This window comes from Fundulus heteroclitus, chromosome 11 (assembly GCF_011125445.2).
Source record: "Fundulus heteroclitus isolate FHET01 chromosome 11, MU-UCD_Fhet_4.1, whole genome shotgun sequence".
NCBI classification, from domain to species: domain Eukaryota; kingdom Metazoa; phylum Chordata; class Actinopteri; order Cyprinodontiformes; family Fundulidae; genus Fundulus; species Fundulus heteroclitus.
In genome coordinates this window covers 7,614,270-7,853,002 of record NC_046371.1, presented here as the reverse complement: position 1 = coordinate 7,853,002, position 238,733 = coordinate 7,614,270, and the positions used below count along the sequence as shown (strand labels likewise).

The 238,733-nt window shown below is 39.6% G+C and overlaps 3 protein-coding genes, 1 long non-coding RNA gene and 1 other non-coding gene across 10 annotated transcripts; 2 read left to right on the top strand and 3 right to left on the bottom strand.

Moving 5' to 3' along the window:
* The first annotated feature begins 15,853 nt into the window (after positions 1-15,853).
* Positions 15,854-28,642, top strand: LOC118564508. Its single transcript, XR_004931895.1, has 2 exons — positions 15,854-16,208; positions 27,946-28,642. It is a non-coding gene; the product is annotated as an uncharacterized LOC118564508 (long non-coding RNA).
* A 61-nt stretch (positions 28,643-28,703) lies between these two features.
* Positions 28,704-45,449, top strand: LOC105933729 (proline-rich protein 7). Its single transcript, XM_012873395.3, has 2 exons — positions 28,704-29,043; positions 44,693-45,449. Exons 1-2 carry the CDS (start codon positions 28,704-28,706, stop codon positions 45,247-45,249), a joined length of 897 nt encoding a protein of 298 aa, XP_012728849.2. The 3' UTR covers positions 45,250-45,449.
* An 8,361-nt stretch (positions 45,450-53,810) lies between these two features.
* trnar-ccg lies at positions 53,811-53,883 on the bottom strand. Its single transcript has one exon. It is a non-coding gene; the product is annotated as a tRNA-Arg (tRNA).
* A 7,073-nt stretch (positions 53,884-60,956) lies between these two features.
* dbn1 (drebrin 1) lies at positions 60,957-167,013 on the bottom strand. Of its 5 annotated transcripts, none has more exons than XM_021321977.2 (15): positions 166,844-167,013; positions 91,310-91,365; positions 87,617-87,729; positions 83,678-83,752; positions 77,827-77,970; positions 77,631-77,708; positions 74,032-74,183; positions 73,569-73,626; positions 72,729-72,785; positions 72,289-72,403; positions 70,278-70,406; positions 64,923-65,051; positions 62,994-63,487; positions 62,789-62,888; positions 60,957-62,417 (listed from the first exon to the last, which is right to left on the bottom strand). In XM_021321977.2, the coding sequence occupies exons 1-15, from the start codon at positions 166,924-166,926 to the stop codon at positions 62,362-62,364; spliced, it is 1,839 nt and encodes a 612-aa protein (XP_021177652.2). In that variant the 5' UTR covers positions 166,927-167,013; the 3' UTR covers positions 60,957-62,361. The 5 variants fall into 5 exon arrangements, with proteins under 5 accessions (XP_021177652.2, XP_012728856.3, XP_021177653.2 ...); XM_012873402.3 differs by having other exon boundaries at positions 64,923-65,033; XM_021321978.2 differs by having other exon boundaries at positions 72,735-72,785.
* Positions 167,014-181,505: 14,492 nt separating this feature from the next.
* zgc:77151 (ARID_ARID5 domain-containing protein) lies at positions 181,506-238,223 on the bottom strand. Of its 2 annotated transcripts, none has more exons than XM_021321975.2 (12): positions 237,995-238,223; positions 217,598-217,750; positions 214,093-214,200; positions 198,566-198,746; positions 194,872-195,102; positions 193,805-193,911; positions 193,118-193,265; positions 191,352-191,404; positions 191,121-191,218; positions 190,834-191,038; positions 188,682-188,885; positions 181,506-188,422 (listed from the first exon to the last, which is right to left on the bottom strand). In XM_021321975.2, exons 1-12 carry the CDS (start codon positions 238,013-238,015, stop codon positions 187,265-187,267), a joined length of 2,667 nt encoding a protein of 888 aa, XP_021177650.2. In that variant the 5' UTR covers positions 238,016-238,223; the 3' UTR covers positions 181,506-187,264. The 2 variants fall into 2 exon arrangements, with proteins under 2 accessions (XP_021177650.2, XP_035998694.1); XM_036142801.1 differs by having other exon boundaries at positions 190,843-191,038.
* Positions 238,224-238,733: the final 510 nt, after the last annotated feature.

Sequence of the window (238,733 nt, the reverse complement as noted above, 5' to 3'; positions counted from 1 at the left end):
CACAGCCCAATTAGCTAGCTACACTGACATGAAACAAAATCTGAATATTGGCACTCTCATAACCTCTTTCTTTTCTTTCCTTATTACAAAAAACACCTTACACACAAACACACTGCTCCATTTCTCCCTTTTTTAATATTTATACCCAACGTCTGCATGCTGTGAAAGCTTATAAGAAAAGTCAGATTCCTTGATTTAATAGCCATGGCTGATTTTCAATGATTGTTCCTAGAAGGGCCTTTAAATACAACATAAAAAAAACCTCATGTGGATGTTTATGTCTATAGGGAGGGTGAAGGGAGGAGGCTGGGCATGTGGTATTTTGTTTGGGCACGTAACAGTGAGATAGCGATACAGCGACAGATTGCTGGGTGTTACACTGAAGTAGAGAAACAATGTCAGCATTGCAGTCATTTGTTCAAGGTGTAGGAAAATATCTACAATGCATTCAATATTGTTGAATATTGGTTACTGGCTATAATAGCTATATTATGTTGTGATATTGACATCTGCCTTGTTTTTCATATCTGTGCACCCCTAATCATTATCAGGCATACAGTGACAGCTAAAAGAAAATATATACAACTTCAGAATCAAAAATATAACAGGATGTGACCCACTTTATGAGGCAAAAATGGAAAAACATAGAAGAAAATCAGATTCAGATACCCCTCTTCAAGTCCTTCTTTGGCTTGGAGAGGGGTATCTGAATCTCACACCCCTCTCTGCACAGGGCATAATTAGAAAAGTAAAAAAAAGTAAAGCACAATGATCGTCCCATTAAACATCTGGAATAAACAACTTAAAATTGGAAAGTTTCAAAGGAATGCATGTATATTATGGTGGATAGATTTAATCAATTTATACTGTAGGTATCAGAGCCAGACATTCCTCCTGGCTTTGATTGGTTGTCCCTGACCGGGAGCAGTGTTTTGCTGCAAATGGCAGTAAGACCACTGGGATGAGCCAGAGGAGCTTGATTTTTTTTTTTTTAATTTTCTGTGTCACATTCTACAGGACATAGTGACAACTTTAACAAATATGTAAAAAATATATAAAGAAAAGTTCATTAAGGACGGTGTTTATATGGCGGGTTAACCAGTGAGGAGGAGGAAGTCGGAAGAAATGTTCCCTGTGTGGTGAGTTTATTCTGCTTGTAATCCACAAAAAGATAAAATGATTTCTTGGGACAAAACATAAAAGTCAAAATACAAACATTCTGAAAGCATTCAGATTAAACATTGTAGTTTAAGTTCTAGTTATTCCCAGCTCTGATACACACAGGCATCAGCTCTACTCTTCTGTCTAAACAATTGTCATACCAGAACAATGTACATCGGAAGCCATGGGATTGTTATGTAAGGCTCACGTTTTTCCACATAACCTTTGAGGCCTTGGTGCTTTACCTACGCCCCAGTGTCATAGCGGTCAACACATTATTACAACAACGCTGTCTGTCACTCCAGTCAAACACCAACAGTTACCACACATTTGGTTTTTTAACATGTTACTTCTCCTAAAAGTCAGTTTAAGCTAATGGCAAACATATGGTGGGTGGAAGGAAAGTTAAAATACTGACATGCAATCAGTTGCGACAAACTTTATTTCAGTGAGTGGTTTAAACACTGATGACCCGGTAATGTGAACTTGTTCATATTTATCGGTGTTTTCCAATCCTCTCACCACAGTGACAAAAATAAAATATGTCCACATTCTTATAAATGTACTAAATTATGTGTCTTATCTGCTAATGCGGAAGCTTTGCTAATGCTAAACAGCAGCCACTAAATGTTGGTGCTACAGATATATTTGTATACATTACATTTAAAAAGTTAAATTACATTGAAAAAGTGTGCGACTTACAGAGGTTTTAATAGATACTTGTATTTTCTTTGCTGTTTAACTTCATCACTCCTGCCGATTTTGGCAAAACTGAGTTTATATCCGCATTAAGCTGCCATCTCAGTAATCAGTTACGCCCTGTGGTGGCCACAACAATAGGTATCAATTGTCCAAAAGGTTATTAATCTCTGTATCAGAAAATCATTTTAAAAATAATTTGATTTAATGTTTTATTTTACCCTCTGCTTTGCATTATGAACTGGTTCTTTTAACAAAGTCTAATTGTTCTTAGTTTTAAAGCTAATTTGACAACATTCCTATAAAACATTCATATTTAAAATCCTATAAAACAAACCTTGGTTCTTAAACATATATAATCACATTAAACTGTCAAACCCCTGCATCAATTTATTGGTTTAATTTGTATTCTTTTGTTTCTTTTTCTGAGGTAGTTAATTGGTTTTCCTTATTCCTTTCATTTAAATAAGTAGTTTAGTTGAACTTTAGTTGTCTAGTTAAGGTTTACTGACTGAAGCATTTTAACTTGAAGTTGGAATATTCTGTTAATAAATTCTTACATTTAGAGAAGTTTTGTTTTTACTTATTTGCATTGAAGTGTGTTATACTTTCAAGATGTTAAAGCTTTTAAAGACAATTTTAATTTGATATGTCTTTGAGTTTATTGGAATTTGTTGCCCGAGCTTCATAAACTGCTGTCATGTTGAAGTATTTTAGTCTGGAAAGAAGTTGACCAGCCTCTAAGCTCCTGTGTTTAGGGCTCAAACAGTATGCAGTCTAATTCCTGCAGCTCCACATATAACCCTTTCCTCTCAGTAGGTGGACTCCTACCAGTGGGAGCGACGTCAGCTATAAAACCACTTCAGAGCAGTTTCCACTCAGAGCTGCGGTCCACCTGCTGGGAACCACAAATGGCTCCGAGCATTTTTAGAAACGCTGTCAGTCTAAAAACGAACTGTTACTACGTCGCTTCTTGTCATAGCTGAAGGGGAAACAACCTCAAATAAAGAAGCCAATACTCTGACGTTGGTAGAAAGAATCATCAACAAATTACAGCAATGATAGAAAAGGCTGATGTTTGCAGTCAGGCCGTAGCATCATTCAGCTGATAAGCTAACAGGGATTAGATGATGCACGATACTTGGGACAACTGGAGCCTTCAAATAGGAGAAAACGTAAAAATAAGAAACGTGGATAGATCGATGGAAGAATTATAAGGAAACTAGGGGAGGTTACACAGGGAATTTAATCATAATATCTCAGATTTCCCTCTATTTTCTGCAGGATATGTACCTTTGGTAAGAGACTACCCTCAGAAACTTGTTCGCATAATAGATTTCTAATTGACAGATGTTAATCCCTGTCAATCCCAAGGTTTTAAAAATCAAGAAATGGTTGCTACATGTGTTTTTATGTCTAAATGTTCCCCTTAGGGGTTCATAAAGATTGTTGAACTTCAAATAGCCAAGTCAAAGAGAAAAAGATAATAAGCTTTTACCTAAAAAACTCATTTTAGAGCTTTTCACCTATTTTTGAGGATTTAAACTCGCAATGTTTTACTATATTTAACAATTAAAAGTAAAACAACTCAATAGAAACTAAACAAACCCTACCTCTCGGTTTTTTGGAAACATGTCAAAACCCACTACCCATTATGACAGCTGGTCGCCATGGATACTCAACCCGAACCCCAGAACAGACGATGCAGACAAATTTCTGATTAAAATCCCTTTACTGTAACCTGACTCTGGTCAGATGGATTTCGTTCCTCAGAGCTCCACACATCCATCTGGGATCGCTCCATTGGAGATGTATTTCAGAAGGATATATATATATATATATATATATATATATATATATATATATATATATATATATATATATATATATATATATATATATATATATATATATATAACTGTATGAAAAATATGAAAAAGCAGCATCAATGTTACCGGGTGACCAGATTTCTATAATGAAAACTGGGGACGTCTCTGATTTTGCTAAGCGGGCAAAGAGTTGGGGGATTTGTTTGTTTTGCCCGATCTGTTACGCCGACGGGGCGGGGAAGGCGTGTTCGGCCTAGCAACTCTACTCCATCTGAACAGCGGCAGGAACAGGTAAATACCTCTCGCTGTGTTACACTTTTGTACTCCATCATGATGCAATGAAATCAGTAACATTTCCAGGGACAGGTCATCCAAAACGGCCTTGCTTCTTCGTTACGAGTCGCCATTGTTGTCTGAGTCGCTTCTCTGATACGTTACATCAACAAAACTCCCACCCAGCGATTGTGATTGGCTTGTCCATTTTATGTGGTGTTGAAATCCCTCCCAATGGCAGCGACTCCAGATCGATGTGTGGAGCTCTGCAGAACTACATCCATCTGGTGAAAGTCAGGTTGCCTTTACTGCGTCAAGAGATGGATATTTTAAGGCTAGTTCACATGGCAAGATTTCAAAATAGTTGGCCAACTTTCAAAACCTGTGACACACCACAAATAACGATAAAAAAAAAAATCATAGATGTAACAGGTTTGCATGTACATTGTGTGGTGCCCAGAATAGATTTCATTCAGGATCATTCAGATGTCAGACGGGAAATCTTGCAAATCCTCTCAAGATCAAACTTTAGTTCAGAATAAATAAACATAAACAACGAGGAAGAACAATGCCGATAGTTTGTGGACTAATATTAACAGAGAAAAAGCATAAAAAGAAAAGCTGCTGGTTAAAGGAATTGAGACAGCACGTACGGGGGGCTCTGTGTTTGCTGAACTATGATATGGAGGTGAAATGTGTTTTTTCCCCTTCTCTGGGTTCCCATCACCTCGCTTTCTGATTGGCTACACGTCACATTCAACGGCCTGCGTGCTCATTTGTCCTCGGGGGACACCGCACACGTAACGATATCAGAGCAAGACAACCCAACATGTTGAATATCCCTGATTTGAGGTCAGAGCGGTCCAGATGTTCTACAGAGCAGACCCAATTACTTTTAACACACCACACAGGATTGTCTTTTAAGATTATCTTACGAGCCACCCCGATAGTCGGGGCCTGTCGGAAGGCGAAGATCAGGGCAAAAATCGGGCTAATTATCCTGCCGTTATTTTAGTTCCTCTAAAGTTTCTGTATGTATACTTAAAATCGTAACCATGTAAAACTAGATTCAAGTTCCTTGTTCATCCACATAACCTTGGTAAATAAAGCTGCTTCTGAAGTGATGTTTTCATCTGCCAACAAGTGAAGAGGATAGTACGGCATCAATATTTAACTTAATTTCATTTTATTCTATGTTTTGTGTGTATGTATATATATATATATATATATATATATATATATATATATATATATATATATATATATATATATATATATTAGGGCTGGGCAAGTTAACGCGTTAATTTCGCGTTAACTCATTAGACTATTAACGCCGATATTTTCTTTAACGCGCGTTAACGCATGTTGCTCACATGCTTTTATTTTGTGAAGGTCTGTTGCTGCGGTGTAGGGGTTTGAATCAGAACAGTAGGTGGCGATAATGCGCCAATAACCTCGCTGTCAGCCAAACCTCGGATTCAGAGTAAGAAAGGTGCTGGCCGGAAAAAAAACAAAGCCGACATGCAGAAGGCGGTGTTTCCCGCAGGCGAGGCGGTGAGTTGGCGGCCGGACCAAGTTTTGTGCGGAGCGGAGCGGGGGGGGGGGGGGGGGGCTGGGGTCGGGGGGGGGGGGGGGGGGGGGGGGTCTGCATCGACGCCGTCGGTGAAGTCGCTTCTCGTTTCAAAGTATCCATGTGTTTTTGCCTGTTTTTCCCTGCCATTCACTATATGCACGCGAGAAAGCAACAACAAAAAAACGCGTGTTAACGTCAAATAAACGCAAGCAACGCAAGCATATCGAGTTAGCAAGCATTTCAGTTTAAAGTTCTTCCAGCATGGAATATCAAGTTAACAGAAACAAGTTAGTTGTAACTTGTAACCACTGCCAAGTTAAACTTTGGTATTGAACATAAAATGGCAATGCTGCTCCCTGCTGTTACCTCAGAAATTGCCTGTTTTTGGTAGATTTTTTCCCCATAAAGAGAATTCCCTGTCAGTGGCAATAAGCTTTAATTTATTATTATTGCTATTTTTTGTTTTACATGTTTAAGTTGAGCTTTACACTAAATATATGTTACTGATAAGTGCTACAAATGTTACAACACTTTTGTTCATATGGCAGCAGAACATTAAAATAAAAGTGCTCTTTACACTACTTTTGAATTCATTCTTGGAGTTTGTAAATACAATGCGATTAATCAGGGCGATTAATCGCGATTAAATATTTTAATCGTTGCCCAGCCCTAATATATATATATATATATATATATATATATATATATATATATATATATATATATATATATATATATATATATATATATATATATTTTGAAATGCAAATAGATCCTTTAATGCTCATTTGTTTGCTGAGGTTTGTTGGAGAATGACAGATTCTCCAAGAGTTTTAAGTGCGAGGAAAAACAGCACTTTGTAATAGCAGAAAAAACCCAGCCAAAAACAACAACACACCTAAAGACCCAATATTAATCATATAGTATTTTTTTAGGTGTATTCCTTAAGGAATAGTTTAATATATACCGTCTCCGAACACCAGTAACAATGATCCACCTCTTTCATGCTGCTCAGGCACCACTGCAAAGCCTCCTGGGAAATAAAGCATAATAGCCATAATCCTTCATTAGAAAAACTATCAAACTGTAGCATATAAATAATATATAGTATATTTCAGAAACATGATGGTGAATGTATCTTAGAATATGTGTAATTTTGTGTGAGAGTAATGATACTTCATTCTAGTATTACTCTTCCCATCAAAGTCAGTGAAATGTATCTGACTAGTTTAGGTTTCAGAAAGAGCCTTCCTGACATGTAGCTAGAAGGATTAGTCCAACTTGGATGTAATTTGTTGCAAATGGACACCAGCGGTGAGTATGTAAATAATTTCTCAGAAGCTGAGTCTGCTACAAAGGCATCAGAGAGCACACATGTTGACATTGCATCAAGAACAATGGTTCAGACTTGTAATTGTTTGGACTGCTGGGTCCCCCAAATTGTAGTCAGGACTCGGTATCATTAAATACCAAGCAAAGGGCCATGACAATGTCCTTAGAAGTTAGAATAATAAATTATTGGGCATTTGCCCCCATTTTAAGGAAGTTAAAACAAAAGTCATAAGAGGAAATACTAATCATTGTTGAAGCCGTCTTCATGCCCTTGTTTTATTTTAGCATTGTTTGTATATGTAAACCAGCAAGTCCTGGTTAATCTGTCCTAGCCTGGCCATCTGTCCTCTGCATTTAGTCAAGCATTCTGGGTCTACACATCTTGATCCAGGACCTAAAGGTAGGCTGTGTGAGTCGAACCAGAAACCTTGCAGCAGCCTCTCCAAGATGCAAGCGCCCTTCTCTCTAACCACCAGGCCAACACTGAACCATCATAATGGTCTTCCTCTGCAATCTCTGTTTTTTTCCCCAGCCCAGTTGGTGATAATGAGTAAATAAGGAATACAACAGCATTGAAACTTGCGGGTCAAAATAGTTGTGGGGCTAAATTAGCTTGTATACTATTGCATTTTCAACCACCTAATTAGATTGAGTATATGGTAAATTGAAATGCAGTTAACTCATCACTGAGTGGGTGACTGCCCTGGTCTGCCCTAACAACTAGCAGGAGCTGGCTGGTAACTAGTTACATTTACTGAGATACATTAACTTGAGTACATTTTTGAAAATACATTTAGTAGCCTAGTTTTACAGCACCGTGCTTTTTACTTTTACTTCAGTAACATTTTGAAGGGCTGCTGCTCTTGAGTACAATTTTGACCACAATTTTGACCACTTGTGTCCGCCACTAGCTTAAGTAGCTCTTTATCTTTTTATTTTGTGTTGTTTTTATTGAGAAGCACTTTTTATCCTGTGAAAGGTGCTACACAAATAATGTTTATTTATACATTTTAGATGTTACATTGAACTGAATCACTGTTAGCTTGACACCAAGTTGCTGTTAGCTTCACTAGTTATTAGTTTTATCTAAGTAGTTGTTGGGTTGACCCCAAGAACATGTTAGCATGATTCTAAATAACCATTACATTGAGTAGCTGTTAGCTAGATTAGCTGTTATAATTAGCTGTAACCCTGAGTTAAGCAGGTATTAACTAGAATCTAGACATCCATAAACTTCAGTTGCTTATAGTTTTGATTATTTGGTAGTTATTTGTTAGTTTGACTCCAAATAGTTGTTAGCTTTAGCTTTGACTAACTATTAGTTTGAGTAGCTATTATCTTAAATCTGAATAGCCAATGACTTAAATTTTAATTTATTTTAGTAGTAACTTGACAGGGCTGGTGTCACCTCAACTTAGTTATCTTAAATCTGTGTAGCACTTAAATAGAAAGGCTATTATCTTAGGTAACTGATAGCTTAACTCTGAGGAACCATATTTTGCCACACAATCCTCCTTTAAAAGAAATTAAAACTGTCAGGATTTGTTTATTGATGAACTCAGAACACACACAGGACAAAAGTTTGAGAGGTTTATTGAATGGTAGATGACTGATGGAAGATGTAACCAGAGGTGCAGGAATACAACGGCTCAGGGGTGCAGGTGAAGGCAGGGGCTGACGGCCAGGAGAGAGAGTCCAACAACACAGAGCGGGGTGGCACAGAGCAGAGCCCTCTCAGAGCGGCTAGTCAGGTTAGCAAATCACTGGGGACATCAGAACACAGAGCAGAACCTCCCAGGAACAACGGTGAGGAACAAAGTCTTTTAACGTGGCAAAACTAACCTTAAATCCGAAAACCAAGGCAAGGACGAGGACTGGCATGGAGTGGATGATTCAGAAGACGGACCAGCACTAAAGTGAGGCAGAGGGAGGTTTAAATAGGAAGACTAACAGGTGACATGCATCTGACTGAATAATTACTAACAGGTGTGACTGACTGCAAGGAGAGTGAAGTGAAGGCTGGGTGGAAGGGAAGGCTGAAGTGAGGGGAAGGAGAAACTAAAAACAATAAATAAAGTTAAACCCTAACTAAAACTAAAACAAGGTGGAAAAACCGAAAACCAATGGCAACAAAAGCCGAATCAAAACTAAACCATGACATTACCCCCCCCTCAAGGCCGGTCTCCGGACGGCCTAACAAACTAAACAACAACCAACCAAGGGTGGGTGGAGGGTGGTACGGATGGCGGGCTAGGGTCAAACAAAACAGATCAAAGCAGGGTGGGTGGAGGGTGGTACGGATGGTGGGCCAAAATCAAACAAAAAAAAAAAACTACCCACTCAGGGCGATCTGAAACAAAAGGAAAAACAAAAGCGGACTAAAAGGGGTCTCTAACAACCCCTGGTAGGCAAAACAAGAACGTCTAGCTGCTGAAAAGCAAACATCGCCACAAGGAAAGTCCAGCGAACATTGCCACAAGGCAAAACGGGCAAGGCCAGACATACTAACGCCAGAGGGAAGAAGTAGGCGTGCTAACGCCAGAGGGAGAACAGGCGCGCGACAGCGCCAGAGGGAGGAACGGGCGCACAACAGCGCCAAAGGGAAGGAACGGGCGCACGACAGCGCCAAAGGGAAGGAACGGGCGCACGACAGCGCCAAAGGGAAGGAACGGGCGCACGACAGCGCCAAAGGGAAGGAACGGGCGCACGACAGCGCCAAAGGGAAGGAACGGGCGCACTTAACGCCAAAGGGGAGGAACGGGCGCACGACAGCGCCAAAGGGAAGGAACGGGCGCACGACAGCGCCAAAGGGAAGGAACGGGCGCACGACAGCGCCAAAGGGAAGGAACGGGCGCACTTAACGCCAAAGGGGAGGAACGGGCGCACGACAGCGCCAAAGGGAAGGAACGGGCGCACGACAGCGCCAAAGGGAAGGAACGGGCGCACGACAGCGCCAAAGGGAAGGAACGGGCGCACGACAGCGCCAAAGGGAAGGAACGGGCGCACTTAACGCCAGAGGGAAGAACAGGCCGGGGCGTGAGGGAAACGCCGGGGCTTGGGGAAGAGAACGCCGGGGCGTGAGGGAAACGCCGGGGCACAAGGGAAGCAGGAACATCTAAAATGCCAAGGAACAAGAACGGAGGGCGTACTAACACGCCGGGGAACCGAGGTCGTCCTAAGACGCTGGGGAACCACAAATCAGGGGGCATCCTAACATGCCGGGGAACCAAGAATCAGAGGGCGTCCCAACACGCCGGGGAACCAAGAATCAGAGGGCGTCCTAACACGCCGGGGAACCAAGAATCAGAGGGCGTCCTAACACGCCGGGGAACCAAGAATCAGAGGGCGCCCTAACACGCCGGGGAACCGAGAAACAGAGGGCGTCCTAACACGCCAGAGAGCCAAGAATCAGTGGGCGTCCTAACACGCCAGAGAACCGAGAAACAGAGGGCGTCCTAATACGCCGGGGAACCGAGAAACAGAAGGCGTCCTAACACGCCAGGGGACTAAGGAACTAAGAGGCCAAAACAAAAACCAAGGAAGCTCGAACCAGCCAAAGCTAAGGAGCATGAAACAGCTCAGGGCCAGGGGTCAGAAATCTAAGTGAGTTCTAAGACCTAAGGAGCGCTGGAAACTAAGAGCGCAGGACAAAAATAAAGAACCAAACCAAGAACTAGAAAATAAGGCAAAACTAGAGCAGGGATAACACCACAAAAGAAAAACTAAGGCAAAACATAAAATCAAAACACTAAAGCAGAAAATGAAACTAAAGCTAACTACGAACGAAGGAAAAAACAAGAAAAACTAGGACTTGAACAAGTACACTAACGTGACAACCAGAGAGCTAAAGCTAAAATGACAAGGCTGGGCAAACCTAGAAAACTAAGGCAAATTCTAGACTCCTAAAACAGAGCAGGAAAAAACTAAGCAAAACAGAGACTAAGTACTCTAAGAAAACAAAGAACCCCCTAAATAATTCTAAACTGAGGAATTCTAAATCAATCAAAACTAAAGCCGAGCTTAAACAAAATAAAACAGAAAGCACTGGCCTTAAGGGCGTAGGCAAAGACGGCTGCTAAGCCGCAAGAGTTCTCGTGGAGGTCGTCCTGGACGAGGCAGGCGGCGGAGCAGCATCGCCCGACTAAGCCCTTGAGGAGGGCGGCCCTGACGAGGCAAAGTCAAGCGGCCTGGAGACCGCGGTCGGCAGCTCCGGCCGAACAGAAACGTCAAAGGCGGGCGCCGTGGTGGACGGCCCCGACGAGGCAAAGACGAGCGGCCCGGAGTCCGCAATCTGCGGCTCCGGCCGAGCAGGAAAGTCAGAGGCGGTCGCCGTGGTGGGCGGCCCCGACGAGGCAAAGTCGAGCGGCCTGGAGTCCACAGTCTGCGGCTCCGGCCGGACAGGAAAGCCCGGCACGACGAACTAGAAATAGGAGTAGCATCAACTAAGGCCTCATCCTGAGGCGAAACTACTCCCTCGGAGGCCTCATCCTGAGGCGAAACTACTCCCTCGGAGGCCTCGTCCTGAGGCGAAACTACTCCCTCGGAGGCCTCGTCCTGAGGCGAAACTACTCCCTCGGAGGCCTCGGCCTGAGGCGAAACTACTCCCTCGGAGGCCTCGGCCTGAGGCGAAACTACTCCCTCGGAGGCCTCGGCCTGAGGCAGGGCGGCTTCCTCGGAGGCCTCGGGCTGATCTGCGTCGGCCGGCGGAGCGGAGCTTTCAGCGGCCGGCAGGGCGAAGCCTTCAGAGGCCGGCAGAGCGAAGCTTGCGGTGGCCGGCAGAGCGGGGCTTACGTCGGCCGGCGGAGCGGAGCCTACGTCGGCCGGCGGAGCGGAGCTTTCAGCGGCCGGCGGAGCGAAGCCTTCAGAGGCTGGCAGAGCGGAGCCTACGGTGGCCGGCAGAGCGGAGCTTACGGTGGCCGGCGGAGCGGAGCCTACGTCGGCCGGCGGAGCGGGGCCTACGTCGGCCGGCGGAGCGGAGCCTACGGTGGCCGGCAGAGCGGAGCTTACGGTGGCCGGCAGAGTGGAGTTTTCGGGTGGAGGCGGAACCATCTCTTCAGCTACCTCGGACGCTGCCGGGCTACAGGCTTCAGAGGGCGGGTCCTCCTGAACCCCCTCTCGGGACCTGAGCGGAAGCGAGTCTTCGGAGGCCTTAAAGCGTCGGAGTGCCCGGCGTCCTAGCCGGGAGGAGCCAGACGGGGGTACAGAGGCTGTCAGAGGGGTGGCTGCAGGCCCACGGGGAAGAAGGTCGTCCCGGTCACCGTAATAGAAGCTCCACAGCTGGTCCTCCTCGACATGTGGGGCTCTGATGGATGGAACATTGAGCTTTACTCGGGGAGCCAGCTGCGAGTCATAGAGGTGGTGACATAGGCGATGAAGGGATCTGCGGCTTCTCTTCTCGTGCCCTGGGGTAGCGGCAACAACGCCCACGTAGAACACCTGGGGAGTGGAGTCGGCCTTGATCGGCGGCGCAGGGTCCTGGGCAGAAGCCATCCTGGCGTACCTCTCTTTCATCAGGCGTTCGCACATGTCCAGGTATGCACGGACCACCGGGGTGTCAGCCCCTGCAGGTAAGTTCCATGTGGTGTCTGAGTTCATCCTTTTGGCTGGTCCGTACTGTCAGGATTTGTTTATTGATGAACTCAGAACACACACAGGACAAAAGTTTGAGAGGTTTATTGAATGGTAGATGACTGATGGAAGATGTAACCAGAGGTGCAGGAATACAACGGCTCAGGGGTGCAGGTGAAGGCAGGGGCTGACGGCCAGGAGAGAGAGTCCAACAACACAGAGCGGGGTGGCACAGAGCAGAGCCCTCTCAGAGCGGCTAGTCAGGTTAGCAAATCACTGAGGACATCAGAACACAGAGCAGAACCTCCCAGGAACAACGGTGAGGAACAAAGTCTTTTAACGTGGCAAAACTAACCTTAAATCCGAAAACCAAGGCAAGGACGAGGACTGGCATGGAGTGGATGATTCAGAAGACGGACCAGCACTAAAGTGAGGCAGAGGGAGGTTTAAATAGGAAGACTAACAGGTGACATGCATCTGACTGAATAATTACTAACAGGTGTGACTGACTGCAAGGAGAGTGAAGTGAAGGCTGGGTGGAAGGGAAGGCTGAAGTGAGGGGAAGGAGAAACTAAAAACAATAAATAAAGTTAAACCCTAACTAAAACTAAAACAAGGTGGAAAAACCGAAAACCAATGGCAACAAAAGCCGAATCAAAACTAAACCATGACAAAAACATATTACCTTAAACATCTAAAAAAAACCCATTTTATTCAACATGTGAGAACAAGGGAATAGATTGGTCGCTGCAAATACAACCTCTTTGATCATCATTTGAATGAAACCTAATGAGGATGTTTGAAAGTCAAATCAGCTGCAGGTAAACTGAGATCAGCTGCTGAAGGGACTTTCAGTCTCTAGAGCTGGACCAGTGTGGATACCAACTGCTAGACTGACCAGGATCTCTCATGTATGTTAAGATTTTTTAAGCAACATACAATTACATTTTAGATGTTGTTGTGAAGGACTGCATTATTAACGTGAACAACGTACTTGTGGGACATCTATTAAAAAAAAACAACTTACTGAAGCTATTTATGATCATAATTTAAGCATTGCATTACAATTGCAGATCAAAAACATCATAGATGATTAAAAAAACATGTCCAACTAAGTTTTATCTTTTTATCTATAATAAGACAGTTTGACAGACACAGATGTAATAAACTCTTATTTTACAGTACACTGGCTGACTTTAAGAAACATGCATGTTTTCATTCTTTTTGCTGTGCATTCTCTGTTTTGAAGCCATATTGCTTTGAGTTCTACGTTCTAATGCTTTCCTTGGTCAACCTGGATGTCTGTCTTGTTACTTGGATGAGCTTCAAACTTTAGAACCAAGAGACTAGGAACAATCATTTCTATTGAGATCTACGTTGATTGTTATGTTTATTATTATTGTGATTGGGGATGCAAACAAATAATCAACAATTAATTAGATTAAAGTTTGTTTCCTACAATTAACTGATTATGTCCACTTAGACCTTTCGGTGTTCTAGTATGGCCGGCGCAGTAGTTAAAGAAAAAAAAAGTAAGGGCGAACGCAATAGAATGCGGTCCTAATGGAGTTTAGTCTGGGATTATTTTTGCAATGTTCAGTGACAAGAATGCAAAATGCTCTTTTTGCAGTTCTGTTTTTAAATATAAAGAAACACTCAAGCCGTGCTGCATGGCGGAGCAGTGGCAGCTTCTCAACCAAAACTCTCTGATGTGCTCAGAAAGCCAGGTTGTGATGACAGAAAAGCAGAGGGCATTGGGCAAAAATCAGTGACATCATAAAATAAGACAGGATGCCAAAAGCACTGCTGAGTGTCAGGGCTTTCATGGGGATTATAAGTGTTTCATATATTTTATTCTATCTAATTTATGTGTTTGGATTCAGTAATGTTTAACCTAATAGATAATATTTTATAAACATGTCCAAATGTAATGTGTGAAAAAAACTAATTTGTTTATTCAGTCAGGATTTAATACAGGTGGCTCAATAAACTGTTTAAACATAATGCAGAGTCTCTGCAGAAATGAGTAAATCTAATTTATTCAGATACAGATAGACAAACTCCGGAAACTCAGTGTATTCGAAAGTGCTTTGAAATTGTTATTTTAAGATTTGGCACTATACAAATGAAATGGAACTTAAATAAGACAGAGTCGGCAATATTTCTGGAAATGTAAGTAATAAACGCCCAAGTCTCTTTTTGAATTAACTGTGCATGCACAAGACCAGCTTACCTGCTAATATAATGTATATATAATCGACTACTGTCAGGATGGAAGGACCGTTTCACAGAATATAACAAAAAGTGTTTCTGAACAGGATTACCAACAATAGCTTTAACAGAAAAATATTTAGCCCACAACATGGTGGATGCTAAATGTTTCATAACATTGTACAGTGGGACAAAAAAGTATTTAGTCAGCCACAGATTGTTCAAGTTCTCCAACTTAGAAAGATGAGAGAGGTTTGTAATTGTCATCATAGGTGCACTATAACTAACACGAGATAAAATGAGAAAAAAACAAAACAGGAAATCACATTGTAGGATTTTCAAAGAATTCATTTGTAAATTAAGGTGGAAAATAAGTATTTGGTTAATACAAAAGTCTTTGTAGCATAGCCTTTGTTGGCAGTGACAGAGGTTAAACATTTCCTTTGACTCTTCACCAGGTTTGCATCACTGTAGCTGCTATTTTGGCTCATTCCTCCATACAGATCTCCTCTAGAGCAGTGATGTTTTGGAACTATCGCTGGTGTTGTGCTATTACACTGTTTTAAGTTATTTAATGTTTGGGTAACATGAACTTTCAACTCCCTCCACAAGTTTTCTATGTGTTGAGTTGTGGAGACTGGCTCAGCCACTGCAGGACCTTGAAATGCTTTTTTACGGAGCCACTCCTTCGCTGCCCCAGTGGTGTGTTTGGGATCATTGTCCGTCTACAACACTCTTACTGACAGAAGCAGGTTTTGGCTTAAAATCTCACGAAACATGGCCCTGTTCATTCTTCCCTTAACACGGATCAGTCGTCCTGTCCCCTTTGCAGAAAAACAGGCCCGAAGCCTGATGCTTCCACCCCCCAATGCTTCACATTTTTGGGATGCAACTCAGCATTCTTCTTCCTTCAGTTCCTTTTTTCAATTATAAAATAAAACAATTTCTTATTAATCACTATGATTATTTTATTAATACATTATTACCTATATTTATTTCACTTGAATGACGTTTTTGAGATAAAATTAATAAATCCAGCAGACTTAAGAACTAAAAGGATCTTTTTAGGGGTTATGGGCTGGGAGGGAGGTTTGTAAAAAACCGGCCAATAAGCCGACATGTGAATCCTAAACTTGTCTGCGCCTCTGGTGCTGCTCAGCCAAGTCGTGCGTCCTTGGAAACCCCCCCTGCTGGCGGTTTCATTTGTATTCCCATCCTGCGGGCAGAAACAGGCAGGCAAAAAGTCTGTCTGAGAGTCACGAAACGCTGATGAGAACGGAGAGGACAGGCTGGATGAAGCAGAGGCAGGGGAGGAGTCCTGCTGCCAAGGTGAACCCATAAAGCTCCGTGTTTATGCCGACCTGCCGAACAGAAGCGCAGCCGCGGATCGCGCGTCTGTCCCCCGGGTGACGGTGAGAGCGCAGCCGCCGCAGTCATTCCAGACGCGGCCGGGAGGACGCGGTTTTTTTTCGCGTGTTTTTGTGGAAATCTCGGGCTTAAAGTTCGCCGCCACGGAATGAGTTGAGTGCGTTACTCTGTCGGGAACGGCGGAGGGACTCAAGGTGAGTTTCTCCACAGGAACAGGAGGTTGATTATACCTGAGCTGCCTCCTCATCATTATCCGCCTGTAGACATTCAGCCAGAGGCATCATCATCAGGTTTGCGCTCAGCGTCAGGGAGGCAGCTGCTGAAGAAGAGACGCTGAGAGGCGTCTCAGAGGGTTATATAATGAAAAACCCTGCTCAAAAACAACCAGACTGACTGCAGGATGATTTTATGCTACATTCTCAATTAAACGGAGGCAGGGCTGGCACAAGGAAGTATGGGGCCTTGAGCAGAATCTGATTTGGGGCCCCTCTTCCTGTTGTGATCCAGATTTAGTTAAATCTGCCAGAGGGTGGTGGTGGGCATATTCATGTGGCAGAGTTTAAAAACAGTAAAGGATAAATATTAATTGCTGTGATGTATTTTTGATCAAACCAAGCCCAATATACAAATATTAAACTCATAGCATCATATTGTAACTACGTGAACGCAAAGAATACTCTTTGCACTTTTACAACGTAAACTGGACGACTTCTTCTAATCCCAAATTTAAATTCTAAACGATTAAAAATGTTTTAGTTAACTTGTACTGAAACAGTCAAATCAGTTTTAATAGTATTCTCATTCTCTATAAAGTTTTAGATCTATGTTATGCGATCAAATACAAGCATTTATCGGAGGTCTCTCACGGTTTGGGCTTAGTTTGCTTACGCCTTGGACCGGTGTAGGTACCAGATCGGCCCGGGGGCCTGCGCTTCCCGATGACGTCATTATATGGCAACTCCATTCACACAAACTACATTACGCCCGCGGTCTCCATTTGTTACAAATCAATTTTATTTTGTTAATTTACGGTTATTTTCCAGTAACTTAATCGTTTTGGAATGCTGGTGTGGTAGTCTGACAATTTAATCGGTAATTTTGCAGGATCAAAGTTACATCTTAAGAGAAATTTCATTCCTCCAATAAAAAAAAAAAAAAAAATAAGTTGTGAAGGGAAACTAAACCATAAACTTTTCATTTTTAAAAAATGTCTGCAGCCATTTTCATTTTATCACGGCATTGATCACTTTAAAATCAATAACGTTTATTCCTCCTTTTTCTACTCATATTACTATGTCGTTCTTTCTGATCATATGTTTTTTATTATTCCAGAAGAAATTGTGATGAATTAGATAAATTTTTTATTGTAGTATTTGGTATATTTAAGATATATGATAAATAAATTAATCTGGCTATCCCTTCTGTTTTTGTTAACAATATTCTTCCAAAAATTGAGCCAACTGTCAAATATTTGTTGATTTTTTTTTTGGTAAAAATGGCTTGAATATTTGTTCTGTCATTTTCAGTGTGGTCCTTGTTAATCATTATACCTAAATATTTTACCTCATTTTTATCAAATAAAGTAAGTTGATTATTTTGAATTGCTAAGATTTCACATTTTTTCTATGTTCATCTTTAAGCCTGAAGCTTTTGAGAAAAAGAAACCACTAAATTAACTAAATAGAATCAATTCGTTACAAATGCAGACCGCGGGCTCAATAGTTTGTTTGAGAGGCTTTGCCATAATGTGACGTCATCGGGGGGCGCAGGGACCATGGAGAATTTCTTCGTAAAATTGTCAGTTTACAAACCGCAATCCCGCTCTCGAATAAAACCTACACCCCGCTATAATTAATTACTTTAGTAAGTCGTCCAGAGCAATCACAATGTTTTGCGTAATTGTGCAAACGTTAAACCAATCATGTATAGTGACGTCATCAGAAGGCGCAGGACCCTGAGCCGATCTGGTACCTACACCGGTGTAGGTACCAGATTATTCCCTTCATAACTTAAAAAAAAAATTGGAGGAATTAAATTTCTCTAAGGTTGTAACTTCTTTGATCCTGCAAAATTACCGATTAAATTGTCAGACTACCACACAAGTATTCCAAAATGATGTTAAAAGTTTTCATGCCTCGACTAATTTACAGGAAAATAACCGTAAATTAACAAAATAAAATTGATTTGTAACAAATGGAGACCGCGGACGCATAATCTAGTTTGTTTGAGTTGAGTTGCCATACATAGACGTCATCGGGTAGCACCCGAGCCAATCTGGCAGCCCGAGTCAATCTGGTACCTACACCGGCTCTATAGAAGTTACATGAAATTAATTCATGTACATAAAAAACCCAAATAACTTTTGTTTTTTGCTATATACAACAATCAGATACTACATAACCACCAGTCCTTGACACTCCTGACCCATCCAAGCATGGACTCCATCGTTCCTGAAGGTCTACCGTGGCACCTTCAGGGTTCCTAGAGATTGAAGGTCCCCCCCCCCAACAGTTACTTGAGTGGACTGAGAAATGGGCCATTTGGAGGCCATGTCTACAACTCAAATAGATCCTGAAACCTTTCCTGGACCATTTTTGCTTTATGGTGGCATGCACTATCCTGCTGGAAAAGGCCACGGCCATCAGGGAATACCGTTTCCATTAAAGAGAGTAAATTATTTTCATTGATTTTATGGCCCTCGAAGCCTCCTTTCGAAGGCTAAAACAACCCTTTCTGTCCCACCATTACCGCTATGCAAACAAGAAGATCACAACAATTCAGATTTGGTGAAGATACAGAGGAAATAAGAGTGAAAAGACTTACAAAGGAGAACAGACAAGACTTCCCGAAAGAATATTTAGTTACATCTCATTATGTGCATCATATCTCTAAAACTGGACGTGTGGAGGAATATTAAAAAACTGTATAAAAAAAAATCCAGCAGCTTGAGAAAAACTTGGATCTTGGAAATATTATCCAACACTTTGGACATGTGGCTTTGGTGATGAGGTCAAATTTTACTCTGAGTGAAATCTGACGACAGATCTGCTGCTTTCAGGGGTGGGGGTGGGGGGGGCTGTGACATCCTGTGCCCTTGAGCCCTCAGATAAGGACAAAGACCCACTTCAAAACGGGCCTAATTTTGAACCCTGGCTGTTACATGAAGCTCTGCAGAAGCAAGACTTGTTGCATTGACATTGCTCATGTGGTTTCAGCAACCTCGTTCAAAATTGAAATAGATTCCAAGCAATCAACTTAATCTTAAAGCACATCCTATAATGACCATAATCTTAGCCTACATCAGAAATTGTAGATTTTTTAACTGATATTTTTCTTGAACAATGTGGGGTTTGGGGGGGCCGTATATACTGAAATACCTCAGCGTACGAGCCGGAGGCAGCAATGCTTATATTAGAAATGCAACAAAGTGAACGACCTGGCTGTTTTAAAAAAAAACAAAAAACAAACATTGCAAAATAACTTTATTGGAGAATAAAAATCAAGTAAAACAAGTTTAGTGGAAGAAAACTGATAGCATTAATGTGGCTGTGCTTCCCGGCCAATGTTTAATACCCAAACCAGTAACAAAAAAACAAAATTAATCTACTAAGAACGGAAACTATTGATGCACACATTTTTGATCAGCTTCTGTCTCTTAACAAGGACTGTAAGAGGATAACATTGTGTATTTTTTTACAGCTGCAAACAGGAGGCTCCTGCATTTTTGTTTTTGACCATTCATAGCAACATCTTTTGTTCCAATCGTACACAGCCATAGTAATTTCGATAATTCTGCCCATCCTACTTTTTTTAGTTCCATTTGTTTTAAACCAAAGTTTTTAACCAAGCAACTGTTAAGTGGCAGCTGTCTTGAAAAGATTTTGGACAGCAAACGATGGGCCTACGAGTTGAGAAAGTGGCTAAATGACCCAGAAACACCAGTCGTTGGTTACTGAACGCAGGCTGGCGGACAGGCGTAGTTAAGGGCTTTCTATTGTAGTTGCACAATCTCACTTTTTTTTTTTTTTTGGTGAAAAATCCAGCCTTAGTTTGAATAAAACTACTCTGTGGGGTAAAATGTCATGTTTTGTGCCAAGCTTTAAGGCCACATGCAGGAACCCTCCCAGGAGACAAATACAGCAGTTCAATTTGTTGAGTACAAAGAATTGACACGTCTGGTCTGGGAGGGGTTCCATTAGCACAGGGGAATGGATCACTGTGAGAGAAGGAGAAAAAGGTGGGCAGAGCAAATACTGGGACGATAACAGAGAGTGAGCTTGCAGGCTCTGTGAAGAGTAAGCAGAGTCCAGGATGCTCGGTCTGTGCGGTGAGCAGAGTTCCAAACGGTGGTAGATGGTGGAGCGCTGGAGGGCGGACAGGTTATGCTGCAGGTTACGAACGAGAGAAAAGCCTTAAGGTTGCTGGTTGGAGTGATTGGAAGTAATGGCACAAGCAGGCTTGAGTCGTGAATCCAGGAAGTACCTCAGACAAAAAGACCTGTGGAAGTTCTTGAGAGAAAAACTCCCAGGAGATAGGCAGAGAGGTCTGGGATACGATGGGCTAGAAATATCAAGGAGCTGATTTGTGCAATACACAAAGGGCTAAGGGGGACTCATAGCTTGACACTCAGGCCAGCCAGCTGGGCTTAAGCTCCAGCTGTTGAGCTGGTGGTGCAGGTGAGCGGGAGTGCACTGCTCAGCTCCGCTTTCTGGGGGAACACCTGTTGTTTTAAAAACAGACGGGAACACCACAAACCAGGATCCCAGACAAAAACACACCAGTGAGTAGTGGGGCTGTGGTGCAGTTAGTACTGTTGCCCTGCAACAACAAGGTCTGGTGTTCAAATCTTGTCATGCGGACCGTGCGCTGCATGCAGTTTGTCCTGTGTGACCCTTTGATGGACTAGCAACAATAGTCCTTCTTACCCAATGAGCCCTGGAGAAAGACCCCCCCCCCCCCCCAACACCACACACACACATTTTGAGTAAGGCAGAAGCGTAATGATCCTCATAATATAGAAAACAGCCACAAGAAGACAGGTATTTAGCATATTTTCTCCATATTTGCAGTCAGAAAAGCAAAATTTTTAAAACAACAAACTGTGACAAACCAGACTGGAACAGTGCGTATGTTTATCTTCATCACCACACTCAGCAAGTACAATGGGAAAAGAGGTAAAATAAAGTCGATTCAATGAGATTTTATTTACAGCATACAGCGGCAGTTCACAACACATGCCATATCAAGGCTCTTTACAAAGTCAGTTCAATCAACTCTTCCAGACAGACTGCTTAAGTTTTCTATCTTGGAAAACCCAGAAGATTATGTCGAGTCATTGACCTGCAGCATTCACTCCTCCTGGGTGAGCGTGGAGCCACAGTGGATGGTTGCTTGTATTGCAAGCAATCCCTCATTTCAAACATGCATGTAGCGACATGGGGAGCGTGGACAGATATCATTGTTGGAAAACTGCAGAAAAGAAAGTGGCATCTCGGATCACCAGGTCTCTATAACAACCATTATAGATGCCATTTACAAACCAGGAAGAGACATCTCTGTCCTACCATCACAAACATAAAAATTTACTAGGGCTTTAAAACTGGAATTGTATGCTTTGGTCTGAAGAGACTAAGGTTTTTTTTTTTCTCATAGCAGGGGATGGTATCATTGGCTCAGCTAAACTGTGGTTTAGGTCCTAACTCACCAATAGGAGCTCCTGTGTCATGTTGGATGATTTTACCTCTGCTTCAGCTGCCCTCCCCTGGGGGGGTCCCCCAGGGGCCAATCTTGATCATCTCCTGTTCGCCCTCTACTTACTGCCACTTGGGGCTATTTTTATGAAGTATTATGTGCCATTTCATTCGTATGCTGATGACTGCCAAGTCTATTTTCCTCTAAAACAACAGCTTTGTTCAACCTCTACTTGATTGTCTAGATGACTTCAGGGCACGGACGGCTCTGAATTTCTTCACTTTTATTGAAAAAAGACAGGTTATGCTTTTTAAACCCAGCAGTCCAAACAATGTCCTTTCTTTTGATCGTTCCTCTTTGGCCCCATGTGAAAAAGCCAGCGTTTTTAATTCAGGAGCAAAAGGGACCCCAGCCTCTAACATGATCCACACGTAAATGCTGTGATCAAGGCCTCCTTTTTTACAGCTAACACTGCTCTCAGAGATCAAGCCCCTCTAGTGAAGACCCCATCTTGAAATTGTTGTCCATGCTTTTATCTCCTCACACTTGAACTATTGTAATTCTCTTTTGATTGGTGTCAGCCAGGCCACTCTTTCATAACTACAACTGGTGCAGAATGCTGCAGCACGAGTTTTGACAGGTAAAAATAAAACGTGAGCATATAACTCCAGTTTTAACGTCCCTCCACTTGGTTTCTGTTAACTTTCAAATCCATTTTAAAAATTCTTTTATTTGCTTTTAAGTGTCAAAAAGGGCTGGCCCCGTCCTATTTATCTGAATTTAGCCAACCCTATATACCTTTGCGTGTTTGTAGATCAGCGGACCAGATGCTTCTGTCCCAAACTCTTTATCAATCCACAGGAGACGGAGCTTTTGCAGTTCTGGCTCCTAAGTTGTGTAATGAATGGCCACTGGTGGTCAGACAGGCTCCATCTCTTGATTTTTTTAAAACTTGTCTGAAAACACACTTTTTGTACTTGGCCTTTAACCCAGAGTGAGTTTTAATCTGTGTTTCTATTGTACTTTTTGTTTATAGTGTATTTTATCTATCATATATCTATCATATATATATATATATATATATATATATATATATATATGTTTTTGTGCAGCACTTTGATCAGCTGTTATATTGTTTGTAAAATGCTCTAGAAATAAAATGGGATGTATGATAAATAGTCCAGGAAGATCTGCTGTCAAACAAGGAGTATGTAGAAAAGCACATTTATGCTCACGGTTAATCAAAGTGGAGGATCTGTGATTGTGTAGGAATGTTACCCCTTACAGGGATAACTTACTTTGCTCCAAGACACAACATTGTTAACTTCTGTTATACCAGGGCATATCAAATTAAAAAAGTCCTCTGACAGATATTTAAAACTGGTCGTTACTGGATGATAGGAAAATCAAGGTCAAATCAATGTTCTCAAGACAGAGAATTGATTTTTCTCAACCTTTTTGCTATAAATTAATTTTACAGCATTTTACACACCTTTACCAGAGGTGCCAATAACTGTTGAGGGTGCTGTAGGTCCACTGATCCGTATGACGGCAGTTCACGTTGAAAGGATTTTATATTCGAAGCAAAGAAAAGGTCCCGTCACTGCAAGCCGAAATGCCCCTCGTGCCGCACTCTTTAACCGCTTCTGTATCTCTGACAAATCAAGACTTTATTACACTGACACGAGTTCACCTGAGCTCCATTAGATGAGGTGGGGAAACAAGCCTGATATAAATAGCCTGAGCATGCAGCGTAGCTGTGCTTTCCCTGTACATGTGTAGGTTCACGAGTGTAGAGCGCAGCGGGTTGCGTGGGAAATAAACAGAAGCTCTGCTCCACATCGGCACCTACAGATTGAAATACCAGCGGCGGTTCGGCCTCACAGGATGAGTCACAGTTTTTTTAAATTACAGCGCGCACCGCGATGCGAGTCCCCAGGGATGCTGCAGGGGTGGGCGATGATGAGACCAACGCTTCCACTCCTGCTATAAATGCATCTGTAATACAGCGCAAGAGTCCAGTACAGAGAGTGAAAAACACTTCAGCTGGGTGGATACGGCACTTCAGGTTGATGAAATGTCACGTTTTCAGCTTAACCTGCACTCATGAGGTGGACCAATTCACAGGCAAAAAAGGACACATGGAGCATCTCTGCACCTTCTTGTCTGTTTATTTCTAAAACATTGGTCAAACAGATACAGAATGAGTATTTTTTTTAAATCACCTTAATGCAACAAAAGAACATTAATAATGACAATGAATATATCAACAGATGGAACATTTCTTACAATTTTAACAGCAATTGCAGTACATTAGTTCTATGACTATAGAATAGGTTTTATATCTGATACAATACAAATTTCCCTTAACAACTCTCCTAACAAAGCTGCAGTAAGTGACCAATCTTTGGTAAAGTACTTATAACCTAAGAACATGTGACATTCCCTCTAGTGGTTGAATGAACAGCAGCTTTTCCAAGCAAATTTTAATATCAGGTGGTTCATTATTTAACAATTTCTGTAAAATAGAGCATATTAAGCAGTTCTTAAAATATATCTGAACTTTCATTCATAACTGGAGTCTAGTCCCAAAACCAAACTATGTGGACTTAAAAAAATGATATTTGGGATTAATATTTCTTGAACAGTATATGGCCATGCAATCATGCTTATAAAAAAAAAAAAAAAAAAAAAAAAAAAAAATTTGATCTGCTGCACATGCACAGTGCGTACTTCCGTTAAAATTGTAAATAAACACGAAAGCCTTGATTTGCTAAAAATTGAGCAAAAACAAATCTTAAAAGCACCAAAATAACTAATACGCCAGCAGGACATTATAATCTTTTTAATAAAAACTTTGTATGCAACCACAGTGAGCTACGGGTGTATAAAAAAAGTCAAATAACGTGGCTTTGCACCTTTAATCTTAAATTGTACAGATTTCCAAAAGTGTTAAGATTTGTGGGCAGAACTACATGAGATGACCAAGTACCAGACTGACTTCTGCGTCTCTGACATAAACAATTAGAAACAATTACAATCATAATTACCTTAAAAATCTAGAGTAACATGCAGACTATGAATTATCTTACACAGTCCCTATGGATTTATTTGACATGCATGTTTCCTGGGAACCAATATGTTCTTCATAGATTAGCCATTGTGCTGAACTTAATGGACAAAATTTTGTTAACTTAATGGATTTAGTTTTTTCAATAAAATACAATGTTCGTCTGGAAAACCTTGGTACTCATCAAATGTAATGTTTCTTACACCAACCGGCTGCATCTCCTCCTGAAAGTCCTCTACATCCAGAAAGAGCAAATTCCACCATAAAAGCTTTGCAGCATTTCGGGAAAACAAGGAAACACGAGATCAAACCGAAGCATTTATACACCGCTTCTAAACTCCCTAAGAAAACAAAACAAACAAACAAAAAAAAAACACCATGGAGAGTCTGTGGAGGGATTACCCTTCACAACCCAGTGGACCCAACAGAATAACTACCAGGGGTTGGGCGCCAGAAACCATAAAAAGTGCTCAAGATGTCTCTGTTGTTCAGAGCTGAATGAGTAGAAAGAATAGAAATACCCTTTATTGTTCCTCAGTGGGGTTATCCAGGTCCGCCAGCAGTGAAGTGAAAGGCAAAATGGACGCATGCAGATTCGCACAAAAGGTTAAACATATAAAAACAAAAATAGAGAGACTGTACAGTAAGGGCAGGTTTACAACATAAGGGAATAAAACTAGTTACAAAGAATGGTGTATAGTATGAAGGGATCAGCAGCTTGAGGAAAAAACACAGCTTTTATTTGGGGAAAAAAAGACTTAATTATTTTTACAAATGTAGTTTTAGTCACATTAGCAAAACCTACAGAGTCCTGTTCACATTTGTCAATACTTGGAACAATGTTTGCAACAGTTAAAGATTAACCAATCCCGTCGGATAGGGGAAGGACTGAATAGTGTTTTAGACTTTGCCACCTTTTCCCCGACACATTTGTTGTGTTACTTGCCATTCATGATGCTGTTTGTTCTCCAAGAAATCCAAAACCTCCACCAAACTGCTGGATATTTAACACAGATTAAGCTAAACATGCACAATTAACCAAATAGGGGATTTTTTGAGGGCAACTGATTGTGTTTGCTGTTAAGGGTGTCAAAAGTAAAAGGAGTAGACAATGTCCTGACAGATTTCATTGTTATTTATTGAAATCACTTTTTTATACAGTTTTCTTTTGTCTTGACAAAAGTAAAACCTAACCGGTCCAGCCATCGTCTTCCACTTATCTGAGATCAGGTTGCAGGGACAACAGGCCCAGTAGAGAAACCCAGACATCCCTCCCCCCAGCGACATCCTCCAGCTCGTTCTGGGGGATGCCGAGGCGTCCCAGGCCAGACAGAGATATATAGTCACTCCATCGAGTTCAGCGGGGTCTCCTCCCTATAGGACGTGTCCAGAAAACCTCTAAATTTCTCTTAAATTTCTACAGCTGCACAATAGAAAGCTACAAATGCTATCACAGTGTGTGTGTTCGGAATCTGCCAGGCAAATTATTGGTGAGGATTTGTCATTTCTGGAGAACATTTATCAATAAAGACTTTGCTCTTGGGCTTCAGCCATCATTAAGGACCCTTTGCATCCTGCCAGGAACCCATTTGAACTTTGCGCTATCGAACAATTAAATGTGGGACATCACGCCACAATGAAAGCTCTTTCCTCAAGCTGTGATGACTTTAAACAGAAAGACTCTACGGTGACTGTTAAAAGCACTTTTGGCTTTTCTTTTATATCATTTACTATTTATATTTATTTATTTTAAATGCTTTTTTGTGTGCCCCTCTCGGATTAGATTGGGTGGCTATGGTGTTCTTCCCGTTGTTTGTTTGTAAATGTCAATTGTGCCCTTGAGCTACTTACATCTATTTTCCAACATGTTTTTTTATACTACAAATGGCAAATAAACTGAATCTGAATCTAAAGGGAGGCGCACAGGGCCATCCTAATCAGATGCCAAATCCACTTCAACTGACTCCTTTTGATGTGGAAAAGCAGCGGCTCTACTTTGAGCTCCTCCAAATAACAAAGCTCCTCCGCTTATCGCTAAAGCTAAGCCCAGCCACCCTCCAAAGGAAGCCATTTTCAGTCGCTTTTATCCAGGATCTCTTTCTTTTGGTGATGATCTATACCTCATGACCACAGGTGAAGGTTGGAACGTAGACGGAGCGGTAAATTGAGAGCTTTGCTTTCTGGCTCATGTCTTTCTTCACCATAAGAGACGATAGCAGCGCCGCATCACTGCAGAAGAAGCCCTGATCCGTTTGTGCATCTCTTGCTCCATCGTACCATAACTCTTGAACAAGACACCAACATACTTAAACTACTTTGCTTGAGGCAGAGACTGACCCCCGACCTACGAATAATTGGGTGAAGTAGTGTGCATTTAATTAACCTCAGCTGTATCCTTCCCAGCAACCAGACAGACACATGAAGAGTTGGGTGTAAAAATATCTGAACAAATGTCAACACTGACGACCCCACAGAAAGTCAGAACTGGACAGATGGAGGTCCGCGCCCTAATTACCGTCTCTGTTTGGGTTGCTGATATGGAGCCCTGCGGGAACTTCTGCGCTCCAGAATTAAACCGCAAAACATATAAAAAGACTAGAGAAACAGAACTGAAATCTCAGGATTTGAGTCTGTTTCTCATAGATTTCTTGTCATTTTTAGACTCAAAAATCAACAAGTCTATATTGTCTATACCTGCTTATCCTTGCACGGATTAGGGGGGCTGGGGCAACACAGAGAGACACAGGACAAACACTGATACCTATAGGCAATATAGAGTAACCGATTAACTCGAAAGTTATGTTTTTGGACAGGCAGAAGTAAAAAGCAAATGATCTTCGTGATGCAAGGCAACAGGGCCAACATCTGCCCCCCTGTATGGCTCCTCTCAGGAGCTGGAGCCGTTTGTTAGAAGTTTCTTGTTTCTATAGACCTAAAAATCCGTCCATAAAGCTTATGAATACATTTGAGACGTAGGTTTCCCACCATCCCCTTCACTGTGAAGATTTTATCTGCAAGCTCTTCTGTGGAGCACGCATCTGATCCTTGGCAGCTCAGACCCGTAACCGCTCGGCCTCTTCGCTGGTTTTACTCCCTGCTGAGTCAGAAATGTCGTCTTGTGTTCATCCTGGTGACGGTTTCTCTTCCTCCGTGTGTTTTTCTCTCTGCAGAGCGGTGGGAGAACGAGGAGACCCACTGGGATCTGAGGAGAAGGGATTCAGCTTCCCAACAGCGAGGAGGGACCCCCCCTCATCTCCCCGAAGTGACCAGCTGTTGGGCGGTGTGCGGATGAAGCCATCACTTCTGTGGATTTTGGCGCTTCTGATTGGATGTCACCTCTGTTCATCCATCTAAAGATCACAACCCGAAGGACGCAGCTTGTTTTTTCTCCGAGAGGAAAATGTTTTCAGTCGTGTGAATCCCGTGGAGCTCCACGGGGGCTTTAAGTGGATGTTTGCCGCAGTAACGAGGAGGAAAACCCAGGTTTTGTCTGTGAGTCTTTTGGAATAGCAGAGCGGATTTGTGAGAAAGAAACAGAAACCAAGAATGTTCCTAGGAAATCGCGGTTAACGAGCAACACCTTTGAAACATTTATGGATTTTTTTAGCTCTCAAATGAAAGTGAATCACAGACTAACTTAATAATGTAAGTTATTTGGGATTGCAAACATGTGACATTTGCTGTATTTCTCACAACAGAACCCTGCTTCAAGCTTTAATAACTTCCAAGGTTTTTGTCCCTTAGATAAATCCCGCCCTGTTGGAGCTTTTATTGTTTGCGAAAAAAAGCAGTTTTTCAGAATACTTCTGCCACATGTTTTTGGCTCCCTTGACTGTATTAAGAATATTTTTCATCTTCTAAAAAGGACAAAAAAAAAAAAAGTTTTGTTCCTCGTGGGGGAGAACACGGCGCTCTTTCCATCACCGCCATGGTGATGTCACAGGGCACCTACACCTTCCTGGCCTGTTTCGCTGGCTTCTGGTTGGTCTGGGCCTTCATCGTCATGCTGTGCTGCTTCTGCAGCTTCCTGCAGCGCCGGCTGAAGCGGCGCCGCGAGGACCGGCTCAGAGAACAGTGTCTGCGGACGGTGGAGATGGAGCCGCTCGCCGCTCAGCCTGCCGGATATCCGCAAGCGCCTCCACCAGCGCAGCCTCCACAGCTGCAGAGGGAGCCTCTGTCGCAGATCTGCCCTCCGCACGCGCTGGCGCCGCCCGTCACCCTGCCGATTCCTCATCCGATGCCGCAAGCAAACTGGGTCAGCATGCCAGGTAATATTTCAAAGAGCTATACAGGTGAGAATGTGACATTCTGGAGGTAAAAATTTTTCAAAGATTTGTTGCAGCACAGCTCTCTTAGGGTCCCACCAGAGCATTTTAACCGGTTTGGATCTGAACTAGGCTGTAGCAACATCTTGATTCTTTTCTTGCCATTCTGTTACAAAACTTACAATACAGCTATAGAATTAATTCCGGCCAATCATCACCTCAATTCTCATCCTCATATGGGTGATCAAAACATCGTTCCTTTAAGCCAGGCCAATAACAACTCTTACGACTCCTCGTTACAGAGGAGTGGACCAGTTTCGGTCCAATCTGCTGGCTTAATGGCTTTGACAACCGGCCATTACTAAGGGGGTGGACCTGTTTCGGTTGAATTTGCATGTTATCTAAGCCATTACACGGCCTTTGTTAGGCAGCAGTATAAAGCTTGGTACTGCACACTAATCCAGACTTTTTGAATTGAGAAAGCTTCCTGGAGAGGAAGCGAAACTTCTTCAACTACGGAAAACAAGTCCAGTTGTTGCTTTGTTTTTTACTTTATTTTGGAATTGCCATTCTGTTCTCGTTTTGCTACTGTGTTTGGGATCATAAAGCCTCATTTCAATCCAGAATACTTTGGTCTTCAGAGAAACCTCTGCAGCTGGACGCGGAGCATCAACCAATCAGATAGAGTCAGTTATCTGACGTAGTGCCAGATTTTCTGACGGGTCGGCAACGAAAAGTGGGCAAGTCGACAACTGAGGATAAACTCATTGTCGCCGTTTGTGCCCATCCTATTATCTATGATCAGTTGAGCTATCACTACAGGGATGGTAAAATACCTTGTTTGAAGGAAGATTAGCAAGGAAGTTAGGAGGTTATCAAAACGGTTACCACGCTAAATATTTATCCGCATTTAGGAACAGATACAGAACAGGTAGCTCCTCCCAACGCGTGCCAAATCAGTCTGTCTACTTTGCTCAGAGCATCAAAAGACTCTGCAGCAGCGGCAAAGTTGAGGCGTTGGACGCTTTGACGCTCTACATCGCGTTCGGTCTGAATGCAGCATTAGGTTATTGCTGATGTCTTTCCTCTCAAACACTGTCTTAACACTGATCTGCAATCAGGCAAGGCTCTCTTATATAGTGGGGATAACCTGGTAGTAGTCCGGTAAATTAATTTTATCAGCAGAACCTAGCTGCCACCATCCCTCTAAAATTTGACAAAGCAGCAAAAACAGTCAAACAGGGCCTTAAAGGACCTTTTTCTTTTGCCAAGTTACAACCACAAACTTAAAGGTACTTTCCTGGGATTTCTTTAGACATACCGACATGAGGTGGAGAATAATTGTAAAGTGGTAAGAAAGCAATGCATGGCTTTTTTGTGTGTTTTTAACAAACAAAAATCAGAAAAGTGTGGGGTTCATTTCTACTCAGCCCTCAAGTCAATTCGTTACACCAGCAATTTTATACCAGCTCCACAAACCTGGAGTCTGAAAATGATTCTCATTCTTATCTGCAAGACTCCAAAAGCTCAGTCTGATTAGATTGCTGTGAAATCACGTCGCTCTACAGATTCTCAATTGAATTTTTTTCACATTCAAGCACATGATTGTTGCCTTCATGTAAGCCATTTCTGTCTCTTCATCTCAAGTATTTTGCAGACCAGATTCCCTGTCCTCGTTGAAATTAAGCCTCCCTGCTAGCATACTTCACCCTGGGTATGGTGTGGTCAGGCAAATGGTCAATGTTAGTTTTCTTCCACACATTTATCTAATCTATTCTAGGCACTATACTACGAAGGTCCAATAGATCCAGATTTTCTTTAGAGATCATTATCACCATCCCCAACATTGAATTTCGCTCTCAATTAGTGGTTATCAATTGCTTACGAACAAACAGTCTTTTGCAGTCTTTAAATATTCTCATTTAAAAGATTGGATTGCATTTATGAAGCTTCCCGGTTTCTGCAGAACAAATGCATCCCCGCAGCATAATGCCGCCACCACTGTGTTCCCACCAAGGAGGCGGTGTGTTCATGGTTAGGTGTAGCTCTAGTTTTTCTCCACACATACTGTTTTTCAATTTCAGCAAAAAGGTTCTTCTTTAGGCTCATCTGACCAGATCTGACTTTCCACGTGTTTGCAGTTTGGCACAGCAGACAGCAAACAGGACGCATTATGTCTTTTTAACACTTCTTCATTAATACCAGATTTATCGAGGGCACTACTAAAGATGCAGTTCCACTGGCCTGTCTGTTATCGCCCGCCCTACTCGACTCCTCCCCGCTTGGATTATCTTTGCCTGGTCTAGTGATTCGACCGGCCTTAAAAGGCCTGGAAGGGGGAAACGCCTCCTGGGCATAGCTTTAGCACCCGTCTCCCCCGCCCAGTCTCATATCTTAGTAGCTCCTCCAGAGTTACTATAGGCCTTCTATGTGCTTGTCCGATTCATGCCTTCTTATCTTGTCTGTCGGTTTAGGTGGATGGCCAAGTCTTGGTAATTTTACAGCTGTTCCATACTCTTCCAATTTAATTTGGATTTATCAATCCATGAGATGTTCCAAGCTTGGGGTATATTTTTATAACATAACTGTTTTAACTTGTCCACACCTTCCTCCCTGACACATCTCCTGTGTTACTGGGCTTCATTAAATTTTTGTTCTCTAATTTCGCTAATGAGCCTCTGAGACCTTCACATAACAGCTGGATTTATAATTTAGACATTAAATGGGATGAAATGGAATAAAATACATTTAAGTTTGTGGTTGTAACGTGACAAAAGGGGTTTGAATGCTGACCAAGCTCATCATTTAATCCCCCTGACAAATTTTAAACATCCACTTTACTGGCTGTTGCCTCATGTTGACCTCTTTAAAATGAAAGTTAAAACATGTAATGTGATTGGTTTGGATGGAGACTGTAAAGCCTCGTTGTGTACAGTCAGGTTTTGGTTTCTTTGGGCGTCTCGGTCACCCCTGTAGGGCGTCACGATGACACATGCCACTGAGGCGTGGGCGTTGGCTGTGGAGGCCGAACGCTGACGGAAAAGCAGCAACATGGTCAATTTAACCCCTGAAACTTTTCACGCAACCTTTTCCCTCATTGAAAACTTCTCAGCTACAGAAGCAAACTAATCCTGTTGATTTCTTTCATACAGCACAAAAGGCGCAGTTCCACTGGCCTTCCTTAGGTACTTTATAAAACAAACAGTGCAACTCATATCAAAATATAATATTATATTAGATCAATGCATGTAAATGTATTACCCCATGAAAATCCTAGGAAACATGCACAATACAAAGTTAATCTAAAAAGGTTAAGCCACTCATTCCCAAGCATTTCCTTTCTCCCCACAAACTGCCAGCCTGGGGCAGAACTGTGCAGCACTTTAATCTAAATTTATTCATGAGATTTGGGCACCGCTTTACCTTCCTGGCAAAAGAGGTAAAAACTCTGCTTCTCAGGAATTCACGTTTCAGCCTTAGAAAGAAAAAAAGCCCTGCCAAGCAGTCTGAAGTGCAAAGAATCTGGAAACGGGAAGGAAATGAAAACCCAGGCAGAGAGAAAAATATAACAACTGAACCGCTGATTTGTAGCAATAAATATGAGCTGACTTATAGATTTCTTATTGTGTCATCAGCATTCTGGGCAAACTGACAATATATCTTAAATACTGTATGCAGAGATGAATGCATGGTCATCTACAGAGTAAAACAAAGTCATAAACAGACAAAAGAAGAGCTGGTAATCCTTTTAAAATTCTGCATAATACTAACAAAACAAGACAAGATAAAAGATGAGACATTTAAAGGAACTCCTGTCAGAGATGTGTAATGAGCAGAAACTGACAAAGAGGGTAAAACAAAAGGCTGGAGTCTTGCTAAAAAACAAAAAAAAAAAACTGATTAAGAGCTCCAGTAACCAGGCAGCAGCAGGAATAAAGCTGCACAATTCAGACGTAGATAACGTGAATAAAAGAGAGCTGTGGAGATGCTCTGATCTCAACTGTTTAACGAGGAAGGGGAAAATCTGCAGTTCTGAGGAAATTAGGCTGCTTGTTCAAATCATTTCAGCCGTCGTTTGAGGCACCAGCAAGCAGGTTTTAAAAAAGCAAAGAAATATATTAATGCCCTCACAGTCTAATATTTAACACGTCATAGTTATGGCCAGCAGGGGAAGGCAGAAGGGAAGGAAGTAGCCATTTTTCTCCCAATGACAGACAATAGAGGTTATTGGACTATAAAGTCCTTGAAAAATGCAGTAGGAATGGAAATGAGAGGAATAAATATGAAAAAGGAGGAAAAAAGATGTGAAACTAGACATTTTAAAGGGTGCAGCTGCTGCCTGAAAACGATACACAGACCAACATCCTCCCTTTAGCCTTGTTCTGGAAGTTAATTAAAGATGGATTAATATAAGAAAGACGAAGCTGCTCACCAATAGAAGAGTGTGAATAAGCCATTTGTTGCTATGGTGATTTTTCACCTTTTTTCTGTCAAATTCAATTCAGAAAATAATTGATTAATCCCAAAGAGAAATTAAATGTAACTCAAACTATTCAGGTCTCTTCAGAGTTGTTGTAGATGCTGACGACTGCAGGAAGGAAGGAAAATCCTGCAGCGGTGTGTATTACAGCGGTTCTGAAGAAGCCTCTGACTGAAGACACCAAGGCTACGTTCACACTGCAGGCCTTAATGCTCAATTCCGATTTTTTTTGCGTGGTCGTTCACATTTCCAAATATATGCGACTTGTATGTGATCTCCTGTGTGAACTGAATGCGTTCAACCTAAGTGTCCCGCATGCGCACTCGAGGACGCGATGACGTCACACGTAGCAAGCGTCCTCAGTGTTTGCAGAAGTAAACATGGATTATAATGCTGGCGCGCATTTTGCGGTCATTAATTTATTTTCTAACCGGAGCTTTCCCTCCATTGACTGCTCTTCTCATTGTAGTCCGCTATGGGTGTCGTCTTTCTTCCCGCTTCTGCATAGCAGGACGCAGAATAGTGACGTTTGTCGAGTATCGGTGACGTACAGGTCGGATAAATGCGACAGACACAGGTAGCATTTGAAAAGATCAGATACGTATCGGATTCAGGACCACATATCCAAGTGGCTTGGGTCGCATTTGAAAAAAAAAAAATCAGATCTGTGTTGTTCAGACTGTAATAAAAAGATCACATCCAGGTCGCATATGGGCAAAGAGGAAAAAAAAAAAAAAAAATCGGAATTGGGTCACTTCAGGCTTCAGTGTGATCGTAGCCCAAGTTGTACGACAGTTTGATGAAAAGGATGCTAAAGGGTCTCCATGACGGTTATTTTATGAAACATCCTTGTTTGTGGGTTCATCTCCAGAACAGAACCAGTGTCCTTTTTCAGCAAATAGAGCTTTTTAGGTCAATGGCTGCATCCGTAAAGATCTAATTGGTAAGCACGTCCGCGTTCACCATGATACACGTTTTCCAGATAGTGCAGTCATAAAGGAACTTGGGTAGGAAAAGGAGCCTGTGTGCTTCCTACCATAGTTCCTTTAGCATAGGGAGCTTGCGATGTCCCTCACTGGTGCTGGAGCTGTAAGGAATCCCACAATCCTTTGCATGACATGACATAAGCACAGCACACCTGACAGAAATTAAAAATATCCGGAGAAAAGGCTGTAGACCCGGATTTGACTAGCATCATCCTTCCGATTCTGTTGCGTAATGACACAGCAGTCCAAAGCTCCTTCCTACACACGATAGTGTTCTTATCGATGACCCCATGAAAGGTCAAAGAACAGGAGCTAGGAGCTATAATTAGAACATTTCAGATTCAGGCTCTAATGTAGCTCCTTGACCAGACGACAGGAGAGATCAACAGATTTATAGAAAATAATCTCCACTTGAGTCTTCTAGTTTCTTCTAGTCTTCTAGAATTGTGTTACATGCACTGGAGAAATCAAAGAACACGATCCGCACAGTGCTGCCTACTTTATCCTGATGACATGATTTTGTTGAAGTAGGTGTATGGTGGCATCTTTAGCTCCCAACTCCACAGCCAATAGCAATTAAGCCGTCCATGAGCGAGTCCTCAAAGGTTCAGGTTTGCTTACGCTGGTGAGTCTTACTCCCATGGTGTGGGATGTGAGGGGAACAGGTCTGTAGCTGTAGAGGACTGATGGATGAGCTTTCTTTGGTACCGCAACAAGGCAGTATGTGGAACCTCAGCCTGGGTTAGGTGCTGCAGATCCCCACATAGCTCATCAGCAAAGACCAACAGGCACACTTCAATCCTAACAAGACTTCAATCCTCAAAACAAACTGTGAAAACTGTAATTCATATTAAATACATTTTTTTCTAGTAAGCAAATATGTACATTTTGACGTCTCTTGGGTATTTCATTATTCACAATCAGCTATATTTGCCAGGTATGTGTACACATACAGTGCAAATAATGTGACTCAGGATTGTACAGTACTCCCAATGTGCTTACTTATAGAATAACACAAGGCAGTAATAAAAAATGAGGCAATCTGCACTATATACAAAACACATATGAACACACTATAAACAAGCAACCAGATTGATACAATAATCCAACGATGTAATGAGCAGAGTGCAGAGGATGCAGGAGTAAATATCATTTCCGTTATTATTATGTCGGAGGTGGGAGTGATGTACAGGTGCACACATAACACGTTCACAGCGTGAAAAGCGCAGAGAAAGCTGGAATAAATTAGTTTCATTCGCAGTGTTATGTATGTGAGGCAGTTGGATTTGGTATTCAGTCTATACAATATGAACAGTTAAAACGAACGGCACTGAAATAGGATAATGGATAAATGCCTGGTAAATGGTAGCCAGTTACAGGTAGCTGAATAGAGACAGAATTACTGGGTTAATGGACAGGAGTGTCTTTTTTTGTAAGACTGTTCATTAGAGTGATGGCTTTGTGGGAAGAAAGTGTTCCTAAGTCTTTTGGTTTTGGCAAACAGCGCTCTGTAGCGCCTACCAGAGGGGAGAAGTTGTAACATGTTGTAGCCGGGGTGAGACAGATCTCCAGTGATGTCCATTGTCATTTCTGCAGAATCTTACTCTACTTGACTTTTTTCTCACAGTTCTTGTCGAAAAGGTTTTCATCTCTTTGTCCAGATTAGCTTCCATCCTCCTCTGAATCTGAACAAGCTGTGCACTGAAGCCTTCTTATCTGCAGCTGAACCTCAAACCTTGAGCTTCTTGATAGTCCATGCAGCGGTGCCTTTAGCTGTAATATTCTTAGCAGCAGTTGCCTGCCTACGAGGCCACTGTTATGCAAAGTTATGATGCCTACAGGCTTGACTTTGGATCAAACACAGAAAGAAAAGGACTTCAAATGTCTGCTGCTCTTTAGATATATTTTTTTTATTGATTAGATAAGACTGGTAGAGGGAATTAAGGTGAAGTTTTTCACAGCTTTAACTGTTTATTAGCTGATAACTTAGTTTATACCAGGACTAAAAGATAAACCCGATTAGCCTCCTTATGATAGAAATATTTGATAGAAAAGCTACTTTTCCATGAAGGAGTTAGGTGACTGACAAATAAGATGCAACAATAAGACTTCGCAGATACACAATGAGACAAGGTTGAGTAGTTAAGTAGCAGCTAAAGATTTCCATCATCTGTCCAGTGATTGTCCCCGTGGAAACAAACGTCCACCTTGACGTCGCATCCGCTGGCGTCTCCACGTGGGTAACGTTCATTTCAAGCCGCCGTGGCAGCTGCTCGTATTGTTCGCAGCGGCGCGTTTGACACGACAAACAATTAAGCTCGGCTGCTGTAGGTGTCTGACAGCCATGACGGGGGAGGTGATGGACTGCAGCCAGGTACACAAAAAAAAAAAAACCACACAAACACATTTGCATCCATAAATACACCCAGCTCCATGGCAACAGTTCAGCAAACAGCTGTTAGTTTCCAACAGTGATGCCTGGGTGTACAGTAGCTGTGCACAGGTCCTCTGAGAAATCACGAGGGTAGACGCCTTTGCCATTTATCCATAAATTTACAGGTTGTTTCCAGAAAGTCTTAACAGGAAAGATTTGTCTTTTTAAAAAACACTTCTTTTTTTCCCTTTTTACAATGTGTTACATTTTTTTTTCTTTTTCTGTGTTTAGATTGCAACTAAAGTCCAGATTTCCGATTGAAGAGTGGCCTATATTAAGACTATATTTTGATTGCATCAAAACCTGCACTTATGTTACTGAAAAAGGTCTGCACTGTTCCTTCAGTGTGTTTGAAGAGGTGGACGTGAGGCACAGTTCCTCATACGCTTTCAGAACTTCTGTTTTTAAAAGTTATAATAAAAGTTGTTCAAATGAAAGTCACCATTTGTGGACCCCCACAACATCCGTGTTTGTGCACAGATTAGAAACCTGTAGAGGGACAACAGTGCCTCAGTCAAATTAATTTGTGAAATAGTTTTGTGATAGTTGTAACTTTAAATGTATATACTAAACATATTTGATACAATCACTTGTTACATAATTGTTCCAATTACCCAACCTAATACATGTGAAATTCATTAATTGTATGTTTAAAGACATTTTGTCCTTAAATTCTCTTATTTCACTTTTTATGACTAATTATTTCATATCCTAATGTAAACAATCACTCCGGTATGTGAAATGTAACATCTTATTGGTGAACCCAGCTAAGAAATAAATCTAAAATCAGAAACGTAACAAAATTTCTTACTCTCTCACTTGCTCCTCAAAAAAGGGCGGGAATCACCCTAGCAACCAGTGACTCCCCTTACTGCTGTGGGACGAAGAAGGGGAAACGGATATTACCTTATTTTTTTCGGACTTTAAGGCGCACTTAAAATCCTTAAAGTTTCTCAAAAATTGATGGTGCGCCTTATATATGATCACCGTTGTGCTTACTGACTGATTTTATGTGGTACAATGCGTTAAAAAATCTGTTAAAAAGTTTAATTACGACCCTGATTGGCAATGAAGCCGCATTACGGTACACTGTGTCACTACCTGAGGACCCCATAGCTGTCTACAAGACTGCCTGACTGTAATGTCTAATCTAGAAGTGCATTCATGTTAATTCAATATAACATTGAAGTTTATTTTGACCTTATGTTAGAAACAGAGCAGTGTAGTCCAACTACTCTGACCTCCAGACAGAGACAGTTAGTTCTATCTCTCTGGAGACAGCTGTGTACCAGAAGGGGCGGAGTGATATTACACACTTGGGAAGAATAATTTGTGCGCCTTATAATCTGGTGCGCCTTGTGTTCCAAAAAATACGGTAGCTTTTTTGAGCAGTGTCTCTTCCAGTAGACACCCACCTATCAGTGCGACACAGTAGGTGTGATGCAGCACGTCCATGACGGGTAAAACGTCCACGGACGGTCTACCTGGCTCACTGTATGCGGACCGTACTCCCGGCTATATTGGAGCCTTTTGTCTTTTGATCCCTCATTAACAGAGCTCCAATTTCCTCCTCATAGGACTAACAGATGGAAGTTTATATCTTAAAGTTTTGGGTGTAGCTAAAACTGCTTCACTTCTTTCTGAAATGTTCTAGTCAATATTCTTGAGCTTACTTGCACAGAAATAAAAAAAAGGTAACAAAAATGTTCCCCTACCCTTGCTTCCCAGAAAAAGGCGTGAGTCTATACAGCAAACATTTGACTTTTTTTTTTTATACGGTTGAGCAGTAGCTGCATTGCACCCTTCAATATTTCATTAAGCTATTTTCTAGTGATACAGTCTGAACCTTTTCTGCTTTGTTGCGCAGACAAAAATCCAGCAGGAACTGTATACGGGCACAAATGAATGCATTTCCCATCAAGATCGTAGTTACTTGACATGGCATCATCATTTTAACAGCTTCGAATTGCGAACAGCATCCTCTTAAATTCAGTTACACTGACACCTTGGAAATGTAGAACAAAAGAAGAAAATAAATAAGGTGTTATGATTTTCTACACAGCCTCTGAGAGGAACAGCGAGACACCAAAGGCAGCAGGAGATTTCAAGAAATATCGATCTGAATTTTACAGATTTTTCATCCTAAAATAAGATACCAGCTTCACTTGATCAGAAATGTGAAAAATCTCTGCAGCTATTGGGAAGATTAGCCACCAGAAACGGAGGCTTTTATGTTAACAAAATATTGACTTCTTATACGGTACATTCACGGTAGGGTTAGAGGTGTTCTAGGAATGCTGCATCTGAAAATTTTATAGAAAAGATGCACCCCTCCCCCCCTCCAACTACTTTTTCCATGTTCCTCTGCAGCACAACCAGCTAATCCAGCTGGTGTATTGCTATCTAGAAGAAAATGCCAGACGACGTTGTTTTTCCACACATTGTTTACTACAGTAACAAAAGACTAAATGAGCAGCAATAAAAGATTTACTCACATATTTCCTCCAGCATCAGGCAGAGTATTATTTCCAGACCTTTTAACGCTTTCATAGTGGTTTTATCCTTAACTTTGAATCAGACTGCACATTTCGCTGCAGATCTTCAACATACTGAGCTGCAGGTGTTAATAACCCAGGAAAAAAAAGCACTTGCCTGGATTCTCATCAGCAGAGTTATTTTTCACTTTTTAGTGCCAATTTAAAGTAGATGAGTCTCTGGGCTTTCTGAAATGGTATCAACCGTGTCCAGTGGCCTGTGCAAGAAAACAGCAGGATCCGAAAACATGTTTATGCCTTTAGCCGATTTTTTCATCCAAAGCGACTTACAGGTGAGGTTTTACAGCACAGTTAATATCAAAGCTAACCCTAAGGTACTTAGAAGGCTGTCAGGTTCTGACAGAGGTGATGGTGGAGAAATCAGAGTGCGGGCATAGAGGCAAGTACAGAAAGAGTAGTTGAGTTGTAGTAGAGGGTAGGGAAGTACAGGTGTAGCAGATGCTTTCTGAAGACCTGTGTCTTCAAGGGTTTCTGGAAAATAGACAGGAAGAGTGGGGGGGGGGGTGTTCTAGGCACTGTTAGCTGATAATCCCAGAATGACCAAGTCATTATAAGTCTCTAGAAAAGCATTACAGTTGATGGGAAACGCTCCATGCACACTAATATTGATAACGATAGGCCTGTCAAGATAACAAACTTTGCTTAAAGATCAAATGTCCCTGAAATTATTACGGTAAATAATATTGTCAATTGGAGAACATTTTCACCTTGTATAATAATAATAATAATAATAATAATAATAATGGAATAATAATACAAGTACGCCATCTAAGACATCATTAAACCTTACTTCCTGAAGAACATTAAACTCTGGACCTGGAAGACATTTAAAAAAAAATAAAAAAATAAAAAACTGGTCGTCCAAAACGAGGGCAGTCAATTTTATGTTCCAGTGATTTTGGACTGTCGGGCAGACAGAGCCGGCTCATTGGTTGTATTTTTAATTTTTTTTTTTCCCCAGCTGGGAAGCATGATTATGTTTTAAGTTCAGATGCATGTATGTTTTATTGCCACGTCTAGTTGCAACAGACTTACAACATATGTGACATACCGTCTCGCATAGGTTTAAGTGGTTCATTCGATCTGGATCCAATGTGCTCCCACACAGCAGCTGTCACGCTCAGCTTTGAAACCAATTATCCGTTTTTCCTAAATCTCAACTAGCGGTTCTCTGCCTTGCTACGCCTACACTCCAAGGTACATAATGAGACCATACGTCTGGCAAGTACCTGACGCCTCCCTGCAATAATGGAACTTTATCATGCTCAATTTAGTTTATCATGTTAGTAAGTGATTTATTGCTTATTGTGACGCACTTATTTAGTAATTGACTTTGGTGTGGGCGGCTAAAGGTAGCCAGTTGAGCTCAACCAACTGAGGGTGTGCTCCATTAGGCGGATTGTAGACCAGACATGCTGGTGTGTTCTGGGACACCAGTTCGGATGGTGTTGCAGTAGTCAAGGCGAGAGATGACCGTAGACTGCACCAGGAGCCGGGTGTAGTTTTAGGCCAGGTGTGGGCTGATTTATCTTATGTTTGACAATGCCAAGTGGCATGACCTTTATAGGTCAGCAGGCCAATGATCATGACAACCAGGTTATCTAGCCATCTTTGATGAAGCAACAGATAAGGATGCAGGTACTGTGGCGTATGGTTTGTTTGGCTGGGAAGACAAGAAGATCGGTTCTAGGTAGGTTTAGTTAGAGGTAATGGGATTTTATACATGTCGATACGGGCTGAGACCATGTGGTTACCAAGCAGGGTCATATGGCCAACAGAAAAATGCTTTAGACACACACAAAAAACAAAAACTTCAACGATCATCTCAGTCCACAGACCTTAATACTGCAAAAAAAAAAAAACATTGAAGTGACCTGTGAGTTGAGGAAGAATACTTTCTCATCTCAAGTCAAGTCCATTTGTATAGCACATTTCAGCCGCAAGCCAGTTCAAAATGCTCTTCATCATGAAAACGTCATAAACACATCGAAACCATTACTGGTTGTGAGACCAGTAACAAACATTAAATTGTATCTGGTGAAAACTTAAATACACATCGAATATGTTGGTCAATGTTGCTGTTATTATGGGCCCAGTGCAACTCTATACAGGTGGGTTTTCAGTGTTGATTTAAAGGAATTCAGTGTTTTCGGCTGATTTGCAGTTTAATAGAAGTTTATTCCAGATTTGTGGAGCAGAAGAACTAAATGCTGCTTCTCTGTGTTTGGTTCTGGTGTCTTAGTTTAAACCAAAAGCTGTGAAAAACAATGACACAAACCCCTGACAGAGCTGTGCAGAAAATCAGTAAAAAAAAAAAAAAAAAGTTTTCTTGATATTGTCAGAGTGCAGAAAAACCCCGCGTGTGAAATCACACCCTCTGTCACTCATTCACTACAGTCCATTGTATATAATAAACAGTATTACTCAGTGATGCGCAGTAAATGAAGATCTCAGCCATCATAAGTTTGAATCAGGACTGACACATGAGCCGTTTCATAACTTCGGATTCTCACCCCCGTAATGTGTGGGTTTGTTTGGCATTTTGCTCCCCACAGTGGGAATATCTGACCGCGCTCCACAGAAAATACTAGATGACAAACTACTAAACATTCAGACCAAAGGAAGAAGGAAAGCTGTAGTGTATTTACAGAGCGGTGACACAAACAGAAACAAATAAGTGGGTTTGTTTGTTGTTGACGTGCATCAGTTTCTCTGAGGAGAACAAACCTGGAGACTCAAGAAAGAAGCAGATAGCGGTTGAAATAAGTCCCCGATATCAAATAGATGTTTGCGTTCCTGCAGCTGAACATGTTGTCACGTGTAACCCAGCAGGCAAGAGTGTTACGGTTGGTGTCCCTAAACGCTGCATGTTTGCACACTAATGTTCCTGCTGCTGCAGTCGATGCAAGTGCAGCTTTACACGATCTCAAGCTTTGCTTCGTGTGCTCATCAGTATTTTTATTTTCTACAATTTCAGGTAAACTCATTTCACTTTGTCATTAAAGAATATAAAAAATTAACAAAATAGTTTTGGCAATGTGGCCCTGACACAGGAATGTCCAAAGTGCAGCCTAGGGCTGCATCTGAATGGTAGAAAAACCCAATTTGCCTTATCAGGACAAGCAGACGGTTTTTGTTAGCAAAATTTTCAATACAGCTTTCCTAAATGTGAATATGTTGGGTACAACACAACGTTTTCATTATTATAAGTTTTTCCCTTTCATGTTAATTTTTTGAAACAAGACCACAAACACTGGGTGATTTTCAGTCAAAAACACACATTCATGAATGTAGCAAGCTAGATATATTGAGATTTTGATAATACTGAGATTTATTTAAAAAAGATATAAAATGAGACTGTATAATTTATATGGGCTATCTTGCATATAGACCATACAATACTTGCATGTATTCCAATAGGTTAGTTTTCAGCTGTTTCTCATATTTATCTACAGCTGCTTGCCAGAAAAATATGCCAATGAGACATTTGGGATAAAGCTTTGATTCAGAGATGCATTTTTATAATTACTTTATGAAAAGAAAAACATATCATGATAGATATCATATATCTGCATTGAGCTTAACAATATCAATATATATATTTTTGGTCCATATCGCCCAGCCGTATAACAAGCACAGTAGAATAGTGACCGATGTCACTCTTGACCAATATAGGAAAAACTATATCTAAATCTTTACAATGTAAGATTAAAATTACATTTGCTTTTGATATTTATATTTTATACATTTAAATCCAAATCATGCAGATTTATTACATTATTATTAATTTATTTATTTTATCTTTTTATAATGCACTTTACATTTAAAATAAAATCTCTAAGTGCTAAAATAGGAGGTTAAAAACAGTTCATAAAGTATAATAAAAACAAAAACACCATAAAACTGATTTTCAGTATAAGTACAGGGTTTCCCCCAGCGTATTATAAGCCTGGTGGGCCGCCTGGCTTTACTCGACCCCTGCTAAGCATTGTTTGTTTATTTTAAATGTCGATGTTTGAGAGCAACATAAAACATTGAACTTTAAGCATCCCTAAAGTTCCCATTCAGAAGAAAACCTTCCGGTCTAACTTGCTAACATGCTAGTTTTTATTAGCTCAATGCAAGGGTTGGCAAGTTGTATGACGCAATGCTCCCCGTGTGTAACTTCCTACCACCCACATCCCCCCGCTCCATAGTAGCACGCTTACTTTCAAGAGCTTACAACGACACCTACCGCCAGGATTAGTCCATTTTCAGGGGGAAACCCTGAAGTATAAACTTATTTCAAGAATTAAGTTAGATGCTGCACGACTGCAGTTTGAACAGTTGGCTAAAGAATAAAAAGGAACATGACATTAGGAAGTGGTATGCTAAACTTTTTACCATTTTACCCTTAGAAAGATTATCGTGTGTTCATAAAGGCCCTTTAAAGAGCTTTATGAGGGCTTGGACTCCAATAGCACTTTTTGGATAGCACAATTTGAAAGAAGAGTAGTCATGAGTGATTTGTACACTTAAGATATCTGTACAATTTCTGAAATTCCAGGGTCTTAATGAGATTGCTTTCAATATTAATTGAATTTAGAAAGTGTGTTGTATTTGATTTTAATTTTATGTTTGGACAATGGTGTGGTTTATTCAGTGTGTAGGAGTCCATTTCTTGTTTTCATTAGTCAAACTAAATTAAAAAAATTTTTTTTATCCAAACTAAATAGAACAATATGTCTTGGAATAATGCCATTGTGTGAGATATTTTAATGTTTTAGATCTACACTGATTTACAGATCCATTTTCTACAAATAAGCAACTTTGTTTCAGTAAAATAATGCATCTTTAGTTCATCATAGAGCAGATAAAGAAATAAAAATTCACAATAAAGTTATTTTGTTTTTTTTTAAAACAAGAAAAACAAAAAAATTGTAGCCCATAAGTGCGTGTGGACATAGTGACGGGCTTCCAGTACTCTCTGGATGAGCAGTCCACCAACAACCCACAAGCTGACCACAGTCCTGGCTAAACATTCTCTAAAACAGGACCTCTGAAAAGAATTTGATGAGAAAGTAATCTTGACTGTGTGGACTGTGACACCTTGGTGATGCAAAGACTTTGGTGTTTTCACACCCTGGTAAACAAGGTTGTTTGAAAGGAGTACTTCTCTGCCTGATCCGCCTCTAAACCCGGCTTCTCTCTCTTGCAGAACCAGATGGATTTGGGAAGCCGCCTTGTTATGAGGAAGCAGTCCTGATGGAGGATCCCCCTCCGCCCTACAGCGAGGTCTTGGCCGACCCAAGAGGGGGAACCTACCTGAAGCCCGTCCCCTTCCGGGGAGCGCCTCTGCCCTCCAGGGAAAGCCGTGACCCGTCTCTGGTCCTGACGTCCGAGACCGGCAAGCCCCCCGTGGCGACCGTGTTCCCCGACCGAGGCTACTCCTCGCTGATTCGACTGCCTTCGTCCCAGCGCTGGGACTCGTTGGGTCATCTCCTGTCCAACATGGATCTGAACCATAACAGCCTGACCCCGCCGGGGGCGCGCTCTCTTCAGGTCGCCGCTGCTGCCATGGCAACCATGCCCCGCCGGGAGCCCAGGACTCATCATGAGAGTCTGCAAGGCGAGATACGAGGACTTCAGGGGGGCATGCGGGGATTTCAGGGAGGGTTTCAGAGTATTCAGGGGGTCCATAGACTAAGAAGTTTGGAGCCTAGCTGCGGCATGCCAACAGCCTTCCCTTTGCTGGGTCGGAGCACCGCTGTCTAAAACCGGAACCTCACTGGGAGCGCCGAACCAGCCAAGACGACTAAACGGTCTGAGATCTTCACCGAAAAAAACGACTCCTTTAATGCTAATAAATGCTGCTAAAAGTAGAGTTTTTAACTCCCCGTGGAGCTGCAGATGGGGTCAGGATTGCACTTACATTGCAGGGATAACGTGCGAGTAGGGGTCGGAAACATTTTCCACCAGTGATGCTGAGCTACAGCGGTACTCTGCCATCATACTTCAGGCTAACTGAGTTAAAGAACTTCAGAGGTGCAGAGAGAAGAAGCCATAATGAGGTAAAGATGTGAGACAAACGAGCTGCAAATCCAACCTCCCCTGGTCTTTATTTCCATCTCCACCTCCTCTCTCATTCATCCCTGATCTCTGGTTCTGTCTCTGAGCCACCCATTGTACCGGCCTGCTGTTGCCATGGCTCCGGAGAACTGCCTGTTCCCTTTATCTGCTCAGATTTTTTTTAACACTCAGCTCACAGCTTGCATCCTCTCGATGACTGTGAGAATTAAGACGCAGGAAAAGAGCACATGGTGACCTTCATTGGGACCTGGCCATCATGTTGGTGACACCAAACAGAAGGCCGAGCGTGTCCAGAAGATGGAGTACGACTAAACAGAACTTAGGTTTTTGTATTGTAAACTTGCTGCTTTGTCATTTTCAGTGCCGTCTTTACCATCAGTAGGGATTGTTTTTTTTAAAATCACAATATGAAGTCAGCTGGATCTCTGATATAAAAAGGACCTTTTTTCATGTACAACCATGATAGACAATCTTTGAACCATTGTTAGAAAGGTATTTTTTTCTTGTGTAATAAAAAAAATAAATAACCTCAACGATGTTTCTTCCTTTTATTTATTGAGTAACCAAAGGGAAAAGTGGTTGAATAAACTCTTTAACTGAACTGCATGCAAATAATGTACAGATCAATAGGCTAGAGATCTGAATCAAAAGGTTTTCCTTTGATTGACTCTGATTAGTGACTGGTTGGCCAAATATAAAAAGTATTTTTTTTGTTCTTATTCAATAAATACAAAATCTTGAAATCCAATTTTTTTTTTTAACATTTTCGTTCATATTACTATTTAAATGCGACCGCCATCAGACTTCTGTCTGAACGATTCACGATCCCTCATGCGCAGTAAGAGAAAGTAGACATCGCACAGCAGTTTACTGTTTACAGAAGTAGTAACAGGTGTAATTGTTACGTATTTAGCAAAGTTTTGTTAAAAATAAATAAAAAATAGTGGATACCGACATCTGTGTTATTATGAAGTTGTTGAGCAATGTCAGCCGACAATATTAAGACCACATGATAAGACGAAGAAAGGTAAGAAAAAAAGCACAGCTATTAACAATGGCCTTTAGTGGCGCAGTGACCGCTACTACTGTAGAGATGTCTGTGTGGATGAGTAGTGAGAGTCAGGACAGTGACGTAAAGGTCAGATAAAATACAACATGACCGTTCAGACTGCAGACACTTTGAATTCTGGGGGGGGGGGGGTGGCACAAGAACGGCGTTGCTATTCAGTCCTTTTAAATCATTCTAAATATGCCCCCTGCTGTTTGGTCTGTACCTGCGGTCAGTAGTATGATGAATACTATTAACAGACTCCTAAAAAAGTACAAAACTAAATGTAACTCAAGTCTGTCTTTAATATTAAAGCTAGGGTTGGTGATCTTTCTGGAAGTTTCCCCGAGTCTCTTTTTTGAATAACTGCGCATGCGCAAGCCCGTCTTACCTTGTTCTTCCACTCTTCAGGGGGATTGCGTCTTAAAAATCTTCCAAATTCACTCTGGTCTTATTTCTTTCCACTGAGGCCTTCCTCTTCTTCTCAAAAACATGAACGCGGTTCGCTTCTTGCGATTCTCAGCCACACTCAAAGTCTACAGTGAGAGCAGCGGAGCTATTATGAATGGCTATCACCGAAGCTAACCGCTAACCAAGCCGCTAAGCTAACCGGATACATAAACAGTAGAAGTGCGCATGCGCAGCCAGTAAGCGGAAACTAGGAAAGAATGAGTATGAACACTGCCGTTATACGAGCGTGTCAGAATTATTGGACAATCAATAGATAGGGCAATACATCCAGAACAAAATTTTTCAAAAACAAAGCATAAAACACCAAAATAACAACTATTATCCCAGCAAGACATGATAATCATTCATAAAACCTTTTTATGCAACCAGTGTGAGCTACTCACTCTATAGAAGCAATTATTAAGTTTATTTGGATGGAGCCCCAGTTCTTTTTGTTTTTTGTGATTTTATGGTGGTTGGCAAACATTACAGCCACCTTCTACTTTGGAGTATGGATCAGTAGCTACCTACCAAATTTATAATCTTTTAAACGCACCCAGTAACATTCAAATCAAATGTGACAGGGTCAAAACACTTTTTTCCGGCACTTTTTGCAAACCTGTCAGCCAATTATTTTTGTTCAGTGCCAATATGTCCAGGAACCCACAGTAGCTTGATCTCGGTGCCATTATTTTCAACCCTGAAAACGAAATGAATTATATCTAATATATCTTGTCTTGAATCTGAATCTAACTTCATCAACCTATTCTAATGCAAATTAGAATTGCCATTAGTTATCCTAGAAACACTTAATTTATCTGGCATTCTTTCATTTCTCATTATATCCAAATCTAGAACCACCAAAGACATACCTCCTTTATTGTTTACCATTTTAGAAGAATCTGTATAGATTTTAATGTGTTCTAAATATTTTCCCTCTATACATTTATTAAGTTCTTTACATTCCATTGCTCTTTTTTAACTAAGTCCAAGTCAATTGTAACCTGTATAAGGGGTTCTTGATGTGATACCAGGAATAAAAATCTGGAATTGCTCTGATTCAGGCGTGTTGAAGAAAGGGATGTGGCACATTCACACAGTTTCCTCCACATTCATCTACCTGACCTTTTAACTGCAGGTAAAAGTAAATAGTCTGATTAAAAAAAGTTAGTTTGAAAGTTTCCATCCTAAAAAGCACCGCATGAGGTGAAACAACTTTTAAACTTTTCCGCCACAAACAATAGAGGTGTTCAGGTGAACTTTTCTAACCTACAACGAGGAATCCCCTGTTGATTTGCCCTTTTAACTGATCACCAGTAATGATGGGCAAATTCTAAACTACAAAGCTATATTTGACTTCACAGCCTCAGCCTGGAAGCAACAAACAGAGCAATTTGTTTAAATGTCACATGCTCTCAACCCCTCATCATGTCCTGCCTCCACAAATGATGCTTGTAACGAGGTTTTCATGAGAGCAAAGACACTCAAAAATAATAAAATCAGAGACAGTTATTCTAATAAAGTAACAGCAAGCAGGATGTGGAGATGGCAGTGTGTGTCTGATTAAAGTGACATTTTGTCTTTCAGCATGTATGGACTTTTCTTGAATTAGCATAAAAATGAATAATTTGCTAAATCCACAAATGAATCATCATCAAGTATTATCAGTACTGTTTAAAAGTTAAAATGGCAGAACTACAGGTCATTTTGTTCCCTCATTTTGTACCCAAATGTTGCCATTTCAAACCTTCATGCCTTCATCGCACACTTGTAAATAAACCATTTTGTATCCAACTATCAGTTTCTTTTTGTTTACAGTAAAGAGGTTTTAAGAATTATGAAGATAACTAGTCTTATCAGTAAAACTCCCTAACCAAACGTTTTTCTTATTTAATTGTTGTTTTTTCATTTCCTGAAAAGTTTGTTTTATTTCCAATTTGTATTCATTTTGATTTCATTCCTGATTGGGCCAGATGACCCCTCTGAGAAATGAACCCACAAAATTTTTAAATTACTTCCTGTTGGGAGATACCACTAGTTGGAGTCACATAACCACTTGAAATCTTTTGTTCTCAACTTCGGTGCCTAACATTCCCCTGATGGCCATGGAGATGGACTAAATTTACAACAGTACAGTATTGCCGTTGGCCTTCCTGGGCACTAAACCTGGAAGTTACAGGTCTAGCGCCCCTAGTGGCTAATAATTACACAGCGCTGCTTTAACTCAGCCTAGAAAATATTTTTGTCTTCATCCAAAGTGTTTCAGAACGTATTAAAAAGAAAAAACTAATTTTGTAAGAAGAAACTGACTTACCTTTGTCCATCTTCTTCTCTCAGGCTCATTTGGTGCCATCTAGTTACACTCTTCTTCCCTCCAGCTCTGTCGTGCAGGTTTTCACTCCTCTGTCCTGTTCACAAAAGGTACTCATCAAATACTTACCAATAGCAGACAAGAAATAAGTTTAAGTTTGTTATGTTTTGGATGGAGCATGATATTTTCTGATTATATTTTAAGAAACTAAATGATAGCCTCTGATGGCTCTGGTTTTTATATCTAAAAAGGACAGATAAACGTGTAGTCAAGTATTTTAGGCAGATATCTTTAATCAGAAATGTATTTAATCATCAGCATCACTCACAAAACATCTGTATCCTTAAAATAACACACACACACACACAAACTTAACCCACAGTAATGAGAAAAAATTAGAGAAGTCCATTACATATTAATTTCCTTTATGAAGAAGTGTTATATGTCTAATTTAATGTTTTTTCTCTGTAGAAGAAATTATCTAATTACAATCAAACACTTTCTAGAGTCAGGTTTAACACGTTAACATCTCATGTTAAACTCTTTGGCTGACATACTTCCAGTGAGACACTTCTTCTGGCGATCTTTGATGTCACTCCCAGAAAGGTTTGCTCCACTCCCTCCTGCTTCAGCTGTGATATGTTTGAGGGGTTTCAAGTCACCCCACTAGGACATACAGATCTGGGCTTTGACTCGACACGGGCCTTTTTACTTCTCAGTTTTCAACCAGTCCTTGGTGAATTTACTGCTAAAATTCAAAGTGGATCCCCAAGATTTAAGGCTTTCAGTTCCTTCTGCAGTGGAATTGCTGATTTCAGATTATTTTTGAGGCATCTTTAAATCCCTTACCAGACTCATAACCTGCTACAATCTTCATCCTGGTGGCCTAAACAGCTTTCTGGATCACAATGTGGTTTTCACTCCCACTTCAACACATTTGCATGTTAACCTAGGGATTTCAATAAACCTGCTTTTTAGGTTTAAAAAAATTTACCAACTCTACTCCAACAGCTTGGAGTTAAAAAAACAACAACAAAAAACTTTCAACGTGTTTTTACCAATGTGTCTTTGACTTCCTGTAGCGTTGTGTGAAGTATGTCAAGATTGTCAATAGGGGTGATATGTTGAATGTGCGCGTAACCATCGTGCATTAATTGTCACAACAATAAATTGATGGTATTAATTTAAATATATATATATATATATATATATATATATATATATATATATATATATTTGCACAGGTGCGCATGGCAGACTTTTAGTACACTAACCCATTGTGGTGTATTACAGAGTGTGCCTTCATCTTCTACTTTAGGCCGAGCACTAAATATTTTCATCATCCAATTAACTAACCAAAAGCTGACTGAGAGGAGTCCCACTCTTTTGCCTTGCAGCCTGGCTACTTACCTCTCCATATCCCACCTGGCGCCTGTTTTATGTCAACCTTCAGCAGCGGCGGCAAATAGGTGGAGAAGCTGTAATTTATAACCTACATTATTGTCAGCAATAACTTTAATTCAGCTAACTTTTTCCGCCTTGACTGTGACGCTCCAATTTATTTTAAGCCGGCGTGTAAAATCAATAAAAGACTCCAACTGGACGTTCTCTGTCACGCACGCGCCTACAGGTAGCAAACTCTTAAAGGGGCCGCGCCTCATATCGTTGTAAAGTGCCTAACTTCTATTTTGGACATTATTCCAACGGCGTCTAGTACAAGCGCCACCGACCGTCTTTTTAGTGCCACTACAAGTTTCTTAAATAGCAGAAGTAGACTCCAAATTGGCGCCACCATGCGTTCAAAAAGTATAGAGCCATCAGGAGATTATAGATATAGATATATAGATTATGCACTAAAGAATAGAAAAATGAAAAGAAAGGGGGGAAAAAGTCATTTTTGACAGGTCTATTAAAGCTGTTTTTGTGTTCTTGAGGCTGGGTGAGAAACCATCTATGCATGTAAAAAAAAAAAAACAGCTTTCTCCTCAGTGTATTTCTTTAAAATAAGCTTTATTCAACAGGAGTCCCCCGCCATTAACAGGGCTTCCTTTTCCACTGTTGCCACATACTTGTTCATTATGAGGGATTGCTGCAAAGTCAACAAAATCATGCAATCATCCACGTTTCTCTGGACAGAAGAAAAATTGTGCTAGTAATTTTCCATAATTTTTTTTATAAGGTGAACATGACTCTGTTGTTTCATAACAATGATTAAACTTAAATATGTAATTTACTTTAGGTCTGTCTTTATGAGCTCTATGTTCTAATTGAGTTATATATTTCTAAAAGTAAGGGGTCTTGAGACATTGGCTGTGGATTAACGCTCCTCCAGGAAACCAGAGAAACGAAGACTCAGTGTTTCATTATTTCATATGAGCTTAGCATCACGTAACTGTTCATAACCCCAAACTCTGTTGTTTTGCCACCAAAAGAAGTTGTTCCTCTTTACGCAGTACAGAACATTCTCCTTAGAAGCAATTTCTGCAGTGCAGGTCCAAACAGGCAATACCTTCTTAGCTTTACTCACCAGTGAGCAGCCCTACAGTATGAACTTCTAATGTTCTCTCCAGAGTTCAGCCATTCATCTGCAGTTACTGACTGTGTGGACCCTTAATGCTGATGCGGCATGTTTTTATTTGTGAGGAATACAGCAGCACCTTCAGCCTGATGATTCATAACCTTTTCACACCTTCAGCGCAATGTCTCTTGGCCTTGACGAAACTGCGAAAACCAAGTGAATTTATTAGCTTTGAGACACACATTTCACCACGGAGACAAACACCTCGATGATTCACCCTGTGAGGTTGCATAAAGAGACAGGGAGAAAGAAGCCATTCAGGAGCGTTTCCACAACTACAAATGTGCTCTTAAGCAACGATGGGTCACTGCAGGCGGAACGTCACACACTCCTGCTCTCCACATCAGGATGTTTTTGTTTTGTTCTGTTTTGTGGTTTCATATTTGAGGTGTTTTTTTCCCGCTTCAGACATATAAAACCACAACCACTTTTGATTCAAACAATGGTATTTTATGTATCAGGACGTCATAAAGATGGTCCAATCTTTGCTGAGATCATGAATCTATCCTTGTGAGTTCAAAAACACAACAAATTCTGCACTAGATGATGCCAACATGGAGAAACTGTGTGGAAAAACTAATCCCCACTCATAGAACCACCCTTAGCAGCAGTAAATCTTAGCGTTAGCTCTAAGAATAACTCTAAGAGGCGAACTATAAAAGTTGATAACTCCAGGTTCCTGAGTGTTCACATTTCTGCTGACCTCACCTGGTATACAGACATCTCACACCAGGTGGGGAAAGCCCAACAAAGACTTTATTTCCTCAGGAACTTAAAAGCGTTTCGGTACAGATGCAATGGCCAGATTAATTGGCCTTGACTTTAACTAGGCCATTGCAACAACTTATACCTGTTGTGAATTCAGTGAAAAGCAGCTGATTAGACTGAGCTCTGGATGGATCATATGGGCTTTGTTAACTTTCTGCGTGAGAAGTGTCACGTCTGGCGTGAGTGTGTGTGACTCGCGCTCATTGCGTGAGACCTGACAGCACTGCACTACACTGGTTAATGCATGTTTTATTACTTTATTAAATACATTGAGCAAGAAATAAATGTGAAAATTCTTAAAATATACCCTGGTGAAGGAATAAACAATTTTTTCATGTACTTAAAATTAAATTTTTCATATCGTTTTATAGGAACATATTTTATCTAACAGCCTTATCCATCAAAGACAGTGGGAAGGATAAAAACATCTTCAGACAGGGTAACTGGTCTGATTTTTTTTTATCCTTGTGCAGATTAACTAGTCAGAGCATCAATTGGGAGGTCTATTGTGTTAGATCATACAGAAACATGAAACGGTGAAAAAAAATATTAATCTGAGTGCAACATAAACATTCTAATCAATGATTTGTAACATTTAATTATTCGTGGTGTAGCTATATCTAATGAACTGGCAGATTTAAATAATTCTAGATGCGGTTTGGATTGTATTCATTGTATTGTGGCGCTACCACTTCATCCTTCACCTACACCACAAAAACGACAGGGATTAACGGTGACATCATAACGGTAGCGATGCGAAATAATACAGAACAACCAGACTACAGAAATAATAATAATAATAATAATAATAATAATAATAATAATAATAATAATAATAATAATAATAATAATAATTGAACTTTATTGAAATAAATGTGTGGAGAAATGGAGAAATTCCCTTTCTGTATCTTAACCCATCCCCTTGGGGAGCAGTAGGCTGCCACTGTGCGGCGCTTGGGAAGCAATCTGGGGTCAAGGGTCTTGCTCAGGGACCCAGAGTGGCAGTCTGTGGGAGTTGAACTCAGAATCTCTGGAACCCAAGCTCAATGCTCTAACCGCTAGGCCACCACTCCCCTAAAGGAAACCAAATGCAACCCAGATGGGACTTGAACCCACAATCCCCAGCTCCGGAGGCTGATGCCTTATCCATTAGGCCACTGGGTCAAATACAGGAAGAAAAGGACGAAGAAACAATTTTGTTGATAGCCTCAATTTCAAAACCCACTTGAGGCTTTGAAATTGAAGTTATGAAGTGAAAAAATCTTTAGTGAAAAATAATTAAAAGCCATTTTGATGATGCTTCTTTGGCTGAGGTGATAAAGTCTGACGCTCAGTGTGACTCCTCCGGCTTAATTTCCACCTAAACAACAGAAACACGCAGCGGAGAAGCTCCTCGTGCATCAGACCCGACTTGAGTCTCTTCCTCCGGTTTGGGATGGCATCTGGGAGGCTGTGGGTTGCCCGGAAACCTGCTCAGCAGTTTTTACGTGTCGTAAATAGACAACCTTACCCACCCCCAGTGTCACATCGCTATAACAACCGAGAATGGGACGTCCCCTTGGGTTGGACCGAGTTATAATTTGCAAGAACAGGACTGTACTTAATTTATTATTAGATTGGATTAAATGCAGGTTCTGTTAGTTCAGATGGGAGGACATGTCCATCATCTCTTTCATTGAGGAAGCACCCAAACAGCTTCATGTTCATGAGGTTGCAGTACGCAACCTCTCATCTGCAGGTTTTGCTTCTGATGGTGATCTTCTTAACCCAAGCAATATATATATATATATATATATATATATATATATATATATATATATATATATATATATATATATTAAACTATGCATTTCTTTTGACACGTTAGACTGTATTAGACTGTACTTTTTATTAAGCCCCCATTTCTGGATTAAAATGTAGCATTTTTTTATTGGTCTGATGCATCTTAAATGTTGTGTTTTTATTAGCTGGAGTGCAAATAAATCACAATTAACAGAAATATTAAGTTTAAAACATGATCAGTCTGTTTTAATCTATGTAACGTGTTTCCTTTAGTAAACTGAGTTACTAAAACAACACTTTTGAATAATATTCTAATTTATTGAATATGACAAAAATCTACATTTCTTTCTGCACTTTAATCAAGTTTACCCAATAGACCAACATAAAATAACACTTTTTGTTAAGTTGATTGAATATGATATGTAGCTTTCACACTTTTTTCACACACTATCTGAAAAGTGTGGCATGCATTGGTGTTCATCAGCACTGAATGCTTTAAATTACAGAAGCAAATTTTTTCTGGAATGACAGCTTCAAGTCTCTTTGGACACGTCTGTGGTGGCTTTGCACAAGACGTTTTGCACATTTACCGTGGAATAATAGCTCAATTGTCAGATGGAATCGACAATTTTTTAAGTCTTGCCACAGGATCTCAGCTGGATGTTGGTCGGGACATTCACTGGACCGTTCTAACACATGAAGAGGGTTCGATCCAACCACTCCATTGCACCTCTGGCTTTTGCACTGCTGGAAGGTGAACCTCCACCCCTGTCTCAAGTCCACTGCAGCCTGCAACGTTTCTTCTTCCAGGACTGTCCCTGTTTTAGCTCAAACCTTCTTTCCATCATCTTGGATCAAGCTTCCCCACAGCATGATGCTGCCTCCACCGAGTTTCAAAATAAGTATAGTGGATTCCAGGTGATGTTCGGTGTTAGTTTTCCGCCACACCAATAATTTTGGAAGAAGCCAAAAAGTTCAGTTTTGGTCTCATTCATCTTCCGTGTGCTTCCCCTAAATGGCTGCAGAGGAAACAATTTTACAATAACATTTCAATATTTTTTTAACATCATGCCATTCTTCCTTTAAGGAGAGATTTATGAAGTGAAAGACCAACAAGATACCAGTTCTACAGAGTTTATCTCCAGAGCTCCTGCAGAGTTACTCTGGGCCTCTTGGTTGCCTCTAAATAATGCCGTCCTCATGGGGCCTGTTGGTGCATATCGACTGTCGTGTCTTGGTAGGTTTGCAGGTGTGTCATACCTTCAGGAATGGTTTTCTTCTTCCCACTCCAGGAGTTGTCCTGTCAGCATATTCGTCTACCTTAGCGTTGGATCTTTGCAGCTGCATCACAGTTACTATGGCCCTCCTGGTTTCTTCTCAGTTTAATGCACTCCTTGCCCGGCCTGTTAGATCAGATAGACAGCCTTACATTTTGAGGTCCAGAGTTGCGCCAAACAGTTTTGGATGATGGGTCTGTTGTGTTCCTTGCTCTTTATGATGCTGCTTGTTCACTAACGTTCTCTAACAAACGTTCACAGAACAGCTGGATTTATGCCAACATTAAATTATGCACAGGTGTACTCCGTAACAAGCCAGGTAAATACCGAAGGCAACTGGTCACACTGGATTCTATTCTGAAGTGTCTGACTAAGAGGGGCTGAATGCAAATGCACATCACTTTTCAGATTTTTATTTAGAAAAATAAGTAGAAAACTCATGTATCGCTTTTCTTCAGATTCCTAACAATGCACTTCTTTGTGTTGGTCAGCCACACGAAATCGTCGCAAACTACATGGAAATTTTATGGTTTTGATGTTGAAAAAGGAAAAACATTCAAAAGGTGTGCATACTTTTGCAAAGCCCTGCAAGTCATAGCAATACTAAAATAGGAATCTGTCCTTTCATAGTTTTGATGCTCCTGAAACATATAGACAGCACAATGAGGTTGAAACTTAAATTAAATGAAAGGTGAGAGCCAATAAAATATCAACATCTAGCTTGTTGTTTCAGGTGGATGGAGGGATAAGAAAAAAAAAACGAACAGCTTTTTGATATCTTGGTTGACTTCCTGTCAGTGGAGTGCCACTACAGGAAAGACAATAGCGACACCTGGTGGTGGAGCAGTGACCTGCAACAACTGTTTTAGTAGCGATCTGAAGATGACGTCAAGAAATATAAAACACAAGTTAAAATCAAGTCTTAAACACAGACTTATATGAAGCTTTAAGCTTATTGATATATTTAAAATCTATATTTTAAGAAGCAAAAGTACAAAAACTCAGTCATTAAAAAAGCCAAGAGCATTTTTAAAGATCTGGCTGCTTGGTTGGAAAATAATTAATGAATGGGTACTAAATCGGGAACTATTTTTAATGCATTTCATAACACGACACGAGTGGAAATAAATATTTTTGAATATAAAAAACTAAAGTGTATGTGTAAACCAGAGCTGCAGCATTCATAGCCTGAATCCACACATGCTTGGGTGCAATCGATTAGTTAAATAAAAAGGGGAAGATCCCTGCAGTTGTTTGATTCTGATTGGTCTGTTAAGTAAATTTCTGAGCAGGAGAACTCTAAACATTTTGCATGAGCAAAGTTAAGTAAGTAAGTATATAATCACCTGCAGGCTTAGATAACAAAATCAAGTGTTTAACCAATGCGAAGGAGACCAAAAATTCATAGAGGATCATATAAACCCTCATAAAATGAATATTGTTGCATCACATTAAACAAAGAGACTTTAACTGCTGAGACACATGAACTGATTACTAATCATTACATTGACAATTACTATAAATGGGACAGAATGTTTCCAAAAAACACAAATAAAAGTTTTATCTCAACTTGATGCACATATTTGAAATCAGTCTAATCAGAAAACTCATTTTAAAATGTTGAAGATCACATCTGGGGTGCAGCAGGGATCGATGCTCGGACCAGTTTTTTTGTACATTGGTAGCATTTGTTGCAGTTAAAAGTAGTTTTGTTCACTGATGGTATGGATCTTGTTCACAAAAGAAAGTTAGATCAGCTTTTGGACATAGATTTTAAATGGAATAAAACATAATAAAACTTTAATTAATGAATGAAAACATTTAGCACACACAGCTATAGAAATGGAAAAATTGAAAGACAATGCAAAGACATTTGAGGCCAATATTGATTACAAAATGTTTGTAAAGACCTTTAAATTATAACTAAAATGTCTCAGTCAAATCTAAACCATTATAAACATAAGTTTATATGTATATAAATATGTAAAGCTTAAAGGTCCATATCATACGTATTTTCTAAAGCCTTTGAGAAATACATATTCATAAAACAATCACAAATAGGTATTGGTAAAAAAGAAAAGGGTTGTGCTACCATTAACACATTATTTTTTTATATTTAAATATTCAAATGCTTTGAAGTTTATTAGGTTAAGATAAATAGGTCATATACAATATGGTTTATATAAAGTTTGACAAGAAGTTTTAAAAATGAGTATCATTCGAAAAAGCTAATTAAAAACAGTTGCAATTCATTTAGAGTTTAATTTGTGCATTTCTTTTTTGATTTTGTACACGTGAAATTCTGCAGATTAAAAATTGATCTTATTGAAAAATAATCTTATGTAAAAGTGGGGTAGAATAGCAAGTGTTGTTTTATTACTTATTTTTGGTCACTGTCTTAGTCACATCCAAATTAAAAATTGTCTAAAGGGACTTTAGATTTAATCCAACATAACAGATAAACACTTACGCCAGACGTGACTGTTCTCACACAGAAAGTTAACAAAGCCCATATGGGCTACAAGTGTCCCGTCCAGAGCTCAGTCTAATCAGCTGCTTTTCACCTTATTTTACAACAAGTATATTATATAAGTATATTCGTAATATTATAGTTGTTGCAATGGCCTAGTTAAAGTCAAGGCCATTAATCTGGCCATTGCATCTGTACCGAAACGCTGTGGTGGGACCTTCATAGATCTATGGAGGAACAAATGTCCTAAAACTTCAATGAACTGCATGAAAGGTTAAATTAGAAATTCTTTCCCTGACAGCGCTTCAGTCGCTTGGCTAGAATGTGAATGCTACAGGTAATCACACACTCAGACAAAAACGTTCTTATTGCTTTTTTTTTATTGTCTACAGGGATATACAGCAAACAGACCAACACTGTTGTGCCAAATTAAAAAAAAGGGACCTGAAAATTGATTCTATCACACATATTGAAAGGTTATTAAAGACACATACAGTAACAAAATACCAATGCGGTTCCTTCGTCTTGGCACTGCACAGCTGAAGCAGATGTGCATAAGTGGGGCAAAAATGATTGTTTTTTTTTTTCATATGCTCTATATTTTAAGCTGCTTTGAGTACCAGATGTAAGGGAAGTGTTTGATTTAAAAAAAAAGAAAGAACATGGTGCTCCTTTACTAAATTTATTCAGTTGAACCCTTTCTTCTCCTGTGGGAGACGACAAAAAAAAAAAAAACAAGAACTATGAGGAACACCAGAAATAATGGTAGGAGCTTTAAATAGGGTCAAAATCAAAATGAGATAATTTTTTTTTAACTGAAGGATTACTACTTTGTTGATTCGTAATATTTTCTGTACAAGGTTGCAGTTTAAGTTGAAATAATCAAAACAGCAAGCTAGAACCATCACTTAACCACTCTGTAGTATGGCATGGCTATGAAAAGCTTATTTGTTGTATACAAATATGAATGGGCTGTTTTTTAGTCTGCACAGAGTAATGGCAAATGTAAGATAATAATAATAATAATAATAATAATAATAATAATAATAATAATAATAATAAAAAGTTTAAAAAAGAAAAAAAAAATCAGTGATTTAATTGGTCAGCTTTGCAAATAGAAGATTTAGTCATTTTGGATGAGCACCCTTTGCTCACAGAACTGGTTTTAACTCACATCAACACAGAGAAAGGGAAGTAAACTTAATATGCGCTCTAAGGAGGCAAAATAAATACAATTCTCTTCTTTTAGTTTAACAGTATAAGTAAATACATAGAATATGACATTAAGCTGGACAATTTATGACAATGGACTGTAATGTAAAAGCACTTAAAGACATACTATGCAACATTTTTCAGTTAATTAATGTGTTCCATACCGTTTTGGATGATTAAATGAGTCATTTCAGGTCGAACAAAGGTTTTCTCGGCCGCCCTGGGGGTCTGTGGGGGAAATACCGCACTTGCAATTGCAGGAGCTCTCGGCCCGCACACAGAGAAGTCTCGCTTTACGGCGAGAACTCCATGTGTTTTTGCCCTGCCATTCACTATATGCACGCGTGAAAGCAACAACAAAGAACCGCGTGTTAACGTCAAATAAACATGCAAGCATATCAAGTTTTATTATTATTATTATTATTATTATTACTATTTTATTTTATTATTATTTTTTTTTTATGTTGGCGAGACGCTACCGCGGCGGCTGCGGCGAGGCCGCGGCGGCTTGGCAAGATAGCGCTGCGGGAAGCTTGATGTTCATACTTTCACTGTTAGTCATTGTTTTTTCTGCCGTTTTTTCCACTTTTCGTTGCGTTCGCCTGTCTGCTAAGCTCAAAACAACCGCGCCTGGCTTGACAGAGAAACCAGAACAGCTGAGCATCTTTACGACAGTGCACTTTTACTTTCGCCCTCTGGGGGGAGCCTCGCTGGAAAATCAACCCCGGTTGCATAGTATACCTTTAAGCACACTTTCATAACTTTTTTACTACGTTATTGTTTGGGTTTTGTAGTCCCTTTGTGGTAAAGTGGATTAAGTCTATGATTTTAATTTGGGGGTCCTGCGTTTGAACCCTGTTTGCGTCAGGAAGGGCATTCGGTGGAAAAACTTTGCCAAATGTGTGTCCTAATGTAATGACTTGCTGTGGCAAAAGCTGAAAGTACTATTTAGGTTTCATAATTTTTGGTTCGCTGCTCTTTCCAATGTGGACGACACATAACATTATTTCACTATAATCACCATAAACACATTTTTTGAAAAGCAAAACTCTTAGCTTGGCCATACTTCATAGCAGAGACACTGTTCAAAGTTGCAACAGATCACAGAAAGTTGGACTTTACCTAATAGAATTGACATTTATATACCTTTTACGTTTTTTTTTTACACAATTTAATTTATATTTAATTGCTTTTTGGTGATGTCACACATTTTAGATCAAGACCCGGTGAAATATTCAGAAAGCGATTCATTTACACTACTTTCAAGCTCTTTCCCCCCCAAATCTTTGCATGTACATCAAATCACAGGTAATTTGTCTACTTTTACCAGGTGTGGCTCATGGTGCTGTAGGAGTTAAGAGTTTTCCATCAAACGCAGCATCACAAATTCCCTCCCAATATATTTCAGCTTTGAATTTTTCTTTAAAAACTGAAATGGAAGGGTCTCTTATACCGGTCATACGCTATTTTCAGGACAAAACACTCGAGACACATAAAACGTGACACGTGGTCCACCGATTTATTGTGACACAACTCAGATTCGAAACAGAAACCGTTTGTTTGAGGCTTAAAATCTGATGTGTTTGTTTGTTTTCCCCCTCCACCTGCTGCTCTCAAAAAGGAGGGAATCACCATAGCAACCCACAATACAGGATTTTCTACGCCTCAAATTTCTAGTCTCTGATCTTTCTCAGCAGCTAAATCTTTTAGTACATTAATCCAACATTAAGTCAAAATTTCATTTCTAATAGAGGAAAATTAACTGGCAAAAAATACAAGATACTTTTTTAGGAAAGGTTTAACTGACGTTTTAAAATTTAGAAGCAAATCCTCGGCATCTGGTCCCCTGCAGATTAATACACAGGTAAAACAATAAAAATATTGAGAATGAAAAAACAAAAGTTTCTGTCCAGCAGCTTGATCCCACGATTTATGTTTGAGCGGGATAGAAAAGCTTAACTTTGAGTCGATACTAAGAAATTACATTTAAAAGCCAAGAAAAGTAAGGCATCCTGTCCTGGGACAGAAAATCTAATTTTAGTATTTTGGTGAAGAAATTTACTTCGTTTCCAAGCTCTTTAAAAAAGTTGAAAATATCTACATTATATTTATCTGAAACTGGTGTTTTGCTTGTGAAATTATATAAGTGGTATTTTTTTTAATGAGTCTCAGGGCTGATGGCTGCAGTTCATCCACAAGGAGGCAGAAGAAGCATAAAAGTGCACTGGGACAGAAAAAAAGCTGTTTAATGTTGAACTCAGTTTTAAAATCATACAAAAGGAGTGAAAAAAGGTGAAATAAAGGCGCCACAGACTTGTTCAAAGGACTTTCAGTTCAGATACACCAGAATAAATAACTTTTCCTCCATGAAAGTGAAGTCTAAATACATGATTAACTGAGCTGCAGAGGTGAATATGTTCAGGTATTAAGAAAGGAGAGAAAAGAAGAGAGTGAAGATAGACATGGCAGCTGTTCTGATCCGATGGATTTGTTTTTTTGTTGTTTTTTTAAGGTGTTATTAAAGCACTACAAACTAATAGTGTGGGCCGCCAGGCCGCACACTCAGCTTCATTGTCTCTAATGCAGCGGTGCGCTACGTGGAATAAATCATGTACACAAAGAAAACCCCTCAATCCCGGCTAAAACATCTGCATAGAAACGAAAACAAATAACAAAAAACCAAAATAAATAAACACAGAAAACAGATCAGATCTGAGCCTTTTCAACTCAAATGGTGGCTACTGCTTCCTCTAAAAGGTTATACTGAAAGAGTTTTAATGCAAGACTTTTTGTTATTACTTTTTTGTTTGTTTGTGGGGTATTTTTTTTTTTAGAAAAAAAAAAGAAAAATGTTTCTTCATGATGCTCGCTTCCTACTTCCTCCTGGCACGGCCACCATCGTTAGTCGTCGTCATCGTCGACCACAGGATCCGTGTCCCAGCACGTGATGTCAATCTCTGAAGGCACACAGAAACACACGAGACGGGTTTTATTCTCTGGGAAAGACAAACATCTGCCAGAAAATGTAGCTGAGACTAAGACGGAGACAGGAAAGGAATAATTAACGGAAAGATAAATTACCAAACAGCTAGAAAACGTTGAAGAAAAAAAAAGACAAAACAGCAGCTTCTGTGTTCACACAGACATTTACATTTGATAAAGTATACCATCTATCTAGGAAGATCATTCACCATTGCAGAAAGGCCTTTTTTTTTTTACCCCTATGTAGCGCTTAGAGGCATTTAAGCTATGGAGAAAAAATTCCTGTACATTTAAAATCTTAAAAACAGCATTGCATGAATGTTAAGATGAAAAAGACAGGTCAAACCTGGAGGCTTGTTATAAAACACAGGTGCTGGCTTAGCTGATGACTCCTCTGATTGGCCGAATTCTTCCTCCTGTGATTGGCTGAAATAGCCCTCACTCGCCTACAGACAGATGGGAGGAAACAAAAATAGACGATAAAACAAAAATAAACAAAAAAACAAAAATAAAAAACTCTGGAAGTCGTTATAAGTTTGAACTCCTCTGACCTGAGTTCCTTCTTTCAGCAGCGTCTCCCCGTTGGTCATCAGCAGCTGTCCATCATCCAAATCCTGCCCCTCGCCAGAGGCGTGCTGCAGCGCATGTTGGTAGCTGAGGGTCATCTGGTCGGAGCCCGTCACGTCCACCAGGCTGGCGGGGTCGTCCTCTGCAACGGTGGCCGAGCAGAAGCTCCCGTCCACCATCCCATCGAAGCTGAGAAGGGGCTGAGGCCTGCCGCTGCCGGCGGCTATGCTGGGTGGGACGTCATCGTGAAGAACATCGCCATCTCCCATCAGGTCCACCAGATTGGAGGAGTGGGCGGACGGGGTGGGGTTGGCGGCAGGGGCGGAGCTGCCGTCCCACAGGTCAACTAGGTTGTCCGTCCCGGAGTCCCATGCAGGAATACCGGAGGGTTCGCGGGCCTGCGGTGCGACGCTCTGCACGGGCTTGGTAGGTGTCGACTCCTGGACGGGTCGTTTCTGTTCCTCCTTTGGCACCGAATCTGAAGGGAATTTAAAAAATTAGACTCATTTCAAGACAAATGGCAGTTTTTTAATTCTTAATTGTTTTTCGATTTTAATTGATTTAGTTCCAGTGTAAGTACATTAGAGCCAGAAAACGTATGTTTTATATTTCATGAGTCAGAATCAGCCTCTTCATTGGTTTTCAAAGTGGGCAAATAATTTTAAAGGAGCGATAAGTAAGATATCTACTGTAAAATCAACCTAAATCATTCTCATTTCTCACCCAGGATAGAATTAGCATTCCCTATAAACAATCGGTCCTCTCCATCAATAATGTCTTAGTGAAGTTTTTCTCTTTTCAAACCTTGAGGTTTGACAGCCCGGACCTATTTCGGTAGCCCGTGTTTACTTCCTGGTTCCCGAGCCAATCATAGGAGAGTTCCCAGAGTTCCCAAAACAGAGTGCAGCATTTGGAAGTAAAAATTCAGGGGTGTTTCACAGCAACAATGCACCGTTGAGTTAATGGCTGATCCCCATGAAAAGCATTGTGTATGTGTTGTTCCAATTTTAACCACTAGATGTCATTATTACTTATAACTACTTTAAGGCTAGCTTTTTGAGCAATTTTGTAAAATCAAACCCACTAAAAAAGAAAGGCACTTTTTGAAATCTGGAAAAGAATGACCCAAAACTGAGGGAAGAGGACCCAACACAGTTTTTGTCATTTTATACAGTGTGAAACACTTACATTCTATAAATATACATTTTGACTTGATCACAGCTGTGGTTTCAGCATAAAATTTATGAGGCAAGTTAATGCTTTCTTTCACTTATAATAAGCTGTAGCCAGATAGTTTTTTCCTCCTGTTTCTGAGCAAAACGGAGGACAGAACGTTTGACAGTAGATGCCAATTGACCTTTCCTTCCAACCACAAAATGTAGCATAAGCTTAAAGTGACTTTCTAGCACCAAATGACAAGTTGTTGACTTATAAAGTTTGAATGGCATGACAGATGGTGTCATCAGAATAGTCTTTTGACAGCTACATTACTATAGTGCAGCTATGAGTAATACGAGGACTGATTTGGAGGAAATGAGACTTTCACAATGATGGTTTGGCTTCCTAACACGATGTATTTCAGTGAAACAGTTGTTAGGAGAACTGGGGACCGCTAATGGCTGTGGGCATTAGAATATTAACACAGCCAAATAATAATAAGAAAAAGTTAAAAGCCTTCAACTGATCCAAAATGCTGAAGCGAGAATTTAGTGATGAAAACTGAAAAGAGAGAAGACATTTTTCCTATATTTGCTTCCCTTCACTACCTAACAATCTAATCTGGGACAGAATTTAAAAAGTCTCCTTCTCTTAATCAAGCTCCAACACTCATCAGAAATCTGATGTAATTTCTAAGATAAAAAAAAAAAAAATCTAGTATGTGCAAATAGTGAAGTGAATGAATCCCTTCTTACCCCACTCTTCCTCTCTGTGGCCTTCCTCCTCCCTGCTAAAGTCCTCTTTGATTGGTGTAGTGACTATTTTAGGAATGGGTGAAACGGCGGCCATGTTGCGCTCTATGCTCACTTCATCGTCGTTGTCATCTGCAGGAAAAAAATGTGGATGAAAAACTCCAGAACCAAAAGAGTGCAGCGAACTTTACCTCTCTTTACCTATTCATCTTCTGGTATATTTATAAATAAATGAAAAGGAGATGGCTTTAGACTGAAATTATCCTTGATATGAAGTTGAGTAGAAACATATTAACCAGCAGAAAGATGTGTTTTGACATTTCAAAATACTAGAAAGAAATGTAAAGAATCATAGAATCTGCCGTCAAGTACAGATTCACTTAATTCACAGACCACTAAAACACTTTTAGCATCTCCATCCAGCGATTCAAAGATCTGCTGCATGTTCAATATGAATTTTTCCACTCAGAACTCATCATTTCTAAAATTCAGGGTTCAAATGAAGCACTTCTCTGTACTGAGCTGGATTAAGCATGACGAAGCATCGTAACGGCCTTGGTAATACGACGGTAGCACCATGCGCACAGCCATGATTGGGGTTTTAGTCCCGGCCCGTTTAGTCATGCTTCAAATTCTGGACGATCCAATTCATCCACAGAGGAACTTGATAATAAAGCACCTCAAATCAAGGACTGCTTTTTTCACCTCTATTCTGGAAAATGACTGTGTTCGCCTTGTTTGGTAAAACTACAGCTTTTGTTGCTTCGTCCAGAACAACTTCTGGTATCTTCGCAGGTTTCCACATAACTGAACATCTCAAACGTCAACAATCCAGCAGGATTTTCATGTCACAGTGAATACCAATAAAATGTTCTTTATTTTAACAAGATGCAAGACCTCAAAGCATCGGTGTCGATTCATGCAGGACGATCCTCTAAGTGCCTAAATTGAAGGCAACTGGATTTCTTCTCTCGTCGATTGAAGATAATTCACCTCTCACCCAAAATAATGAATCCTTTCTGAAGAAGACTAGTGGTTCGAGAGAGAAAAGAAACACGCTACTTGACTTTAAGCATGGGAAACCAGAACAGACATGAGAAGAAAACAATGTAGGCATCATTAGATTAAATGTTTAGGTTTGTCAGGGGACAATAGCCCCAACATGGAAGAGAATGGACCATAGAACCAGGGATTACTTGACTTTAACAGGCCCATTAGTGACCTATAACTCATGTTCAGTACTGAGGAGGTCTTTTGGATGAGAGGTGATTCGTCTTCATGAAACCAGAAGTCTAGTTCACTTCGATTTAAGCGCTAATATGAAAGACACAAAGACAATAATCCTCCAAACCTTTCAACAGTAGTTTGGTTCACAAACACAGAGGAATTGACTAATTTCAGGATTGCTACACATTTTTCACACAAATTAGGCTTTTCAGGATTCTTTAAGTGCTTTTTTTTTTGGCAATTTTAAAAATAAAAATAAATAAATCTTTACTATGATTTTTTTAGAATCAGTGTTGAGGCTTTTAATATAGGAACAGAAAATGAAGTGGCTATAAGGGTGATTGATGGATGGAAAAACAGCTGGATGAATAGATGATGCTAGTGGACAGTGGGATAACCATTAAAGTGTGCAAACACCAATACATTTTCCATCCTCTGTTTTCTTTATCCACACATACTGCGTAGAAATCCTGAGACCAACATGATCACAGTGACAGCTATTACATCCACATTAAAACCAGGACTTTCCCCAGATGTGTTTATATCAAATATACTCTGGTATCCGCTTCAAAGAGTTCTTCATCAACACAAGAAACCACGAACGAAGGAATACAATAAAATGGCAGAATATATTCAGAAATAATCACTTTTTACCTAATTAAAATAAAAACTAGAAAATTCAGATGATCACTTACTTTGATTTTGAACCAATTTTTTTTACCTTCTTTACAAACAAATGTGATATGTTCCACGTATAAAGGAATATTTTTTAATCACTTGTTAAATGATCTGCCATTTTATTAACTACATCCTTGTTGGCCATTTTCCAGTTTGTTTTAACTGTGTAACACATTCTTTAAAGCAGTGGTTCTCAAACTGTGGTGCAGGCTCCCTAGGGGGGGCATGAAGGGAGGGGACGACAGACTTTCTTATTTTTGTAAAAAAAAAAAAAATAAATAACAGCGCAGGTGCAACATTGATAAAGATCCGTGGGGACAATATAGAAAAATCCTGCAAAATGGGACAACAGCACCATCTGCTGTTTGGTCTGTGCCAGCAGTCAGTGGTATGAGCAGCAATGGACTCTGGGTAATCCTCAGAGCACCAGTAACATAATATTAATAAACTCCTGAAAGAGTATCAAAGTTAATGTAACTGTATTTTCTCATAGATATTAGTGTCTTAATATTATTCTGCCATATTTTCCGATAGTCTATTTTAGCTAGTGTATTTTGTCAACGGTGCTAAGCTAGCTAACTAGCTAAAACAATATATATATATATATATATATATATATATATATATATATATATATATATATATATATATATATATATATATATATATATATATATATATATATATATATACACACTGTATATTTTGTCATGCTGAGGAGTGAAAAATCTTTTATTTTCAAATGTATGAGCTGGGTTTTTGGTATGGTATGATCTGTTTGAGGAGTGTAAAAGGTTCTAGTGTTCAAGGTTAATTAATCCATCTTGCAGAACCCACTGCTTTGTGGAAAGTGGTCAACAGAAAACTTGTAGTTGTAATAAGTCAGCTAAGACAACAGAACAATCACCACTGTGCTCTTAATGTTGACATTCACACAAAACTACATTAAAGTCCAATGAAATCCACGAGATCCACTGTCAACAAAGGGTGCAGACAACTTGCAACATGATTTGAAACGAAAACTCACAGGTCAGTAGGTCGGTCAGCGTTAAAGGCGGCAGCAGGAATGGGTTTTAGAGCGCGTGTTAGCACAAAGGTGACGGCGTCCACAATCAGCCGCGCAAGATTCAAACAAAACAAAAAAAAATATTCAGAAAAGGGATAAAACATAAAAGTTATTTTTCATCCTTGTAAAAGAGGTTTGGTGCAAAATCAAACCAGAAAAATCAGAAAACAGAAACATTTATGAAAAAATTTCACACCAGACTGGACCACATCGAAAGCATGACGACGACGTCCGCTGACACACGAAGAGCTGAAGGGTTTACGGCTCCATAGGAGGACTTAGCTTGTCAAATTATAATCTGCAGTTTAGAACCAATTTATGTAAAAGAAAAAGTATTTAGATGATCTTTTCTGACTTAATAACTAGACAATTTGATAGTCTACAATTTCCCACAGTAACCCCTGAAGGAAATGGAAAAAAACTCCCCTGGTGAGTCAAGCCAAACTCAGAGGGAATTAAAAATGAAAAATAATAAGAAATAAACCATTGGAATAGTTTTATAAGGGACTGTAGATAAGTATTTTTAGATAAAAGAGAGGTCAACACAGCCCTTGTGAGAACATCAATGGAAAACCTGCTTGGTTTTCCATCAGCAGTGGTGCTTCATTCAGGCTTCGTTCAGAACCTAAATATACTGGCATAGGTTTAGGGAATGGTTGTTTATCTTATCACATGTTGACAAACCTCAGATATGAATACCACTTCTTTAAGATTAGGAAAGATTTATGCTGATACAGGAAAGGAGAATACTTGCTTAAGGCTAAACATGGTTTGTGCTCATTATCAGTTGTTCTTTAGACTTATTCACAAACTAAAACTACTAATTTAGGTAATGCTACTCCTTTGAGGTCTTTAAAGATTTAGATTAATCTTTAGATTTACCTTCTCTTTGCTCAGTTTCAGAAATAGAAAAGCACTTGTTTAGCTCTAGGAACGGTTTGTGTTCATCATTACAAACTGATTTGTGAGGTTTAGCACTAATTGTTGTGGTCAAGGCAAGTCTTGTGTTTATTATCAGTTCTTCTTTAAATCTTCAATCAAGAACTAAAATTCTACTTATTGAGTTTGTTGGGAGCAGGGATTGTTATAAAGTCTAACCGCTGTGGGGAGGTAGGATCTGTGATAACGTATCCTTGTGAGCGTAGGATGCAGCGGTCTGACTGAAGGAGCTCTCCAGCTCTGCAGCAGCTGCATGGGGGGAGACATTGTTCAAGATCTGACTTAAATCTGCTTGTTTAAGGTAAGGGAAAATCTATTAGTAATACTGTTTATTTATTTCATTTTATGGAAATATTTTAAATGTCATAAACAGCTTTCCTTGTTCTTCCTTGTTCTTCATCCTGTTTGTGGCTATCTGAACTGGTGTCAAAGATGATCAAAATCTACAAATTATCTCAAGTTGATATCATCTGTTATCAGTGACAGTAGAATTTTAGTTACTTAACAGTTTAATAGTTTATGTTGTTAAGGGAATAATTTCTTGCCTAAGTTTAGCACAAAAGTGGTAAGTTACATATCTATCGTAAATCTTCTGTATTCTGCAGAGTTAAATTACTTAAGAAAAAGACTTAGACTTAGACGGACTAAAGTCTGCTCTTGTCACTGCAAAAACGGACCTAAAAATAAGTAAAATGTTCTTAAAATGTGTGTTTTTGTCCCAGATTTGAGCAGGTAAATAATATTATCCGCCAATGGATTGAGTATTTTGACCCCTAAAATAAGATAATTAGAGATCCTGCACTTAAAATAAGATAATGGAGATGAGTTGTTCCTATTTTAATTAGAAAAATCTTATTCCATTGGCAGATAATCTTATTTACCTGCTCAAATCATGGACAGATACACTCATTTTAAGAAAATATTACTTATTTTTAGTTCCGTTTTTGAAGATTTGGTCATATCTGCTATCAAATTACAGAGAATGCAAGAAGTGGGGTTATCAAAAAACATTACCAAACAATTTTCAGTTTAATTGAGTAATAATTTCCCCTTAATTAAAAAATAGAAAGCCTCAATCTGCATTAACTGTCAGTGCTAGCAGGCCAAATTTGTATCGTTCTTGAATTGCAATCAGGGGGCCACAAATGGTCCCCAGACCTAAACAGTCTTCTTGTTGGTGGGTAAAGATGTAGAAAAGCTCGAAATGATGCAGATTAAATTCTCTTTTTTAATTTTAAATACATATCAAACTTGAATTGGTATGTATTTTTTTAATAGGAAGGTCTTAAAATAAAAAAAATAATTAAAAAAGGGAAGATGGGGGTCTCTCTTCTTCGTAATCCGACGTTTTACATCCTGTTTTAATCTCACTTTGTCTTCGGTGCCAGCCAGGAGGAGGTTGAGGCTTTTCTTTAATTCCCTTTTTATAGCTCCTGTGCTGTACCTACCGGCTGCAGCGGGGGGCTGCCTCCGTGCATGTGGCGGGGTGCGGAGGGGCGACACGCCCCGGGGCGGAGTAGTTCTACTGGGGCTGCTGGGACTGTGCTGCTGCTTCAAGAACGGGCTGTCCAAGCGGCCTGGTGGTCAGGAAGACGCACAGCGGCCGCACGCGGTCCAACACGAGGACACGGACCAGAAAACACGGACATGAAGCGACAGACCACGACAGACAGGAGTGACGGGACAAAACCGATGGCAGACAGGAAGGAGATAAAGAGGGTTATCGGGGGGCGTGTCCGAGCCCCAACGAGAAGGGAAAAACCAGAGTTGAGAAATTAAAATCAGAAACATGTAAGGATGGCGGACACAAAGAAGAAGGGCAGGAAAAAAAGGAGAAAAAGACAGAAAGAAAAGCGATTAGAGTAATTTATAAACACCGAGAGCAGACAGCATGCAGTCAGGCAAAGCAGGAGAGTCTGACAGCTTCTTTAATTCAGGAGTTCGGTGATTTCAAAACTAAATTCTGTGACTTTCATCACCGGAATGTCTTAGACGTTTTATAATATATTTATATTTTAATGCTATGTTGATTCCGGCTGTCAACCCGTATACGCTTTAGTGTAATGAAGAGTTTACAGCAAAGCGAAGCAGCTCCTAAATACGGGTGTTTTAGAGGCAGCAGCTGCAGGGTGCTGGATTTGACTGGGTACAGCTGCAGCAAAATAAAGAAGAATATCACCGTGAAGTTAAATTATTTCAAAAGGGAAGTTATTATGTGAACTCATGATTTACAGACTGTTATATTTGAAGTTTTTATCTATTTTTTTAGCTTTTGATTTTATGATTATGGTTTACAGCCAATAAAAATCCCAAAGTTGGTTTCTAAGAAAATAAGAATGGTACCTCTGACCAATAAAAAAAAAGGGTTCAATACATAAATGTGTGCCCACTGAAAAGCACGTCCACTTATTGTAAAGTGTTTTCTGGCCAATCAAAGTGACACCATGTGACGCTATAGTCATTAAAACCGCTTTTGCTACATTTGGCCGCGTAGGCAGGCGCCAAGTCCTGCTGGAAAAATAAACGAGCATCTTCATAAAGCTTGTTGGCAGAAAAAAGCACGAAGTTCTCCAAATTGTCCTGTTATGATTTTGTTTCTTAGCCCAGGTAAAATGCTTCGGACATGATCTCTGGTTCAGGAGCGATTTAACACCATGAATGGACCAGCCGTATCCCGTGTTTTGGATAAATCTGTGCGTGGTGGCCCCTGAGTCTACCATCCACTCCTTATCAATCTCTCCCAGATTTATCAATGAGCTGTGCTTTCTACCACACTTTTTCCTTCCACTCAACTTTCCATTAGATTCCCATTTCCATCGGTTGGAGCATTCTGTAAACAGCCAGCTTATTAAACAAGCCGCCTTGTGGACGGGTTAAATGCTTTAAAATGTTCAAACCAATAACTATGTATGTAATAGAACTCATGTAACATTCACAAATGTGTGTCCTATTTAGGTTTCGCTGTTCGAACTGTGGGTGGAAGATGTCGCAGTTGGTAGCACTGCTGCCTTGCAGCAAAGAGGTCCCGGGTTTGAATCCGCCGTCTCTCACCTGGACTAAGGTAAATTAACTTTTGGATGATTCTCTTTCACCCGTCACCCTCTCAGGCGTCTCATCTTTCCATTAAACCACTTCAGCCTCAGTGGATAAAACTGTGTCTGCTCCACAGTTTTTTTTTCTCCCCCAAGTGAGTTTAAGAGAGAAATCCAGAAAACGTTTCAAGTATCAAGACACAAAGCGGGAACCCTGAAAACTAGAAAAAATTACTCAAACGAGTTGTGCCTCAGACGAGGCAGGCTTTGCGGATTTGACTGAAAAACAAACAAAAAAAACTTGTTTCAAACGCTATAGACAACTGGAGAAAGCCTGAGGAGCGTCACGTCCACTTGAAAAGCTCAGGAGTACGCCTTGCTCCTCGGAGGGAAACTAAAAGCATATGAGGGACACGAAAAAGTTTACCGGTCCTGTGGACGGAGACAGGTGAGGTGTCAACGCTGATGGTCATTGCTCTCTCCTTCAGCTTGAAAAACTCCCGCGGGTTCCCAGATCGCTGGGCGATGATGGCCTTCGCTTCCTGGAAAAGTAAAAACGCAGTGAAGAGCTACGACCGGCCTCGATCAGACCTTCAACTTTTTAGTGACTTTAACAGCCAGTAAAACAAACCCCCTGAGATAATGTTTCCTTTGGACACAAACAAAGAGACAAAGCTGTTTGCTTCTGTCTAATTTATCAAACTAACTCCCTGCTACAACTATTTTATAGAAATCCAAGAGCTTTAAAGTACAGCAGGGAAGATTAATGGGCTTAGTTTATTTTTGATTGCCTTAAAATTTCATCTTCTCTCCTTTGAATGGATTTGCTGCTGTAATTTGTGAGCTCATGTTTTTCATCAAACTGACCTCTACCTCAGACTCCTTCTTGTCCAGGTTCAGGTCCTCGATGCTCGGTTCAGATGCCTGAAAGAAACAGAAAACAAAACATGCACCTTTTTCATTAAATGGGAAATACAAAGACAGGTATGAATGCAGACTGTCACCAGCAGAGGGCAGTAGAGACTTTTATTTTATTTTTTTCAACAAATGCTCTTTGACGTTCAAAAGCTGAGAGAAAAAACTGGAGAAAATGCCAAAATTGAATAAAGAGAAAAAGATAGATTTATTTCTAAATGAATAAATATGACTGTAGTGAAGATTCTGCAGATTTTGGTCCAAATTAAAATCATGTGCAAGTAAACACCAAGAAAAACATTTTAAAGCACAAATGCATAGAGCTTAATTGCAGCCAACATATTAATAAGGCTGTAATAAAAAAAATTACTGTATAATATTTTGCATATTTTAAAGTAGAACTTTGTAGCAGTATATGTGTTCATATTAGCCTCACCATATTCCCCTATTTAATAAAAATACACTCCCAAGTTCAAAATAATACAAAATAGAAAATCACTTCTAACACACTAGACTTTTCAGCTATATTTTTAGTGTTTCCATTATTTTGCAGTTGTTTATACAACCATTGTGTCCCTAATTATTCTGCATATTGGATTTCGTTTTTATTTCTTCTCTCATCCAAATAAATCTTTTGTCCCTGGTCAAGGTCAAAATACATTATCTATACAAATATCCCAACTTGAACAACACCAGTAATTGATTTAATGATTATTTAATTTAATCATTAATGATGCTAGTAAACATATATGATTGACATTATTATTGACATAATGGTTTATCAGAACTTACTATGGTGGTCTGGTTCCTCAGCCTCTCTCTGGCCTCCTCCTCCTCCTGCATCTTCTTCCTGTTCACACAAATCAGAATAAATATATACAAATGAAGATACTTGCAGATGGAGATAAAGATTATGTGTGGATCTTTTTAACACCAGTAAATCTGTGCAAGGCATTTAAAAGAAAAAGAAAAGCCTAAGCCGAAACATAATTTTCTGTTTAGGAGCTTCAGTGATGATTTGATGTTATAGGAGCTGTGGGAGACATTTAAAATCTTTGCCCACACCTAAAAATGTCCTCTCTGCTCCTAATTTGAACTCTTAATTGCTTGAATTTACAATTACACTTTCTCAGTACATGTCCCGAAGGTCTCAGTCCTTCAATATATCTGTCAAATCCCTTGCAAACATATTTTCTGAAACACATTTGGCTCGCTTGTATCTATAATTTAGAGACAATACAAGTAGGAGGCCCACCTGTGCTCCTCAATCTGCTTCTCCCGCTCGCGGTACCTCCTCTCTCGGTTCTCCTGTTCCTTTCTCTCCAGCTCCATCCGCTCCTCCTCGAAGCGCTGCCGCTCCTCCACGGCCTTCTTTCGCTCCTCCTCCTTCCTCAGCTCCTCTTCGCGCTGGGGAGCAGAACGACAAGGTTTAAACAAGCCAAACGCAAAAACTGTGAAAAAAAAAAATCCATGCTGGGCTTTTTCTTCGCTTGAGCTCCACGGTCAATATTTAATGAACAATTAGGTCTGCAGAGATGATCGTTAAAGCTTTCCTTCCATGCAGGTCTTGCACAGGTCAAGGGTCGGGAAAAGGACAGCTAAGGTCTCTGCAGAACCCACACATGCTGGACACCACATATTTCAACTTTGACTTCCCGGGTGCTGTTAGAGAGCGACATTTACACAAACCAGCCACCACAGAGACAGTTTCTTCCCCTGAGCTGTAAACAAAATGAACATCTTACAGCCTGAGTGGTCAGCTACACTGCTGTGAAACAAAAGATGCCTAATCATGCTATTACAACTCCTCTTGTTTCTGTTCTTTACATATAAAATGGCCGTGCATACACATACATACAGCTGCTTTTGTCCGTATCTTCATGAGAATAAAATATAAATTAAAATTTATTTCAGTTTATATATTTCTACTTAAAGTCCGTACACTGCAAATTAACTGAATCTGTTTCAGGCTATAAACTCACAACCAAACCTGTTAACTAACCCTGAACAATCAGTACAGAAATTATAAGCAAATAAAGAAGAATAAACAACTCTGAACACCTGGACCTCTTCCCTGAACCTAACCAGTTAGCCCAACATTACGCAACAAGACAAATTAACTTTAACAGTCTTGCACAAATTATGGTTTATTCTAATTCACAATGACTCTTTTGCTTTATTTATTAAGCCTCCCCAAGTCAACCCATTTTCCAACCAAAACCAATTAGTCTAAAATGATAGCAACAGAGAAAAGGATAAACAAACTCAAATTAAATCCATTTTAGCAGTCTCCTTTCATAACTTGTAGTTTATTCTACTTCATAATAAGTATGGTAGATGGAAAACATCTAGAGTTATTTTCCCCTTAAACTGAGTGGAGATGTTGCCTAAACCTAACCAACCTAAACATTTCTAACAATCATAAGTTGAATAAAAAAAAAAGAAATTCACGTGGGTTTGATCATGTAATTGACTCTAAACTAGGGACATTTCCCTGATTAATCTGCAAGTCCGCTGTTTTCTTTCAGACTTTCATTTCTATTAACTCCCAAACATATAACCTTCTACTTTTATTATATGATATGAAATCTGATCTATTTAATTTAATCATTAATGATTCTAGTAAACAACTTAATGATTGTGTAAAGAGCTTAAAGTGGAGCAACATCACAACAACAAATCAATAACAACATAGATGAAAATCATGTTTTTTTCCCACCTTAAATAGGTTTGGGCAATAATGTGTCTAGTAAGGTCTGTTTAAAGCTCAGTAAATAATGGCAGTTTACTTCAATTTCTCTGCTTCCACAATATCCAGTCTGAGAAACAATAAAACTAACCATATCCCTTATTTATTAACAGATTTATTATTTTTCCAGCTACAACTTACTTTAGAGTCTCTCTTTCGTTTGAAGGGTAAATACAACAACTGGTGGCTCGACGATTTATGCTGTCGTTTTGCATTTCATCTTAAGACGCCACAGGCAAAAAAGCAGAAAGACTCACCGACAAATGATTCTCACCATTTTTCAACACCAGCTTCACTGGGATTCACAAGAACTATTGTAGACTATTCAGGCCGTAAGAAACCCATTGAGAAAATCACATCTGTACAGCCAGCAGCAGGTTTAATGTACTTTACAAAGTACTTTAATTTGCCCCTTTTTGACCATATTTTATCATTTTGATTTATAGTACATGAGGCGTCCTGAGGATCCTTCAGAGTTTATTTTTGCAATTTGCTGCAGTTTTACTCATTTTCAATCCAGTGTCCTACCAGGTTTGCAGTGTGTCTCAACAGAAGTGTCAGACCTGATCTCAAGGTCATAAAATAGGCATATAAGTCAGATCTGGCAATCTTTGTTTGCTGGTTATTAACTTTTTAGTTTGAGCTTAGCCCCTGCCAGCATATTTAATCACCAATTAATAATTTATCTGTTAGCAATTGTTAGCTCATTTAGCATATTAGCTTAGCCTAGCATCTCCTGGTGCAAACATACATTTTATTTGCAGTGACTACTAATACATGAATTTAAGATAGATTTAGGAATAAGCTTAACACATAGCAGTGAATATGAAATTAGAAATTACTGCTTGTGTTATTTATAGGCCTACTGAGTCTGTTAGCTACTAATAGCTCCTCTGCTGACCCTAGCACCGGAAACAAAAAAATACTTGGTGCATTGTTTTGGTCAAGCTAATATTTCTAGCTAATTTTAGCCTGGTAGCTAGCTCAGTAGATACTGGTAAACATTATTGTTCATACAGTTTAAATCTCACTAAAGATGACTGTTGAAAAACAAGCAACCGATCATTTGCTGTCTCCTCCATGCTGTTGGTGAGGATTGTGATCCTGACTCTATTATCAACTAAAGTAATTCCTTCATCCGTTTTGTCTTATCACTCTCCTGCATTGAACTGTGCTGAATTAATAAATAATAGAATAGCTATCAGACTGAGACGAGGCACAATAATGTTTTGTTAATGATCAATGTCTTACTGATTTAAAAATAAAATGTACTTAGTCTGGTTAACATTTACTAATTGGAGCAGTGTAATTGGGATTTGGAACCATCTCTCAATGACCGAAGAAAATCCAGCAAACAACTGACATGGGGTTAGAGCGATGGGTTATCTATAGTTACTGATAGCAAACAGGCTTAAATCGGAGATAACCAGAGAGAATTTGCACAGGTATACGGTTATTGATCTGCTCTAAGCCACATCTTTAGCTAATAGCACTTGTGAATTGCATTGTTGGAGGTAAAGTCCAACTGTCTTTTTTAAAAGATTTTTAATTCATTCATGAAAAAGAGGAGATTTTTTTTCTAGTGCTAGTAAAAACAGCCATAAGAACCAATTTGAGATAGGTTATTTGCTAAATTTCCATGTATATGTCTCTACAAAACAGGTTTATTTCTTAGTTATAGAGTTATATGGCTTAACAATCAAAAAACCTTTCTGTGAAACAAATATGGCAGCACAGAAAAACTGCCTCAAAAATAATAACTAAAGCATCTCCTAAAAGATTCTTCAAAGAAAAGAAATAAAAAGGAAATCTAATGGCTCCACATTTCCATACCAGATGTGAGTCATCTTGTATGACAGATATTGAAACTCAGTCCACAAAGACAAAGAGAAACAATAACCTCCACTTTAATTATACAACCTCTTAACGCTTCAGTTCTTATCTCTCATACCTGTTTTGCAATGAAAAACTATGAGTAACATTCCCATTTATGAAATAATCCTGTTATTATAATAAACCATAGCTATCCCCTGACAATGAAAGCAAAATTAAACGCTTTTCCTTTTGTATTTCTCTCCTCTTCTTGTTTTGAGTTCAGTGTGTACCTTGGCTTGTTCCCAAAACTCCTCTCTATTGATTTTTTTCATCTCCACCTCTGCATTGGTCTTCTGGTACACAGTGCCCTGCAACACGAGTTAAGCACAAATATTTTTCTCAGCTAGTAATGTAATCAAAGAAAGTAAATCAAATTTAACAAAGTAAAACTTTTAATTTTATTTTATGATGTTCCGGTTTTTGTACCACATCTGCATGCTCTTCATCCCGGGTTTTCAGACGACTCAGTACCGGGCTTGCCACCGCCGCCGTCCCATTGGTTAGCCGCTGCCCGATAGCTGATGGATCAATGTCATCCAGGTTGCTGGCATTTACGGTGACCTCCACACCCTGAAAAAACAAAGATGAAAAAAAGTTGGAAAATAATTAATGTAGTTCTTTTTAATTAAATGAACTCTGGTTTCACAGTTTTATTTGTCATTATTTATATACAATCTTCTTCTTAATGTGAAAAATATTTAATTTAATTTTATTATTTGGTAGAAGAATTAGTACAAGAATTGCAAATCAGATGTATATTTTGATAAGCACACAGCTTCTGGTCACCTTAATACTCTTGTTGCACATGCTGGTTAAGAAAACCAAAGGAACACCATTTAACGTACTTTGCCAGAGACTTTTAATCCTTTTTCACTAAATATTACATTAAAGTTAAGTTTTCCTTTCAAGATAAATGTCAGAGTAAAGTCTGTAAATAAATAACTTTGTTCAAGCAGAGTCTAGGTTTCTCAAGCTATCAGCTACCCAAGCTACTAATAAACTCTGTTAAGTTAGTTTAAACTAAAAAGCCACTGCATTTAAAAGCAACTGAAGTCCAAAACGTCTGTTAACTAGTCCTGAAGCCACTCGTTATAAAACAACAACATACAAAGAAAGTCGAGATAACAGCCATTCCGACGCTAACAGTTGCAGAAGCTAATAGGCATCCACCTACTACTGTTATGTAAAATTTCATTAGTTGTTATATTAATCATTTTTATGGAAAATAATAAGAGGTACTTCTGGTCCCCAAACTGTGTCTCCCCTCTGAGGCATAAAACACACAGGGTGTTTGCTTTAAGGTCTGAAAGCTATTTCATGGTTCTTGAGGTCATCTGGGTTGACACCCTAATAGGACATCTGGGTGCTAAATCAGCCTTACTTCATGAAGACCCTCGAGAGAATAGTCTCCTTGTTTTGGGAGCAGAAATAACTTGGAGCCACAGTGTCTGCGCACACAACACCTAAACTGATCAGGAGGGGGTGGTCAGTCTGATAAAAGATGGGTTTGCGAAAATGAGGGCAGACAAAAGAGCTTGCAATGGCTGGGAGAAGGACGTCGGTAACATACTGAAACTAAGCTTGTAAGTTTTTCTTTGTCTCTTTGGAATTCCAAATAAAATAAATATGCATATTTTAAATGTTTTCCTCGGATAATTGTTTCTCCTTTACTACCAAATCTTGAAATGGGGTGAGACCGGGCTGTGAGAAATAGGCAGGAGCAGGCCCATATTAATTTAAACACTACTCAGTCAAGATAACAGCTACAAAGCTAACAGTTACTAAACCACTTACTACTCAAAGCCAAGCTAACAGCTACTCAGAGTCAAGCCAGTGGCTACTGAAGCTAACCATGGGTGATGCTAACAGCTACTCAGAATAAGGCTAACGGCAGTATGAAGTTGAAAAGCTACTGAAGCTAATAAGTACCCAGCCTAACAATTGCAAGTCAAGATTATAGCTACTAAAGCTAACAGCTTCTCAAGTTAATAGCTACTGACATTAAAACTGTCAAGCCCACAGAAACTCAGGTTAACATCTATTCAAAGTTGATCTAAGAGTTCATCACGGGAACCCTATTGTTTACAAAGTTAATCGCAACAATATTCGCAACAATATTTTTATAGGATAGTTCGCTAAATTCAGTACTGCTAAAATGGCTAAAATATCCCACCACTCTTCATGCAAGTTGGCTTCACTTTCACAGTTACTAACTTCTACTGATGCTTTTGGATTAGATGGCAGGCTAGTAGCTGGACACATTTATTTAGTCATGTAAACAAATGCTGTTAGCATAGCAACAATGCATTATATTGCCTGAAAAAAAAAAACAGATGCAAGTGTGGTAATATTGAGGTAGAGTAAAAAAAAAAACTACTAGATTTAAGAGCTGTTTGAATATATGGAAATTATCTCTTGAATGGTTACAGTTGAGATGCTAACTGCTCAGAATTGTTGCACAAAACCCTGTGTCAAAAAATAAACTATCACTGGGACCAAGAGTTAATTATACTGTAAAACACATCTGACTTACATTTTTCCCCTGCAGCGATGCAACTTTTAAAAGATGCAGAGTTGATTGACGTGAGTAAATGTTCTGATATGAGGCTCTTAAATATGCTGTAGATCAGTGTATTTAATTAATATTGGTTGTTCTTCAGTCACGCTGAGCTGCAGTTTTACTGTGAAGCATTGCAGAGGGTCAGGTTCAGTACGGGATTATTTACAACAGATGTATTAATTAAGCAAACCGGCATTATGATAGTTCTGCCATACTCCTGGTGGATGGCGCCACGTCATATCTGCTCATCGCGTCCATTGTGGGGCTATATTTAGCCTCAAAAAGGACCATCAAAACACTATCAGGATGGATGCTTGGTGTATAACCTTACTTTTTCATAATCAAATTGTTTTTGGTCTTTTTTAAGGCTATATACCTTTAGAAAAGGCTCACTGAGATGTCAAAAAACAGTGTTGGTGCAGGCCAGCGGTGTACTAAGGTGCCCCCTCTAGTCAGTACAGATGTTAGGAGACAGAAGGACTCCATTAAAAATAATATTACTATTGGATGATGTCTCCCACCACATGCATGAAGCTTTTGCAGAGCTGGAGAGCTCATTTAGTGACAGACTGCTGCATCCTAAATGCACAAAGGAGCATTATTGTGGATCCTTCCTCCCCCCGGTTGTTAGACTTTATAATCATCAGTATTCTCAACAGACTCAATTAGTGTTTACATCCCTGCTATTTTTGCAGTTCAGTATTTCTTGTAAATGGACAGTTGTTTTTTTAAAGAACAAACACTTGTAGCCCTACAGTATTGTTTCTTATGTTGAACATTTGCACTTACTGTACAGTCTCATAATTATTATTTTTTGTTTTTATATATTTTTTATCTTTGTGTTTATCAGCATGCTTCCGTTGGCCTTTAACTTTGCTGCTGGTACACCTAAATTTCCCAGCTGAGGGACAATAAAGGTCTTTTCTATTTTGTTTTATTCCACCTTATGGCTGTAGCAGAGCTGCTGTCTTAATGGAGGGAAGAACATCAGTGCCTAATTAAGGCTTCTTCAGAGTTTTAGACTGCATGTTTGCAAACGTTCTTGTTTAACACAACCAATCCTGTGACAAATTATTATTCTTGGACTTTGTGGGGCTGCATGAAATTAATCTCAGCTCCTGCAATGCCCTCTAAAGTGATGTAAACACAATATGTGCATCCCTAAAAGGGCTATTTAAAACCCTGCCGGTGTGATGAAGTTGGCGCTGTGTGGGAGAGAAAGCTGCCACTTAGAGTAATGACACTCCAACACACACTCTGCTCAGCTGTTAGAAAAAAAATATAAATAAAACATCACCTCTGCTTTAATCTCCATCTTTTTATCTGCTTTATACATCCTAAAATACACTCAGCCAGGTGTGCAGGAGTGAAAACACTGCTTTGTATGATTCCCTCCACACACACATCAGCTCCATGCTCTCAGCACGAAGAGATTACTTTAAAAAGAGATGCAATTTGTCACACACACTTGTTCCTCCTCTTTGATCCTCCTACAGGTTTTAATGTGATGAAGCTCCTTTCACTGCCAACGGTTTGATGAAAACGTTCAGGTCTTGTCCAAACTAAACACAGACATTTTGCAGAATTCCTTTTTTTTCTGAATCCTTCTCCATTGAAGCCACATGTTTGGTGAGGGAAAAAAATGATTTTCTAATGTAAATGTTCTTTTTTTAAACGCAGTGATTCTGTGTTTAAATGGGAGAGGATGACGGTGCTGCATTCTGCAGTCCAACTCTTTGCAGGATCGGCGTTTGAAACCTTGAATTTCACCTGTAGTCCACCCAATACCAGACAGAAAAATTATTCACTATCAGACTGTGTGTGTTTTGCTTCTGCAAAATGATACCATGTAAAGGTAGTGTCTTACAAAAGTATTCATATCCCTTAAACCTAATTTTGTTAATTTTGTGAGAACACAACCAAAAGCTTTAATGTATTTTTCGCAGAATTCTAGTTCCACACAAGGTTGTTAATAATTGGTACGTGGAAGGAAAATTATGCAAAGTTTTCAGATAACATTTAGAAATAAAGAGCTGATGTGCATTTGCACTGAACCCTCAGACTCCAGAGTCACCATTTTTTTTTATTACAGATGTAGGTATATCTCTGGCAACTTTGTACATCTGTGGACTGAAATTCAAGCTCAGTCAGGTTGAATCAAGAGCAGATGTAAACATAAATTTTCAAGTGTTGTTACAGATTTTCATTTTATACTAGCAGTTGTGGTTCTAATTTGCTGTGTGTGTGTGTGTGTGTGTGGGGGGGGGGGGGGGTTTAGGGGTGCAACACCTCAATTTTTAAGTCACTATTAAAAGGCATCACTGTAAAAGGCAGAAAAGGAAGTTACAGTTTATGTTTTCTAATCATAGAAAATGTATTTAGTTTTATGTATCCAGGTGCCAGGACCAGTTCTATTGGGACACTGGTCCCTATTGGCCCCTGTTGGCCCCTGTTGGCCCCTGTCTAGAACCGCCCATGCAGACTAGGACTTTGACTCGTCCCTTCTAACATATGAATACACTTTGATCTAAACCACGCCACTGTAGCTCTGGTTGGCTGTTTAAGGTGGTTCTCCTGCTGGAAGGTGAATTTCAACCCCAGTCTCATGTCTTCCTGCCAGGTTTTCTTCCCAGTTTGTCCTGAATCTATCTCCATCTACGTTCCCATCAGTTCTGACCAGCTTCCCTGTCCCTGATTAAGTAAAGCATCCTAAAGCACAGTGCTACCACCACCATGTTTTAGTTGTGAGGGTGATTTGTTCAGGGTGATGTGCAGTGTTCGTTTTTTCAGCTCTAAGAATGTTTGCATTTAAAGGGAAAAAACAGCTGAATTTTGTCTCATCTGAACAGAGCACCTTCTGCCACATATTTGCTGTTCCCCTCAATTGGTTTTTGGCAAACTGTAAATTGGACTTCTGATTGAATTTTTTTTTCTTTTTACTTTATTGCCAAGTAGGCAATTTACATGCAAACATTTTTGTCCTGAGACTGGAACCAAGCCCTCAAATCAATATTTAAATAGGCAAACCAAAGTTTTTTCATCACACTATCACGGTCACGTCAGACATGTAGCCCAAACATCAGCCGTGGAAAAGAAGTATGCTACTTAAGAAAAGTTGTAATAGCGTATCATAGTTTTTTAAAGTTCTGTACTTCCATTATGTAGACGTATTTATTTATTTTGTATCCAGTGGTCTATATCTGGTGGATTGTCCACTGGTATTCTCTAACAAACCTCTGATGCATTCAAAGGACAGCTGTATTTATACTGCGATGAAATCACAGACACGATTAAAAAATGAAGTGACTTCTGAAAGAAAGCAGATTCAGTGGATTTTATTTAGGGGAATCAAACTAAAAGCTACACTTTTCAGATTTTCATTTGTAAAAAAAAAAAATAAAAAATAAATAAAGAGAGAATAGACAACAAAATATAATTTTACTTGTACTTCACAGGTTTGCACCACTTTATGTTGGTCTGTCACATAAAATCCACTGAAATGAATAGCCTAGTTGTGTTGAAACAAAATGTAAAAACGTTCGGATACTAATCATTTTGGAAGGCACTGTGATTAATAAAACTCACAAATCTAACAGAATAATTTGGCTTTACTTGTGCTGTCATTAGTGTTAATTTATGTTTGATCTAACCACCAACGGTCACTCAGTTTTTGTATTCTTATGGCTCATGTTACTCATGTAGGAAAGAGGTTCTGACCTGGAAGAAGTCTGCAATGGTGGACACGTGGCTGGCACAAGCACACTTCCTGGCATCTGGAACATCTTCTCCCACCTGTCGCAGACAAAAAAAAGCTTTGCTTTACACAGAAATGAGACAGAAAAAGGACGGAGTGACACCCTGGAGTGTGTAATTGTTGGTTTTTGAAAAGTTAGTGAAGTCTTTAAACTCCTAAATAAAAAAGCTGCTATTAAAGACCAGACTAAGGACAGAAGTGGTCAGGAGAAATCAAACTGGACAGGATGCATTATTTATTTATATTTTTAGATGAAAATAATATTTTGATAAAATGTTGCTATAATAAATTTATTGTTGCCGATCCAGAGCAAAAACTTTAACTTGAGTAGCTATGGCCTTTTAAAGCATGGGTGACATCATCATTATCTTTATTAGTCATTGCAACTTTTGTACATCCCAGTGAGGGTGGTCCTCTGCATTTAACTCATCCCTCAGGGAGCAGTCGGCTGTCGCTGTGCAGCGTCCGGGGAGCATTCTGGGGCAAAATGTGTTGCTCAGAGACCCAGGCTAGCAGTATGTGGGATTCAAACCGGGGAACTTGCTGTCTTTCAAAGACACAAGCACCCTGCTCTAACCTCTAGACCACAACTCCCCTCTGACATCTTTCAGTAGGTATCTGATCCACCCATGAATCTGGTGCTAGATCTAAATCTAAGCACAAAATGAGCTAAAGTAAGAGATAAAATTTAATAACTAGAACATTTCTTAAAGAAAAATCTTGACCCATGACTGGCAGAACCTTCAGGAGTCCACATATAAGATTTTTTCTTTTCATATACTTGTGCATTGTTTTATGCAGGCGATGTGACATTCAGAGAAATTCAGAGCAAAACTAAATGGCAGTGAACTGGAGTTGTGTTTTCTATACTTTGGGGTAAATAACAAGATAAATAAATATATAAATAAGAACACAGCAGTGCAAGGTGCAAGTAATGTACAAAATGTATACATGAAGATTCAACTATAAACATGAAAGTTGTGTTTTGCAACATGCTTTTTTTCCACAAGGTTAAGAAAACAGTAAAACTTAAATGGATGACTAATAGCATCAAACAGTAGCAAGCCTCTTTCAGTGCATTGGGGTCCTTCATAAAAGTGTTAAATGAAAAACGTTTACGGTGACCTGCGACTCTAAAGCCCTCCAAAGATTACGCCCTGAATTCTGTCCGGCCACTTTATTAGGTACACCTGTTTGATCCAACAATCCAGCTAAGTGGCAGGAAGGAACTCGTTGAATTTAGACATTTAGTCCTTTAAAGCGTACTTCAGAATGAGGAAGCCATGAGCGAGCAGAAAAACAACTGTACCATTTTCCAAACTCACTACTACAGAGTTGAGAAAAGCAATGGAATCCAACCGATAAGTCTAACCCTTGAGGCAACGATGAGGTACAGGCTTTTCTGAGCATCGGAGGAGACTGCAATATTCAGCAGTAGCAGCTATTAAGCGGTCCAGGTTCAATGGAAAAACAAGTTTGAGTAGAGTGGAGCTGTGCGAAGCTGGAACCTTCAGTGGAAAAGGGGCAAAAGTGGCTGGCAGGAATGTTCAGACATGTTCAAGAGGACTTGATGTTTTTCTCAGTGTGCCCAAAAGTGGAGCCCCGCTGGGAAAGTTTAGTGCATGAAACCTGAGACTCTGGAACTAAAATAAGATCTGTAATTTGCTATTTTGTACTCTCCTAACAGTTTAAGTAGAAGGCAACTGGACTTCCTCTTTCAGACATTCTTACTCTCTTTCAGATGAAAAGAGAAATGACTGAGAATCTAAACCAGCGTATCTCACACTTTAAAAATATAAGATGGATCAAAGTCTTAAAAGATTTTTATGGCTGCAAATTTAAAAGAAACTGCAGCTTTTCTTGCACTGACAACAACACTAAAACACCACCTATGCAGTAAAAAAAAAATGACTTTGACCAACTGAAGAAAAGAAAAACGTTCTTAAAAAAGAAACCTCAGCTTCACTGGATATTTCTTATTTCAAACGTGTTTTTTCCCCATCATGACTCATTAGTTTCCATCTGAGTGACCACATTCGGCAGCAGCTTGATGCCTGCATGGTCTCATTTGGTACTTTTGTTCATCAATGTCTGTTGAGTTACTGAAACAGTTTTCATTATAACAGGCTGACTGTACTTCACTAATCACAGCTCATTCATACCAGCACAAAGCAAACACAGCAAGCACCAATTAGACAGGAAAAAAAAGGCTCATCTCAATTTATCTAAATTTCATCTTTTTTTGTGTGTGTGTGCCAGGATCAGACAAAAATACAGCTGTAAAGTTTAATTTGAGAACTTTAATTCCCCTTTTTGACCGGCTTGGCTCATTTTAGCCCAGTCTGTTGTCTCTTATGGCTGTTTCTGTTATTTGATTTTGAAAAACACCAATGGCTGTGATCCCAGCTTCAATTAACCACCAAATGGCTTCCTGTCTGACTCTTTCAATCACTATTTGCTGGATTCATTAACGGATCTCTGGACGAAATGTTTCCTCTCACCTCTGCAGCTTTGGTCCTGAGAACCAAGACAAAAAAACAGGCAGTAATTAAACATAATCTTTCTTTCTTTCTTTCTTTCTTTCTTTCTTTCTTTCTTTCTTTCTTTCTTTCTTTCTTTCTTTCTTTCTTTCTTTCTTTCTTTCTTTCTTTCTTTCTCTTCATCCTTCTGCACTCTGTCATTATGTACTTGCTCAGCGAGCCCCTGCTGCTGTCAGGTTCACAAAGTAAAACATTCATCTCGAGGCTCTCAGAAGGAGTCCGACTGCGTTCAAATGCTTTTAATGCGCTTTGTCAGAGACTGAATGAGCTCAACTTCACTAATTATTCGTTTCTTCTTTCTTTTTTTTTCATCTACATTATGTATTTTCTTTGCTCCATTACATTTGATGTTATTTTAGTTCTTTCAATTTGGCCTGATTTTTGAGAGGTCATAATTTGGGTGATTAAAATCAAACTTTAAACAGACTTTCACTAATTTTGCATTTTTACTAATGTGGATAAAAAAATATAGGCCACTTTCCAAATATTTAATATATTATTCCCATTTATTCAATCTATAAAAAATCCCAATACATCATAGTTTGGACCAGCAGATTAATTTTACACTATTTTACTACTTTTTGAGGAACGATTAGTGAAAGCTACAAAAAGATGATTAACTGAAGGATAATGCATCTCTCAGGTGTTGTGCTGTATTTTTTCGTAAGTTAGAATGATCTGGTAGATCTGCTAGAATGAGCCTTATCTGGTTCTCTGAAAGCATCCTATCTAGCTCATAAAATGCTAATTTATCAATAAATCTCACTCTGTTCAATGCAACCCTCCAATATATCTTAACAATTATGATAATATATCTACCACTGATTAACATGCTGAATCCTGTTAAGTATGAGTGAACTAATGACTTCCTATTTTTTTGTAGTAAAATAATTAAAGGAGGTCTCTGTAGCTACTAGGCTAAGCTAACAGGTAGCTAATAAATTTAGCCTCGAGAAATGAAGGGTTGACAAAGGTGTATGAACCGCTGTGATGATTCTTTTTTAAGTTGGTCTGTGGACCCTGTTTAATAACAACTGAACTCAAGAATTTAGGAATTATTTATGAAACAGTAACAAAACGCAACACCAGTGGGTGCTATAGGCTAACATGCTAAGGTAATATTTAGCAACCAAAATAAGCATGAATGAACCAAGCAGTGATTAGGAGGGCGTATTGACCCATGTCATGAAAGATTTTAAAAATACTTAAAATGATCTACGGTCATTCCCTAAAAGATAAACTGCTTAATTAAAAATGTGTTCTGTGACCCTTTACAGTGCAGAGATTCTCCTTTAATTCACTGAAGGACATTTCTGCTTCCCCTCCCCTCCCCTCCTGTCTCCCCCTCAAACAGCGACTCACCCAGTTGATGAGGATGTATCGTGGCAGAGCGGCAGTGGGTTCCTTCAGGCTGCAGAAGCCGTACATCACCCTGCTATTGTCGAAGGTCAGCGTGATCTCTGCCAGACCCCCTCCTGCAGGAAGGAACAGGAGACGCTTTTACTGCTGCTGTGCTTTCTTACTCATTTTTAAACACTTAATTTTGACTATCTTTGCCTCCGACGCTTTATAACAGCTCACAATTTGAAGGCACAAGTAAAGTGTAAAACATGAAATATAAAAAAAAGGTAAAAGTCTCAATATTTTAGAGCTCTTTGGGATTACTAATGCAGAACCTTGCAAAAGGTAATGTTTCCTGAAAGTCACATGAACTCTTTCATTGGGGTTTTATGCAATAGGTCAATAGGTGGAGAACTGGGAGTAATTTCATATGCAAAGTTCTGTGAAGGCCACAAAGGTTTGTAAAAAAAAAAAAAAAAATCAAACAGCATCAGACAAATCAATGAACACACCAGAGAGTTTTGTGATAACATTGTGGAGAAGTTTAAGCAAGACAGTTTAAACCGAGCGCTATTTCACTGGTACTGTGTCATACAAAGGGCTACCAGTACTAACCTTTAAACTAGAGTTCACCTTAACCTTACGTAAAATAAACATCTTTAAATGCTATTTTTCAGATGTCCTTGTTAAATCTATATAAATGCAAGTGTGATTAAAAAGGAAGAACAGTGGCATAAAATAGTAGTTTAGATCGGGCACCGTGTTGGTGACCCGGGACCTAAACGGACAGGCTGGGCAAGGAGCAGATTAATCAGAGAAGCTGCAACCTTCAAATACCTGCAAAGCTCCACAGCTCAGGTGGGAAAATATCCTGAAAGGTCAAATTTTAGTCATAGCGAGAAGAAAGCCATCGTTGAAAGAAAGCCTTATGATGGCCCCTCTGCAATTCACCACAAGCTATGCAGGGGACACAAAACACACACGAACGAAGCAGCTCTGGTCAGATGAGTTTAAAATTGACTTTTTGGCCTTCAATACAAATGCAAGGAATTACAGTAACAATGCACATCACCCTGAACATGTCCTCCACACTGTCTAACACGGTGTTGGTAGCATCATGCTTTTTCTATCCAGCTGGGACAGGAAACCTAGTTAGAGATGACGGGAAGGTGGAAGGAGCTAAAAACCTGTCAGAAGTTGCAAAGGACATGAGTCTCGGACAGAGGTTCACCTTCCAGCCGGACAACAACATTAAACATACAGCCAAAGTTACGGTTTATATCAAAGAATAATCCTCTGGTGAAATGATCCAGTCAAAGTCCAGACCAATGTTCAGTTGAGAATCTGTGGCAACACTTTAAAATTGATGTTGACGGAGGTTCTCCATCCAACCCAGGATGTGGAAACCTGGTAGACCCTCCAAATACCCGGTGGTTCAACTCAGGGGGATTAAATAGAAAAAAACCTGTTTCATCTTTCAGAATTTTATATGATATTTGCATGACTTTCCTTCCATTTCCCAGTTATGCACTACTTTGTATTGGTCTGTCAATCCCCGTAAAATACGTTGAGGTTTGTCTTGCCAATGATTAAGTTAAAGCAGCATGAATACTTTTGCAAGACAGTACATTGGCTAAAAACTGCAGTGCATGAACTGGTCTATTGTGAGCAACCCCTTCAGCAACGCTGCAACAGGCTGCCTCCAGCTGGTTAAAGCAGAAGGCTGGACGTCCTGGCTCTGGTTCACGTGGAGGTCCCGTCCTAAGTGTTAGTAGTGTTTACTTGTTTAGAGCATGTGCTGTCTACGCCCCTGGCACAGACACAGCTGGGGTTTATAGTTGCTAATTACTACTGGAAGCTAGAAAATATGAGGTAAAGCTTCTTTATAGATGCTCTGAACGGACAGAGGACAGAGAGGCAACACAAATAAAAAAGGCAAAGACCAAAGATGCTTGTCCAGCAACAACAACAGAAGTGTAAGCAGAATATTAAAACCGTAGATGTGCTCTGCACAGTTAAATTCTGATGTAATTTGTTCCTTTTTCTAACTTGTTTCACATCTTTGGGCACTGCCTTAAAGGAGCTATAAGTAATACTGACACCTTGTGGCTCAAATCGGTACAACAGCTTACCAATCACAACAATCTAATATGCCGTTTTTAAACGGTGTGTTGCTGTTGTGAATTTTTACTTCCACAGGACCGGTATACGATGTTGTATTCTGTTCTGTTTCTGGTCTGCTTCTCTTACTGGCTTCCATATTAGTAGGCTGCTGCTCTTTTGCCAAAATAAATTACCAAATGCTGTGCTCTGTGTTGGGAACTCTGGGGACTCTCATATGATTGGCTCAGGAACCAGGAAGTAAACACGGGCTACACTCTGAACCGAAGTAGTTCTGGACTGTACTTCTAGGTATGAAAGGAGGAAAAACGTGACTAAGACATCGTTGATGGAGAGGACCGATTGTTTATAGGGAATGCTACTTTCATCTCGGGTAACAAATGAGAATGATTTAGGTTGATATTATAGTAAATATCTTACTTATAGCTTCTTTAAGATGCACCCCATGGTGAAAATGCAAATTATAGTAATCTGTTGGCTTGCTAAAATAGATAAAGGGGGAATTTTACGAAACATTAACTCTGTGGTTCTCAAATGCTTTCTGTTGCACCCCCCCCCCCTTCTTGAAGAAGGAAAATTATCAGGTCCCCCAATCCCAACAAAATGGGATTAAAACATTTTGTTTTAACGCAGTAAAGCTGTCGCTCTGAAGATGACCCAGAATCCCTTTTAAAATTAATAACATATATATGGGCTCATTTATACCATATAACAATGGTTTCTAACAACTAGAATGTTTCAACATTGACACATTTTTTAACTAAATAATATTAACAACAACATAACTGGCTTTTAGCCCGATTCGTACCTGCAGTCAAAACAAAGGATGAACCAAAAATGGAAAGATGGCATGTTACTTTTAACTAGCTATGAACCTCATATGGCCAAAATAATATCAAGCCAACATGTTTCAAATAAAAACTTCAGTCACATTAAGTTTTGTACTTAAGGAGTTTATTCATCATACTACTGACCGCAGGTACAGACCAAACAGCCGGGGGTGCTGTTGTCACATTTTAAAGGCCTGTATTTTCTAGACAGAAAAAGTCTGTTGTTGCAACACTCAACATTTCCCAGAAACTATCTGAGAGCATCACTGAGTGGGCAGGGGGGGTTCTTTTATAGCTGAAAGTAAACATAGTTGTGTAAATCCAAGATATCAGAGCTGCCTTCAGCGACCATTTGTGACCAACTTGGAACGTTTTACACCAAACCTGGGCTGTGTTTTTCTCCCCCTCTGCTATTGAAGCATTTAGTCCATATGTACATTCGCTAATTTATGAGTAACCATTCACACAGCAGTTGCAGTAACAACATTGCACCGTGCAAGGACAGGCTGAATGCGTATGAATGAAATCCAAAGAAGCAGCGCTAATCTGTTCTGATCCTTGGGAGCATCATTAGCAGCGACGGCGGATGTCTCTCTGACGTCTGAGAAACAAAGTCAGACGATGGAGAACCTGCAGAGCTCATCAGCTTTACAGCCTCATGTCCAATTTTCATTAAAAACAAGGAAATTGCAACAGTGATCCCGGGGGGGGACCTGGCAGAGATGAAATGAGGGGTGGGAATAAAAGCCATGGATAAACGTACCTCCAGATGCAGCCAGTGTCAGGTCGTTACTTTCATCCTCATAGGTGTACAAGGCCCTGTTGTCAACACAGAGAGGGGGGGGGTGTTAATTAGGCAGAGATCCTTCATTAGAAACACAGCAGTTACAGGAAATCACTGAGCTAAAAGTAGCTGACTGATAAAGACAGAAAACAAGCCAAAGCAGTTGACACAAGCATACATTTATTTATGTCTGTTTAGCTGAGAAGGACTCAAACTTTAACATTTATTCTTCATCCGGAGTTGTTTAAGAGCTTGTTTTTAAAATATTATTTGATGAATATCAGAATAAAAGTGGATTTGTAGTTTCAGAAACTTTCTGTTTTAAAGTCCATCAAAAGGAGGCAGAGATTTATGAGCATATTAAATTGAAACTGGGATTGAGGTAGAAAAGCCATTAATCTATTGAGGTTTAAGCACCAGATAAGAACCTGGAAAGTACTATATATGAGAGAGAGAGAGAGAGAGAGAGAGAGAGAGAGAGAGAGAGAGAGAGAGAGAGAGAGAGAGAGAGAGAGAGAGAGAGAGAGAGAGAGAGAGAGAGAGAGAGAGAGAGAGAAGGATACTTAGGTGAAAATCACAAAATATCAAAAGGTTGTCAAATTTCCCATCAGCAGGGCAGCTCTGTGCTGGTTTTTAGATGAACATTTAAGCAAAGACAGATTTTTTTGTTTCTCAAGGAGGATACATTTTCATAATAATTTCACAGGTTTGGGTTTGACTTTTATTAAACTGTACTGAGAGGGGTTAGGGAAAACTACTAGAGCAAGGGTTCAATTTGACCCGAAATGAGATTTACCTTAGTTTATGCCTTATCTAAAAGTGAGATATAATTTGAAAATGTTACTCTGTCTGCAATTGCCACACAAAAAAACAAACAAAAAAAACCAACTAAAACAAACTAAAAAAAAAGCCAGTGGGTTTGTGTTGGGTTATCCTCATGTCAAAATGTATCTATAAGAATCTAAAATGAAGACGTAAGTCAGTTATTAAAGTCAAACCCTGCAGCAAGTGAGCTTTAAAGTGTTTGTGATTTAGGCAAGCCTTTGGTAACAATATGATTTGATCAGAATAAAATAAGAAAATTTTATCAAGCTCTCTCAGCTCTGTATCAATTTATGAAAACAACTTGGTAGAAAAGAACTCAGCTCCTTTATTTCATTCACAGACACACCAAATTATTTTAATTTTATAATTTGATTCCGAATTTTATCACCAAAGTAAAAGATAAACTCTCAAATAAACTAGCTAGCACCAGGTGTAGGAAGTATAATAATTACAAAATCAAGTGGTACTTTTGTTATTCACATATTTCATAACATTTATAAACTATGTATTATTGTAGTGAGTATTTATTAAGTACCCAGTAAACTTGACCAAAAATCTCTTATCAAGTGTGTTAGGAAGTTTTATTTACCAAACCTATCCAAGTATGTGATATTGAAATCTAACATCTACTGCCGTGTTGCATCAATAGATGCGTTGATGATGCAATTCTTTGCTATTTTGAACAAGGCTCATGTTTCCTTGTATTTCATTCATTACAGCAGATTGCCCTTCCCTTTTAATGTTATTATTTTAATTAACAGAATATTTAACTGTTAATCAAATAATCTTGATGTCCTTTTTTTTTTTTTTTTTTTAATCGGATTTAGCCTTAGATTGTTTTGTTGATCACTGCTGGCTCCTCCGTCAACCTCTCCCTGCAGACATAATCTCCATGAGCGGCTCTATAAGAGTAAAGTTAAATTTGTAGATGGCTTCTGGCCTCTATATTATATTAAACCGTGCGCCGTGTGTTTCTGTGTGGGGATTATCAGCCAGGCTAGACCAAAACAACCACATGCTGTTTGAGCCTGAGGGTTCAGTTTGGTCATACTCCGACTTCCTGCTGACCTCAGCTCACCTCCCTCCATCCTGTTTCTGCAGAGTCACTTTGCAGCTTTTGTCTCTCCCTTCACCCTCTGATTATAACATCAGCAAAAAGCTCTTCCCCGCACTCAGCTGTGTCTGCTCCTATTAGGACAGCGAAACGGGCATATTAGAGTCCACATAATCAATCATCTGGCGGCTAAATTAGGTAGAGAACAAATAATTCACCAGCAACTTGGATGGCTTCCTTGCCTGACTGAGGTGCAAAAAGAAAGCTGACCAAAGCGAAAATGACCTGATATTAATCAGAACCACTCACAGCCTTTTATTTTTTTTGGTAAACTTTAAACTAAGCTTGTTTGTTGTGTTTTCAAGCTTTCTAAAAGTCTGTTAAAGATTGTGCATAAACTGTCAACTGAAAACCCAGCCAATCTCAGTATAATGGTCAATTTCTATGCATGTGGAATTGATGGTTTTAGAAACCAGAAAAAATATTTTTGTGGCAAGTTATCTCTGTGCTATTTCCCAGTCTAACAGTGACACGTCTCCCACAGACAGGCATGGACCACTCCTGCAGGGGTGTGGCCTTGCTGATCCATTTAAGCCGATGTAACCGAGAGTTCGAGACTATTACTTCCTCATTTTACCTTTTCCTGCAACTTTACAAAAATATGATAAAATCCCCATAACTGCTTTGGTGATTTATACTAACGTGTTAGCTATTCATTGGCTTAACTTAGTACTTGTGTTATTATACAACATCTATTATTTCAGATGTTCCAAATTTTAACAAAACCAGGTTTGGACAGTGACTTGACAAAAAATGTATATGCTACTGCTAATAACTGTTTGGGTGGTACATAGTAGCCTACATTACCTTACAGTTGGAATATTTTTTTTTGGGCAACCATTAATTCAGAGGTTTATTTATTTTTTCAAAACACAGTTCAGGCAGTAACATCACGAAAACTATATAGACAAGCCATAATTTTGATTTTGGTTATTCATGTTAATTTTATTAATTACTTCTTAGCTTCACTTCATAGTTCCGTTTCACATTTTTGTCTGCAACATTAAAATTCAGGAGTTTAAACCGGCAAAAAAGTTAATAAGTCCTACATTTACAAAACAGGGTTTAAGTTCTAAGTTTGTAGGCCTACACCGGCCAAATAATAGTTTTAGTTCTAGATATGCTAATGTAGCTATTTAGCTAACCACATAGCCTATTAGCTTTACCTAGCAACTGCCTGTGACATTTTTAGTGTTTTTAAGCTTATAATTAAACAGTTTCTGTCTGCCAAACAGGGTTCAGAAGTTAAATCTTTATAAAGCAGGGTTTAGAATGTAACTGTTTTGTTGTTCAGACGTAGCTAATTTTAGTACCGTATTTTTGGGAAAATTCATGGTGCGCCTTATAATCCGGTGCGCCTTATATATGATTCATGTTGTGCTTACTGACCGATTTTATGTGGTACAATGTGCTGTAATTTTTTTAAAAAAATGTGCAAATACGACTTTGGTAAACAACAAAGTTGTTCTGCTCATTGGATATTCTGAGCATTACGGTACACTGTGTCACTACCTGATAGGACCCCTGAGCTGTCTACAAGACTGCCTGATTGTAATGTCTAAACTAGAAGTGCATTCATGTAAGGCAGCCCACGCCCAGAGTACGCGCTAGTAACAATAAATCTAGTAAATTAATTCAATATAACATTGAAGTTTATTTTGGCCTTGTGTTAGAAAGGCAGAAACGGGGCAGTGTAGTCCAGCTAATCTGTCCTCCCGACAAACGGATAGTCTCCCTTTTAGGAGAGAGCTGTGTACGCGGAGGGGCAGAGCGATATCACACACTTGGGAAGAATAATTAATGCGCCTCATGTGTGAATATAGACACACATAGACACGTTAATTCGCAATGCTCCGTATAATCTGGTGCACCACATGGTCTGAAAAATACAGCAGCTAGTATTGACTAGGTGTAGCGCAAATGTTGTAACATTTTGAACCGTAAGTGACTGATTAATGAGCTCAACCTCTATTAAACAGGGTTAAAAAATGAATAACATAAGTTAACGCCTTTTTCAGTCCCCTAAACCATGCTGTTAGAAACCGTTCTGACTAGCTAAAGTATTTTCATCATTAACTTTTTCATAGCTAGGTTACAACTCCTGTATCCAACTGTGTTTAGTTCATGACTAAAGTAGCCTTTTACAAACCGAATGGAGAATTTCTAAGTCAGACATGACTAGAGGGAATAATGAAAAAAATATACATCCTATCTTTATATGCAACCTAGGCCTAACCTACAACCTAACTACTAACTTTATCAAACATTTACTAGTTGGTGCAATCTAGCATTTGTTTTTCCTGTTTTTCCTTAGTATTTTTAATCCAAAATTTGGGAACAAATCATGTCTTAGTGACAGAAAGCTGGTAGCATTCTTAAAGATCCCATATGAAATGGATTATTTGCAAAGTTGTAATTTGTCAACACAACACTGGCTCATTCCTTGAGCTCAGGCACTCTTCATAAATCAGTTAACATATTCTAAATTAGTGGGAAAAGCTGCCAAAATCAAAGCAAAGCTTTTCAAGTTGACTGTTTATCTATCTTGATATGCAGTTTGTAGATGCCATTATTATTACTACAACAGTTACAGAAGAATCAGCATAAACAGGGTCCCACAGACAGAAACAAACAGGCTGCCAGGAAATAAAAAGATGACAGAGAACAGCAGCCCGAGACAAAAGGAGGAAGAGCTTACGACTGAATCGGCGACGAGTCTCCATCTATAAATAATTCTCTTTAAAGCAAACTGCTGTTTATTATTCATTTAAAGTCCTCATGACCTAGAAACTGCCTCGAGTGTGTTTGTCTGAGAGCAGCTGAAGAAGGTGGGAAAGAGAAAGGACACCTCAAGAGATGAGCGAAACGAGAAACAGTGACAAAAAGATTGCAGAGAAAACTGGAAAGGATGTCAAGAAGAAAGGATGAAATATGAGCTGAATAATGAAGACAGAGGAGGGCTGAAGTAATCAACTAATCAGACTCAATCCAGAACCTTTTCATCAGAGAGACGTCTCCATCGCTCTGCGTCCAATCAGGGCAAAGCTCTTGTATTAAGCACGCACTGTGTGCAGCATATTCCCACTTTATTTCAAACACAAAAGTGAGGGACAGATCATCCTTTTATACTTGAGAACAGAAAGTTTTCAACATAAAAATGAAGCGTGCACATTAAAAAGCCCACCGATGATAAATAAAACCGTCGGCTTCATGTGTTCACGTCGTCTAGACTGAAACATTGTTTGCGACAGACTTCAGTCCCACCAAAAAAAAAAAAAAACAGACCATCCATCATCATTTTGCAGACAATGACCATGAAGTCAGCGCTTTCCTTCCTAACTCTGATGTATTCGCTGTAGCTCTTCATACCGATTCCATACATTTATCTGACGTCAGCTCAATGCTTTTCCCTCTCCATGGCAATCTTATGATGTCAGACTTGGAAACAAAAGCCATTTTCTCTGCTGCTGTTCAATAAAACTGTTGCCAAGACAAATCAATCCCCCCCTCCCCAACCCTCCTGTACACGCTAACACCCCTACAGGGAGCAATGCCATGGCAACCAGGCCGCTTCCCCCATCGTTATCTAGGTAGCAGCAGTCTGTGACCTGGGGGGGAGGATAATGTAAAGGCTGAAGGACAGCTGGGTCATGATTTAGCTTGGTAATGATTTATTGGTCAAACCCCGGACCAAAAGGAACACCTCACACTCAGCTTTAAGGATTCATATTGAGGACATGCTGTAAAAGACTTAGAGAATAGTGTTGATCTGAAGCAGCTGGACTCCCCTCAGTGGAGAAGGCCCCTCATATCGATCAGAGTCGAACAAGTAAAAATGGTCTGAAATGAAAAGTTTGTTGGTCCCCCGCAGTCTAATAAAAGGGTGCCAATGTAAAAACCCTGAGAAGCAAGATTCAATGAAATTTGTTTTTAGGTGTCACGATTTCTTGTTTGGTACTTTTCCTGGAGTTGCAAGATGAAAATGTATTGCTCAAATATAAATTGCCTCCTTTCACTTTTGGTAGTGACACGTTGGACATTGTTTACAAAATTTACTAAAAAGAACAGCAAAAATAATGATTCTCAACAAACTACAATGGGAATTATGCAAAAGGAAAAAGGAAACTCCCGACTTCTCGGAGCTCCAGAAATAAGCAACAATTCACAGTAATCAAGATTTAAACTCCTCGCAGAAAGTTGACCTACAGCCGACCGATGTTGGATTACTGTCCCTTTACAGCTTTTATACAATCCCAGTTAAGGTTTTGTGACTTTTTGCAGATTTTACCACGGGATGTTCAGTTTAAAGTATGATGTCACACACTAGGTTTTCACCCTTTGAAACATGGAAAAGGTTTCCATTTAAATTACTTTCATGCTTTCAGTTTAACATGTACAGTCATGAAATGCATTTTTGTCTATACTCACCCAGTATGTCTCTCGTTGCTATTGTACTTAAAATTGTCTATTGAACCTCTCAAGAAATCAACAAACACATCACAGAACCCTTATTCTCGATTTTTAAAGATTTTTCTAACAAAACTAGAACTTATGGGTCTCTTTAACCTCCTATGTCCTACATTAACCACTGTAGAGTCATAAAAAATGACAAGTAGTCATGAGAATGTGGTTCTGGATTGTGGTGGGCTCTCCTCCTCCTCCCTGCTCCCCTAACAAGGTGGGAATCCTCATTACAACCAGTGCCTCTACAGCTTTGTCGGTGAGGACTGGGCCGTGTACGAGTAGGCCACCAACAGACTTTAGTCAGTTTAACAGAAGTTAAAAAGCAGCTTCTCAGCTAATGACCCGGCTACAGTACGGATGACCTTAAACACCATAACAAGTTACAGGAGCTTGTCCCCCCCAAAGCTGCGATGATTCCTGGACTGGCTGACAACTACAACAGCTTCTTCTGTTGCTTTAAAAAACAGCCATTTACAGCATACTAAGACGCAAAATAACCATCTGCACCCCCAACCTTCAACTCTCCAACCCTCTCCTCTGCATCCTTGCACAAAAGATTACTAGGAGATGTAAAATTTGTTTTTTCAGTGCCAGAAGACCAGGAAAGCTCCATGACCAGGTGGCATTTCCCCCTTCTACCTGAAACCATGCACTGACCAGGTCTCAGGAGCTGTGGGAGGTTTCCTTCAGCTTCAAATGCTCCACTATTATCCCAGTCACCAAGAAGCACACTATAATGGGGTTAAATGACTGAAGGCCTGTGTCCCAGATGTCTGTGGTCTTGAAACCTTCTGAGCAACTGGTGTCGAAGCATCTGAAGGACATCACAGACCCCCTGTTGGACCACCTGCTGTTTTATTACTGGGGCATAGTTACTGAGTACAGTCAACCTGGGACTATACTTCTCCTGAAAGACCTTATCCATCTGAGGACATACGACAGTATCCTGACTGTGGACTTGAGCTCAGGCCTTCAACACCGTCAACCCAGACATCCTCCACCAGAAGCTCAACCAGCTCGCCGTGCCGGCCTCTACCTGTCAGTGGAGCACCAGATTCCTGACTGACGGGCACTGGCAGGTGACACTTGGGAGCATCTTCTGACATTCAAGAACCATCAGGACCGGCGCTCCCCAGGGTTGTGTTCTCTCCCCACTCCTCTTCTCCTTGTATACAATTGACTGCAGCTTAGCAGACCCATCTGTGAAACGCTTAATGTTTTTAGATGACACCAGTGCCATCGTTCTAATCCAAGACAGTGACAAGTCTGCGCACAGACAGGAAGTGGATAGGCTGATAGACTTGCACCACCTGGAGCCTAACCTGCTCAAGACTGTGGGAATGACGGAGGACTTCTGGAGTAACACCCCCCCCACACTGTGTCCCTTCACCATACCTAACACATACACCGTGTCCACTTTGGATCACTTCCGGTTCCTAGGAACCAACCTTTCTTTGGACCTGAGCTCATCCTTACACACAGAAACCATTTAGAAAAAGCCACAGCTGAGACAGTTTCTTCCGTCAGGCTGTCTCTGTGATGAACACAAGAAAAAGCTTCTGTATTTCAATTAAAGGTGTAAAGTTATGGAATAAGTTACATGAAGATTTAAAACAAAGCAATAGTTTAACAATTCAAAAGAAGGTACAAAGAGGTAATTTTCAATAGATATACACATGGGGACAGAAAGCAATAAGGTGTGTATTGAAGATAATAACTTGGTGTAAGGGTTTAGAAAGATAAACCAGCATAAAATGGGAAAATGTATAGGTAAATATTAGTAACTGTTACTTCAAACTGCCACTTTGATTTTGATTTTTTTTTTTTAATGACAGTAGGACTCTAAAGTCTCAAGTGTTTAGGGGTAGGAGTTTATAAGTTCTCACTTCTTCCTACCCCATTTTGAGCATGATATGTTAACTGAAACAAAAATCTGTATTTTCTCTTCTTTCTTATGCACTTCTTGTTACTGTGCACTATTTTATTTTTATATTTGTATCATGTTCAAATAAATAAATTTCAATTTCAATTTCAATTTCAAAACACCTCGCAGTCTGGGTTGTCAGCTGCACCGCTGTGAAAAAAGTGTCTTTGCACAATCGCAAACTCCAAACCTTCCTGTTTCTGTTTCTTTACAAGTTACAAAAATTAACAAAGAAATATTGTTCAGATATTTATACCTAATGCCTGAGCACTGTAACCAATTGTCATGGCCAAATAAAGCTGATTCTGATATTAATCACACAACAAATGAATAGAAACGGCTAACAGAGGACAGCTGATGTGCCTTGGGTTTTGTAGCACTGGGACACTTCAGAATAGTTTTATGTAACTGTGTAGTGTTTCTTTGCACATAGTGGTAAACACATATTAAAACCATGGTTGTCAAAATGATCAATATTTAAGTATAATTGATGCTAAAGTAAATTTAGGAACTACTGAAAGATGCTCATTTGCATCAAAACCGATCCAAACCCATCCTTATTTGCCCAAATCATCAGACTTCTTCCAGCAGCAGCGCAACAATAACAGAGACTCGGCCCCTCCAGTCACTGCAGCTGCTCACCTACCCCAAACAGCTGCTGCTGGATTATTACTTTTTTAACTCTACCCTCTTTGCACTTTCTCATTAATCTCTCCAAAAGCTTCAAATGGTCCAGAATCCAGTTGCACGTGTCATCACTAAAAACCTCTACTCTTGCACTGGGGAATTTTTGACAGATCTTCTCCACTTTGCAACTTCCTCCTTCACGTCATCTTCCTCCAACCACCTCACTGTACCCTCGGGTCCGCCTTAGCACCACGGGGAGCGGAGCTTCCAGCTGCTCTGTTCCCCAACCCTGGAATTCACTCCCACCACACTTTTGAAATATTGACTCTTTAATTTTATTCAGGCCCAGAATCAAACCCCAACCGTAATTGCAACATCCTATGTGTTATTGTGTTGTTTATTTGCTTTGTTGGTATAGTGTATTTTGGTCCATTGAAAGCCACTTTTAAATAAAATGTACTATTACTATCATTATTACTATCATTATTTATAGGGCTGCACAGTGGGACAATTGTTAGCACTGTTGCCTTGCAACAAAGTCGTGGCTTTAAACCCTGGTGTGGGATTTATCGGCATTGAGTTTGCATGTTCTCCCTGTGCATGTGTGGGTTCTCTCCAGGTACTCCAGCTTCCTCCCACCGTCCAAAAACATGACTGTTGAGTTAATTGTTCTTTCAAAATAGCATGATAGGTAGGAGTCTGTGTACATGGTTGTTTGTCTTACGTGTCTGTGCTGCCCTGTAACAGACCGGCGACCTTGCAGGCAACAGATGGATGGATGTACAAATTTAAAGTCTCATTTTTAGACCACCAATAATCACCGCAAGCTTGGCTACAAATATTCACTACAGAGTTCAAATTTTCCAAACCTGATTTCAAAATTTCGATTTTATGAATCAGAACACTCAATGAACCAGGCCAAAAGGTTGTTTGGACCTGCGTCTGCTTTCTCGTGAGAATTAATCACACTTAAAATAGATTCTTTTTTTCTTTTTGGTTGTACCATGGCTGAAAATTTCTTTTCCTTAAGCAGTTTTGCAATCTTCCAACCATGAAATGGATCGGCTGCTGTGAGGAATGAAAATTGGCCCAGCTCATCAATTTGTTGGGGTCAGAGGAGCCGAGACAGTTCCAGTGAGTTTTAAAACACTCAAAATATATATATTTTTTAAAATAAAACCTTCTCCCTTAGGGCCTCTTGGACACAAGTCGTCAAACGGCTGATGTTACATAACCAGCCAGTAAGCTCCCAGCTGCCGTCAGCTCTGCTACGAACTCACCGGAGATGAAAAGTCAGAGAGAAACCGACTGCCGAGTCTTATTTAGTCGAGTCATCAGTTGAGGCCGAGAGCATAGAGCCAGGGAGCAAATAGGAGAGAGAAAACAGAGGAGGGTGATGATTAAATACTCTGGCAGTGTCTGTTGTATCCGTGGTTGGATATTGTAGCCTGATTTACAGAGACAGAAACCTACATGGTAATTTAATGTGCCAAAAATGAGGCTGACAATGAGAGCGGGGTGCAGTGGGTCATCCTTTCAGAGGGAATGACGGGATCTGCTGACGGGAAGGGGAGCAGGCATCTGGGAATGAATGACGCGTGGACGTAAAAAGTGAAACAGCAGCAGATTCCAGCGCAATTCACTAATGGAGGAGAGGTTGTGCAGGATTTGAGTCCGCTTGCTGCGAATGCAGCCGTGTAGGTGGAGCAGCTCACTAATGCCCTCTCTACGGAGGTAAATGCTGCTTTGAAGATTTTCCATTTCAGAGGAGCGTTGCCCACACAAAAGGCACACGAGAAGCTCTTAAGATACAAAGACGATCCGTTTTTCAGCGTGCTGAACGTCACACAGTGTGACAACTGCTGGTATATTGGGATATGAACGGGATTTGAACGGTAACAAATGTGGACAAGTTGTGACCTTTGAAAATGCACCTTCGGGGATATTTATTTCTCTAAGCTTCCTCCAGCTAATCAGCATAAAAAAAAGTACGAAACATACAAGCAAAGCAGACGAAGAGGCTCATCTACGTGTTGTAGCGTGTTGCTGCCATATGAGGGCAGTCTGAGGAACACGTAGTGGTTCTCTAGTGTGGTTTACGTTCTTTCTGCTTTTTACGCCGCTCAAACCTGATTAGGATTTAGTTTGACATCAACACAGAAAACTGCATACTTATAAAAGGTAACAAACTTATCATCTTTCAGTTTTTCTTAAAAAATTAAGTAATTATGAGTGGCTGCATTGGTGACTTTAAATCTGGTCCCCATCAATAAAATCCAGTGTTGCCTTCATAATGCAGCTGTTCCCTGAAGGTTTCAGAGGTTTGTTGGAGGACAAGATGAGAAGGTAACCTCGTGATCTGGCGATATAATCTGTTGACACAAGAACGACTTGTCGTGCACGCAACTAATCTGTTTTTTAAATGAAGAGTTGCAAAGAAACAAATCCCCGTTTGCAGTTTGCCACAAGCTGTGAAAGGGACACAGCAGACCTGTGCACAAAGGTGCTCAAAAGACTATAGACAAAAGAATATAAGAGGAACAGAGGTTCCTCTACAGCAGGAATACAACCCTCCACATCCAGTCATAAGTCACATTTCCATCAATGTTTTAATGCACATTATGAAGTATCACATTAGAAGGGGTTCATGGTAATGGCAAAATTAGAAATAACTCACAAAAAATATGTTTTTTTTTACTTTTTCAAAGATCAGTAAATGCGCCAAAGAGATGGAAACATCAGCTGTTTCTGCTGCCGGCATCTTCTCAGACGTTCCCATAATGCTCGAAAACAGGTGTGGAAGCAGCAACAGGTACGTGTGGAGCGACGAAGAGACGCGAGCAATTTTAAATCCCACTTTTTATTAAAAAAACTTTTAAATAAACTCGGCACATTCATTAAAGCCTCGCTCCATTACTGAGCTGTGACCCGTGCTAATTAGCAACATCTACTTCCTGTTTATTACAGCCAACGTGAACTTATGGCGATGTTACGCTGTGCGTCTCCTGCTTAATTCGTCACAAACTAGTAAATGAAAACACAATGGATGCGCATTTTCTTTTTTGCGATATTTTAAAAGTTTGCTCAAAATTTGCATGAGAATTGGATGGAAACACATCTATATCTACAATGGCCTAGTCAAAGCACAGGACCCAGATCTAATTGAGAATCTGTAACAAAGATTGAAAACTGCCACCATCCATATTTTTCTTTGGTTGACCTATTGTGCAAAGATTAATTGACAAAAATATAACTTCAAATGCACAAAGCTTGTTGGCACAAATTGGGAATTTAATTGCTTTTATTTGGAAATAAATCACAAATAGGGCTGATTTTGCCATACATTTAAATTACGATATATTTCAACCAAAATGGCAATTTAATTTTGGCTTTTTTAGCTTTAATCGCAAGCATCAAGAATGGCCTGTAGATAAAGATATTTGTAAACAAGGACTATTTAAAACAAGAAATGTAACTGTTTTTATAAATCAGAATATTATTATTCAAGATAATAGCTTTTTGAGTTGAACATCAATCCTTGTTGAACATAAAGTGCAACCAACAAACTAGTCTATGCAATAAACAGTTTGACCGGTACTTAATGCTATCGTGAGATTCCGGAAAGTTTCTGCTAAAAAAGTCTGATTATATAAACTCTAAAACAAACAATAAAAGTAGATTATCTCATTGCTGCAACTCTCTTCTCTGCCATGTGGAGGCAAACCCACTTTAAACAGATTACAGACCCCTAAAGGACGCGTCTGATCCATTAATTGTTACGTAGCCAAAAATTGTCAACCTCTGCGATTTTAAAATTGCGTTTATTAACAATGTGATTATATTGCAAATGCAATTAATTGTCCAGCCCTAATGAAAACCACGTATCAATTTCCTCCCATGTCACAATTATGCACTACTCTGTGCTGGTTTGTCACACAAAAGCCTATAAAATACATTGCGTATTGAAGTTGGATGTGCCAAGATGTAAAAAAAAAAAAAAAAAAAAAAAGATCAAGAGGTACAACATATTTATTTACAGATTTGATTAAATTAAAGACATCTAGAACATATTTTAAAAAGAGCCATTGAAAGCAAACAGATAAACAATGTTCTAAACCTCCCTGAGAACAGAAAAGCACTGAAGCTTTTGTATCCAGCTCAAACAAAGCGTCTGCTTAGAGAGATTTACCCAGCGGCCACGTTTCAAACAGAACCCATGTTAACACGCTAAGGCCTTTAACCAGCAATGAGACGAGGCAGCACAATGATTCAGAGCAGAAATTTCAGCAGATCTACCTCCCCCAGTGAAAACAGATGTGGCCTAACCACAGAAACAGGCTTGCAACATAACAACACTGCACATTATCCAGGAGTATTTGCACTTTTCACTCTGAAACTACAAACTGCAGTGGGTTTTTAGGAGCCTGAAACTCCAAACAAGGTCCCTCTGTACAATCATACTGAAACATGAGCAATGAACGAATATTCCTTGTAGTTCTGCCTGTTTTTTTTTTAGATCAAACTGTACGCCTCCTCCTGATGTCTCCCACCACGCATCAGTAAAAATCCTGCATACTTGTGGTTAATAATGCATCCACCAGATGGAAAGTAATCTTCCCGAACTAGAAGCTGCTGAGCCGGTGATATCATTGAGGGAACATTTTCCATTTATACCCAAGAATTTGGTTTAGCAAACCATCAGGCTCCCGACTCGACCGACAAAAATCTGCTTCCATGTTTGGGCAGAGGGCTTCTTTGCCGAGCCGAAACTAGAGAAAAGGCTGCTTGGACTGGTTTTCTGTACAGGGTTTATGAGTTGTTTCATTGATCTGGAACAAATTGGAGCAAAACCCAAAGTATTTAGCTTCATACAATAGGTTAATAAAGATATTATCAGGTGCAGAGATAAGTTAAAAGAAGGCTGGACCTCAAGTATAGCAACCGAAATGGAATAAAAGTAAGAAGTTCCAATACCAGTGGAAAAAAAAGGGGAATTATTATCGGTGTCTACACAAACAACTGGTTTCACTTCTGTTTCAGGCATCATATTTTGGGGCCCATGGATGGGATCCAGTTCAAATGAATGTGGAGCACTAAGGAACCTGAGAAAGAATAGGGAAGTGTTGTCACAGCACAAGCAGGAAGCTGGATTTCCTGATCTGAAAGCTTCCAAATCTCGCTTCTGCCTTGCAGGACCTCAATAAGTAAAAAGGTAAAATAAGTAAAAGGAGACCTTTTGAGAAAATTGTGGACAGCTAAAAATTCAGCTTTGACAGGCGTCATAAAAACAAGAGGTTTTCCATCCTTACATGTTTTATTTTCATTCAGCTTGTTTCAAGGTCAAACCCCCAGACTACTTTGATTTCATATTTTTAATTTTTGCCAAATCCATGAAAGACTTGGAATAATCCAGAACAATATGAGCAGAGTGAATTTTCTCTTTTCTTTATTGTGTATTTTTTTTCCCACTAGAAGCCAAGTCCCAAGTCTTTCAAGGAGAAAGTCTGAATCAAATGCAGGTGTTTAAGGGGTAAGAATAGTTCATGAGGCGAGTCATTTAGAGCAAGTCTAAGTGAATATTAATTCTTTCAGGGCTAGGATCGCGTTAAAAAGCCCACGTCAAGCTATTGAGGGGCGAGTCCAGGTCAAATCCAAATTGCTATTAAATGCAACCGTCATCGTTCTGCTGTCTGAACGGTTCAAAACCGCAAAGCGACCCGCATGCGCAGATAACAGAGGGAGACGTCACAGAGTAGCGAGCTTTTTAAGTAAGTAATGGTGTTTCTAAAAGCTATAATAAAAAAAACACGCAGATACTGGCCCGCATCTCTCCTTGTCATTGTCAGAAAGCTGTTGAGTAACGGGTGCCGATAATATTAAGACCACATCATAGCGAGACGAAGGAAGGTAAAAAGAAAGCAGCACAGCTATTAATGGTCTTCTATGGAGAGCTAACTGCTGCTACTGTATGTGGACGTGTGGTGAGAACCAGGAGAGTGACATGAAAGACGGATAAAATGTGACACAACTGTTTAGACTGCGGATGCTTTGAAAAAATCCAATACGTATCCAAATTAGCACCACATTTGGAAGTGGCAAAAAAATAAATTTTTTGGGGGGGTAAAAAGATTGCAATTGGGCCGTTCACACTACAAAGAAAAAGATGGATTCGGGTCGTTTCTGAAGAGGAAGTCCAAGTCAAGTTTCATTTCTTCATAATTGAAAATTTCAATTATTAAAGAATTGACACCCAGTGTGGCAGGGTTAACTTCAAGCTGAAATTAACTGTCTCACTGGGTGTATTCTGACAAGTCTTCGTAAACCACACAATTATGATTTTAATAATGAGATCGTTAATTTGGTTTTTGTCTTCGTCTAAGTTCACCCTTTTTTTTAGTGTTATTGTATTTTCCGTTGGTGTTTCTCTCTTTCTAATCAGGCTAATAATTATCTGAGAACTTGGAACTAGTAGTGCTGAACAACTGATATGCTTTAATAGTGTTGAACCCATATGTAGCATTTGGGCCAATATCCTATATTAATATCACCCTTATGACCAATAACAACGTTTACAAAGAGGTGAATACCCTACTCTTTCAAAACCATGTAAAAACTACCACACCGCTGACATTACGTCTCTGCATCAGTTAATCACCCTAAATCTTGCACTGCATCACCATCACCGTCACGTGGCCAAACAAATACCACCACCAACCTCCTACCCCTCCAGAAACACACAAACGACCACAAGATTGAAAAGAACATTGGATGTTAAAATCGGTTTTACGTATGGAAGTGATACCGATGTTAATGTCAGTGTGCGTCCCTAAACTACAGAAATGTAATGTACCTGGTCATGATTTAGCAGAACACTGAATTTCACTGCACTGATCTCAGTGGTGCGCATTCTTCATAGACATGACAGGACTTCATGTTCCACGAAATTCAATCATTTCCTCACGTATAGACCGAGATAACATGCTTTTGAAACACTCCAGCATATATAAAAAGACAAGAAACCATGTGAGAACTGCTTTAGTTTGGAGTCTGTGTCATTTATTTGAAATAAGAAGCCCCTCAGGTTGTCTGGGTAAAAAACAGAGCTTTTCAATCAAGGAACAGGAGGTCAATCTCTAATTAACGCTAATTAGTTCAACTCTGGGTAAACATGCTCCTTTGTATTTTATTTGTCTATTGCCTAAAGGTTTCATTTAAATTTTAAAGGATTTTTTTTTTTTTGCCCAATTCCAGACTTAATTGCACGCTGTTTGTCCTAGAACTCCTCAGATGCTGCCTTGTGAGGTAAAAGCAGAGTGTTGCAGAGGGACAGGAAAGTCAAAACAGCCCCAACTGTGTTTAGAGTCAGTCACAGCAACTTAGTCAGCAGGATGAGTCTCTTTTTCTCTTGTTTTTGGCCCTTAGGACACATTAGCATCACTTCCGGAGTCCCTAATCAGATCCCCATGGATGTGGACTCGGGTGTCCTTCTCCCAGGATGGAGGACTGGTTGACTCAGCAGGAGACACATCTCACACAAAAGCACCATTTATCATTTCTGTAAATGAGTGACGGAGACACAGCATTCTTTCCAGGATGATATTATATCTATCTATCTATCTATCTATCTATCTATCTATCTATCTATCTATCGATGTCAGTAGATAGATAGATAGATAGATAGATAGATAGATAGATAGATAGATAGATAGATAGATAGATAGATAGATAGATAGATAGATAGATAGATAGATAGATAGATATATAGATATATATATATATATATATATATATATATATATATATATATATATATATATGCAATTTACAGAGAAGAGAGATGAGCTGGTTCAGATCCATCTCCAGGCTTGGGAACAGAGACATCTTCAGGATATTCAAGCTAAGGACTGCGGTCAACAAAGGATTTGCGCCATAGTTGTTGATGTCTGTCTGAGCATGTTTAGAAGTAATATAAAACTTCTTGCTAAAACTAGTAACGTATGGATGGATGTCATGAATGTGATAAAACACAATAATAAGGACAGCTTGTTTGGATGAAAAACCAGAAAGGGTATGAAAAATGCTTTTCAAAAACGTATTTCACCTTTAGCGCGACACATTTCATGTATAATCTAACTGGGGGGAAAAAAGAGAACAATGGGAGCTTTTTCACCATAAAACTACGTTTGGACTCACTATGTTGAATCTTTCTAGCATACCTGAAGATCTCGGGTCAAAATTCAACGTTTCATCATTTACTCCACACAGATGAAAAAGCCACTTAAACATGTCACGGTTTTCAAAAAACCATCTTTCACTAAGTGTATTTTTTTCTTTGTCAAGTGTAGCTTTTGGTATTGTAAGTTTAAGCTTGGCTCCATCTCCTTTCCCAAAAAGCTTTTAGACCTTAGCCAGGCCTTGCATGTTTTCTTTGGAAGAAAAGATTTTTGTCTTCTGGGTCTAGTACCGAGTCACTAATGGCCTCCTAGCAGCCGTCATGACCAGTTTCTGTCTCTTCCCTGCATCCATTTCGCAGAAACATCCAGTTTTTGTAACGTCACTGTTGTTCCATGTTTTCTATATCAGTTTTAAATGACTCTTCTATGGAGTCCATCCATCCATCCATCCATCCATGTTAGTATATGTCAGTCCTGCCCCAGCAGTCCTCACAGCCTAACTTTGTCCATCTAAAGCCCTACAATTAACTTCCTGTGGCTGTGGAGCCTGAATTGGCTCTGCACCAATCACATCTCAGCGCCGACCGATACGGGGCACGGAACAATGTTGGGCCAACGCCATGAGAGCGGCGGACGAGTGTAAACAGGAGAGAAAACAGAACGTTTACATCGCTGGTAGAGATGTTTATCTGGGACCCGATGGTCTGCAGAGATGCCGAAAAACAAACCTCTGAGATTTTCATGAGCTTTTCCTGTTCCTTAGATAAAAATATGAATCAGACCTTCCAGACGCTGCCAGAAAGAGTCTCTGCCTGAGTGGCGGTCTGTCTTCACCTCGGATATTAAGAGCTCCTAAAAACCCCACCAGTGACCGCGGCGCTGATGGAGCTCCTGAACTCTTGGAGCAGAACAGAAATGTCAAACATCATTCCAGACATTCCTGCTGCAAAATGCCATCCAGACATCCTCTCCACTGTCTCCTTAGATAGAAAACTTAACGGACCGGTCTGTAGGATACGGATTAGTGCATGAGATGACATTTAAAAAAACATAATTGTATTGTCTTTTTTATTTTTAATCACCATAACAATTACCTTTTCCTACAAGCTTTTTATCCTGACCTAACATTATTAGCTTAGGGAAATACTCTCAAAGAAAAGGGTTAAAGCTAAATATAAATTTGTAGAGGTGTAACAAGTTAACGGTGATTTATAGATTTTTGGGAAAACTAAAGATCCGATTTTTTTAAAAAACCCAACAGATTAAAAGAAATCACGGATTACAAAATATGTTTTTAAAAAGGTATCAGAGTCAAACAATGATTCTCCCTTATGATAGTCATCTAGTTTTATTTTCACAAGTGGACCCAACCCCCCCCCCCCCCCATTGTTGCAGCTCGGACTCGTTCGTCACAAATTCTAAAAACCTGCGATTCCACGGTGACAAGATCAGGTGCGTTAAGTGTAGCACCTCCAATGGATGAATCAGCACTTCACCAACATACATGGCAAAAAGTAGCACATAATTATTGGCATATATACACACACACACATATATATATATATATATATATATACATATATATATATATATATATATATATATATATATATATATATATATATATATATATATATACACACATACATATATATATACACACATACACACATATACATACATATATATATATATACATACATACATACATACATACATACATACATATATATATATATATATATATATATATATATATATATATATATATATATATATATATATATATATATATATATATATATATATATATATATATATACACACACACACATACACACATATACACATATATATATATATATATATATACACATATACATATATATATATATATATATATATATATATATATATATATATATATATATATATATATATAAAGCCTATTAAAAGCAGCAGGTACAAGGAAAAAAATATAAATCTAGTTAAAACGGTCATTGTAACACTGTCCCATATGAAAATTGCATATTTTTCTCCATTTAAAGTTTCTTTATTTAGGGTGCTTTGTTTTCACCAGGGGTGATGGTGATGTAAAATAAATAAATACAATAATTTCAAATACTAAAACAGAATATTGGAGGAACAATTTTTAAAAAAAGAATTTAGTCCCTCTACTCATCTTGCAGTGGAAGGCTGGGCTTTTTATCGAAGTTAACCGTGATTTTTCAAGTACAGTAAAGTTTCTTTTTCTCTCCTTTTTTTCACAAATAAGTCCTTTATATTAATTATGAACAAACTGGGATGTTGGTTGTTTTTGGAAACCGGATCTTTTCATGAATTCTTGATAAGGGAAGGCCATAAATGTGGAGCTGCTTCGCTTCCTGATTCAAACATCTCACTCCTTTCTCCTCTCATCGTGTGTAAAAGCTGCAAACAGGGACTCCTGTGTGTCAGAGGCTGAGCTAAAGACAAAAAGACAGAATTTCAAAGGGGAACACACACACAGACCCCCTTATGAGTGGTGATGGAGCCCCTTCCTCCTAGAGTGGGTCAGCGCTGGCCGGCAGCCAGAGAACCCCCTCATTTTCCCCTCCACATCCCACTGCCACAGTGGCCCGAACATACAAGCACACACTCATGCCCACACACAGTTTGCGCTTCACACCGAGGCTGAATGTGAAGTGGGTCACATGACGTCCACACAATCAAGCAAATTACAGCACATCTGAGTGGATGACGCCGTTCATGTTTAAACTGTTTAAAAGAGGTTCAAAAATATGTCAGTAAAAAACAGAAATTCAAAAATAGTAAGCCTATAAATGAACTATTTCTTAGTTAGATATGATATGAATCAATTGAATAAATATGCTGCAAGTATATATTTGTCATGCTTTTTTAAAAAAAAATTTTGTTCTGTATATATTTGTTTTAATTTCTTGTAGGTAATAATTAAGGATTATTTTATAGAATTTTGTTTTTTTATGTTTAGATATTTGATCAGTATTTTTATTTTAACTATTCTTTTGTCTCTAAGTTTTCACATTCTTGAAATTTGTCTTCTGGCTTTATATTTTCCCATTTAAAAATTTTACACAGATCTAAAAGGTTATCTAAATTAATGTATCATTTTTTTTTTCAAACTTTAATACTTTTGTAATATTATTCCTTTATTATATTTCCACACACTGGTATCTTTCTTAGAATTTTTACATTACATTACCTTTTAGTTTAAGTATTTTTAAACCAAGCCCACCATCAATAGCAAAGATAATTGAAAAATAAGTACTTCACTTCCTTGACAACATCAATATATTTACACAAGCTCTTTGCTTTGTTTCTTATGGCAATTGCAGATGTTTGTGTCACTTTTTGCTCTCTATTGTTCAACTCAAACACATTTTTTTACCAACTATAACAAGGATTCTCAAAAAGGTTAAATCCATGGTTTTAGGTCCTGCTGACTCTTGCTTATACATAGATTACAACTATATTTCTAAAAATATTAACTTTCAGTAAATTTTTTAAAGCAGATGTTTCTTTTTTTTTGTCAAAGCATTACCTTTTGAAAACATTAATGACTAAACATTTAAAGAAGAAAAATGAACCAAAAGTGAACACTTTGATTTTTGTTGTATCATGAATCTAGAGGCTCAGTTTAAACTGTGGTGTACCTCTGGGGTTTGCACTTGGCCCCATTCGCTTCTACATTAGAACCAGGATGCAAACTAAAGTTTTTCCACAGAACTCAAACAAGTTTCCAACGTTCTTACTTTCCAATTACTGCCTATCAAATGCTGTGTCTGTGTTTTGTGTATCCATTGGACAAATTCTTAGAACCTGGTTATACACTACATTATAGCAACATTTGTGATAAAAGAAATCTGCTATGCAAATGTTAACTGTGGATGATGCTGCTTATTTGTGTGGTGAGGATGACAGATTCACGCAGCATTGTCTCTTCAGAGGCGTTGCGAACTGTGAACACTCTGACCTAACCTAATGAGACTTCCAGTACTTTCCCTCCTCCTGTGAAATCACCCGGTGAAATGATGTCATGCTCCACTCAGCCATCGCATCCACAAACAGGCGCTTCTAGGGTGAGTTTTCATAGAGCACACTTTAATGCAGCAGAGCGACCTAATCTCTAAACACAAAGAAATAAGAAAAATAAATAAATAACACTTTACGAGGATGACTGGTTTAAATTTAACAGGTTGGGAGTAAAACCTGGTCAACTTGGCTGCATTAAGGGGAGGGCACCATTATAAAGTGTGTGTGTGTGTGCATTCCAGCTTGACAGCTTGATTGGTGTGATTTGTCCTATTTGCCAGAACGAAATGTCTGGCATCCTGTGGGAAAACCCACTGCACAGGGAGTGACGAATGGGAATGTAAGAGCTGGATGCCAAGCCCTCTATGGAGTGATGGCCCTGTTTGTCAAAAGATGGCTTTATTGTGGGCGGAAAAAAAAAAGTGTTGACCTAAGAAGGTACCAGAGAAATCTGGTAAGAAAGCCTAAACACTTTAGAAGCGACTGAAAAACACGATGAAACTGAGGGTAAGCTCATATCAACAAAACTGCGTGCAAACTGAATATTTTATTTGCTGAAATTCACCAGTTTTATAAGTTACCAGAGCAAAGCAGATCATGTCGAGAATTAATGAAGTGTAGAACTATCATGAATGAACTGAAGTCTGTTGATACAGCTTACAAGTCAACAGGTAGAGTATGGATTGCCACAAGTTCAAGACGAAATGTCTCTGATGATTTCTCACTTTTGGACCCAAAAACATTTGGACTAAAATAAACAAAAACTATAGAAGTAAAAAATGGCCCTCGTCTCCAACAGTTGGTCATTTTAACGTTTTTATGTAGCCTTAGTTAAACGGCCAAGAGTCTTGAAAATATTTTGAAATCTATGCAGCCTTTCAAGTCCAACCAAAAATCAATGCAAGCAGCAGAACCTTCTAAATGGAAATAATCTGAAGGTATTTGTAACCCATATGACCTTGTTATGGCTGCACCCTATTTTAGTTGCATGCCGTGTTACTTCCTCCCGCCTCACCCTGCTGCTCACTGTGGCGTTACATATGTCTAGTTGCTCAGTTACCCTGATCCTGCGTCTTTATCTGGTTCATGCGTCTCCTCTCTGTCCATCTAACCACCAGTCGGCTGTGGCAGGACGCTGCTCATACTGAGCTGGATTCTGCTGGAAGTTTCTTCCCGTTAGAAAGAGTTGCTTCTATCTGGTGCACACGGCATGCTTGTCGCAAAGTCGATGATTCGATGGAGTCGTCTGTGGTGTACCCCAGGGATCGCCATTTGAGCTCCTTTTGTTTTCCCTGAGAACCAGGGAATACATTGTATACCCTTATTTCCACAGACAAATTATTTTAAACAATTGTCAGTGAATAATCTAGTAACTTAGATTGTATATTATTACATTTCAGACAAAGAATAAGAATACATGACCAATTGTGTTGCATTAAATGTAAACATAAAACTACTGACACAAAGTGTTCAGACACAGACCACTGAATGAAGTTATTTTTTTTTTTTTTTACAGCTTCATCGTAATCAGTATATTAATTTACTTTCTTAGATTAAAAAAAAATGAATAAAGTGAAATAATTATACTTTTTCAACTTTTAGGTTCACCCAGTGCTTTCCCTGAATAAGACTTAAATGATTTACCACTATTTGCCAATAATGTCTGGGATGGGGAACGATGACCAACGTTCTGGTGCGTCGTGAGCTCATCAGGCTGCAGAAAAATGAATGTTTTAGTAAATATAAACCACTCTGAGAAGTTATTTATGTTTAAAGTGGCTTAGATGTGAATCCACACATGGGTGCAGAGATAAGGAGCTTGTGTGTGGGAGGAAGGTACATAATGAAACAGAAGAGTCCGAATGCATACGGAGGTTATTTTTAATGGATGACCGGTGCTCCACATTCACGCTCTTACTGCTTTGTAGAGATCTTCTTGAGCTTAATGGATAATCATGGCTTTGATCTGTCATTGTTTCTCTAAAAGGATCAAAAGATTTTGTCATAAATTCTGATGGATCAAAGTGTCCACAGGCCTTAAAACCCCCACAGGCTGCAGTTTGGTTTCAAAACATCTGTGAGGAGCATGGAAGAAATGTTTGGTTTGTGGGTAGATTTAATAAACTGTGGAAAGTGTCTTTGCCTTCTCGTGATACTCTCGTCGTACTAATATTTAATTAAATAAGATGTAAACACATACATTCTGTGTTTGCAATAAGAAAACATGCAAACCTTTACAGAAAAAAACAAGAGGTACAAGAGACGTCTTTGTCTCTCGGTGTTGTGGAGCAGCTTTTGTTCCAGCTGCTGAGTCCATAGACATAAATGTTATAGTGCAGAACAACAGAAAAAATGTTGAGAGGTTGCACCGACGGAGGAAAGCTGACAAGAAGGCCGAGCTATCAACAGGTTTGAGATGAATGCAGAACAACAAGTTCGGTGACGGCTATCGGGAGAGAGGTTTCGCCTCTCTTGTCCGCCTCCGTCTCCTGTCAGGCGGCTGCGAGCTCTGGTAGCCGTTATCTCCTTGGGTAGCTTTCTCGAGGTGACGTAAATGGTGAAGAGCTGTAATTAACTGCTGAATGGAGGCTCTCTGACACTGGGCCCACCGTGGAGGCTGTCACACTTCACAACATCCACTCTCCAATTACCAAAGCCAGCAGTGACAGTGACAAGCGTCACCTACAATATGTTTGGACGTGAGGATGTCAGTGGTGTGCGAGGAACCTGTTGGAGATCCACCTCAAGAGAGCAAGGTCCAGGGCTAGAGTCCATGGCTATTGTTCCTTTGTTCCATAAAGAGGAATAGGCAAGACATATACTTTACCAGTGAGTTGCAATGCCCGACTTCCCACTTTCAGCTATTCTGTTATAAGTTTGCAGCTGTGTTTGACATTGTTGTCTTGTTGATGACCCAGTTTGGGCCAAGCTCCAGCTGTCGGATTGTTGGCCTGTTATTCGACTCTGGAAAAGTTTAGCATGCAAGGTAGATCTTGGTCAACTCAACTTCTACGAGCTAGCCTGGTCCTCTGCCTCCACAACTAGCCCAGATCATCTCGTTATGTCTCCACCACCAAGCTTGGTCTGGTTTTCTCTGCTATAAGTGGAAAAGTGTTTTTTAGCCTCCCGTCCCCACAGTCCAAAATGTTGGGGGGTTGGAGTGGGCGCATGTATTCCAAAAGGCTATCCAAGCTTTAAAATGATATGTAGACAATATGAATACCTGTTATTTGCAGTCTGTGTTCCCAGTGTAAACTATATTTACCATCAAATATTTTTCAATTCACCACTTTAATAATAGCAGGATGTAAGCTATTTAGATGTAGATACTGTTGGTTTCTATAAAATGGGTCAAATGCGTGTCAAAAAAACATTTTAAGAATGGAAGAAAAAAAACACACCCTATGATCGTTTACTGCTTCATGAGCAGCCGCAGCGCTAAGGTCATCGCCCATGATTAGTTAATCAATGCTTTTGATCAACAGCACCTGCTTGTTCTTACCTCCTGCGAAGGACTAAAGATTGACTTATTTGTTAACTTGCCTCTTTTGCATTGATTTAGTTGTTAAACAATAACGTAGCGTTTGTTGTTCATTGTACAATGTCCTTTCATGTAACCGTTAAACTCTGTCCTATAAAAAAAAATGCTGTGGCCACTTCCTTGCTTTTTTTAAGTTAAACACTGCATGGCTTGAACTTTGTAGCTCCACATGAAGCACTTCTGCATCCCAGCCTCAGCTGTGGTTCGGTTTGTATGAAGCTAAACGAAATGAAAGGTGTTTTTGTAAAACCATGTTGGAGTCTGTTCAGCCTCTCTGAGCACAGGTGTGAATGCAGAGACCCCCGTGGCCAGGCGTTTTAACCAGGAGTTGAAAGCTTTAGTACAGGTACAGGGCTTTATGTCCATATTTTTTTATATCTCTTAGTCTTCTTTTGGTTCCGTTGTTTCACCATATCTATTTGGTTTATTTATTTACCAAGTTACATGTGCATATATTCTTTAAAACCCAACCTTTCACTAAATCAGCAGCAGCAGCACAAAAAAAAAGTCAATTGGAGAAAATAATGTTCAATTATCAATTTTCATAATATTTTGTGATAATGATTCTTTTTGGATCCAAAATTAGTCTTGGTTACAAAGAACAGACACATTTTAGACTAACGCATTAGAGTAATTCCTCCCATTTAAAATGTGAAAGTCAAAATGAAAAGACGGAAAGAAGAAGGCATGCACCAAACAACTAGCTGCGGAAAAAGAGAAAAACCATAAAAAATGTGTTTCTTTTAGAAAGGTTTCCATAATTGTACCATTAATTAAAAACAAAGACTGTCTTCAACACCAAACACCAAAATCATTTAAAACAACTAATTGACTAAATAGAGGACTATCAAAATGTTTTTGACTGATGCAAGAGATGAGCGCCATTAAACAAGTGGCTCTAAATTAGCGTAAATACCAGAATCCCTGTAGAGGACTTACAGCTTGGTTTGGAGCAGAGGTCTGCAGGGTCTCCTTAGACCCTCCAGCATGGGTCTTAATAACTTCAGCAAAAAAAAAGGATTAGGTATTGAGCAATGCTTTAAATTTAATAAATAAATTGCTTGACTCTGGACATCTCCTCCTCGTGCCAGGATTGTTGATTTATATAATTCAACATTTTAAAATGCTGCACCATGTCTGGCCGGAATATAAAGTTCCTTGTCTATAGGAGCAAATTACTTTAAACTGTCTCCAATTCTCCCATAACCACACCAGTCAAAAGTTTTGACTCACCTTTGTCATTCAATGGACTTTCTTTACTTTTAGTATCTTCTACCTTGCAGATACATTGTGAAGACATTTAAAATATGACTAAAAAGTCATTACCCTAACCCAAACACAAAATTGTGAAATACCTCAAAACATCTTGTATATTTTAGCTTTTTATAAATACTCTCAAGTTTCTTTAAATGTACACCCAAATGTAATGCAAAATAAAAAAGGCAAAAAAAATATTATTACCCAGTCGGTATTGCTGCCAGTGTCCTAGTTTGTCACACACATCGACAAAATTCACCCAAACCAAGGTCCACAACGAGCGACAACCCTGCTCACGTTGCTCGTCTTCCATTTTATGATTTGTCCACGCTCAAACTTTGCTCCGAACACGATCCAAAACAACAGATTATTCCGGTAACGTCACCAGTCTCATGTTCTGTCAACCGCACCATCGAGTTTTACCAAAGCAACATCCACCGCTACCCATTTTCTCCCGTTGAAAATTTCTTATCAGCTGCTCACCCTCAACTTCTTTCCTAAACAACGGTCACAACAAAAGCTCCTGGTTCAGATGATGCAATCTTTTTGTCAAACCTATCCCCCTAATTTGTAACAAAATAACACAAGAACGGACTCCTCTGATAACAATGCAGGTCTTCCTTGAGGAAAGGTATCTCTACTCAGACATTTAATGGCTCAAATATATACATAGACGTTAATAAAAGGAATCCTCTTCCAGTAAACGAAATACTAAATTTTGTAATTGTTTCTCATATATAATAAAAAAAACTGAATGAATGAGCAAAAATAGAAAAAACAGCCACCTCACATAATACATGACACTTGATCCTTTCTGTATTTTACTTTACTTCCTCTTAAAACACTACTAAGCTTCAGCTTTAAAACAGAAAACAGTGGATTTGCAGTCGTGCAGGTGGTCGGTGTGACTGAAGACAACAGATGACTGATCATCTGCTGCGGTGAGAGAATGAAACGACGAAATGACCTTTAAATCATTTAACCCGACGCTCGTTTCCCCGTGACCAGGGTCCAGGTGTTATTCTTCGGCTACCGCTAAAGACCTCTGTCAGCCCTGGATGACATCTCTCGCCTCATCACCCCCGGTGGTCGGCCGCTGATTGGCTCTATCGATGCAGGCCTTCCCTTTTAACCCGGCAAACTTTGTTTACCACAATACCCGAGCGCCTGGAACGGCGCTGCGGCCCGAAGGACACAAACAATCGAGGACATGGATGGTCTCGGCTTTCCAGGAATCAGAAGTCATGATCCGATAAAGAGGCTCCTTGACAGATGAATGCTGTCAGCCGTTTATCAAAACAAGGTAAAGGTGGGAAAAAAACAGCTTTTTCACACATTATATTATAAAACTGTGGTACATTACCCATTATTCTATCCATATCCCTGTGTATGCATCTCATGACATGATGAAAGACAGTGGACCAACACGAGCAGACGTCATGGCACCCAAAGTCACTGATTGTAGAAAATTTACAATGGACCTTAAGCAGCTAGGGTTTTGATAAGATAAGATAAGATAGACTTTATTGATCTCACAGTGGAGAAATTCTCTTGTCACATCGGCACAATAATCAAAAGAAGGTGCCAAAAGGAGGAAAAGGTGCATAAGGTATTTACAGTATGTCCACATATATACAGTGGATCGAAAAAAAAAAAACAAATAAAAAAAGGAAATAAAGCAGAGGTTTAAGATGACTTATGTACATTCAAGGTGACTTATATACATATGGATTCTCTCCATTCTTCCTAAAGACTCTGGGACCTTTCTTTCCAAATAAAATATAAATGTATTTTCATCTGAAAAGAGGTATTTGAACCAATAAGCAACAGTGCAGTAATTTTTTTTTTTTTGCTTAGGCGGGTAAGATGCTTCAGAAGTTGTCTCCAGAGCTGGTTTGACACAAGTAATGTAACAGTTGAAGCCCGTGTGATGGATACGTCTCTGTGCCGAGACTCTTGAAGCTCTGATTACAGTAGCAGACCATGCCCTGTGAATCTCCCCCAAAATCTTGAATGGGGGGTTGCTTCAATCCCCCAATTGTTGCAGTTATCACTGCTTGTGCAACTTTCTCAGCCACACTTCATCCTTCCACTCAACTTTCCTTTAATTTGGTGGAGTCAGCACTCTGTGAACAGGCTCAGCCTCCTTGTGGAGAGTGTCTGGACAACTGTTTTCTCCATAACTGCTTAAGCCATGATGTAGTCATAAAATCAAACGCATTAATAGACAGTCAAATTAAAACTTTCGGAGAGACTGCGTTTTATCATCCAAGACATAATCAACATAAATAAACGCTGGAATATCACTTTGTGATTAACAAATCTATTTACTATGTGAGGTTCACTTTTTGATCGGAATTAAATTGGTTAACTTTTTAATTAGATCCTAATTAATTGAGATCCACTTGTGTTGCCTTTCAACAGAACCTGACTTTGAAACCTTAACTTGCCCCTTTAACCGGAAAAGATTCAGCAGATATTGCTTTGGTTGCACAAACAGGTCCTTACTCATCTGTCAACACCGGTGTTGTCCTTAAACCGGTCGGTTTTATAAATCCCAGCTCTCAGAGTTCACAGCGAGGCGTTTGAGCGGACCTTTAAGAGTCGGCGTCTCACCGCGATAAGAGACTCTCTCCTGCTGCTTCTAAAACCACAGAACCTGAAGATCGGTGAAAAGGGTTTCTTTGGGTCGATGCTGTTGAACAGAACTGCAGTTTAAAGACGCAGCGCTGCAGGAGAGCGTGGACCCTCGATACCGAAGAAAATCACAGCATTTGTTGGATGTTTCGATCATTCTCTGATGATTTTTCATTATTGCCGTGAAGATGTTTATATCTTTAGACGACCTGAGGAGGAACAGCTACCGTTGGATAATGAGGTTATAAATACCTTCAGATCTGTAATCACTGCGTTTGCTGAGGGGGCGATCACAACAAGTTTGAATGACAGCTTAATTAACGCCAACAGCCTCTAGTTGGGACCAGAAAATAGAGATCTGGAGTGGCAGCACAACATGAGGCGTTGCCCATACAGGTCCAGGTCAACAACCCTCCAATTAGCTTCAAATGAAGAGCTGAGACACAATTTCCTTTGATTCCAAAAACCGTCATCATAGAAAAAAAAAAAATGTTGGAGGTCAGGTTTTTAAGGTTTTTATTTCTATGTTTTTGCTCGACCAGAACCTGATGGCTACCTTCAGAAAACCAAATTGCCCGAACTGCCCAGCAACCTCAGCAACACCCCCAGCAGTCTCAGACATTGTCCGAAATTAGAGGTTTCAGTCCAGACGCTCCCAGGAGCCCACAGAAAGACCGACCGCCAACCTCCACACATGCTCCGAGGAGTCCAGGAGACCAAAAACATAAAATAACAGAGAAGTGTTTCTTACCTGGATAGATGAAACGGCAGCCGATCAAACATGGAAGAGAAGAGAGAAAAGGAGCATCAGTGTCATGCATTAAACCTGCACAGTTACACCGCTGACAAACAAACACTGCTAAATCCAAATCCCTTAATTTCATTTAATTAAACCTCTGATTTATTCTTGAATGTCAAATGAGAGAAATACAAACTCTGTTATCTTCTAAAATATATTTCTACAGTTTTCTGTTTATTATGTTGAATAAAAAAACCTATATATGGCATTAAAAGCTCAACCAGATATGAAATCAATAAACTAGAATATGACTGAAAAGTAAATTTATTCACATTGTATAGATTATTTACAGAGACTGTTTTTTAAAGCCTTTATTTCTGTTAATTATGATGATTTTCAGCTTTCAGCAAGTATAAAGAAATGTTAAGCCATAAAACAGGCTTAAAAGTTTGTAATATTCAAAAGATACTTTTATTCTGACAAACGGGCCACATGACAACAGATTTTATACTTTACTGAATATAAAAAGGTAAATGCTGCTTTAGCAAAGTGCTGCATCAGGTTTTCACTAGATGAAACCAACAACCAAAATTTCATGGTTAGGAAAGAAAACTAAAACAACAAAGTGAACACCAAACGTCATATTATAGTCAAAGGTCATAGCCATATTCCAGCCTTTTCCCTCTTGGAATCATATCTTTGCATTTTTTTTCACTGGATCATTGTTTCCCTGGGAGATGCTAATAGCCATTAGCCGCTTCCTTGTTTTATCCCCTGATGCACATGTGCAGCACGTACTAGTTATTAAATAAACAGATGGGCTTTACTTGCTTACAAATTGAGCAAAAACAAAGCACCAAAATAACAACTAATAGGCTAGTAGGACGTGATAATATTTCATAAAAATATTCAACCAAAAATTCAACCAAAGTCAAATAGCGTGGCTATGCACCTTTAAGATACGCTTCATTTCAGGTGATCTATTATTATTATTATCATCATTATTATTATTATTAGAATGCCGTTTTTGTTTTAAATGCCTGATATCTGTAACAGCTTAAAAATAAAGCAGATTGTTTTTTGTGAGTTGATTTCAACGTAAATAATAGTATTGGGCGGACAGTTGATATCACATCATGACCATCACAGACTTGTGAACTGAATTTATTGGAAATCGTAACAGACTTTGTGAAATCGTCAAACATCTTTTCGTCATCCAAACGAATCACAATAACATCATATTGTGAACAAGCTGGGGATTTTCACCCTTATCTATTAAACGAGCATTACAAACACATAACAGACAAACTAAATGTTTAACTAAGGCGGAGATGCTGCCAGCTCTCTTCCTCATTTGCAATTAAGAACAAAATTATACGTTTCCTGCACCAATTAGCGTCCGCTCTGCATTCTGATTGGATTAAATGTTAACTTTATTTTACCTCCACACCAGAAATTAGTCGGCATGAATCGGCTTCTTGAGGCAGACTGTCGTACCCGGCACTAACCTAGCAGGGTGCTTACTCGACAGCGAGGGAAAATAAACGTAAAAACAAACGGCAAAAGGAATAAAGATGACTTCCACGGTGACAGCATTACAATCGTCTCTTTCCTGAGAAAAATGGCTCTTTGCTTCATAAACGGAGCGGCTCTGGCTAACACCTAAAGGAAATGTAGAAATAAGCTGCGCTGCCTCCTGGGGTAAACGTGGGCAGATCATTTAGATACAGAGCTGCCTGCCTGCTGAGTGGGAGGAACCACTCAAAGATTACAATATCTGTCCTGAATCAGCCTTTTTAGCTTTTTATTCATCCAGCAAAAGAGACTTAGGAGTGCTGCTTTTTATTGCAAGACATGGACTTAATGCCAACATGCTCAGTAAAATGTTGAAGGGTTAACTTCAGTAAAAACAGAACATAAAAAACTCAAATAGTTGTCACAAAACATTAATAACCAAGAAATTTAGCATTAAAGAGTCCATTAAACCAATCAGGGCCAGGAGATGAATTTTATTAAGACACAATAAACAGCCATAATGGATATATAGCGTGTTTATCCTTCAGTATTGGTTTAAAATAAACGAGGATGACTCTTCCGCTTTCATATTCTTCTCATAAGAGCTGATGAATGTCATGTCTGTCATGGTAAAAACCGCAGATAGTTGAGCAACTTTAAAGAGAACGTGAGGAAAACAACATCTGTAGATGTACAGAGCTGTTAGAGAATCGCACTAAGATGTGTTTCTACCTGGTAGATACATTAGATAATATAAAAAAAAACAACAACAACCTCCCCCCTAGATTAATTTCTACGCAGACACATTTTTTGGCTCCGTTCATCTTAGCAGCACTGACACGGCCGGTTTGAAGAACACGCTGATCGCTCGATCCATTCACACCTCCACTCTGCCAGTACGGACAGATTCAGAGCCAGCTGCCTTCATGAAACCCGTCGGGTATTTTATTTTTCGAACCGCGGAGAAAGAGGACGGTGCTAAACATGCTTTAAAAACAGTGGAAGTAACGGCTTGGTCTACATCAAGGCATTCCTCAATTTCAAGCGAAGTTGCCAGCAGATCTAAGGCAATAATTCATCCCTGCTGAGGGCAGGAGAACCCTCGTTATTCCCTCGACGGGACGGAGTACGGCAGATTAGGGTTTGAGGAGCTTGTGGCCGGCGAAGGAGAATGTGTGTCGGGGATGTTTTTAGCGGGAGGACAATGAGTGAGTCAGACAAAACTCGGCCAGCGGGGACGTCGAGTCTGCAGACACGGTTACTGAGGCGGGGATGGGAGGAGGGGTCAAAGAGGGAGCTTTGTCTTCTGGATGAAACGGGGTGTGTTCTTCCAGAGTCAGCCTCAACAGAAAAAAAATAAAATAGACTTTTATATTAGAGGCAGGAATCAGCTCTAATGGGGGGAAAAAAGAGGTGATTTTAAATGATTACAGATTAGAAGCTGTCATCAGACTCAGGCTGAGCTCTGTGCCAGGACGCCACATGGGGTCCCAACATGCTGTTTTCCCTGCAGACAGATGGCAGCGCTCTGTTCCTTACAGGCCCGATCCTGTTTGTTTTCTGTCTTTACGTCTGTAATTGTTGAGAGTGAGGAAGAGGAGGGACGGTCTCTGGTAAGGGTCCAACACGACGGGATCACCGCAGGGCCACGCGCTCCCTTTGCTACCGTCAACCGCTGTCCTTAAGCAGAAGTGGTCGTAGGAACATCATCTAGATACGCAGAGAGGTCCACTTTTTCACCGGCCTGTCCCGAAAAAGACAGTTGTTTCAACAGTTTCCCTTCCCTGGCAGCGCCATGGGAGAAGAAAGGGAGCTTGTAATTAAACATTCAAACTATGTGGAAGGCTGCAACCATCAAATTTATTTTTTATTGCAGCTGGGCAAAAGCTGAGAGTGCTCTTGCTTTTAAAGGGACAGTACACTCCCCTCATCACATGAAATCTGAATAGATTGGGGTGTAAGAGCTGTGGGTGTAAACAAACTGACTGACCACAACTATGCTGCTGTACAATAACTGGAATGTACTATTGGGAAGATGTTAACCGAAACATTACAGGAAGCTACTGGTCAAATTAATGGAAACAATGAGACGTGTTATACAAAATAATTCCCCCAAATATCGATCACAACGGCAGAAAAAAAGAATAGACAACAGTTTCACTTTTGTTCAAAATATGTAATAGAAAACAGAGAAAACTGGCTTGAAACATATGATCCAAAAAGTTTGTAAAGATATCTATGCAGCACCTGGACAGGTTACATTCAAATTCTCTTCCAAGTGCACAGCTAAATGTTTTAAAGGCTAAAAAAGTGGATTTTGCATATGTCCTCTTTAATTTGTATAATTTTACAATTATAAATCATAGCAAACACATAAACTGGGAGGTTCCACAAGGTTCTGTTATCGGGCCACTTCTGTGACTTCTGTATTTTCAACATCAATATCTAAATTCCCCGCCTAGCTCAGAGTGAGGAATACTAAAATATCTGTTTCCATTTCTACGCTGATGACATGACTTTATATTTCTGTCACCACACGATGACAGTCCCTTACAGCCGCTGGGCCAATGTGCCCTTAACATCAGTTTAATGGAGAAAATACAGAAGTCATTCTAAAAGATTAGAGATCAGGCATCAGCTAGACCCAGCGAGGCTAAAAACTAAAGAGCATGTCTACTACGGAATCAGCCGCCTACATCCCAAATCAATAAATCTTTCGTCAAAAACTAATAGACTCAAAAAACAGGTTCTGTCCAAAAGCGGTAAGGACTATCGCCCCCTGCTGAGAGGTTTGTGGTCTGTTACATGTGACAGACATTCTGGTAATGCCTATTTGCACACTAATTTGTCAGGGAATGTCTGATTGCACAGTTCTGTAAATGAAATATAAAAGTATGGAAATATTATGTCTGCATGTTATGTTATCTGTGTACATCCTGAGCTGGTGTCTGTAACGCATACTAAAGATTCTTGATAAAAACATTCCTTAAGTGTGCAGCACCATAAAAAGCAGACCCAGTAAAACTGTGCATGGGTTAGATTATTGTAACAGGTGTAATAAAACAAAAAAATCAATCAGCCAGCAACTGCTGATCCAAAATGCTGCTGCCAGAGTCCTGACCAGCACCAGAAAAAATGGATTGCATTACACTAGTCCTTAAATCACTGCCCTGGTTCCAAGTTAATGATAAATAATGCATTGAATGGTGTTCAGCCTATACATTACAGAGCTGCTCATGTAGGAGCCATGTGCACCCTGAGGTTAAATAAAATAATCAGTTTTAAGTCTATATCTAAATGTTTACTTCTTTTGTGTGGTACTCAATTTTAAAGTAATTATTTTAATGTGTTGGTTGTCTGTAATGTAAATTTATATACTTTTATCCCTTACTTGTCATGTAAAGTCATTTGAGGTTGCTTGGTTTAAGAATCGTACCAATAAACAAAATAAACCTTCTTTAACTCTACATATTTCATCTTTAAGGCTTACAATGTTAAAGATGACTGCTATTTCTAACTTGACCACTAGATGGCAGTAGTAATGGCAGGCTATCCCTTTAATGGCTCATTTACTCAATAGGAAACTTGACAACATTGATGTTTTTCTACAGCACATCATGTATCCTGAGGTGCAAAAACAAAGAAAAATTATTTGAGACATTTTCTTTTACATGAAAGCAAAGCTTAATAAAATGTAACGCTTTCTTGAGTTACAATTACTGCTCTGCAATAATACAGTGGGAGAAACATCTAAGGTAATTCACCATGACATTATTCAGCAAGAAAGTCACACTAATTAAACAATTAATGAATAAAATAACAGTAATTATAAGCTAAACTATCTCACAAACACAAATAAAAATGTAAGATTTCCCTCAGATGTCGGCCCTTTTAACTGCATTAGAACAGCGGATATAAGTAATCTTAATAAACATGATAGGCCTACTTCCTGCAGAGTTTAGCAGGAAAAGGTTTGAAATCAAAAACAGACTCAGAATATAGAGTTTCTCCTGACTGTAATAAGTTTGCTGTAGATGAATAAAACAGATGTATTTGGTATTTTAGGACATCTGGAGCACATCTAGCAACACCATATTTCAGTGACAAGCAGCAGGAGTTTCAGATTTGCTACCAGTTATAAGAGTCCCACAGAGCACATCCCACTTTTTTATTGGCATCTGCAACTTTTCAAGGGAGCTCACGATTCGTACCTGAACTGAAAGTTCAAATTGTTTAGCTGCACAAATACTGCTCCAAAAGTTAAAAAATATCGTTAAAAAGTATATTATATACGTAGCTTCAATACAAAAGAGTAAAAAATGTCAAGTCTTTATTTCTTGTAATTTTGACAATTATGACTTACAGATAATCAAAACCTAAAACTCTGTCTCAGAATTTTTTTATATTACACAATATCAATAAAAAAGGGATATTTTAAATAGATCTGGCTTCTGAAAAATATGTTAATATCTATTCAATCAATGCATGGTTGGGGCTCCTTTTGTTTTAATTAAGGCAACAACGCTCGGTGGCGTGGAGGAGATCAGCCTGCGGTTCAGCCGAGATGTTCAGGAAGCCCATATAGCTCTGACAGCAGCCTTCATCATCTCGGTTTGGTGGCTCTCATCTTCCTCTTTTGACAAAACTCAATGGATTCTCCGCAGGGTTCAGGACAGGCCAGTTTGCTGGCCAGTCAATGTAAGACCATGGTCACTGAACCAGGTTCTGGTACTTTTGGCAACGCGATACCAGAATTTCCTGGTAGACAGCTGCATTGACTGTGGACCTCAGAAAACACAGTGGACCAACACACCAGCAGATGACATGGCAACGTGAACCAACGCTGACTGTGGAAACTTCCCACTGGACCTCATGCAACGTGCATTCTGGGCCTCTCCACCCTTCCTCCAGACTCTGGGACCTTGATTTCCAAATGAAAGGCAAACTTTGGACCACTAAACAACTGTCTAGCTCTTCTTCCGCTTAGCCCAGGTACGACGCTATGGATGTCGACTCTGGTTCACGAGAGGGTCGACGGGAGGAACACGACATTTGTCGCCCACGTGAAGGGCTCATCTGTGTGTAGCAGCTCTTTTTCAGCTGTAGCTGTATTACCAACAACGGTCTACAAAATTATTGGCATCATTGGTAAAGAGTTCTAAAAGGGCCTGAAATAGATAATCTTTATGTCCCAGCTGTATCGTTTCAGAACAACACACACAGCCATTAATTTGGTTAACGCAGGAAAACAGAATAATTGGTGCCGCTAGGAACCCAAAGCTGTTAATTTAAAATGTAGATATATAACAGTTCACTGAAGAATTCTTGTAATTTATACCATAGCATCATTTTCACAGTATATGAGGCAATAATCTATAGCGTAGCAGTTTCTAGCTTCGTATTTTATGATGCAATTTCCATTTCTCTTACCTGCTCCTGAAACTAAAGGAGCCAAAAAGACAACAACATAGAGTTAAAGTAAGGTGAAGGTCATGAAATGGCCAAAACCATGAGAACTGTCATTAAAAACCACATCTTCAGTGATTTTAAATCAGCTTTTTCAGAATTCGACCCACTGCTCATAGATCTGAGCCAATTAAGGGGACATTAGAAGACGACTGGTTGCGTCATCTCTACCCTGTTGGGCTTCATATTAATTCATCCCCTTTGGTTCAATGTGAACTTATGTCAAGAATCTAAAACTAATGTCACCTTTTCAATCGACCGTGTTGCCTGTCCCTTTGGTGAGCCTGCCATCAGGTATTTAGTTACTGGTGGCCATGATGCATGTGTCTATATGGTGTTACCTTAACAGGAGCAATGTGGGGTAAATCTCTTGATATCCATTTACCATCTTACACAGAAATGGTAAACGAGAAGCAATGCCAGCCTTTATAATATATGACTGGGTCAAAAGAAACCTAAAATCTTCTGTGATGTTTCATTAAGGCGGATTTAACCAATGTGATGGAAAACTGTAATAGTGCTTTCTGTTCAAAACTGGAAGCAACTGGAGAAATATTTCCTCTAAAAATGTGGCTTTCAACTACAAATAATGGTGCTTTCGCCATACAGAGGGACACCGGTCAATAATTTCAGCTTTTCTCATCAGCAGCAGAGGACAAATATTTAATTTCACAGCCAGGTTCCCGTTTAAAGTCCAGATTTCACTCTGAAATGCAGCCCTGGTTCTGCTGTAACATGCAGGACAACATGTGCCGCGTGTGAGGGGGATGGGCGTGATTTTCAGCATGCATGCATGTGTGTGTGTGTTGTATGACAAGCAATGAAGAGTTTTCTGATTGAGTCAGTGTGACACATTTATGCATGTATAAAGGCCATGAAATGAGAGTGGGGGGGGGGGGGGTTAGACCCTCCGCCTGTGTGCTCTCAGCATCATCATAAAACATTTCGGGGCGTCGCATGGATCACGTATGTGAGCAGAGCTGCAGAACAGAAATAAATAAATCACAAACGGGCTAAATAATGCCGTCTTAACGCCTCAGACCGGTCCTCAGGGACCAGACAACGTCGCTGCACAAAATCCAACATGTGCTCATCAGCTCCCCGGCATGCTGCGCTGCAATGAAAGTAGGGCAAAAAAAAAAAAAAAAAAAAAAAATCCTGCAGCTGAAGTAATGTTTTCACAACATTTCTGAGAATTTTTAATCATCTGTACAGATCATTCAAATCAAATCACATGGATAGATTCTTTTTTTTAAGCTTTAGATTTATACAGCAATGGCTGCACACGACGCGGTTTTTCTATTTGTTTTTATTCCTACAGAAATGTGCCCTGCTGCCCCAAATATTCACAGAGAGCAGCATCAAATATGGATCCAGTTGCTGCTGAAAATAGTCCAAGAAATGCCCCATTTCCTCCACATTTTATATTTTTTTTCTCACAACTATTGCTGCATGTATGAGATGATGACAGAGAGTCAGAATTTATGCAGAAAGGAGAACACTGCTAACTCCCAAAGCCTTAAAAATAATGCCAAAGATTCTAACACTAAGACAGAAAGCCACCCATATGCTGATTAGACGCCTCCTCATCTCCGGACGACATAAGAAACTAATGAAAGCAATTTAACATTTTCACTTCCACAAAATGACTCCACATTTACAATAAAGAATGAGCTTTTTGTATACTGAAGCGTGCATCCGATTCCTCCTAAAGCTGTGTGTCCTCAGCAGTCATCCCGCCGTCCCTGACACCGTCTCAGTTCCGCAGGCTCACATTTGCTAACAGGAAGCAAAACACCAACATATGAGAGCGACGAAGGGCCAAACGACGGAGATTTAACAGACATCATCATCATCAGTTCGCCCGCTTCAGCTGGGAGCTCCAGCCGGCTAATCCTCGAATCTGCGATCCCAATTCGGATAATTAGATTATTGGAGCGACGCTCTGGACCTTCAGACCCCTCGCAATAAACCCAACAACCAACTGTTCGCATGGAACGAGTTGCAGGCGCAGCTACTCCTGCAGGGAAAAGTGTTGGACTTCAGCTTAAAACCTGTGAACTGCACTGCAAAAACAGAACTAAAAATAAGTACAATTTTCTTTAAATGAGCGTATTTGTCCTTGATTTGAGCAGGTAAATAAGATGATTTGCCAATGGAATGAGATTTTTGCACTTAAAATAGGAACAATTCATCTCCATCATCTCATTTCAAGTGCAGGATGTCTAATTATCTTAGGGGCAAATATACTCATTCCATTGGCAGATAATCTTATCTACTGGCTCAAATCAAGGACGAATAGACTAACTTTAAGAAGATTTTTACTTGTTTTTAGATCCGTTTTTGCAGTGTGAATTTGCAGGGGGAAAAAAACGCTTCCTGATTGAACGGGGTTTCCCCAGGGTTAGTCATTCATTGTTTAGGGTTACCTTAACATCACCGGGAATTAAAAATTAATGTAAAAGTTAACCACAAACTGTCCAGAAAACAGAAACATCAGTGAACAATTATTCTGGAAAGAAATGCTAAATGTTCTGGTCCTGTTCCTGTGATTGTGTATTAAACCAGCCAACGGCACCTTTTTTTTTTAAACAGCAGGAAACATCTACATTTTTAAACTGTAACAGGAACCTTCCCGTAAAAAGTTTGGATCAAAGGTTATGATCGTGAGCCCGAGACCAAGAAAATCAATCTTTCACACATTTAAAACCAGTGGAATGTTTGGTTTTAGCAATCAACAAACAAAAGTCATGATTTCCTCCTATTTTCAATACTCCAACTCCCCATTAAAAAAATGCACAGAAGTTGCAGGGATTGGTTTTACATGAATCGACAAACAGGCGAGCAAACCTCAAAAACCACACATAGGAACACAAACAGACCCCCATGTCCCAACATTAAGAGGCGATTATTGTTTAAATGGGGTTTATTTGAAGAACTCTTAGCTTTCAGCAAAGCATAGTTATGCTGCTATAGGCTTAGGCTGCTGGAGGATATCAGGGTCTATTTTTCTCACTCTGCTGAATTCTCCTACTGCTCTCCAATTTGCATTGTTTGTTGTTATTTCAGCTTTTAACTTTTTGTTCTTCGTCATTTTTTATTTATTTTTTTCTTCATAGTAGGTAAACCTAGTCTGGCGTTCTGTTAGCTGTGACGTCATCCAGGGAAGGCATATTATCCGCCAATACCATATAACTTAGAAAGTACTCCTGGATCAATGTGTGCTTCTGTGCTTTCTGTGTCTCTGTGTGCTCTGTCTTCTCTAAGCCCCAGTGGGTCGAGGCAGATGAGCGTTCACATTGAGCCTGGTTCTGGTTCTGCTGGAGGTTTTCTTTCCTGTCAAAGGAGAGTTTTCCTCTCCACTGTCACTTCATGCATGCTCAGTATGAGGGATTGCTGCAAAGCCATCAACAATGGAGACGACTGTCCACTGTGGCTCTACGTTTCTTCAGAATGAGTTAATGCTGCTTGTCAAGACTTGATGCAACCTGCTGGGTTTATTAGAGAGGAACTTTCTGACTAATCTGTTGGGAGGATTTGATTGAATTTGACTTTGTAAACTGCCTTGAGATGACAATCGAATTAGCATAAATAAATAAAATTGAATCAGTTTGGTGAATTTAACGTTTTACTTAAGTTACTGGACCTGCAAATGTTCAAAATCCGGGTACTCAACTACTCGAAAGACAGAATGAGAGAAATAAAATCGGCCTTGACAATAACTAAAGCTCTACATGATGCTGAGTTAAAGCATCAAAGCAAAACAAAATCAATGGTGGGCCTTCAGCGTATGCAGAGAAGAGCCCTAAATGGTCTCAGATACAAACATGATCAGGATCGGCTTTATTGGCCATGATTTTGTGCATAAACAAGAAATTTGACTTCAGTTTCTAGTGCATACAGTCTACAGACATTATAGATATATAAACTTTAGAGGAAATAAAATAAAGGATAACAACATGTAAGTGTATGTATAGCCATTTTCTATTAAATAGATAAATATGAATGGTCTCATTAGATCACTTGTTTGAAATAAATAAAAATAATCAGAGGGAAGCTTCTCTGTAGTATAATGAGATAAAATTAGCACGATTCAAGATCTGCACCGTACAGAGATGTTATATTAGCGGGGAAAATAAGCCTGCTCCAGTGCCCTGCTCTCCATGATGTGATTTATATGTCATTAAAATTACATTTAAGACACTTTGCAGAGAATCTTCTCCCAGGAAACCGGAAGCGCAACGAGTCTGCAAAGTAAAAGTTACTGAGTTCTTTCTTTAGCATTTTCAGTAATTTTATCTCATACTTTAAAATCTAATATTCCTAATGTAAAAAAAAACCCAACAAGACTTTTCTCCATCTGCGTTCCAGTTAAATTAAAAATGAGTTAAGCTTTGGTTTTAGCCACAAACTTGAGCCTGAAATCCAAAAATAATTCAGGATTTTCAACTAATTTGTTTTTTTGTACATTTATTTGATCTCTGTGTATCAATATAAGTACACTTTCACAGAAAATCGCAGTATTTTCAGATATATTGCCCTATTGAACAATATTCCTGAGTAAATCTGTGTTATTGAAAAATAAAAAATCAATTTCTAAGAATTAAATAGAGCACAGCACCACTAAATCCCCCCAAACAGGTCGTGAATGCCATAGAAATCACAGGTAATAAGGTAATAATAATAATGTGGCTGCAGGAGGCGGCATCACTGCAGTCTATTTCTGTCCCACTCCCACCGAGAGGCAAAGGTGACGTGCCAGGTTGTAACGTTCACATATTAGTTTGCACAGGTGAGGCGAAGGCAGTGAAACATTGTGCAACTGTGTACCACAGATAAGCTCATGATTAAATTAGTTTGAAATGTGGAAAAATGCTGAAAGAACGCACTAACTGACAATAAAATTAAAACCCATCACAGGTCCAGAATAGGATGTTTTTTTTTTTTTTTTTCCATTTTTATCTCCAGATGATGACATTGTGACTTAGCTATGGGCAGCTAACCAGATAATTATGAGTGGGTTGCGGAGGTGGGGGGTTTCGGAGGTTTTATAGGAGAGTCAAATTAATGATTTAACAAATATGAAACAAGAAACTCAAACCAAATTGAAACAATCCACAGAAAAGCTCTTTAGAGTGGAACATATAACATCATCCTGGACCTTCATCTTTTGTCTTGTTATCAGTATTAAAGTTTCAGTTACTAATACCGCATAAATAAAAATGCCATCTCTGTTTTATTTTAAATAAAAGTGTAACTTTGTTAAAAGGGAATTTTTAGTTTTTCCAACTCAGAAAGAACTTTAGGGTTATCTTCTCTTGCTTTTGTCCGTCTCAGTCCAGTTGGACCTCTATGCCTTAACGGGACGGATGAAAACGACCGATGGAGTCAACAAGACACAAAAGACCCATCTCCTCCTCAGTGTCTTTTCCACTTATCTGTTTTCAATTACAGCTGCGATCCTGCAGGCTTATTTTTAACTGGCAGGGGATATGTATGGTCTCTCGGCTGAAGCATCTGTCACAGAAGCTGCTACTGGTCCCGCACCTTTTCTATAATTTACATCTGAGCTTTCACACTGCTGATCTCATCCAGAACACTTTTTCCATGGTGAAAGAATATGTCGAGTCCTATTTTCGGCACGGGAAAAAAAAAAAACAACCCTTCGAGTACTGGTACAATAAACTGACTGTTTTTTTCATTATATTTTAGAAAATATGTGGGTGTGAAGAGGTGGAGGGAAAAAAAAAATGAACGTAATCGAGATTACAGTTTTTTGGAGGAACACATAAAAGAATGTATTCAGCAGTTTGGATCACATCAGCAACAAAGAAAGCAGTATTTCTAATATTCATTCTTTGTTTCACTTGATGCCAGAGGACACATTTTAAAATCGGACTGATTTCCTTTTTGATTTACTAGAATACAAGTGACTCTATCATACAGCCCGGCCCATGAGAGAACCCTGCATGTTCCAGTAAGGTCATTTGTAAGATCCAAGAAAGCAAACTGTAAGTTCCAGACAGAAAGTACCAACTTAAAAATTGTCTCACTGCACAAAAGTACTATTTAAGTCCTAAAAGTATCACTGTAATCTTGAGACAGTAACTTGTAACTTCTAAAGCAGTTGTGCCCAATGCCACGGACCGGTACACAGAAAGAATATTTAACTTAGATTATTTCAGTTTTATTTATTATTTGAGTCTGAACAATGTTTTATTTTGAAAAATGTTTAATTTAAAGAAAATTGGCTGGATTTTGTCCGTTACATCCGTCTAGCACTGATAGCGTTATACTTAGAGGCTAACCGTGTTGCTAAGGCTAAAGGAGAAAATACACCAGACGCGTAGGTTAGCTTTCCGTTTTGATCAGTCCAGATAATTACACTAAATGCATAATATGCGTGGTCAACCTGCGTATTTATATTACACAACGCCTAAATTGGGTATGTGCTCCTGTTTGGCAAGGCATAAACAGGAAAACAACATCCTGTGTCAAAGTTACGTTCCGAAAGTGTCCCAAAATAATAGTCGAGTCTCAGTTCGGCCACAAGGTGGGAGAAGTCACCCTGTTGACCTCCGTTAATTGACAGGACGCACTCATTGTTGCCGAGCTCTCTGCCTTTCTTCTGCAGCTAGCAAAAGGAAGGCCGAGGTGCACCTTCTACTCGGTGCTCTTTTCATGTGGCGAAAGTTCTTCTCTGTGCAGAAACATGTAGCTGTGCAGCATCTAGTGTAAATCTCCTATATATATATTACGTAGTGTGTATTTACTGAGAAGCCATTCACTATTGGTGCCGATCTGCCACTAAAGACGTTTCCCATGAACTTCTAGGAGAGGTTGCACAATGACAGCGGCCTTTAAAGTATGCAAGGGTTGTTTTAATAGATAAAGTAATGTCACAGAGTAGACTGGACATAAACAACACACTTCAGCCATTATTGTCTACCATTACCCATCTAAGTGGGACCATCTTGTTGCAGAGAGACAGGCTCAGGGCTCCTGCTAATTTGGCCCAATGGTGAGTTGTATTTTTAATGCACTTTATATTTGTGAATATTATTATTATTATATTTACAATGTACCACAGTTTTTATGCAGGTTGTTTTATTCCCGCTGTTGTATTTATATTTATATTTGTATAGTCTGACATTAAAACGGTCCATGGAATAAAAATTTTTTTGGGTAACATGGTTCTAAAGTACAAGTTATGTCAAGATAACATAAAAGTACCTCTCCAGGAATGTACCATGTAAGTTCCAGAATAATAACCTATAAGCACAGGGAAAAACCCTACAGGGTCTAAGAAAATAACCTGTAGCTTTGTTAGGGTACACTTCTAATTATTGGTAAAGTTCCAGTAAGTATTGGGTCACAATTCATCTTATTAGTACGTTAACCTTTATTACCAGGATAATAACCTCTACTTTATAGAAATGCACACTGTAATTTCTGGAAACTAAGGTGCAAATCCAGCAAACGACCAGTTCTAAAAAGCAGTAATAATATCTATTTTTAAATTTAAATTAACCTGCTAGTTGTGGAAAAGTAACAGCTCACATCATGCTTCATAATACAGTCCACTACGCAGCAGGCAAGTTATGGGACTATATGTAGTAGGTTTGGAAATTAACTTGTGAGTTCTTGGGTAGTATTTTTTCCTACATTTTATAAAGAAATCCAGAAAGCCTGGCTAATAATTACACTTGCTTTACTTTTTACGTTGAATCAAAATATAAAGAAATGCATGAGGTAAAAAATGATGGTTTCTCTGCTGTTTTGATTATTTCTGACAAACCTCATCACCAGAGAAGAATTAATGCTGGTTAGAGAATTAACCTTTGTCTTACAAAGGTACCTGTGGTGAATCTAAAAAAAAAAGAAAAAGAAAAGAAGAAGTCACTTCCTTCTCATTTGCCCGGCTCTGCTCTGCAGCTTCTGGTTTTAGATTTTAGAGTCGATAGCTTCAGTCTATTTTCATCCTCTCTCTGCCTGATACCCAACACCAGAAAACACAACCGAGCCATCCTCCAAACCGCCAAGAATGTCCTGGTTTTCATCAAAAAGAACAGCCTTTCTCAGATGAAAGCTGGTCTATTCAAAATTAATGGTATCCTGCTCGTGGATAAAAACAAAACTCCTGGCAGTCGTAATGAGGAACAGATATGAAGCTTTACCAAAAATCGCATCCTGTGTTGTGTGGCTGCAGGAAATCAGGCACAAACTGTACCAGACTGCAGAGTAAGCTTCACATTTTACATAACAGCATTTTCCTGAGCAGCTTCGGACTTAGTCAAAGTAAAAAAAAAAAAAAAAAAAAAACATAATCCCTCTCTGTTGGTTGGTTGGTTGGGCCAACAGGATGATAAGATGAAGCTAAGTTAAATAGTCGATATGATAATAAGCAATGCAGCTTCATTTGTGGGACTTCAAAAATACTTTAGTAATTTACATTTTTTTCTTCTGATTTTCCTGAAATTCCTGAGTTTCAGACCACTGAGAAGCTAATTTTAATGTTCCTTTGCATACTCGTTCAAATGGATTAATTTGTGAAGCAGATGACCAAAGTCAAGACAACACAAAAACAAAATAAATGCTTCTGAAAACGGTCACATCAGGAACAAAAATCTGTAGAAAAAGGCAAACAAATGTGGAAATCCTTCAAAAAAAAGTTGACCTTGTCCTCAACATTGTTTGACATGTAGACCATAAAGCTGGCACACTTTCTCGATTTCTACTTGTAAAAATAATTAAATACCACGTTTCCCTTCAAATTTGTATTCATGCTCATAAAACCTAGACAAAAATAATTTGAAGTAACAAAATGTGAAAAAGTTGAAGCCATACTTTTTTTGTGGAGCTGTCTTCCTGACACAGATATGGCTTGTTTTGTTCGTATAAAGTAGACCACCTGTTAGGAATACAGTTAAAAAAAAAAAAAATGATAGCACAAAACAGTGTCTTCTTTGGGAACTAGGTTAAATGACGCAGAGTGTGTTCAAATACCATCACTGAATGTTGTTATCCATCCTTGTTTAGCTCAGTTTGATGATCCCGCTCCAACATTTATCGCTTCTGATATTCCAGAAATGTCACTTGGGCCATGACAGTTTCTACAAGTGGCTCATCGAGTTGTTGCTTGGCCTAAATATAATCATCCAAACACAAACTCAGAGTGAAAACGTCTGATGTTTCACCTCTGTCTGCTTTACGTGTGGTGAAGAAAGCAATTAAAACAAAAATCTGTTTTTGGATAATTTAGCACCACTCGTCACATTGCAGAGGTGGAAGCGACACGCCGACAATGTTTTTAGTGCATTATCTCCCGAGTTAAAGCTTCTCTTCGTTCCGCTTGCCCAGAGTATCTCTCTGCGATTGGATCGAAGAGCAAAGTGTGACAGTGTAAAGTTGTCGGCAGTAGCAGCAGGGTTAGTTATTCCCCAACAGCACCCAGATGGTCTGAGAACAACGTGTGACGCTCGAAAGCAGAAAGCATTAGTCCTGGTTCTCCCTTTGATCTGAATAATTAACCCAGAAGGTCCCCCAGAGGATTGTGAACTGACATTGTTTTAGCCACAAAGCCCATTTAAGAGAAACTGGTAATTACAATTATAAAACAAAAACCACTGAGGAAGAAATTAGATATGAAAAAATATCTGCAGGACTAGTTACAAGTTTTCAAACTAAAGCTGTACTAACTGGGATTCGAGCTCATAAAGCTGCGAGGCAATAAACGTCCCAGCTGATTTATTAGAAACAAAACAGCAACGAGGAAAAACAGAATTAGCATTTTCCCTTTATCTTTAAACTGGAAGACATAATTATTAAATGTAACCTGTAGATATCAATACAGTGTTGCAGGTCACTTTTCCCACGGCGGCATGTTCTAATACTATGTAGTCTAACCAGGTACCTTAATAGCTCTTGCTGACCACAACCTTTTTTTCTCATTCATAAAACGCTTAAATTGGGACATTTGCGGGGACAGCTTTTTCCAAAGACAGGTCGTTCAAAACGAGCAGTTTCCTCTGAAATTGATGACGGCTGGTCACTCTATAGGCGATTGGTGCTCAAGGCAAGTGCTAATAAGCTAGCACTAAATTAGATAAAAGTCATTGCTAACAATGGTAGAGACAAGAAATAACAGCACTTATAATGCTAAAGGTAGTACTAAAAGGTAGTAATAGGAAACATTATTGGGGCTTAATGAAAGTTCTAACAGATTTTGCTTCTAATCCTATAACTAAACAATGCTAATGACTAACAGTACTTAAGACGCTAAAAGGCTAGCAGGTAAAAAAAAGCAGGTATTAACCATATGTGCTTACAGTTCTAAATGCTAGCACTGATTATGTTAAAGGACATTGAGATGCAAGCCTAATAATAGAACTTACTTTGCTAGTAAATAGTGCTAAAGGTACAAAAAGATATGCATACAATTATTTTAGTAAAGCTTTCCTTGTCATTGGACCTAAAGCCAAGAGGGAATATCCCGGAGGGGGGTGCTAAGGGCAGTTGCTAGCAGTGCTCACACTTAAAGCTAAATGCTAACAAATGATACGACACTGAAAACATAACCAAGACTAGGGTGACCAGACTTCCCTGATTTCTGGGGACAGTCCCCGTTTTGGACGACCTGTCCCCGGAAATGTCCCAATTTCAGCATTTTATTAGTGAGTGCCACCAGAGCAATTAAGTCACATGGTTGCGCTACATTACAGACAGCTTAGCAGAAGAGCCCTCGGCACTCCTTCTTTACCAGTTGTAAAAGAATTTACAGAAAAGAACAACCCTTTAAGCCTTTAAAGAAAAAAAAACAGTATTTACTGTAGCTAAATGGTGATCCTTCAATTTACTGGTTTTGGTTTTAACAATCAAGGCAGAAACTCAACCCATAGCTTTCTGTTGTCTCCACACGAGTAAGAATATATATATATATATATATATATATATATATATATATATATATATATATATATATATAAAATAGCATTTAAAACTTAAATTTAACTAAAAGACGACAAGCCATCACTGCACTTGAAAGAAACCGGTGGAGAAAAAAAAATAAAATCAATCCCACGGAAGAAGATTCTCCAGAAAAACATTTGGTTTTAACAGTCAGATGGAAACCTATGAGAAGATGAGGGAATAGACGCTTGTATCCAAGCAGACAAAGAAAAGCCGTGAGCGACAATCCAACCGTGCCCCTGTGGACTCATATTCGCTTCCACTCGCCCTCCTCACATTCACACACCAATAAGGCAGAGTGCTGAACTCAGCACACTGCGGGCCAAGCTGCCATCGCCCGTTTGTCTGTCAGCTCTCGCTCTGTCTGCGTTTTAGGTTTCTGAGTTGCAGTGTTTTCACTTGAAGCAACACAATAAGTGGAGAGAACAACCGAGTTTAAATTGCAGCATCGGTCACCGGTAAGTTTTTTTAATTCTGTGTTTCTGTCCAGCTGCACTTAAACACAATAAATATGGGAAACAGAAAATAAAGAACAGAGCAATTTTACATGAGTAGAAAATAATCTAATGCCCAAAAAAAGGGAAAAGCTTAGTTTCTAAAGATCAAAATAAATCATTTACTCACCAGCTACATTATATTACTGCATTAAAACCTCATTCAAAGAGTCAATGCATTGAGATTTTAAAAATAGAGATTTTTTTAAAAGACATATAAAATGAGACTATAGCGTTTATATCAAGATGGTCAATATGCTTTTATGTATTCCAGTTTCTTATTTACCTACAGCTATTAGTTACAAAATGTGCCTGAGAGAAATTTGGGAGATGCCTTTTTCTAATTACGTTATGAAAAGAAAAGCATATCCAGATAAATATCGTATAACAGCATTCAACCTAAAAATATTGAGATATTTTTAGTCCATATCGCCCAGAAGCTAAAGCTAACATTTGTTCTGAGGTAAACCAGCATCCCAGAGGCCTTTGCATCCGGCGTCATTAAACCAACTTCATATTTAGAGTCCGTGGGGAAAACAGGAAGCAGAAACTTTTATTAACATTTGCTATTTGAAATTAGATTAATTTGATTAGATTAAACCGAATTTTAAGCCAGGACCTCACACCAACTGTGAAGCACGGCGGTGGAGGGTTTATGGTGTGGGGTTGTGGTGAAGCCACAGAACCTGGGCATTGAGCTAATCAAATATTAATTACCCAAATCTGAGACATCTCAATATTGATGGAAACTGGGTCATTATCAGGAAAACGATTCCAAACTTTAGCCTCGTGAGACCATCCTGATCTCGCGAGCTTTCAAGGTTTCACTCGCAGATCAGTCTGGCTACTCTCCGTTAAAGAAAATGTGGAGCCGTTCACCAAACGAACGTCCAATCAGCGTTGGCTTTGAGGCGGGTTGAAGTATGACGCAACGGGAAGCGCGTCAGTTCAGTCTAAAGAACATGGCGGCTTCAGCCGATGAAACTAGCGTTAGCATGGCTATCGAGCAAGTTTTATCGGAATTACAGAATATTTCTCTGCTGAGCTAACGAGCCTTTACCTGCAGCAGCAAGAGTAGCTTGGCTTGTGGTTGTGTTTTCGTCGTCGCTCGTAACAGAGCGACAACGAATCTGATTGGTTTATTTGGCCCGTCTATCACCAACATAGGCCAATCAGCTAACCAGTATTTTCGCCCCTTCCCAAAATTACTTCAACGGAAGGTTTCCAGATGGATATGCGGAGCAAATCTATCTGGCGGAGTCAGGTAACCCAAACTTAGCAGCATGACTTAATCAGAACTGCTGAAAAAGAAAAGAATAAAAGTATTTTTTTATTTATTTCTTTAATATGATCTCTCTCTGTGCCACTAAAGAACTTTGACGTTAAAAATGCATCTCGCCGGCTCGCCGGCTACTGAATCCACTTTGAGGGAAACAAGGAGCTTTTAAAGGCTCAGAACAAAAGAGCCAATCATCAAACACCAGCACAGCTGCACATGGTTGCACAAACACAAGCCTCAAGGTGCACTCTGCGCTCCGGTGTGCACAGTGGATGGGTATACACAGAGAAAGAGAACATGAAGCATCTCTCCTTCATCCATCCATCCATCCTCCTGTGTATTTTCTCACCGGAGGCCTCGGTAAAGCGCTCCGCTCTGCAGGGAGAGAAAACTTCCCCCCCTTTGCAAAAACAAACCAAGTGACTTTAAAATTCAAGCATTGCCGCTCGGACTGAAGACGTGTTCAGCATAAAATCAAAAGTCTCAAACGGCAACGTTGCACAAGCACTTCTCAAATTACACCGCGTGATAAAATATCAACTTGTTTCAGTTAAGATTAATGGACATTTGGGGACAGGCGGACATGTAGGGGGATCAGCTGTTTGGATCCAACAACAAATCCAAAGCCATGTTTCCTCTCCAACAGACAGCAGAAGCCAAATCACGCAGACTTGGTCTCGCCAGAAAAAAAAAAAAAAAAAAAACAGCAGAGGGCAAACAGATGCGGGCTGCATGCACCTAAAATGCCCAACAAAAATGTCCGCCTGTGTGCTGGAGCACTTTCTTCTGTTTAGTCAACAGAAATTTGCTTTACACCCGTGGCTCCGGGTGAAACCTAATACAAACTTAATGAGGGAACATGATTCGTTTTTGCTGAGCAAGAGGAGTTTTTATGCTGTCTGAGTCCCTGACCAATCTCCAACAACACAGATGCTTCCCTGGAAAGCCATCCAGGCTTTCCATATCATAGGTCAAAATGCTTTAATAGTTAATGTTTTTCTTAAAAATATCTTTTTCCTTCTCTGACCAGATGATGAAGATTAAATACATTTTTACAAATGCTGGTCTAAAGAGCCACTTTTTCCCCTTTAAAAAACTAAGTAAATATGAAAGCAAAACATGTGCTGCAGGTTCCTGGTTTTGAATCCAGCAGAAAATGAAGAAACTATAATAATTACCCCCATTTATGAATGATAATTGCATAGGTCGTTAACCTTTATCTGAGTTTTACTAAAACTCAAACTGCAAAGCTGATGCTGTCGGCTCACTGCAAAAATGGACCTAAAGATAAGTAAAATGAGTAAACAAGTATGTAAAATGAGAAATGAATGATGAGTTGTTACTAATTTAAGTGCAAAAACCTTATTCCATCGGCAGATCATATTATTTACCTGCTCAAATCAAGGACAGATACACTCATTTTAAGAAAATCTTACTTATTTTTAGTTCCCTTTTTGCAGTGCTGATGCATTTATTAATGGAGTTTTTAGTTTTGATGCAAAAAAAAAGCATCAAAACTAAAAAAATGCATTTTAAATGGGAAAATAAAACAATTTTTTTTTTTAATATTTGGCCAGTTGATTAAAGGAAAATTGATTTTTGACTCATTAATTGGTGTATCTCTAGAAAATGCTAATTACATTAGTCATCTCTTTACACCCGGTCAACAAAACGCAAGATAAGTGGTTAAAATGATGATTTAAATTCAAATTAGTAGGTCGGAGCTTTAAACAAAAATAAAAAAAACTAAAATGGCCCTGAAAATTTCAACCGGTGCACCTTGAGACAGGACAAACCCAATAAACCAATACTTTATTAGAACATTTCAAGTTCAGATCATCTTAGAACTGCCTATTAATTTAATTAATGTCGCAAAACACCTATATTGTAATAATGCTGTTATAGTAGACAGATTTATTTTAGTATATAATGGGGTAGCTCGTTATTAGGAAACCAAAATAGTGAGAGTCCCATAAATGGAAATAAATCATCAAAGCGCTGAATCTGCTCAAAATTGCATAAAATAATTAGACCGAGTTGACTGAGACATTCCTCTGCTGATCCAGGCTGGAGGAGTTAATCACAGACATTTTGACTGTGTTAGCACATGTGCAGAGAGCAGAGAGATGAATATGTATGAGTCCAGGGAGAAAAGGGAGACGTTTGAGGCACAAAGAAAGGAGGTCAGATTGAGCCGCAGCACAAGTGAACGAATGCAAACTCACTTTTCAGACGAGAGCATCCGACGTGGTGCAGAGGCTTCACGCAAAAAAAGGCAAATCTCACGTATAAACTGTCAATTTCTTTACAATTATTAAGAAAATTATTATTAGAAAAATATTTTTTTCCTCTTCATGTAAAGTAATAAGAAAAAAATAAGCATGTCAAATTTTCGGTTTTCATGCATTGCTTTGGTGTGGAGTGCTGCAGGCAGCGATTCTTATTTAAATTTTCTACCGCGGTTATTAACAAATGACAATAAAACACTAAGCATGATTGCATGACCAATGTGTTCTTTGTTTGACTGTAAGAACCAACCTGTGGCGCTTTGGGTCCTAAAAGAAAGACTTAAAATACTCTAAATAACATGTTCTAACAAGACAACATCCCAGGACGTTCTGTGCAGACAGCTACACGCATAACCTTGGAAAATGTTGTGGTGCTTCTAAATTAGACACTGCCAAACACTATTGGAGCCATCAAAGATTTCACTCCAATAAGAAAAGTAAAGCTCTGCTTTTAAAGTTAAGGGACTAAAGGAATTTATTTCAGAGTAAAGCACGGCTCATTCATAGTTGCAGCATGGGGTATTTACAGTTCTTTAGGACTCCTACGCATCTGTTGCGTCGCTCTGAACACCAACCTGCTGTTATATCGCTCCATTAAACCAGCTTTCAGCTAAAACTGACCTACAAGACCGGAGTTTCAAATACAAATCAGCGGTTCTCTATTCATGAGTGACGACAAAACGTCTGTTGGTTCCAGCCTTTCATCCTCCTACAAACTATATTTCTGGTTGCAGTGTAATCTTTTCAGAATGAATAAGTTATGGAAAAAAGGCTTTTATTTAAAGCGAAACTCTTTATGAAACATCCCACACCTCTGTAGAGCTTAAAAAAAAATGTCCCCCCACTTCATAAATCACTGGAGATGTTGCATAAATCCCAAAGCCTCGGCCGTCATCCAGCGAACGTGTTGATGTGAGGAGACAGAGAGAGAGAGGCCTGGGCGCATGTGATGAAAGGGGGGGGGGGAGCATGAATACCAGCTTATTTCAGGGGATTTTGGCACATTTTTTTCCACCTGGAGTTCATTTATAGACACGTCTAGCAAGTGTGTCTTCCTCTGCTAGAACATGATATTTGGAGGGAAAAACAGCGAGACAGAGAGGCAGCAAAGTGATTCAGTTACAAGGAAAATGAAGCCAGATGAGAGGAAAACTGATGGATGGTGATGCACAGAGAGACGGATCTAATTGAGATTTGGAAACCTTTTTTCTTTTTTTTTTGTCACTGAAAATGAAATTTGTGATTGTGAAGCTTTAGTTAATCACATGATGGCAAATTTGAAGCAGTGAAAAGAATACAGAAAGGAGGAAGAAATGTCTCTGGTTTGAATCAGAAATCAAACTCCTGAAAGCAATAATCTCTTGTTCCAACATGTTGGCTTGACACGACGGGATGCTCAGCTGTCACTGTTCATACCCTTTAAGATGCTTTTTACGTCAACATACTAATGCGTTTAAAATAATTCTCACTGTATGCAAAGCTGTAAACTCTTTAAAACCCCCCCTCTCTGAAACACAAAGGTCAAATTTTCACTGTACTAAAACCGAAAAAGATATTTTGAAAATACACCAACATTATGTGAGGGAAAATTCTTGAACTATATAACAGAAAATAAACATGTAGGGCTGAGATTGTGCCTTGTTCATGTTGATAAATCACAGAAAAAAAATAATGCATTAAAAAATGCTGCATTTAATTGCACCTTTCTTCGTTCCCCTAATTTCTGGCCTACCGGTATCCACTGATGCACACTCCAGCCCAGTAGGTGGCGGTACGGCCCCTAAAGCTCATTTGCCAGCCGCAGAGAAGATTAAGAAGACGCATTAAGTACCGCACAACTTCCAAGTCTAGTATAATTTCAATGCTTTTATGTTGCTGCTGCGAGCACGGATACCAGAGCTAACGTCCAACAGGCCTGGTGCATTTTCAGAGAAATCTGACCTACATCTGACCTTAATTTAGCGCACCATTTAGTTGTGCGCTAAATTAATTACAAACAACCTCACCGTTAGGCGCGTAATAACTACTAAAGAAGCTGCAGAGTATCATAAATGTGACAAATAAAATGTGTTTGTTACTGTTTGAAACGGTGCTATATGATAAGTATGTAATTAAAATGTGATTACCACAAAGTCTGTGGTAAAAGTTTGGTAAAATACAGTAGCTTAAAATCTTTATAGTCTTTATTTTTATTGGAGGAGCCAGAGAAAGAGCTGGACTTTTCTCTGTTGCATAGGGTGAGCTAGCGCAGGGTCCCACCCTACTCTTGCTGTGCACTGCCTCTCAGCTGGCTGAAAGAACGCTACGCATTTCCTCACGCTTTGATGAAAGACAAATTGAGTATTTCTGGTCATGAAAAACAGGGAAACTATGATGTGTAGTGCTACCTCGGCCTCGGCTAGTTAATGGGATTAAGGTGAACCAAGGTTACAAACCAGCTTGGGTCTCAAAAGCACCGAAACATTTCAGGATACCGCCCCTATAATTTAATGAGATGCCACAGAAAGAGATTGGAGTTCGCCCTGGATGTATGGAGAGTAGAGTATTGTTGCTCTGCCCCACCCCCACTTTTTGCTGGCTGAAAGAAGGTGGCTGCTCTTTTCTGTCACTTACAGAAAAATGTATATTTTGGAGTCTGGCAACTTTTCTGATCATGAAAATAATCGTACAGTTGTGGTGTGGAAACAAAAGTATTGCCACCTTGACATTCTGCATTAAAGTATACCCAGTTCCTATTTCTTACCAGTTACATAATCTCTAAAATTTCCTATTATACAGCTTCTATAGTTTAAACTCAGCACTGACGGCTACCCCTACCACAGATGTTGCTGCATACTGCTGATCAGCTGGCTGCAAAATATCTTATGGATCAAGAAAAAAAAAATCAAAAATTGGCATGATGTGGAATCTAAAAGAGCACCAGTTTCCTTTTTCTATGTTTCCAAAATTATTACATGCTCCAGACTTTCATGAAACCTGATAGCGAGTTTCCTTTTAAAGAGTCATAAAACACATCAAGATTAGCAACGACTGTAAGAGTTGAAGACATGAACAGGATCAGACTCCTCTCTACAACATGAGCTCAGACGAATAAAGGGATGTGTTAAAAATGACAGGACAGGTAGATGAGGGATATTTTTAGATTTTTCTTTAACCGCATTAAAACAAACGTTCTGAACGAAAGCGTTTTGAGCTGCTGAGTCAGACAGCAGTGGCAACTCGAGTGTTTCAGAAGTTTATTCAGCCGACCTGGAACCACTGTGTGATTTATTTTTGTGTCAACGCTGCTTTTAAGTTTGTGCTTATAGCCAGATGGTTGTGGACAGGTAGGCATTTCTGGGTAAATGTGAAATAGACGACATGTAAACCGTCTGAAACCAACTTGGTTCGGATGTTCAGGGGTCATCTCCTTGGAATCACCAACGATGAAGGATCTACAAGCTTTGCCAGGCCTTCTTTAAAGTACCCGGATGAGTTTAAAGGTTTTTGATTTTGTAAAGTGCCTTGAGATGACATGTTTCATGAATTGGCGCTATATAAATAAAATTTAATTGAAAATTGAATTGAAAGGTGCATAGCCACGTTATATGCCGACTTTTTTAATTTATACGTCAGCAGCTCAGTCTTGTTGCATACAAAGTTGTTCTGAAAGATTATCACGTCCTGCCGCCGTATTAGTTGTTATTTTGGCGTTTTATGCTTTGTTTTTACTCAATTTGTTAGTAAATAAAGCCTTTCGTGTTTATTTATTATAACAACGGAAGTACGTCACTGTGCATTGCACAGCAGGGGTTAAAACAAGGAAGCGGCTAACAGCTATTAGCATCTCCCAGCAAAACACTTAGACTTAGACAACTTTATTTGTCATTTTGTATGTACGCAGTGCATACAGAACGAAAACAATGCAGAATGTTCCAAGATCCAGTGAAAAAAAGTGCAATAAATATATGATTCCAGGGGAAAAGACGGGAATGTCGCTGGGAATACAGTCTGAACATTGGTGTTCCATAAAGCGAACGCTAAACCTGTCAATAGCTCAGACGTCACCACAGAGTTGATTGACATGAGTAAATGTTCTGATATGAGGCTCTTAAAGTTTTTGTAGATCGGTGTATTTAATTAATAATGGTTCGGCATTGCAGAGACTCAGGCTCGGTCCGGCATTATTTAATTTTGATTTATTAATTGAGCAAACTGGCATTGAGATAGTTCTGCGATACTGCCGCTAGATGTCGCTACGTCTGTTTATATTTGTTAATCGCGCCTGGTGCTGGGGCTATTTATCCACAACAGTGACCATCAAAACATTATCAAGATGGAGGCTTGGTGGATATAACCATATTTTACCATGACCAAATGATTTTTGGTCCTTTTTTAGAAGCATATTGCGTGGCTATATGACATTAAGGAAAATTATGTTTTGATGGCAGATCTTTCTGCTTTAAAGGAAAGTTAAGACAAGAAAAAAAAAACGATGGTTCCAATCCCACCTGATGTTTGTAGCCTGATAGCAGGGAAATAAAGCCAAGATCACAGTCAGAAGAAGAAGAATGAGGACGATAAACGGGAAGGTCGGCCGTTATCGCTGAAACCACTGCAGTGAGACGGTTCGGAAAGTAAGCTGCTTGGTCGTAATTGTTACCACATCTTTGCCCACTCCGCTGCTCTTCCTGGAAGAGCGACGAGCCCACCCTGACTTAACAGTCGGACCAGTTGTTTGCGTGAGAGGCCGTGGGACGCGCTGATGAAAACAGATCGACTCGGTAAACTGTGGGCATGTGAGGACAGGCTTCGACTCTGATTAAACACACAGGAGGAAGCAGACTGTGGGCAGAACCTCGGAAAAGAGCTCAACAAGGAGTTTAGACATAAAAGTGCTGCAGGTCGTTGGATTTGGGACATGATTTTGAATCAAAAACTGAAAATAAAAAGAATTTCAAATCTCCTCCTGCTATACATCAAAGCATTTGTCCCTAACTTTATCTGAAAGTTGAGTTTAAAAAAACAACAAAGCATCAGCATTAAAGTGCTTGATGTTTGGTGGGAGGCGTTACTTTTGATGCTTTTAATTAACAGCACAGGGGTGGGGTATGTTGTTTCAGTATTTGACCCGCAAACATGGAGCAGAACCAATTACAAGATTCCAGTCTCTGATTTCTGGCCGACTGATTGGTGCATCCTCAGAACAAAACTGAATCAAATGCTCCTTGTTTGCAGAAAATGCAGAGATTTACACACTGAAATGTGAAATGCACAGGAACGTCGGATCATATCAACTTTCTACACTGCAAAAAGGAACTCAAAATAAGTACAATTTTCTTGAATTCTTTGTATTTTTCCTTGATTTGAGCAGGTGGATAAGACTATTTGCCAATGGAATAAGATTTTTGCACTTAAAATAAGAACAATTCATCTCCATCGTCTTATTTCAAGAGCAGAATATCTAATTATCTTATTTTAGGGATAAAAATACTCATTCCACTGGCAAATAGTGTTATTTAGCTGTTCAAATCAGGGAAAATATACTAATTTCAAGAAAACTTTGCTTACTTTTAGTTCCCTTTTTGCAGTGTATAAACAGGTTGCTCCTTCATAATATACAGTAGAGGTATTCATACCGAGTGAAATGTTTCTGGTTTTGTCACATTGTATTCACAAACTTGACTGTATTTTATTGGGATTTTATGTAATATTCTTAACATGGTAGGACAATTTTAGGAGGTTCTCCATTTACAAAAAAAAACCCAGTTGTGTGCATTTCCATTCTGGCCTCTGCAACAATTGGCTGTAAGACCACATTTCACTGCAATTAGAGCCGAAAGTTGTTTGGGGTTCGTCTCTATCAGTTTTTCCCATCTAGATGCAGAAATGTTTCATCCACAGAAAAAAGCTGAACCACAGTCAGACTGTATGGAGAGCATCTCTGAACATCAATTTTTAAGTCTAGCAGGTCCCCAATTGGATTTAGATCTGGACATTGACTGGGCCACTGTAAAACATGAATATACTTTTTTATCTAAACCAAACCACTGTAGCTCTGGTTATTTTAACCCGCGTTCTTCTGAAGCTTAACCTCTGCCCAAGTCCCAAGTCTTTTGTCCTGTATTTGTCTTCATGCCAGGTGTCTTCAAGGTGACCTGCAGTGTTTGTTTCCCTCCTCGGACTTTTGAAGGTAGGACAAAAGTTTTGGGTTTGGTGTTTAGAAACACAGAACACATTTCATTCATTTCTCCCAGAAAGCTGGAGGAAAGTATCCAAAGTGGGACAGATCATCTGACATGAAGAAAGATTACAGTTTCCAGAAAACACAGGCACAAAATATGGCGATATGAATTTTGTCAGTGTCGTGCGTAGAGTTTCCTCCCCTGGCTCATCACTTTGACAGAAGCGTTGACTAACGAGCAGACACGCCAACAGATTAGGCAAGCTTCGTCTATTTGGGCCCTCCAACACCACCGTAAACACCTAAGATGTTTATTCAGCTGCGGAGCATCATCTTCCTCCTGCAGCATCTTCGGTTTCCTCTCATTCTCACAGGACACCAGAAAAGAAAACCTCCACATGAGTTTGCTTTTGTCTAATCCACACATGTGGAAGCAATAATGGCTGCAGGCCGCCTGGGCGAGGCCCGACCCTTCGGAGATCGCTCAACAGCTGGGACCGCTCCTCCTCTTCTTCCTCCTCCTCCTCCTCCTCTTCCTCCTCCTAAACAAGGTGATTTAGGAGTTTTCATCAATCAGCTGTACACACTTTGCAGCTGGGAGATCTCTGAACCAAGGTCAGGCCAGTTCAGACGTCACACAACACAAACGCACAAACACACACACAGCTGCACCGTTTCATGGCTGAGACTTAATGTAGCGCGAAAGTGTGGACCATCAGAGTCCGACGGTGAGCTTACTCAGCAGAGAGAAGGCCACTTATGCTCTAGTAGAAGAGATTATGGATAACAGCTGGTTAGGGAAATAAAGATTAAAGTATATATATATATATATATATATATATATATATATATATATATATATATATATATATATATCTCATAGCTCGCGTGTTTGAGCGCACATTAGATGACGACAATATTTTCAAAAGGATAAAAAAAGATTTGAGGTCGTTATACTTGGAGTACCTAATAAAAGCCCAAACATGGAACAAAACAGGAAAAGGCATTATTTTAATGGAGAAGCATTTCGCCTGCTTATACAAAATTGATTCCACGCAAGTGTATATTTTAGCAAAAAAACCAAAACCGTTTTTTTTTTAAATGCATCTTCACCTCTCGTCTTAATTAAATCAAAGTTTTTAGAGGGAAAATCAAAAGCTGCATTCTTACTTGTGTCTTGCGATGTATGCTGAGGGTCTGGAAAACGGGTTACGCTTTTTTTTTTTTATTGTGTTCTAAAGAAGTTAGCTATTGTATGAAAATTGACAACAATTACAAAGAAAAAAAAAATTCAAGATAGAGCTCATCAATTAGGTGAAGAAAAACAATCCTTTTAAAATAACCAGTCTGGTGTAAGGAGTCTCCAATAAATATGTGGATTTTCACACTACCCAGTGAAAGTAATGTGTCAAAATGACCCAGAGGGAAGGACTTAATGTTACCCACATGCAATATCTGTGCAAATGTACTAATACCACTGGAACTTTTCACATTTTATCACAGTACAACCACAAACTTTAGTGATGCACAACTTTCATGTAACAGAATATATCAACCTGCTGCCATCAGTCATTATCTTCTAACAGAGTCTGCGTTTGTGCAATTTAATCCCAGTTTGAATCTCTCTGTTCTGTGAAGGCCTCAGAGGTTTGTTGAAGAACATTAGAAGAAAACATGTGAAGAGACACAAGAGAGGTCCGGGAGAAAGTCGGGAGGAGGTTTAAAGCGGAACATCCCTGTTCAGTCCATCGTCTGGAAATGTTAAGATTATGGGCAGTTTACAGTGTATTACTATTAGTGACATATTTTTGATATTAATAATAAGCGTACTACACCAACTGAGGCTTTCCCTGAGATAAAACAACAAATCAGGAGGTGAGACGGCCTCAGAGACCAATCATAACGCCCCAACCAGGAGTCCAATCCCGTACATTAAGGACATTCTCTTTGGCCGAGGTTTAACAGAATGTAGCTGAAATCAGTCAGGTTCAATTACAGTAAGCCAACTCACATCAAAAGGCAATGTTAGACATCCTCTATTCGTGTACTGTTACATACACCTATATTCAGTTCATCATATTCTGATTAAAACTAAATTCAAAAATATCCAAACCAGTGAAGGAGTCTGAAAGATTAAGACTCTTCAGGGTGATTCAATAATCCAGCATTCATGCAAATCACACTGAAAAGGTTATTTTTGTTGGAAATTTTATCAAACATAAAGCATTTTGATTTTGAGAAGAAGAAGAAGCGGCCGGATAGTCTGGGCTTCTTGGAGGACCTCCAAAGTATGCAAAGCAATGTACTTGCCTTTAGCAAACCTCTCGTCTGATTTTTTTACAAGTAGAAACATTTCCAGACTTTCATCTCTATACTTCATTTGAAAATAAACTAAAAAAAAGCTCACAACTGGCTTATTTCCCATGGTTATATCTAAAAGGCAGAGGATCATACTTTTAATATTTTTAGAAAATAGATTTTTCCTTTTTACGGGTTTTTCCTGGTGTGTACATGTATGAATGCCCTTGTATTGCACAAATGCTGTCTTTATTTCAACAATAAAATGTTTGCAATGCCTAATATGGAGATTTGGGTCTGAAGAACTAAGGATTTTAAAAATTAAATTGCTTAGGAGCCCTGGATGGAGGAAAATCTTCTCTTTTTGTGGACGTTAACATCACAGGAGGCTTCAGTGGAAGCCACCACTGTTCTCATGGTTTAAATGACCGAACCGGTCCACATGGACACCCTGCAAGAGATTTCTCACTCGCGAACAACAAATTCCTCACAACTGTACTGCAGGCCTCTGGCAAGAGCTCCAGACGGTTTATTGTTGCGGTGAAAGGAGATCTGAGCGCCTTCATCCCGCAGGACGGTCGCACCGAACATCACAAGGATTTGCTCCCCGGGCCAGACCAGCAAATCCCGCTTTAATCTTCACAGCCAAGGGTGAAAGGTTTGGAGAGATTTTCACAGTGAGCCTGAATGAGAAGATTTGGTTACTAAAGCCTCCGAACATACATTCACAGCCGCCTCACCAAAGATTGATGGTTTGGTGGGTGTTAGGTTCATGTCTGGGGGGCATTTTTTAAAATAGGCCAAAGAGTAAACAGGATGTCTACCAGAACCACAGTCCATTTTAAACCCAAGCAAACATCTTTTTTTATACCAAAATATATGATTTAAGGGCTGCACAGCTGGTAGCACTGTTGACTTGCAGCATGAGGGTTCTGGGTTAAATTCCCGGCCTGGGGTCTTTTAGCATGGAGTTTGCATGTTCTCAGTAGGGTTATAATACTCCGGCTTCCTCCCAAAAACAGGACTTTTGGGTTAATTGTCTCTCTCTAAACTGCTCTAAGGTGAGAGTATGTTGTTTTTAGGGGTTGGCCTTTATCGTATCGTTTTATTGTGAAAAATTTCATGATACAAATTTGAGTTTATCGTGACAACGATAAGTTCAAACTAGCGGCGTCTGAAAACCCTCCAAAATTGCCAATATTGTCAGGTTGTTATTTTCTGTTGGCTCGTTGAGAGCGTCAATAATTAAAAAATTCAAACATATAGTTAAATGCTGTTACTGTGTGCAGTTTGGCAGTAAAAAAAAACAAAATCACACTTCTTTATGTAGCTAGAGTCCCAATGAAACATATTTTAAATCCATATGTTCAAACATATGTTACATTTTAAATAGTTTTTTTAAGGACAGTACTTGTGCTTATTGGGCTATAAATTGACATCCAGTCGCAGCTACACAGTTACCTGAAGAAGACTGTAAGAAGCTATAAATGTTATCACCACTTTTATCGTTATCACAACATTACCACAATATTTGGTGACAAAATTTAAAGTCCATATCGCTCAGGCGACCTGTACCTGAAGACTTGTACCCAAACACCCAGTTTGGGATTTGAACCCACAACCTTCTTGCTGCCACTGCAGCCGGGATATGTTAAATAGCACCAGCCAATCCCAATGGTGATGCCGATTTATCAAGCGGTCTCAGTAGTAAAATGTTTTGGGCTCCCTTTGCTTAACGAGGAACAAACTTATGTGGCTTTTTGTTTTGATGATTTCCTTCCAGATCCTCCATGTTGGATTTTTCCCTCCCGTCAGCAGTACTTCAGTTCTCACTCTCCCCCTCTATTGACCTCTTTTGCAACCAGTTTCAGTTTTGTATCCCTTCGCCAAATCCTCATCTGCTCTCTGTAAATCTCTTTGCTGCCCTCCCCCATCATCACTGGCTGCTTCTGCCAGCAGTTTTTTTTTTTTTTCCTACCTCTTATTTTCCCCCGCTTCCATTTATTCACGTCCTCAGGTGCTGGCGAATCACAATAACCGTGTCAATCTGCGGGCCTAAAAGAGCGTTCGCTCTTCAGCTACATTAATACCAAGCTAATGGAAACAAATCTGCATTTTTCTTCTCCCTCTCTGCATCATTTTCTTGTCAGAGAACAATCTCGGCCCGGCGGTTTTGCAGGGTTAACTTGTTTTTATGTCTCAGTTCAAAAGCCGTCATCGACAGCTGCGTGAGTGTGACGGGGGTGGCGAGCCATAAACCTTCGTTTAGAACGATGTCTTCCAGGATTTATCTGCTCCGACATTTAGGTACAAATCAGGTTTTGCTTTTTTTGCCTTTAAAAGTTACAGACTTCATAGATCTCACAGCTCTTTGTGTCAGTGTCACAGGAATGCTGTTCCGTTTTGAAACATGAGAACGTCTCTATAAACTGGGGCTGGACGATATAGAAATAAAGCATAGCGATAAAATAGAGATCATATTGGTTGATGTCGATAATTATCAAGAAATTCAAAACATATATTTTAAATCCAGCCATTTTATGATGTTGCTTTAAAAAAAGAATAGAAAGAAAGCTTGCTCTCTGAACGCTGAAGGGGGCGGAGCTTGGTGACAGAGTGTTTCTGGATCTGCGTTCTGATTGGTTGGTATGATGAAATGACTGTAATATTAACCTACATGATGCAAAAGTAAGGAAAACTTATTCTATTGAACTTTTTACTGACCCTTTCTTTTCTATCGATCTATATATATTATATTATATATATATTATCGCCCAGCCCTACTGTAAGGATTGAGTCTTTTGGCTGTTAAATCTTTTTTTTATACAGTGCATGTAAATACTGGCCTCAGCTCCATTAGCTGCCGCCAGTAATTCACTTTTAAGTCTTTACCAGCAAACACGGATCACACGGGTTGATAAACTGCAGCTCGTTTTACTTTTACAACTTTAAACGTTTCTCGACCTTGACACAAATCACATCTCTGCCTTAAACCAAAGAAGGGCAAATTAGCATTCCTCTTTCAAAGAGCTTCTTTTATCTCCCCTAACACTCAGTTTGTAGTTCTCGAATCATTTTGTGTTAAATTCGTTGGTGTTGTCCACCTGCCAACACGCGCACTGATGTCATCACTCCCACCCAAAGACAACAATCCACACACAGAGATAACAGAGTTGGGTTTTTTCCCCCCCCCCCTCCCTCCCTATCCATGGATCTCTCTCTGAGGCCCCGGCTGTGTCGGCGTGACTCAGAGGTCTACAGAGGACAAACGCTGGCCTCCATCCCTCCATCCTTCCACTGTTTACTGCGAGAAAAGACAGGATGAGCCGAGGAGAGCGCCAAGAGAACGCCTTTTGTTGCCGTCGGCAGGATGGGGAGAGGGAGTGACGACAGAACGGCTCCAGAAAAAATATATGTATTTCTGCAACGGCCATGTGAAAAAGCAGGAATAAACCTGTGGGAGATGGGAAAGAGGAAGTGGTGGAAGCTGCGCTGCGACAGAGACATTCTGCCTTTACAAGCAGGGGGGGGAAAAAAATAAATGTTTTAACACAATGAATGACGCTCATATTTTCCTGCAAATTTAATAGAGCCTCAAATTAATCACATTATAACCCTCAGCCTTAAGTTAACTGGAAACAGAGGATCATTCATAGACATTCTGGGAAAATGGGGGGGGGGGGGGGGGGGGCATGCAATTCCAACATTTATTTGGAATTGCAAAAATATGGCATTTAAGAAAAATGCCAGAAGGTAGCAGACATAAAATTGTAATGAAGCGTCTTAACTATCATTATTTTAAACCTGCGGAGAAAAGCTCTTGGTTTAGACTTCATTTGTGAACTCAGTCAGTAAAAATGTCCATATTAACTGGTGCCTCCTAAAAAGTAAATATGATTCCTTATAATATGTTTCCTTAAAATCAAACTTTGTTTTTCCTTCGTTCTCCAGGGAAATAGACGAGCTGAGGATGGGCGCAATTTGGAGCAGTGCGTCCCACTTCAGAGGACCAATCAGAAAACCTGTAATTCTGAGTGTAAAACTGAACATCATGGGGATTTTCCCCACCCAATAAACTAGTTTCAGGGCTAAACTAGGGAGTCGGATCATTCGGCACGTCTTCCGTTTCCCTTGAATGCTTCAGCTCCAGCGCCACAAATCCATTTCTATCTTCCCTCCAACTCTAAAGGACCAGACAGAGAAAAAAAAATGCCTGCAAGCGCCATGTTTACAAAGTGTCAGCCCTAAGCTTGTAATATATCAGAATAATAGGCACATTAATACAATTAAACGGATTGGGTTATATAAGCTTCAGCCCTGTCCTAGTTACCTTCAACCCTAAACGGGCAAAATCTTTTTCTTGTTGAGGATATTTCCGGTGAAGCCAACCTAAAACAGCTGCTGCTAAAACACTAAGAAATGGATAAAAGGCAAACAGAAACCTGTAAAGGATCAACCATTACAGCCCACACAGGCATGCCTCAGTCTTTTCCAGCTATTTTCAGTCATTTATTCACAGACTGCCTCCAGTTGTCACACAATCTCTCTCAAGGTTGAGAGCTTCAAACCAAAGCTTCAACACAAATACGGCTGCAATCACAGCCGTATTTCACCTCGCAGACACGATGCGATGTTCTCTTCGCTTTCTGGAGCTCGGCCCGAGAGACACCGCGGCGTTTCAGGACCGCCTGGCCATACCTGGCTAGTTGCTAATAAAGGCCTGAAAGGACAGCAGCACACAAATGTTCGGATGCATCCTTTTAAAATGCCCAAGCAGTTTGTCATGATGTGTAAAGATGAGATTATCTGTATCCTAACCACATTATTCCATATACTGTATCACGATGGACTCGTTGATTGCCAGCAGCACCGAACTGGAAGGTGGTCGATTCGTCTGGATAATGATTTATTTTTTTTCTTTTAATGGCGGAAGAATTTAATTAAAGTGTTTTTTATTTATTTATTTGGACTTCTGTTTGCTTTCTCTGTATAGAGAGATAAATATACCCGAGTATATGCTTACTTTTTAATGCATGCCCTATGGCTGTTTTGAATGTGTCAGAGACGCTAGCTGCCTCAGTAAACTTATTTTAGAAGCCGATCTGCATATGCAAGATGCCAGTTTGGGTCTGTGCACATTCAACACCTACTAATACTTTTAGTATTAGAGCTGAGAAACTCTATCTGTCCAGTTTGAAATGGGCTGTTTTGTGCAATTTTGCCATTATGGCTTCTAAAACTACAGAAGAGGAATGGGACGTGATAATGTTTGGCTGTAACCTGGAGTTAGGGAACTAAATCGTTAAGTTATTCTTGTTTTGGGTGAAAATGAATGCAGGAACACACGATGTTTGGATCCGTTTTGAGCCAGACTTGGACCAATCAGAGCAGGTTAGCGTGTGACGGGCACGACTCTCACAAACTTGTCGAAAATGAAGCTGAACGACCTGCTGGTCTGAATCAGACTCGAGCGGATTTATTCTTTCCGCCCAAATGCAGAGAAAAAAGTGCCACTCACCGCTCTGAGCTGACAGCCGAAATCACGTTCAGCTCTGCAAATATCCACCGTTTGGACCGACTTCAGCCTGAAGGTTCTGCTTTTAGAGCGGATTAAGAGCAACCAGCACGCTTCCTGGGAGGAACTGAACGTTAATGTTGAACTCTGAAACAAACTAAGGGGACTGAGGAGTTACTGTTTGCCTAGTAACCGACCGTCTTATGGTTAAAATCATGCAGAGACAAATGATTATGGTTTTGGAAGTCAATCTGCTTCAACCTTAAACATTAGCAGCAGGTTTCATGATTTATGCCATGGATAATAAAAATCTCAGTTAAATTAGCTTGGGGAAAAAATCCAATTTAGTCCAAGTTAAAAGAGTTAAAGAAATGTTAATAGGTTAGGAAGTATTAAGTTAACACGTTCCTCCATAACAGAATAAAAACTTGGCCGTAAATCCTGTCGCTTTTCTTCGTGCAAAAAACATTACAGCTCTGCGGCTCTCTGTTTTTGAATCGAAATGTGCGAAAGCGGAGCTAAAAATAAGGACTTCCTCTCTGCTTCTTTTCTGGTCAGTTTCATCTCCTCTCACTCCAGCCCTGCAACACGACTGCAGAGTGCAGAGAAGACGACGCTGCTGCTGCTGCTGAAAAGCTGTGAGGTTGCAGGGAGCAATCTTTCTCTTGAACTGCTCTGGGTGTCAGGCGGTCGCTCCGCTGCAGCAGGGCTCTGGGCTGATGTCCTCAGAGCTGCTGCTCATTTAACAGCATCATTGAAACCCACTGAAACATTTAGGGCTACTTTGCTGGATTTAGAATCTATCCAACTTTTATTTTTATTTTTTTTATTTGGACCCCCTCTGGCTTCCTTCCCATCTTCCCACTGATGAGAGCTCACCTTATCTCTAAAGCCTGGCCCAGCCCAGCCACCCTGAGGAGGATACGTTGTCCCTAGCAATGCTCGTTAAGGACCATTTTTATCTGCAGAGTCTCTGCAGCAAGTGAAGCTCAGACCTCTTTGTTTCCTAGCGATCCAATGAAAAACCGAGGGAGAATAGGGCGAAACAGGCTCTCAGTCAGTAACCTAAATGGCATGAAAGTGCTGATTAAAGATCATCAAACCTCGCTAATTAAAGATCATCTGAATGGGCTCTTATTTACCCACAACCTTCGCCCAGGTGCTGCAAACCCTTTCAAATGAACTGCAAACCGCCCTGAAGCACCACTTTTAAGTCTGATGAATCCAATCACTTGTTTTTTCCTGCTTCTACTGAACAAAAAAAAGGGAATATTTTCACCTTCAACCAGAACCTTATTAGAAGAACACTGAACTAAATCGTGAACAGATTATGTTGTGTTTTACAAAGCTTCTCATTGTGAGGGGGAAAGGCCTTCCACTGCAGATAATTTGGTGTTTTATGAAGCCATTTGTGCAGCAGAAACCAAAGCCAAGAACTTAAGTATCGGAAGAGGAGTCTGAAGTCGGCGGGGGGAGCGGATCAGCTCGGAGGAACTGGGAGGGAGTTATATCCCTGACAGAGCCGGGTACAGGTCAATAAATCTCAGCGTTGCCTCCCCAGAGGAAAACATCCAACGCTAACATCAAATTTAATCCGCGTGTCGATTCTTTCTGCTCCTATTCTGATGTGAAGCATGTCTGCAGTGAGATCTGCTACGTAGATGCGTTATTTGTTGGCTTAAGCACCAAACACAGCCCCAGGGTCCTAGATCAGATGGCCACAGAGCCGCAGTCGGCCTGAAGCGTGTTTGTGTTGAGTCTATATGCGGTTAATGAATGTAAGATATTTATTTAGCCTGTATTTCAGTCCAACGATGACATCAGAGCATCATGTGACCTAGCGAGGTCACTGGGTGAGAGGTGGGGCACATCCTGGATAGATCGCCACTCCATCATGCAGAAACACAGGACAGACCTTCATGCAGGCACACTCCCTCATGCCTAAAGGCAGGGGTGCCGTCACCGATTTTGGGTATGACAAAAAATAAAAATCATCCCAAAAGCTCATACATATATTTAAAATCTAAAAACCCTTGGAATTGTCCTAACTTTTCCCCCCTGTCTGTTTATATGCTTTTTTTGGGGGGCTAAAAACAACCAGCTTACTTTGACCCTAAAGCTTTTTTATCTGTAACTAATCCAGCGGGAGTCTGCAGAGGAGAACCTCAGAGTTGCGGCGGATTCTACCGCAGGGCCCGTCTGCCTCAGATTTGTTGCCTGTGTCGTCTGGGCTGCAGCGTGACCTCCTCATTCCTCATCGTGTCTCTTACCTTGGACCGACACCGCCGCCAGTCCCTCCAGCAGCGTCTCGTCTCTGAGACGTTACCTAAAGGTTGCGACCTCATCCCGGTGCGGCGAGTCAACGCCTAGACGGGGCTGACAGACAGCAGCGAGAGAAAAAAGACGGAGATTCTGTGCAAAATCCACATATAAGACCCCCTTTGGAGCATTAAAAGGTTCCCTCTGTGTTATTCTCACTAACAGAAGGGACATTTGCCAGTTAGAGAAATATTAATGTGTTGTTTTGCTCTAGTCTCTTCACTTTTACTGAGCAAAAACAGAATTACTGCAAACATTACATCTGGGTTGCTCTCTACCCATTTCTAAAGTGAAAAGTTTGTTTAAAAGACCAGGACTTATTGAATTTGAGGGGGAAAAAATATACTTTAAAGGAGCAATAAGCAATATTTCACCGCTAGGTGTGTCTGTAGACCAAAATAAAATGTGTATCAAGCTGTGCCTCACTCTACCGCCACTCCAGCTGCAACCAGCCACCCATTTCCCCTTTGCAAAGGATAAATCCAGCCAAACAGCCTCACTTTTCGGAGGAACATGACTAGTGAGGAAGTAAGTAACTTATAACTTCATAATGCTGTTAGCAAGAGAACGTTTTGATCTGCTGGTGGGTATTTTAGGGCAGGGAGGGGCCCTGAGTGGTCAGCCCAGCTATGTAAAGAAGAGACTGGAGAACAAAGAGAGATGATGTGTGATGTCATACCATAGTTTTGTGAAGAACGAAAGGAACCTTGTAAGATGGACTATTTTTTTGTCTTTTTCTATCTAAAATTTCACTTATGGCTCCTTTAACAGTCCCAATCAAGAGGCCCCGCCTCCTTCTCCACTGTGGACCGGCTCAGCCTTCCTAGCCCCGCCCCCTGGAGAGGAGGAGCCATGACGCATCACGACAAACTTCAAGATGAAGCTGTGCAAAAGCAGAAACACTCAAAAAGGTGGTGCCAGGAGAGGATTCATAAACATGCTTTCAACTGACCAGACCTTTGCAATGTGACGTCAAATTCCTTCAAATCGATTAAAATTCCGACTATACACGGTTGCAAGAATGTGATCGTTGGAATTATTGGTCATTTATGGGAATTACGACAAATCTATGGGGATAAAACCTGGAGTTTATAAATATAGAAGGTTACCCCGCGACAGTCTTTCAACATATAGTTGAGGAAAATGTATATTTTTACAAAACGTTGACTAAACCAAACCGCGTTTCATGCAGGTACACTCGAGGAATGTATGCTGTTTTTCCATGAGATGCACATAGCATACTGCTTCCTGCAGGGCTTCTGAGGCCACGCCCCCTACATGCACAGTGGATGGTAGATGGTTTTAAGAGCTCTGGACAATTAAAGCCACATTTGGAAAAACATGGCATTATAAAGTAAGGTGACCAGATTTTTCTAATGAAAGTCGGATGTCTCCTGCCGGGAGTTTTTCCTCCATCGTAAACACCGGGAACAGGTCGTCCTAAACGGGGACTGACCCCAGAAATCGGGGACGTCTAGTCGCCCTATTAAAAAGTAATCTGAAAGCGAGACGTAAGGATCTTTAATCTAAAATCTGCCAAAATCAAACCAATTCAGCTGCTGTTTGGCATTTGCAGCCAAATCCCAGTACGGATCTCTTTGAACTAAACGATGAATCCTGCTGTACACTTCTATCATTTACCGTTTCGTAACACCTTGCACACGAGTCCTTTTTTTTTTCCTGGAGTCGCCCGTTTCGCAGGCAGACACAGACGTCGTTTTTGTCTGAGCTGGAGTCGGCCCTTCAAATGTCAGCGCTGTCAGGAGGGTCTGCAGGTCCCCGCCGAGCATTCAGAGTCACGCAGACGCTGAAACGCACCACGACGCATGCAGTGAAAGGCTCCTGTCGGCCTTATTCTGTTCCCTATTCTTGGCATTTCACGCATTCCTCCCCGAATCGTTTTGCTGCCGATGCCGAGAAGATCGCTTATTTAATCTGAGTCCAGTGCGGCTGTAGGTAGAGGGAGGAACACGAGTGGAAAGGATAAAAAGCGATCTGGTCGACTATCTGGTTACTAAGACCTGAACATGTTTTAAGGAAATAAAGCGGCAGGATCGTCCTGATGTGAGGGAAGAGGCTGGAAAATGTCAGGCTGTGTTTTCTCCTGCAGGCGTGATAAAAAGCAGGAGCTCGGCTCTCTGCGTGTTGTACTACTGACCCGGTTCTATATTAATCTGAGACGTGGTCAGCAGTTCACACAACTGAGAGAGAAAAAAAACCCCAAAAAAAGCAGTGCCTACTAACCGCTTTAAGGGCAGGGGCACTCGCTGAAGAAGGCATGTTGTGCAAATAAAGCAGAGCAGACGAGAAAGAGGAGGAGGGAGAGGTTCAGGAGGTCAAACCTGGACCCATTTCCTTCAACTCTGACCCCAAGCATCAGTCGTCACAAACTGAAACGGCTCGTTAATGAGCAGGATTGTCTGAGACAAGGAGGAGTTAATACCCAGGCATGGCAAGCTGTTTCTAGCAGAAACCAGCGGCTTTTATTCAGTTCATTTCATTATGTCCTTAAAGACAAAGAGAGGACCTAATTTAACCAAATGGGTGTTTTTGATGCGCAGCTTCACGGTCCCGCGGTGGTTCACAGAAGACGGTCCTGGCGCTGCAAAGCTCGCCCACATCACCGTCCTTCCACCGCCGTGCATGACAGCTGATATGAGCTGCTGGTGTGCGTTTGGTTTTCAACAAGAAGAAAATGTTGCTGTGCGTTGTGACCCAACAAACAAAAGTAACCTCGCTGTTCTGCCCCACATCTGTGCAGATGTTGTCTAGTCTTGAGTCGTTATGGCAGATTCAACAGGACAGTAAACTGTTGCCGTCTTTCCTTTATATTACATTAAAATGACTGTCGTCATTTCAGCTTTTAACTTTTTGCTCTCTTTTTTTTTTCTTCATAGTAGGTACACCTGGTCTGGCGTTCTGTTAACTGTGACATCATCCAGGGAAGACAGGCTCACCCGGCTACTACCATCTAATGTAGAACAGATTACTAGATCAATGTGTGCTTCTGTGCTTTTTTGTTTCTCTTGTTGTGTCTCTGCTCTGTCTTCTCTAACCCCCAGTCGGTCGAGGCAAATAACCGTTCATACTGAGCCCGGTTCTGGTTCTGCTGGAGGTTTTTCCTTCCTGTTAATGGGGAGTTTTTCTCTCCACTGTCGCTTCATGCTTGCTCAGTATGAGGGATTGCAGCAAAGCCATGTACAATGCAGACGACTCTCCCTGTGTCTCTACGCTTCTCCAGGAGTGAATGCTGCTTGTCTGGACTTTGAAGCAATCAACTGGTTTCCTTATATAGGACATTTTTGACCAATCTGTATAATATGATTGAATTTGACTTTGTAAAGTGCCTTGAGATGATATGTTTCATTAATTGGCGCTATATAAATAAACTTTTATTGAATTGAATTATATTCACCAACTCAGAAAATCACAGCACGCTCTCGGTTAAGACTGTTTCTTATTTTTTCAACTACCTAAATCGATCTTCAGGTTGCTTCTTTCCCATTTAGTGGCACATCAAGAGCCGCTAAAACAAGGTTTATGTTCATTTTAACGGATGGACTTGCTGTGTTTAGATTTTCTCCGAGCATCACCCCCACGTCAGCGTTCTCACAGTGCGATCCTCTTGTTTATTCTGCGTTCTCTTTCCAGAGAAATGGCTGCTTCCCCCTGCGGTTCCCCTCCCCAGACCTCTCGCAGGGTCCTCTCTGTGCAGCCGACCTTGCATCCAGACAGGAAGTCACCTCGGGCGCTCATAAATATACATTCGAACGAGAGCGAGCCGGAGGTTTTTAAACAGAGACTAACAACGAGACTGGCGCTCCGCTCCATTTTCTGCCGCCTTCGTCAGCCTGCCAGAGGTGACTCACAAGGTAATGGCTTCCTCCAGCAGCTGGGGGGGGGTCAAAATGTCACAGGACGGCAGCCACAGGCCGCTCTGCATTCCTGAGTGTCTGCAGATACTTTTGATATCGGATAACCCGGATAACTCGCTCAGCGCGCTTTGGACATCCTCCCCCGAACTGCGGCTCTAACCCAAAGACGACTTTATGATGTGATCGCCTCGGGGTCTGCAGGAATAAACTGTGACAAGCTTTGAACTGGATCCCGTTTTTTCACAAATAAAAGGTTTGCAGACTCCCCCAGCTCGTATTTCAGCTCCATCAAACAACCTTACAGCCAAAAGAGTTGTTCTTTTTAGCTAAAGCATCGAATGACGGCTGAAAAAACACCAAAAAAAAAAATGGCCATTACACAAATTATATTACACAATATGTGCCTCAGACCCAACAGTTCTGGGGATACTTAGTCTGGAGCTCAAAAAGTTGTCAAATTTGTGTACTTCAGCATGATAACACGGCAGAAAATAAATGATTCATCTCAGTAAATTAGAATCAAATCATCAAAAACTGAACGGCTACACTGCAAAAAGGAAACTAAAAGCAAGTAAATTTGAAAATTAAGTTTATTTTTCCTTAATCTGAGCAGCTAAATAAGATTATTTGCCAAAGGAATTAGTATTTTTACCCCTAAAATGAGATAATTAGATATCCTGCACTAGAAATAAGATGATGAAGATGAATTGTTCCTATTTTAAGTGCAAAAGTCTTATTTCATTGGCTAATAATCTTATTTGCTCGCTCAAATCAAAGAAAAATACACTAATTTCAAGAACATTTTACTCACTTTCTGTAGTGTAAACACATTACCTGGGTTCATTAGGCAGGAACATATTTCAGTTGTTTACTTCTGGTGATTTTCAACATTAGAGCTTACAGCCAATGAAAGCCTAACATTTAGTTTCTGAGAGAATCTTGAATATCACATCAGACCAATAAAAGATTATTTCTCTACAGAAGTCTGGGCTGAATAAAAAGCACGTCACTGCGACATCATATGCCCGTCACTTTTTGGTGGGTGCAACTTTTACATTTATTACTGCCTCCATTTTGGCAGCTGAAGAGGTCTGGGCCAGTTTTTCCCTCCACTCAACTTTTCATGAATATGCAACAGTGAACTGCCATCTTCCTTAGCAATGATCTGACGGAAGACGTCATAGACAAAAAAAAAAAAACGTACGCCAGAACGGAACGCATTTTTAAAAACACGTTTTAATGAACTCGTTTAATACTTCAGCTGATGGTGAAACAGACGTTTGGCTTTTAAATAGCCATAACCATCATAATTAATAGAAAAAAGGCTTAAAAATAGATCACCCTGTATGTAATGAAGCTATGCATGTGTGAACTGAATTACTGGGGGAAAAAATAAACTTTTACTTGATATTCCACTTCACTGGGATGCACCTATAGTGGGAAATTATATGTTTGTGCCAAAAATCTTCATTATTTTAAGTCTTCACAGCTTATTATTCCCCAAATGATCGCGTTTCAATCTTAAAGCCAGACCACTTCCTGCGTTTACCCTCAAAGCCTAGAGGAGAGACAGCAGGTCAGAGGGCGGCATTTAGGTGGGGGTGGGGGGGCGTGACCCTTGTTGTTTGGGGTCTGCGCTGTTTGCACGCCTTCGTCTTTGTTCAGATCCCATCGAGTGTGAAAAAAACGGGGGCAGGCCCGAGGGCCCGAGCATCGTCGCTCTGCAGCTCCGGATCGAAAGCATCTAAGCCGCAGCCGCACATGGAGACGGCTGACGTCACGCGACGCCGAGACAAAACCTCATTCACACTTTTACAGACACTCTAAGTGGAAAAAGCAGAATTTCCCGCCGGGATCAACAACGTGAATGTGAGCTAATGACATTTCTGCATCTCTGGAGAGCTCAAACGTTGCACTTAAGATTCCTGATGGATCTGGTCAATAAAAAAAGGCCTGAAACAGGAGGAGAAAGGTGACAAAAAAAAGAACCCTGACTTCATTTTCAAGCTGATATCTTCAGCCAAAGCATCAATGAGCAGACATTTTTAAGTAACCTCTGTGGATCCAGGCACGGACGTCGCAGTCCAAAAGCCCTGAAGCAAGATGCGGAACCAGAACCTACAAGCGTCCAGGCCGAAAGAAGAAGCTCGTCCACACCGATGGCCAACGTCAGATGGCAGCGGCTCACGTTTCACCGCGAAGACCGCGGCTCACGGGTGTTTGGCCGCAAACAAACTGGAGAACAGGACCTGAAACCTGAGCTGCCGGGCCACTGCACAGATTTCACAGGCTGCGCCTTTAATCGCATAAAAAAAAACAAAAAAACCTGACGTCTTGCCGCCTTATGACCATCGAGGACGAGGGTTACGGTTTAACTTTTAAACCGTTCTCTCTCGGCCGGGTTTGACCTTTTCTGCAACGGGCAGCGGCTCCTTGAATGACGGAAACGTCCTTCCTCTTCGTACTTTCAGACGTAAAACAGACAAGGGGGGGGGGGGGGGGGCGGTTTGCCTGCAGCAACACAAAGCCCTGTTTTTCTTTGGGATTCACCAAAAAACATTCCTGTTCTGTGTTGCTTAAAGGGAAGTCCAACCTTCAGGGGCTTCCTGCTTGGCTGAGAGCAACTGCAGAGGTATTGATTATTACTCTCAGCGCTGTCTGTTCATATGAGTTATAGAGTCGGCTTATCTCCAGTAGATGCTCCCTGAACAAACAATCCCCAGGTTTGCTTTTTATTGCTTAAACCAGACTAACATGAAAGGATTTACAGTCACAGGTGTTGCTTTAACTCCAACAAGTGTTTGTTAGCGGTAAAGTTGTGACGTTTTAAAGCAGGGTTGGGTTAGAAAAACAAAATCCCAAGCTTCAAAGGTCCAACAAGGGCCCTACGTTGACCCTGGAGGAGCTGCAGAGATCCACAGCTCAGGTGAGAGACGCTGTCATCGATACTTAAAATGTTCTGCAACATAAAGATTTAAACCCTACGTGTGTGGCTGCTACACACAGCCAGCGTGAGACATGGTTCTAGCAGCAAGCATGCATGATGCTGTTGCTCTTCACAGCGGCGCAGGGAGGCTGTACTGAGTTGGTGGGACGACGGATGGAGGCACACGCAAGGCCAACCTGCAGGAAACGCTGCAGGAGACCTTCCAGCAGGAGGTCACGTGGTAAAGCGGTCCAGTCAAAGTCCAAATCCTCATCCCAGGGGGGGGGGGGGCAAATCGCAGCTGTGCTGGAGAAATCAGCTTCTGATGCGGCACGTCTCAGTCCACCTCTGAGGAAGCAAGGCGTGAAGCGTAAACTAGCCTCACATCATTTCCGAGTGAGGAAAAGCCACAAAGAGTGGCGATGGAGGCCCCTCACCCCCCTCTCTCTGCCTCCTCCCACCGGCCTCGCCCCTCTCCTCTCCTCCTCCCTGGGTGAAGGGATGCTGGGGCTCAGCGTCCCCCCCCCCTCCCTTGGACCAGGCCTTCCCACCTCACAGTCACACCACCACAGCAGCCCGATTCAAGCTGCGCCCTGCTGGCCCAGAGTCGCTCTGCTGAAGGAGGGGAGGCAAACAAAGCAACAACGAGGAGACTCTGCAGTGCGGCTCGGATGTAACTGGGGGGGAAAAGGGGGGGGGGGGGGGGGAAGGGGGGGGGGGGGGGTAAAAACTCTCACTTCCACAGCAGTAAGGTTCCTGCAGCCCCGCACCTCACGGAGGAGTTTAACCCACGAGAAGCAGAAAGTAAACAGCCTAGAGTTCCCAGCCATGCGCGCACTTTACGCACCTGCGTCTCCTATTATATAAGAGTGACCAGAATAAGGATGACAGTGATGGTGCGACCCCAGCGCCGTCCTGCGCATCCTCTGCCCCGCAACACACACACACACACACACAAAACCCGGAGAAAAGCCCCGCAAGGCGGCAGCGACACAAGGGGAGACCGGGGGGGAGGAGGAGGAGGAGGAGGGCTGTCCGGCTGCAGGACTCACCAGTCGGTGTCCGAGGTCTCGTCAATGACGTCCTGGTAGGCGGTCAGCAGGGCCAGTCTGTTCTTGGCGAGATTCACAGCCATGTTTCTGTCCCTGCGAGCATCCAGACCGCTGCTGATGGAGAGAGACGCGGAATGAAAGCACACAGGAGCAGGAGGAGGAGAGGAGGAGGAGGAGGAGGAGGAGGGGAGCAGGAGGAGGATCTGACTGGTGGAGACAAAGAGGAGAGCGACACGTCCGCCGGGTCCTAGAGCCGGAGCGTTACGTCGGGAGAGTCGTGAAAAATACCTCACTCAGAAACAGAGACAAATAATAAAAAGCGATAACTGGGTTATAGAGAGGAAGAGAGGGCAGAGTGTTGTGTTAAAATGTTTAGAAGTCAACGAGGATCCCCGAAAATGCAAAAAAACTACTAGAAAAACGCGGTATTGGTCAAAGTACGGAAACCTGAAAGGACCAACAGTAATATTGTTTGTTTTTTGTCAGTATTGTAATATATTATTGCTAAACATGCGTATGCCGGACTTGTATGTCCCCAATTGCTACCCGTATCTGACACTGGTTGGGGAGCACCAGTTTCAACCTACTAGACATAAATAAGTATAATCTGAAAAATATACAGATTAATGGAGATAGATAGATAGATAGATAGATAGATAGATAGATAGATAGATAGATAGATAGATAGATAGATAGATAGATAGATAGATAGATAGATAGATAGATAGATAGATAGATAGATAGATAGATAGATACCAGTAATTCTTCATAAATCATATTTGGGAAATGTAAACATGTACAGCCTTCCATTTAATATAGAATACATTTTCAATTAACCTATAACTGATATTTTACTCTTCTTAGTAAAGTTTCTTAGTTCTTTTAATTATGTACATGTTTTTAAATGAATCATAACTTTTAAAAATGTATTTCATTTTATTATTCCTGTTCAGCTGAAACAAAATAAGCAATTTTCCATTTAACCACACCACAACATGCACCACAACATACAGTGGGATTTAGCAGTGAAAAAAACATAAGCACCAATTTGAAATTCCACAGTTTTACAGACATATGCTCCTTCAGAAAAAAACAAACAAATATTATTTAAAACCAAAAGTCCATCTGACAGAGTTAATGGCGCACAACGGACATGTAAAAATAACTAAATTAAAATAAATGCTGAATTGTTGCGCAACATGTAGAGAAAATACCAAAATAACGACTTTTACATTTCAATCTAAATGGAGAAAAGAAATATAAATAAAAAAGATTTGGGCAATAACTCTCAGCAGACGTTTTACATGTTCTCCATCCATGAAATCCTGCTGCAGATATGCGTCATATGTTCCTGGTGCTACTTGTGTGGAGCGGGTATGATGGTCCTCTCAGCCTGAACCTTTCAGGTTCTTTCAGATATCCCTTTATAGAGGGATCTCTGACTTGAATATCTGTGAGGATTTTATTCATATAGATCCAGATGGCTGCAACATTCTGACACTTGGACGTTTTAAATAAACAGAAAAATATTTAAGATAAAATATGAGATGCATGTCAAATAATGCCATTTATATTAAATACATTAAAGGGACTTAATTGCACACTTAAGTGAGATTTGTCAGCACCATCACTGAGATAGTCAGCACCGTCAGTTAAAACCCTGATGGTGGTGACATCTTATGGAGCTGACAGAATGCCATATTACCTCCATTTATATGATGTTATTGTGAAGGAGGCCATTTTGCAGATCATCATTGTATCTAAATCTTTACATTATACCAAAATTAAGTATTTATTTACCAAAATGTCATTAGAATTTTGGAAATTGTCAGTTATGGTGTTGACACAATATGGGTGACATACAACTTAGGAAAAGTAAAAGAATAACAAATGCTTATCAGAGTTAGCCCTGCTAGCAAAAGAAGACAAAGGAAGTGGTCATGGGGTCCTCGGAGTTTTTCAGTCCCTCCAATAATGCCTGATTTTTCTTTAAAAAAATTTTTTTACATTCTTTATGTATCGGTGTTGACAAAAAACTCAGTACACAATTTCAATGGAGTTGGAAAATACATTAAAAAAATTAATAGCATTTATTAATACTCATGTTTAGTAGCTAGGACACTTTATATCAGCATTTTTTTTTTTTTTTTTTTTACTATTTAAATCTATTGAGTTTTGCTCCAGGACAAGGGCTTTTACAGACATCGCCCACATACTACATAATTTAAAATAAAAAATATTCATCAAACACCTTGAAAGCGTACATTGTTGTGCTGACACTACCCAGGTTAGTTTTTCAGTTATTTGAAAATATTTTTTTTTTGTGTGTATATTTTACTCAAATTCCATACTTCTGTCCCTCATTTTTAAGAATCACTGATACGTAACATGTGTGAGGTTCCACAATGCTCCACTCTTGGTCTACTTTTATTTATCTTTTTCATTTATAATTTTTTTTAATATGTACATGAATATTTACAATGTGTAACAACTTTAAAGCATTGAGTATTTACATATTCAAAAGAGTGGGTACTAGAAGAGTAATTTTATATGTATACCCACAATTTAGCCCTATTTTATAAATAATCCCCATCAATATTTCATCTATTGAAATATAATTACAGTAGAAATAAAAATCATATAAAAAACCCTAGCTAGCAGTAACAATAACAACAATCATCAATATTATCATAATTATCAGTACTCCACACATTATATCCAGTATTTACCATATATTTATATGATGATTTGAACTGTATTATGTTTGGACGTTGCTTTATTTCAGCAATGAAATTGTTCCACAGTTTAAACGGTTCTCTTGTAGCTCTGGCCGTATGTTTCAGGTGGTTGTCCTACTTTAAATAAAGCAAAACCGTCTTTTAATACTGAAGGCTTTTATTAGCAATAAACATTTATCCCTTCCACTAAACAAGGCTTTTAATTTTCCTCTGTATTTGTCCTGGGAATCAGATAACAGGTGAAATAAACAACAAAAACAAATGAATAAATAAACAGTAATAATTTATTTAAATCAGGCAGCTTTTACAAGCCGTTTTATCCAACTCCCTCAAAGAAAGGAGAAAAAACAGAAAGCCCAAGGAAGACTAACTGAAATTTAGGGTGGACTTAATTCTTCTGACCTTTTTTTGGCCTCTGCTTGAGGATGAAAATCCACCGCCTTCCTTAGGGCCGATCATTTCCTCCAGAAGCCAAAGTCGCTGTGATCTCCCCGGCCGAGCCCTGACAGGCCAATTTGTCCAGTCAGAGGCTCCATTTGGAAAAAGCGGTTTACTGTCAGCTCGCTCTGCAGCACTGGATCTCGGTTGGACGAGCAGATCTGAACTCGGTGCCCGTTTCATCCTCTGCAGCCGCTGCTCTCCTCACAGAGACGTGAAGGAAGAGGCGGCTTTGTGATGTTTAACTTCTGCCGAGCAGTAATCCGGTCATCATCATTAACTGGTACAAGCTCAAGAGAAGCATTTGTGATGTTGGGCTTCTGTGCAGCTAAAGAGTCAAGTTCCCTGCATGAAATCACTTTTTTTTAAGATTGTGCTTCCAAGGAGTGAAACTTAAAATAGTTTTCCAGAAAGAGACACACTGACGTCAGATCCTGTATTATGTCACATTTCCAGTGTGTTTCTAAGCCCATTTTGTTTTAGCTGACTGAAATCTAGGGATGCATCGCTATGAAAATCTAGACTGATATCGAAATCTGTTGGGCCAGTAAGCGATATTTCAATTCAATTCAATTCAATTTTACTTATATAGCGCCAATTCATGAAACATGTCATCTCGAGGCACTTTACAAAGTCAAAATCAAGCATATTATACAGATTGGTCAAAAATGTCCTATATAAGGAAACCAGTTGATTGCTTCAAAGTCCCGACAAGCAGCATTCACTCCTGGAGAAGCATGGAGCCACTGGGTGAGTCGTCTGCATTGTTGATGGCTTTGCAGCAATCCCTCATACTGAGCAAGCATGAAGCGACAGTGGAGAGAAAAACTCCCCATTAACGAGAAGGAAAAACCTCCAGCAGAACCAGAACCAGTCTCAGTATGAACGGTCATCTGCCTCGACCGACTGGGGGTTACAGAAGACAGAACAGAGACACAACAAGAGAGACAAAAAAGCACAGAAGCACACATTGATCCATTAATCTGTTCTACATTAGATGGTAATTTACTATTACTATATATTTTATATAAATTTTCCCACCTTTGGACACTGAAAAAAAAAATACCACAACACTAACATTTCTTCCCTGCTTATTGAACACCCAACAAACCTGCTCTGCATCACAATCACTGCCCATCCGTCCACCTGTCCATCCATCCATCTGTCCATCCATCCATCATTCTGTTTGTATATCCATCCATCCATCCATCCATCCATCCATCTGCTTATCTGAGACCAGATTACAGAAGCAACAGGTCCAGTAGAGAAACCCAGACATCCTCCAGCCCCAAGGTGTTCTCAGGTCACACGAGATATAAAGTCCCTCTAACAAGTTCTGGGTCTTTTCCAGGATCTCCTCCTGGTGGGAGATGCCCTGAAAACCTCCAAAAGGAGGCGCACAGGTTGGATCCTGATCATATGCCCAAACCACCTCGGCTGGGTTCTCTTGATGTGGAGAAGCAGCAGCTCTACTTCGAGCTCCTCACCCCATCTCTAAGGCCACTTTTACCCAGGATTTATTTTTTTCATTCATGATCCAGACCTTATAACTCTAGGTGAGGCTCGGAACAGTGATGGACCTGTAAATCAAAAGCTTTGGTCTTTGGCTCAGTTTTTCTTCACCACAACAGACCAAATCAGCACCCGAATTGCTGCAGAAGAAGACCTGATACGTCTGTCCATCTCCCTTCACTCACGAACAACATACTTCACTCACCCCAAGATACTTAAACTCCTCTGCATGAGGCAGAGACTGACCCACGACCCAGAGGGGCAAACCACCTTCAGTCACTGTCACAGTCAGTCACAGGACCAACCAAACACGACATGGCCAACCCCCTGCCCCTCCTAAAACACATATTTAATGGTAAAAAGATGAAAACCAAACACTGGTTATTAATATCATCCCAGTCTTAGTTAATCGGATCGCTACCGAAATGTTAAATGATATCACTACAGATGTTAAAACAGATGTTAAAGCAGAAAAATCCCACCTCCCTCCTGATAATATCATCAACTGTGTCTCCAAACTGGACATCTGATTTTACTTTATCAACTTCTTATCCTTTAAGCCCTGTCTTCGCTAAAATCCCTCTCCCTTCTGATTAACTGACTGCAGTAGAGGAAAAATGGGGAATTTAGTCCATGCTTGAACTTTCTCATTGGTGACATGATAAATTTAGTTCAGGATTTTGGTAACAACACACTTCACATACCTTCTTATTTAATATCTGGCAAGAAAGACGATTATCCTTTATATTTCTGTATCGCAACATTTCTAATAATGAGTATTTTTACATACCATGGAGCAGTGCTGACGTTGTGCTTTTCAGCAACAAACCTTACCCAGACCCAGAAAGTGAAAAATGTCAGCTAAGATATCTAAGAGCTCTTTAGTTTTAGGGAACCCAGTTTTGGGGTCATTCTGCTTAAAGATAATTGGGAAAGAAAAAAAAGAAAAGAAAAAGGAACCCTTGAAGGGGTGAAAGTGGCGGGATGAGAAAAGATGAATTATTCAAAGTTTTATCTTGCACACGATTGCCGTTTGTGCCAATTAAAGAGCCCACCAGCGCCCACCGACCTGCTCCATTATCCTGCAGGCTCTGAGAACCGAGGGGAAGGTATGTGGGCCCAGCGCCAACCGGCGGGCCGGGGAGACAAACACTGGGGTGACCCTGTGGCGGGCCGGTTGCCACGGTAACCGTGGGGGGGGAAAATACCCCTTCCTAAATGTCAACTTTTCCGGGAAACGAGGAGAAAAGAACCTCATTTTCAGGCCGTCGCTCACAATGTTCACAAAAGGCCGAAGAGAGCAGCTTCAAGGAGAATTCCTGCACCGTTAGGTCACTTGCAGATCTGCTTTATTCTACAAATGATTCCCCAAATGGGCAGCATTACTGTTTTTTTTTTTTATTAATCTGTAACAAAATATGGAGGTCTGGTTTAAAATATGAATAGAGTTATTGAGGATTTGTTTTATGTATTACCACAAAAGGAAAGCTTTAATTTTTCTCTTCAAAAAGCAGCAGATTATGTCTTTACTTTTCTGGAAACCAGAAAAGCTTTCAATCATTTCAGATTCTCATTTTGTGCAATAACTGATGTGCATGCTATTTGCAGCCAAAAAACGTCAATAAGTTTTGGATTTGTAGAAAATTCAGACTTTTTTTTAATTGTCCAAGCCCAGTTTGCTTATTAAAGGCCACATATCAAGTTTCAGAACCTGAAAACCTAAAGAGTACTGAAAGTATGATATAAAATCTTTATTATTATTATATGTTACCATAATTGAAATTTTGCTGAGACACTGGCTTAGAATGCATAGATTACTCATAACATATATATATATATACATATATATATATATATATATATATATATATATATATATATATATTAAATAATTGATTGCACCAACAACATTTCATGGGAAGCTTAAAGCACACAAACATAGCATCTGCTAAGATTCATGTTCGGTTAAAAAAAAATTATAATGGGCCTATGACTGACTGTCCAAAACCTTTTTAAGATGTCAAATGGATGTGTGGCCGGTGGCTGGTCAAACACATGGATGGAGCAAGCACTTTAGCCGTGAAGAGAATTAGGTCAGCTCTGAGAAAGTAAACAGATGAAAAGCACAAATTTCTCCTCCGTCACTGAAAGCGGTCTCTCTGTGGGAAAGCACATCTCCATTAAGCTCAGTATGAAACAACTGCAATCTTGGTTTTAAAAGGAGAAACAACCCAAAAGTGAAAGAAGGGTACGACTATGACAGATAGCAAGGAGTCCACAGCCAGACCACAGGTGAGAAAAATGTTGCCTTTTACAGCTTATGTGTCCTCTATTGGGCACCAAATGTAGTCCAGGCTTTCCCCCAGCGCATCACATGCCTGGTCAGCCACCAGGCGTTACTCCTGCCCCCTCCCCCCACTAAGTGTCACTCGTTTAGACTTGGTGTTTTGAGAGCAACCTTAAAGTTCCTGCCTGGGAGAAATTGAGCGTAAATAAGCTAACGAACTAGCTGATATTAGCTTGATGCACACAACCTTCATGTTGCGTCCCTCCTTCGAGCTACATGACGCAATGCACCAACCCCCCCCCCCCCCCCCCCCCCCCAACGCGCACTTCCCGCAACCCACCGCGACACCTATTGCCAGGATTACCCCATTTTCTGATGGAAACCCTGATAGTCCTCTGAATAAGGTTATTGTTGATTATTGTGCTATGATTTAACCGTCACAAGTCAAGCATGGCCTGATTATGTGGAAAAAAGTGAGACTTACACGCTCACTGCATGGCCAACTAATTTAAAGTTGTTGAGAGAAACATCAGTGCCGACACAATGCTGTTCATCACTGGGGCAGAAATCACTATTTCTACCTGAACGCTGTCAGCATTGCAGTTTTTCCGAGCCTTAGCATTGTCACAGTAATATGATGTTCCAGTTGATTCAGGAGACCAAACGTAGATCTGAGAATAATACCACACCTGACTACAGAAGAGCCAGTAGGAAGCTGAAAAACCAGTAACACAGCAACCAGGCTTGCATTTAGCAACACAAAAACATAATTTCTGGATTTTAAAAAAAGAATCACTAAATGCTGCGGGTGCATGGCATAACATGAGAGCAGGCGCCCTGTACAGAAAAGCTTTTAGTCCCCAACGGAGATATCTGGCATTTAACTGCTAATCTTTAGACCTTTACTGCAGATCTTCCCTGCTTCTTTCTCTCTCTCTCTCTCTCTCTCTCTCTCTCTCTCTCGCCCCGTTTTACCGTTTGATTATTATGAATGAAGGCCAGAAGCACCATAAAAATAAAAATAAATTATCCCTAAAGCAACAGTTGCCCAAAATAAATGTTCAATGTATGGCAAAATGAAATCGGACACAAACAAAACTAAGATTTTTCTGCAGCCATCGCTACATTTATGAAGGTGGAAGCCATATTGGATTTAATGGTGGGTGTTGGCGAGACACGTTTTGGCTTAAAAGGTTGAAATTCTGACTTTAAAACTGTATAAAGGTTTATTTGAATAAAAGATCAGCAGAATGGAGCAAAGCATTACTTTATCTCACTGCAATGTGCATTCAGATTTGTTTTACTCCAGGACAGCATCCTGGGGCTCAGGGTGTTGCTCAGGGACCATGAGTGGCAGTCTGTGGGATTCAAACCGAGGAACCTACGGCCTTCCCAGGATGACAGCAATCTGCTCTAACCTCTAAGCCAGAGATTCAAAAACTTTTCAGCCTGCAATCCCCCAAAATAACGCTGCAGGAGACTGGTGACTCCATCTTGGGATGTAGGATTTTTTTGTTGTTGTTTATCGGAAGTTATGTAAAATTACAAGAATAAAGTAATATTTTTGTAAGAATTCTTACAAAGGAGTGCAGCTTGAGCCTTGCATTAAAATGAGGAGTGTGGAGCATCTTGTAAAGTAATAATTTGTTATTGGTTTCACGAATAAGAAAACCACTAAATCTTTTTAGCACATCAGAAACCCTGCTCTTAGGCCACTTATCCCCCGACAACGTTTTCCTCTTCTCTGTTAAAACTGCATTCATCAAAGTGATGTTAAACGTGATGTTAAACTATAATCCTTTTTAATCAAATTTAGCTAAACATATTTAAATGTATAGGATTTGACTGTTTTTTTTTTTCTTTTACCCCCAGCTCAGACAACTAGAGGGCATTTTTCGGTTTCCTGCCATTTATTTTTATTGTTTTCAGCGAACAAACGGGAACAACGATATTGGTTTTTTTTTTTCTGCTGCATTTAAATTGAAATTCGAGAGAGAAAAAGAGCTTATATCCAAAGAAATTCACAGTTGAGCAGAGAGATACTGATTGATTTATTGATCTGCTTCTATATTGAGCCGGCTCGCTGGGAGAAGCCAGACAGGTGGATAGATGGAGGATGAAACAGACTTCTGAGTGGGAGTGGGCTTTCTGTCCACCTTCCCCACTCATTTATGTGTCATGGTTCAACACAAGACATCAAATAAAAGCTTTAGACTTAATAATCTCTTTGTTTCCGTTTAACCTAGCCATGTTTTATTCCTCCAACCATTTATTCCCAGTTTGTCTGTAGAAGAGGCAGATGGGGGTAAAAAAAACAAAAAAGAAAAAACCACCATCAGGCCCTAATGTTGTGAACCTGTTAATGTGAAGCAGGTTTATTCCTCTACGAGGTGAAAATGCGCTCTGAATGTTTTGCATCCGAGAACAGATGTGGGCGTCGAGATGGATGTGAAACCAGATTAGGGAGATCAAAACTCTGTGGGAGTGAAACAAAGTGGGGATTAATGTAGCGCATCTCCATCTGATCTGCGCGCTTTACAGCGTTCCTCCTGTAGATTAACAAAAATCTGAGGAATCCGACTATTAAAAAGGTGAAAACCAGCAACAACCGGAGACAGCTTCGCTTGCGAGAATCATTACGAAACGTTAGAAATGCAACAGTTTTTAAACTACAAAGCTGCAACATGTTTTTTTGGTGTTCGTTTAAATTGTTGATAGCTGGATCTTATTTTGACAAAAGCAAATTTTTTTGTCTTCTGAGACAAACAGGATCTCATGCAACTTTTAAAGTACAGCAAATAGTTCAGGTTAAAATGAAAAATACAATTTTAAGTTCTCTCAAAGCAATTAGAAAATTAAAAATACACATTTATTCAGTAATTTTATTCAAAAAGTAAAACCTATGTAGATTACACAGTGTATTTAAAGCATGTTTTGTTTTGTTATTTTCAATAGTTATAAATCACAGCTAGTGAGAAGCCCAAATTCAGTTTTTCACAGTCCTACAAGAGACCAAAACTACAAAAGAAAACTTCAAGATATGAATATGTCCAGCCAGGGCTGTACAGGCATGGGGAAGACTCCCCACGAAAACCAAAGGCAGAAAAGGCTTTCATCAGCCTCACTATACAGGCACAAATAAGAAAAGTTTAGTGGAAGGATAAAGTGTAAAGATGAAAGCAATGTTTTAATTTGGAAATCTGGGTCCCAGAGTCTGAAGGAAGACTGGAGAGACTCAGAACCCACGTTGCTGAAAGTCCAGTGCGAAGTTTCCACAGTCAGTGATGGTTTGGGGTGCCATGCCATCTGCTGGTTCTGGTCCACTGGGTTTTCTGACATTAACAGTCAGCAACAACCATCTACCAGGACGTTCTAGAGCTCCTCACACTTCCTTCAGCTTTATGGAGATGCTGACTTCCTTGTCAGCAACCTTGCTGCCCGCGTCCTCACTAATACTAAGAAAGTAGAGCACATAACCCCAGTTCTAAAGTCCTTACACTGGCTCCCTGTATCTCAGAGAATAGACTTTAAAATACTTCTGTTAGTCTATAAATCCTTAAGTGGCTTGGTTCCTAAATACATCGCAGACTTGTTATCAGTGTATCAACCATCCAGACCATTAAGGTCTTCTGGCTCCAGCCTACTCTGCATACCTACCAGAACCAAACAAGGAGAAGCAGCATTTAGTTCCTATGCTCCGCTTATCTGGAACAAACTTCCAGAAAACTGTAAAGATGTGGAAAACCTTAGTTCCTTTAAATCAAGATTAAAAACACATTTGTTTAAAATTGCCTTCAACTGTCCTAGTTAACTGAATCACCACTTTTTTGTTCTATTTTCTATCTATATTTTATTCCTACTTGCTTTTATTCTGTTTTATTTTGCTATATTTTAATCATGTAAAGCACTTTGCATTGTCTTTGTACTGAATTGTGCTATATAAATAAATTTGCCTTGCCTTGTCCGGCTGGACTTGGTACCAGAACCACTTCGGTGACCATGGTGGTACTGTGATCAAATGCCAAGCAGGCTGGTCTGAGCTGGGCCCCATAGAGCAGGCGGCTGGGGAATCGAGTCCAGAATTCAACCATTGGCTTCAGGTGCATTGGAGCAGGGATGTGTCCCAAAGCTCTCCAGGACTGGACCACTTGTGGTTTAGAGCAATGGTTCTTCATCCTGGTCCTCAGGGCTTACCGTCCTGCACATTTTAGGTGGTTCTGCTGCTGCACGCCTGGCATAAATGGTGATTAACTGGGTTCTGCAGCACTTGATGGCTGCTGGAGCGGAGACACGTCTAAATCATACAGGCCCCAAAGGACCAGAACCACCACTTCAGAGAATAAATGGATTATTGTCAAGAAGACGACGAGATACCAGGTGAAGGTCTCTATTAAAAGAGCCTGGGCTTGTTGAGCAGCTTTAGCTGTTTAGCTAAATATTTGACCAAGAAAAGCTTAAAAAGATCACAGGAGGATAATATAAAAGCTGTCATGACATTTGGTTAAAAGCACAGAATGAACGTACTTCCAGGAGACTCCATGTTGTCAGGATTTAACTCCCCCAACCACCGAGCAGCCTAAACACGACCTTTAACACGGCGCTGGTAACAAAGCTCCTGCTGCAGACTCAGGAATGTGTTCATTTCCTCCTCGGTGTGAATGTTTACTCTCTGAATGTTTTTCCAACACTGGCTTTATGAGTCCTGCAGGGAAGGAATGTATTCACTTCTTCCTGTGCTCACATCTAAAAAAAAAAAAAAATAAATACCTTTAACTATCATTTCATGACGGGTCAGAATTTCACTGAAAAGACCAATTAAAAAGCTCTAGAGTTCATTAAAAATAACAAAAAAAATTAAACTGGACTGAACTTTTTTTCCTGTTAAATATTAATTGATGGAAGGAATAAAACAATTAAAGTGCTTTTTTTAACGACAATAAAAACTGGAAAAAAGAAAGAATGAAATGGACAAGCCAAATATTTTATGAAAGATTTCTGTTTCCATCTAGTGTGTATTTTAGGGAATCACACTTTGTCATATTAACTTTATGGACGTTTTAGAAAGTTTAACCATCCACAGTATGAGAACCTGAAAAAGAAGTCAGCACAAAAAAAAAAACAAATAAAACAAATCTTTACACTTTGCTATACTTGTTAAGCAAAATTGCCTTTGAATGCTTACTTTGACATTTTAATCTAAAAAAAACCACACAATTTTTATCTCATTGTAATAAATCTTCAGAAAAAGCTAAAATATTCAAGATGTTTTGAGTTATTTCACAATTTTGTGTTTGCTATATAATTCTTTTTACTTTCGAGTCATAGTTTTGATGTCTTCACTATGCATTGTAGAAAGTCCATTGAAAGACAAAAGTGAGTCCAGGCTGTTGACGGGTTGTGTACATAATACCATACAGCAATAAAAATAATTTAAAATAAATCAAAATAAAGCCAACATATTCTGTGTTGAACAGTCACCTTTTCATCAGCTGTAAAGAGAAAAACTGTAATAGATAAAAGGATGAAAAACAGCTTGCGTTTTATTAATCTGAGTTACTGAAACATCAAATCTTGATTTAGACATTTTTAAATTCTGAGTATTATGTAAAATCTGTCATAACTTTGAATGTATCCATTTTATTCATCAAAATAACATGGTTTAAACTTTGAAACGGGATACAGCCCCAACCTGTTGGTTTAGGATTTGTTTATGAGTATATATATATATATATATATATATATATATATATATATATATATATATATATATATATATATATATATATATATATATATATATATATATATACACACACGTTTCAAAGTTTAAACCATGTTATTTTGATGAATAAAATAGATACATTCAAAATTATGACAGATTTTACAAAATACTCAGAATTTAAAAATGTCTAAATCAAGATTTGTCTAAGAGCACACTGATGCCTACGGACAGAGATTCAATTAAACTTTCTTAACAGCATTATACTTTTAAAAATATTTTGTACATTTAGAACGCCATGGAAAACGATATTGTTGCAAAAAAGGTCAGATCTGTGCATTCATACACACTACACCTTTAAAAAAATGACAAAACTTTCAAAGAAACAAACAAACAAAGAAAAAAAAGAAAAAACACAAACTCGTGTTTTAAGAGATTACTTTTAATATAAATATACAGTGTTAAAATGGAATGGTACCTGACATTGAAAGCCGTTTACCATTAAAACAGGAAAAAGAAAAACGGACCATATGCTGTAAATCAGTAACCAAAAACAAACAAAAACATGTTTCAGGCTTACAAGAATTTTCTGGTTCGAATCAGGCGCCTTGGGGATCACCGTCATTGTCTTCTGTAAAACTCGACAAGCAACAGTCCTTCAGAGTTCGCCGGAAAGAAAAAACGTTTTTATTTTACAGGTAATCTGCGTAATTGTAATCAGGAAATCAAAGATCTTCTAATTCTGATAAGAGAGATCACAGACATTCATAGGTGTGTAACATCCATTTTGTAAAGGTGCCACATGGAGCATTTTTCACCATCTGTAATTAATTGATTTAAGCTTGTTACATAAAATGGACGTTTTGAGGCATTTGGGATGTTTATTATTTTAGTCATATCATGGGTACAAGGAAACATATTGAAGTTTAGCCTTATTAGATTTTTTTTTTAGCAGTCCTGTTGACCTTTTTTTTTGTGAAAATTTAACAAAATGTTCAACAAATACATTTTCTTCATTTTAAATTGAATTTTGGATTTAGTTTATTTAAAACAATGAAAGTTGAATTTTGTATTATATATTGACATATAACAGCTTTATATATTAATGTGTTTTAAGGCAAAAATGAAAGTTTAACATGTTTCCAGATAATATTTTAGTTTTGTCTTAAACAGGGGAGTTTGGATTACAAAACCGATTTGAATTTTATAAAGAAAAATAAATAAAAATAAAAAAAAAGATCTGATCAAGGCAACTTTTCTGTAATTGGGAGACAAATTTCATGGTAAAATTAAGAGATTTTTTTTAATATTGTGATATACATACTGCTCAAAAAAATAAAAGGGAATACTTGGGGTTACATTGTGTTGTTTAAGTGTTCCCTTTATTTTTTTAACAGTAGGCTATATATATATATATATATATATATATATATATATATATATATATATATATATATATATATATATATATATATATATATATATATATATATATATATATATATTATTCAGAAAGGATTCTGTTAGGACTTCTGAACAGATAGAAAGCTATTTAGAAATAAGTTTTAGAAAAAAATAAGAATCAAGTAAAAAATAAAAATGAAAAATCAATCATTGACAAAAAAAAAAACAACAAAAAAAAAAAAGCTTTTTTAGCTCCACAGATTTCATCACTACACCTGAAGCTACAAGAGTTGCAAGTTCAAAACTGTCCCAAAATATAGATGAAAAGGTCATTGTGGGAACCTTGGTTATCCAGAAATGTTTTTAAAGATTGGTTAGGTACTAAAATAAATCACTCCACTTCAGAAACAAATTGATTAACACTGATCGCAGCATCATGTCGCTGCTGAAAGTTTTAACTTTCTGCAAATTTTTACAAGAAATTCAGCCGTTTTTCAGGGAATAATAATCATAATAAAAAAAAGGAAGCAGCAGAAGTCAAATTAAAGCAACAATACAAAGACGTAAAAATGTGACATGTAGCACCTTTATTTTGATCATTTATAATCATGAATGTCCAACCGGCCGCTCGGTGTCCCTTTCGTTAAGTCCTGTATGTCCGGTTCAGTCCGACATGCGGAGCTGAGCGTCGTCATGGTGACGCGGGGTTTTCCCCCACGTCACATCCTCGACGCGTGAATCGACAAAAACCCGCAAAGGCCATAAAGTTCAACAACGCTCGACTACACTGGGATGCCTTGTTCAAGTCGATGGCATGAAGGCTAATGAGCAAATTTAACTTTCATCCGCTTACAAACGACTCCAAATTTAAGTATCAGGCACTTATAAGTACTTTACATGAATGAGCAGTGCCGTTCAAGACCGATGCTGGAGTAGTGTGCAAAACACTGTAAGAAGTCTGTATAACATGCATAACAAAATGTAAACATTGTGAAACCTGTCAAAGAAAACAAACTAGGCTAGACTAAGCTTAAATATCCAAACAATAAACAAAACAAAAAAAAGATGTTATACTAATTTTAAGAAGCTACAGAAAGAAAAAATAAAGAGTGGCATGTCATTATTATTTAATACATCCTGGAAAAAAAGAAACAAAACAACTAAAGCAAACCATCAGGTGACTATAAACTGGTCCAGTGGAGCTGCGTTTTAACCGGGAGGAACCCAGTTAAGAGTGATCAAACCCAGACGCACTTTAAAGGAACAAGTTTGCACATTTAGGTTTAGGTTTTTAAACCAATAATAATAATAATAATACAAAAGCATTAAATTTAGAAAATTTACGAATTTGTTTGGCAAACAAATGCTGGGATAAAGTTAAGCTAAGGATTCCTGGAGGTTATCTAAACAAAATGAAACACCTAAATCAACCCGTTTCCAGTCTTCCTTATGGGAATTTAGGTGCTTTTAAAACAATGTCGCCTAGGAAGCCGATTGTTTCTGGAACAGCCTACGGCCGGAGCAAAGCAGCAGGTTTTAAACGTTTGCTGTTCGATAGCGTTTTAAACTACCATGAAAGTGTTAACCGTTGGCATGTGGCCAGGTGTAGAAAAGAGCTGACAAAAATGATAGAAAAACATTTAATTACAATAGAAAATCTTTGGAACAGATATAATAATGAAACCGCTAAACCTCAGCATGCTGGGATAACACAGTTATTACTATTCTAGTAAGCCGTGATTTAGCAATGACGTCTAATAATTACATTTAAACGTCTGAAGTGAACTAGAGTCTGAAGAAAGCAGATTCTGTGCCATGCAAACCAGTTAAAGGCCAATTTCTCCAATGTGAGATCAATAAAGCCTATCTTATCTTATCAAAGCATGGAGAGCTGGCATTTTGAGGGTTCTACATCATGCTTTTCTAAGCCTTCCACAGTCAACTAGAGGCATATATATGATGAACTATTGCCTTTGGCACTACGGAGTATTATTTGTTATGCAATGTTAGTCGTTTTCTGGTGATATTTTTGCTCAACCCAGAAGAAAGAGGCTTGCCATCACTGCAATGACGCCCTAGAGCTGCAGCAGTATGGTTAAAAAAAACAAACCAAACCAGTTGCTGTTGCTGTGCAGATCAGGTGCTAAAAAAGCCAATTTGTCTCAACTTTGAGCTGTAATGATCACACTGCCTCACACCACTGCTCGTTGGTGACATTTTCTGGGCAGGGTGGGTACTTCCTGGAAGGGGCGGCCATGACCGCTCTACGTAGACTGATCAAGGCCGCTCGATTTCCAGGACAGGGAGAGGCTGCTGTGCTGTGAGCAGAATTCACAAAGATTAATCACAAATGCATGAATCAAGCAAAAATACCAATTTGGGCATGATTTTGAGCGTCACAATTTAGCTAAAAGCTCCAGAAAGTTGATTTTGCATGATATAGGCCCTTAAAATGTTCCAGTTATCTAAAAGCCCATTATAAAATGTAGCATGTTTTTTTTTTTTTTTTTAAAAAGTGTGAACAATAGCTCACAATAAAACCAAAGCCAAATAGGTTGGGCTACCATGAACTGATCATAACTCAATAAAAGCATTTTTGTTAGCATGTTTGCTGACACATGATCTGCTGTTAGCTGATGTAGGGTAATCTCAGATGTGAAAAAAATTATAATTTGGAATAAAAAACAAAAAAAACAAAAACAAAAAAAAAAACAATAAAACAACTCGAGCTGATAGCAATCCTAGCTAGCAAAGTTATCCCATCATCTCAGGAATAATCCACAGCTGTATAAGTTACCTACAATATATTTAAAACACAACAACATGGAAAGCCTGAAGAAGCATGGTTGACCCAAACAACAAACTTTAAAACCTGAGGTGCTGTTTATTTGCTCACAACCAAGCGAAAGCGTTAGCATGCTAGCATGATCAGCTAACCACTGTATGAAAACCGTTCCAAACGCTGTAAGGTAACAGCTTCTCTGCCGACGACAGTTTCTAGGTCAACAACACTTTAATGTAATACAAAACTCAATAAGCAGCTTAAAATGTTAAAGTCGGACGCTGTTCTTAATGCTTATAATAGCATGTTTTAACGCTAGCGCCGATAGTTAGCTACTTTCTAAAAGAAGCTATGTGGATGGCCAGAATTCTTTGTTTTTATTACATCTCTATCACTTAATAAAACAAGACTTAAATTCTTCGGTGAGCACCACCATCCATAGTTGACCTGTTCTACAAACTTATACCTTTAAAGCCCTCTGGGACCTTTACCTTAAGTGTTGTTTTCAGAAAACCCCATACTAACAATAAATACAGGTTTACTGAAGGGATGAAGCAGAGTGAGACAGTAGTTACAGTAGTTACCCTGTTGTGGAAAAATATGACTGCAATAAAGAAAATATGACATTTATAGTTATTAATTTTTCTTTACAATAAAGGAGGAAAACAGATAAAGATGAATAAAGTCAAATTGTAAAAAAAATACCATCAATAACAGAATTATACAGGAGCCTGGTGGAGCACTTTGGTGCGTCTGCTCATATACTGAGTACACATTGTTTTTCATGCAATCATTCACAAATATTTCTGCTTCACATTGAACCAACAGTCAAACAAATCTGATAAAAAATAATCACCAATAAGCACATTTTTTTTTACTTTTAAAATATTTCCTTAAAATATTTTCTCTGTGGACAAGTCAATGTGAATGTTTCCACCTATTAAAGATTTACTGCCTTGCAACTTGACGACTTTTTAGGGTTTTAGCAAGCCAAAAACAACATGGCTATGAGCTAGGAAAAAAATAACTAGAGAAAAAGAAAAAAGAAAAAACAGCACCTATCGGTCCGAATGAAATATAAACCAAGAAATAATGGAAGAAGGCAAAATATAACTGGCTTAAATATGAAAAAGCAAAAGGAGTACAGTAGGTGTGCAAATCCGAACCAGCATATGTAAAAGCAAACAGGAAAGACAGATTTAAAGAGATACCTTGATGTTTGAGAACAAGAACACAGCTAAAATTAACTTATTTCATGCACAATGATTCCATTTTAGTTTTTCCAATGGTAAAAAAATGCTTTATCTGACATTCCTGTGGATCTGAAGTCATTTATTATGCTAATAATCCAGTTCATAAAGTCAAACTCCTCGTCAAAAAAGTGATCAATTATTTCTGATGGTTTTGATGATTACATAATTTCTACATTCTATTCCTACTTGGTTTTATTCTGTTTTATTTTCCTATATTTTAATCATGTAAAGCACTTTGCATTGTCTCTGTACTGAATAGTGTTATATAAAATAAATTTGCCTTACAGCTGCCAGCTAGTAAAAACCCAAATTTCAACAATAACAATAATAAAAAGATTTTAATGCCTAAAGGTTATGTTACGGTCGACATGATCACGAGGAGGACTGCTGACTCGGCAGAAGTTGATACCCTCCAAAATTATTGTAGGCAACAAAAGCCGGTGGCTGCAGAGCCTGTCTGTTCACTACGTGCTGTAACCAAGCATCTAATGGGAAAGTTTAGTGGAAGGAAAAACAAATGACTGCAGAACTGAAAGGATTGTGAAGCTAAGATCAGAGCCACCATACAGAGGACAACGGCTACGACCGCTGTTTTCCCTAGCGTGTTAATTCACTCCAGAGACATAAGAACTGTCTTACCCGAGCTAAGAAACAAATGACTGACCTGCTCCTGTGGTCAAAGGCAGTCCTAAGCCGAAAGTAAGGTGTGCATTTAATTGGGTAAGCTTTGGATTTAATCACCACGCTATCACTGTGCTTGATTAGCGAGTAAACAACAGAGAAGCAGCAGATGAGCTGATGGTGACTAGCAAAGCAACCTGGGCCTCCTTCACGCCTCAGAGGCTCCACTGGCTGATCGCTGCTATGCAACACAGCACTGATGCAGCAACTCAGGCAAAAATGAGCCCTGACCAGTTGCCCGAGTGGTTCTCTCCCGTACATGGATGTACTTTTCATCCAAACCTTTATAATAAAACAGTTTTGCTTCCTCTGTTGCTCAGATGTTTTTCTAAGAAACCAAATGTAATCTTAAAAAACGAACAGATCAACTGTTCCGAATGTTAAAAGCTGGTTGGGATTAATGTTGGAAATAGTGTCATATGAACAAATGCTGGCTAAGCTAAATGATGACATAGACAACTTCAAGAAATCTTGGAACTACTTTCTTTCCTGCAATACTGGGACAAGTAAACTTCTTTGATGAACATCTGTTTTGAAAGTATTATTTACTGTAAGCTACTGTTTACTATGGATGTTTCTGCTAACATCGAGGATATTTGTAAATGTCAATTTTCTGTGAAACTTATTGATTTGATATGCGCTGGCCTGGTTTGGTGTTTTTGTTTTGTTTTGTGAGGGGGTTGGGAGGGGTTATATACTTATGTTCTGAAAAATAATAAAAACTTTAATAATAAAAAAACCGAACAGAAATAAAAGCTGAAATATTATCAGTGTGTAATCAACCTATGAATGAGTTAAGACTTTCTGAACTGGATTACTGAAATGATCGGACTTCTGCGGGATATACGCAATCCTGACACAGGGAAGAAAATGAGAGAAGAAGAAACGAAGAAGCTGAGGTAGTCTGACTGGTGGAGAGCTACAGGTGGGATCTAAGGATCTGAACGCAGACGCTGACGGGAGCAGGCGGACCCGCTGCTGAACGGAGACGGCACAAACACCAAGGTATCTCTGTGTGGGGTGGGTGTGGGCGTGGCCGGAGAGGACGCAGGCCGCCGGCCGTTTAAGGCACGTTCGTGTACATTTATTTCAGCTAACGAGCAGGACTACAACGCTTCACTTTAACTGGATACATGTGAAGACAGCTTTTCATTTCGAGCCCTAGGTTACATTTAAACACTTTATCAGAAAATAAGTCTCTCCCCTACAGACGTAGAGAGCAATTTAATAATGGGACTAGCAGACGACGGTACACCGCGGACGCTGTTGGAGGAGTCATGATGCATAGCATCACCCTTCACTGATATCTTATCCTAACGGTCAGCGGCTCCGTTTCAGCGTTCGTGGGAACGTGGAGAGGAGAGAGGAGTTCATAGTGTTACGGAGGGTTATGGCAGTGTTCAGAAGGGAAATGTGCTCCCGCTTTGTCGGAACAGAAAACTCAGCTGTGATTGTCATGATTCTGTTTGATGACGCTCCTCCAGAGAAAACGGAAATATAGCGAGATAAATGTTTTTGTAGAGGCGAACATCCCAACGAGGAGCCGCGTGATCTAGAGAAATCTCCACACTCTGAAGCTGAATGGATCCTGATATATAAGAATAACTTTAAAAACAGTGTGTGTCCATGTTGGACGGTCCCGCTCCTTTCAGCTCAGCAGGACCGGGACTAGAACACAGCGCCGGATCTTGTTCCTTTTGCTCCTTTCCGACCAGCTCCTCCTGCTTCACCTCCGTCTTACCGCCTCCCTCTCCGACCTCAGTCCTTTTGGTTTCAGCGGGGGGAGGGATTTTCAGGAACTTTGTCCCGTTCAGGTCTTCCTCCAGTTTCACCTGGAAGGGCGGCAGTCCGAGCAGGAAGGCCCGGATCCTGCTGGGGGAGCTCAGGTCTGCGGGTTCCTCCTGGTTCCTCGCCTCCACGTTCTGCAGGCCGGGAGCCGCCGCGGAGCTGGAGCGGCCCCCCAGGCTGAAATCCTGGGCTTGCTCCTGGAAGTTGGTCCGGGACCTCTTGGACGCCGACGACGGGTCTGCGTTCCCGTTGACGGCCTGCAGACTCTGCTCCGGGGCGTCGGTGCTGGTTCTTTTGGGCGGTAAGCGTTTGCTGAGGTTCAGGGGCAGCGCCTGCTCGGGGGGAGGGGTGATGGGGGAGCAGGGGGGCTTGGGGTTTAGGTCCTGGGACAGGGCCTCGGAGAGCCGGCGGGTGAAGGTCTGCAGCTGGGACGAGCCCAGGTGGCGGTTTCTCATCAGCTCACACACCTGAACGCTGCAGTCCAGGTTCAGAGGCAGGACGCGGAGCGGGGGCAGGGGGGGGCGGCCCCTGCCGTCCCTGGTCACTCCTCTCTGGCCCCCCTCGTCCAGGGTACAGCCGGAGCAGTGGTTGGGGTGCTGGTGGGGCCTGGGCTGCAGCTGCTCTGTGCCGGGATGAGGGGTGTCCGGGCTCCCTCCTTTGGGCTGGAGGGTGTAGATGGTCGGGTGGTGCTGCGCCGGGGGGTCCTGGGGGGTCTGGGCGGGGCTGTCGGGGCTTCTCTGGAGGCTGATGCGGTTCTTGAAGACGTCCAGAGGACACACGCCTTTGATCGGGCTGAAACCACTCAAGGAGCCTCCGACGAAGTGAGGCAGCGCGGAGAGGAGGACCCCGGAGGAAGGAGCCGCAGAGTCTCCGCGGTCCGACTTCAGCTCTGCTGGCTTGAAGGAGAGGAAGGGAGCGGACATGGGGGAGAGGTCTGGGGTGAGGGGCATGAGTGGGAGGAGGGCCGGCTGGATGGGCTGCAGGGTACAAAAAAAAAGAAAAAAAAAAAGAAAAGATGATTACGTAAAACGGATCTGTGAAAAGTCTCAGACGGAGGCAGACTGCTGTGATCTTTCAAAGCCGCCCTGATCAGGAACTGGACTAAAACGGCTTCATAAAGCAGCCAAATCTGAATAAAACGTCTGAAAAACCTCAACAACAGTTGCTAATCTAGACCACTTTAAAAGATCATCAAGTCTGGCTTCCTCGAAGGAAACAGAAACTTTTGTAACGTACCCTGTGCATGCTGCTGGGTGTCGGTCCTCCTCGGCCTTTAGGGGGCAGCAGAGGTCTCGCCTGCGTCAAGTCTGCCGCTGGTTTGGCTTTCGCTTGCTGCTGAGTCAGCAGTTTGGCCTGAGCGAGTAGCGTGGACTTGTTACGAGTTCCCGGCGGACGGCCTCTGCCTCGTTTCACCACCACAACGCCGTTAGGACTCATCATCTGTTGTAAGAGGAGAAAAAGAGTCGGTTCTCTGGTGTGTTTCTAAATATTTATAGTTTCTGTAGATCGAAGTGTTGAAATTATCACCATCTAAAAAATTAGCTTAGACTCTTACGAAACATGGCAAAGATAAATTCAAAACAGCGCTTCAAGGCTGACTCCGGACACTAATGGTTGGTGGAAAGGGGCGTGGCTTATTTCACATCTTTTGTATAGAGGTTATTAACAAAGCTAAGTAAAGGTTGTTCACTTAGCTTTCCCTGTTTGTTGCTGCACATTGCTTCACAGCTGGCTGAAAAAAAAGCCTTTATACTTTCCCATCTTTTCAACAAAGACAAATTCAACTTATTTTAAAATATTTCCGTGAAAAACAAACTTAAATGAATGAGTAACAGCCATCTGCAGACCTTGATCACTGAGGAAGTAATGCAATCATTTCAATCAGTGGTGCTGCAGCAGAGAGACATCAGGCCCCTGAGGACCAGCGTTGGAGGACCACTTCTTTAGAGACAAATTAACCTGACATGCATGTTTTTGGACTCACAAAAAAAAATGTCACAATATCAACATTTTGGTATCAGTACCAACAAGTATTTCGATACTTTTTCAAATAAGAAGAGAACCCAAAAAATATCATTACTGGGTCAAAAGTGCATGAATCGAGCCACACTTAGACTATTTCAATTAGGCAATCAAAAAAAATTGTATGTCCTGAAAGGAATTCCACCACAGTAACAAGCAGTGATAACAAAAGTTTGTTGAAAGTCATAATACTGCAAGAATAAAGCAGTGATGATATGAGAATAAAGTTGATGTTACCAGAAAAAAAGCTTCTATGATGAAAAGAAAGCTTCTTTAGTTATCAAGATCTGGCGTGAGGTGGTCAGCTCAAACAAACTGCAGACGCAGCCTGAGATGACTATTTTAACTCTCTCTCTTCAAGCAGAGATTCACTTAAGTGCAACAACGGTTCAGTGAAAAAATTATTATTTTAACATCATCTTTTGTAGACCAGGGCAGGATCAGCGGCAGCTTTTCACATGTGTGATTCATTTGAAACGTAAACACGCAGAGGAACGGGTCTCCATCGGCAGGCAGGCTGCATGCAGCAGCACTCACTGCTCGCTAAAAACACTAAACTACAGACCCATTGATGCTTTTACGATTTGTCGCCGAAGTCTCCAACACAGAGAAAAGTCGCTAAAGTTGTCGCTTTTCTAAAAAAAAAAAAAAAAAAAAAAAAAAAAAGTCACTAAAGAGATCTGAAACTCGCTAAATGTAGCGACAAAGTTGCTGTTTTGACAACAGCGCTCTCTCTCTCTCTACGATGCCGCCGTGCTGCAAGTACCGGTACCACCCAAATGCAGTTTAGTACCGTTTTAAACGCCGCAGAACCCCCGGTACCAAATTAGTACCAGTACAGCGAACAACCCTAGTTACAAGGCAACAACAATGCTGACAACTGTTTTAGTGTGAACAGTGAGAAAACTGCATGTTATCATACTGGCCCAGCCTGTCTGGTTGGCCCGCTGGGAGAGACTTATGCCATCTGGAAAACAGTTTGCTTTCTGACCGTGTTAAGCCGACATTCTGCTTGATCGCTGCAGAAAATATGAGTCCAGGATGAAAAACATTTGTGTTATCCGTTTAACGTGTAGACTTTGATTTTACAGACCGCCTCATGCTCACGTCCTTTATAACTAAAAACAAAAACACAATGTTCAGTTTGCATCATAACAGCGTGGAGGATGAAGTCCCACCCAGAACACCTTTTGACTTATAATAGTTGATATTTGTTTATTTCTAACAACCAGTGATCACTGATGGAAACTAAACATCTGCTTGTCTGACTCGGGCCGACCGTCCATCTGGATTTTCTCAGCTCCTCGCTGAGCTTTTGAAAAGTCCAGAAGCAGAATAAAAACATTAGATTCAGTGTGTGACTCACAGGAGGAGCAGGAAGAGCAGGAAGAGGAGGAGCTGCAGGAGAAAGATCGACCATCTTCTTCTCCTTGGGTTTAGGTCCAGGCTTCCTGCCTCTGGGAAGAGGTTTCCGCCCTCGTATGCCTCGGGGTTTGGAGGGCAGGGGGATGTCGGGGATTTTAAACTCTGCTCCTCCTGCTCTGAGGTGCTCTTCGTATGGGAGCATCAGCCTGAAGCACACAAACGTTTACAGGTTTACCGCACGTGCTTCAGCTTTTGGAGCCTGACCGAAGGGATGTGTGTTGGTCGGACCTCTCGTAGTGTCTCCTGGTGCAGGTGGCGGCGCTGGTGCTGCCTGGACATCCGCCCAGCTCGTTGTAAACCACCTTCCACAGGCGCTCTGTAGTCACCTGAGACAAAAACACGCAGAAAAGTCCTCTTTTGAAATGATCTGAATCAGTTCTCCAGAATGAACGTCTGTCAGAGTCTCATTGTTGCTTTTTTTCAATAACAATCTTAAAGATAAATCAAGCTTTAAATCACCTTATTGTAGCCACCGAGCCGTTTGACCACAGAATACATGAGGAACAGGTCGACTGCAGGGAGAAACGCCACAAACAGATGAAAACACAGTTCAGTTCAGTTAGTTTATTAGTTCACAGCTGAAGTAGAAACGTTTTCTGCTGGGTTCCTGGATCGTTATTAGGCAGAACAACGTCATGTTGTCACAACAAAATGCTGCCCGATGGTTTAAACGCTCCAACTAGTGACTCCAGTTTTTATTTAAATGGTAAAGGAAGGAAGGAGGAATCCAGGTGTTCCACTTTTTTAATCCAACAGGTGACAAAAGCGCCACAATGAGCAGAAAGATATTTACTAAGAAAAATGAGGATGATGAAATTAAGGGATAACTTTTAAAGAAAAAATAAATGTAGATTTAAAAAAATAAAGACTTCACTATATTCCCCAAACAGCGGACTAGAGTTATACAGTGAGGCAAAAAAGTATTTTGTTCCAAGTTCTTCTACTTAGAAAGATGAGAGGTCTGTAATTTTCATCATAGGTACACTTCAATCAAGAGAGACAAAATTAGGAGAAACCCTGCAGTGCCAGGCGTGTCCCCCTGCTTCAGCCACAACATGTCCAAGTTCATCAGAAAGCATATGGACGCTCCAGAAGAGGACGACTGGGAGAACATCACGTGTTCAGATGAAACCAAAATAGAACCTTTTGGTGCAAACTCAACTCATCGCGTTTGGAGGAAGAAGGATGCTGAGTTACATCCTAAGAATGTGAAGCATTGGGGGGTGGAAACATCAGGCTTCGGGCCTGTTTTTCTGCAAAGGGGACAGGACGACTGATCCGTGTTAAGGGAAGAATGAACAGGGCCATGTTTCATGAGATTTTAAGCCAAAACCTGCTTCTGTCAGTAAGAGTGTTGTAGACGGACAATGATCCCAAACACACCACTGGGGCAGCGAAGGAGTGGCTCCGTAAAAAAGCTTTTCAAGGTCCTGCAGTGGCTGAGCCAGTCTCCACAACAACACATAAAAATTTGTGGAGGGAGTTGAAAGCTCATGTTACCTCATGTTAACATTAAATAACTTAAAACAGTGTAATAGCACAAGACCAGCGACAGTCCTAAAACATCACTGCTCTAGAGGAGATCTGCATGGAGGAATGAGCCAAAATAGCAGCTACAGTGATGCAGACCTGGTGAAGAGTCACAGGAAATGTTTAATCTCTGTCACTGCCAACAAAGGCTATGCTACAAAGTACTGAGGTGGACTTTTATTGACCAAATACTTATTTTTCACCATAATTTACAAATTAATTCTTTAAAAATTCTACAATGTGATTTCCTGTGTTTTTCCCCCCTCATTTAATCTTGTGTTAGTTGTAGTGCATCTATGATGAAAATTACGGACCTCTCTGATCTTGAACAATCTTTGGCTGATCAAATACTTTCTTACCCCACTGTGGGGAAATAAGGTAAATTATAAATTGTCAAAGCAGCTATAAAATATCCAGTGACAGACGGCTGCTTTTTGTAGCTGAAGCTGCATTAAAAAAAAAAAAAAGAACGACCAGTGGATGAGAAGAAAATATACTAAGAGCAAAAAAGAAAAAGGACATTTATGAAACAAGCTATAAAGAAAAATATTAAAGAAAATGAGAAAAAAAGTTTGACAATAGATAAATTATGAAATGGAGGTATTAAAAAGACTAAATAAAATATTAAAAAGGAATAAAGGATGGTTTATGTTTAAAACGAGCTTAGCCGAGCAGAAGGAAAAGAGAGGACTCACTCTTCTTGAAGCCCAGGTTGGGGACTTTGTGGATGGGAGATCCGTGACGCTCCATGAAGGCGAAGAGCTGATCCAGGAACAGCTGCTCCTCTGGGTGGGGGAGCCAGCTGCCCTCACAGCCCACCTCCACGCTGCCCATCACGTTCTCCTGCAGGAGTGAGGATATGCAGCAGGATTTAAATCTGCTCCACTTTAGGCAGAACTTGCTTTCAGTTGAAAAATGCAGATGTCTGACAGGATTCGGTTAAATTCCAGCTCGGTTAAACTTTCCTAAACAAACGTTCACATTTTCATTCCGTAAATAAATTAGAGAAAAGCAGCGAGACGAGTTTATTTCAGCAGAAACGTGTTTAATCGGGCTGTAAAAACGTTTGAGGATGAAACTGAAATATTTTTACATGGTTTTTAGATTAACTCTGGAACCGTCCTGTTTAACGCTGTGATCCATGAGGTTCATCGGACTTAATCTGCTCTGACTTCTGGGTCGCTGTGTTTTTCTGAATTATTATATTCCTGCCTTAATTTCTCCTCTAATTCCTGTGTATTTATCGGGGTTTAGGAGCGAAGAACAAGGAAAAGCTGTCTGACCCCGGCTCAGTTTGACTCATCGGAGGCTTCGGGCTCAGACAGAGCTCTCTCTTTTAAGAACAAAAACACATTGTTTAACATCTCCGAGCCCACACCGACCTTCATCCGTTCGATCCAGGACTCTGGTTGGCCGGAGGTGGGAGAGTCTTTGCTGTCGCGGCCTTTCCTCTTACGGGGTCGTCCTCTGAGGCTTAAAGATGGACACCCTGCAGCAAAGGGACACAACCAGAAGGATTAAACAGCAGAATTCGCTGTAAACATGCTGCAGTTTCTGAAACTGAACATTTATCATAAAGTCCAGCAGGGGGCAGCATTTCCCAGGCAAACAGACCAGTTGCAAGGAAGGAAGTGACGTTTTTAGGTCTTTCAGCGAGAGACAACAGAAGGGAAATCATTTCAGGGGGTGCCTGTAAATAACAGCTCCTGGGTGAACAATCATTTGGTTCAAGACAAAATATTCAACGTTAGAATCAGAGAAATCGATGTGAACATCTGTTACAGCCAAACAGGTTAAATTTAGACCAACTCCAACAGTCTGTAGATCAGCCTTCATAAACAAAGGAGACTGTGTGGAAAAAAATTACATCAACCCCAAACAGCTACAATAATAGATGAAGCCACTAAAAATGAGAGCAGCATGAATTATTATAGCCAAGTGGTGATATTAAACTGGAACTGATTTATACATCTCAACAGATCAGAAAATCATTTAAAAAAGTATGTTTCATATTTTTATTTCTGCCCATTTTTATAATTTTGGCTTAAAGCTAATGAAACCCAGAATGTTGCTTCCCAGAATATCACATAAGACCAAGGATGATATATTTTATACAGAATATAAACAGTTGTCCAGAAGACAGTCACAGGCAGCTCCCAAAAGACGGGCAAGCCACAAAGAACTAAATATTCTAGATCCAGTGATATTAATGGGAAGTTGGGTGGAAGGACAATGTGTGGTAGAAAAAAAAGGGCAAAAGCGCCTGGAATAACAGAGCTGAGAGGATTGTACATTTAATTATGCTGTTGGTGGAAACTGATGATCAGAGCTGTAACAATTAGGATTAATTAGGATATTTCCATCTCCAGATTAGGGATATGATGCCTTTAAAATATTTAAATTTTCCCATCTCTGATGTTCTGCTTAACCATTTCCCTTCTACACTCACTGAACTGCCAGGAGAAGCAGTCGCTGCTCTCCAGCGTCGGGTGGTTGAAAGTGTCCCTGCAGTACATGACTCTGACGTTGGGCAGCAACTTGATGCCCCCGAGGGCCAGCAGGAGGGGGTCCTGCAGCGTGGGGCCCCTCGCTCCATCCTGGATGCGTCTCTGCAGGGAGCGGAAGCGGCAGTACTGCGGGTAGCTGAGCACCTTTATGGTCTGTCGCTGCAGCGGGTCGTCTGCGGGGGGGAAGGAGAGACGACAGAGAAAAGAGGATTAAACAAAACGCCATGATGGATATTTTTCTGTGGATTGACATCATTCACAAAAGTCCCATTCCAGGCTTTCTCCAAGAATATGCAACAGGAACATTTCAGCAATTAAAGTGAAAATAATTATTTATATAAATTCATTTTCATCATAAAAATAATCATCTTTATAGTTGATGATCTGAAAAAGGATGAGAAATATGAGCAAAACTAAATTCTATGCTGGTGTTGAACTATATTTCCAGTAAGTTAAAAAAAAAGAGCAAAACTATTCATTTTGAATCTTTCATGGTCTCAGGGGTTGAAACTATCAATATTTTTAGCTTTAGAAAAAAAAAAATATCCAAGTATCCTGAATAAAGATGATAAGCTACTATGAGCAGGATTTAGAGGGCAGAGAAACCATCAAATCACAAATATTTGTTAAAAAAAACTGTAATTACAGTCAAAAGACAAAACAATAAAAATGTTTCAAGCTCATTCTGTTAAATTGCACCAATCAGGAATTTTCTAGATGACCCAGATTTCCACAGTTTCTTTTAGGTCTGACCTGCAGCTGCTGATGTCCTTTAAAGGCATACTATGCAACATTTTTCAGTTAATTAATGTGTTCCATACCGATTTGGATGATTAAATGAGTCATTTCAGGTCGAACAAAGGTTTTCTCGGCCGCCCTGGGGGTCTGTGGGGGAAATACCGCACTTGCAATTGCAAGAGCTCACGGCCCGCACACACAGAAGTCTCGCTTTACGGCGAGAACTTCCCTGCTATTTTTGCCCTGCCATTCACTATATGCACGCGCGAAAGCAACAACAAAGAACCGCGTGTTAACATCAAATAAACATGCAAGCATATCGAGTTTTATTATTATTATTATTATTATTATTATTACAGACTGGCGACCTGTCCAGGGTGTACCCCGCCTCTCGCCCAGTGAACGCTGGAGATAGGCACCAGCACCCCCCGCAACCCCATGAGGGATAAAGCGGTTTGGAAAATGGATGGATGGATTATTATTATCTTTTTTTTTTTTTTTTTTTTTTTTTATGTTGGCGAGACGCTACCGCGGCGGCCGCGGCGAGGCGAGGCGGTGGCGGTAGCATCTCGCCAACATAAAAAAATAAAAAAAAAAAAATAATAATAATAATAAAACTGGCTTGGCGAGGCGGCCGCCTCGCCAAGATAGCGCTGCGGGAAACCCTGATGTTCATACCTTCACCGTGTTAGTCATTGTTTGTACTGCCGTTTTTTCCACTTTTCGTTGCGTTCGCCTGTCTGCTAAGCTCAAAACAACCGCGCCTGGCTTGACGGAGGAACCAGAACAGCTGAGCATCTTTATGACAGTGCACTTTTACTTTCGCCCTCTGGGGGGAGCCTCGCTGGAAAATCAACCCCGGTTGCATAGTATACCTTTAAGGACAGTAAAGCCCTGAACTGTCTGATTCCAACAGAAACTGTTTAAAGTCCATCGTTGTCCACCTTTTACGCATCAAATCTGTCCCTAAACCTCTCATTGATTGTACTGAACTCTAAACAAAGTGCTTCAGAGAACGAGCTGTCCGCTGATTGATTCACAGAACAGTGATGTAAAAACTGAGTTTCCCTGTTTATTCGTTTTCTGGTGGGAATAGATTAAATTATTGAATTCATTGCTTTTAAAAGTATTCATATCCCAATAATTCTTTACACATTTCTACATGTTCTGTCTGAATCTTCCTGCTTAAGGCTGCAAAAATGTGAGCAGTCAGGAGACGTACCTTTTTGTTAATAATGAGGTTATTACAAGGAAAAAGTCACTTTACCGTTCAAAGTTTTGATATATTAATTAACTTGCAAAGGTGTTCGTATTAAAATCAAACTACAGTGTTTTTACTCGGGATTTTATATTTGGTGACTTGTGAAGTAGAAAAAATAACATGGAAAAATGCACTTCAGCTTTTCATGCAGAGAAAATCCTGAAAACTGGTGTGAATTAATTTTTCTTTGCTTCTCCCTCCACACTTTGTCTCTACAGGACATCTGGGGACAGAAACCTCTGTCAACTCACCAAAACAGCTCAGCTGATTAAGATTGCCTTTGAAAGTAAACTGTTTTACTTTAACATCTTTAGTTCAAGTTTTTAGTATTTGCTTTTAGCTCCCATGTTTTATTTTGTTTTAATTGTTCTATATTTTATTCCAACTTGCTTTTATTCCGTTTTTAACTTCCTATATTTTAATCATGTAAATCACTTTGCGTTGTCTTTGTACTGAAATGTGCTATACAAATAAATTAGCCTTGCCAGTATCTGACTGGACATAAAGCGGCGGAAGAGAAAAGTTAAAGTTGGATTCTCCACCTTCAACAGTTTTCTTCAAGGATTGCCCTCCTCACTCTGGAATAAAGCATCCTGACAGCATGATGCTGCCCTCACTATGTTCCTCCATGGCATTGGTTCATTCAGGGCATTCGCTTTTTGCCCAACAGCGTTTTAAATACAAGACAAAACATTCAGATTTTTGTTTCTTTAGACCTGACCACATCCTTCACTGCTTTTGTAGCATCTGAGCTAAATTAGATCACCTGGATTTCAAAACGTAGAATTCTGGGACCCTTTAAATTCGACTTGGAGGATCCTAGTTTAAATGCAGGCCCTTATTAGGTCAATAAACAACTATTTATGGTTAAAATTAAGATATGATTTGGCAAATCAAAGACAACTTTATTAAAGTGATTACATGGCATCTGTTCAGTATTATCAGACTTTTGTCAAATAGAAAGAAAATCTAAAACTGTTCCCAACTCATTCCCTTTATATTATTTTCTAGACCTGGAAAATGAGAAGAAACTGCAGGCTTTTCCAGACTACACAGGAACCCTATAAATCACACACTGGTGAACCCTATTAGACCAATTTACCATGTATCCCCATTCTTCCACATCACAACTATTCATCATTTTGTGTCAAATAAAATCCAGATAAAAGTTGAGGAGGTTTGTGGTTGTATTGTAATGAGACAGTGGCACAGTTCGGGGGCATGAACACTTTTGCGATTCACTACAACATCTCCACTTTGCAGCTTGTTTTCCAGATATCTGGAGCTGCCACACGTTCAAGTCACCATGACTCAGTTTTTCCTCTCGCTCTTAAAACCTCCAGGTTATCTCCCAGACTGACTGAGATGTTAGAGAAATGTCGGAACGCGGAGCCGCCGTGAAACTAGAAACTGCTACAATCTGTAACTCCTGCAGCAGAAATAAAAGACAGAAACTCCCCACAGAGAAGAAAGTCTGTCTGCCTGCTGCAGAAAACGCATTTGTATCATTTTAACAACAAAGTTTTAAAACAGATAAAGCAGATGTCACTATAAAACATCAGCAGTGTTCCTCTGCTCATATTTCAGGAGATCCATCAGACGTTTTCCAACAGAGATGCTCAGGTGTGGCGTTTTACCCTCAGTTTTGACTTTCTGCAGCTCGCTGCCGTCGCTGCTCTGTGGAGGTTTGTGGACACCGTTCGTCCCGACCGGCGGAGACTCTGTGCTGCTGCTCCACCCTGCTGGATCTGCATGTGACCATTTCACCAGGTCCTCCACCCGTACCACCATCTTCCTGGACACGGCCAGAACCTCATCCTGATAAAACATACAGACAGAACGGAAATCTGCTCAGGACTGCAGAGGGGCTGTTGCTTAGATCTGTTAGAGTAGAAATAAACATTTCCAATAAGAGGTATTAGTCTTTATTCGCCTGTAGGATAGAAACAAAGAGTGACACTACTAAAGTCATCTGGTTAAAGGCTTGTTTATACTTGACGCACGTACGCTCTGTGTGGAAATGAGAAGTCTGCAGCATTTAAGCTCCGTGTGGCTTTTCCTCTGAAGTAGCACTATTCTCCTAGACTCTAGAGGGCAGCGTTGTGCTCCTACGTCAAGCGTAATACACCCACTAAACATAGAAGCAGAACACGCAGTTGTTTCCAACATTTAAGCCTCTTACTTTCCTCCAATTATGACGGCGACTTCTGTCCAGGAATTGTTAAATATCTGTTGATAACGGCGACCTTTTTGGGCCAAATCATAAAGATGTCAATATTTACAGTCACCAAAAGGAGCTCTTGCTCGTCCAGCATGTTTTTCCCTGCAGGACTGTCTGCGTAGTTAGAAATTTTCCTAATTGTGGAAACTTTTGGCCTTGCGGAGGGGCGTAGGAGCCAAAATTACATAATATGGCCACGCAGACCTCGCGTCGCGTCAAGCATAAACAAGGCTTAAGCCTCAGACTGCTGATATAAATGTTAAAGTATAAAACACAACCAGCTGTTTATTAAGAAAGCTTATATAATAGAAGAGGTATGAAAGGGAAAAAAACCAACAACCAAAAATGAGACAAATGCATTCATTTGTATTACAATGAGTTTTCAAAACGGCCTCATGTTCAATTGAGATTTCTGCTGTTTAGGAGCATTCAGAAATGTTCAGAATGCTCATCTTAATATTAAAGTAATGCTGTAAATCTGCCTCCAGAGACGCCCTCCGCCCTCTGAAGAACCAACGTTGGTCTATTTAAACGAAGCCGAAGTTCCTCACAGACTAAAACGGATCAGACCTCAGTCTGAGTGGTAGAAATGAAAGTAATATATTTAAAGGTCATGTGACTGTACGGTAAAGGCCCCCACATACTTGCGCAGACAAGATTCCACACATAAACGGATTTAAATTTTTACGACAATGTACGTGGTGTCACAATATAAACTGCTCGGAGGCATGAAGTCTTCACATTGGACTGTTTTATATGCGACACCGAGCTTGATACACTAAGAGGCACAACGTCACGCTCCCTCTCTGTTCGCACTGCCAGATGTGAGGTGGGTGCCTGCTGGAAAACAAACAGCTCTAGGTGTTCAACTCGCCAATCAAACATTTTAGCCGTCATTCCCCCGCTTCGTCCCGCTGGCAGAAAGTGTGGGAATTGTAGGAATTTGCCACAAGAAACGTAGGCAATGGGTACGCTCAACTATGAAGGGTAAAACGTCCGCGGAGAGTCAGTGCGGCGCACAGTACACTAGAGTATGTGGGGAACCTGAAGGATAATAAGATCTAATTAGATGTGGGCGATATAATAATGTTTTAATCGCAGTTCTTTGAACTCTTTTGACATCAAAGTTCAACAAGCAGAAACAGCAGAAAGCTACAAATAGCTGAGTACAGGTACGTCCGCCAAAAAAATGCCTGAAAAGACTATTTTCTACACAGACTGAAAACTTTGAATGTTAACAAAACAAATTATTTCATCCAAATAATCTTCTCTGGACAGCAATCCAGCCTCCTGAGGGCCAAATGTTACAATTGATTTTTTTTTTTTGTAGAAAGGATGAAATTGTCACTGGTTTTACTCACTATGGTGAAAGTATAGTTAGTATTACTGTTTTAAAATGGAATAATTATAAAAACAATCCTGGGTGACTGCAGTATTTAGATTGTCCTCCAAACGCATTCCTTCAGACGTGTCTCAGAAGACGGCGCTGACCTGCAGGTAGCAGAAGGTCAGCGCCAGAGCAGTCCTCTCCTCAGCTACTTGTTGGCTAGCGGCTAACGCTAGGTAAGTAAACATTTAGCTGAACGTTTGCAGTTTTCAGGGAGGGGTCTGCTCTGTCAACATTAGCAGCTTCTCAGGTTCATTGGACCACCAGCATTGAATCAAAGGTTGTGTTTATAAGCAGCAGGACAGCCAGAATTATAACACGAGGGTTTGTGCTTCCATTTTACAGCGTCTGTCTCACAAGCCTTCACAATAAGAGCCTGAATCATGTAAAAATAAAATGCTGTAGCTTATTTCAAAGATAATTACAAACATCTCTGCTTGTAACAACATCTGAATGCAGGGTGTAATAAATATTTGGGTTGTAGACTGTAGTTTGTTGACAGATATGATGAAAGGAGAAAAGAAAATATAATTACTAATAATGTTAATATTAGCATTTTTGATAACCGATTAACTTGGCTACGGCAAGCATGATACAAATTTCTGTAGGAATGAACTTTAACACAGTAACGTTATCCCTAATTTTTTCCTCAATAAAAATATATTTATATATTTTTGCCAGATAAAACATTTACGGACTAAGCCTTAAACATTAACATATTGAGACAAGCGGCAAAAAATTGGTAAAGAACATTTGTGTTAAACACTTTGGCTTTGATTGGCCTGTTGTGTTTTTCTTTAACAGCAAAACTTTTATGTAGGGAAATTCTAATTAAAATAGATTTTACTGTAAAAATAAATCAACCATGATGTATTTTTGCTGCATCGAACGCCCCTAGATTGAACGGATAACGACGCCCCATAGATCAAGAAGACGGGATACATGATAATGTTTGCTAATAGGGCCATAACGACATGACTTATGATAAAAAAACAGTTTTAATGTCTTCATGCTCTGGATTAATGGCAAACATAACAATCTGTCCAGCTAATGGTAAAAAAACAAACATCCAATAAATTTTTTCCATCTGAAGAACAAAGTTTTATAGAAGATGCTGCTCCTGGCTGGTGTCTTGTTGATTTGACCGCCTTACAGCCTCTTTACCTTTTTAAACATTTTTAGGCTGCATTAAACAACGATTGTCAACACATAACAGGAAAAAGAGCCTGAATGGTTGGTAGCATCAGATGCAGTCGGGGCAGTTGTTTGTCATCTGAATTTTGCATACAGTGATTTTGTGGTAATGAATTTGCAATATATTCTCATCCCTAGCGGACGTCCAATCAGATCGTAAATCATCGGATCAAGGAAAACTTTCCTCATTTCTGTTTGTGGGGTGAAGCTTTGGATCAGTCTGGATGTGGAGCTCAAGCAACCTCCAAACATGAAAATGAAATAAATCATGGTATGAAAAGTGAATTACAAATATATACCACACTCAAACATTGTTGTCCAACTCTGTAATTTTTTTTCTTATATTCTTTTTTTTTTAAACACTATGTATATGTTGTTACATATTCACAATAGAAAAATTAAATAGAAATGTTCTACTGTGCAAAGATGGGGGTCCTGCTGTCTCAGGAGGATGAAGCCCACTGGTGAAAACTAATTTTCTTTCCCCAGCCAGAATTGCTCCTAATCAAATTAAGTTTGTTAAATTTGCTTATTGATATCCAATTATGTAACAATACCTTTTACCGTATGACAAAATGCAAAAATATGCTGTGAGTGTCAAATTTAGGGTCCTATGAAATGTGTCTATTTTACTTTAACTTCTCCCCAAAATTTTTATTATATTATTTCTGGAGTTCTACATTTAACAACATAAATTTGCCTTGTTAAAACTTTTTGCCACTTGGGACAAAATTGTCAGGTCAAAAGCTCTTGAGGGCCAAAAATCAATCAATCAATCAATCAATCAATCAATCAATCAAACAAACAAGCATGCAATATCTTGATTAAATAACTTAATCAGAGTTTTGTAGGGAAGGGCTGTGTAAATAAATCATTGTAGATCCATAACTTTAAAAGTGTTTTGTACATTTGCCTTATTAAAATATGGTTGTCCATCAGCAATATCTTCCGTGCTCATTTCTCACAACAATACCGGGTTTTGGGTCAGTATTGCTTTGAAAACGCTTCCTGCATTTGGCCAATTTTAATAAATGAATTAAAAAGATTTCAGCACACCAAAGTCTGCTTTTGAGTAAAAGGCATTGGATAGATGTGGTCCTAATTACTATTAAATTAAAGAGAATAGTTATTAAAAGACAGATATTCTATATAGTACCTAGCATTTTAATTAGAAGACTTTAACTTGTCTGTAATAATTTTTTATCATAGATCTTGTGTTCATAAATATCTGTTAATTTGGGTTTTTGTTGCAGTTTTTTTAAAATATGATCTTCAAGTGTTAAAAGCAAAAAAGGCTTATAAGATGAACCGTTTAGTTTGTAGTTTGTTGATGATGTGAGACTTTAGTATCACAGATAACAGCATCTGGGACACGACTAAGTTTTGCTGTTTTTGATTTCAACCTGTAGAAAAATGCCCCGAGGCCTTGCATACACCAGCTCTGTTCAGCTCCTCCTCCATCCTACCTGCGCAGGTAAAGACATCGAGCTGAACGTGTTGCAACAGAAAAACAACATGAGGCCACAAAGGAATCTACAGTGGAGAGGATAAGAGAAGTCAGAACTGTTTAAGGAAGGCTCTGTGATGAAATACGACTGCAAAGTCAACCTTTTCAACATTTTCCTAAACTTTAAGACAGATTTCATGTTCCAGTTCTTATCCTTCAGGAAACTTAGCGCCGCTGCCGTGAAACACAGCTGTTATTCCAGGATACTTTAAACTTTTACAATGAGAAGTGGCCTCTTTACTCGGCGACAGATGACGTCAAAAAACAAGACTGTAAGCAGTTGCAAAACACACTGGCATGAAACAGGAAGTTTATGACAGATTTTCTTCTCTTTCCGTTGCCGTTTAGTCATTCTAGTGAAACATTATGAACTCGGAGGATCGTGAGGGATTCACAGCCAAACTTGACATGTATACAAGTTACGCAACGAGCTAAAAGCTGACACTTTACACAAGTTAAGACTCAAAACTGAAGAACGGGTTTGATTATATGAATTCTTTCCCATTTTATTTACATAAACTCATCACGTATCACTGAATTATTCTCTCTCATTTCCTCCTGTGGTCTAACCTTCCCCAGGGACTTTATTCTGTGAGGCAACCATTAAAATCCAATGTTGTCTCTGTCCTTCTCCTCCTCAGCCTCCAGTCGTTGCAGCCATGAATGTTTCGTTTATTTCAGGATTTTCACTTTACATTTTAGCCTTTCTTTTCCAGGCTAGGTATATAACAAACAGCAATGGTTTTTAAAAACAAGAAGGGCAGATTTTCTCAAATCCAAATGGGGCCAAAATTAGACATGCAAGGTGAAATGTATACATACACAATATTTGGATTTGCTTGTATAATATTTATCCACATGCTTTAACCACTCTTTTCAAGGGATTGGTACTTAATTTAAATAGTTTTTAGTTGGCACGAACCCAACTTTGAAGCTAAATCCACTGATCGTGTTTGGGTTCAAGTTTTTGGGGACGAGAAAACCTGGACTGCTTTGTCCATACCAAGCCAAAAAAAGGTTAAAAAACAAAACAACTGGACTTCTATTCTGAAGCTGAAGACGTTTCGCTTCCCATCCAGGAAGCTTTCTCAATGTAAAAAGTCTGGAGTAGTGTGGAGTTCATACCAAAATCAGTTTCATGTGTTTGGGCTCATCCTCCTGTTGGATCGCCTCATTATGTCCAGGTTTGAGACTTCTAGCTTCTTATTTTATTAAAGTACACAAACTTAGACATAATTTTAAACTACTATTAGAGTTTTTCCTACCAAAGTGTTTATAGTGCTCAACTAGGGCTGCTTCTAGAGCGTTCTTCACTGGTTTTAAAATAATTAAACAACCCAAGATCCGAATATAAGATCCTCCTCCTTTAGTCTAAATTTATGGAAACGTGTACACTATGACACACACATTGCATTTTTTTTTTTGCACTATCACTACAAACATATGCTGTAATATCACTACTGGCTTAATGTGTTGACGTCTAAAACAAACACGTGATGTAGATTTCACCTTCCCGATTGGTTCCTTTCTTATAAGCATAGCAACCAACATCATCATTAAACCTTGAAAAATAATTATTTAAATTGAGTAAAACATTAAAACCAGGAGATGATAGAGTAGAAATGTTAGCATCGGCCTGGATAATATGGAGCAGGAGTTTATGGCTGTGTACACAGCTGATTTATCTCCACTGCAGCAGATTAAAAGTGTGTCTGAAATGCAATGTTAAGAAGGCTGTGATAAAAGATCTGCATCATCATCTCTTCAGACTTCTGCAGGATGACAAAGTCAAACGGGTCAAACTGCAGGCGACAAACAAAACAGCTCAATGGCTGCAGAAACTGTTGATAATTCAGAAATATTTGTATGATTGTCTCCATCTGTGCTTGTGCTTCTTAAATTTGAAGATTATTTTTGAAAGGCTAATAAATGTTAAGGAAGAACTTGGATAAACTACTTTATTCTGCTTTGTTTAAACAAGTCTCACTGGAGCTTGTGAACATAAAGTCCTTCAGGTGTTCCTGGATAAACAAGCAGGAGTCGTGAATCAGTTTAAAGTGAAGGTGGAGCAGCATATGACTCCTCCCGTTCAGTTTGTTAGTCGGGTCTGGCCCTCCTCCAGGAAACCTCCGCCTCCTTTCAGCTGCAGCCAGCAGAGCTGCTCAAATTCCTGCTGCTGCAGCTCACAGTGAGCTCATCCCTGGGAAAAATGGGCTTTTTCAACCTTTAGACTCCAATTGTGTGTGAAATATGCAAAAAACTAACAAAAACATGTCTTAAACAAGGTAAAAATGCTTTTATTTTAATATCTAAATATTGTACTTTAAGTGCCTATTCAGGTTTATCAGGATTTTAAATGTTAAGAAATGCTAATGTGAATAAAATGTACACAAAACAGAAGACATAGACACACATTTTTTGATTCTGTCCTAAATTTGGCCACAGTTTCTAAACAACCTACATTTACTTCCTGTGTGTAACTCAAACAGGAACCAGAGCTCGTCAAACACGTTTTCAAAACGCACCATAAACTGCAGATTAAACAGATGATTTGGTTCTGTGAGGATCCAAATAGATCAGAATAAAACCCGAGACATCCTCGGACACCAATGAACCCAATCAGTCGGCATTTAAGTGAGAGTTTTTCATTAAAATACAATTAAACCTAAACACCTCTGGCTCTTTGTTTTCCTTGATGGCTGTGAATAAAAAATGTGTCACGTCATACCGCAGAGAGGAAAGGCTTGAACCGAGCCGGTATTTTAGGATCAGACTCGATACAGGTATCATTCCTGGATCAAATATGGAGCTGAGGCCACAGAACAATTCATGGATCTGAACATTATTATGGCCACGAGTTGCTGCAGGAAATATTTTGACCCGTTTTACTCTGAACGTTTAGATTTGGAGCTTCCAGAGTAAAATAGGTAATATATAGAGAAAATATACACCGTAATTTGACCATTTATAAACAAATGTTTTAAACATATCAGATTTATATTTTACGTTTGATGAATATTTTCAGATCTAGAATTAAAAATATCAACAAACAGCCCATTTAGCTACTTCGTACCAAACTTACTCTTACTCATACCTGCCAGGGTCATCCACCTTGGTGACAGTTTAAAGTAATTTTCTTTATTCCACTCATAGCCTTCAGAAATGAAAAGGGATTTTAAGACTCCACTGAATAATATCTGCAGTCATGAGGTCTCAGAGTTATTTTGGTTACATAAGAGGACCTGATCTAACCAATTTTATGAGTGAACTGCTCCAAACAACGATCAGAACTATAATAAAACAGAAGTACGGGTATAATAAAGCATTTACAGAAAATGATTTACAATACAATTATATGAGAGATGACATGAGAGAAGCATTTCTACAGAAATAATCAAAATACTTTATTACAAAGAATCCATATCAAATGGTTTTAGCAGGTAAATGGGTGTGTAAAGGAAGTAAGTTGGGACAAAATGGCAGCAGGCGGGTACATAAAGTCGGTATGACTTGGCAAACAGGCGGCTTGACTTTGTTTTGAGTCACCAAACAAAGTCATCTGACCAAAAAACATCTTCCTGTGACCCTTCCTGGAAGCTCTGCTTGCAACAACAGGATAAAAAAAACTAGCTGGAAAGGCGTTTTAGGCACATTAATGATGAAAATCCTGACAAGTGGAAATCTAAATGGTTGGACTCTAGAATGAAGCTGGTTTGGTGGAACCCACAATAATTTTCTCCTGGATCTTAGAGAAACATTAGTGCGAAATGTGACGGCTGCCCGGTTACAGCCGCTCTGCCTCCAAACAACAAATCTGACGAACCTCCAGCTGCTGTCTGGGTTCAGTTTAGATCACAGGCTGTTCTTCCTTTATAAAACAAGTAATTTAAAAAAAAAATAAGACATCATTTTTACATCTAAAAAAACACAGGATGTGGCAGCTGTCGTCTGAAGCTAAGAGCTCAAATTTAAACCACAAAGAAAACAACCGACGATTGTCTTGACGTGAATGAGTGACAGCAGCTGAGAACAGCTGAGTTTGTGGGTCTAAAAGTTTAAATAGCATCGGTTTTACAAGACAACTGAAGATGAGGGCAGACCGTCTTCATATTGACAGGAGGATCAAATAAAACCACATGTTGAAACTGAATTATAGAAGAAATAAATGTAATGGTTACTTGTAAATAGCACACTTGTTTTTGAACTTTTTAAAAACTTAAAAAAGTCCTTGTTGCAGCTCAGTATTTAGAAAAATCATTTATTGCTAATTTCATACTTAATTTTTCTGATATCAGCAAAAAACAAAAACAAAAAAAAGTCTGACTGTTGACGTTTCTATTTCAAAACAAATGCTTTTATTTTTGACTTGACTAAAATACAAACTGCAGCAGTATTTTTTTTTAATCAGAAACCGAAACGTTTACTTTTGCTTTTCATAGATTCTGGTGGCAACTTTGTGCATCTCTAATAAAATCAGTTGATCAAAATTGCACTATAGTTTAATTTAAAGATTTTAAATAAGTCGAGCACATCTCAACATATGTTTTCCACTTCTAAAACCCAGTTAGCTCAGTTAAACGCGGTTCAATCAGAAATACTGTGCAATGACCAGGAATGGACTTAGTAATGAGTCTTAATATAGTTATTTATTGCAATAGCGATTAAAGTCATGATGAGAAATGTTTTTAAAAATTTCTGTTTTTTTGGCTATAAACCTACCGCTGCGTACAGTTAGAGGTGACTGACTATAAAATGACTATTTCAATACACCACTGACATTAGGAGGTGCAACTGTTAGCTTAACAAATGCTAACAGATGCTCACTGATGCACTTATGGAACCATCAACGGGAAAAATAGCTATAGTAACACAGCATCAGGTCCTCGGGATCACAAAATAATTGATAAATGGCAATTCTTTTGATATTTTTTGTTGTTTTTTCCTTAATAACAATTAATATGATAACAAGCCAACTCCTGGCAGGGACTTTTGTTAAGCTTAAAGATAAATAGAACATAGTTGGGAAATTAGATCGACAATTGCAGCGTTCTCGGCAGTACATTTCAGGGTAATGGACTGTTACGCTGAACGTTGTCTAAATTACGCTGAAATTAGACCAGTATGACCCGGATGTTCGAGATCAACATAGAGAAGTCAGTAAAGCTCTTAAACGTGCATCAGCGCACCTATAAACCTCCCAAACAACATTAAAAAAGGACCATGACAAGAAGTTTCATTTTCCTGAAGTTTTCGGGGTATAACATGATGTGTTGGGCATTGATGAGGCCGTGTGAACGTCACAGCTGAATACCAAAGGACCGGCTCAAAAATAGTCAGATCAGAAAATGGGTCGTCTGTCTATGTAATTCATGTTCTCCAATTAGAGCACACCATCAAGCAAACGGCCTTCCAGCCCACCCTCCAATCGCATCGCCAGGTTAAAGCCTTTGGTCAGCTTGGCCACGCCTGTCCGACATCCTGCTACACAAACACGTCCACCAGCCAGAACAATGGATTGTAACGTATTGTGTCGCTGAGAAGGGAGGTGTGGGTGGAGGGGGAAAGTGGCGTGTAGCCAATCAGAGTGAAGTCAACCAGGTAGAGCTGCATATTATTACCGTACCCAACCCTTTCACTGAGGAGGGACATTTGGCCTGACAAAACAACAAGTTGACATTATCTTCCTAAATTAAATTCCTTGGAGAATGGAAACATCTTCTGTGGAGTGCTGTAACTCAGCCATACTTTACAGCAGAAACAACATCTAGAGGTTAAACGCGTCACAGAAAGTTGGACGACGCCTGACTCAATTTACATTTGGATGCCGTTTAAAGGTTTTTAGATGTTCACAGTTTGCGTTGAAGAAATTGTTTTAGATCTTAATGTGGTAAGATCTATGCTCAGCTTGGACTTTGATGACTCCTAATCTGTATAATATTCAGGAAGTTTTGGATTTAAACTACTTTCATGTATTTTTACCTCAAACTGAACAGTTTAATATCTGCTACGTGAAACGCTGCTTTACAGGACTTCACATATGAAGAGAGTTCGGTTCCTCACAGTTAAAGATTTGTTTTGATCATGGCCTACAGTTAGCCTGTTGTCAAAAGAATCAATATTTTGATTTAATCAATACTAAAAAAGAATCAATATTTCGATTTAATCGATATTAAAACATGAATTATTGAAACATTTGCATTAACACTGATACAAACTGGCCCGTTGACATTTGGTCAAATTGTCGGGCTTCTTCTGACCGCAGCGCTGCAAAAACAGAGACACCCTCATGCATCCGCTCACCCGACCACCGCAAGGAGCTCTAAAGGTTGCGGCAGATGGTCGTTCACACTGAGCCTGGTTCTGCCGGAGGTTTCGTCCTGATCGGTACGGGGGATTGCTGCAAGGTCAACTACAATGCAGATGGCTGTCCACTGTGGGATACATACAGTACCGTCAATGACTAGACACAATCTGGTGGGTTTCATTAGATAGAAAAATTTTAATTTAATCAGCATATTTATTGTTATTGCAACATATATTCCAATGAAACTTCTCTGCATTTAACCCAACCTTAAGGAGCCGTGAGCTGCCACTGCCTGGGGAGCATTCTGGGGCTAAGGGTCTTTCTCAGGGTGTCAGTCTGCGGGAGTTGTACCCAGCCTCTGCAGGACTCAAGCTCAATGCTCTAACCCCCCTGAATTGATTTTGTAAAGTGCTTTGAGATGCCATTTTGTGAACAGATGCTATAGAAATAAAACTGAATTGAATTTAGAATGTTCTTAGTATTGTGTCAACTAAAACCCTTTGTAGAAACATTTTCAATAAACAAGCGCTGTACTTGAAACTTCTACACCTGTACAAGAGATAACAGAGTGAGGGTCTTTTACTGGCATTATATAAAATGTTGCCTAATATAAAATTACTAAAATCATGTCAGGAGGATCACATGGACAGATGACCAGGCTTTTAAAACTCTTCAATTCCTGTAAAAAACAACACAGAGACGTTTTATCCGAGTTAAAATGTGGAAAATTTGGTTTCAGACGAGTCATAAGATTTACATTAGCTCCATTCCTACAGGAGGCGTTCACATGAGAGCTCAGCGTCAGACTCCATGTGATGAAAAACACTCCATCTCATCAGATAATAGTTTTCATTAAAAACCCGGCTGACTGGCTTGCAGAGTGCATATTCAATTGAGCTGAATAAATAACATCAGAGCAAAGATGCTGAGGGGTTTTGATTATTCACTTCAGCACTTAAAGCGATCGGGACGAAACGTCGTCTGGATTTTAACCTGTTTAGATTCCTGCCCAGAGATGTTTGGTTATAAAAAGGAGCCAGTGTTCCTGTGACGAGGATATTATTAGACGTTCTTTAAATGCGGCTCAGGCTACATGAAGTAGACATTGACCCTCGGCGAGAGCAGCTGTAAGACTAGATTTCACATCATTTACAATTTCAGATATCTTAACAGTGACTGTCTATTCTAAATACATTTAATTAAATATATTCTCTTATTGCAATTAAATGCATTTAGGAAGAACAAAAGGGACCGTTTGTCTGCAGCAAATGACTAAAGATGTTCGGCTTTTCTGATTCTGATTATTCAGATTGCTTCTTCCAAGCATCATAAAACACGTTTTGAATCTGACAGTAAATAGAAACATCACTTTATGCATTGAAACTGGTTGGATTTTCAGACTCTTTGCTCTCCCAGACAGCTGGATTTTATGACTTGCCTAAAAGAAAGAGTGCCTTTCTAAAAAAAAATATTAAAAAAATAGATTTCACAAACTAGTTTTTTAATGACCTACGGTTCTGGTTATCTGAATCCGTCTGCAGCTGCTTAAAACTCTGATATGAGACAGATGAAGAGATTGTGAAGGTTGACCATTTTAAGTTACCAGCAATCCAAGATGCAGCGAAGCCCAGAATTATTCATACAAGTAGGAGATTTAGGTTTTAAATTTTGATTTTACCAAAACAATTTCTGGAATTAAGGTTGCAGTTTTGCAGGAGCTGAGCCTGACTTAAGTCAAATAGAGAATCTATAGAAAGCGTTAAAGGGGGGAGAACTGCCGCCCTGCTGTAAACCCTCTCCCCAGCTACCCCAAAACTCCTATATCTTTAAAAATCATACTTTTACAAACAAATTGCTTGTTTTTCCTACAACCTTTTATTGTCGTTAAATTAAACACGAATTTATCAAAAGGATGTAAATGTAAAACAACGTGTGCCTTCTGCTCCACGCTGGTGTGTCACAGTCACATTTACAGGACATTAGCATATTTCCCGTTACTTTTGCTTACAGTAAACATGAGTTTATGAAGAGTTTAGGCATGAAAAAAAAAAGCTTTTTCAGTTGCTTCACTGTCGGTTCTACAAGACAACATCACAGCAGCGAGGCCACGCAAACCGCTTTCCATCCCTAATGTCAGACTGGGAAAATAACAAATAGGCTACAACGAGAATCAGATGTCTAAATATACCAGTATGTGGGACTTGTGTGAAAGTAATAAATCATCTGGTTTCATATTACAGGCTTCACATGGTAATAAGGACGCTGAGCTTTAAAATCTTGATGCTTGCAAACTGCGGACCACAATGAAAAGGAAATTTAAGACATTTCCAAGGTTGAGATGATTTCAGGAAAGGAGAATGACAGAGAGACCAGGAGGGTTACAGCAGAGGACAGCCAGGGAAAATACAGCAATGAGCGAAAAGGGGGAAAATGTTAGCGTAATGGCGTGTGACTACGTAATCTCCGTGTTCACCGCTGTACATTTCGCATGCCAGCTTCAGCGAGACATCAAATAGGAGGAGCTTCTATTCGCTTGTCTGTTCAACTCAACATGGCGGACCAGGATTTTACCAAGCGAGTCACAGTGCTACATTTAATGAGGAAAATCGAACAACGTAGCGTCCCTCCTATGGAGCTCAGACAGAACCAGCAGGACAGAGCAGAGCAAGAGGCCGACAGAGATTACCCAACCCGTCCACAGAAGCGGCTGGCCAGTCCAGTTCTGGAGCTACGAGAGGAGGACCAATGATTGAAGTCCTTCTAAGGGCTGAATTAAAACAGCTTTTTTCTAAGCTAAGCAAACCTCTAAAGAGCGTTCCTCACATCATATTTTTTCTAAAACCTATTTAGATTGAACAAAGCTTCGTTTCCGCTGCGCTCCTTCACCGTGTGTCACAACAACAACCAGCCCGTGATTGGTTGCTGCGACGCGATGTGACAGAAAAGTTAAAATTCTTGAACCCCAGTGAAAGTCACTTGAGCGATGGATTCCCCGCGGACCGGGTGGACTAATCCTACAACGTCCGTTTGCTCAGGGATAAATCCACCATTCATGACACCGCGGTCGGTCAGAACGCACCATTAGGGCTAAAGATGAGAAAGGTTAGAGTAAGAGAGCGAAGGAAGATTTTTAAAAAAAATAGCGCAGCGGAAGCTGATGGAGGAGTCAGAGAATCCACCCTTTATTCCAACAGGACCCCTGGTAGGTTTTTATTCTCTCTCTAAATTCTACTTCAGAGATATTAGACGTTACAATAAATAACATCTTTTCTGTAAATGTGTTTACAAATGTAGTCAATCTATATCATCAGTATTTATAATAACATGAAATAATAAGTATACGCTATGATGAAGAAACTATTTGACAACTGTAACTATAACTAACGGGTAAAGATGATACAGCAGCGAAGCCCAATTAAAAAACACTTCACAGAGCAGCAGGAAGAAGTTTCCACAGCGGTTCAATCCGTGGCCTTTGCTGTAATATTCTCCATCATGAAAATGCAGCATATAGCAGAAAACACTAACTAGTGTATTCATGACAGAAAGTGGAGATCTGAAGGCGGCTGTTTCTAAACACAGCGGGTTCAACGTACGTGTGACAGATTGGAATGAGTACAACAGTATGGCCAGGAAAGAAATACCTGTGCTGAGAAAGTTAAATAAAAAAAAATAAAAAAATCACAATAAGGTTTTCACAGGCACTCAATGTTTTTCCCAACACGGCCATGATGAAACAGAAATCTGAAAAAGGTGAACTTTCCTTGAGATCTTATGTGTGAACACGATGAGTCTGTGAAAAGACGACTGTCACAAGGTCCCAGACCGGCTAAATAAGCGCTGGGGATAAATCGATTTACTCGATTAATTACAACTTTTTTAAGATTTAACTATAGGAAAAGCGTGATTTTATTTTGTCAATGCACTCATTGGGCTTCCAATAGTACGCAATGCTGAATATATGTTTAGAAAAATATATTATATGTTTACTATAATGAGAGGCACTTTAATTCACAGTTTGTTGTTTTTTTACACAAGTGAAGCCTGTTCTTAGATCATTGTGTAATACCGCCATCTTGTTTTCTGCCATCTTGTTTGACAGCTTATATTTAGTTACACTTTGAATTCAGGTCAACTCCCAGACGAAAGGCTTGACATAAAAGCAAGTTTCTAAAATAATTTATTAGATTTTTTTTTTTTTTTTTGTTGTGAAACGGAAAGGAGGTAAATTGAATCAATTAATCAGATTTGGTATAATAAAATCAGAGATTTTATTTTTAAGCCATATCGCAAGCCTTATGCTAAATACACCAGCAAAAGCACTCAAAATCAGATTCTAGGATGTTTCACTGAAATTGTGAGAGAGGAAATTCTCAAAGAAGTAAAAAAAAAAAAAAAAAAGCAAACATTCTTATATTTTGGCAGAAAAGACAATAAATTTACACCTCACAATTGACTAAAATAAAAAATAAAAAAATTCAGAAATAAATCATAATTGAATATAAATAAATAAAATAACACGATTATGTCTCTAGGTTTTAAATGCTCTACCTCTCCATGCTCCCTGGTCCGGCCCTTTGGCGTGTCCTCAGGCAGGAAGTAGAGCCTGGTGCTCGCCAGCAGGTGGCGTCGAGCCTGATCCTCCCACAGCAAGGTCACCTGTACAACAACAGAAAACAGACCGCAGCTGTTTTTTTACCTGAGAAACTTCCTGTAGTTCATCATCTGTTAAAATCCCATCTGAGAAGTGGAATGTACATGTAGAGGCTGTACCGTCAGTTTCATGTGAATTAATTCTGCTTTTCTGACGTCTGACTGAATGCACATATATTTAAAATCTTTTAAAGTCTCCGGACAAAACTCGACCTCTAAGCCAACGTGAATGAGCGGAAGAGACGAACCGGGGTTAAGGAGCAAGATGAAGAGTCAAGCGTCAAACCTATCAGAATTAAAAGACAACATTATGAGCGTTAGAAGGAAACTAAAAGAGGTCTGACAGGACTCTCGGCTGCTTTGTGTTTATTTTAAGCTGACTCTGAACCAGCCCAGTCGACTGTTGGAGGGTTACTGGATCTTTGCAATCTATTCAAATGTATTTAAATATTAAAAGCTGCTCTCAGTGGAGCAGTAGCACACAAAAAAAACCTCCAATAGACTAATTTCTGGGGGATAATCATTTAATATTTGCAAATTAAATGAGCATAAATGTTTGTGTAACGTAGGTTTACTGTCTAAATGTGGTTGAGCTGAGCGCTTCAGCTGCTGGTTTGGTGTCATTATGCCAAAGCTGTTCATGGATTTGGCAGCAGATGAAACGTCAGCGTACAGGAGGCTAAAAGCTGAAGGATGACGCATCTCTCAACTGGATGACGAAGTCTGAGATTTATAGTCAACGGTTTCAAGTCAACAACCTTTATAAAATTAACTTTTTAGAACGAAAATCCCGATTTCTCTGATCTTTGTTATTCAAGATTGTTTTGTAGATCCAACACATTTTTATTTTATTTTTTTTAACAGGCTGTTGGTAACAAAGAACATTCGGCTCCACCTCTTATTTGGCTGGAAATCTCCCCTATACATTAAGTCTGCAGCTGGAGGACAGAGAGACATTCATGCTCGTTTATTTTAGACGACTTCTGAGCAACAAGTTCAGCACATGATGCGTTCAGCTCGGAGAAATCTTCATTCAGAGCAGACCAGTTGTCTGAAAAACTGTACAGGTTATGTGTTCTGGGGAAAAATCCAGCTTGTAAAAAATTAGCCGGTTATTTTAGATGATTACTGATCTTTACAGGCTGTAAACTAAATATATTGGTTCTGATTTCTCTTTAGGAACAGCAGGGACAACTGGGAGAAAAAAAAAAAAGTTTGATTGTTGCAAGCACAAACACTTTTTGTCACCAAGTTCAGAGTGATTCTTGAACATTATTTAGATTAAACAGTGAAATATTTCAAGCCTGTATTTCATGTAATTTTGACGATTACAGATTACTAAAATGCAAAACTCACCGTTTTAGAAAATCAGAATAATACATAACAGCAATAAGGAAAGTTCTAAACAGAAATACTTTTGGTACCTTTGGCAGTGTGGGCCGGTACCAAGTCCTGCTGGAAAATGAAATCAGCATCTCCATAAATCTGGTCAGCAGAAGGAAGCATTTAGTGCTCTAAAACGTCCTGCTAGATGGCTGCACTGACTGCAGAGTTCAGAAAACCCAGTGGACCAGAACTAAATAATCAGACTGTGGGAACTTTACACTGGACTTTAAGCAACTTTGGTTCTGAGTTTCTCCACTTTTCCTTACTAACCTTACTGTCAAGGTTTCCCCTTGACAGTAAGGTTGCTGACATCTTTGGTGTCAGCAACAGTGACACCAAAGATGGCATATAGTAGGGTTGATCAAAATAAATTGATATCTTGATATAACCGATGCTAAAAAAATGAATTAGTCAAAGATACAGATTTGCATCAAAATCGATATAAACTGAGCGATTCGCATCTGCTCACCTGACCCTAATAATGAGCTGCTGCTGGAGGTCTTAAAGTCTGTTAACATGTGGAAAACAGCCAGAAGAAAACATTTAACCCTCTTTTTCCTCAGAGAGAAGAACAAAATGCTGAACAGTGCTACGTGCTAAGCTAACACGAATGTTTGAGAGCAACGTAAAAAGGCCAGTAAAGCTCGGGCATCTGCACCGGTGAAGCTGAAACCTCCCAGACAACCCGAGCTAACGCTAGCTGTCATTAGCTTGTCGGACACAGGCAGCCCAATGACCGGGTTCTGTTGGTCTGAGCTCCTCCTCCTTTAAAGGGCTGAAGTGGTATAAAGTATGGAAGCACTTCAGGTCAGGAGGGATAAATGAAGTTTGATGCGCTGTAAGGTTTTGTTTAAAGAAACTGTAGAGAATGGCAGCTATTTTGACCAGTTTTTCAACAACGTTTTACCGATTAGCTGTAGTGTTTGAAATGCTTAGCTCTCATTTCTAGCCTGGTAATTCGTTTTCACCCTGGTTTTCCAATTTCCTACCCGTTAGTCATTCACTAAGAGCAGATGAAGCTGAAAATTATCCAATAAAAGTCTCCAACGTCTCTTCTTGGCTGTCCATCTTCAGTCTTCCAAACGATCTGCATCTATGAACCGTCTCTGATCTTCTTGTCCCTCTCACTCCATTTTAACATACTTCTACGAAGACGCCAAACATCCGCCTGAGTCACCTCAGCCCGTCCTCTCTCACCTGTGCCATCCTTCTCATACTCTTATTTCTAATCCTGCGAGATTGGATCCCTCTCACTGAAAATCTGGACTCCTCTTGCACTGCCTCCTATATTTCTGTTACTCTGAGCATCTCCCAAGCATCCATCACAGCAGGTCTAACTAGCATCTTGTAAACAATCTGTTTCAATCTCGCAGCTGTCCGTCTGTGACAGTGCCTCTCCATCCACCCCTCGCCTTGTTTTCACCTATGCTGTGCCCTGCTGGTGGCTTTGGACCATCTAGCTCATCTTTTCCTTGGACTTTTTACTGTTTTCCATCACTCGCTTTTCTTCTCTTATTTGATTTATGGTAGGTTTATAAAATAATATGTACCATTTATGCTTCCTGATTAAATTGCATCTGGAATGCCTGCGTACGGTCTGCTGTCGTACAGGAGAAACACTTTTTTTTATTACAAGTATGGGTCCTTAGGAGTAATGGTCGGTTTAGTGCACTCAGTCTAAGTTTCTGGTCGGCTTTGTACGTTTTATCCATTTGGTCAGATCACATATTCAACAATACATATTTTAGAGAATCCATAAGCTGTATAAAGTAACTTTCTAGAATGACTTCAGGAAGAAAAATTGAATTGAACACGGGTGTTTTGGGTTCATGGGGACATCTTTGTCCTTTAGGCTGACGTGAGTCAAGACACGATCAGCTGCAAAGCTAAAACAAAAAAAAAAAAAAAACAAGTTCTCAGCTCCCTTTTCAAACAGATTAGAGCGCCCTCCTGAAATATTTCTCAGAAAACGTGGATGAACTCTGGATTAAAGAAGCGGTTCAGGGAGGATCCTCACCTCGGCGATGCAGACGGGATCCTCTGGTCCGCATTGGATGAAGTAGAACTCCCCGAGCTTCCACACCTGGAGCGGCCCGTCAGGCTGAGCTCTGCTGCTCACTGACTTGTAGAAGGCGTAGCTGCCTCTCTGGCAGGAGGGAGCACCCACCCACTGGGGAGAAGGAGGACCAGGAGTTAATGAGGAGTTTCACTCTGCAACGTCTACCAACACGAGCGGCTTCACAGCAAACCAGGATGTAGGAGTTTTTGATGGTTTCAAATGTCTGGTTGGTTCTTTTTCGGTGCGACTACCTTAAGCCCTGATTTTCTTCAACGGCAAAAAAAAAAAAAAAAGAAAAGAAAAAAGAAGCTAAGTGGAGATCAAGAGGGTACGACTGCTGTTTTTTGTTTGAACTTCAAATATTTGGTTGGAGAAACCTCAAATGTCAGCGAGGTTTTGAAATGTAAAAACTCCAGAGTCAACAGACTAAACAAAAGCAAAACAAAGTTTACGTGCCGACTGCAGCCCTTTTATGCTGAACGTGTCATTCTCTCCGAATCTTAAAGTTTCTGACTGAAATATATGTCAAACTAGTCAAGTCAGAAAGAAAACTTCCTAACTGATGACTAAGGAAGGGCCAGTTTTCATCAAGGAGTAACACGATTTAACAAAGTTCTTGTTTCAAACCAATCACATTTTCCATCGTACTGTTCTTATATTTTAAACCAATTTTAAAGAGTCTTGCCTGTTTGGAAATACTTCTGGTATTACAGAACAGGACAGTTATGTCATGGGAATTAAACCCGTCACTTTTAAGAAAGCAAAGCGGGCTTAAAACCAGATTTAGGAAGCAACAAGCAGCCGGTCTGTTAAGCGGCGGGCTGCCGGCTGGTTATCAGAGCACATAGCTCCACGAGCTAACCAGCTAATATCAGCTTCTTCTTCTTCTGTTACTTTATAAAGGCTACAACTTTTCAACAACAACATTCTGCACAACAAACCTGTGCAAACTAATATTACATTGTTTTTCATTTTGGGAGACATTCGCCAGGCTGAAGTAACTGAAACAATTTTTTCTTTTTCTTTTATTTCCTATCTTAATAAGATACAAGATAGATGCCCTTCAGCTTTGGCCTTAAACTTTTTATTTACCATGGGACATGTGCAGCACGGCACAGTTTAGTTAACATTAAATGAACTATATTTTTAAAGTTTTTAATGTTAAAGTGACATCCCCACAGGCAAATCTGACAACCTTTAAGCCTCTACTCAAATTAAAGTGGTTTGTTTGTCCCTCTCGGTTTTTATGATGGTTTTGTTCTGTTAAAATAAGTGAAATGGAACCTGGAATTTGGAAATTTGTTTCCTTTTGTTGATGTGCAAAACCACAACCTAGAAACTCATATCAGTGCTGAACCAGGATTTATGCGTACCGTTAAAACCCAGTCAAAGAACATAGAAACGTATGATTGAAAAACAGTATCTCTTGGTTCACAGACATCAACATTTTACAAAAAAAAAATAAAAAAAAAAATGAATAAACCTGAATAAACATTTGAATTAAATGTCAGAAAATTGCTGCAACCATGTAAAATTTTATAGGGTGTGTTCAAACATAAATTCAGCCAACTACACTTGTGACGATAAAAAGCTTCCCCATGGTGCAATGAGGCAGCATTTTTACGTTACAAACAAGCGTCAGAGAAGGAAATTGTAATATATTAAACTACTCAGAGAGGAAATGTTACAAATTAACCCCTTAGACTGTTAAGGCTGACAAAGGCAGCCCTACATCTTTTCAGAAACACGCTCTGAATAAAAGGCTGAAGCACACTGATCCAGACTGCCTGAACACTGCAACAAGCACAAACCTGTTCCACCTGAATCCCCTGCGTGGGCTTTCCACATACGCAATTTCTTAATGTGAGGATTTAAAGAAAACAAAAACACCGCACAATGAGTTGGAGAAACATGTGAAGTAAAATCAAACAGAAACTATAAACCAGCACAGTTTTCTGATGTTTTACAATTCAAAAGGCCAGAGTTTTCCAGAAAGACTCCTGAAATGAAGTTAATCATTCAGAATAGGCAGGAAGGACGATCCAACATGCAGTGAGTTAATCTAAAGTGCTTCTTAAAGACAAGTTTACACTTTCACCATGTGACTAAAGAATTTACAAGCCTTTACAGCGTGGGTTCATTTAAACACTTGTGCAGCTGGGTTTTAAACCGTCAGAGTATTTCAATATGTTTTGTTTACACAACATCAGAAGCACAAAAGAATATGATCTCTAGAAAATGTATATGAAAACTACCACATCCAATCACACTCAACTAACTTCAGTCACAACAATTATTCACATTCAGTCCAATATTAGTCAAATTGTATTTAATGAGAACTAAATAACAACCATAGAGTTAGCCAGTGAAAACAGCATATTTCCGTGGCTTTTTAAAAGTAGGTTGGTCACAACACAAAAATGTATGAATAATTTATTTCAGACAGTCCAGTGAAATTATAAATTTAACACATACAAATGTTATGTATAAATAATAATGTATATAATTCTATTAATATATAATTTAGTGATTATGTCTATTCTAGTTTAACCGTTTACTTAAACATTTGTTTAAGTTTGTAGAACCACTGTTTTTAAGATCATTAATATGTGCCTTTAGTTTCCATTTTCTCATGTTTTACTTTGTTTAAATTTTTCTACGTTACATTCCAGCTTGCTTTTATCCTGTTTTTATTTTCCTGTTTTAATCATGTAAAGCACTTTGCGTTGTCCTTGTACTGAAATGTGCCATACAAACAAATTTGTCTTGCCTTGAAAAGGGGTATGAATTTAAACTCAATATATGTAAAATACTTGATAAAATAAAAAGTCATTATTTACAACATGACAAACTTAACTTTAACTTTATTAATCAGGCCAAAACCAACAAGTAGGGGACAATTCAGCCCTCATTTAGAGAAATATATCAGTTAAGTAAAACTTCCTTGTTTGACAAAGCAGTAGACCAGATAACGTTATTATTAATATCAATGCTAATATCCTTTATGGAAGTATGTACTCTTGATTCAGTCATAATATTTTATTTTAATATAATCGCTTCTTTTGAATGTGCCACCGTGTGCTTCCTATTGAAGGTCAATTTGCTGATGATACAAATAAATGTTACTACTGAGGGACAAATAAAGAATCATTCTGTACCTAATTGTGTTTCAAAACAAACATGGATGTGCTGCATACAGAGCTTAATTATTCGCTGTATAAACAAGAGTCTCTTCCATGCAAATGTATTAGGCAGCAGCTCTGTACAATTTCTGCCTTTCAGGTAATCTTGCAGTATATTTTCTTTAGTCATCAACTAGCAGCATGGTAGCTTTCTGCTATTAGCCACATTTGCCTCCTTTACTGCCCTCTCTGGTTGAATGATTGGGGGGGAGGGGATTGGGTTGTTTCGTTGCCTTATTTAGTAGTAGACCGGGGCGTCAGCTGATTTAACATTTTTCTGGGTTGATTAATTTATTTACCATAATATAACGCAGGGAAAACAAATCTCGGCGTGGAAGCTAAGGCCAACAGAACACCATCATTGGACTGTTTGTGTTCATGAAGCTAATATTTAAACGGCTAGCTTTAAATATGTTGTCTGGGAGGTCTGCTACTTCACTGTTGCAGATACAGGAGCTTTTCTGACCTTTTTAAGTTTCTCTCTGACACCAATAGTGTTAGCTTGTAGTGTTAGCTTAGCATGTAGCATTGTTCAGCAGTTTGGTTCTTCTTGTCCATCTGCCTCATTGGGGAAAGTTGCTCCGAACAACGCTTTTGTTTGTCTTGTTGGTTAAGAGGATCAGGTGTTTCTGGCAGTTCTTGACGTGTTAAGCTTTTAAACTTCCAGCAGCAGATCACTGTTGAGATGAGTGGCTGATTGTCTCTAATTTTGTAGCGCTGTGGTCGGAAGAAGTGCAACGTGCTGGTGAAGATTCTCAGTCATCCAGGTCATGGTCATTCCAAAAAAAAGGTAAAAAACAAAGCAACTGGACTTGTTTTCCGTAGTTGAAGACGTTTTGCTTCCTCTCCCGGAAGCTTTCTCAATTCAAAAAAAAAAAGGAAGAAAAAAATAATTTTTGAATTGAGAAAGTTTCCGGGAGAGGAGCGAAACGTCTTCAACTACGGAAAACAAGTCCAGTTGCTTTGTTTTTTACCTTTTTTTTGGAAGAAGTGCAACAATTTGAGCAAATGTGGATGTTTCTGTTTCCAACGATTTTGATGCAAATGAGCATCTTGGAATAGTACATTTTTTTGTACTGATTATATCAAGATGCCATTAATTTTGACAACCCCATTACAGGGAAAAGTTCTGCATTAGAAAGAAAATAAAAATAAATGAATAATTAAATTATATGATTCAAAACAAAATATTACAAAGACAGATGGATGGAAGGTAGGTACGCTGGTAATTGTCCTGCTTTTATGGTTAACTTGCCAGTCACAGGACTGCCTACGGATTCTCTCAAATAAGCAATGAAGCAAATGGCTCGTCTGCTCTATTTGTCTATGCTGCAAAAAAAAAAGAACTACAAAAATATCTCCAAAATAGAAATAGTAGAAAGATCTTTTAAATCAGCAGATACATTTATCAGAATGAAATGAGACCTCAGTTCTATGCAACAAGGAAATACTCAACTAAATACAACAAACACTTCTAATAGTGATGCGGATGAGTCTTATTGAACCGCCATAACTTTCTCCCCACTTCCCCAAAACGCAGACAACGGGACACAATGACAGCTACTAAAACTGCCACAATGCTTCTTCATTTCCTTCTTTACGCTCACAATACTAATTAGTATAGCGCAATACATGCAAGCATAACAAGCTGTTAAAAAAATAGAGGTAAGCCAATCCAAAAAGTTTTAACATTTTAAAACAAATGTTACAAATGTTAGTGGGTATAAACCAATGCATGAACCAAGGCATAAAATCTGTTAATTTTTGGCAGAAAGTTGCAAGAAAACATGAAAAACATAAAAATAATTTTTTGGTCAGGTTCTAAGTATTGATTCTACATAGGGCTGTCCGATGTACTTCAACCATATCTGCGATTGTGATGCAAGTTTGACTTCTCTGCATTAACCACAAGCAACAAAAATGTAGATAAAGATGTTTGTAGACAACGACTTTTTAAAACAAGAAATTTTACCTTTTTGTATTATTGGAAATCATAATATTATTATCCAAGAGAATAGCTTGTTGCGTTGGACATCAATCCTTCTGAACAAAGTGCAACCAACAAACAAGTCATGGTTTGCTATGGTGAGATTCCTGAAAGATTCTAGTAAAACGTATTGATTATATAAACTCTAAAACAAATAATGAAATTAGATCATCTCACTGCTGCAACTTTTTTCCCTTCCATGTGGAGACAAATCCACTTTAAATATATTACCGACACATAAAGGACGCGTCTTATCCATTAACGTTTCCGTAGCCAAAATTTGCAGACCTCTGAGATTTGGAAATTGTGTTTTTAAAATTGCGATCACAATTAATTTATAACTTAACAAGGAGGGCAGTTATATGTTAATACAGGGCCAGGTTGATTTGGATAGCTTCATTGTTTGGGAACAGCTTTTTCCATTTCCTGAGTTTATGTTTGATCCAAAAAATGTATTGGATGTTCTGAAACATGTACACGCAACAAAAAATTACATTAAGGTGTGTGTGAACATTTTATGGGACTTTACAGTAAACCACGGCAAACGCCTAAATGTAGTGATTTATATTGTGATTTATTTATGTGTAGCAAAAATAACTTGATTCCGATTTTCTTTGGGGAATCTTGCACAACAGACACATTCGACATCTTGGGTTTATGTTAACATCTTAGATATATTTATAGTAAAATATTTTTGTGATTGCTACTAAAATTCACCATTAATTTTATTTGTCAAACGTCTTAAAAATGACAAAACCTAAATCCAAATATTGCGTTGGGTTCTGTAAAATCAGAGGCACAATGTTTACTAATAGACATAATTGCCATTAAAAGCATCTAGTTTTGGGGTCTCATAATTGATTAAATCTACAGTTCAGTTTACATGATTAGTGCTTCGTTTGCCTCGTTTCACAAGCAGAAACTGATCACTGTTTGTATGAATTTAGCCGTGTGGAACGATGAATCAGCCTCACCTCCAGTGTATTCATACATCTTGTGCTCTCACTGCTGCGGCTGTGAATAAACATGCAGCTTTGATTTCTCTGCTTCATATCAGGAAGTGTGACTACTACAGGAAAATGAAACACACCTGAGAAATAAAAGAGCTCAGTCTTTCCAGTAAACTGAATCCTCTGAATAAATTTTAAGACAAAAATCCTAAAAAAAAAAAACAACAACAACCTGAAGGATAATCTTTGTGCCTTTCAGGAGGACGAGATGCCACCATTTTGGATCCGCAGCTTCAATCAGCAAACTGTGCTTTTGTGTGACTTAAATGTATGATGTAGAAGTTGAAGCAGAGGATAAAGTACACGATGAACCCGAAATCAGGTTGTTTTGTCAATGGAAAATGTTTTGCAAAAATACTCTTTTTACAGGATAGTTTGCCATTTGCATTTGAATTCATTACATATTTTGCTTTATGCCTTTTTGCAAACAACAATGTAACACATTACGTGGAATGTTGTGCCATTTTTACACAAAATGTGTGATTGTGGAGGCGCGAGGAAGACGACTCGTTTACTCAACTCCATCTACACGAAACCTAAACAGCAAATGGCAAAAAAAACACAAGTAAATGTGTAAATCTGAACATCTTTAGTCTAGGTGTGAGTGGAGTCTGAACGGACCGCCCTTCACCGCTGGCGAGGAGGAGCCGAGGAAGACTTGGGATCTGACCGCCTATCAGAGTCCCTGGAGGAGGGTACGCAGGCAGGGCGTCCACAGCGAGGAGCCAGCTAAATGTTTAGCTTCTGGGGATGTTTTTTTAACATTTGCTATCAGAGTTCCCTACACCGAATGTTCCTAACTTTTCTAAAACTGTAACAAAGCACAGGATAGGACATTATATCACATCATTAGATATAATGTTATACATTATATAACATTATGTCTGTTAATACAGGACTATTTCACAAAGATATCAGCTGGCGACATAAATCAGGCGATTTTACACAGATGCTTAAGAAATGCTTCAAAATGTCATCTCTGTAGTTGTTTTTTTTTTCTTTGTTATAAAATATTAGAGAAATGAAGTTTAACTTGTAGCACTGTTGCCTTGCAGCGAGAAGGTCCAGCTTTGGGTCTTTGTGAGAGCATGATTCCCCGTGAATGTGTGCGTTCTCTCTGGGTACTCCGGCTTCCTCCCACAGGCCTAAAAACATGACTGTTGGGTTAATTGGTCTCTCTAAATTGCTTTAAGTGTGAGTATAATTTGTCCCGTGTCTCTGTGTTTCCATGTGATGAAATGGAGACTTGTCCAGGGCGTGTTCCACCAGAGAAAGGCACCGGGCCCCTCAGTCGTGCACGGATAAGCGTCTATAGACAACGGATGGATGTTTAACTGCGGAGCTATGCAACGCAGACTGCTCTCTCTCTCCCACATAGTTTACCATCTGCTCCTAATATAACGATCCATTACAGAAAGGCTTTCCCGGCTGCTGTTTAGTTGTAACAAAAGAATAAAAGGGATTTAAGAATCTCACGTCTAACAACAAAGTGTAGCTTTTTCCCTGTCAAATATTCACTTGGACACACCTGTTTACACCTTTTAAATGATCTTATCAACAAGCAAATAAACAAGCAGCTACACCATACATCAGCAGCACCAGCATTTATTATTCCTCTGGTGAATCTGAGTTGTTAATTTCAGAGTTCATTTTTGTGGCGGGTTGGGAGAGGCATCTCCTGATTAGCTTAATCGTGGGTTCTAAGACACAACATTACGGCTAAAGTCAGCAACAACGCTGAATTACAGACCTGGCAATGAGCCGCTGAAGGAAAACTGAGTCACGCAGAGTCCTTTTTTTTTTTTATTCACGCAACAACGTACTCCGTCCATATCAATGGTGAAAATGGGGCTCTCTACAGTAACAAAGCTGACCTTTTTGGCTCAATCAAGGACTATTAGAAATTGCACAGCACAGAAATGGAATAATATTCGGCTCTGGGTCACAATCTTTCAGCATGATGATGTAAATTGAGGGACTTACATTTCACCAGAACCTTGAATTGTAAAATGTTTTTAAAGGTCTTCGGTATTAACCTGAATGTAGATACAGACAGGAGGAAATTTAAAGATTACCTTTAACCAAAATCCCCCGGTGGGGGATGAATAATTTGAAGCTTATTTGCATATTGTGCTCTGCCATTCAGTGAAAAATTACAGATCTCTGCCCAGACTTTTGGATGCTGCTGAAACCCAAAACCATTTAAAAAGCTACGCCTAATTTGTCCACATAGTTAATAATTTAAAATCATTTACTTCCACTGGAGTCTCCGCTCCGATCATGTTTTATTTAAATAAAAACGGATGATAACCAGGTAACCATAGAAGCAGACAACACAGCCCTTGTGTTGTCATGCAACATAATGTTACATTTCTTTACACTCCATTTTTTTCCCCCTCGGACAAAAAGCAGAAAAAATAATATTTTTTTTGTTGTTTTGACCTTGTCCTTTCTGCTAAAGACTGAAATCTTTTAACCATAATCAGGATGATGCACTGAGAAAGCGGCACACATGCTGTTTTATATGGAACACGGCTGACAGGATGGGCTCAGTTTTTACAGCTCCACACTGCAGCAGCCTCAGAAACGCTGCTGTTGGCTTAAACTGGAATCCATCATGCAGCCTCAGCTGCTCTCATCTCCTGTTTGCAGCTAAAAAAAAAAAAAAAAAAACTGTAAAAAATGTGAATTACAGCAGCTTTGCAGGAAATGTAAAGTGCAGCCCTCCCCAGCTGGAAATGACAGGCTGAAATATTAAACTGATATTCATAAATGACGTAAATATAAACTGAATGACTGCATGATCATTTGTAATTCAGGCCTATTACATTACATTATCTTCATGCTGTGTAAATATAGTCGCTGATATTCTACAGCAGGTGTGAGGTTTTTAAAACGGCTGACTCAGTCTAACAAAAAGCAGAAATATACAATTTAGTTCTAATTTAGTGTAGAAAAAAATGCTTAATTGACTGGCCATCTAAATTATTACTGGTTTTCTAGAGTCACTCTTTTTTTATATAGAGCAATATAAAAACAGGATAAATTATTTTCTATATAGTAAAAATCTGATTTTTAGAACAGCTGATCAGGTTATCTTGAAATTATAGCAGGGTTCTCCGCAGAGGATGGAATAAGGGCGCAGCGATGCTATACTGATTTTAAAATCTAGGGTTTCTTTCCCATTTTCCCCCGATCGTTTTCCTCAAATTTATGGAAATTCCTCGGCCCGCACGTAATTTTTCACGGGTGCTATCGTTTTCCAGCAAAATCTCACAGTACTGTCATCTCGCACGATACTTGCTTCTAATTGGTCGGTTATTCTGTGACGCGTTCAAATTAAGCGCCATTATTGGTGGAAATCTGACTGCACACAAACCTTTAAAGAGCCATTTTTAGGGGTGAATTTCATAAACAACTTTTCCTGACGAAGAAAACGAGACGAATGATGACAAATCGGAGGGCGATCTCTGCATTTTGTTGTTGTGTCCTTGGTGCTTTTTGTGGTGTTTTTTTTTTTTTGGGGGGGGGGGGGTGCAGAGGGGGATGACTTCATGTAATTTGCATATTTGTTCATACATTTGGGACCTAGCCTGTAGGAGAGCTTTTGCCAAGACCAAAAGTTATTAAAATAGTGATTAAATGTGTTTGGAACTCAATTACCTTTATAAAATGATTTTTGAATTTTAATACATTGCCTGAATCCACACTACATAAAACAAGCTGTGCCAAAGAAAAGTTATCAGAGGCACACAAAGCGAACGAGGTGACTAAGTGATTGAAGCTGTGTGTGAATCCAATTCAGGGAGTTATTTTAGCGCAACAGTTTCAGAGACAACAAAAGACTTCTTTAAAAACTACATTTACAGGACGAGGCAGCAGCAGCTGTGGTGTGCCTGAGAGTCGGCGCTGAGGGAAGTAGGAACTCTCATAGCAGCTATCACTGCTACAGTCATTCCAGAACGACCGGTGATGTTGGTAAGGTCGCCATTAAAACAAAAAAGTCGCTAAAACTCGTTGTTGTTAGTCCATTTTGAAAGAAAATTGCTTGAGGTGTATAAAAAGTTGTGAAATATAGCAACAAAGAGTCTAAATGGGCAACAGTGGACGGTCCTCTAGTTTTCCTTCCCTCCTGAGAGCGTAGCCGCTGATGCTAGCAGCTTTACAGTCAAACAGGAAGAAGCAGACGGTGTTGGTTTTTCAAAATAAAGTATTTTTTTTTTTTACTTTTCATAATATTCAAATTAATTTCAAACTCGGATTATGGTTATTCTAAGTGCACAAATATATGCTATACATAATATAGGCTATATATTTCTCATATACTTTACATTATTTTAACATATTTAAAAAAAAAAAACTTCCTATAGAAAGTGTGGCGGCTTTTGTTTTGCCGTGGCGCAACGCCACGATCAATTTCATGTAGCGGGAACCCTGTCCTGTAAGCAGCTTAATTAGTGAATAAATCTGCTAAACTGCTCATCAAACTTCAGATTTCTTTCACAAGTAACATTATTAAAATTCACTGGGATTTTTAAGTTCTTTAATTGTGTAAGAAGTTGTTGAGGATTCAGGCGCTTTTGTTTCCACAGTAAAGGAAGATTAAAACGAATAAATATTTGTTTTAAGCTGGTAAATTATATATTTACTGGGTTATTATACACTCTGTTTTCAGTTGATCAGCACCTCCCTGTAGCAGCTCTGATAGTTAGTGTGCAGCTCAGGGCCGGGCAGTTTTAACTGAGATTTTTTTTTTTTTTTCCATATTAAGTGAACAGCTATAAATCAGGCAGAGGTCTCTTTCCCCCAGCTTATTATCCACATGAAATAAAAGACCCAGTGTATGAGCTGAGGGTGTGGTCGGTGCTGGAGAAGATCTACAAAACAAAATGCATATAATTTATTTTCTCTGCTTTCCAGCCCAGAAATAGTCAGCAGGGGCGTGTGTTTCCAAACTGCAGCTTCTCACCAGCAACCAGTCGTTCCTGTTCTGCTTGCAGCTGCTGTGACGCCAGCCTTCACCTCCTCTCTGCTTTTTAAAAGGCTGAATATTCTCAAATTTTCACTCCCCCTCCTTCCCCAGCACGCCCTCCCCCTATTGTACCCACCACAGGCTGCCCTCCCCCCAAACCCAGCCCTCCGAGCGCTGCGGACCAGCAGTAACAGGCCCAGGATCAGTTTTACAAAGATAAGAATAAAACGTCACAGCAGAACAAGACGCGGCGCAAATCCACCACAACTGATTTTTTATTTTTTTAATTTGTTTCAAAATAACCGAACTAATGAATGACGTCACTGTTTAGATGCATTGGAGGACCTGTGGGGAAAGTGAGAACGCATGAAGCAGAAACGACAACAATAAAGAAGAGCTCGGTGTCACTTTCTATATTCAAACTGTAACATTACTCTAATGCAGCTGAAGAAGCAATATTAGCTAAAAGGTCAAAGCGACTCCACATTCAAGCGTACGTAGTGAAATTACAGAGCTGCAGGAGATTAAATTAAACACAGGATCTCTGTGGAAACTTTACAGCTCCGCCGTAGACGATAAGACACAAATATGAGAGCATTAGGCACTAAACAACAACAACAACCAGAGCACAATCACAGGATGAAGTTAGGAAGAGGCACAGAAACGCAGCAAGATGTCTGCCTTTAAATAGTCTGCAGTGAGAACTGCTTCAGGAAATATTAATTCACCCCGTCTGTTTTTGAATTACGATGAACTACAAACGGATCACAAGCACACATTTTGAGCCCCCGGTGTTCCACGATGAGTCAAAGGTAGTACCGTTTTGTTCTTGTAAATTATATTTTATTTAACATGCAACAGTCTTCTCTTTATCTGAGCCAACGGTGGTCAGCAGGAAAAATACTGAGAAATCTTTTCATCATTCATTCAATACATCAAAACTCAGAATGCACATTTCTGTTTAACAGAAATCAGATAAAAGTTAGAAACCGGGGGTAAACTGGTGTGAAAATATGGTTGATAGCAATACCCGATGTAAAAACTGTTTTCATATCTGACAAGCAATAATATGAATATCATGCATATTTAACGACCCTTTTAGGCACCAGGAAAAAAAAAAAAAAAAAACAACAGTGGTGAATTTGCATGTCTGATTTAAAACACCCTAATATCCTGTACTACTTTAAAATCAGTCACATGCTCAAAACACACAGACAACGTCAGGAAGATGGAAATAAACATCAGTTATTAATATCGCCCCAGTTTTACTTATGGGAGTGATACAAGTATGTGAACATATTACTAACATCAGCCAATACCCATATTAATGCAGATATATTGCGTATTCCTTTTAGAGATGCGTTGTTCAAAGTGTCTAAGAATTTTCTGTGGGATTCAACTTTACAACCATCGTAAAAATAACATGTAGCACCTTTTAATGTTTAATTAATGCATGGTGAGAATTGTTACGTTTCCTGTTTGAGCCATTTTCTCCTCTGATGGTTTTAACCATAAATAAATGAACGCTGCTTTTGTTTAAAATATTAATAAACTTAATTATTGCGGATGTAATCTATGATTGGTTGTTACTTTTTACTCACTATACTTTCAATTGTCCTTTATCCTTAAAGATTCATGCCTTCATTAGATCATTTTTAAATGCTGCCTCAAGTATCCTTATATCGAGGCAGCTGTGAATATACATTAACTTAAATGTAACAAAAATTATGCACTCTCAACGAGATTGTCACTCTGTGACAGCCGACCTCATAGCATGGGTGGTGGTTACAAAGTATTGGTTTGACTGTCGCTGAAAGTTTCATATGGGTTTTGTAAAAATGATTTGATAATGCAATGTTTTAGGTCAAAATTATATTTTTATTTGCTAAATGCATGAATGAGTAATGTTTAAGCTCTTCGAATTCAGAAGTTTGCATAGACTTGCTTCTCATTTGATAGAATTGTCTTTTAAAACTTGGGTTATGCATATTTTGACCCATTCTTCCAGACAGAACGCGATATTTCCCACACGTTCTTCCCTCATCTAGTGTAGGAAGTACACCAATCCGTCCTGCAGCCAAAACCAGCCACACAGCAGCGCCACCCTCAAACCCAGCAGCTGGGATGGTGTTCTAAGGCTTGCAGGCTTCCCCTTTTTTCCTCCAAATGTCTCCACACCACAAGACATGTCTTCCAAAATGAAGGCCTGTGGACCCGTGTACATTTGTAAACTGTAATCTGCCGTGTGTGTCACTTTTGGAGTAATAGCTTCTATCTCCCTGAGTGACCTTTTAGCGGCCCACCAGGCTTATAATACGTTGGTGGGGGGGTGGAACCCTGCCTTTAAATACATCTCCAGGTGTGCCTGTGATTAACTGAGATGTTAGTTAACATACAGTAACGACATCATCTGCACTTTCTTAAATTGGTTAAAAAGCCACAGCAATCTAAGTGGATGTAAACATCTGCATTTGAAGAACGTTATAAATATCCTCCTCCCAAAAAAAAAAAATCTAATTATTCTGGCATTTAGTGGGTAGAAAGAATGTGGGTCACCCTTAACGACCCAAACAGGAAATGTGAGGAAAAAGGTTGTGCCTGTTTTTTTTTTTTTTTTTTAAATGCACATATCAGAGTGAGGATGCATCTCGGCTTGGTACCCCCGCTGCAACAGCAGAGGGTCCTGCAGAAGATGGTGAGGGGAGCTGATGGGTCACTGGAGTCTCCCTACTCTCTGTCGAGGATCTGTTTCAGGGTGGCTGAGGGACCGTCGTCAGAAAACTCTCGCCAGACGGCAGGAGACGGTACTGCAGGAGCACTTTCACGGTGGCTGCACATAAATTACGGACTAGTTCACATCTACACGTCAACACTGCTCAGACCTAAAGCTGCACAAATGCATCAACCATTGCAATCTCAATGTGAACAACGTTTATATCGAAAAGGACTGCTTGGAGTGCAATAACTGCAGGCTGATACATTATGTTGTACATGTTGTTATGAACAATGAACAGAGGCTGAGTGCAGCAGATGCTCACACCAGACACAAATGGCAAAGCCCTAAATCCTACAGGTCAGAGTGCAGGAAGCGCAGAGGAGGAAAAAGAAAGGAAGAAATGGGTATATGTCGCAACTGACACGTCATCGCAATGTTTACCATTATCACCATCGTCATATTGTCTGATATTGTGCACTCAGACCAAAGGTTTGTCAAACCGCCAAAGACTCATCTCTTTTTGTTGGCCATTAACTTGAGTAAAATAGGACACCGTGAATTGAATTTCATTTTATGGTTATTTTTTCTTTACCTTTTTGATGTATTTTACTTTTTAGTGTTTATTTTATTGTTTGGGTAATTTTTACACATTTGCTTTGGGTTTTTTTAATGGTCTATCAACATTAAAATCAGAAACTATCAAGAGAACCGCACAGCCTTCTGTCACAAGATGTTAAAATGATATAGTTTATATAACTGCACCTATTTGACGTTTTTAATCTAATGATTTCACACACTATGCTATGGATCCGAGATAAAAGCAGTCTCACTGTGTTGTATGCTAGCTTTAAACATAAACACCAAATGGTATTCATGTTTAAACCAGGAATCTGAATCATTGATCATTGCTGTGAATATTCCATGTACAGGGAGTGGCAGAAGGGAAATACTTTAATAATAGCTTGTATTAATGCCAGAAAAAATACACACACAGAAGAGATTCCCCATTTTCTTAGATAATTTAAAATTATGTGTAACTGATATCTTTCTAACCAAAGTTATATAGTTATAAGTTATATTTAACCAAAGTTCTAACCAAAGGGCCCAGGTTCCCTTTAACTTTAAAGAGACATCCCCCTTTCTGTGCAACATTTTCATACAGGCAACCTGTATTTTAAATATCCGAGAGCAAAAATTAACCAACTCTGAACCTCTCTTTATTTTAAGGTTGCTGCTATTCATCTAGTTAACCACCAAAATAACAAATGCTACGTTGTACCAAAACTTCCTGCATTGTTTTCACTGAGATGTAATAAATTTGGGAATTTTTTTTGCAGTTCAGCAGTTAATTTTTATTTTGCATCAGTGAAATGATGTGGCAATTGACGTCTCAAGTTATCGCACCAACCCTCGCCATGCGAATAAAGTATCCATCTGGCCTGTTCACTGGCCATGACACACAAGCCTGACATGGCTTTTAGATGCCAAGACGTTAAAACTCACTGAAAGCGGGGAGAAAATTGTGAGAGTGAAGGAAAAGGATAAGATTAAATAATCATAAGTAAATTAACCAAAACAAATATTGCACAACAACAGGGATACAGTTTTCTTTAAGGTTCTTAGATAGAGGAAATGGTTTAAAATGGAGCTAGAAGATATTGCCATTGTATGCCTCAAACCAACATGTCAATCTGATCGTTATTAAACTAAAAAAAATATATAAGGGTCCATGCTTTTTGTTGACGCCTTTATACGCTGAAATTGATGGGAGAGAAAACACTAAATTAATCTAGTTTTCTCTAGTATAAGACCGGCCAAACAAGAGAAAACTGTAAAGTTCCCATCTTTGGCCAGTTGGCAGGAGTATCTGAGGTGCTTCATGCATCGTTCTCCGAGACTGGCAAAAACATAAAAATACTGCAATAAAATTGTGATAATATTAAGCACACCTAACAGAAGAAATAACATTAGTCTAGCACTAGTAAAACTTCTACACTGAAGGCTGAAGTTGTACTTGTAAATCTAGGTCAACATGAACTATTAAGAACATAATTACAATGTTTAAACTCTCTGCACTTTACAGATCGGTTTGGGGTGGTGCTAGAAAAAATAGACAATTATGGAAGATGACTCTTAAAGGCTAACTGGGTGTGTTTTCAGTTAAAACTTGGACATTTAAGAGAGCTTAGTATAGTCAATTTTAAATTTAGCTCTCCAAAGTATGTAAATATAAGCTCAATGTTTGAGCAGCTGAACAGGAGAAAGTCAGACAAAAACAGGTAAGTGTTCAAATTATTTAGGCTTATAGGATATCAGATAGCATTGCCATCCCTAAAACGTAAACATCACATCTGTTTTTCCAACAGAGAAGTACCATTATTGATATTTTGGGAGGAAAAATATGCAAAAGCATTTTACTGACTGAGCTTAAATTATTTCAAAGATACTTGATGTCCAAAATATCTGTCTTTAGGAAACCTTTTACTAAATCAGTATGGAAACTGGTAAAGAGCAAACATATTTTAATGTATATACTTTTTTTAATTCAACAAACAAGGAGACATGTAAATATTCCAATTTTACTTTAAAAGAAAGGTAAAAATACAAAGTTATTGTTAAATAGAGTCAAATGCTGAGCTAATCTATTTGTTAGTGGACATAATTGAGTCAAGTTAAAGAAATAATTTTTGATTAATATAGCACCATGCAACTTTTAGCCACTAGGGAGCGCTGGACTTGTAACTTCCAGGTTTAGCACCCCTAGAGGCCACTGGTAACACTGCACTGTCGCAAAATTAAACAGTCTCCCTCTGTGTTCTGGAATCTGATAGCAGAACGCTTTGGACCAACAGATTGAGAAGATTTGGAGTTACTTGTAAAGATAAGGCAGCACTCACCCCTCTAGTTTAAATCCTCCATCAGAGAACCAGAAACATCTTTGATGAGGTAAGAGTCACATCTGTCTTGTTGCCTAACAACAACTTTTACCCTGGTATCTTAGCATTTAGCTCCTACAAAGCTAAAAAATGTAGACTCGGACATAATTTCTATACAACAGGTAAAAAGAAAACTTACCAGTCTAATAATAATAATAATGCCGCAAAAAGAGAATGGGTCTTTCATCCTGATTGCCCTTTCATCAAACACTAACGAACAAATTATTTTGCAAGATCCACTCCTGTTTTTCTTCTGGAGCGATCCCTGGCCTGGTGTTTCTTTTTGGCCTCCTCAGACATAGTTTTTCTCTTATTGCTTCCCTCGGCCACGACAATCTTTGACTCGAGGATGAGAAAAGTAGAGGTACGCAAGGTTAGCACTAATGTTTAAGGGGAGCTCAGAGTGCTGTAAAGCGGCACTCTAGGTCACATGACCTATAGGTCACATGACCCATTCAGCGACGGATCCGACCCTCTCAAGTTACATAGGCGAGCTTTTGAGAAGGGCAGCCGGCATGGAGCCAAGTGCTGTATATTGACCTGAAAAATCTTTTAATATATCCCAAATTAAGCTAATATTTGAGTCAAAACTTACACAGTGCTGGTTTAAGGACAAAACAGCACCAAAACTGTAAATAGTTGCAGTCAAAAAGGACATGCCTACCTGATGGGAAAACAAGTTTCAGCACAGATATTCCACTTATTTAGCTATCAATCACTTACATTTCATAATTATTTTCAGGTACATGACCATAAACTGAGAAAATAAATATGTTGTTTATTTTGTATCGCCGATTTGTGAGTAGAAAAAAGGGAATTTTGCATTTTACTGGTAATCATCAAGCTCACTCAAAGTAACAAAAAAAAAAAAAAAGTTAGCTTAGGAAAAAAATAAGTTATATAAAGCTTAGATATGACAAGACGAAAAAAATGATAATTCTCCTTCTAAAGTATAAACCATTAATGTTTAATATAATTCTTAATTACTGACTTCTGTTATTACTGACTTCTTAATCATTTAATCTTATTTATGCATCGTTGATTATCAGTGTTTGTTCTAAGAATGGTTTTAACTAGTATTTAACTAAAAACATATATTATTACTCTTTTTAAAACATTTTTTTATGTTTTGTTTGTTTTTTCATTAATTTTTGGGTTGTTCATATTTAAAAGATTTTTAACTAGTGTAGTGACAGAATTTGAATAAACTGCTTTTTTTTTTTCCCAGGACGCCGTGCACCTAAAAACAAAGTCTCAATAAATCCCTCTTACATAAAACCACTAAATGTTCTTATTGTTCACGATTATTTGTACAGTTTATTAAATAACTCTACTCAGGCACACATTTCTTTAACCTGAATATGCTATTTTTAACAACTGTACAGTACTTTTTTTCTGATGTTGTAAATTTGCCCTTAATATATAGTCTCTTATTTTTACTTTTTTTTTTACCTTTGTGTGTATCTGCATGTTTCTATTTGCCTTTTACTTTGCTGCTGGCACACATGAATATCCCCACTGTGGGACAATAAAGGTTATTTCTATTTCATTCTACATTTCGAATTATAGTCGCTTACACAACATTCTCAAAATTGGTCACACTGAACACTTAAATGCTTATTTTGGTGTTGTCTAAATGAGCAATTCATTTTCCTGGCCTTCGCATTAATATTATTCATGTAGATTCTGACTTAACATGTTTGTTTTTTTTGCAACACTGCAACATAAAATGGCTGCCAGTTATTTTGTGTGCGCTGAACAACCTTAATAATGCTTTCTGAATATTTTAGAAGCAAACACGTTTACCCATCTGCTGTATTTTAAATTATGTTTTTGGCCCGTATTACCGTCAGGCATGTTGCTCATTTACTCTCTGACGGTTGAGCGGTAATTATGAGCATGGAAACAAAGAAAAAGACTACAAGAAAGCAATTTATGTGCTGTTTAACTCCCTAAATCTGCAGTGTGCATGTACTTAACGTGATTATAGTGACGATGCATGATAAATACCATCATAAAGTGAGCAGGCTGGGTAATAAACATACTATTATGTAGTGTGGCAGTGTTGTATGGATATCACAGAGCTCTAGTCTTTTCTTTTTTTTTTTCTTTTTTTTGTAGGCCTGGGGGAGGGCCAGCTAAAGCATTGCTCCAGCCTAGCGGCAGGCAGGAAAATAAAAGCCACATAATATAATCTGAGCAGTGAACACACACACACACAGGAATTTAAGATGGAAACCCTTAATCTGCACCATGCCTGCGTCAGTTCTCGTGATATTTCTCAGATTTTTTTTTTTAAACAGTTTTCAGAACAAGACAGAAAGAGGAAGGAGGAGGGAATGAAACATGAATATTAATAATCATAATAAAAAAACGTCTCCTGTTTTGCACAGTGAAAAAATAAACCAACAAATAAAATCCAGTCAGCACTACTGACCTTGGCTATATCCTGTTATTGAAAAACCTGACAAGTTCAGCCCCAGAGAAAACAATACATATGTATGAATAAAAATCTCCTATTTCTGTCGTGAGTCAATATTTGAACAGACATATTATAACAGCTCAAAAATATATTTTTGAGCAAATTAGTTTTATATCAGAGTACCTGCAAAACATACAATCTATATCTATCTATCTATATCTATATATATATATATATATCTATATCTATATCTATATATATATATCCTTAACTGTGTGTCCTCTGCATGTTTCCTGGCTTTTTAAGGCAGGACTAAAAAGCCCTTATTTCAAGTACAGAAACATACACAATATAAACATTCCTCCTTAAAAAACTCCTGGAGACAAAATGTCGGGCTGGATTTGGTGATAATATCAATATGCTGCTTCCCATTAATATTATTATTTCAACACAACTGCTGCTCCACCTAGCAGTCCGTGTCGACAGACAAAATATATGGCAATATTGCGTCGGTGAAAATGTATTTTTATAAAAATAAAAAAAATACAAATAAAAATGGCGACGCGGCGGTTAGCTAAAAATGTGACCGAGCCGAAAAAGTTTCCTGATATTTTCAGGCAGGGGGAGGAAAAAAAAGGAGGAGGGGGGGAGAGCAGAAATTTTTATTTTTATTTCAAGCTAATGCGGGTGGGGGTTGGTAGCCGGGAGACTAATGTCGACACGACACTCACACACAAAGAAATTAATCATTAACACGGCGAAAATATCTGCGATATTAAACTGAAATTTAACGACTGGCTTCCAGGCGACAGCCCCGGAGAAATAACCGTCGCTTTGGGCCCGAAATACACAAATATAAGCCATTTATCTGCCACCACCGGAGGTGGGTGAAAAAAAAAAAAAAGTTGAGACTAGCTGAATAAAGTTGTAATTGCAGTCAGAGCAACTCTCGGTGGCTGATATGGGAAAACAATCAATACGACACGGCTAAATACGGCCGAAATAAAGGCGGAAATTGACTCGAATTTACCCCGGCGCACGGTTAAAATATCCCCGCGTCAATGTGTGGTGAAATCTGCGTTCACCGACGGGATATAACGACATTTATTTAGAAATTATATCGGCGTTACCTGTATTGCATTGTGCTCCATTGCAGTCCTGCATTCCCTCTCAGTGAGGCCCCTCTCTCCGGTTACACCGCCGGGACGCGCCGACACGCAAACAAACGCACCACAGAAGGAGGAGGGAAATATATATAAATATATATATGTATATATATAAAAAGAAGATCTTTTCTTCTGTTCTACTTTTTTCTTTTTAAATGGATGGAAGTGGTACAGGATCTAGGCGTGGCCAAAGTTTGCCACAGAGTACAACTCCATACGAAAATCACATATAAAGGGGAGCATTTTTTACTTTAACTGAAGTGACGTATTTCCGACTGAAACGGAATAGCTACGAGGGCGGGGTTAAGATAAAAAAAATAAAAAATCTAAAATCGAATAAAAGTCCATTACATTGTTCTTATATTTGTCATAAAATTCCTGCTGATATCCCGGAAAATTAATCAACACCTCATCTCTATGGAGTCAGTTAACCTATATTAGCATAGGAATAAAGCGCCTTACAGCAGTTTTGTAATCTGTTTATCAACTCGGATCACTGAAGTATAAAGCAGAACTGATACTGGTTTAAACTAAAGCTGGACATATACTTCTATGCGTTTCCCTGTTATTGTTTTTCTACATATAAAGATGTTTAAGCTGTTATTTGACAAAAGTAGTTTAAAAAAGCTATAGCCATAGGTTCTTAATAAGATTAACACAATTTTAATTTAATTTACAATGGATTGTTTAGTATATACATCTT

Coding starts and splice junctions, on each gene's coding strand:
- LOC105933729 (XM_012873395.3), top strand. CDS start 28,704: ATGGTGATGTCACAGGGCACCTACACCTTCCTGGCCTGTTTCGCTGGC. Junction 29,044..44,692: donor AAACTGGGTCAGCATGCCAG/GTAATATTTCAA, acceptor TCTCTCTTGCAG/AACCAGATGGATTTGGGAAG.
- zgc:77151 (XM_021321975.2), bottom strand. CDS start 238,015: ATGGAGCACAATGCAATACAG. Junction 191,039..191,120: donor ACCAGGAGACACTACGAGAG/GTCCGACCAACA, acceptor TGTGTGCTTCAG/GCTGATGCTCCCATACGAAG. Junction 188,423..188,681: donor CACCCAGCAGCATGCACAGG/GTACGTTACAAA, acceptor TGTACCCTGCAG/CCCATCCAGCCGGCCCTCCT.
- dbn1 (XM_021321977.2), bottom strand. CDS start 166,926: ATGGCTGTGAATCTCGCCAAGAACAGACTGGCCCTGCTGACCGCCTAC. Junction 87,730..91,309: donor GACACTGGCTGCATCTGGAG/GTACGTTTATCC, acceptor TCCTTCCTGCAG/GAGGGGGTCTGGCAGAGATC. Junction 74,184..77,630: donor AGTTTTGGGAACAAGCCAAG/GTACACACTGAA, acceptor TCTGCTCCCCAG/CGCGAAGAGGAGCTGAGGAA.